The 278,474-nt window shown below is 46.5% G+C and overlaps 6 protein-coding genes across 16 annotated transcripts; 4 read left to right on the top strand and 2 right to left on the bottom strand.

Annotated features, from left to right (window-relative positions):
• Positions 1–593: 593 nt before the first annotated feature.
• Positions 594–20,346, bottom strand: SLC66A1 (solute carrier family 66 member 1). Of its 3 annotated transcripts, XR_008376855.1 has the most exons (9): positions 20,196–20,346; positions 15,464–15,691; positions 10,290–10,419; positions 9,530–9,617; positions 8,210–8,352; positions 7,945–8,037; positions 7,355–7,540; positions 5,971–6,103; positions 594–5,743 (listed from the first exon to the last, which is right to left on the bottom strand). XR_008376855.1 is itself a non-coding variant. In XM_053575701.1 (8 exons), exons 2-8 carry the CDS (start codon positions 15,625–15,627, stop codon positions 6,032–6,034), a joined length of 876 nt encoding a protein of 291 aa, XP_053431676.1. In that variant the 5' UTR covers positions 15,628–15,691; positions 20,196–20,346; the 3' UTR covers positions 594–6,031. The 3 variants fall into 3 exon arrangements, 2 of the variants coding, with proteins under 2 accessions (XP_053431676.1, XP_053431677.1); XM_053575701.1 differs by having other exon boundaries at positions 594–6,103; XM_053575702.1 differs by having other exon boundaries at positions 594–6,103; positions 8,210–8,307.
• A 34-nt stretch (positions 20,347–20,380) lies between these two features.
• LOC128574798 (aflatoxin B1 aldehyde reductase member 4) lies at positions 20,381–26,576 on the top strand. Its single transcript, XM_053575699.1, has 7 exons — positions 20,381–20,703; positions 23,020–23,207; positions 23,603–23,707; positions 24,399–24,495; positions 24,748–24,847; positions 25,373–25,502; positions 26,181–26,576. The coding sequence occupies exons 1-7, from the start codon at positions 20,412–20,414 to the stop codon at positions 26,340–26,342; spliced, it is 1,074 nt and encodes a 357-aa protein (XP_053431674.1). The 5' UTR covers positions 20,381–20,411; the 3' UTR covers positions 26,343–26,576.
• A 4,581-nt stretch (positions 26,577–31,157) lies between these two features.
• Positions 31,158–37,831, top strand: LOC128574799 (aflatoxin B1 aldehyde reductase member 3). Its single transcript, XM_053575700.1, has 7 exons — positions 31,158–31,419; positions 34,307–34,494; positions 34,677–34,781; positions 35,396–35,492; positions 35,745–35,844; positions 36,638–36,767; positions 37,463–37,831. Exons 1-7 carry the CDS (start codon positions 31,218–31,220, stop codon positions 37,622–37,624), a joined length of 984 nt encoding a protein of 327 aa, XP_053431675.1. The 5' UTR covers positions 31,158–31,217; the 3' UTR covers positions 37,625–37,831.
• A 2,839-nt stretch (positions 37,832–40,670) lies between these two features.
• MRTO4 (MRT4 homolog, ribosome maturation factor) lies at positions 40,671–47,025 on the bottom strand. 2 transcript variants are annotated; one of them, XM_053575706.1, is made up of 8 exons: positions 46,887–47,025; positions 44,354–44,412; positions 43,167–43,270; positions 42,426–42,507; positions 42,056–42,123; positions 41,517–41,668; positions 41,118–41,194; positions 40,671–41,009 (listed from the first exon to the last, which is right to left on the bottom strand). In XM_053575706.1, exons 1-8 carry the CDS (start codon positions 46,912–46,914, stop codon positions 40,860–40,862), a joined length of 720 nt encoding a protein of 239 aa, XP_053431681.1. In that variant the 5' UTR covers positions 46,915–47,025; the 3' UTR covers positions 40,671–40,859. The 2 variants fall into 2 exon arrangements, with proteins under 2 accessions (XP_053431681.1, XP_053431682.1); XM_053575707.1 differs by having other exon boundaries at positions 40,671–41,006.
• Positions 47,026–47,198: 173 nt separating this feature from the next.
• On the top strand, positions 47,199–83,422 carry EMC1 (ER membrane protein complex subunit 1). Of its 4 annotated transcripts, XR_008376854.1 has the most exons (24): positions 47,199–47,333; positions 51,740–51,864; positions 52,749–52,814; positions 53,041–53,134; positions 54,089–54,217; positions 55,177–55,303; positions 55,881–56,030; positions 56,319–56,486; positions 56,990–57,061; positions 57,402–57,464; positions 58,071–58,193; positions 58,950–59,046; positions 59,373–59,495; positions 61,061–61,260; positions 61,421–61,570; positions 63,657–63,818; positions 64,649–64,768; positions 68,218–68,355; positions 70,927–71,100; positions 73,884–74,094; positions 74,686–74,810; positions 75,345–75,429; positions 76,630–76,759; positions 76,907–76,925. XR_008376854.1 is itself a non-coding variant. In XM_053575697.1 (23 exons), the coding sequence occupies exons 1-23, from the start codon at positions 47,239–47,241 to the stop codon at positions 77,084–77,086; spliced, it is 2,979 nt and encodes a 992-aa protein (XP_053431672.1). In that variant the 5' UTR covers positions 47,199–47,238; the 3' UTR covers positions 77,087–83,422. The 4 variants fall into 4 exon arrangements, 3 of the variants coding, with proteins under 3 accessions (XP_053431672.1, XP_053431671.1, XP_053431673.1); XM_053575697.1 differs by lacking the exon at positions 74,686–74,810 and having other exon boundaries at positions 57,405–57,464; positions 76,907–83,422; XM_053575696.1 differs by lacking the exon at positions 74,686–74,810 and having other exon boundaries at positions 76,907–83,422.
• A 2,722-nt stretch (positions 83,423–86,144) lies between these two features.
• On the top strand, positions 86,145–226,426 carry UBR4 (ubiquitin protein ligase E3 component n-recognin 4). 5 transcript variants are annotated; one of them, XM_053576398.1, is made up of 107 exons: positions 86,145–86,368; positions 94,186–94,283; positions 96,015–96,118; positions 96,968–97,097; positions 97,212–97,351; positions 98,129–98,231; positions 99,250–99,391; positions 99,531–99,655; positions 104,294–104,418; positions 105,411–105,470; positions 105,566–105,756; positions 110,567–110,666; positions 110,807–110,944; positions 111,362–111,479; positions 113,301–113,488; positions 114,646–114,805; positions 114,931–115,016; positions 123,570–123,739; positions 125,010–125,292; positions 125,998–126,133; positions 127,742–127,821; positions 128,288–128,416; positions 129,112–129,294; positions 129,442–129,564; positions 129,654–129,883; positions 131,337–131,458; positions 132,426–132,523; positions 133,624–133,781; positions 134,875–135,084; positions 136,873–136,974; positions 137,305–137,405; positions 137,654–137,852; positions 138,221–138,409; positions 139,012–139,075; positions 140,183–140,374; positions 140,935–141,005; positions 141,099–141,246; positions 141,691–141,918; positions 142,479–142,649; positions 144,582–144,764; positions 145,958–146,116; positions 146,438–146,590; positions 147,042–147,269; positions 147,565–147,722; positions 148,691–148,862; positions 149,119–149,320; positions 150,159–150,322; positions 150,779–150,995; positions 151,759–151,975; positions 152,711–152,743; positions 153,877–153,940; positions 154,360–154,494; positions 155,598–155,772; positions 156,657–156,797; positions 158,142–158,263; positions 159,212–159,323; positions 160,997–161,127; positions 161,250–161,427; positions 161,888–161,992; positions 163,481–163,618; positions 164,241–164,415; positions 170,997–171,093; positions 171,897–172,004; positions 172,444–172,560; positions 173,515–173,724; positions 175,479–175,628; positions 176,772–176,999; positions 177,741–177,819; positions 178,419–178,661; positions 179,467–179,635; positions 180,425–180,569; positions 181,646–181,731; positions 182,711–182,798; positions 183,058–183,251; positions 184,881–185,120; positions 185,522–185,660; positions 186,493–186,618; positions 186,733–186,861; positions 187,972–188,315; positions 189,985–190,075; positions 190,409–190,493; positions 190,643–190,770; positions 193,836–193,965; positions 194,077–194,234; positions 194,866–194,975; positions 195,772–195,913; positions 196,274–196,355; positions 196,685–196,858; positions 199,039–199,160; positions 200,310–200,507; positions 201,216–201,296; positions 203,871–203,958; positions 204,411–204,538; positions 205,685–205,792; positions 206,982–207,101; positions 207,856–208,046; positions 208,787–208,960; positions 209,345–209,444; positions 212,736–212,954; positions 213,830–213,943; positions 214,448–214,590; positions 215,050–215,175; positions 216,243–216,437; positions 219,178–219,402; positions 222,519–222,609; positions 223,232–223,394; positions 226,043–226,426. In XM_053576398.1, exons 1-107 carry the CDS (start codon positions 86,193–86,195, stop codon positions 226,105–226,107), a joined length of 15,576 nt encoding a protein of 5,191 aa, XP_053432373.1. In that variant the 5' UTR covers positions 86,145–86,192; the 3' UTR covers positions 226,108–226,426. The 5 variants fall into 5 exon arrangements, with proteins under 5 accessions (XP_053432373.1, XP_053432374.1, XP_053432375.1 ...); XM_053576399.1 differs by having other exon boundaries at positions 86,166–86,368; positions 156,660–156,797; XM_053576400.1 differs by having other exon boundaries at positions 86,166–86,368; positions 163,487–163,618.
• The last annotated feature ends 52,048 nt before the right edge of the window (positions 226,427–278,474 follow it).

The raw sequence follows: 278,474 nt of genomic DNA, 5'->3' as shown, positions 1-278,474 counted from the left end.
TGGAATCTTCCACGAGAGCACCCACCACTAGTTTTGTTTTTGATTTGTTTTAACATTTTTATTAGGTTAATTTGAGGGTACAAAGAATCCTCACCATTAGTTTTTTGTTTTGTTTAGAGACAGAGTCTCACTTTTTTGCCCTCGGTAGAGTGCTGTAGTGTCACAGCTCACAGCAACCTCCAGCTCTTGGGCTTAGGTGATTCTCTTGCCTCAGCCTCCCAGAACAGCTGGAACTACAGGCGCCCGCCACAATGCCTGGCTATTTTTTTTGTTGCAGTTTGGCCGGGGCCACGTTTGAACCCACCACCCTTGGTATATGGGGCCATCGCCCTACTCACTAAGCCACAGGTGCCACCCTCACCTCTAGTTTTTTTTTTTTTTTTTTTTGTAGAGACAAGAGTCTCACTCAGTAGAGTGCTGTGGCATCACAGCTCACAGCAACCTCCAACTCCTGGGCTCAAACAATTCTCCTGCCTCCGGCCTCCCAAGTAGCTGGGACTATAGACACCCGCCACAAGGCCCGGCTATTTTTTGGTTGCAGCCGTCACTGCTGTTTGGTGGGCCCGGGCTGGATTCGAACCTGCCAGCTCAGGTATATGTGGCTGGTGCCTTAACTGCTTGAGCCACAGGCGCCGAGCCTGAATTTTGTCTTTTAAAATGATTCTTCAGGCCCAGAGTCTGTAGCTCAGCAGCTAGGACGCCAGCCACATACACAGGAACTGGCGGGTTTGAATCCAGCCCGGGCCAACTACAATAAAAAAATAGCTGGCCATTGTGGCCGGTGCCTGTAGTCCCAGTTACTTGGGAGGCTGAGGCAAGAGAATTGCTTAAGCCCAAGAGTTTGAGGTTGCTGTGAGTTGTGATGGCACAGCTCTCTACTGAGGGCAACATAGTGAGACTCTGTCTCAAAAAATAAAAATAAAAAATAGTTCTTCATAGACTATTGAGACATGTGACCATATGCCTGTCTCTTGTTGCGAAACCTCTCCAATTTGGAATAAGTGCTCTGCAGAATGAATAGACTATATTCAATATATTCCTATTTATCTCTTTGACACAACTAGTGAATGAAATCCTTTGCTTCTTTCTAGAACCTAATACCATATACAGTTCCTTCTACTTATGTAGCCGAGGTTCAGATTACTTTGGGTGACCTCTTCGCCTATCGCCCCAGGAATAAAAGCCAGTTCACTGTCCATGGCTTCATGGCGAATGTATCCTTTGTAACCTTTTTTTTTTGTGACAGTCTCACTTTGTCACCCTGGGTAGGCATGGCATCATCATGGCTCACAGCAACCTCAAACTCTTGGGCTCAAGTGATCCTCCTGCCTCAGCCTCCTGAATAGCTGGGACTACAGGTGCCCGGCACAATGCCTAGTTAATTTTGTTTTTGAGAGAGTCTCACTCTGTTGCCCTGGATACCTGGGTAGAGTGCCATGTCATCATAGCTCACAGCAATCCCAAACTCTTGGGCTCAAGTGTTCCTCCTGCCTTAGTCTCCCAAGTAGCTGGGACTATAGGTGGCAGTCATGACAGCCAGCTGGCTTCTTTATTTTTGGTAGAGACAGGGTCTTGCTCTTGCTCAGGCTGGTCTCAAACGCCTCAGCTCAAGCGATTTGCCCGCCTTGGCCTCCCAGAGTGCTAGGATTACAGGTGTGAGCCACCATGCCCAGCCTTATATAACCTTTCTTACTCTGTAAGCCTATCTTTCTCTTCCTCAATAAACTTTGTTTCATGCTTGCCTTAAAAAAAAAAAAGATGACTTTGGACTTCATTGTATGATTAAAAATTCTACAGAATGGAATTATATTCTTCAATTTCCCATCCAAATTTTAATACATAATAGCTAATTTGGTATTTTTTCAAGTGGCTTTATTGAGGTACAATTCACATACTATACAATCCACCCATTTAAAGTGTACAATTCAGTAGCTCTGTGACTACTGGTTACAAGCCACGGGATTTAGTGCTCCTTGAGTCTCAGGCAGTCCTTTGCTTGTTCATTTGCCAAACATTGAGCACCTACTGAGTACAGGGGACACAGTGGTGAGCAGGGCTGTCTGGTGGGGGTTGGAGGGAGCACTTGTCAGTAATAATCATTGTTATTGACCACTTCCACACGTGGGCACAGGGCTACTGCTTGGTGACTGTGTCCCCAGGGCTGTCAGAGGGCTGGGGGACGTGGATAGTAGTTGTCCATGGAACTGAGTTAATCCAGTGAAAGGTGACCCCACTCCCCACCAGAATTAGGGTCAGTTCAGTGCTTTTTCTTTTTCTTTTTTGAGGCAGAGTCTCACTTTGTCTCCCTGAGTAGAGTTCCATGTCATAGCTCACAGCAACCTCAAACTCTTGGGCTCAAATGATCCCCTTGCTTCAGCCTCCTGAGTAGCTGGGACTACAGGCACCTGCCAGAAGGCCCTGCTATTTTTAGAGGCAGGGGTCTTGCTGTTGCTCAGGTCGGTCTCGAACTCGTGAGCTCAGGCAATTCACTGGCCTCAGCCTCCCGGAGTGGTAGGATTACAGGTGTGAGCCACCCCGCCCAGCCTGCTTTTTCATTTTCTCTCTTGTTCTAGCTCAATGCTTTCTCATCGGGTGGTTAGGGCTCTGCACCTGGCCATCATCTGGGACCTCCAAGCTCCCACTATTCAGTTCCAATGAAGGCCAAGTTAGACAGAAGGCAGGGTGAGTGGTGGACCCCCCACCTCGGCTTCAGAAACTGAAGGCCGTGTTGTCTTGGCAGTGTCTTTACACGGGGCCTGGTGCTTTCATATATGGCAACTTTCATATATGGCAACTCACTTGGTTAAAACACAATCTGCCAAGGTCTTTGGGGGTGACTGGCACAGCCTGCTGTTCCATGAGTGTCCTAAGGGACAGACCTTCCTGCACAGGGCAAGTGGTAAGTGTGGCTCCACTCCTCTGGCTGACCCTGGGCTTGAAACCAAAATTCCCACGCTTCAGGCCAGATGGAGGGCAGACCTAAGGTGGGGGCTCTCGTCACTTCAGGCCACTCCCAGGCTGCTGCAAGGCACAGGAGGTGTGAGCCAGGAGAGAGGAAAGCACCTGGGAGGCTTTGAACTTGGGGACCCCAGCCACCAGCACACCTTCACCACACTGGTGGCATCTGATGACCCCATTGTCCCTCCTAACTTTCAGAAATAATGGTGTGTATGGGGGTCCAGGTATTAGGCAAACCCCTTCCAATGGGCCAGCTGATGTAGCCTCTATTCATTTACCAGGCGTGAACACACGCCAGGTGCCCGGACCGGCCCACGAGCTCCTCTCCTTCAATCCTCACACTCATGTTCGGGGGCACATAGATGGTACTACTGGTCCCATGGGATGAAGAAACTGAGGTCAGAGTGCGTGCCCAAGTCCCTGCCTCACCAGGGGCTGGGGCATGCTTCAAACTCGGTGTGTAGGAGCCCAAAGCCTGAATGCTCCACACGCCCCCACCCCCAGCCTCTGGGTGTGTCAACAGTTCCTCCAACATGGCCTTGGGGACCCATCTTGTTCTTCCAGCCCAACCAGCTCAAATCCTACTTGGGGCAGGGGAATGAAAGCTCCAAGGAAGAGAAGGAATCAAGATTTGGATTAGCTGCAGACTGGACACATAGCCCTCCCCACACCCCCCCCAGGGTAGAGACTGTATCTTCTCCTTCCCTGAGAGAGCAGGACACTCCCTGAGACACTCCCCATCAGACTGGGGCCTCCTGGGAGGGAAGGAACCATAGCTCATGCCTGAAAGTGACTGCTGGCACCTCACCACACAGGGTGTTTCCCAGGAGGGACTGTCACCCTGTCTGGAGAGGTTTCCTGAGCAGGGGCCGTGTTATCTTAATTCCTTCCCCTGGCTCTGGCTCAAGCCTGCTCACGGGGCTCATGTTGCCACATGAGCCCCAGGTTTTCAGGCTGGAAGGGTGCTGATAGGCCCCAGGTAATGAACAGGTGTCCAGCCAAGTCCTGGCCCCAGGGGGTGGGAGGAGCAAACAGTGAGCCTGGGGGCCCCTCCTTCCGTAAGCCGAGCAGGGCCAGAGGCTCGCAGAAGCTGCCACTCAGGACGGTGAGATGGGAGCCTGAAACCAGCAGGGTTTGGGCTGCTCTCAAAAGGGGATGCTGCATTGCGCCCAGCCACAGTCCTGGACCCCCAGCCAGGGAGGAAAGGGAGGAGGGGACTCTAGGGCCCCAACTTTGGCTAGAAGTGAGAGGGCCCCTGCAACTGCAGAGGGGGCAAATGTATCAAATGCTGCCTCTCTTACATAGCAACCTTGGGCAAGTCACTAAGTTTCTTGTAGGCTATTTTCTCATGTATAATATGGCCATGAGTCCTCCCCCTCCATCTTAGAGGGGTTATGAGGACAGGATGAGTAAGTGACCAAAAGCAGGTGACCAGCCCAGCCTGCACACAGCAGGTGTGCAGCAAACATCAGCCACGTGTGGGATGGAACCCTGAGATCCACAAGCATCGCCTGGGACAGTGGCCCCCAAATCTTGGGCTGCAGACTAGACCAGTCTGAGGTCTGTTAGGAACCTGAGCTCTGCCTCCTGTCCCATCCCTCACCCCACCCCCTTGGTCCGTGGAAGAATTGTCTTCCATGAAATTGGTCCCTGGGTGCTGAAAAGGTTGGGGACTGCTCCTCCTAGGGCTGGGGGGAGACTGGCCCTCCTGGCTCTACCTGAATCTCAGCGGTGTTCCCTCTCTGGTCTCCCCAGGCCCAATTCCCTCCTCTTCCTCCAGCCGCCCCAGTCACCTGCTAATGAGCTGCTGCCTGACCTGCCCCAGGACCTTGTCCTTGTCTTCAGCACCAGCCTGGCTCTCAAGGCTCTTGGTACATGGCCCTACTTTGGGAGCAGCCCAGGCCCCCACCTCCAGGCCTCTGCACCTGCCCTTTGCTCTTCCTGAACCACTTTCACCTCCTCTGGTAAGCTATCCCTGAGACCTGGCTATCCTTCAACTACAAACCACCAAACCTAATCTTTGGTGCCAGACTTTGGGGCCATGCTCCATTGTGACACCACCTCCTTACAGTAAGGTATGAAGTGTAGTGCTGTCATCCTGTTTCACAGTTGAGACGACCCAGGTGCCAAGGATCTAAGATCCAGAACCCAGATCTGACTGTTCTTTGTTTTTGAGATAGACTCACTTTGTCCCCTTTGGTACAGTGGTGTGGTGTCATAGTTCACAGCAACCTCTAACTCTTGGGCTCAAGTGATTCTCTTGCCTCAGCCTCCCTAGTAGCTGGGATTACAGGTGCCGCCACAACACCAGGCTATTTTTAGAGATGGGGTCTCGCTCTGGCTCAGGCTGCTTTTGAACCTGTGAGCTCAGCAATCCACCTGCCTCGGCTTCCCAGAGTGCTAGGATTATAGGCGTGAGCCACTGCGCCCGGCCCCAGATCTGACTCTTAACATTCTGCTTCTTCCTGAGCACTGAGGGGCAGAGCGCTTGGTCCTGTGTCATTCTTGCTACGCCCCCACCAAGATAGAGCCTGTCACAGAGACCAGGCTTAAGAGATGGGAAGGCCCAGGAGGCTCGGCCAGGGTTGCAGGCTGATGCGGTTCTCTCCACTCAGCTCACCACAGAACCCCATGCACTAATGTCCCCAAAGGAGCCCATGCCACCCAATGACCTAGGGAAGGAGCAGTGGAAACAAGCCTCGACAGGCGGTACCGTTTACTGGGTTGTCTGGAGTCAACAAGACAGTCCTGGTCCACTGGGCAGCAGCTGTGGCTCCCCCCAGGCCTGCGGAGGCAGTGAGGTAGATGCGCAGCAGGGCCAGCCACCCTGTCTCTGAGAGGCCCAGAGGCCTCAGCTGCAGCCCCTCCCTTGAGGCTCCCTCGACAGCTGTCCCAGACCCTGTGAGGCATGCTGCCAGGGCAGGCCAGCCCGCGAAGGCTCCAGGGACGGGGCCGTCAGTTCTGGCCTTCCCTAGGCTAACCCAGGGGCAGCAGCGTTACCACAGCCCACACCTGCTCCGTCCTGGGGGTGGAGCTGCAGGTCCCTGTCATCCTGGGCTCAGCCCAGCACCGGTCAGCTGGGGAGGAGAGGCTCGAGCTCTGAGGCAGTGGTGTTGTTCCTGTACAGAAGGAACTGGATGGAGATCTGGAGGGGCCGATGTTAAGGCCAAGCAGAGCAGAGACAGGACCTCTCCCCAAGGGACATGTGGCTCCACCCGGAGCTGCCTTCCTCTTCTATCTCGCCCCCGCTGCAGGTGGGGAAAAGGTCAGATATGGCCTCCCAGACTTAGGCCGTAAGCCGAGCAGGGCCAGAGAGCTGTCTCCTCCGCTCTGAGCGCCTTCCCTGCCCCTCAGGCCCCACCTTCCCAGTCCAGCCCTGAGTTCTTCCCGCCTCGCTGGCGCCCCCGGTGGGGGAGCTAGCATCTGAACCCAGGTTGCGCCGATTCCTACTCACATGTGTCTCCTCGTTCCAGCTTCCTTCTCACAGCTGGAAGGGACGGGCTGATGTTTTTGTATTCCTCGAGGCTTTTGCACAAGCTGTGCCTGAACACACCTCCCCTGCCTTTACCTAATTTGCTGATTCTTCAGGCCACAGCTTAAATGGCACTTGTGAGCCCTTCACTGACCCTCTAAAACAGGACAGACCCTGGCTATGCACTTGTGCCGTGTTCCTGCAGGGAACCGCTATGATGAAGTCATTACTTGATAATTACGTGGGTCCTGTCTGCCTCCCACTGGGCTATAAGCTTCTGAGGCGAGGGCCATTCTGTTCTCGCTCCCTAATGGCTCCAGCACCTGGCTGGGTGCCCAGCACACAGGAGGTGTGCATGCTGGAACGGAAGCATGGATGGATGGAAGGAGGGATGGGTGGAGGCAGAGAGAAATGGAGGGAAGGAGGGGGAAAGGAGGAAGGATGACAGGATGGAAGGAAGGATGAAGGGAAGGTTAAATGGAGGGAGGGAGGTGGCGGCGCCCATAGGTCAGTGGGTAGGGCGCCGGCCACATACACCCAGGCTGGCGGGTTCGAACCCGGCCTGGGCCAGCTAAAACAACGACAACTGCAACAACAACCACCACCAAAAATAGCCGGGCCTTGTGGCAGGCACCTGTCGTCCCAGCTACTTGGGAGGCTGAGGCAAGAGACTTTCCTAAGCCCCAAAGTTGGAGGTTGCTGTGAGCTGTGACGCCAAGGCGATAACTTGAGACTCTGTCTCAAAAAAAAAAAAAAAAAATGGAGGGTGGGAGGGAGGAAGCTAGAAAGGGAAGGAAGATGAAAGGAAGGAGGAGAGAGAGGAATGAGGAGGAGGAGGGAGGATGGACAGGGGTAACAGATGCCGAAGCTGCATGCAGAGGCCTCCCTGCCCCGCCCCACCCACCCTGCGCCCCTGAAGGATACCACGGTGTCGAGCAGCAGGACACCCAAGCTGCCCACGAGCCAGGGCAGGTGGTGCAGCAGGTAGCTCCCCTCGCTTTGGCCCACCTCAGGGTTTTTGAGCAGCACACTCAGCCCGTACAGTGTGTTCCCCAGCATCACCAGTGCAAACAGGGAGTAGGAGACACCCTCGGTCGACTTCCGCAGGAACTGGGGGTGGAGGGGGCAGAATCAGAGCTTCCCATGGGGCTGTCTTTACTCCAGACTGAAACTGCCAATGCGTCCGTGTGTACTGCCACAGCATGGCAGACCAGCCCCTTTCAGGATCCCCCCCACTCTGACAGAGACGCCCTCCCAAGCCCTGCCCAGCAAGCTTCCACCCCTCTCCTCTTAGGCCTCTAAGCTCAGCCCCCAGCTGTCCTGACCTCCTACATCCCTGAGACACAGGGTCTCATGTACCCCTGGCTGGCAGGCAGCACCATCATGCCCATTTTCCAGAGGTAGAAACTGAGGCTCAGAGAATTGGATGAACTTGTCCCAGACTATCTGAACCCAGACTCCTGCACCACCCCACTCCCCAACCCAAGGGTCCCATCGGCCAGACTCAAGCTCACATTGGTGCGGATCTGAGGCACGCGGGACAGCAGGTACAGCACGCTGGAGACCGAGCCGATGACAAAGCCAATGATTTCCTGCTTAGTGAAGGGCTGGGTGACAAAGGGGGGTGCTCAGGGCCTTGTGGGGCTGGGCGATACACAGGCCCCTTCTAGACAGTGATCCCCCACCCCACTTAACACCATATGGCCATGCAGGGGAGGGCCCTGGGGACTAACCATATGGCCCTGGCTCCCATTCCACCACCACGTGCCCACTCCTCACCGTGAAGCCCGGCTCCACAGACAGGAGTGTCCGTCCCCGGAAGACTTGCCTGGGGGCAGCTACAGGGCCAGCCCTGCTCAGCAGGGGCGTGGCGCACACTGACCCAGCGAAGAATAAGAGCACAGAATTGATGGGGGCAGACACTGGACATGAGGCAGGAGGGAAGCCATAGTTAGAAATCCGAGCAGCAGCTGGTTCGGCGCCTGTAGCTCAAGCGGCTAAGGCGCCAGCCACATACACCTGAGCTGGTGGGTTCGAATCCAGCCTGGGCCTGCCAAACAACAATGATGGCTGCAACCAAAAAAAATAGCTGGGCGTTGTGGCGGGCGCCTGTAGTCCCTATCTACTTGGGAGGCAGAGGCAGGAGAATCACTTGAGCCCAGGAGTTTGAGGTTGCTGTGAGCTGTGATGCCACAGTACTCTACCCAGGGCAACAGCTTGAGGCTCTGTCTCAAAAAAAAGAAAAGAAATCCGAGCAGCAGCAGAAGGGCTGGGATCTGGGTGTGGGCCTTGCCCCTCAGTGGCTGTGTGACCCTGGACAAGTAACCTAACCTCTCTGAGCTTTAATTCCTCATCTGCAGAACAGGTTCTCCCAGACTTGGTGTGGTGAGGAGGGGGTTATCCAAAACAGAAATGCTAATGAGACACAATTCCCTTCTTCTTCTTCTTCTTTTTTTTTTTTGTAGAGACAGAGTCTCATTTTATCACCCTCGGTAGAATGCCGTGGCATCACACAGCTCACAGCAACCCCAACTCCTGGGCTTAGGCAATTCTCTTGCCTCAGCCTCCTGAGCAGCTGGGACTACAAGCGCCCGCCACAACACCCAGCTATTTTTTTGTTGCAGTTTGGCCGGGGCCGGGTTTGAACCTGCCACCCTCGGTATATGGGAACCTGCCTACCCACTGAGCCACAGGCGCCGCCCAGAGAGACAATTCCCTTCCCAGGTGCGCCTACTGTGTCTAATACAGCCCTAGACCTGACCTTGGCTACTGCCCTTTCTAAATCCTGGAGGGCAGAGGTGACCTGTGTGATTTTTACTTGTTTCCCTAGCTGCAAGCCTAGGGTCACCCACAGGGAGCAGCTGAAGCCTTGTTTGCCAAATGAGTGACCTCCCTGTGGTCTGCCCCAAAGTCCTCACAGTCCTCAAGTCCCTCTATCTTGGCTGATTAAAGCCTATCTAAAGCTTATCTAAAAGCCCGAGGAAGCCTTTCTGAGGTTTATCACCCAACAGTGGGCAGCCTGCTTCCTCCCAAGCTCCAGGCCACCCTGCCCGGCCCCCAGTAGAGTGCCGGACACAGAGCAGCCACCACCTTACTCACACAGAGAGGGGCGTTTCTTGAACTTGTAGTGAAAGTACAGTGACAGCATGAGCAGGTCCGCCAGGACGTAATACACCGCTGTGTAGGTCTGCAAGAGACGGGGCCTGGCTGTCAGTTGCAGCCCGAGACCCGGGACCACAACCTGGCAGCATCTGCAACATCTCTGCTAGTGAGCCCTGGCCAAGTCCCATCACCTCTCTGAGCCTCTTTTCCTCCTCTGGAAAGGACGGGATCTCAGTTCCTACCTGGTGAATTATATGTCAGGCGGGCAACAGGCCTAACAAAGTGCCCAGCACAGCAGGTGCTGGTGCTACTAGTCAGGACAGGACTCTGCAGTTAGATGATGGCTCTGGTTTGGCTTGCTACAGGAGCTGGGGACTTTCTGGTCCCACTTCGAAAGATAATGCTTTCCTGACTGTGATTCCGAGTTCTGCCTGGCCACAGAATGACGACACCTGGGCCTCCCGCGGAAAACTCCTTTCTTTTCCTGATTGATTAGTCAGCATCCTGGCATTTCAGAGGTGAAGACCCCAGTGACTTTCTGGTTTGATGTGTTCACACTGCACATGGAGAGATGGAGGCCCAGAGAAGGGCAGTGGTCGCCCAGTAGGGCAGGCAGATACCTCTCAGTCACCTGAGGCCCTCACAGGGTGGAATGACAGGTCAGGACTCTGGAGAGTCCCCTCCTCCAGCTAGCTGATCCCAACACCTCTGCTGTAGCTGTCCCTGGCAGCCCCACCCTGCCTGGGGACGGGCCCACCTGCAGGGGCAGCTGGTTGGCAAGGAAGGACCCGATGAGGTTACAGGAGTCTCCACCGATCCAGCCCAGGAGGAACCACAGGGACAGGGCTTGGTCCATGTTGCCCGTCTTGCAGGCCTTGATGAACTGGCTGTGGAAGAGGAGGGAGACACAGACTCAGAGGCCGAGAACTAAGAAGGCCATCTTGGAGGGCCATGAGCAGCACCCCAGGTGAGATGACCACAGAAGAGTGAGGCGGGGGCAGCGGCTGGACAGGAGATGGCCTCGAAGCCCACCCTTCCCGCAGCCAGATCCTCAGGAGGATTTTCCCCCAAGAGGGATCCCTTCTAGCCTGGGGGCTCAATGGCTGGCATGGTTCCAGAGAGGTCCACAGCACTGCTCAGATTCTCCTCTACAGTACCCTGGGTTTCCAGTGGGGACTTGGGGCTTACGAGGTCCTGAAGTTGTGTCAGGCCTTGAGAGCCACTCCACAGAACTCCAGAGCCTTTGTTCTATGGATGGGGTTGGAGAGGCCCCACCCTCCACGCTCATCAGTCTCCTAACCAAGCCTTGTTCCTCTCAAGTCCATCCTCCCTCTCACAGATCTTTCTACAACCCCAATCTTGCTCCAAACTGCCATTCAGAGGTTGGGCACAGGAGGCTGAGATGGGTGGAGCACCTGAGCTCACAGGTTTGAGACTAGCTGAGCCAGAGCAAGACCTCGTCTCTAAAAATAGCCGGGTGTGAGGCGGGTGCCTCAGCTGCTTGGGAGGCTGAGGCAAGAGAATCGCTTGAGCCCAAGAGTTTGAGGTTACTGTGAGCTGTGATGCCATGGCACTCTACCAAGGGTGACAAAGCGAGACTGTATCAAAAAAAACAAAAACAAAAATAAAAACAAAAATTGCCCTTCAGTAAGAACCCATATTCTCCAGAGCCGACCCTTGCAAGGGTCCCCGGTTCTGCCCCCATCCCCAGGGCTCTTCCCTCCAGATGGCCCATTCATTCCCAGGTGTCCCCCCTACCCCCCCATCCTTCTCATCTTAGGAAATATCAGTTCCTCTTCTGGGCCTTCCCTGACACAGGCTCAACTGACGTCTTCTCCTTCCTCCTTTGTGACCCTCAGCCAGGCACCAAGAAGCTCTTTAGTGAAGATCTAGCCCACAGCCCTTAGTAAAGCTTCTCTAAGATGCTACAACTCGTCCCCAGAAGTTGCAAGAAAGTGATTCTATCCTCCCAGGAGAGGCTGATTCCTAGGGAGGAGCAGATAGGTGGTCACTCTTCCCGTTACTTGGGGGTCCCTTGCAGGCCTCTGACCTTTCACTGGCTAATCAGCCAAGCCCAGGCGGGAAGGAGAAGCCCCGGCCAGCTCCTCAGATAGTTCTGGGGAAGCTCTCACTCTGGACAGGGAGTCTCACCCTTGGCCACCATCAGTCACCCAGACCTATCCAGTCTCCAAGGGGGACATCGTCAGTCCCCACTCCACTGTCACTTGCTGAACGGCTTCCATGGCCTCTAACGTGGCCTCCCTGCCTCCAGTCTCTCTCTGGGTCCCCTAGTCCTTTTCAAGGGTGCCAGAAAAGAAGCTCTGCAAAGCAAGAATGGCATCTGTTTGGTTTATGCATGCCACACCAGTGTGCCACCTGGAACACAGTAAGTCAGTAAAAATGTCATCCACTAACAGAGTGCCTGGACAGTGCATCAGGAAAGGGACAGCCTGTCCAACACATGGTACTGGGACAAATGGATTTTTATGTGCAAAAGAATGAGGATGGGCCTCACACCATGCACAGACTATAATTCAAAATGGACCAAACACCTAAATGGAAGTTACATTTATACAACTTTTGAAATTAAGACATAAAGTAAATCTTTGTTAATTGAATTAGGTTATGGTTTCTTAGATATGACACAAAAAGCACACCCAACCGAAGAAAAAATATATAAATTGGACTTTAATTAAAAATTTTAGTGTTCAAAGGATATCATCAAGAAAGTGTAAAGAGAAAAAAAAAAAGAAAGTGTAAAGAGGGTAGGGCACTGGTCACATACACCAGCGCTGGTGGGTTTGAACCTGGGCCTGGGCCTGTTAAACAACAATGACAACTGCAACAACAATAACAAAAACGGGCGTTGTGGCAGGCTTCTGTAGTCCCAGCTACTTGGGAGGCTGAGGCAAGAGGATCGCTTGAGCTCAGGAGTTCGAGACCAGCCTGAGCAAAGTGAGACCTCGTTTCCACTAAAAATAGGAACACTAGCTAGGTGTTATTGCGGTGGGCGCCTGTAGTTCACAGCTACCTGGGAGGCCACACTCCTGTGCCCAAGAGTTTGAGGTTGCTGTGAAGTATGATGCTACGGCACTCAACCCCAGAGCCACTGAGTGAGACTCTGTCTAAAAAAAAAGAAAGAAAGAAAAGAAAAGAAAGAAAGAACGAATGAACAAACTAGGATAAATTTTTTTTTTTTAAAAAGAAAGTGAAGGCTCAGCGTCTGTAGCTCAAGCAGCTAGGGTGTCAGCCACATACACCAGAGCTGGCAGGTTTGAATCCAGCTCAGACCCGCCAAACAACAATGACAACTACAGCCAAAAAATAGCCGGGCCTTGTGGCGAGCACCTGTAGTCCCAGCTACTTGGGAGGCTGAGGCAAGCCCAAGCCTCGCTTAAGCCCAAGAGTTGGAGGTTGCTGTGAGCTGTGATGCCAAGGCACTCTACCCAGGGTGACAGCTTGAGACTGCCTCAAAAAACAAAAACAAACAAACAAACAAATAAATAAATAAAAAGAAAGTGAAAAGACAAACAGAATCAGAGAAAATACTGGTAAATCATATATTAGATGAGAAAGTTGTATTTAGAATGTGTGAAGAACTCTTACAACTCAACAATAGAAAGACAAACAAACAAACTGAAAAGTGGACACAGGATCTGAACAGACCTATCTCCAAAGAAGATATACAGATGGCCAACAAGCGCATGCAAAGCTGCTCAACCTCCTTACTCATCAGGGAAAAGCAAATCAAAACCACAGTGAGGGGCAGCACCATATACCGAAGGTGGCAGGTTCGAACCCGGCCCTGGCCAGACTGCAACAAAAAATAGCCAGGCGTTGTGGTGGGTGCCTGTAGTCCCAGCTACTCGGGAGGCTGAGGCAAGAGGATTGCCTGAGCCCAAGAGTTGGAGGTTGCTGTGAGCTGTGACGCCATGGCATTCTACCAAGGGCGAAAAAGTGAGACTCTGTCTCAAAAAACAAAAAACAAAAAACACAGCGAGATACCACTTCACACCCTCAGGCTGGCTACAGTAAAAACAGAACATGACAAGTACCAAGGAGGATTTGGAGAAATTGAAACCTTCAGATTCTCCGGAAGGGACAGACAACCAGTTTAGCAGTTCCTCAAAAGACTGAACCAGAGTTACAATATGACCCAGCAATTCGATTCCTTAGGTCCATACTCAGGAGAAGTAAAAACATATTTCCCCATACAAAATTACACATGAATATGCACAGCAACATTAAACCTAATTAGCAACAACCCAAGTGTCCATGGATAGATGAATGGATAAATAACCTGTGGTTGATGCAGAGAGGAATATTATTCAGCCATGAAAAGGACTGAAGTATGAGCCACGTTAGCATAAATGAATCTTAAAGACATTATGTTAAGTAAAAGGGACCAGTTACAAAAGGCCACATACTGCACGATTTCATTGATATGAATCCTGAAGGGTCCAGAATAGGCAAATCTATAGGAACAGAGGCTTAGGGGGAAATGAGGAACGACTTGTACGCTGAAATAGGTTTCTGGTACAGGATAGGAATTCTCTCTCAAGCTGTTAAAACAGTGGCAAGCCCCCAGTGAAGCCCCTGTCTTGGGCGCGGTGGGAGGCCAAGGCAGGAGGATTCTTGATGTCAGGAGTTTAAGACCAGCCTGACCCTGCCTCCACAAAAAAATGTTTAAAAATTAGCTGGGTACGGCGGCACAAGCCTATAGTCCCAGCTATTCTGGAAGCTGAGGTTGGAGGACTGCTTGAACCCAGGAGTTCAAGGCTGCAGTGAGCTATGGTCATACTACTATACTCCAGCGTGGGTGACAGAGAAAAATACAAACAACAACAACAAAACCACTTATCTTTATCCCTCAGGATAAAGAGCAAATTCCTTAAGAGTGGAGAATAGCCCTTAGGTTATAGGGCCCTGCAGCACCCCTCTGATCTCCCCTCCAACCTCACATGCCCTATCCGGCCTTATAAACCCAGCTTTCTCCTCCTCCCTACACCTGCCGCTGCCTCTGCTGGGACCTTTCTCTTCCACACTCAGCCCCTGCTTTCACCTCTCCAATTCTGGCCTAGCCTGAGCTCTTACTTTAGAGGCTGTCACCCTAGCTCCTTTGTGACTGCAGCCCTCTCCTGCCACTGCCGGGGGGCAAGGGTCCCTCTTCTGGGTGTTAAGTAATGACGATCCCACCACTGATGGCTCTGGGGCTTGTATATATCCTATAAAGGCCCTGAACCAGGAGCTGTCCAGACACTCCCTCATGCCGTCCTTGCAGCCATCCTCTGAGCTAGGGAACAACATTCCTATTTTACAGATGAGGAACTTGAGGCCCAGAAAAGTGAAGTCACTTGCCCCGGTCACAGCTGGGAAGTGGCAGAGCTGCGTGTGGATGCCCCTGACCCCGGCGTGCTGTGCTCTTCTTGCCCAACACAGCCATGACCATACCATGTTCTACTCACCATTGTGGTCTCCACGCCTGGAATGTCAAAGCCGTGAGGCCACGTTAGATGCATCCCAGCCCTCCTGCTCCCTTGCCCCATCGCTTACCAGCTGTGCAACCTAGAGCAAGTTGCTTGACCTCTCTGGGTTTCAGTAACTGGACCTATTTCACAGAGTTGTTGTGAGGATTATATAATGTAGAAATATACCAAGTACTTAGAACTGAGCCAGGTACCCAGTAAACACTCGATAAACTATAGCAAATTTCGTTATCTCTGTATGGTATTGCCCGCCCGAGGTCTGGCCTATGCGGGTCCCTCCAGAAGGCTGGAAGTCAGTAGTATGGAGAGAGATGGAGCCCTCCTGGTCTTGAGTCTATGGAGGCCCCTGGCCAGCAGGTAGCCCCCTCCTCTGTACCGTACCCAGAGCTACTGCCCCCCACTTCCCTCAGCCTTGCCCTGGTCCTGCCACCCAGATGCTACTCACGGGAAGGTAGACGCAGCGAAGCAGAGAATGGAGATCAAGCCCAGCCCCACACTGGCCTCATCCCAGCTGTCCTGGGCACATTCACCAAACACGTCCCATATCCACTCTAAGGAGCCATTGGGGCAGTTGGAGAAGTTTCCAAAGCTCAGTTTCTTCCAGACCATGGTTGTGGAGGGAAGGCCCCCAGTCCAGCAGGGAGGGTGTGGTACACTGAGGCAGGCGAGGGCTCTGTAGGGAGAAAGAGAAGAGGCATTCAGTCCTGGTGGGTCCAGGTCCCATTCGTGGTTACCCGGACCTGAGCTCACGCTGGCCTTATCACCCAGCACTGTCCAAACCCCCAAACCAGAGAAGGGTAAAAGCGCAGTCCTCACCCACTAGGACACAAACAGCCTCCAGGTACACCGATCAAAACAAACACATGCCAACCACACATGTGTGGGTAGAGCACTGGACCTGTGGCCAGGAACCTGCGGCTGCATTCAACTCCCAGCTTTACCACTTGCTAATGCTATGACTTTGGGCGAGGGCCTCAGCCCTCTTAGCTATAAAATGGGGGTGATAACAGCCCTGCCACCCCCTCACAGTTGCTGTGTGGGTTCAGAGTTCATAAACAGAGTGCACAGAGCTGAGCCCTCAATGTCATCTTCTTGTTATGATTCTTGAACATTTAGGTTGTTTCCAGTTCTTTGGTAATAACTGTAAATGACTCAGGAGGGTCTGCTGGCTGCAGTATATTATCATCTTGTTTAAAGTGGGGCAGCCCCACATACCTGTCAGGTGAGGCCAGTGGAGAAGAGCAGCAGAGGACCTGGCTGCACACACAGCTCGGGGTGCTCAAGCTCAGAGTGTGGGGGATGCCTACTGGCAAGGAGGCCATAGCCACTTCCCCACTGTCACCACCCACAAAGCCAGAATGTGGCTGACTGCGGGGGCAGGCAGGGAAGGCCCCTCCCAGGGCCTGGGCACCACGTTTGTATGACAGAGGAGGAAGAGTGGGGCCTGAGCAGAGCCATCTCTGTCACTGTTTGTCAGCTCTGGGCCATTCACCTTGCGTATCCTCATGCGTTTATCTTCACATCAACTCTGATGAAGGGACTACCGATCTATCCATAAGGAACCTGAGCCAGAACAGGGAAGTGATTTGCCAGGGAACAATGGAGTCAAACCCCAGCCTGAGTTGGTGTGGTGGCCACCGTGCTACACCTGGTTCTGTCCCCGGGTGCCACAGAAACCTCCTGTGGTCTGGCATGGCCGCCCAGCTACTTGTGGAGCCAGGAAGCAGCTTCTGTTTCCCTCACTGTGCTCAAGGGGGTTTCCTCATCTGCTGAGACTCTCTCCAGCCACTTCAGTTCCCACTTGGGTCAGGAAGCCTGGGATCCTCAGAAAGCAGCTCCCTGGCTGGACCACAGATCTGCTGAGGTCACAGAGAGCAGGGAGGGTGGGGAGGGAAAGGAAGCGAGTCAGTGCCTCGCCTCAGGAAGCTGCAGCCTCTCAGCCCTAATGTGACCAGTCATGGGTAGAGGGCCTGGAGCTGGGAGCAAGGGCCCAGCTCGCTACACTATCCCCAAGACCTGGCACAGGGTGGCTGAAAGCCTCTTCCTGTCTCTTGGTGACCCACCATGATGACCATGAGCACACAGATGATGGAAGCTTTTACCTGATGCCATCACTGCCCCTGGAAGGCCACCCCAAACTAACATACAGTCCAGGTAACTGTACCTTTGCGATGCTAGAGGCAATTCACATCAAGTCCTTATGCTCCCAGCCACCCCTCCATTGGACTGCAACCCCACCCCCGCTTGCAGTTCTTCACACATTCGTACACCATCATCCTCATAACTCCCTGGCAAGGCAGGGACTACTGTCCCCTTTTTACAGATGAGGTTGCGTGACTTGGACAAGTGAGTTAACCTGTCTGAGCCTGTCTATAAAATGGGGCTAACAACACTCACTCCTTGGGGCAGCTGTCCTAACTGCACACAAAGCTCTTGGTCCAGTGCCTGACTCAATATATGGCAGTGATTGTCTTGCTAGCATCTCAGCCACCTGGGGCCTCTCCCTCACTCCCTTTTCCCCAGGTTAGGAAGGAAATGAGGTGGACAAATCCCAGTGTGTGTGTGAGGGTGGGGTGGAGGGTGCCTGGTATACTTCAGTTTATGGGTCCAGGTCACTGGGTGGGTGGCCCTCACCTTGCACAGGAACCATATGCAGCTTGAGGCTCAGGACACTCTGAGACACACCTGAGCCCTGAACAGAAGGGCCTTCCTCTGAGAGCCACCATGCACACATCCTGTCACCTAGAAGCCAAACATGGGCCCACTTCCTAGTCAAACACCACTGAGGAAATAAAGTCCAGGGCTGCAATAAAGCTTGACCTTACCCTTATCAATGGCAAGAACCCCAGTGCAAGGGTGCCCTGGAGTCACCCCTGGAGGCAACATTTCCTAAATTTGGGGTCAGTGCATCTGGGCTGGGGTGCCGAGATCCTGGGTGTGAGAAGCTGGGCTGAGGATAGCATCTCCTGCCACATCCACATCCTGCCTCCTCTCCCAGATCCCAAGCTGAGTCAGGTTCTTCCCACCAAAGCAGATCTTGCAACCACCTTTGTCTCTGCAGGATCAAGTCCAAATCCCCTGAGGCAAGGCCTCAAGTTACTCTGAGAATTGCCCACGCATCTCCTGCCACCTCACCCAGTCATTTCAGGTCTCCAGGCTTCTGTACTGCACCCTCTGGAACTGTCCTTCTTCCCCTCTGGGGTCCGATAGAGAGATAAAGACTCACTTTGGGCTCGGTTCGCAGAGCTCAGCAGCTAGGGCACTGGCCACACCAGGTTTGAACTGGTCCAGGCCTACCAAACAACAATGACAACTACAACAAAAAATAGCCGGGCATTGTGGTGGGCGCCTGTAGTCCCAGCTATCTGGGAGGCTGAGACAAGAGAATCGCTTAAGCCCAAGAGTTGGAGGTTGCTGTGACCTGTGCTGCCACTACAACACTCAGCTGAGGGTGACAAAGTGAGACTGTCTCAAAAAAAAGAAAAACTCACTTTAAAGTGGCCCTCTCAAAGAGGCCTTGCAAGAGCCTGCTGGACAAGACCTGACACTTCCAGCCCCTCCTCCACACACCTAATGAATGCCACCACCATCCTCACCAACCAGTGCCCTTAAAACACATTCTCCTCCCCTAGTTGAGCCACACACTTCTTTTTTTTTCTTTTTTTTAATTTTTATTATTATTTTTTTATTGTTGGGAATTCACTGAGGGTACAATAAGCTAGGTTACACTGATTGCATTTGTTAGGTAAAGTCCCTCTTGCAATCATGTTTTGCGAGCCACGCACTTCTTATTCTAAGAGTCTAGACACATCAGCTGCACACAAAGTTTCCTAAAATGGGGAGGGGGGCACGGTAGCAGGAAGGAGAGAGTGATGTAGAGAGAGGAAATGGGAGGGAGAGAGAGATGGAGGGAGGAGAAAAAGAAGAGAGAGGAAAAGGGGAAGGAAGGAGGGAAAATTAGTGAGTGCCAATAGACAATGGCTGAGGGGAGAAGCACTCTAAAAGTGACCTGCCAGATGTCAACAGTCTGGAACTCCCAAGCAAGTGACTGCACCTCTGAGTTCCAATCTATAAAATGGAGGAATAATGCAAGTACTCCCTCCTAAGCTGAGTGCAGAGTTAAATGAGACAATCCAGGCCAACTGCTGAGAATGGTGCCTGGCATAGGGTAAACATTCACCAGCAAGAGCCAAGGATGGTTATTTTCTTTTGACAGGGTCTTGCTCTGTCACCCAGGGTAGATTGGAGCTGCACTGTCACAGCTCACTACAACCCCAAACCCTTAGGCTCAAGCAATCCTCCCGCCTCAGCCTCCTGAGTAGTGTGACTACAGGTGCACACCACCATGCCTGGCTAATTTTTCTATTTCTAGTAGAGATGGTTGCTCAGGCTGCTCTCCAACTTCTGAGCTCAAGAGAGCCTACTGCCTGAGCCTCCCAAAGTGTTAGGATTACAGGCGTGAGCCATGGCACCGGGCAAAGATGGATGACTTTTTTCTCTCTATAGCCCCGCTGGGTCTGGGCACACAGGAGCCGAACTTCAATAAGTGCTAAGTGGACAAGACCAGCCACCCTGGCCAGCCCTCACACTTCCGAATCCTGACTCCCATGCACACATCTGGATCCCTGCCGTAAGCACTACGTGGTAGGGGGCAATCTGGGCTCCCCTCCCTTCAGACCCGGGCAGAATGCAGAGAAAGGAGGGTCTTAGCTTGAGGATACCATCCGCACCACATCAATCCTCAGTCACAACTCCCTCTTGGTGAGTCAGCCCAGCACCCGCCGCCTGTTTAGAGGGATAATGACAGGGAAGCCGCTGGGGCCAGCACCGCGCGGGCCCCCTCGCCCCGCCCGCCCTGGGGAAAACAAAGCCGTCGGAAGCCGGTCAGCCGGGACCAGAAACTGAAAAGAGACCCAGGCTCCAACCCCCTGGACAGGCCATCCCGAGAGGCTGTGCTGGTCGCCCTTGAGGTGGGGGAGCAATCAGGACATGGTCCCCCAAGGGCCACCTAAGCCCGGCCCGGAGCCTCACCCAGGGATCTCGCGCCATAAGGGGGACACGGGAGCCCAGGGCGATCCAGGGGCTGCAGGAGGGTACTGGAAAGCGGTGCCAGGGAAGCTCCGGAGTCCCGACCACCAGCCTTGGGACTTGCCACCAACACCCCCAATCCGGCTCACCTAGTCAAGGTCTGCCGCGGGAACCCGGCTTCTGGGTCCAGTCCCCGCCTGGGTCAGCTGACCGCGCGCCGCAGCCCCGCCCCGGGAGCCGCGGGCTCCGCCTCCCACGCCGCGCACTCAGCGGACCAGACCCGGGCGTTCCGGTCCCTGCTCCTCGGCGCTCCTCCCCGCGGCGGGGGCGGGGCCCGGGCGACCCAGCGCGCACGCGCCGCCGTCATGCTGAGTGCAGCGTTTCGCGCCGTGCCCCGCGCCGCGATCCCCTGTGCGCGTCGCTCGCTCGCCATGGCCCCGCCGCGGGCCGCCTCGGGGGCCCCGGCGCGGCCTGTCACTGTGCTGGGCACCATGGAGATGGGGCGCCGCATGGACGCGCCCTCCAGCGCGGTGACCGTGCGCGCTTTCCTGGAACGCGGCCACACCCAGTTGGACACGGCCTTCATGTACAGCGACGGCCAGTCTGAGAGCATCCTGGGCGGCCTTGGGCTCGGGCTGGGCGGCAGCGGCTGCAGAGGTAACGGTCGTCCCTGACCGCCCCCTGCACGGTGCGGAGCTGATCTCTCTCCAGCCGTGTACCGGCCCGCTCTGGCCCGGCAGCGGGCAGTACCGACCTCCGCAGCTCTGTGACCTCCAGGTTCAGCAGGCACAGCTAGCTCCGGACAGCAGGTGCTTTGCCCTGACTGACTCCGTTAATACCCCTCTCCTTCCCCTGGGAATTGCAGCTCAGGATTCTGTTCTGGAGCTTTGACTGGCCCTTAGCTTCTTAACCTCCATTGCAGTCCCCGCCTCCAGGTCCCCACCTGGGCTCTTGGCCTGTTCCCTGCCCGCTCCTGCCATTGCCGTCACCATCCGTGTGCTCTCTAAGCACCCTTTGCTTTGTCCCTAGACTTTGCCCTGTTGACAGCACCTTTGGCTCGCTCAGGGAGAACTGTAGCGACACCATAGGCCGAGCTGCGGTGAGGGAATGGGGGTGGGGAGGTGTGAGAGAGCCCACAAGGCCTTTGTGTCCACCAGTGCCAGGCTTGGACATGGTACTGTAGGAGGAAATGTGACTAACTCTGAGCTTCCCCACAGAGCTCAGTCTAGTGGTGAACATTGAAGCAATGATTGCTGGAGAGCTCAGAAGAGAGTGCATTTTAGGGGGTAGAGGGCCAGGGAGAGGCCCTAGAGAAGGCTTAGGAAACGCAGGACCTGAGCCTTAAAGGCTGGGGAGAGAACCAGAAAAAGGAGTTTAGGGTCTGAGAGCTCAGCTGTGCAAAGACTCAGCTTGGAAATGCAGAGTGTGTGGTGTGTGCAAGGAAGGCAGGTGATCGGGGGTGGCTGAGTGGCACTGTCCTTCATTAGCCTGGTGCCATTGGTAGTCAGGGCTCAGTACACATTGGCTGGTAACGTTACTGTACCTTGCCTCCTTTGCCATCCTGAGGTTCTTGCTGCCTATCCTGTGGAGGGGACCCTCTCTGTGTCCTACTTAGATTCATAGCTTGGTGGATCTGGAGGAACAGAAGGGGAGTATGTATCTCAGGTCCAAACTCTTTCTAGGTTACCTGGCTGGCTGCCTCTTGTTGATAAGGAAAATTTTGTTTCTGAATTGGTTTTTCTTCACCAGCCCTTCCCTGCTTTTTTCTTTGAGGCCAGGGGCTCTTTCACATTAAGAAGGGTGGTGGTGGTGGTGGTGGTGGAAAAAAATCTGGATGAGAAACTTCGGAACTTGTTCATTCCCATATCCCAGGTGATCTCATCACACCTCTCTGACCTGCTGCATTGACTTGTGAAATAGGAAAAGTGCAGAATCCAGACAGCCACCAATCCAGACAGCTGCGGTTCTTTATAGGGCAAGGAATGGTGCTAAATTAACTCACTTCCAAGTTGCTATGATGGGGATATGGTCTCTACACTATGTGTATAACTGTGCATGCTTCTGTGATTCTGGGAGAGAAGAGGGAACTCTAATTACCTTCTGCCCAGGTTGCCTTGCTCAAACGGATTGATCATGGCCAGTAGCCCAAGTGCAGGTGGCTGCATCTCTTTTCTAAAAACCCTGACAACTTCCAGGCCTCCCCCTTGCGTTCTTTCTCTGTATTGCAGCCAGAGTGAACACAGATGACCCATTCCCATCCTAACAAAACCTATAAATTGGTTATTCAGTGATCAGTCCAGATTCAGTGGGGTGGTATTTGAGAACCATAGGGATCAACTCTGTGTGCCCCCTTTTCTTTTCTTTGTGCTTTTCTTTTCTTTTCTTTTCTTTTTGAGATAGTGTCTCACTTGTCTCCCTTGCTAGAGTTGCTCTGTAGTCACAGCTCACAGCAACCTCAAACTCTTGGGCTGGGCTCAAGCGATTCTCTTGCCTCAGCTTCCCTAGTAGCTGGAACTACAGGCCACACTACAATGTTTTATTTATTTATTTTTTGACACAGAGTCTCACTTTGTTGCCCTTGGTAGAGGGCTGTGGCATCATAGCTCACAGCAACCTCAGACTCCTGGGCTCAAGTGATTCTCTTGCCTCAGCCTCCCAAGTAGCTGGGACTACAGGTGCCCACCACAACATCTGGCTATTTTTAGAGGCGAGATCTCACTCTAGCTCAGGCTGGTCTTGAACTCATGAGCTCAGACGAGTTCATGGGTTCTTGGATTACAGGTGTAAGCCACTGTACCCAGCCTACAACATTATTTTTAGAGACAGGGTCTCCCTCTTGCTCAGGCTGGTCTCAGACTCCTGAGCTCAAGTAATCTGCCCACCTCAGCCTCCCAGAGTGATAGGATTACAAGCATGAGCCACTGCACCCGGCCAGCTCTTACAAGTCTTTAACCATTATATTCTTCCTTCAAGTGAAAATTGCTACCAAGGCCAACCCTTGGGATGGAAATTCATTGAAGCCTGACAGTCTCCGGTCCCAGCTGGAGACGTCACTGAAGAGGCTGCAGTGCCCTCGAGTGGACCTCTTCTACCTGCATGCCCCTGACCATGGCACCCCAATAGAAGAGACACTGCGTGCCTGCCACCAGCTCCATCAAGAGGTAAAGGCATGGGCGGCACCTGTGGCTCAGTGGGTAGGGCGCCGGCCCCATAGACCAAGGGTGGCCGGTTTGAACACAGCCCCGGCCAAACTGCAACAACAACAACAAAAAATAGCCAGGCATTGTGGTGGGCACTGTAGTCCCAGCTGCTCGGGAGGCTGAGGCAAGAGAATCGCCTAAGCCCAGGAGTTGGAGGTTGCTGTGAGCTGTGATGCTACAGCACTCTACTGAGGGCAATAAAGTGAAGGCAGGCCTGCAAGCTCCTGGAGGTGGCCTGCTGCTCCTCTCCTTATCCCTGTACAGGATATAGCCTCATTCCCAGGATCTCCACCCTGGCATCCCCTTCATGGTCTCCTGGGGTACAGAGGGTACTGACCACAGCCTCACCCCTGCAGGGCAAGTTTGTGGAGCTTGGCCTCTCCAATTATGCTGCCTGGCAGGTGGCTGAGATCTATACCCTCTGCAAGAACAACGGCTGGATCCTGCCAACTGTGTATCAGGTGAGGGCCACAGCTGCAGGGGCCTGGGTCTCCAGGGCTCTTGCTGATCTCAGGTTCTCTTTGTCCCTCTGACTGTCTCCTGTACCCTCTACATATTAGCCACTCCCTGCTCCAAGCCTGGAGATGTCTCCCAGGTGCCTGCAGGATGACATCTGAGCTGCTCAGCCTGGCCCACCTCAGTTCCTTCTTTCCCTGGCTCCTGTGCACATCAGCCTGGAACACACCGTCATCCTGGGAGACATACCCAGGCTTTACTTTGGTGACTCTTCCTCTGGAAGCTTTTCTGGAAAGCCTCAAAGGTGTCTCCAAACCTCATCTTCATATATTTAGCGAGTACTCTTGAGTTCCCTGCTATGACCATAGAACCTAACTTTATTGTGTTTATCTGTCTTCTTGTCTAGTTCCTTGACTATGACATCTCTTGAAGGCAGAGACCCCGTGAGACTTGCTTATGGTTATAAATCCAGTGCCCAGCCTGGAGTTCATGCACAGAGATACTTACTGAATAATAAATCCAGTTCAGTTTTCCTGTCTTGGGCCTAACACCCACTCCCCATCCACTACCAACACTAGTGATTTTAGGGCTATTGCTGAAGTCCTCAGCATGTGTTGATTTAGAGATTTTAAAGAGGAAGGCTGAGGCCTCTTCCCCTGACCGTCCACCCCCTCCAGCTGGCCCCTCTCCCTGCAGGGCATGTACAACGCCACCACCCGGCAGGTGGAAACGGAGCTCTTCCCCTGTCTCAGGCACTTTGGACTGAGGTTCTACGCCTACAACCCTTTGGCTGGTAGGTGCTGCCATGGGGTGAGAGGGCATTCTTGGTCTAGTTTCTGCCTATTCCTGACCCGGTACCTGCTGACCGGCAAGTATAAATATGAGGACAAAGGTGCCAAGCCCAGGAGCTGGCAGGGGTTTGACAAGAGGCTGGGCTGTGTCCTTCATCCCTCTTAGTCCTGCCCCAGCTCCTAGTCTAGCACCTCCTGGGTGTGGCACCTCTGGAGCATTTGGACCCAGGGATCTGAATGCAGCCTCCCTGCAGGGGGCCTGCTGACTGGCAAGTACAAGTATGAGGACAAGGATGGGAAGCAACCAGCCGGCCGCTTCTTTGGGAATAACTGGGCTGAGACCTACAGGAATCGGTAAGCTACGAATGTCTGTATCAGGATGCGCTGGATGGGGGATTCCCTTTATTCGAAACAAAGTTTTAGGCTGCTTTCCTAGGGCATAAGGCCTTCCCTTGCTGTCTACCTAAATCTCCAGATTCCTACTGGAATTATGAAACTCTCCGTGGGGTTTCTTCTTGTTTCCTTGGGACCTCCTGAGGAAATGAGGATCCCTGGACCTTATAGTCTCCAAGTCACAGCCCTTCCCTGAGAAAGCACTTGCTGACAAAGAGGGAAAGAACCCAGGGTGGAGGCTCAGGAGGCCTGGGCAGAGTCCCACCCTATCATAGCTGCCTTCGTGTCACTAAGCTCAGGAGTTGTCAAGAGTAGACACATCAGAGAGGGCCCTGGCAAGGGAGCCTCCTGTGTGTGTGTGTGGGAGGTCTGATAAAGTAGGAGACCTCCCAGCTGGCCCCTAGGGCCTCAAAGGCTAGGGTGCAGGTGGCTGCCCTAGGGTGACCCCAAGCAACTGAGCTCTGTGCCACTGTCCCACCTGCCCAGCTTCTGGAAAGAGCACCATTTCCAGGCCATTGCCCTGGTGGAGAAGGCCCTGCAGACCACTTACAGTGCCAGTGCCCCCAGCATGACCTCAGCCGCCCTGCGCTGGATGTACCACCACTCCCAGCTGCAGGTAAGCAGCTGCCCCTGGGCGCTAAGCTGCTGCTCTTCCCCAGGAGGTACAGTGACCTTTAGGGACCTCTGAAGGGTTTGTTCTGTCCCTCTGAGGTCTCTGCCCCAGTTCTCAGGGGCATTCTGCCCATGGTCTGATGGGGTTGTCTAGTGGATTTCCTCCTTCCTTAGGCTTTCTGCAGTACGAGTATCCCAGTTTTATTGAGGAGGGAAGTGGGGTTCACACAGCTATTAAGGGACAGAAATTTAGGTGTCAGACCACCTAGATTCCCATGGTCTCGATGTCTCCTGTCTTCCTGAGTCAGCCTTTTGTCCAGTGTCAGCATGGGAGGGTGGATGGTGTCTTGACATATATAGAGTAGGTGCTCAGTAACTGGGAGCTAAGTGCATCACATGATTTTGCACACCCATTGAGACAGTGGAGTCTCAGAGAGGTTGAATAACTTACCCCTGGTTTCACAGCTTTTGGGGACAGAACTGGGCTATGAAGGTAGGTCCAGCTGGGTGAGCCAGGAGGTGGCAGGGGAAAGGATAAAGGTTTTGAGTTACATCGTTACAAGGCACCTGCCATTTTCTGGATGTAAACACAGAGCCCAGACTCGGTGGGGCTCTGGCTGGGAGGGACGTGTGAGTGAGGGCTTGTACAAAAGTGTGGACCTCTGGCTGTGTCCCCTTGCAGGGAGCCCATGGGGACGGTGTCATCCTGGGCATGTCCAGCCTGGAGCAGCTGGAGCAGAACTTGGCAGCGACTGAGGAAGGGCCCCTGGAGCCGGCTGTCGTGGATGCCTTTGACCAAGCCTGGCACCTGGTTGCCCACCAGTGTCCCAACTACTTCCGCTAGGTCTGGTCCTGGCTCAAGCTGCCAAAGGCCTTTCTGCCACCTCTTCTTCTCTGTCTCTGGCCAGTCTGTGCCTTAAGCTGACTTCACAGTCTTTCCTGACTGTCGGGATCCATGCATTGTTTTCCTAGTTCCTTCACACCATGGAAGGGCTGAGGCTGAGTCCTGCTGGGTCCTTTGCTGTCTGAATAAAGTAGGCACTTGACCTGGCTGTAGTCGAGGCCTGTGGTGAACCCCTCAGACTTATCCCCTCTCGTGGTTGCAACTTGTTTTCCATCCTACCTGTGGACTGGAAAAAAGGGGCTGCTGACCCATGGGCTGGAGTCTTCAAATGGTGAAAGTAGTGGGGGGCAGGGGGATGTCTGAGGAGCATACTGCCCTCTCCAGGGTCTCCTGGGTCCTAGTTCTGAATACCCTCCTGGCCGCTGCACCATGGGGCTGCAGATAGCTCTCCCTCTTGTACACATAGTAGAACAAAAGAAAGCTGCACACCTGGAGATTTTCTTGACTTCAGAATTGCTTATTCAACACTTAAAAATGGAAGAATTTGAGCAAGCAGTACCAGTAGAGTCCCTGAGAAGAAGATTAACACTTCCTAGGATCTTGGACCATTTTTAAAACTGAATCTCAGCAGTGGCTCTCCTTTTGTCTTAGCTAAAGCCTTCTGATATTTTATCTAAGATTCTTGGCCTTGGCTCTGGGCCTCTTTTTGCTGGGGGTAGGGGCCCTGGCTGCCAGGGTCCCCATTTCCCTGTGTAAACTCCTATTCCAAACTGGAGGTGCTCAAGACTGTAGGAGAGGGCTGGGCACGGTGGCTTACACCTATAATCCTAGCATTCTGGGAGTCCAAAGCAGGTGGATTGCCTGAGCTCACAGGTTTGAGACCAACCTGAGCAAGAGTGAGACATCTCTAAAAATAGCCTGGTGTTGTGCCTGGCCCCTAGTCCCAGCTACTCAGGAGGCTAAGACAAGAGAATCTCTTGAGCCCAAAAGTTTGAGGTTGCTGTGAGCTGTGATGTAGAGCATTCTACCAAGGGTGACTAATGAGACTCATTCTCAAAAAAAAAAAAAAAAAGTGTAGGAAAAAAACAATTCCAGGTCCAATCATTGCTGTTTGATCTTTTCCAATGCAGCAAAATCCCCTCGGTCTTGGGTAGCACATTGGGGAGTTGGTGGGGGCCATGTAGGGCACAAGGCAGCTGCAGCAGCATGGGAAGCCATCTGTTGTGATGAAAGGGCCCATCCTGGGAATTTGGACAACTCCACTGATCTAAGTGACTGTTCTAGGAAAAGTTCCATTTGCCCTCTAAAGGGAGATACCCCACAAATAAATGTATATTCTTTATAGAAAGAAGTCACGTTCCTTTATCCATCACAAAGTAGTTGCTTCCCCTTAAAGAGTGGTCTGTCATTTATCTTTGTGCAACAAACCACACTAAAATTGAATTGCTTAAAATAATTAACTTCCAGCTGGGCAGGGTGGCTCACGCTTATAATTTTAGCACTCTGGGAGGCTGAGGTGGGCAGATTACTTGAGCTCAGGAGTTCTAGACCAGGCTGAGCCCAAGAGTGAGACCCTGTCTCTACTAAAAATAGAAAAACTGGCTCAGCGCCTGTAGCTCTGGCCAGGGCACCAGCCACATAAACTGGGGCTGGTGGGTTTGAACCCGGCCTGGGGGCCTGCCAAACAACAATGACAACAACAAAAAAATAGCCGGGCGTTGTAGCAGGTGTCTGTAGTTCCAGCTACTTGAGAGGATGAGCCAAGAGACTCACTTGAGCCCAAGAGTTTGAGGTTGCTGTGAGCTGTGATGCCACAGCACTCTACAAAGGGCAACATAGCAAGACTCTCAAAAAAAAAAAGGAAAAACTGGCTAGACATGGTGGTGTGTGCCTTATAGCTACTCGGGATGCTGAGGCAAGAGGATGGCTTAAGCCCAACAGTTTTAAGTTGCTCTGAGCTATGATGCCCCAGCATACTACCCAAGGGGGATAAGAGTGAGACTCTTATCTCAAAAAAAAATTTTTTTTAAATAATTAAAATTACTAGTCCAGGCACAGTGGCTCACGCCTGTAATCTAACACTCTGGGAGGCTGAGACAGGCAGATTCCTTGAGCTCATAAGTTCGAGACCAGCCTGAGCAAAAAGCAAGACACTGTCTCTACTAAAAATAGAACAACTGAGGCAAGAGGATTGCTTGAGCCCAAGAGTTGGAGGTTGCTATGAGGTATGACACCATGGCACTTGACCCAGGGGGACAGCTTGAGACTGTCTCAAAAAAAAAAAAAAAATATATATATATATATATATTCCCTGAACTAATCAAAAGGTTCCATACAGTCCTTATGAAAATGCCAGCTGGCTTTTTTCTGGGGGGGAGGGGGGGGCTGTGAGCTTAATACAGAAATTGATAAACAGATCCTAAAATGTATGTGGAAATTCAAGAAGAGCCAAAGACTAGCCAAAACTTCAAAAAGAACAAAGCTGGAGGACTCACACTTCTGCCTTCAAAACTTGCTACAAATCTATAGTAATGAAGACCATGCTTGTGGCATAGGGAATGGAACTGAGCGTCCAGAAACAAACCCTTACTCAGCCTGTCATCAATTTTAGAGAAGAGCACTAAGACAATTCAATGGAGAAAAGAACAGCCTTCAACAACATCTGACTATTCTGACGCCAAGGAATGAGGCTGGACCTCTTCCTCACACCATACATAAAAATTTATCTCAACATGTATCAAATATCTAACTGTATGAGCTAAACCTGTAAAACCTTTAGAAGAAAATATTGTAATAAATCTTCATGACCTTGGGTTAGGCAATGGTTTCTTAGCTATGCCACCAAAAGCACGTGGAAGAACCTTAAAACCATATACCGTTTTCACTCACCCATTTCCTTTGTACTACTGTTTTCATGTATTGTACTGATAACTTAGTTATAAACTTCTAACTGTAAAATCAATAACCCATTGCTATTTTTGCTTTAAGTGGTCTCTTTTGTCTTTCAGTTTGTTATTAGCATATAATTTGTATACTACAAAGTGCATACCTTTTAATGTACGATTCTCAAAGTTATGACGAATGCACAGTCACGTAACATTCCCAGGATCAAGACGCAGAGCAGGTCCATCACCCAACAAAACTTCCCATGATCCTTCCCTTCTCCTACCAGAGGCCCCTGGGAACTGCTGATTTGATTTCTGTCTCTCTACTGTGATCTTTGAAGGAATGTCATAGAAAAGGAATCACACAGTAGGTAGCTTATTGAGTTTGACACCTTTCAGCAGTTGGGATTAATCCATGTTATTGACCGTGTGAATTATGTCCGTGATTGTGTTCATTCCCTCATATGAACAGACCATGGCTTATCTATTTACTCATGTTCTGCAGGTCAGGAACATTCCAGCTGTTTCTAGGTTCTGGCACTTAGGAGTGCGGTGGCATTTGGCAACCTCAAACTCTTGGGCTTAAGCGATTCTCTTGCCTCAGCCTCCTAAGTAGCTGGGACTATAGGTGCCTGGCACAATGCACAGCTATTTTTTGGTTGTAGTTGTCATTGTTGTTTGGCCGGCAGGGCTGGATTCAAGCCCGCCAGCTCTGGTGTCTGTGGCTGGTGCCTTAGCCCCTGAGCTACAGGCGCTGAGCAGTACACATACATTTCATTTCACTTGTGTAAATACCTAGGAATGAGATTGCTAGGTCATGTGGTAAGTGTATGATTAACTTTATAAGAACTCAATTATGGGGCGGCGTCTGTGGCTCACTGAGTAGGGCACCGGCCCCCTATACCGGGTTTGAACTCGCCACCAGCCAAACTGCAGCAAAAAAATAGCCGGGCCTTGTGGTGGGCACCTGTAGTCCCAGCTACTCTGGAAGCTGAGGCAAGAGAATCGCCCAAGCCCAGGAGTTGGAGGTTGCTGTGAGCTGTGACGCCACAGCACCCTACCGAGGGCGACAAAGTGAGACTGTCTCTAAAAAAAAAAAAAAAAACTCAATTACGTTTCGAAAGCTTAAAAATTGAGAAAAAGTGTCCATTTCCAGCACTCTTCCTTCCCTTTCCTCCCTCCCTCCTTTTCTTTCTTTCTTTCCCCTTTCTCGTCTTTTCCTTTCTTTCTCCTTCCTTCCCTCCTTTTCTTTCTTTCTTTTTCTTTTCTTTCTTTTTTTTTTTTTTGTGTGTGTGGTTTTGGCCGGGGCTGGGTTTGAACCCGTCACCTCCGGCATATGGGACCGGCGCCCTACTCCTTGAGCCACAGGCGCCGCCCACCTATTTTTCTTTCTTTCTTTTGAGGCAGGGTGTCACTCTGTCCCGGGTTATAGTGCAGTGGCCTCATCCTAAGTCACTGCGCCCTCAAACTCCAGGGCTCAAGAGATCCTCAGGCCTCCTGCCTCAGCTTCCCGGGTAGCTGGGAGAATCTTTTCAAATATTTCCTGTAGTAGAAGTTTGCTGTCTAGAATTCTCTCCATCTGGGCTGGTCTGAACAAAGTCTTCATTGGGCCTTCTGTTTTCACCCACCCGCTCGGCTCCCAGCTGAAGCCGAGGACAAGCACGCCAGGACGGCCGCGGGGCGACGCCGACGGAGGGGGAACGACGTGGCAGGGAAGCCTGTGGAATTCGCACGCAGCCCTGGGACCAGGCTCAGCCGTGGGCACCTGCGCCCGAGCCACAGCCAACCCACCGCCCACTCGGTCGAAGGGCAGCCGGTCCCCAAGCTCTGCTGAGTCACGGTGGGGAGGGCCGAGCTCAGCTGGGTGCAGGCGTGCGGGTGGGTTCCGCTGCCCCTTCGGTTGGCCCCGCCCCCCGGTCTCCTTCCTTAAATTGGCGCGGCGGTGCCTGGGTGCTGCACGACTCCTGGGCAGTCCCCCGCCACCGCCATCATGTCGCAGGTGCGGCCCGTCACGGTGCTGGGCGCCATGGAGATGGGGCGCCGCATGGACGCGCCCTCCAGCGCCGCATCCGTGCGCGCCTTCCTGGAGCGCGGCCACGCGGAGATCGATACGGCTTTCGCGTACAGCGAAGGCCAGTCCGAGAGCATCCTGGGCGGCCTGGGGCTCGGGCTGGGCGGCAGCCACTGCAGAGGTAACAGTCGCCCCTCACCTGCCCCTGGACCGTGAGCTGATACCGTCCCTAGCCCTGCACCGCGCCTCTCGGTCCTCCCACACGATCCCTGACACCTCGCAGCTCTGTGAACCCCGAGCTCCTCAGACACGTCTGGACCCGGACACCCGTGCGGTGCTTTGCCCCGACTCCTTTCCTGCCCCTCTTCCCTTCCCGGAAGGTAGCCCAGGACCCTCACCCCAAATCTATCCTGGTACGACTTGGCAAACCCCTCTCTGGGCTCTGTAAACGGTGGAATCTGGCACCGTGCAGCCCCTGCCCCTCCCCGCCCCAATACCCCTCAGGTGGGGGCCTGATCTGTAAGAATCCTGTCCTGATCGCCATGGCGCTCCCTGAGCGAGCCCAGATCAGACTTTGGAACCAGCTCGTTATCTGCTTTCTCCCTGGCTCATGCCAGCCTTGCTCCGACCCAGAGCAGAGTCTAGGTCCCTCCTCAGCATTCTGGCAGTGCAGGACGGGGGTGGTGGTGGTGATACAATGTCTACCTGCCCTCTCAGTGCCAGGCACCTGCCCTGGCTATGGAGAGAGACTCTAGAGAGGAGAGATTCTGGAGATGGATGGGCACTCAGAGGGTGCCCTTCCCGTGCAGAACCCAGGGAAGAAGGGACAGTGGGGAGATTTCCAGGGCGCGGGTGTGCAAAGGCAGCGAGATTTGGCAACCCTGAGGGTGCTGGAGTAGCAGATGTGGTTCAAGGAGAGGATATGTGTATGGGGGCGAGGGGAGAAGCCTTCAGTCTGATGCCATCTGCATTGCCGGGGACGGTGCCTGGCAGGCACAGAGTAAGGACCTGGAAATGCCACCTGTTACTTTGTTCTCCACACCACCATGTTGCCTCCACCTGCTCTCCCCTCTGGTGCAGAGTCTTGCTGTGTTTCTCCTCTGATTCAAGATCCAAAACAAAAGAGGACACATGCATCTCAGTGCCCAGACCCCTTGGCTGCCTCTTAGTGAGAAGTCTGATCTTAATTCTGACTTTTTTTTTTTTTTTTTTGGAGATAGTCTAGCTCTGTCACCGGGGCTAAAGTGCTGTGGCATCAGCCTAGCTCACAACAAGCGCAAATTCCTGGGTTCCTGCGTCAGCCTCCCCTAGTAGCTGAGATTACAGGTGCCCACCAACACGCCAGGCAAATTTTTCTATTTTTAGTAGACACGGGGATCTCACTCTTGCTCAGGCTGGTCTCAAACTCCTGAGCTTTGAGGGATCCTCCCCCTCAGCCTCCCAGAGTGCTAGGTGTGAGCCACTGTGCCCGGCCCTAATTCTAATTTTGTTTCTTCCTTTTCCAATTTCTCCTCTTCCATCTGTGAAGTAAGGGCTAGCTGGGCCAGCTCCTCAGCTCCTCAGCTCTCAGCTCTGAAGTTAAGTTCACATCATGAAGGGGAGGGATAGTGGCGAAATGGAAAAATTTCAAATTAGTTGCCCCTCAAACCTACCGTCTCCCGGGTCTCAAGGGCTCCAGTGACTGCCCTCCTGCCTTCCCAAGTGACTTCCTAAGAATGAAAAATGGACTCGCCCATCAATCCAGCCAATTGGAACTCTTAATAGGGGGCAGGGAGGCAGTGCTGAGCTCACTTCCAACTCACTCCTGGGATGAGTCTCTAATTGATCCCTGCCTTTCCTACCAAGGGGTCCAAGGTGAAGCTGCTTGCATTTCTTTTTTGAATTCCTGTTGCAGATTCATTAGGGGTCTTCCCATTTTCGGATCTGCTCTCCGTCCACTCTACATTCAGAGCATCTTTCAAAACTAAAAGGCTGACCACTTAGCTCCGCATCCTAAAAACCTTCAAAGCCTCCCCATGACCACCTACAGTTCACACTCCACGGGCATGAGCCAAGGAGGAAACAGATTGCATGCCCATTCTGAAGTCTGATCTGGGGCTGTGCCAGAGAATGCCATCTGCTCTGTGGCCCCTTCTTTTGCCTGTGGGCTTCCATGGACCTGGGGCTCTGGAAGGATGGAGACCCAGGCATGGCTGCACGCACCCCTCCTGCTCTCCTCTGAGCTTTTGCCCATGTGCCCGCATTGTGGAATGACCTCACCCTTCCCCAGCTGGTGGCCTCTGACTTCCCTTTGGAGATTTCAATTGGGCCCCCAAAGAAAGCCTCCCTGAGCTCCCAGATGACCTCACATCTCTATACCTGGGAGTCCACCAGCACCTGCATATCTCCCTGCCTCCCTGAGGCTGAAGTGGCCTCTGAGAATATGAGTCCTTGAGGGTGCAGGCCCCTCCTTCTAGGAGTCCCTAGCTGCAGCCTGGTACATCCAGTGGCCCATAATAATCACCGTGGTGATGACAACAGCAGCTCAAAATGAGCACTTCTTATTTTTGATCTTTTAGAGAAAGAGTCTCACTTTCTCACCCCAGGCTGACGTGTAGTGGCATCATCATAGCTGACTGTAACCAGAAACATCTGGGTTTACAGGATGCTCCTGCCTCAGCCTCAGGAGCAGCCAGATCTACAGGCACATGCCACCACACCTCACTGACATTTTTGGTAGGGATAGGGTTTTGCTATGTTTCCCTGTGCTGGTCTCGAACTCCAGAGCTCAAGCAGTCCTCCTGTCTTGGCCTCCCAAAGTGCTGGGATTATAGGTGTGAACCACCATGCCTGGCCCAAATGAGCACTATTATCCAAGTTCTGGTCAATCCTCAGGACCTCTCTACAAGGCAGCACTATTTTTTCTGTTATTACGGTTGAACCTCCGAGAGATTAAAATAGCTCAGTCAAGGTCGCAGAGCTAGCAATGGCAGAGCTGAGATTTTAACTCAGCTCTCTTAACCATTACACTAACCCCCTTCTAATGTTTGATCTACTGACCTGAATGGCTCATTCCTCTCCCCACAAAGTGAAAATTGCTACCAAGGCCAATCCATTGTACGGGAACTCACTGAAGCCTGACAGCCTCCGGTCCCAGCTGGAGACGTCACTGAAGAGGCTGCAGTGCCCCCGGGTGGACCTCTTCTACCTGCACATGCCAGACCACAGCACCCCAGTGGAAACGACCTTGCGCGCCTGCCACCAGCTGCATCAGGAGGTGAGGGCAGCCTGAGAGCTCCGGAGGGGGTCTGCTGCTCTTCTTACCGTGATGGTACTCGAGGGTGCACCAGGCAGGCCCCATGCTCTTGGAACAGCCTCACTCCCAGGATCTCCACCCTGGTATCCCCGTCCTGGTCTCCCAGGGTACAGAGGGTACTGACCACAGCCTCACCCCTGCAGGGCAAGTTTGTGGAGCTTGGCCTCTCCAATTATGCTGCCTGGCAGGTGGCCGAGATCTACACCCTCTGCAAGAACAACGGCTGGGTCCTGCCAACTGTATACCAGGTGAGGGCCACAGCTGCAGGGGCCTGTGTCTCCAGGGCTCTTGCTGATCTTGGGTTCTCTTTGCCCCCCTGACTGTCCCCTGTGCCCCCTGCATATTAGCCACTCCTTCATCAAAGCTGGTAGATGGTTCCTAGGTGCTCACAGGATGATGTTTGAGCTGCTCAGTCTGGCCACCAGGCACCTGCCCACTTCTTGCCTGAGTGAGCACCTTGGTCCCTTCCTTCCCTGACTCCCTGCACGTGTCAGCCTGGAGTGGTCCTCTCCTCTTCTCTCTGGGGAAGCCCTCAGGCCCCACAGGCATGTTGCTTCCTTGTATGCCTTTCTAGACAGCCCCAGAGGAGCCTGAGACCTCAGACTCTCCTTTCCCTCTTTATCATCCATTGTACAAATGATTGTACACATACCTGATACCTGGCACTGGTCACGGAACTGGGTAGTGTATCGTGATTGCCTCTTTGTTCAATTATACTTGTTTACCTTACTATATCTTTAAGAGGCGTGTTAAGGTGGAATTGCTAAGGTCTGAACTGAGGGTTCTGCAAGGGTAAATGTGAGGAATGTGAGGTCCTTTGCCCTGACCGTCCACCCCCTCCAGCTGGCCCCTCTCCCTGCAGGGCATGTACAACGCCACCACCCGGCAGGTGGAAACGGAGCTCTTCCCCTGTCTCAGGCACTTTGGACTGAGGTTCTATGCCTACAACCCTTTGGCTGGTAGGTGCTGCCATGGGGTGAGAGGGCATTCTTGGTCTAGTTTCTGCCTATTCCTGACCCGGTACCTGCTGACCGGCAAGTATAAATATGAGGACAAAGGTGCCAAGCCCAGGAGCTGGCAGGGGTTTGACAAGAGGCTGGGCTGTGTCCTTCATCCCTCTTGGTCCTGCCCCAGCTCCTAGTCTAGCACCTCCTGGGTGTGGCACCTCTGGAGCATTTGGACCCAGGGATCTGAATGCAGCCTCCCTGCAGGGGGCCTGCTGACTGGCAAGTACAAGTATGAGGACAAGAATGGGAAGCAAGCAGCCGGCCGCTTCTTTGGGAATAACTGGGCTGAGACCTACAGGAATCGGTAAGCTACGAATGTCTGTATCAGGATGCGCTGGATGGGGGATCCCCTTTATTCGAAACAAAGTTTTAGGCTGCTTTCCTAGGGCATAAGGCCTTCCCTTGCTGTCTACCTAAATCTCCAGATTCCTATAGGTGTTATGAAACTCTCCGTGGGGTTTCTTCTTGTTTTTTTGGGATCTCCTGAGGAAAGGAGGAGCTATGGTCTCCCTGGACTTATGGTCTCCAAGTCACAGCCCTTCCCTGAGAAATCACTTGCTGACAAAGAGGGAAAGAACCCAGAGTGGAGGCTCAGAAGGCCTGGGCAGAGTCCTGCCCCATCATAGCTGCCTTCGTGTCACTAGGTTCAGGAGTCAAGGATAGACACATCTGGCTTGGCGCCTGTAGCACAGTGGTTACTGCGCCAGCCACATACACCGAGGTTCAAACCCAGCTCGGGCCAGCTGAACAACAATGACAACTGCAACAAAAAATAGCCGGGCACTGTGGCAGGTGCCTGTAGTCTCAGCTACTTGGGAGACCGTGGCAAGAGAATCGCTTAAGCCCAAGAGTTTGAGGTTGTTGTGAGCTGTGACGTCACAGCACTTCACTGAGAGCGACATAGTGAGATTCTGTCTCCAAAAAAAAGTGGACACATCAGAGAGGGCCCTGGCAAGGGAGCTTCCTATGTGTGTGGGGGTCTGATAAAGTAGGAGACCTCCCAGCTGGCCCCTAGGGCCTCAAGGGCTAGGGTGCAGGTGGCTGCCCTAGGGTGACCCCAAAGTACTGAGCTCTGTGCCACTGTCCCACCTGCCCAGCTTCTGGAAAGAGCACCATTTCCAGGCCATTGCCCTGGTGGAGAAGGCCCTGCAGACCACTTACAGCGCCAGTGCCCCCAGCATGACCTCAGCAGCCCTGCGCTGGATGTACCACCACTCCCAGCTGCAGGTAAGCAGCCGCCCCTGGGCGCTAAGCTGCTGCCCTTCCCTGGGAGCAGCTGTCCCTCTGAGGTCTCTGCCCCAGTTCTCGGGGGTATTCTGCTCATTGTCTGCTGGGGTTGTCTACGTGGATTTCCTCCTTCCTTAGGCCTTCTGCAGTACGAGTATCCCAGTTTTATTGAGGAGGGAGGTGAGGTTCACGCAGCTATTAAGGGGATAGAAATTTAGGTTTCAGACCACCTAGTCTCCCTGGTCCACTGGGAGTTGGGTTTCCTCTTTCTTGATATCTCCTGTCTTTCTTGAGTCAGACTTTCGTCCAGTGTCAGCTTGAGGGGGTAGATGGTGTCTGACATATATAGAGTAGGTGCTCAGTAAATGGGAGCTAAGTGCATCACATGATTTTGCACACCCATGACCATGCTAATAATTGAGACAGTGGAGTCTCAGGTTGAATAAACTTACCCCTGGTTTCACAGCTTTTGGGGGGCAGAACTGGGCTGTGAAGGTAGGTCCAGCTGGGTGAGCCAGGAGGCAGCAGGTGAAAGGATAAAGGTTTTTGAGTCACATGGTTACAACTGTCAGAGGCACCTACAGTTCTTTCTGGATGTAAACACAGAGCCCAGACTCGGTGGGGCTGTGGCTGGGAGGGATGTGTGAGTGAGGGCTTGTACAAAAGTGTGGACCTCTGGCTGTGTCCCCTTGCAGGGAGCCCATGGGGACGGTGTCATCCTGGGCATGTCCAGCCTGGAGCAGCTGGAGCAGAACTTGGCAGCGACTGAGGAAGGGCCCCTGGAGCCGGCTGTCGTGGATGCCTTTGACCAAGCCTGGCACCTGGTTGCCCACCAGTGTCCCAACTACTTCCGCTAGGTCTGGTCCTGGCTCAAGCTGCCAAAGGCCTTTCTGCCACCTCTTCTCTGTCTCTCTGGCCAGTCTGTGCCTTAAGCTGACTTCACAGTCTTTCCTGACTGTCGGGATCCATGCATTGTTTTCCTAGTTCCTTCACACCATGGAAGGGCTGAGGCTGAGTCCTGCTGGGTCCTTTGCTGTCTGAATAAAGTAGGCACTTGACCTGGCTGTAGCTGAGGGCTGTGGTGACCCTCCCTGGCTCCCCACCCCACACTCATCCCCTCTCGTGGTTGCAACTTGTTTCCGGTACTCCCTTGGACTGGGAGAAAGGGGCTGGGTCTTCACAGGGCAAAGGTATTAGCTGGGCGTGGTGGCTCACACCTGTAATCCAGCACTCTGGGAAGTAAGGTGGATGGATTGGAGACCAGCCTGAGCCAGAAGGACCTCATCTCTAAAAATAGCCAGACGTTATGGCAGGCGCCTGTAGTTTCAGCTACTCAGGAGGCTAAGGCAAGAGAATCACTTGAGCCCAATCACTTTGAGGTTGCTGTGAGCTGTGATGCCATGGCACTCTACCGGGGGTGACAAAATAAGACTCTGTCTCCAAAAAGGAAAAAAAGAAGAGAAAAGAAAAAAAGGGCAAAGGTATTAAGAGGGTCTCAGGAGCACAATGCCCCCCTTCCCAGGGTCTCCTTAGTCCCTGTTCTGTTCCTTGGGGTTTGTTTTTGTTTTTTCTTTCATTTTGTTACCCTCGTTTGAGTGCCATGGTGTCGTAGCTCACAGCAACCTCAAAGTCTTGGGCTTAATTGATTCTCTTGCCTCAGCCTCCTGAGTAGCTGGGCCTACCGGCTCTCACCACAATGCCCAGATATTTTTTAGAGACGGGGGTCTCACTCTTGCTTGGACTGGTCTCAAACTTGTGAGCTCAGGCAATCTATCCACCTTGGCCTCCCAGAATATTAGGATTACAGGCCTTTTTTTGTTTGACGAGTCTTACTCTGTTTCCCTGGGTTGAGTGCCAGTGGTGTCATAACTCCCAGCAACCTCAAACCCATGGGCTTGAGCAGTCCTATTGCCTCAGTCTCCTGAGTAGATGGACTACAGGAGTCTGCCACAATGCCTGGCTAGTTTCTGTATTTTTAGGAGAGATGGCATCTTACTCTTGCCCAGGCTGGTGTCAAACCCCTGAGCACAAGGGATCCTCCCAGCTTGGTCTCCTAGAGAGCTTGACGCAGCCCAGATCTTGACGGGGGCGTGGTGGCAGGCATAAGTGGTGTCCTGCGTTTGAGCCGGGCTTTCCTTTTTTGCGGATGTCTTTCACTAAGCCTGGCACCTGGTTGCCCACAAATGTCCCAACTACCCCTCTATGCATAGGCCTGATCTGAGGTGCAGAAAGCACTGTCACCATTTTCATCCTCGCCCCCTTGCCAGTTTTGGCCTTAAGCTGATTCAGCCTATTCTTTCTGTCCTCATCCCAGTTTGCAGATTCTTTACACTTCCTGTTGAATCTGGCTGGCATTTGACCTGGCTGCAGGCAAGGTCTGGATGAACCTAGCACCTGTGGCCTGCTTCCTGTGGCCTTGGGGTAAGGGAGGCAAGAGTATGGACTAATGTCTTCAAAGGCCAGTTGCAGTAGAGGGTGTCTGGGACACACTGCCTTTTTTTTTCTTTTTTGTAGAGACAGAGTCTCACTTTATGGCCCTCGGTAGAGTGCCACGGCATCATACAGCTCACAGCAACCTCAACTCCTGGGCCTAAGCGATTCTCTTGCTTCAGCCTCCCGAGTAGCTGGGACTACAGGCGCCTTCCACAACACCCGGCTATTTTTTTTTTTTTTGGTTGCAGTTCAGCCAGGGCTGGGTTTGAACCCGCCACCCTCGGTATATGGGGCTGGCGCCCTACCGACTGAGCCACAGGCGCTGCCCGACACACTGCCTTTACGAGGCCCCCTCTCACCAGAGTCCTGCCTGACCTCTCAGCAGTGGGGCTGGAGGTGACCCTCACTCTTCTAGGCACCACAGAAAACAAAGATGACCGTATTCCCTGAAGTAGGCTTTCTCTTGTTCAGAACTGCCTTCACTAAGTATTTACAAATAGGCTGGGGCAGTGGCTCACGCCTATAATTGTAGCACTCTGCGAGGCGTGTGCTCTCTGAACTCCTTGAGCTCAGGAGTTCAAGACCAGCCTGAGCAAGAGTCAAACCCTGTCTCTACTAGAAATACAAAATTAGCTGGGTGTGGTGGTGCATGCTTGTAGTTCCCACTACTCAGGAGGCTGAGGCAAGAGGATTATTCAAGCTGAAGAGTTTGTGGTTGCTATGAGTTATAACACCATGATACTCTATCCAGGACAAAAGTGTGAGACTCTGTCTCAAAACAAAAACAAAACAACAAAAAAAATCCCTTGCAAATAGAACAATTTGGGCAAAAACCTACCATTAGAGTCACCAAACCTGTGGAAGGTTTTGAATACTGGTCCTCAACTCCAGCAGTATTTCAGTCTTTTTTTTTTTTTTTTTTTGATAGTCTCACTCCGTCACCCTGGGGTTGAGTGCCGTGGCATCATCATAGCTCACAGCAACCTCAAACTCTTAGGTTTAAGGAGTCTTCTTGCTTCAGCCTCCCAAGTAGCTGGGATTACAGGCATGTGCCACCATGCCCAGCTAATTTTTCTATTTTTAGTAGAGATGGGATCTCACTCTTGCTCAGGTTGGTCTCGAACTCCTAAGCTCAGGCAATCCACCTGCCTTGGCTTCCCAGAGTGCTAGGATTACAAGTGTGAGCCACTATGTCTGAACTGAGATTTCAGTCTTGTCTTAGCTAAAGTCTCCCATCTTCCCAGCATCCCTCAGATCCTCAGCCCTGGTTGGGGAGGGTGTGTGTGTAGAGGGTAGGAAGGACAGCCAGGGCTGGAGAAGGAGAGCCCCCAGCTCTGGGACTGCAATGTCGCAGTGTTCCCACAGAAGGCATGGAGAATCTGGCTGACAAGGCAAACAAAGGGATTCCTGGGACTCCTAAGAAAAACAAATCCAGAGGCTCTTTTTTAAAGAAAAGTCCCTTTTCTTGTCTCCAGGCTGACACCCTGTGTAGTTTTATTCTGTATAGGAAGAGTCAGCGCCCACTACCCTCCCTTCTTCATCCACAGCCAAACAAAGAGCTGCCCCCTCCGGAGGGGCGGTGGAAGTCCTGTGTGGCCCAGCGCAATCCACACAGTGCAATCCAGGCAGTGCAAGAAGGCCATTAGTCCTGACAGCCCATCAGTCCTCGTTGTCTGACTCTGATTCTTCTGCTGACTCAGATGCACTCTCTGGCAAGTCATCTCCCATCTGTTGGAACCTTCCTGACTCTGCATCCCACATGTATTTGATGGTCACCTTGAATTCAGCCATCTCATACCCAAAAAGCTTCTTTAAGGGAGGAATGAGGCGATCAGAAGTGCCAGGGGAGATTTTCAGTAGGCAAGAGAAAGGCAGTCAGCCTCCCCCATCCCCCGAGCCTCAAGGGGACAAACTTACCAGGACACGGGCCTGCTCTGGGGTCAGCACGTCGCCCTCCTTGCATACCTCATAGTCAGACAGCAGGGTCACCACACCTGCAGTGGGGATGGCCCCAAGTTACTTCTGGCCCAGAAACCTGCAGAGCCCTCTCCACAGCTGCTGAGCTGGAAGAATCCAGGCTGCCAGCTGTTCCCACAGCTCCAGCACACACAGGCAGTGGTGTGTGCTCCCTGATGACCCTATGTGCTGTATGCTGGCTGTACGCTACCATCCACTTTCACCGCAGCTATGAAGCTCCATTTTCACACAAGAAAATGGAAGCTTGTAGAAACGACGTGCTCAGTCAGAAAGGGAGTGCCTGGAAGCCTTTGCACTTGGCTCTAGGCTGGTACTTTTCAGCTCAGGGACCATTCATACCTCTCTTGAGGGCAGTAGGCAGGCCCAGCTGCCTCAGCTGTGGCTCCATGGAGTGGGGGAACTGCTCCAGTGGCCCCGGATCCAGGCTCACAGTGAAAGTGGCTTTGTTACCGGCTCGGGCATAGTCCATTTCTGTGTATTTTGTGAACCACCTTAGGGAAAAGAGAAGTGGTAGGAGGGGAGGTTCTTGACTACCAGCCCACTTGAAGCCAGTGTCCCATGGCCCTCCTCTGCTCCCTGTTTGCTGGTTGGCAGCCAACTAGAGTAGGGTGTCAGAGAGGACGGAGATGGCTCTGGTCACAGGCCAGCAGCCTCGTAACAGGATTCTAGGAACTGGTTTCAGCATGATGCCTCCATACTGGACAAAGCCCCTGCTTTTTTTTTTTTTGCAGTTTCTGGCCGGGGCTGGGTTTGAACTTGCCACCTCCAGCATATGGGGCCGGCGCCCTACTCCTTTGAGCCATAGGCGCCGCCACCCCTGCTTTATTCCTTCCCTAGAATCCTCTTTCTCATCTCCTTCATTCCTCAGAAACACTTACTCATTCACTTCTTCCTTCGAGTGGTTGGTGAAAAGGAGACCAACTTCACCCCTTAACTTCTTGCTGACCTACAAATCCAAAGTAAGGTCAGTACGGTCACGCTGGAGAAGTGATTCTCTAGTGGGGACTATTTTGTCAACTGGGGAATATTTGGCATTTAACATTTCTCACTGTCACAGAGGGAGGGGATGGGGGCGAGAAGAGTGCCATTCCCTGGGTCTGGAGATCAAAGAGAGAACCCAAGAAGTTTAAGCCAGGCCTTGGTCTCTCTGACCACAGGTTGGCAGGTGGCTGCAAGGGGCTATCACGCAGGAGTGGCAGGAGAGAAGGCAGCTTTGCCCGGCCCCTTCCAGGAGGGCCAGTGGCGCACCTGATGCAGGTTGTCTTTGTACTCATCAGATGGGCTCCGACCCAAGGCCACCATCATCACTTTGTTTTTGCCAAAGAACATCCTATCAAGAAAGAAGGGTCTGTGAAGGAAGTGCCCTGCCCACCCCCCTTCTCCCAGCTAAATGTAAACCACCTCCAGTCCCCAGCAGCCCACACGGCCAGAGAATTCTACTTCTCTACCCTGCACATCCACATTCTGTCCCCAGCCCAAGGGGCTTTCATCATTTCCCCACCCACAGATCCCAGATATTGTGAACATTTTGTCTAGCAGCACTGTGAACATATAACAATCCTCCCCAGCTGGTTGTATGAAGGAGGCACAATTAATGGTCTGAATCTGAACTGGTGTAGCAAGAGACCAACAACCAAAGCCAGGTGGCTTCTGCAGCCCGCTTTCAGGTCATGGTCTTTGCCCCGGTGCACACACTGATGTTCTCAACTGTATGATGCTCCTAATGAAAGGCCCAGATTCTGAGAGTGAGGGGCCAGTTTCCCTGAACAGACCACTCCTTGAACATCCCCCTGAGTAACTAGCAAGTCCTGCCCCCGGGAACTGACACCACTTGGACAGTTAAACAGAAGTGCTCTTCAAGGGGGATGGCACTTTGTCCTTTGTGCATTATGTGGGTACCCAAATGGTTAGACATTGCTTCTGCACCTTGAACATGAACAGCCTAGCCCCTTCCCCACTCAAAAGGCCCTCTCCCCAGTGCCTGCTCACCGGCTGTGCTTCCAGGCATTCCGGATGTCTTTCAGCTTGCTGTTCCTCATGTTGGCCACAGAGAAGATAAAAAGGTACTTGTAGGTGTCCACACATTTCCGAAGCTGTGAGATAATTCATGAGGCTCAAGGGCAGCACGGGTGGGGCACTAATCTGGTGTCAGATGAGAAGATATCTGCTCTAGGCCCCAAATGACTGTGGCAACTGTCAGAGCTGGAGGCCTCTAATCTGCGTGTCTCCCTACCTCCATTACTGAAACCAGGACCACTAACTACAGGAAGTGGAGCCATGGATCTAGACCCTGTGCTACAGACAGGCCAGGTTTCTGACCTATCTGCTATCCGTGGCCAACGAACAGTTGAATTGACCATCAATCGTTTTTTTTTTTGTTTTTGGCCGGGGCTAGGTTTGAACCCGCCACCTCCAGCATATGGGACCAGCGCCCTACTCCTTGAGCCACAGGCGCCGCCCTTGACCATCAATTGTTAACCTAGAAACACTTACCCATGCTCCTGCTAAATGGAAACATATGGAGCCTCATTATTTACAAATGGGGGAGGGGGAGCATACCAGCACTGCTCTGCCTGGTTGCTAGCCAAAGCCATCATGAGGTAATCTCAAGGAATGGAATCTTTGCACAGCAAAAGACTCTGTGCTCACCCAGCCTACAGTCCAGGCTGGCAGGTCAGAGGCAGTACAGACAACAGGTTGGTGCACATCTGGTAAATTCTCTAGCCCTTTTTACATCAGGCAGGCTAACAAATCTCTGGAAGCTTTGGTGACTCCAACTGCAAATCAGTGGTAACGGGCGGCGCTTGTGGCTCAAGGAGTAGGGCGGGTTCAAACCCAGCTCTGGCCAAAAAACCCCCCAAAACCAGAAAAAAAACAGTGGTAACATCACCTAGTACTGAACTCACAGGGGTGTTATGAGGGCGAGGGGAACGACGGTCATGAAACACTAAGCACAGTGCAAGGCACAGGGTAAGAGTTCAGTCACGGCTGGAAACCACCACCCTGGGAGCTCTTACTGTGCTGCTGCTGGGAAGAAAAGGGCTGGACAGCAGCATGGTGGGTTTTGTTTTTTGTCTTTTTTAAAACAGTATGCCTCCCACAAACAGTCCTAAGCCCACCTTTATAAACCAACAAACATAAGTGCTAGGAAAATACAAATTTTCCTAAGCGCTTACCTCTTCTATCAGGTTCTGTTTCAGTTCCAAGCCTTTCTTGGCAGTTTTGGTTAAGGAAACTAATACAAAGAAGAAAAAGAAGAGAGATGACCAGAGATACATCTGGATGCGCTGCAGACTTACTTTCTTTCCTCCATTGATAGCTCAGCAGGACCGAATTAGTCTGAGGAAAGATAGGCACCAAAGACTTTGCCGCCACCACACTGGCATGCGAAGCTATTCCCAGAGTTCACAGAGTAGCTTCTCTCTAGCATTCCTGCGGCTAAAGATCTCTTGATATATATCTCCTGCTACTTAGATGAACCAGGTGTTCCTTAACCCTTCCAGGGGTCCTCAAACTTTTTTTTTTTTTTTTGTAGAGACAGAGTCTCACTGTACCGCACTGGGGTAGAGTGCCGTGGCGTCACGCGGCTCACAGCAACCTCTAACTCTTGGGCTTACGTGATTCTCTTGCCTCAGCCTCCCGAGCAGCTGGGACTACAGGCGCCCGCCACAACGCCCAGCTATTTTTTTTGTTGTTGCAGTTTGGCCGGGGCTGGGTTTGAACCTGCCACCCTTGGCATATGGGGCCGGCGCCCCACTCACCAAGCCACAGGCGCCGCCCAAGGGGTCCTCAAACTTTTAAACAGGGGGCCAGTTCACTGTCCCTCAGATTGTTGGAGGACCGGACTATAGTTTAAAAAAAAAAAAAATGAACAAATTCCTATGCACACTGCACATATCTTATTTTGAAGTAAAAAAACAAAACGGGAACAAATACAATCACACCACCTCATGTGGCCCGAGTAGTTTGAGGACCCCCGCTAACCCAGAAATCTCTACTGCAGGGTGGAGGTGGAACACTCTCAGTGTGCATGGGAAGACTTCGCCTATGCTGTGGAATGGTGATCTGGGGACTGAATCTCTTCTGTTATATATCAGCACTTTTGTTTTGCAATTGTACTGCAATGCAGCAGTGCCTCTTTGGGGCCCGATCTGCTCCCTGCCCAGCAGAGTTTAACATTTGCCAGATTTGACTTGGGACCCCTCCACAGAATCAGATCATAAACATTTAACAGAGCACAAACTAGGCTGTGTGCAGTGACTGCTGCCTATAATCTAATTGGGAGGCCAAGAATGGAGGACTATTTGCGGAAAGGAGTTTGGGACCAGCCTGGGCAACTTCGTGAGACCATTTTTAAGACAAACAAAACCCAAGAAACCCCACAGCATCAACTGCAAAGCCCTGGGTGCTCTCAGGAAGTGGCCTTGGCCTCCTCTTCTTCACTCTGCCTGGCATTCATAGTCCCTCTTCACAAGGCATGCACAAAGGCAATCACAAAAGTCAGTGGCAAGTGCAGCAAAGGATGCCAAATGAGATACAGCTGGCCACTCCCCATCATCTCCACTGCTACATCTTTGGTCCAAGCCAGCACCACCCTCTTTTGGATTACTGCTGGCCATGCTGCTTCCATCCTTCCCCTCTCCCCTATCTTCTCCCCTTCTCCTCTGCTATTCTCAACAGAGCAACTGCAGTGACCCTGCAGGTAAATGACACCAACCTTCTGCTTGAGCTCTAGGATGGCTACCCACCTCACCTGGGTATGAAAGCCAATTCCATAGGAAGGTCTCAATTTCCATCCCCCAACTCTACTTGGCTTACTCTGGTCCACCACACTGTGCTCTTGTCTGAGAACATGTCAAATATGCTCCCACTTCAGAGTCTTTGCACTTTGTGTTCCCACTTCTTGGAACATCTTTTGCCCGAGAACTCCACAGGAGGCTCACTTCCTTTCTTCAGGTTTCTGTTTGTCACATCAGCAAGACCTTTCCTGACACCATTGTACAAAGCATCTCTTTCCCCTTCTCTTTACTTCACCTGACACACCTATATTTATGTGACTTTTGGTATTGGGGGGGATATACTTCTCCTGACTGAAATGTTAAACTTATTTGAGAGCTACGCCTGCTGTATCCCCCAACGCCTAGGAAATGCTAGCCCTTTAAATATGTATCAAATGTGCTAGGCAGCCAGTGTGAGGGAGATATCACCTTAGTAAAGGCACCATATGAACTGACAACTGAGAAGGAAACCGCCACAGGAAAAGCGGAGCGTAAAGGTGCCAGAGAAAACAACTGCAGATACGGAGGGCCAGACGCGGAACAAGCCTTTGATCGCAGGAGGGAAAACAATTACGGCCAGGGTGCGGTAGCGAAGGAAGAGCACGGGCAGAGACAGGGAAAGGGCCGAGGCGACATGAGGCACAACCTAGGTAGGTTGGTGTCCAGGAGCTGTCTCCCAGCCCGGTCGGCCGGGTAAAAACACTGGAGGCTGGGCTAAGGAGTCTCCGCTCTTGCGTCCCAACCCGGCTCCATGACCCTCTGGCGATTCCACCGCCCCGAAGCGCCCACCCCAGTTCGCAGCAAGGCCGCGGACACCTCGCACAGGTCCTGGCCTGTCATTCTGTGACTTAGCTTCTCCGAAGCCCCCATCGCAGGTTTGGTAGTCGGCCCGCGGAGTTCCCCGCCGGCTCCCGACGCCCCTTTCCCTCACCTTTCTTGTCACGCTTAGATTTGGGCATCGCGCTGAAGACACGTGCTGCGGAAGGCGGGGCGCCCCGTTAGGCCCCTGCCGCGCGGGGGCCTGTGGGACGGCCCTCGGGGGCTGCCCTCGCGTGTGCCTGACCCAATCTGTAGGGCAGCCCGTCTTTCTCTGCTGGGCCGCCGATTACACTTTCTTCCGTGTCTGCAAGGCGACTTCCCACGCGTCCAAGCGGCCTCTGAAACTCCAGCGCCCCCCCCACCGAGAGTTCCCTGCACAGCTCTTTAAAGTTACGGTTCCGCGAGGCGGAGTCTGAGGCCCGGTGCATGCCGGGCCGGCGGCGGGCGGTGCCTGTACTTCTATCATGGCGGCGGCCTTGGTCCCCTGTTTCTGGCTGTGGGCTGTGCTGCTTTTCCCTGCGGCCGCGGTCTACGAAGACCAAGTGGGCAAGTTTGACTGGTGAGTACATGTGGGGCCTATTCAGAAAATCTGTGGCTGTTTTCCTACTACCTGTCTTCTACTTGCTAAAGGAAGGAGGTTTACCGTGCAGTAGAACTGGCCACATGATTTGCGGGACCTAGTGCAAAATGAAAAGGTGGGGTTATCTGCTCAACAATTTTATTATTTTTTTAATTATCAAAGGTTTAAGACGTCGGCAGCAGAGCTTGAAACCAAGCACTGAGGGTCATTCAAGCCTGTCCTTGTATGACTACAGGTTGTACGCCCGTGAAGCCAGCCTTGCCATCCTGACATGCTTGGGCTTCGAGTCAGGGATCACTGATTGCGACCTTCCCTGTCAGCCCCCATTTCTTTAACTGTCAAATTTTCGGTTTACCGGAACAACTAAGAGGTCTCCAGCCCTCAGTGAACTTTCATTCCTACTCGAATTGGTGTCTTTTTTTTTTTAGAGACAAAATCTCACTTTATCGCCCTTGGTAGAGTGCTGTGGCATCACAACTCACAGCAACCTCCAACTCCTGGGCTCAGGCGATTATCTTGCCTCAGCTTCCTGAGTAGCTAGGACTACAGGTGCCCGCCACAACGCCCGGCTATTTCTTTGTTGCAGTTTGGCCGAGGCGGGTTCGAACCTGCCACCCTCGGTATGTGGGGCCGGCGCCCTATCCACTGAGCCACAGGCGTCGCCTTTGTTTTTTGAGACAGGATCTCAAGCTATTGCCCTGGGTAGAGTGCTGCGGTATCGCAGGTCACAGCAACCTCAAACTCTGGGGCTTAAGCGATTCTCTTCCCTCAGCGTCCCAGATAGCTGGGACTACAGGCGCCCGCCATAGCGCCAGTTATTTTTTGGTTGTGATTGTTGTTTGGCAGGCCCAGGCTGGATTCCAACCCGCCAGCTCTGGTATATGTGGCTGGCGCCCGAGTCGCTTGAGCTACAGGCTCTGAGCCGGGGTTTTTGTCTTATAAGTACTAAACTGAGTCCTCTTACCTTCTGCTTAGCCCGCCTTAGGCTCAGAGCAGGGTTGCCCCAAATTCCAATAACCCAGGAGCTGCCACCGTACATTCATTCATTCACTCACCCACCTCTTCCTTAATGCCAGAAGTCAGCTTGCTTTTGTTTGAATCCCCATTTTGCCATTTATAGGTTGTGTGATCTTAGGAGAGTGCCTTGGTTTCCTTGTCTTTAGAATGGGTTTTCTAATAGTTGTCTCCCATAGCAGTTGTAGAATGAATGAAATAGCCCTGTTAAATTACTTAGCACAATGCCTGGTTCATTAAGTGCAATCACTGAATGTTGCCTGTTGTTATTGCTGTTTACAATTGCAATAACATCTGGGGCCAGCTCAAATATCTCTTATCCTGTGAAGTATTTTCTGTCCAGGAAAAATTGATTCACGTATGTGTTGACTGTATGCCAGACAGTGTGACAAATACATGTCACGTTTTTAATTATATGCACAGATGTTCACAATGTCACATGTATATTACACATATATAGTAGGGAATATGTGTAATTAATTTAGAAGAATACACAGGCATATGCAATTTTCACATTGAAAAATAAACAGAAGGTGTCAGGCACGATGTCTCATGCCTGTAATCTTAGCACTCTGGAAGGCCAAGGAGGGAGGATTGCTTGAATTGAGGAGTTCAAGACCCGCGTGAGCAAGAGTGAGACCCTATCTCTACTAAAAATAGAAAAAATTAGCTAGTCTTTGTGGTGTAGTTCCAGCTACACGGTAGGCCAAAGCAGGAGGATCACTTGAACCCAGGAGTCTGAGGTTGCTGTGAACTAGGCTGATTTCAAAACATTCTAGCCTGGGTAGCAGAGTTAGACTATATCTCAAAAAAAAAAAAAAAAGAAAAGAAAAATAAACAGAAGGAGATACAGACGTGTTGCCTGCGAACATCATAGAGTATACTAATATAAACATAACGTGGTATATACAGCCTGCTACACACATATGCTATATGGTACAGGACTAGGCTTTTGTTCTAGGCTATAGATCCATACAGCACATTACTGTACAGTAATGCTAAGTGTTTATGTATTTAAGCATAGAAAAGGTACAGCACGAATACTGTATAAAAGATAAAAAATGAACACATGTATATGTGAAAATTAAAAAAAAAAAAGATAAAAAATGGTACACTTGTGCAGGACACTTGCCACAAATGGAACTTGCAGGCGTGGAAGTTGTTCTAGGTCAGTATTTCTCAACCTTCCTAATGCTGCAACGTATTTTCATTGTTAAAAGGGGGTTGCGACCCACCAGTTGAGAACTGCTGTTCTAGGTGAATTGGTGAGGACATCACTGTGTGCTATTTCAGACTCTGTAAACATTGTACATTTAGGCTACGTTAAATTTGTAAAAATATCTTTTCAATAATAAATCAGTCTTGCCTTACTGTATTTTTACTTTATAACCCTTTTCACTTTTTAAAATTTTTGAGTCTTGTGATAACAGTTTAAAACACACATACATCATACATTTATACAGAAATGTTTTCTTTCTTTATATCCTTATTACCCTTATAAGCTTTTTTCTATAGCATTTAAAAAAAATTTTTTTTTTTACTTTTTATACTTTTTTGTTAAAAGCTAAGATACACACACATTACCCTACGCGTACACAGGATCAGTTTTTTTCACTTCCATATCTTGTCCCACTGGAAAGTCTTCAGGGGCAATGTTGTGCCTGGAGCTGTCATCTCTTATGGTAACAATGTCTTCTGGAACACCTCCTGAAGCACCTGCTTCAGGCTGATTTACAGTTAACTTTTTTTTTTGTTGTTTGTTTGTTTGTTTTTGCAGTTTTTGGCCGGGGCTGGGTTTGAACCAGCCATCTCCGGCATATGGGGCCAGTGCCCTACTCCATTGAGCCACAGACGCTTAACTTTTTTTTGTATAGGGTGTCTCAAAAGTTGCCATACATTGGCAAATTATAACAGCAGATCTCTTGGAACGTGTTCTCCATGAGTGGGAGGAAGACTTCATGTATGTGTTTAGAAAGAGGTGACCAGAGTAGAGAATATTTTGTAATTTTGTAAAATTTCGTGATGAATATTTTGTAAATGAAAGTACAATTTTCCATTTTCCCTTTGTATGATGGCTTTCGGGACACCCTGTAGAAGGCGTATACTCTGAAATTATATTTTAAAAATGTAGCATAGTACCCATACAGTTACGATTTAATAAAAATGGAGTTAAAAAATATAGCATACTAAATGCATAAACCAGTAACATGGTCATTTATTATCATTATTTAGCATTTATTATATAGTACATAATTATATGTGCTATACTTTTATACAATTAGCAGTGCAGTAGGTTTGTTTACACCAGCATCACTACAAACATGTGAGTAATGCTTTGTGCTACAACATCATGAGGCTACTTCACTAGACAATAGAAATTTTTCAGCTCCGTCATGATCTTATGGGCTCACATTACACATGCAGTCTGTCATTGACTGAAACTTTCTTAGGCACTGCATGCCTGTTCACCAAAATGTTAAGTGTGTCTGTGGTCATTATCAGTTTGCTTAGGCTGCTATAATGAAATACTGCAGACGGGGTGGCTTAAACAACAGAAATTTATTTTCTCACAGTTCTGAAATGTAGAAGTCCAAGATCAAGGTATTGGCAGGTTTTGTTTCTCCTGAGGCCTCTTCCCCTTGGCTGCCTTCTCACTGTGTCCCCATGTGGCCTTTTCTTTGTGTTTGAACATCCCTGCTCTGATATCTCTTTTTTTCTGAGACAGAGTCTCAAGCTATCCCCCTGGGTAGAGTGCTGTGGCGTCATAGCTCATAGCAACCTCCAACTCTTGGGCTCAGATGATCCTCTTGCCTCAGTTTTTTCTATTTTTAGTAGAGATGGAGTCTCGCTTTTACTCAGGCTGGTCTCGAACTCCTGAGCTCATGCAATCCACCTGCCTTGGCCTCCTAGAGCGATAGGATTACAGGCATGAGCCACCACGCTTGGCTTTTTTTTTTCTGAGATACAGTCTTCCTCTGTTGCCCAGGCTAGAGTGCTGTGTCTCAAGCCTAGCTTACAGCAATCTGATACTCCTGGGTTCAAGTGATCCTCCTGCTTCAGCCTCCCAAGTAGCTGAGACCACAGCCATGTGCCACCAAAACCTGGCTGTTTTTTTTCTATTTTTAGCAGAGGCAAGGGTCTCACTCTTACTCAGACTGCTCTCAAACTCCTGACCTCAAATGATCCTCCTACCTTGGCCTCCCAGAGTGCTAGGCTTATAGCTGTGAGCCACTATGCAGGGCTCCAACAAGTATTTCTTACACGTCCTAAGATGAGTGTGCTGTTGATAACCCTGTGGTTCTAATTTTTCCAGAGCATTTTGTGCAGTGATGATTTTGGCCTCTTATGTTCCCCTGCCCTCTTTTTCTTAGGAGACAGCAATATGTTGGGAAGCTCAAGTTTGCCTCCTTGGAATTTTCCCCTGGATTCAAGAAATTGGTTGTGGCCACAGAGAAGAATGTGATTGCAGCATTAAATTCTCGCACTGGGGAGATCTGTGAGTGAGCTGTGTAGACTGTAGGTTTGGGGGTATGAAGGCTGACCAAAGTGATGCCAAATGGCCCGTGGCTTGCCAAGTCTGCTGGCTAGTTTCTAAGTTAGAGAAAAAGATGCTTCTCTTTATGGCTTCTGATACTTTTTTCCCCCGAGTCTTATCATTTTTGAATATTTGATAGATTCTTATACTTGGCCTTTGCAGTTTATTCCTTCAGCCTGAGTCATGAATGTCCTTAAAAAGGATATTGGTGCTGGGTGGCACCTGTGGCTCAATGAGTAGGGCGCCGGCCCCATATACCAAGGGTGGCAGGTTCAAACCCGGCTCTGGCCTAACTGCAACAAAAAAATAGCCGGGTGTTGTGGCAGGCACCTGTAGTCCCAGCTACTCGGGAGGCTGAGGCAAGAGAATCGCCTAAGCCCAAGAGCTAGAGGTTGCTGTGAGCTGGTACGCCATGGCACTCTACTGAGGGTGACAAAATGAAACTCTGTCTCAAAAAAAAAAAGATACTGGTGCAAAAACCACGTTGTTCTATTTCGCAGTAGAGGCTCAGATGCCCTTGTTTAATTACCTATACTGGCTGGATATTTTTAGGCACTAAAATTAAGGAAATAGAATTTAATCACAATTTTTCTTGTGAATAGGATGCATCTTGTTAATCTTGTCAGAGTTCTTTTGTAAATTTGATGGGATAGTAGCAGGGCCTGGGTAGTAGTGATTCCTCTCAACCCCTTCCCCACAGATTACCTGGATGTGGATCATTGCGAGTTAGCTGTACTCCTTTCCCTTGAAATAAAATCAGACACTGCGAGCTCTTTAGTTATCCCTTAGTCTTCTTGGATGCCTCTCTTTGGTTCTTAGTAACATCTGACTTCCATGTCTCTCAGTATGGCGCCATGTTGACAAGGGCACGGCAGAAGGGGCTGTGGACGCCATGCTGCTGCACGGACAGGGTAAGCCTAGTCCTGCTGTGACTCCATCATGACTCTCGTCTCATTCCTTGGTTCCTTCTTTTGTACAGAGTTTGGTAGGTAAAGAAGAAGGGGTCCTCTTAGCAGTGAAGGTACCTGTTTAACATTTATTTCCTCCATAAATCAGAGGGAGGCCACCTCTCACAGACCCTAGGTGATGATGGAGCAGGTTTGGGAAATGACTTCACCATGGTCTTGTTTTTTCCAGATGCAATCACTGTGTCCAATGGAGGCCGGATCATGCGTTCCTGGGAGACTAACATTGGGGGCCTTAACTGGGAGATAACCTTGGACAGTGGCAGGTAGGGGAAGAAATTGGATTTTATCTTTACTGAGTTTGCTGGAACACAGAAAGCAATTCTAGGCCTTGTATTTTTTTCCCAGGGACCACTGAAAAGCCAACAAATACTGAATGTGAATATGAAATGCCCAGTTCTCAATGTGCTTGAGGTTATGGAACATATGTTTACTTAGCCAACATTTTCTGAGCACCTATTAGATGCAGCTCTGTGCCAGATACAGTGTTTGTTCTTATACTTGAATGCTTTTCTTAATCTTAGCAGGATTTGTGAGTGTTAAAATGTAAGAATATAATATAAAACTTTGAATATTTCAGTTGTATGTTTTTTTTTGTTTGTTTTTTTGCAGTTTTTGGCCAGGTCTGGGTTTGAACCCACTACCTCCGGCATATGGGGCTGGTGCCCTACTCCTTTGAGCCACAGGCGCCGTCCCATTTCAGTTGTATGTTAAGAGAACAATTTGAGCTGTTACATCTTTGCTAAGGTTGTTTAAACCATAGGGCCATTTGCATTAGCATATGCATCTTCTGATAGTAATTGACTCAGTAAATACTTGGTGAGCCCCTAGGTAAGGGCAACGCATGTGAGTGTGAGACAGTTTCTGTCATCAAGGAGGTCACGGTCTGCTGGGGAGGCAGGCCTGCAGCCCAGTAATGAAGCACTGTCTGATGGGTGTGTGGGAGAGGGTTGGTCCAGTTGCCGTGAAATCCCAGGGGAGGGAGGGAACAACCCTTAGGAGATTATGGGAATTTTAAGGAAGCAGTATGGCTGCATGGGTTACAAGTACAGACTCTTAAATTGGCTAATGAGAGACAGAGCCAGGATTAGGATCTAGATATGTTTGACCCCAAAGCCTATTTCCTTACCCCCCCAATGACAGTGGTAGCATTCCAGACTGTCTCCTGTAGCCCAGGGCTCTGCAGGGGTGAGCATCACTCAGCCTGTGCCTGTGCTCAGTTTCCAGGCACTTGGGCTAGTTGGTCTGCAGGAGTCAGTGAGGTACGTCGCAGTCCTGAAGAAGACAACTCTTGCCCTTCATCACCTCTCTAGCGGGCATCTCAAGTGGGTGGAACATCTCCCAGAAAGGTAAGGCTGCCTTCTCATAGGCGACAGCTGCCTTGCCCTGCTCTCTACAGGACCCTCTTTTTCTGTTTCTTTTCTTTTCTTTCTTTCTTCTCCCTTTGTTGCCCTTGGTAGAATGTCATGGCGTCCTAGTTCTTAGCAACCTCAAACTCTTGGGCTCAAGCAATTCTCTTGCCTCAGCCTCCCAAGTAGCTGGAACTACAGGCACCTGCCACAACACCCAGCTATTTTTAGAGATGAGGTCTCACTTGTCTCAGGCTGGTATCAAACCTGTGAGCTCAGGCAATCCACCCACCTCCACCCCCCAGAGTGATGGGATTACAGGCTTGAGCCCCACACACGCCCCAGGCCCCTCTTTTTCCTTGTTTCCTTGTTGGTCCTGAGATTGGTACCCTTTAGACCTCCTGCCTCCTGGTGTTGCTACTTTACGAATACATAGAAACCTGACTTTTTCTTTTATTTTGAGATGGAGTCTCACTCTGTCGCCCTGGGTAGAGTGCCATGGCGTCATCATAGCCCATAGGAACCTCGGACTCTTGGGCTCAAGCAATCCTCCTGCTTCAGCCCCTGTGTATCTGGGACTATAGGCATGTGCCACAACACTCTGCTAGTATTTCTGTTTTTAATAGAGATGGGGTCTCTTGCTTAGGCTAGTCTCAAACTCCTAAGCTCAAATGATCCTCCTGCCTCAGCCTCCCACAGTGCTAGGATGACAGGTGTGAGCCACCACATCTGGCCTAGAAATCTGATTTTTAAATATAATCTCAGTTCTAAATGTTGACAATTCAAATTTAAAACAAACAAACAAAATCCAAATTGTATGAGGGAAACCAGACCTACCTGGAGATTGCTGGTTTGTGACATCTGGCTGAGGAATGGTAGCCTGGTTTTGGGAGGCCCCTGAGGATTCTCCTCTGCTGGGGCTACAGCTACTTCCCTCTCTTTTTTCCTCCCTCTCTTAGTGACAGCATCCACTACCAGATGGTGTATTCCTATGGCTCTGGGGTGGTGTGGGCCCTTGGAGTTGTTCCCTTCAGCCACGTGAACATTGTCAAGTTTAACGTGGAGGATGGAGAGATTGTTCAGCAGGTAAGGCAGGGCATCAGGGTCAAGGACCCTTGTGAACAGGGAGGGGAGTGAGAGAGGGCTTTGTACTGGGGACCAGGGACCTTTCGTGGGCAAATTCAAAAGCCATTTCTGATCCTGAATCTGATCATTTGCCAGCTGCCTTCTTATCAGGCATTTATTTAAGGTACTTGTATTCACTTATGATACTTTTCTGGGGGTGGCTATACTAAGCATTATATAGACCTAGTCACTGCCTATAAGTATCTTCCAAGATAATGATGTAAAATAATGGTAGGAAACCAGTTATAACAAATACAGTGGAGAAATGTTTCTTTCAAGTGTCAGGTATTTAGAATTATCTGGTATATTTTTCCAGTGACCAGAAAGAAAATCCTGATTTTTTTTTTTCCTTCAGTTTTGGGGGCTCTCGGAAGGCTGGAGGTATGGGATTTGGGGGACAGGAAGAACTCCTATGGAACCAATGAGGAAGAACACCTAACAGACACCTGGCGGTATTCTGGCAGCGATACTGCTGAAGGGCTAAGAGGGAAATGTCAAAATCCTTCACGAGCCTCTTGTTACAATGTCTTTCTCATAGGTCAGGGTTTCCACTCCATGGTTGCAACGTCTTGCTGGTGCCTGTGGCGTGGTGGATGAGGCTGTCCTGGTGTGCCCTGACCCAAGTTCTCGTTCCCTCCAAACTCTGGCCCTAGAGACAGAGTGGGAGTTGAGGCAGATCCCACTGCAGGTGAGTGGCTACAGCTCCTTCTCCTGGCCTGAGGAATGAACTTCAAGGCTTAGAAAGGTCAGCATGGTTCCTCTGAAGGGTCTTTCTCCCAGTGTCACTGCTTCCTCCTGAGCTGTGGCAACTGGCGGGTGAAGTTCAGGCCTCTGGCTGAACTGGTGTAAGGGGAAGTGGGTCATCTGCCATGGCCGAGTTACTTCCCCTGGCAAAGTGGGGCAGAGGCTGTGAGCCTGGGGTGGGTCCATGACTTGTCAGCTTCTGTCTTTAACTCTCCTTCTACTTGCCTCCTAGTCTCTTGACTTAGAATTTGGAAGTAGATTCCAACCCCGGATCCTCCCCACACAGCCCAACCCAGTGGATCCTTCTCGGGCCCAGTTCTTCTTACAGTTGTCCCCAAACCACTACGTTCTGCTGCATTACCATCATGGGGCCCTGAGTCTGCTTAAAAACTTCCCACAGGTAACTGCAGGCAGCATGGTTTCCCAGGGTTCTGGAGGATCTAGCTGTGACACAGATGCTAGAAGGCAGTGCCTTTGAATCGGAGGCATTTGCCCTTAAGCCTGGGATTGATGGCACCTTCTCATAAGTGGTTCGAGAGGGGTATCTTATAGTGGAAATGGTGTATTTTTTCTCCTGAGTGTTACAAAGAATCTTTAGAGTAAAACTAGTGCCTTCCTTTGAGTTCACAGGAAAGTGGGGACATAAATTAGATAGATACCAAGAGCAGCATGGGATTAGGACTGGCCTGTGCCTGTGTGGGAGATAGAGGAGAGGTCTGTGTCACCTGTCACTGCACCTGGGGCCTCATTTGCTCTCAACTGCTCTGCCTAGTATGTTCCACAGTGGGGAGCACTTTCAACTTCAAGGCCGAGGAGCCTTCCCAGAGAAGCAACCATAGAAGCAGCAAGGCTTCTGGCTAGTACAGGTCCCACATAGGAGCTGACACCTTGCTTTCTCCCCAGACTGCCCTAGTGAGCTTTGCCACCACTGGAGAGAAGACGGTAGCTGCAGTCATGACCTGTCGAAATGAAGTCGTGAGTATTGAGATCAGTTAGCACTTGGGGCTTTCCTTTCTTGTCTATTCCTGAGCACTGAGAATCAGAAGTCTGGGCACATTTCCATGGTCAGTTTGAACTGAGAAATGAGATCTCACCTCATCTGTAGAGCTTTCTGCATGTCCCTTTTCTCCCCAGGAATGAGACCCTAATATGATTGTGCCATTTTCACTTGGGACGCTTAAGGGTTTCAAAGGCTTTGTGGGCAGGGGGAGAAATGAGATTTGCCTTCTCCCAAGGAAACAGAAATAAAAGCCTTACTTTAATGATTGGGAAGCGACTCTGGCTGAATTTTCTCTTGTCCTTCTCTTTCTCATAGCAGAAACCTAGCAATTCTGAAGATGGGTCACTGGGGAGCTTTTCGGAGAAGTCTAGTCCAAAGGTAGTGTATGGCATTGGGCAGTGTGCCAGGCCTAGAGACACAGGCCACCCAGGAGAGTTGGGGAAATAGTGTCCACTCGGAGCAGGTCTCAGAGTTCCAAGCTTCCAACAGGGCTTCCCAAGTCCTGCAGATTGAATGTTCCTCTCAATCCTTTTTCATTGGTAGATTAGAAGGTAGAATCCCTAGAATCTGTCCCTAACTACTTCCTTGTCTGGGCCTCAGTTTCCCCATTGCTTTTGGGATCTTGCTGGTAGAGTTGAATGGTAATCAGTGAGTTGCCCTGAGGCAGAAGCGTGCGACCCTGGCTGGTGGCTTCCTGCTTCCTATCCAGGCTCATAGTCTTTCCTCTCTTGGGGAGTCACAGCTACACCATACTGACTTCTTTGCAAAATAAATATAGAAGCTTTAGTTTCATTTATTAACCCAGTTATCTCATTTCTGCCTTAGAATTTAGCTTTCTTTTCTCCTTTATTTTCCTTGGAAATGTTTCTTCTTTTCGGCTGGCTCCTTCTCTAGGGTATTTGTCTCCAATCCTTGGACTTCCTTTGGGGCGGGGGGGCCTTTGGAGAAATACCTGTAGTTGACCTACATTGTCTGTACTCCCAGGACTCACTGGCTTGCTTCAATCAAACCTACACCATTAACCTCTACTTAGTAGAGACAGGTCGGCGGCTCCTGGACACCACAATCACATTTAGCCTGGAACAGAGTGGCACTCGGCCTGAGCGGGTGAGTCAGAGCCTTTGTCTTCAGACTGTCTTTTGGGTTTCCTAGCATGGGGCTTCATTTCCCCAGGGCCACGCCATAGCCATGGGTCCTGGATTAGGGCTCTCTTGTTCTTACTGAGCCACTGACTTCTCCTAAATCATGGTCAAAGCATTTAACATTTATGTCGAATCGTCACTTTGTTCCTGGCCCTGTCCTAAGCTTTTTACTTACATGTTAATTGATTTAACCCTCTCAAGAGCCTGGTAAGTAGTTATTATTGCTGTGGTTTTACAAATGATACTGTGGTCTAGTAGGATTTATTATCCTTTCCAGAGTCACAGAGGTGTTGGGGTTCAGACACAGGCCTGTCTAACGCCATAGCCTGCACACTTTGTTGCTACCCAGTATCGCCTCTGTGTATGTTCAATCATGCTCCCCAACCCTTGGCTGCTGGCTTCTTCAGCTCTAAAATGGAAAGTCTAATCCTGGCTTCCTGCTCACTTTGTGAGGTGTGATTAGAGCACTGATGAATAGCATAGGAACTTGAATACTCAAGTTCCTCCATAGGAAGGCCCCAGAGAACCAGCATCATTGTCGTGGTGGCTTCTTGGGAATGTGTATCATCCCTGGCATCCCGATAATAGCTGTGTTATTTAGACATCAAGTGATACCATAACCTGGACCTCTGCCAACTCCTCGAGCTTTGTATCGTGGGATCTGGTACCCTCAGAGGCATTTGGATTCTCACCTCAGTGATCTTGACTGTTTGGTTTATAGCTGTACATTCAGGTGTTCTTGAAAAAGGATGACTCAGTGGGCTACCGAGCCTTGGTGCAGACGGAAGACCATCTGCTGCTTTTCCTGCAGCAGCTGGGTAAGTAGATCTTTCACCCCAGTTTGTTCCCAAGCCTGCCTGTGAGCTCCTGCCAGGCAGTTTTTCAGGGGCTGTGGACAGGCTTCTGGGAAAGGTTCAAGTGGAGTGTGCCCTCAGTATTTTTTCCAAGCCACATTTCACCTGTTTTTGAATACTTCCTTAGCATTCCAGGGTGGGAGACAGAACTTTTCTTCTGTAACCTATTGATTTCAGCACTTTACTCTGCCGCTTCTGTTTTTGATGAGCTGCAGTGATCCCTGAGTCACCTAGAAGTCCCTTCAGAAGGTCCGGTAGGCAGGCTTAGATTTTGTAAATTGTTTCTGTAGCAGGAAAGATGGTGCTGTGGAGCCGTGAGGAGTCCCTGGCGGAGGTGGTGTGCCTGGAGATGGTAGACCTCCCCTTGACTGGGGCACAGGCTGAGCTGGAAGGAGAATTTGGCAAAAAGGCAGGTATGAACCTAAGAGGCTGGGAAGCAGAGTTGCTGAGGGGCTGCTCTGGGGTAGGTTTGTTGGTGGGAACACTAGGGACCCCGTGTCATGGCGTCTGGCTTCCTGGGCTCCGCAGGTTGCCAGTGTGTTCTGAATGAGCTCTGTGACCAGTTTCTAGTGTGTCTGTGGCCATGTGGTGTATATATCCATTCCCTGTAGGAAAAGATCCTGAGGGAGAAACAACTTAGTATAGTAACAGCTACCACTGCCTGAGTACTGAAAATCTGTCAGGCACCAGGTCAGGCACCGTTCATTCATTGTCATCCCCAAAGCACCAGGCACATCTGCTGAGACGTGGTTGGGTTGATCTGGTCGTTGTGAAGTAGTCCAGTACCCTCTGAGGCCAGCCGCAGTCATCCCAGTCCCCAAGATGTGCTTAATTTATTCTACTCTGATCAGTTCTGCCCCGCCCTCCTGCCATGCATTCATCCAGCTCACCAGCAGAGAGCTTTGGGGGTGATCACTCTGGGCCAGGCACCCTAGGAGGCATTCTGGATTTTCGTAAGCTGAGGATTAATTTGACTCTACTATTTATTTTTGCGGCCTGGATCCAGCGATTCAAGGTAAAACCTGCTTCTTGCTGCCTTGTTGATCATCGCCTGCCCACATGGCGAACTTTTGGTTAATTTTTGTTCTTCCTGACTTGCATCATTGCGGTACATTCCACATGCGTGGACTGCCATGCTTGTGACATGTCCTGTTTGCCTTTCACGTCTCTTCCTTGAGCTGAGGTTGGTGGAAAATAAGATAAGCAGAGGTATTGTTCCTTCTTAGTGAGCACTTACCATGTACCAGGCAGCACACACGCTAAATCCTGTGTGCGTATCATGTGATGTAATCATTGCAGCAGCCTTATGGGTTACATGCTATTTTATAGATGAGGAACCAGAGTCCAGGTTAAGCACAATTTCCAAGTTTGCATAGTAGTAGGTAGTGGAGCTGGGGTTTTAATCCAGAGACTTTGCTCTTTATCTCGCTACCTTGGATCTGTCACCAAATCTGTGTTCTCTGGAGGAGATTTGAAGGGTAGTGGCCTTATTGATAGACTCAGGATAGAGTGAATGTGGGCCCTGGAAATTGGGGATAAGTAGGTCTGTTGGATGCAAGTTAAACAGTTGGCAAGGTAGGAGTGAAGCAGTGGGGAATGGAAGTACCGTAATGATACACATACACTCACACCCCTAAACCCCCACACCTGTACCTCTTCTGGCTTTGTCGTGGCACCTCTGACCATCCTGGATGTGGGGCTGTGGTGGAGACATTCACAGCATGGCTGCATCCTGCATGGCTGATCCCTGACAGCTTAGTCTCCTATTTCATGGTTCTAGGCAGGTGAAGTCAATAAGGGCCAGGTAAGTAATTTTTGGAAGCTCTTGCATGGATATATCTGAGTGTGGGACTGTGGCATCAGACACATGACTGACTGGCCCTTGGGCTTGTGGCCTGGAGTGTAGACTCTTAACACTCTTTAGGAAGCTGGAGCCCTAAAGTCTGATGCAGAGTGCCTTCCCTTTTCCTGACACCAGACGGCCTCCTGGGGATGTTCCTGAAGCGCCTTTCATCTCAGCTTATCCTGCTGCAAGCCTGGACTTCGCACCTCTGGAAAATGTTTTATGATGCTCGCAAGCCCCGAAGTCAGATCAAGAATGAGATCAACATCGATACTCTGGCCAGAGATGAATTCAACCTTCAGAAGATGATGGTGATGGTAACAGCCTCAGGCAAGGTGAGAAGTGTTTACACCTCCAGTCCAGAAGCTTTTGAACTTGGGGGTGGGAAACAAAAAGCCTTTGATAGGGGGTAGTACTGGTTCTAACTTTCAAGGATAGAATCAGTTCTTTGGTTTCTCTTTCTGGTTGTGCACCAAGTATTTGTTTATCTTGCAGCTTTTTGGCATTGAGAGCAGCTCTGGCACCATCCTGTGGAAACAGTATCTACCCAATGTCAAGCCAGGCTCCTCCTTCAAACTGATGGTCCAGAGAACTACTGCTCACTTCCCTCACCCCCCACAGTGCACCCTGTTGGTGAAGGACAAGGTGAGGCTACCCACCTCTGACTTGAGCCAGCATGTCTAGTTCTTGGTCAGGTTTAGAGCCAGAGACAGTTGTTTTTTTTTGAGACAGAGCCTCAAGCTGTCACCCTGGATAGAGTGCTGTAGCGTCACAGCTCACAGCAACCTCCAACTCCTGGGCTCAAGTGATTCTCCTGCCTCCGCCTCCCAAGTAGCTGGGACTACTGGCGCCTGCCACAACGCCTGGCTGTTTTTTTTTTTTGGTTGCAGCTGTCATTGTTGCTTGATGGGCCCGGGCTGGATTTGAACCCACCAGCTCAGGTGTATGTGGCTGGCGCCTTAGCTGCTTGAGCCACAGGTGCTGAGCCCTGAGACAGTTTTTCTTTTTCTTTTTTTGAGACAGAGTCTAATTTTGTTGCCCTCAATAGAGCCGTGGCATCATAGCTCACAGTAGCCTCAACCTCTTGGGCTCAAGAGATTCTCCTGGGTGGCGCCTGTGGCTCAAGGGGTAGGGCGCCGGTCCCATATGCCGGAGGTGGTGGGTTCGAACCCAGCCCTGGCCAAAAACCAAAAAAAAAAAAAAAAGAGATTCTCTTGCCTCAGCCTCCCAAGTAGCTGGGACTACAGGCGCCCGCCACAAAACCTAGCTATTTTTAGAGATGGGGTCTTGCTGTTGCTCAGGCTGGTCTTGAACCTATGAGCTCAGGCAATCCACCTGCCTCAGCTTCCCAGAGTGATAGGATTACAGGCATGAGCCACCGTGCCTGGCTTAGTTTGTCTTTTCTTTGAACTTTTTTGCTCTTTTGCAACTGAAATTTCTTCTATGCCTTTGGAATTCTGTGAGAGTTAAAGAGGAATATTCAGGGGTTAGAACTCTTCCTTTCTTTTTTTTTTTTGAGACAGAGCCTCAAGATATTGCCCTGGGTAGAGTACCATGGTGTCACAGCTCACAGCAACCTCAAACTTCTGGGCTTAAGTGATTCTCTTGCCTCAGCCTCCTGAGTAGCTGGGACTACAGGCGCCCACCACAACGCCTGGCTATATTTTGGTTGTAGTTGTCATTGTTTGGCAGGCCCTGGCCAGATTTGAACCCACCAGCGCTAGTGTATGTGGCTGGTGCCTTAGCCACTTGAGCTACAGGCGCCACCAGAACTCTTTCTTCCAGTTTCATACTGGGTGGAGGAAATATCTGGTGCTGGTGAGGAATTGACTGTAAAGTGAGTGCGACTTCACTACCTCTGTAGGAAGCCAGCTCTCTTCCTTTCTAAATGTAGGATGTTGTTGGCAGCTGAGTGGCTGGTTTTTCTTCTTTCCATGAGGAAGAGCAGGACACTGTTATTTGTGTCCCTGCCTCCCAGCATCAGAATGGTTTTTTTGCAGTTTTTGGCTGGGGCTGGGTTTGAACCCACCACCTCCAGCATATGGGGCTGGCGCCTTACTCCATTGAGCCACAGGCACCGCCCCAGAATGGTTTTTTTGTGGATTCATTACAGAGGCGGGAAGGGGCCTTGGTAGGCATGCTGCTGGAATGGCCACACTCTGAGGTTGCTGAATTGGTACTTGACTTTTTGATTTGTTCTTCAGCAGGTCTAGTTTTTGGTTAGGTTTGGAGCCAGAGGCAAGTTGATCTTTTTCCTTTTGACACAAGAGTATTATTTGCCTAGGTGACCATTTACCTTCAGTCAGGAATTTATTTTCCACAAAGAGGGCCAACACTAGGGAACCCCTTGCAGTTGAAATCAGATTTGCTGTTAGGTTTGTTCATTCATTCATTCATTCTTTCTTTCTTTTCTTTCTTTTTTTTTGAGACACAGTCTCACTATGTTGAGCCCTCGATAGAGTGCCAAGGCGTCACAGCTCACAGCAACCTCAAACTCTTCGGCTTAAGTGATTCTCTTGCCTCAGCCCCCAAAGTAGCTGGGACTACAGGCACCTGCCACAATGCCTGGCTATTTTTTGTTGTTGTCATTGTTGTTTGGCAGGCCTGGGCTGGGTTCGAATCCGCCAGTTCCTGTGCATATGGCCGGTGTCCTAGGCCCTGAGCTATGGGTGCCGAGCCAGTTTGTTCATTCTTTTCATGTTGATGGAGCCTGACAGTCTGTCCATTTTAGGAAACGGGAATGAGTTCTGTGTATGTCTTCAATCCCATATTTGGGAAGTGGAGTCAGGTGGCTCCCCCAGTGCTGAAGCGCCCCATCTTGCAGTCTTTGCTTCTTCCAATCATGGATCAAGACTACGCCAAGGTGTTGCTGTTGATAGATGACGAGTACAAGGTAGTGCATCTGCAGCGGGATGGAGAACTTCTGCGTGGAGCTGGGTGCAGGCTGGGGTGGTGAATCAGTCTGCAGATCAGAGGTCCAGTGCTGTCTGCAGCCAGCACGTGATTGGGCTCTCAGGCCATCCCTAAGAGACATCGCTGTTTGTGGACTTACAACAATGCAGGTTTTTTTTTTTAATTTAATTTTTTATTAAATCAAAACTATATACATTTACGGGGTCCAATGTGATGATTTGATATGCAATGTGGAATACTTAAACTGATTAACATAACCATTACCCCACTTATTTTTTGTGGTAAGACATTTATAATTTAGTCTTACTTATTTTGAAATGTACCTTTGCATTATGCACATTAGGCGAGATCCCACCAATTGCCCTCCTCCCTCCCCTCCCCTTTCCTCCTCTCCCTTCTCTCTTGCTAGACTGTATTTGTGTTTTATCATTTGTGTGAATATGTAAGTGTTTATATATTGGTTTCATAATAGCATTGAGTACATTGGATACTTTTTTTCTATTCTTGAGATACTTTACTAAGAAGAATATGTTCCAACTCCATCCAGGTAAACATAAAAGATGTAAATAGTATGCCATGGTATACATATACCACAGTTTGTTAATCTGTTCATGGATTGATGGGCAGAAAATGCAGGTTTTTAATAGAACTAAATGTAAGCTCTAAGCTGAGTTCAGTAGACTTTAATTCTTTTGAGATTTAGTATTTCTTAAGATTATTTTGATGGGGAAACAGTAATGAGTCTTGGGAAAGTGGGCTTAGAGCTTTCTTTCCATTAACCATTTCCTGGGGCTGTCGGGACTTTTCAAGGTTACAGCTTTCCCAGCCACTCGGAATGTCTTGCGACAGCTCCATGAGCTTGCCCCTTCCATCTTCTTCTATCTGGTGGATGCAGAGCAGGGACGACTGAGTGGATATCGGCTTCAAAAGGTGAGAAAGGGGCAGCCTGGCAGGACCCTTTGTGGGGGGAGGTGGTTGTTTCCTGGTCATTTGGCTGAGAAGTGAACTATGCTACTCATTAAACATAATGCTGATGTCTGATTGAAGGTTAGTCATTTTTTCATATTTATTAGGTAGCTACTACATTGCAGGCATAGTTCTAGGTGCTGTGGATGGATCAGTGCAGAATGGACCAAGTCTCTGCCCTCATAGAGTCTTCATTCACAATTTTTTTTTTTTAAAGACAGGGTTTCTATGGCCCTAGGTAGAGTGCCGTGGTGTTGTAGCTCAGGGCAACCTCAAACTCTTAGGCTCAAGTGATCCTCTTGTCTCAGCCTCCCAAGTAGGTGGGACTATAGGCACCCACCACAAAATCTGGCTAGTTTTTTTCTATTTTTAGTAGAGATAGGGTCTTGAACTTGAGTTCAAGCAATCTACCTGCTTTGGCCTCCCAGAGTGCTAGGATTGCCTGGCCCATATTCCTTTTCTACTGTAGAAAGGAGGGACTTTTTTTTATTCTTGGGGGTGGGGTGGGGTGGGGTTGGAAGGTAGGAATGGGGTTTGAGTAATGAGTTGTACTTAACGACTGATTCTTGATAGAATGCATGCTTTGAATTTTTTTCTAGAATTGGGATCAGTTTGCTTTGACCCTGACATCCTTTAGGCCAACTCTTGTAAATAGTGATACACATTGCCTTTGAAGTCTAGCTCTGATTGTAAGGGGCTGGCTTTGGCCTTGTTAACAGGACTGCATGGAGTGGAAAAGACCTTTGTGGTATACACTCAGCAGAGAGGCTTCCCATCCTGTCTCATGAACCTCTTGAGAGATTAAAAGCTTGGGCCTGCCTACCTGGGTTTGAAGCTGAGTTTTATCACTTACTAACTTGGTAACGTTAGGCTTATTATGTCTCTGGCCCTTTATTTTGTTGTCTATAAAATAAGATGATAATAGCAACTACCTCGTAAGGTTGTTGTGAGGAATCAGTGAGTTAGTACATGTGAATCACATAAAATAATGCCTGGCACATGGGCAATGACATCTAAGTTTGAGTTTTTGCTGTTTTGAAAATGCTGTGCCCTTTCCTGGCATTTGGTAATAGCTGACGTTTAGCGTAAACAGTATTGGCAGTCGTCTGCCCAGAAGACACATCCTTTACTCTTGTGGGTGAAAATAAACTTGTCTTTCCAAGTTGATAAAAAGGAACCTTGAAAAAGATGGTTCTTTGTAGATAGAAAGGTGTGAACTAGAGCACCAGTGTCGTGGATCAATGAGTCCTGACAATATTATCCAAGTAAACGGTGACAAAGGAGAGACAAAGGAGGCAAAGCTTTCCAGGGGAAGTGAGTCAAGCGTGGGTAAAATCTTTGACTTCCAAGTGAGTTTCTTGCCTTTGCTCTTGCTTGGTGACCTTCCTCTCTGGAGATTTTTCAGTGAGTTCTCATGTTTTCAGAGAAGGCTGGGGCAATGAAGACTTACTTGTCATTGATGAAAATTTTACTATTTAAAACAATTTTGAATCATGAATGTATTCTGATTGTAAGAGATTCCATTGATGCAGAGTTACACAAGCAAAATGTGAACAGACCCTTGCAGCCCATTCCCAGCTGTTGTCCCCAGCTAGAAAGCCTGTCAGGTGCTTGTAGCACCTCTTTCTACTGCCCTTCCTGGGTGTTCATGACACCACATCAGCAGCCATGTGGATACACGTAAGTGTCTCACACATTTTTTTAAACATGGAATTGACTTATATTTGTTATTATGAAATTTTTTTTTTTTAATGACTGGGTTTTCTATTTATTATTTAGTCAACAAACCTATTTTTATTTTTTATTTTATTTTATTATTTTTTAAAAACAGTCTAGCTTTTCAGTTAGACTAACAGTCTAACAGTCTAACTCAGTAGAGTGCCGTGGCATCATAGCTCATAGCAACCCCATACTCTGAGCTCAAGTGATTCTCTTGCCTCAGCCTCTGGAATAGCTGGGATTATAGGCATCTATCACAACATCTGGCTTTTTTTAGAGATGGGTCTTACTGGTTGTTCAGGCTGGTCTTGAACTTCTGAGCTGAGGCAGTCTATCCACCTTGGCCTCTCAGGGTGTTAGGATTACAGGTGTGAGCCACTGCACCTGGCCTAACAAATTTTTAAAATATTGACAAAAAGTCCAGAATAATGAAGTTATGGTTCATGAAACTTCACAAAAGGAATACACTTGTGCATGTGGTAATCACATTAGGAGGCAGGAAGTGCCAGCTGCCCAGGAGGCCTTCATGCTCCTTCCCAGTCACCAGCCCCCGTCCCGAAGGGCTCCATGTAATTCTTTCAGACAGACATACAGGTTAGTGCCTGTGGCTCAGTGGTAGGGCCCACTGAGGGAGCGCCGGCCCCACATACTGAGGGTGGTGGGTTTGAACCCAGCCCCTGCCAAACTGCAAAAACAAAAAAAATAGCTGGACATTGTGGCAGGCACCTTTAGTCCCAGCTATTTGGGAGGCTGAGGCAAGAGAACCGCCCAAGCCCAGGAGTTGGAGGTTACTGTGAGCTGTGATACCACGCACTCTACTGAAGGTGATAAAGTGAGACTTTGTCATGTAAAAAAAAAAAAAAAAAAGACAGACATGTTATTTAACCACAAATGTTTATCTGCTGCTTTCCTATGACCATAAAGAACTATACAGGAAATGTTTGGAGCTTCCTTTCTAGCTTAGTAATTCAGTGTTGGCCCCAGCATACAGAGATCTTAAATTTTAGTATTGAATGGTACATTTTCTTGAGTATTTCCTCTTCAAACAATGGGCTCCTACTCAGTATTCTCCTTTCTTACTGGTTATTAGTATCTTAATCAAAATCTATACTACTTCGTAAACTAGATCTTTTTTTTTTCCTGAGACAAGATCTTATTCTGTTGCCTGGGTTAGAGTGCAGTGTTATCATAGCTCACTGTAACCTCAAATTCCTGAGCTCAAGCTATTCTTCTGGCTCAGCCTCCCAAGTAACTGGTTAGTATAGGTGTGTGCCACCATGCCTGGCTAATTTTACTGTTGTTTGTAGAGAGGGTTCTACTGTGTTGCTTTGGCTGGTCTTAAAACCCCGGCCTCAAGCAATCCTCCCACCTCGGCCTCCCAAAGTGCTGGGATTACAGGTGTGAGCTGCCACACCTGACCCATAAATAGATCTTTATTGCCATTTTTCTAGTTCTAATCTCTGTTTCTTCCAGCATAAAGCCCTCAGGTAGGGTGGCGCCTGTGGCTCAAGGAGTAGGGCGCCAGTCCCATATGCCGGAGGTGGTGGGTTCAAACCCAGCCCCGGCCAAAAACCACACACACACAAAAAGAATCAATAAAGCCCTCAGGTAATGAGCTGCAAACATGCCCATTTTTTACAGTTGCAGTTCTAAGTGTGCTCTCCTGGTTATAGGCTCTTTTGCTCCTGTCCTAGGATCTTACCACTGAGCTGAGTTGGGAGCTAACCATTCCCCCAGAAGTACAGCGCATCGTCACGGTGAAGGGGAAACGCAGCAGCGAGCACGTTCATTCCCAGGGCCGTGTGATGGGGGATCGCAGTGTACTCTACAAGGTACAGCCAGCAGTCTGGCATAGCGCAAGGGCTTTAGAATCAGGCACACAGGACCTTGATGTTTGGCTGCAGAACTTGGTGTGTATATGACCTTTGGCAAGTTATTTAATCCCTTTGAGCCTTAATTTATTGTCTGTGAAATGGGCATAATATACCCTCCTCCTAGGGTTGTTGTGGTGATCACTCATGCTTAGCCCAGTGCCTAGTATATGGTCATACCCAGTAGATGTTAGCTCTTATTGTTATTAGTGGTAGTACTGATTTAGCATGATTAATTCTGAAATTAAACCTTAGGTGAGCCATCAGAAACTCCATCTTTTCTAGTTAGTGGTAAAGGGAGGGAGACAGAAGTGACGGTGGGCTGCAAAACTGTTGTGGAGAGAGTCTATCCATGGTAGTAATGAGCATTCATTACACCCTCTGGCACAGCAGGGACTGAGTTGGAGGAGGTGTGAGAGAATAGAACAGAGAGACCACGAACTCAACGGGGAAGTCTCCCACTAAGCACGAGGTAGTGCAGCAGAGCGGAAGCCAAAAGTTGGATTGTCGATTTCATACTTGGCTCTATCTCTTATTCTACCTAAACCTTGATTTTCACCAATATAATGGGGATGATACTGTAGTGTTATTAGAGGATTTACTATAAATAGTAGATTATATAGTATATTAGAAAGTGACCAGTTCTGTAGAGAAAAATAAGTCTGAGAGGAGGGAAAGGGAGCCCTGGATGAGAAGAGGATACAATTTAGAATAAGGTGGCTAAGGAAGGTCTCCTTGAGAAAGTGGCAGTGAGAGAACACTTGAGTTGGGAAGTGAGTTGTGTGGATATCTGGGGGAAGACCCTTCCAGGTGGAAAAGCTGGGGTATGCCTGCTGTTTGAGAAAAGGCAAGGAGGACTGGGTGGTTAGAAGAGGGTGAGAAGGCAGCCTTGGGGCTGCTGAGTCAGAGGGCAATGGGGCCAGATTACAGGCCATCACTCTGGCCATCATTTGGGGCCAAGTGAGGAGCCACTGGGAAGTTTTGAGCAGAGAAGTGACATGAATGACTACGATTCCACAGACTCATTTGATCTAGACAAGGAGGAAAGCAGGAGACCATGTGGCTGTTGTGGTAACCCAGAGTGGTTGATGGCAGCTGAAACTTGGCTGGCAGCAGTGGGGGCTGGGAAGGAGGGCTCAGAGTCTGGACATTTTTGGAGGTATGTCAATGGGGGTGTGTGTGTGTGTGTGTTAGAGAGAAAGGAGTCAAGGGCGACTTGAGGCTCTAGGTTTTTCAACACTAAAGCATGGAATTGCCTGACTGGGGAGGACTGAGGGAAGAGCAGGTTTCAGGCTACAGCAGTTCAGTTTGGGACATGTTAAGATAAGATACCTAAGAAGAGATAATGAGATGGCAGTTCGTTGGTAAAGCCTGGAGTTCAGAGGAAAGCCTGGCTTTGATATATAAACTTGAGCATTGCCAGCACCCATAAATAGTGTCAAAACCATGATTTTGGCTGAGATCACTGTGAAGGTGAATGTAGATAGAAATGGCCAAGGCTGGGCACAGTGGCACGCCCCTGTACTCCCAGCTAGGTGGATTGATCATTTGAGCCCAGGAGGTCAAGTTCAGCTTGGGCAATATAGCAAGACCCGGCATCAGTCAGTCAATCAATCAATCATTTAAAAAATTAAAAACAGAAGAAATGCCCAATGCCTGAGGGCTGCCTAATGTGTTTCATCCTAAGAGACTGAGGAGATGTAGAGAGACTGGAAGAAGAGGCCAGTAAGGCAGAAGGAAAGTCTGGGAGTGGCTGTCCTAGAATCCAGATGAGAAAGTATTTCAAGAAGGGAGTGATCGGGCGGTGCCTGTGGCTCAGTCGGTAAGGCGCCGGCCCCATATACCGAGGGTGACGGGTTCAAACCCGGCCCCGGCCAAACTGCAACCAAAAAATGGCCGGGCATTGTGGCGGGCGCCTGTAGTCCCAGCTGCTTGGGAGGCTGAGGCAAGAGAATCGCTTAAGCCCAGGAGTTGGAGGTTGCTGTGAGCTGTGTGAGGCCACGGCACTCTACCGAGGGCCATAAAGTGAGACTCTGTCTCTACAAAAAAAAAAAGAAGGGAGTGATCACCTGTGTTATGTGTTATTAGTAGGCTAAGGTGAAGGCCAAGACTCATCCACTGGACATAGCAATGAGGAAGGTGCTGGTGACCTTGAGAACAGTTTTGGTGGAGAGAAAGGACAATGCTGGGTTCGTGTTCTTTGGTCAGTGAGGGGCAGACCTAGATTTTATTGTGGGTTACCATTTGCTGTCTATGACTTGAAAAGTTGCTCAACTACTTTAGGACTTTTCCTCATCTGCAAAATGTGGATAATAATAGCTACCTTGCAAGTTTGTTTAAAGAGATTAAATGAAATCCAAGGCACCTGGCCTGGCACCCAGTTCCCAGCAGACAGAAACAAGTGCAGAGATGAGAAACTCAATCCGCAGTTCCTCTGCCAGGCTGGCCTAATGCCACGGGGCTTGCAGTGGGGTGGAGCACATGATGTCCCATCATGGTTCTGAAGGAGCTTGTTTCTCTCTCTGTCCCCAGAGCCTGAATCCTAACCTGCTGGCTGTGGTGACCGAGAGTGCAGATGTGCACCATGAGCGCACCTTTATTGGCATCTTCCTCATCGATGGCGTCACGGGGCGCATCGTCCACTCCTCTGTGCAGAAGAAGGCCAAGGGCCCTGTCCATATCGTGCACGCAGAGAACTGGGTGGTGGTGAGCAGTTGCCCCCAGGGGCGCAGGGGAGCTCAAGAGGTCTTCCTGCATCGCAAATCCTTTCCAAAAATCTAGTTGCTGCTTTGTGTTTTCTTTCTTTTCTTTTTCTTTTTTTAGAGACAGAGTCCTACTTTGTCGCCCTCGGTAGAGTGCCATGGCGTCATAGCTCACAGCAACTTCTGGCTCTTGGGTTTAGGTGATTCTCTTTCCTCAGCCTCCCGAGTAGCTGGGACTATAGGCGCTTGCCACAACGCCCGGCTATTTTTTTTTTTTTGCAGTTTGGCCAGGGGCCGGTTTTGAACTTGCCACCCTCTATATATGGGGCTGGTGCCCTGCTCATTGAGCCACAGGCGCCGCCTGCTGCTTTGTGTTTTCATGGGATTCCCAACTCCCCTGGATGGCAGCAAGGTGTGCTGGTTTGGGGGATGGGCTTAGGAATGAGAGTGCCGAGATTTTATCCTCTTCTGTTTTTAACTATAGAACCCTGAACTAGCAATGTAACCTTGCTGTGTTGTATCATTAGTGAAACAGGGATAATAAGAGTTACCTTCAGTCTAGCTAAGAACAGTGCTTGCTACCTAAGAAGGACTGAGAAGTTAGCTTTTAGTATTAGGTAATTAAATAGGGAATATCTAATTTCAAATCAAAGTTTATGCTCAAGAGATGCTCTTACCTCACCCTCCCAAGTAGCTGGGACTACAGGTGCCACCACCACACAGGGCTATTTTTTTTCTATTTAGTAGAGACGCGATCTCGGTCTTGCTCCGTCTTGTTTAAGATTATACAATTCATCAGAGTGAGTGTCTAACCTGTCCACATAGTTTTGCACCTTAATGGTGGCTTGTTTATGCCAGCAGCCGAGAAGCCTAGAGAGTGAATAGTAATGTTGAACCTTGCTGCAAACTCAGGTGTAGGTTGAGATGGATTTACTTCCACTACAGCTTTTAGCTCATCCTTACCCACCTTGCTCTCAGTTGCCCACATGGCTTGTTTTCAAGGTTAAAATCACCAGAACGAAATGTCTGAAACCATCAACATACTGTGCGTTCCTTAGCTACATCCTTCCCAAACACTCATTGATATTTCAGCGGATAGTTTAGCTATCTGTGCTGCATTGGTTCCATGCCAGAACCAATATTTGAAATAACACAAATGTTTTACTTATCCGCGGTTTCACAAAAATTGCTTTAAAAAACATTTGAAGCCAGGGCGGCGCCTGTGGCTCAGTGAGTAGGGCCCTGGCCCCATATGCCAAGGGTGGCGGGTTCAAACCCAGCCCCAGCCAAACTGCAACAAAAAAATAGCCGGGCATTGTGGCGGGCGCCTGTAGTCCCAGCTGCTCGGGAGGCTGAGGCAAGAGAATCGCGTAAGCCCAAGAGTTAGAGGTTGCTGTGAGCCGTGTGACGCCACGGCACTCTACCCAAGGGTGGTACAGTGAGACTCTGTCTCTACAAAAAAAAACAAAAAAACATTTGAAGCCAGGTGTGGTGGCTCATGCCTGGAATCCCAGCACTTGGGAGGCTGAAGTGGGTGGATTGCCTGAGCTCAGGAGTTCGAGACCAACCTGAGCAAGAGCGAGAGCCCCGGTCTCTAAAAAATAGCTGGGTGCTGTGGCAGGTCCCTGTCATCCCAGGTACTTGGGAGGCTGAGGCAAAAGAATCACGTAAGCCCAAGAGTTTGAGGTTGCTGTGAGCTATGACACCAGGGCACTCTACCAAGGGCGACAAAGTGAGATTCTGTCTCAAAAATGAAACAAAAACAAAAAAAAATTTGAAAGACAGGTGAGCTACAGTGACTCATGCCTATAAATCCTAGCACTCTGGAAGACCCAGGTGGGTAGATTGCCTGAGCTTAGGAGTTCAAGACCAACCTGAGCAAGAGCAAGACACTGTGTCTAAAAATAGGGGGGTATTATGGTGGGTGCCTGTAGTCTCAGCTACTTGGGAGGCTGAGGCAAGAGAATCACTTGAGCCCAAGAGTTTGAGGTTGCTGTGAGCTGTAACGCTATGGCACTCTACCAACCAAGGGCAACAAAGTGAGACTCTTTCTCAAAAAAAAAAAAGAAAAGAAAGGAAAAGAAAAATTTTAAAGAGGCCAGGTGTGGTGGCTCACACCTATAATCCTATCACTCTGGGAGGCTCAGATGGGTGGATTGCTTGAGGTTGAGACCATCTTGAGCAAGACCGAGACCCCATCTCTACTAAATAGAAAAAGAATAGCCTGGTGTGGTTGTGGCACCTATAGTCCCAACTACTTGGGAGGCTGAGGTAAGAGGATCTTTTGAGCATAGGAGTTGAGGTTGCTGTGAGCTATGATGCCATAGCACTCTACCCAGAGCAACAGTATGAGACGTTTTTAAAAAAAAAAAAAAACAAACAAAAACTGAAAAATAATTATAAGCCAAAACATGCATTTGAAAGAATGAGGATGTACTGTCAAAATAATAATAATAAAAAAAAAATAAAAACCAAACAAGTGTCAAAAGTGAAATGTCAGAGATACCAAGTGTCTAACTTGGCGCTTAAGACAAATGGAAATTTCATATTTAATAACCTAATATTATGATGCCCAAGAATCTTGAGAATATCTTTGTCTTTGGTGAACTTTGGATAGCCTGATAAAACTGCCTTGAAAGTTAGTAAACTTGGTAGCAAGAAAACTGAGGTGCTAGTGGTTCTTTCCCTTCCTGGATCTGTGCTGGATTGGGAAGTGCCTGGCAGTTAATTTCCCTTGCCTGCTGATCCAGCAGACAAGCCCTGACCTGCCTCCTCCTGTCTCTGCAGTACCAGTACTGGAATACCAAGGCTCGCCGCAATGAGTTTACTGCACTAGAGCTCTACGAGGGAACCGAGCAATACAACGCCACAGCCTTCAGCTCCCTGGACCGTCCCCAGCTGCCTCAGGTCCTCCAGCAGTCCTACATCTTCCCCTCCTCCATCAGTGCCATGGAGGCCACCATCACTGAGCGGGGCATCACCAGCCGACACCTGCTGAGTGAGTGCCTGGAGGTCTCTGGGCTGACAGGGTTCCCCGAGGCAGCCACACTGAAGGACAGAGCAGGGGACGTGTTGCTGGCACCGCCCTGTTTGACAACCCCTAAGGGAGGGTGCTGAGGTGGGCTGTATTTCAGTGGGAAAAGTTCCTTGGTTTAGCTTTGCCACCTATAATAACATGAGCACTTCTCTCTGAGTCCTCATTTCTGTTTAACCACCTCCCTTCTCTGATTGGCATTTTTACCTACCTCCGAAAGTCAGTCCCTAGTACCAGCCTTAACATAGCTAGACAAAAGCAAGCAAAAATATATATGTAAAAAAAAAAGGAAACAAAAAACTAAAAAACCCCCAAAGAATAACCCCCCCCCAAATATTAATAAAAGATTAAGAAAATTAAAAAAAAGCAAATAACGTAGCTAGACAGGCTGTAGATAGAAACTGGCAGGGTTTAGGACCTTACCCTTGTGTAGCCTAAGTTCAGGATTTGGTGATTGTTTAATAGGCTTTTGTGCTTACTTGATGTTACCAAAGAGGTTTGGGACTCTCAGCTCTGATAGGCCCTTGGTATTACTGTTTGATCTCACATATGAAGAAGACAGCCCTCTTGGCAGTTTGCCAGCTTTAATCATCACCATTGATCTGATGATGCCTGGTCATCCAGCCCTCCCCAGCATAGTACCGCAGCCGTGCATGGAAAGAGCCTCCTTGGTCTGGGAGGTATTGTTGGAGGGAAGAGAAAAAGATAAAGAGATCCGAGTGGCCTTTCATACTCTTGTTTTTCATCATTACCTATATTACCTATACTTCATTTTTTGATGTCTTAGGATGATATATGAAGAAAACCGTATCTTCTAAAGTATGAGCCTCCTTCAGACCAATATATATTATTGAATTATTGTTTTTGACTATTTAAGGGAGTCTTATTGACTTTTTTTTGTCATTGTTTTAAACCAGGGGTCCTCAGACTTTTTAAACAGGGGACCAGTTCACTGTCCCTCAGACTGTTGGAGGGCCGGACTATAGTTTAAAAAAAAAAACTGAACAAATTCCTATGCACACTGCACATATCTTATTTTGAAGTAAAAAAACAAAACAGGAACAAATACAATCACACCGCCTTCATGTGGCCCGTGGGCTGCAGTTTGAGGACCCCTGTTTTAAACTCTATTTTAAATTTCTGTGGTAATAGCATTTTTAACTGACCCTCATTTGAGATTGGATTGGTGTGAACATTTATTTCTTCCTGTGCAGTTGGGCTACCTTCTGGAGCAATTCTATCCCTTCCCAAGGCCTTGCTGGATCCCCGCCGTCCTGAGATTCCAACAGAACAAAGCAGGTGAGATCGTTGCGGACAGTACTGAAGGCTGTGGCCTGATGGTGGTCCTCAGTCTGCCACATGCTGTCGTGCTGGGCTGGGAACAAGTCAGTCTTCATGAGGTTACATTCTGGTGGGAGACAGACAAATAAATAAGTAAAATATATATAGTAACACCTCTGTAAGTTGACTACCTAAGGGAGTGTAACAAACTGGTCAACATATGGAGGTGGTCAGCATGAGGAACTAGGCCTACTGTACCCAATATGTCCATGTGATGCATGTCTGGTCTATGAAAATTTGATAAACTTGAGGTGGTCAATATAGGCAAGTGGTCAGCTAGGGAGGTTCTACTGTACTATATGTGTATACTTAGGTACTTGAAAGTACTAATGAGAAAAAAAAATCAAGGACAGGCTATGAAAAGCATGTGCATGGGTGAAATTTGAGGTAGGGTGGCCTGGGAGAGCTCCTCTGAAAAGGTGACTTTTGAGTGAAGGCATGAAGGAGGTGAAGGAGCTAGCCGGGAGCTATCTGAGGGGGAGCTTTCCAGGCAGTGCACATGCCCTGGAATCAGGCCTGGCGAGTTTGGGGAGGGCTGGAGGCCCATGCGGACGGAGAGTGAGTGGTGAGAGACACTAGGAATGAGGTCATGGGCTAATGGGGGCCGGATCATGTGGGCAGGCCAACACCTTGTTCACTGTTGGTATTAAGTTTTGTATTTCCAACCACCATCTCTGCACATTTTCTCACCTACATCCTGAATTCACTTCAGGGTGTAAGGAACTGTCTTTGGCATGTGAAGAATGGAGAGGAGTGTAGTTGTTTGGAGAACTGAGAGGAGGTTGTGGCTGGGAAAAAACATGGGACGATAATGAGGTTTCAGAGGAGAAATGGGAACTGAGAGGCGTTCTGGAGTGAAGAACAGGAATTGGTCTATGTTGGACTTAAAGTGGCCCTGACTTTCCTCGTCCAGTGTGAACTGCCTGATTTAGAACCAGGTGCAGGAATCAAGACCTCAGTCTTGCTTTACAGACAGCTAGCTTTCTTGCAGTCCTTTCTAACATTCTGCTGCTAAAATTTTAAGTACCTAATGCAAGCAGATCTCGAAGGAGATTCAAAGCTAGATATGTAGCCTGGAAACCTCCCAGGACTCGGGAAGGGCAGCCAAGAGATCCCTTTGCAGCAGTTTTCACAGTGTCTGTCCCTGCTGTTTTGCAGAGAGGAGAACCTAATCCCGTATTCTCCAGATGTACAGATACACGCAGAGAGATTCATCAACTATAACCAGACAGTTTCTCGAATGCGAGGTATCTACACAGCTCCCTCAGGCCTGGAGTCCACTTGTTTGGTGAGTAGAGCCCACAGCCACCCTGTGTGATAGCCGGTTTTTGTTTCACCCTTGGGAAAACAGCTGAGGATTCCATTTCCTTATCTGAGTTTAAGGTTATGGTGGATCACTGGCTGCTGCTTCTGTAATTCTTGTTCTGCCTTCCAGGTTGTAGCCTATGGTTTGGACATTTACCAAACTCGAGTCTACCCGTCCAAACAGTTTGATGTCCTGAAGGATGACTATGACTATGTGTTAATCAGCAGTGTCCTCTTTGGCCTCGTTTTTGCCACCATGATCACTAAGAGACTGGCACAGGTGAAACTCCTGAATCGTGCCTGGCGGTAAAGACCAAAGACTCTGCCAGAGAGTGGAGAGCTGAGGTGGAACGTGGATCAGATGAGAACCTGCAGCTGCAGTTTGGCAGGTTGCTGGAGTATGTGTCGGGTGCTCATGTCAGAGAGATGTGGGGAAGAACTTTTAGAACTTTTGGGATATACATGGACAGAGACAGAACTCACTCTCAGCCAGGTATCTCAGAGCATCCTAATGGACTTTCCCCTGAAATCTGGAGGCTGCTGGGCTGTTTCCTTCCTCTGCTCATCCATGAATGTTCCGTTTTTTTGTTTTTGCAGTTTTTGGCCAGGGCCGGGTTTGAACCCACCACCTCCAGTGTATGGGGCCGGGGCCCTACTCCTTTGAGCCACAGGGGCCGCCCTGTTCTGTTTTTGTTTTAAGACCTCGAACAGATTTTTCTCTTTTGTGAGGCCTGCTTCAGTTGGTCTAGTTTGCCTTCTGTGTTTACCCGTTTTATCTAGAAATCTTTCTGACTTTTCCCCTGTGTCTTGCTTCAAAGTCAGGGAACTTTCCTTGCCAACTCCACCTTATAGGTGCATTTGCTGTTTGACATCAGGGAGAAATAGGATCCGTCCCTAGCTAAGGTTTTTTTCTCCAGTCTAACTTAGGGGTGAGGAATCTGTACGTGGTGTCAAAACAAATTTTAACTAAACCTGTGGTTTGCTGTCATTGTTAGGCTGCATTCCCCCTAATCTGTGTTTCAATTTTTTAGAAGCCAAGTCCATAATAACATCTTGGTTTGTTGGTGATTGATTATACTTTTTACCTGACATATGTCAGGTCCAAGGCCTTTTAAAAACTACCTGAATTATCTGAACTTTGAAGAGATTTCTAGGGAGGAGACATAATCTCATTTCACCCACAGGCTGGTCTAGTCATAACCTAGTTGAGAAAGATGTCCTTGTTTAAGAACCCCATTATTTATTTTTAGTTTTAGATATAAATTAACATTTTGGGTCATTATGTTTATCTTTAAATGAGGAGATTTTATATCTAATCTTTGAAGCTTTAAGAGAACAGGGGCAGGAGTAGCAGGAGGAATATGGGGATGTGGTATTGCTGACTGCTGCGTCTCTGCCACCAGTTAAAGAAATCCTTGGCCAGGTGACCTATAATCCTACCACTCTGGGAGGCTGAGGCGGGTGGATTGCTTGATCTCACAGGTTTGAGACCAGCCTGAGCAAGAGTGAGACCCTATCTCTACTAAAAATAGAAAAACTGAGGCAAGAGGATCGCTTGAGCCCAAGAGTTGGAGGTTGCTGTGAGCTATGATGACACAGCACTCTACCCAGGGCAACAGCTTGAGACTCTGTCTCAAAACAAAGAAATCCTAAAAATTTTCACTTGCTCCTGGATTTGGGGAATGATGGTGTTTTTCTTTACTGTGAAACATGAAATGTTCAGAGTAGATCTTCTCTAGCCCTGTGGTGTGAAAGGTACCTTCAAGTTTCTGAATAAAGAAAATGTTCAATGACACTGACTTGAGTCTTTTTAGTGTGTCTGAGGAAGATCACTTTGAGGCTTCTTTCATATTAGGGGGGAAAAGCAGTGCCAAAATGGAATTAGTAAGGAGGCATGCCAATTTAATCATATACAAGTGGGTCTAGGTTATTTTATTTTATTATTTTGTTTTTGAGACAGTTTCATTTTGTTGCCCTTGGTAGAGTGCCGTGGCGTAATAGCTCACAGCAACCTCTAACTCTCAGGCTCAAGGGATTCTCCTGCCTCAGCCTCCTGAGTAGCTGGGAATGCAGGCGCCCGCCACAACATCCAACTATTTTTAGAGATGGGGGTCTCGCTCTGGCTCAGGCAATCCACCCGATTCAGCCTCCCATAGTGCTGGGATTACAGGCGTGAGTCACTGTGCCCGGCCCCTGCTCTAGGTTATATTAAATCAATTTTTTCCATCTTTCTGTGGTCATATGCTGATGGAAGAGAGGGAAGAAAAGTGATAATCATTTTACTTTAGTAATATAATTATCAATTTGATATTAATGAGTGAATATCTCAGCATCTCTAGAAACAACTGACATCTATTCCACCCTAACCCGAGTGTATTTTATTTAACGAGACCTGAGAGAATGGAATAAGTACAAGTTACACAAATTCTGTCTTAGTTTTGAGAAAGCCAGGCTGGAATTTTGACTGTTTGATACAAATATCTGCAGACTACATTGTAAACTATTGTCAAGCTGCCAGTTCTGCTTGACCAGCCCAATTAATCTGCAAGATTATTTTCATTTACTTTTGTGCCAAAATCTGAAAGAACAAACTGATGGGGGGGTGGTAATTATCTCCCTTGTTGTAAAATTCCCTGTATTTGGGCTGTTACCATTTTACTGAAAGTTATCTCAAAACAGGTGCTTAAAACAGCTAATGCTAATGCCATAGTTAAGTCTGAGTCTTGTCTTAGTTATCAATTGTCCTTAATTTTGCTCAGAACCACGTAGTATTTGGTTCTGAGCAACTGTGCTCAGCCTCCACCTAGGGCCCCTGAGACTATGTTTCCCTTTTAATTCTCGATCTATTTGTTTTCCTTTCTTTCGCTTTTTCTTTTCTTTCTTTTTCTTTCTTTCTTTCGCTTTTTCTGTGCATATCCCTGGAGCCATCTCTTCCCTTGTCTTCATCAATTAGGTTAATTTGGGGCCCCTACAATGTTTCACTTACAAGGGGAGAGTCCTTGGAATTTTCCAGGCCTTTATAAGTTTGTCTTCACTAGATTGTAGCTTGTGAATTATCAGTAAGATGAAAAATGTAAGGATTTGCTCAAACCTCATTCTAGTCAAAGTTTTAGGAAGCTTTGGTCTTTCAAGCAAAGGGTCAGGTGACCAGTAATCTAATGAGACTTTTTTTTTTGTTTGTCCCATCAATAACAATAAACTGAGAAAGGTTTTTTTTTTTGCAGTTTTTGGCTGGGACAGGGTTTGAACCTGCCACCTCCAGCATATGAGGCTGGCGCCCTACTCCTTTGAGCCACAGGCACTGCCCTAAACTGAGAAACTTTTAAATCCTAGTGGTAACTTCTGTCCATGGTAAAGTTTTAGCACAGTTTTTATTGTTCCATTTGGTGGTGGTATAAATTGGTTTGAGAAGCAATTAAATAAAAAATCATTATCAAAAAGTAAATCTGTCACTTCACTGATACTCTGTGAGTCACTAAGTTCAACAATTGCACCCACAATATTTGTATAATCCTCCAAAGTTGGTGTAACATTGTTTTAAATCCATTCTTCTTCAAAATCTTTCATTGTCAGATTCCATTACATTTCTTTTTTGCCATTTTCATGGTCTAATATCATAACTACCTTCCAATAAACTATCATTTTCCAGATCACTACAAAGTTTTTTTCTTTTTTTTAAGATGGAGTCTCACTTTGTCACCCTTGGTAGAGTGCTATGGTGTCATAGCTCACTGCAACCTCGCGCTCCTATGCTCAAGCGATCCTCTTGTCTCAGCCTTCTAAGTAGCTGGGACTACAGGTGTGTGTCACCACAATGCTCAGCTGGTTTTTCTATTTTTGGTAGAGATGGGGTCTCGCTCTTGCTCAGGTTGGTCTTTTAACTCCTGAGCTCACACAATCCACCTGTCTCAGCCTCCCAGAGTTCTAGGATTACAGATATGAGCCACTGTGCCCGGCCATATTCATTTTGAATATATATAAATCATCTGTATATAATTCGTTGAAAAATTTTTCACTGTCATGATCTGTCATGGTTGAAATTTTTGCAACACTAGGATGATGAAACCTGAGTATCTAGAAAAAAAAATTTTTTTTTTTTTGAGAAAGTGTTTTACTGTGTCGCCCTTGGTAGAGTACTGTGGCATCACAGCTCACAGAAAACTCAAACTCTTGGGCTTAAGTGATTCTCTTGCCTCAGTGTCCCAAGTAGCTAGGACTATAGGCAGCCGCCACAATGCCCAGCTATTTTTTTTTTTTTGAGACAGAGTCTCACTGTATCACCCTTGGTATAGAGTTCCATTGTGTCACAGTTCACAGCAACCTTGAACTCCTGGGCTCAAGCAATTCTCTTGCTTCAGCCTCCCAAGTAGCTAGGACTACAGGTACCTGCCACAATGCCCAGCTATTTTTTTGTTGCAGTTGTCACTGTTGTTTGGCTGGCCTAGGCTGGGTTCAAACATGCCACTCTTGGTGCATGTGGCTGGTGCTGCAACCACTGTGCTATGGGCGCTGAGCCCCAGCTATTTTTTTGTTATTGTTGCAGTTGTCGTTGTTTAGCAGGCCTGGGCTGGGTTCCAGCCCACCTGCCTCGGTGTATGTGGCTGGCGCTCTAACCACTGAGCTTGGGCGCCAAACCGAAACATAATTTTTTTATATAATAAAGAGAACATGACTGAATATGATCAAGAAAGCTTTTACAATATCCTACATTATCCTGTGTTTTAAAAATTTCAATAGCTAATGCTAACACAAACACATTGACCTGTCTCTACTGGTCAACAATGTGTTTAACATACAAGATCTTTTGGCATAAAAGTTTGGAGCCTAAATAGGACTTAAGGATACTCAGTCCCTGTTAAATACAATGTAAAATTATTTTTGGCTTTTATTGATTTTTTTCTTAGCCTTTGACTTGGGATAAGACTCAATTCTTGTGGAACATGCATGAATTAAACATAGAATTCCGGCCAGGTGCCTTGGCTCACACCTATAATCTTAGCAATCTGGAAGGCCAAGGTAGGTGGATTGCTTTAGCTCAGGCATTTGAAACCAGTCTGACCAAGAATGAGACCCCATCTCTATTAAAAATAGAAAAATTAGCTGGGCATCATGGCGGGCACCTGTAGTCCCAGCTACTAGGGAGGCTGATGAAGGAGAATCACTTGAATCTCAGAGTTTGAGGCTGTTGTCAGCTATGATGCCACAGCACTCTCTACACAAAGTGACAGAGTGAGAGCGTCTCAAAAAAATAAGACAAAAATAAAAAACTTTTTTTTTTTTGCAGTTTTTAGCTGGGGCTGAGTTTGAAGCCACCACCTCTAGCTTATGGGGCCTGCGCCCTACTCCATTGAGCCACAGGCACTGCCCAACTTTTTTTTTGAGACAGAGTCTCATTGTGTTACCCTCGGTAGAGTGCCATGGTGTCACAGATCACAGCAACCTCAAACTCTTGGGCTTAAGGGATTCTCTTGCCTTAGTCTCCTGAGTGGCTGGGACTATAGGTGCCCACCACAATGCCTGGCTTAAAATAAAAAAATAAATAAATGAATAAATAAAATAAAAATTATTTTATTTTTATTTTAGAGACAGAGTTGATGGTGCTACTCTTGACTCCTGTACTCAAGTGATCTTTCCTCTTCTTCTTACTAGTTGGGACTACTGGCATGTACTGTCATGCCCAGCTAATTTTTAAACATTTTTTAAGAGATGGGAGTCTCCTTATACTGCCCAGGATGGTTTCGAATTCCTGACCTCCAGTGATCATCCTGCTTCACCTTCTTGAGTAGTTGGGATTACAGGTGCAAGCCACTGCACCTAGGCTTGTCCTATTTTTCTACTTGAAACAAATGTTCACATGATCAATACAGGGACATAAGTTGCGTGGCACCATAATTTCTGTTATAAAAGGGAAAAGTATTGGCCGGGCACAGTGGCTCACGCCTGAAACTCTTCTGATACAACTTTGATCTTGTGTAAGTTATTTGATTAAGCTGGATTAGTATATCTAAGTTTCGTTTTGTAGAAATTGTGATTCAGGCACTTATTAATTCACATTGTCTATTACTGAACACCCTTGCAAATTTGGATGTTCACTTTACTATATTGATTTTTAAAAATTTCAATCTTGCTTTTCCCTTACTTGGTTTCCTATAAATCTTGCTTCCTGTTATTCTGTAAAATTGACATTCGATTTTAGTCCTTGCCAATTACCAAAATTATGTTTTCTCTTAAAGCAAGAAGACTGGGAGGCACATTTTCTTTTAAATTCATACCATATGAAATACAATATTATGGGAAAAAATCAATACTTGTTTCATATTACTACATTAAATTAGGCTTCTAATCTGATTCTTTATAATCTTGGTAGTCTGGGAAAAAAATTTTTTTATGAATTACCAAAAAGGAGCTACTCTCCATTTCCAGTTTTCATTATTGTACTAGGAGTTTCCACAAAATAAGCACTGAGTACTTGTTCTTGTAACTTTGTTAAAGCTTGAGAACAGACTGACTTTTGTTGGCCCCTGGGAACTAACACCTAAGGTTTATTTATTTAATTGTATCCAAAACCACTGTAACTATATTGCTTATTTCAAGCAACTCTGTGTCAGATGGACTTTTTTGGAAATAAAGATGCCAGTATCTCTTACTTTTGGGTCTCTTGCAGTGAAGCACATAGTCAACTATTAAGATTGTTTGATATAATTTACAAAGTATACAAATTGTGGCCGCGTGAGGTGGTTGACGCCACCTAGAACTCTGGGAGGCTGAGGTTGGTGGATTGCTTGAGCTCTGGAGTTCAAGACCAGCCTGAGCAAGAGTGGGACCCTGTCTCTACCAAAAATAGAAAAAACAAGTTGAGCATTGTGGTGGTGCATGCCTGTAGTCCTAGCTACTCAGGAGGCCGAGGCAGGAGGATCACTTGGGACCCAAGAGTGTGAGGTTGCTGTGAACTATTATGCCACAACACTCTACCCAGGGCAACAGAATGAGACTCGGTATAAATGAATGAATAATAAATTGTGGGGAGGGAATTCTCATAACCTTGACAAGAGTGCAGCCATTTTAGAAAAAATAAGCAACCCCCTCCCCAGACTCCTAAAATGTTTCAAGGCCAGAGTTCCCAGGAATACCCTACTCATATCTTCCCTGCACCAGGGATATGCCTATAATCCTGATGGGCACTAGAGGTGAGCCCTGGGCAGCAGCCCTGACACAAACATCAATCAGAAAAGAATGACTCAGGTCACTAACCCATTTCAACTACACTGATAAGGCTAATAAAAGCCTTCTGCAACTCTGTGGGAGCAAGCTGACTCCTGGTTAGACTCTATTCTCATCTTCCCTCTAATAAAGCTTTTCCTTATCCCCGAACTGGCTTTTTTATTGTGGACACTTACCCCGTCTCTATGCCTAAACCTCTCTTAAATAAAGGATTTAGGTTTCTTTCTCCCAATCTATGAGCCAGAAATATAAAAAAATATATAATCCATGCGAATCTGGGTACAGGTACAGAGCTCCTTGTGATAATTTGCATTTTGCTTTTATTTCCCTTCTTCTAGCTGTAGCAGATGCAGGGGAAAGCTAGGGGAGCAGGAGTATTTGACTTTTTATTTCTTATAATCTCTCCAAGACAACATTTGCATATTATTTTTGCCCTTTGGTTAAAATAAAATTAATGTGCCAAAGCCACTATAAAATTCTTGGTCCCCAGCCCTTCCTTAGGGCTCTGGTTCAGTATCTTGAAACAATGCAGTGTTTACCATGTTAAGGAAAGCTTTTTTCCTTCCATTGTTTATATTTTTTGTTTTTGAGACAGTCTGAAGCTGTCCCCCTGGGTAGAGTGCTGTGGCATCATAGCTCACAGCAACCTCCAACTCTTGGGCTCAAGTGATCCTTTTGCCTCAGTTTTTCTATTTTTAGTAAAGACGGGTCTCACTTTTTGCTCAGCCTGGTCTGGAATTCGTGAGCTCACCCACCTCTGCCACCCAGAGTGCGAGGATGGTTTATGTTTTTACGTTTAAGAAGCTTGCTGTTGGGTGGCGCCTGTGGCTCAGTCGGTAAGGCGCCGGCCCCATATACCCAGGGTGGCGGGTTCAAACCTGGCCCCGGCTGAACTGCAACCAAAAAATAGCTGGGCGTTGTGGCGGGCGCCTGTAGTCCCAGCTACTCGGGAGGCTGAGGCAAGAGAATCGCTTAAGCCCAGGAGTTGGAGGTTCCTGTGAGCTGTGTGACGCCACGGCACTCTACCGAGGGCCAGAAAGTGAGACTCTGTCTCTACAAAAAAAAAAAAAAAAGAAGAAGCTTGCTGTTATTATCACCGGGTAAACAAGCACTAAAGGAAAATCCCTACTGTTATCACTGAAGCCACACTTACCTCCAAGACTGGCCTTGACTGAATTTTATTTCAAATGTAAAATACCCCCCCCCCCCCAAACTAAAAGGGCAGATTACTCGGCAGGTACGGATTTATCAGCCTTACAGTTGAGATCAAGACGATTTCCAAACGTGTGAGAATTCAGGGCTTTAGGAATTTCAAACCATCTCCACAGTTCTTGGGAAGATGTGCTTGGCTGACTGTAGGCCATAAACCTAGAACTTGAAGCTGTCCACCAAGATATCTCTCTCTCTCTTACGCACACACACAAACTGTCCTCACCGCATGCATACCTTTCCTTGACCCAAACAGCTTTTCGCACTCAGTTTTTGTAGTCAGATCACTCTACTGGCAAAAATCCCAGAAGTATCATAAAAAGCTTACATTCTTTCATTGCTAGTTGAAGAACGGGGAAAACGCAACCTTATGGGGTAAGCTGCAAAGCTGAATGCATATGAGAGATGGTAAGATTATTAATGTGAGTAATCCAAACATATCGAGATTTGAGCGCGCAGAAAATCAGGATCAAAACACGAGAGAGAGGCGGTGTGAGGAGAAAGCTTTCTAAACTGATGAGCCACAGTATTACTATCCGGAGCATCAGTAAGGGAAAGAAGCGAGTGACAGTGATTGGTCTCCTGTTTGCATCCTTAGCTGTCTCTGGCTGGGGCCATTGTATTCAACGATGCGTAGTCTATTCTGCTGTCCTGGACTTGCCCACCAAACCAAAACTCACCTTTTCCGGACGCCGGGAAACTACATTGCAGGTGCCTGCAAGAGAGACTCCCAGCGCGCAGGCGCGGAGGTTAACGCCCCCGCCCCGCCTCCTGCGAAGAGCTAAGTAGGAGTAGGCCTCTGACTGCCCCCTTGCCTGCTAATCCCTGGCTGCTAGAGCAAAGAAGCTGCTCCGTGGTCGCGTTTTTTGACCGACGACCGCGTCGCGTTGTCTGACGCAACGATTACGTCACTTCCGCCCCCTCCTGGGAGGCGGCGCTGGGCCGGTGGCAAGCCCCCGGAGGGAGCCGCAGTAGTACGACGGAAGATGGCGACGAGCGGCGGTGAAGAGGCGGCGGCAGCTGCGCCGGCGCCTGGGGCCCCGGCAATGGGAGCAGACACGACCCCGGGCTGGGAGGTGGCTGTGCGGCCCCTGCTGTCCGCGTCCTACTCCGCCTTCGAGATGAAGGAGTTGCCGCAGCTGGTGGCCTCAGTCATCGAGAGGTACCGGGCGGCGGCTCCGGCGGGGCGGCGCAGTGGGGGGAAGGGGGAGAGGAGGTCTAGCCGGATCATCTGGACCCGCTTCCTCAGTCTCCTCCTGCCTCTCGAGGACCCCTGCCCCAGCCACGGCGTCGGGGCTCCCGGGCCCTGGGAGACGAGGGCTTATCCAGGGTTCCTTCCGCCAATCCGTAGAGATAATCCGTGCCTCAGTTTCCCCTCTTGAGCAAAACTTTTGAGGCCGCCCTCTAGGGAGGGCGTGGCCAGACGCGTTTGAGAGTGACTTTGACATGCATCGCGCTCTTCAGGGAACGTTTACAGGGCTGCCCCTTGGGTTAAGGTCAAGGCACAGATGAGTTTGCATTTCTCGCCCGCGCTCATCCCGGTAGCCCGGGCCTGAGCGGAGCCTGGGGTTTAAGTCGGAGATCTACCACATAATTTAATAACGGTCTTTCTGTGGTGCTGTAATCACTGGGGGCACGTGCTGTTTCTGTGGCTGAAGCCACTAGTTACCAATGATGACTTTCTTTTTATGTTGCATTCTTTGTACATTTTCCTCCTAAGGGGTCTTTGATTAAAAACATTCATTTTAGTGCATGAGTCTACGAGGTCGTTTTCCCAAAGGAGTGCGACCGCTCTCCTTCCCTCCTTCCTATAAAATAATCTTCATTCTTATACAGACAAAATCATTGGTTTGCTGTTATATGGTTTTGTATCTTTGTACTTTAGGCTCATGAGAGTTGTGTGCATATGAAGGTGGTTATTTCAGAGCCCCTTTTCCTGACAGACTGTGTAGAGCAGTCTTTTATTTGTTTAACAGTAGTCTGGGGTTTTAAAGCCAGTCTCACTTTCATTTTTCGAGTGAAACCTTCAGCAGCTGCCTGCAGTTGCTACCTAGGTCGTTTCAGCTTCATGTTAACCAAAGTATATCTAAATGTTAACCAGAAGGTTAGAAATTATTACAGTATGTATTATTCAAGACAGGCCCATGATTGGATACATTGTTTATTAGAGAGCTTTTTTATTATTGTTAGGCTTGTGATACTTTGGATACAGAATATTTAACAAATTACAATAAAATCATGATTGGGTTTGGTGACTTCACAGTTAATGTTATAGATGGATTTTCCTATCCAGTCATTAAGCCTAGAAGTTTATCAAGATGGAAACAAGTACCAAAATTATTACGTTCAAATTACATAACCTCTCTTTACTGTTTTAAAACATTTGTATCAGTGGTCTTTTTCTTGAACCATAGTCGTGATTTATAATCAACCATGTTCCACTCTTTTAAGAACATGCTTCTATGTTCCTATGGAAGTGAGCTGAGTAGGTTATAAAGTCATTTTTTGACACTCTTTCCATACATCCTGTATTCTGGGACCATGCCTTTTAAACTATAATGGTCAAGTAACACCCAGCTTCTGGAAGGAGCCAAAACCAACTATATCAAACAATGTTTAATTTTGCCATGTAAGTGTTAGTGGCCCCTGCCATACCCTGTCTTTGAAAGTCTGTTATGTGTCCTCCATGAGTTCTCTGAGAGAAGTATGAGCTTAAGAATTTCCAGGAGAAATGTCTGGCTTACAAGTTCTTTACAGTGAGAACAAACAGCTAAATGTAACACGTTCAGTTTGGTGTAGAGCTGGGATAAGAAACTTCCTATAAAGGGCTAGATAAATAATTGTAGGGCATGTGGTCTCTGTGTGGACTGCTCCCCTGCCATTGTGTGTGAAAGTAGCCATACACAGTAGCTAAATGAATAAATGTGGCTGTGTTCGAAATCTTACCTATGTTCAATGAATTTGAATTTTATGTGATATTTATTTATTTTATTTTATTTTTTTTAGAGACAGAGTCTCACTTTGTCACCCTCAGTAGAGTGCTGTGGTGTCACAGCTCACAGCAACCTCCAGCTCTTGGGCTTAGGCGATTCTCTTGCCTCAGCTTCCCAAGTAGCTGGGACTACAGGCGCCCACCACAATGCCCGGCTATTATTTTGTTGTTGCAGTTTGGCCGGGGCCAGGTTTGAACCTGCCACCCTCAGTATATGGGGCCAGCTCACTACTCACTGAGCCACAGGTGCCACCCTTTATGTGATATTTAGATGCCACAAAATATTCTTTTGATTTTTTTTTTTTTTTTTTTGTAGAGACAGGGTCTCACTTTATGGCCCTCGGTAGAGTGCCATGGCCTCACACAGCTCACAGCAACCTCCAACTCCTGGGCTTAAGCGATTCTCTTCCCTCAGCCTCCCGAGTAGCTGGGACTACAGGCGCCCGCCACAACGCCCGGCTATTTTTTTGGTTGCAGTTTGGCCGGGGCTGGGTTTGAACCCATCACCCTCGGTATATGGGGCTGGTGCCTTACTGACTGAGCCACAGGCGCCGCCCGATTTTTTTTTTTTTGCAGTTTTGGCTGGGACTGGGCTTGAACCCACCACCCCTGGTATATGGGGCCGGCGACCTACTCCTTGAGTCACAGGCACCACTTGATTTTTTTTTTAACCATAAATAAATTAAAAACCATTCTTAGCTTTGAGCCATATAGAAAATGGTTTATCCTGTAGGTCATAGTTTGCCAACCCCTAGCTTAGCATACACAGATCATACCCTCCTATCAGTATTCTACTTCTCAAAAGTTTTATTTATTTGGTGTTCCAAAAAATGAAATAAAAATCTCAGAATTGTAGAAGTCTTTCTTGCATATTGAGGTCTGGCCACAGAATACAGTGCCAGATCAAAGTCAGCACTATTTAGATGATGAGGTGGGCTTTGTTTTATAGTTAATCAAAGATTTAAATATTTGTGCTGCTACTTTACTTCTGTGGTTGTCACTCCCATTCTCTGCAGTTCCCTTGATTCTTTTTTTTTTTTTTTGAGACAGAGTCTCACTGTGTTGCTCTCGGTGAAGTGCTGTGGCGTCACAGCTCACAGCAACCTCAAACTCCTGCACTTAAGCGATTCTCTTGACTCAGCCTCCCAAGTAACTGGGACTACAGGTGCCCTCCACAAGGCCTGGCTATTTTTTTTTTTATTATTATTATTGTTGTTTAGCAGGCTGGGGCCGGGTTTGAGCCCACCAGCCCTGGTGCATGTGACCAGCGCCCTAACCAGTGAGCTATGGTTCTTTTTTTTTATTATGCCTGCTATGTTTTCCTTCCTTGTCTCCAAGGACTGTCTATTTTTCTTTTCTTTTTTTTTTTGCAGTTTTTGGCTGGGGTCAGATTTGAACCCACCACCTCCAGCATATGGGGTTGGCACCCTATTCGTCGAGCCACAGGTGCCACCCTAAATCTCATACCTCCCCCCTCACCCGGTTTTTGGCTGGGGCTGGGTTTGAACCCGCCACCTCCAGAATATGGGGTTGGTGCCCTACTACTTGAGCCATAGCTGCTGCCCCACTATTTTTCTATTGCAGTCTTACTTTCTGATTCCCTTTTTGATGTCCTGGCTCCATCATGCCAGCTCTTATTTTCTGTCTGGCAGTCTATTCATCCACTGAATTCCTCTCTTTTGACTGTTGGGAATGATAACATATACTCTAGGGGACTCCCCAGTACACCATTCTACATTCTATCTCTATACTTTCCTACTTTTATAGTTTGAACTGACTTTTTAAAGAAAAGGCAGATAAATTCCTATGTCTAGGGCTTATTAAGTTTGACTAGTAACCAAACTGTGAAACAAAGGAGGAATAGATCAGCATGGATAAATTAGGAAGTGGACTCTCAAAAGTTATTAGAATTTTTTTTTTTTTTTTAGACAGAATCTCACTCTGATGCCCAGGCTAGAGTGCAGTGGCATCAGCCTAGCTCACAGCAACCTCAGACTCCTGGGTTCAGGTGGTCCCCCTGTTTTAGCCTCCTGAGTAGCTGGAACTGCAGGCACTTAACCACAATACCTAGCTAGTTTTTCTATTTTTAGTAGAGATGGAGTCTCATTCTTGCTCAGGCTGGTCTCAAACTCCTGAGCTCAAGTATTTTTCTTTTTTTTTTTTTTTTTTTTTTTTTTTTTAATTTGGCCAGGGCTGGGTTTGAACCCGCCACTTCCGGCATGTGGGACCGGCGCCCTACCCGCTGAGCCACAGGCGCCGCCCCCTGAGCGCAAGTAATAGATTCCTCCCTCAGCCTCCCAAAAGGATTACAGCTAAGAGCCACTATGCCTGGCCTGTCATGTGATTTTTTTTTTTTTTTAAAGAAAAAAATTTGAGTTTATTTAAAAGGGAGTTCATTTTCATTTCTATTGCTTCTAGTGCTAGCATATCTTTTAATAGTAGACACCACTAAAATCTCTTTAATGCTATTATTTAATACTTAAAGAAAATCTTTTTAACATGATTATTTTCCTAGGCCAGAAATGGAACTAGAACTAGTTCAATGGGGCACATGCCGTATTTGGGATTAATTAGTATAATTGTGGAATGTAGCTTTCAGTGTTAAGGTAGTGAGAGTTCCTTTCTTAACTCTGTGAAAGATGTACTGGTGAGCGTGGTCATTGAACAAGTTGGTTGACTCTTTGTACATAAAAAAATACACATTCCCCTTCCCCAATCTAGTCCTTCCTGGGTGGACCTGGCCTCTTTAAGAGTCTCTACTCCCAGATATTTGATAGAATTTAGGGCAAAGAGACCTACTTGGGAAGTGGGGGGAGGGTATAAAACATTTCCATTAGATAATGCACAGTCACACCCTAAAAATCTTGAAAAGGAGAAGAGGATACATGAATACTATGATTTTTTTCAATTTATTTGCTGCCAGACAAACTGATAATTGATCTATGGGAGTGGGGGGGTTGGGAAGGTGGAAGCCCATCACCAAAAGATAGACTATAATTGTGAGATTAGTTCATTCATGTTTCCATACGTTCGTGTCACATTCACCACAGGTTTGCCAGGAGTATGAGGGAAGTATCTGAAAGAAAGTTTTCAGTTCTTCTGTTAACACAGATGACTTTGTACGTGTATGAATAAGGGTAATGGATTTTATGTATACCTGGGAGAGTTCATGAATCTGATGAGGGGAGAGGGACTGGTGGAGTTTCTACCGTTTAATCTATGTTCTCTAAGAGGGGGAAGGAAAGTGAATCCTTAGTCTTTTATTATATCCCTCCCCATCAGATTTCCATTTCTTCCTGAAAAAACCTAGATATTTCCAGACCCTGCCAGTTCTTTTTTCACTTACACATCAAATTGGATTCTCTGACCTGGCTGCTTAGCTGCTGTTTGCCTTTGTACTCTGCATCACATTTATTTAGTATGGAATATAAAAGCTTCAGATTCTATGTCCATCAGCAGTGTTTCAAGCTCAGTGGTGCTGCTGTTGTTGAAAAGTTTATTAGAAGCAGCAGCTATTTCAGGAAGATAGCTTGACCAGTTAGAGCAAAGACATACTTTCACCTTTTAGTCTCCTTATTTTTATTCCTCTGTGTTATATTTGCCTTTAATTTCTTCATTCTTCCCTTTCCTGCCTAACTTTTTGCTCTTTGTTCCATTTTTTTTCATTTTTTAGCATCCTCTGGTGTCTTGGTGTCTTACTAGTTTCTTGGGGAATGAGAGTGGGGTAGGGAATTATGGCCCCACATCCCTTTTAGCTGACTCATGCATACTGTTCTCTAAAATCAAGACATGTGACAAGGTCCATTGCTTCTCTTTTGCCTCCTTCAGGTCTTTATAAAACTATTTTTCCCAGTTTATGCATAGTTGACCTAATCAGATTGTAAGTGGAGCCAATGACTGCTCCATTTTTCCTCTGCCAATGTCTGCTTCCCCTCCCCCAATGTCTGCTTCACCTCCCCAAGTTCATTCTTGTTTCTTTGTTGGAAAAAGGCTGTTGTGTATTTTTAGAGGAGGAAATCAAGTTCATTAAATCACAATCAAGTTACATTGAACCAGGCAGTTAGATGAATCCATTTCTATATTTTGGATATATTTCATTATCAGAATGAGAATGAAAGTAACACAGTAAGTTCATTTGGATGAGCACATTTTGTTAGATTTGGTAAACCTGTTTAGCTGAAAGGGGGGGTGGCACGTAGCTCTGAACTTTTGAAATAAATTGGATAAGGTAAATAAATTCAGTAAAATCTATCAAATTACAGAGGCAGACTGTGTCAAAAAAAATTTTTTTTTTTACAGAATGGAAAAGTTTTAGAACAATGCGTAAGAAAGTATAAGGATGGAAATGAAGGAAAAACTAAGTATATGAGGTAGAAGCAAGGGGATTTAGGTAATTTTCTGCTGAATATTCTGAGCCTTACCAACTATGTTGGTTACCAGGAACTTTTGAGTGCTGCTTAGTGTTTAAAGATTTTGTTTCCTTCTTTTATCATCTTGTCAAGTAGGGAAAAGTGATCCTTGGTGAACGGGAAGATCTTTACACATGATAGGTGCTCTGCAAATATTTTTTCTTAGTGAAGGAGTTTTCTAAGATAAGGGACTAATCTTCCATACTACCCATTTATCCTTGATAAATCTCCAAATAGCAAAGTGCTTGCAGTACCAGAGTCTTACATGTTGTTTGAGGTGACTCATCACTGACATTGACACCTTCCAAACATTAACTTGTCTTTGGCTCTCATGTTCTTTGGCAAAGGAATTGTTTTGCTGGGAATGAATGGAGTCCTCACTCTGTTTACATTTCTCTTCCTAGACTGATGTAAGGAAAGTATTTAGCCACATCTCTGCTCTTTTCATTTAATAAGATACGTTGTAGTCTTTTCTTTGCCTTTATGTTTCATCACTTATGGATTAGTATCTGATCTGATACAATGACTTAAATGTATCCAGCCTTTAGACCTTGTTGGGTTCCAGATTTTTTTTTTTTTTTTTGAGACAGAGTCTCACTCTGTCATCCTGGGTAGGGTGCCATGTATCATAACTCACCGCAACCTCAAACTTGGGCTTAATTGATTCTCTTGCCTTAGCCTCCCAAGTAGCTGGGACTACATGTGTCCACCACAACACCCAGCTGTTTTATTTTTAGAGATGAGGTTTTGCTCTGGCTTAAGTTGGTCTCAAACCTGTGAGCTCAGATAATCCACCTGTTTTGGCCTCCCAGAGTGCTAGGATTACAGGCATTAGCCACCATGCCCAGTAAGCGGTTTCAGATTTTTTTTTTTTTTGCAGTTTTTGGCCGAGGCTGGGTTTGAACCCGCCACCTCCGGCATATGGGGCTGGCGCCCTACTCCTTTGAGCCACAGGCGCCGCCCGGTTTCAGATTTTTTTGAAAGAAGGCATTTCCTCAGCTAAAGATAAGGGATGTAGTTTTAAAAAATCACTGTTGTGATCTAGCTTTAGGTAGAGTGGGGGGACGACTGGAACCTGGTGAATTTTGGGTTTAGCAAAGATTATATAATTTCTTACCTTGAGCTGTTTACCTTGAGTTGCTGATTCTTTATAAGTTACTTACTGGCTAGCCTTGTTTAGTCTTCAGAATGGGTTATGTTAATCTGTATTCCCATTAATAGTATTTTTTGAGTGCTCGGGTGTACTCCCTTTTGGCCATCAATAATGAAGGCATTGTTAGCTTTTGTTTTTGCCAATCAGTAAAATAGAACAAATTGGTATCCCATTATGTTTTTACTTACAGTTCTAAGTGAGTTGAAATTATTTTCTATTTATTAGCTTCTGGTTCTTATTAAGTCTGATAACCTTGAACAAGATATTTAATTTTAATTCTCTAAGCTTTACTTTACCAATCTTGAATATAGGGATGCCAGGTAAGGTTGCTAAAAGTATTAAATAAGGTAATGTTCATAACGGGCTGTCTGGCACATAGTAAGCACTAAGTACATCTGATTTTTTTTCTTTCTTTTTTTGGGCAGTGAGTCAGAAATCCTGCACCATGAGAAGCAGTACGAGCCATTCTACTCATCTTTTGTTGCACTTTCCACACACTATATTACAACAGTTTGCAGCCTCAGTAAGTATTCCACTCTTGTCACTCCCTTTTGAAGGCTTGTGAATAGTGGGATTGTTTATCCTCTTGTTAGAGTGTCTGAACAAGTTGTTAAGGAAGTCTATGTTTTAGCACTCCTAAGTTGCTCACCCAGGAATGGAGACAGCTGTCAGCTAGGATGAGGCTCCCAAGGATCCCTTACCTAGACCAACCAAGTAGCACCTGTGGCTCAGAAGGGTAGGGCACTGGCCCCATATGCTGGAGGTGGTGGGTTCAAACCCGGCCCCAGCCAAAAACTGCAAAAAAAAAAAAAAAAACTACGGGGCTTAGACACTTGCTTCATAACCATTGTCACCCTCCCTTCCCATCTTGATCAGAAGTATTTTATTGAATTCATACAAATAATTACTAGTGTGTTAATTTCTTGGGGGTGGAAGTAGGTAGATACCCTGTTTCCCCGAAAATAAGTCTTATTTTAAGGTGTGCTCCCAAAGATGTGCTAGGTCTTATTTTCAGGGGACATCTTATCTTTCCTGTAAGTAGGTCTTATTTTCAGAGGATGTCTTATTTTCGGGGAAACAGGGTAGTAACCTCGAGTTAGTGGCCACAAACTAAAGCTCTGTCGCTTACTTGGTTTGAGGGGGAATGTGAATTCTTCTTTTGTGTTCTCTGATATATAAGTTGATTTTTACTTCAGTTTGCCATTTTCTTCATTTTTTTTTTTTTTTGGCCTAAAAAGTGATTAAGCCCATTTTACATTATTTCTGAATTTTTGCGTTTTCAGTTGTTTTAAATACTAACTCATAGTTCTGAAGAATTCTTATTACTTATTTACTTGAATTGTTTGCTACACAACTGAATTGAAAAGAAACTATAGAGTTGCTGAATAGTCTTTCACGATTTAGTACTATTTATTAGAGGCACTGACTACTGGTGGAAGAATTACTTTTAACTTGAAGAAACTTTGTGTAGGAAGCCCCTTTGTAAAATGTCATTTTAGAATCTGGGAAAGGAGAAGTAGTGTAGTCTAGTGGCTAGAAGCATGAACTCTAAAGGCAGACTGCCTGGATTTGAATCTTTTTTTTTTTTTTTTGAGACAGAGTCTTAAGCTGTCATCCTTGGTAGAGTGCTATGGCATCACAGCTCACAGCAACCTCAAACTCTTGGGCTTAAGTGATTCTCTTGCCTCAGCCTCCCAAGAAGCTGGGACTACAGGCACCCACCACAACGCCTGGCTATTTTTTTGTTGCAGTTGTCATTGTTGGTTAGCTGGCCTAGGCTGGGTTCGAACCCACCAGCTTGGGTGTATGTGGCTGGCGCCATAACCACTGTGCTATGGACGCCGAGCCCTGGATTTGAATCTTAACTCTGACTTTAGGCAAGTAATTTAATTTCTCTGTGCTTTCATTTGCTCATTTATTAAAAATAGGAAGAGGGTTTAATAATAATATCTGCCTCATTGAATTAGTTGAAGGATTAAATGAGTTAATACATTTGCAGTGCTTGGCACTTAATGTAATAAACTACATAATTTTATTATAGTTATCTTAATTTCCAGTAAATTCCAGATAAATTGATCTATACACAGTTTATTATTATCAGTGCCAAAATACCTTTGTTTGTCCCTTGGGTTTTTGATTCTGAATAATTATCATAGCATGATAGAATGTTGGACATAAAGTGCAATGTTCCTTTTGCTTGCTTGATTGCCTGTGGGGCTGAGCAGTTGGAGATTGAAATTTATTACTTCCTCAGTTCCCAGGAACCAACTTCAGTCGGTGGCAGCAGCCTGTAAAGTTCTAATTGAGTTTTCTCTCTTGCGTCTGGAGAACCCAGATGAGGCTTGTGCCGTGTCTCAGGTGAGTGTGATGGACCCTTTTCTGGCTCTTACTTTGAAATAAGATTGTGACTAACTAGTGGAATTGATGGAGAGTGGGTGGCATAGAGCAAAGGTCAGTAAACTTTTTCTTTAATGGATCAGATAGGAAATCATTTCCAGGCCACATGTTACCTATTGCATTAGTCAATTCTGTCTTTGTAGTCTGAAAGCAGCCTGGACACTACGTAAACTAATGAACATGGTTGTGTTCCAGTAAACTTTATTTACAAAAACAGATGGCTGAATTGGAGCTGTAGTTTGCGACCCTCAGGTATATAGGCTATAGAGCAGCTGTTCTCAACCTGTGGGTCGCAACCCATAGGAACTGTATTAAAGGGTCGCGGCATTAGGAAGGTTGATAACCACTGCTGTGGAGTCGTTTTCAAGCATTGCAAATTGACACACATATAGGAGCCAGGCAGGTAGCAGAAAATGAGTAAAGTATGCTAGTTGAGAAGGTTGTGGGCCCCAGCTAAAGGGGCCAGTCACTATTTGGCTCTAGTTGCTTATTGCTATGGGGAAATGGAGGTGCATATTTGCTGGATTTTGTGAATTATTGAGAAATGTGAGCAACATGGATTTGTAGAATCCTTCCATTTTTAAAAAGTTAGCTGTAACTTTGAATATTAAAAAAAAAATACTGTGGGAACAGTAAGCCAAATCTGCAAGGTAGATATGGTCTGAGGCTCATCAACTTTTGATCTTTGCTTTAGTGTTTTTCCCTCAAACTGTAGATCCTTATATGAACCTAAATTTGGCCCTGCGTAGGATTCCCAAAAGAGTAGAGTCTTCTGAAAGATATATTTGATTGAATTTGTTTTCTTTTCAGAAACACTTGATTCTCCTAATCAAGGGTCTGTGCACAGGCTGTAGCCGACTAGATAGAACTGAGATTATCACATTTACTGCAATGATGAAATCTGCCAAGTTGCCACAAACAGTGAAGACACTTTCAGACGGTGGGTGTTCTTTTGACAGACCTGATTATGTGGCTACCCTCATGGTTGATGTTTTCCCTTTTTTCCTTCCAGTGGCACTCTGCTCAGCACTTTTTTTGGTTTTGCATTTTACAGTGGAAGATCAGAAAGAGCTGGCCTCACCAGTAAGCCCTGAGCTGAGGCAGAAGGAGGTGCAGATGAATTTTTTGAACCAGCTGACCTCAGTGTTCAACCCTAGAACTGTTGCGTCACAACCTATCAGTCCACAGACTCTGGTGAGTTCCTTTAGCTAAATGTCCTTCTCTCCCTGGGGTTTGTTTAGAAGATAACACAAAAGGAGAAGAGCAGTGTATTTTGTTTGTGATGTAAAATGATACATGTGCAGGGCGGCACCTGTGGCTCAGTGAATGGGATGCTGGCTCCATATACCGAGGATGGCAGGTTCAAACCTGGCCCTGGCCAAACTGCAAAAAGGAATAATAGCCAGGTGTTGTGGCAGGCGCCTGTAGTCCCAGCTACTCAGGAGGCTGAGGCAAGGGAATCGCCTAAGCCCAAGAGCTGGAGGTTGCTGTGAGCTGTAAAGCCACGGCACTCTACCAAGTGATAAAGTGAGACTCTGTCTCTCTAAAAAAAAAAAAACAAAACAAAAAACGATATATGTGCCTATAGAAGAAAAAATATTGAAGAATGTAAAATGAGTAAGTAAAATTCATCCAACCCTTTTAGTGCACAGTTAGTGCTGTTTTAATGACCATTCTTCAGAGCATTTCTCAGTGTAAATGAACAAAGAATGTGTACAGTTTTCCATTAAAGGGATCACTCTATACTAGTTATAGAGTACATTTTAAAGCTATATGTTTTTTTCTCTTCTTGGAAGTTTAACCTGTATTTTTTCAACATTTAGTGAGGAATTTTCCCTTTGTTAACTGGGGAGCCTGAAGAATATCCATGGAGCACCTGCTTGCTTTTGACAGATGGTCTGATTCTGAACTCCAGGGCAGCAGGCAGTGGTCAGATGATAGTGTCTTGATAGACCCCGTGTTTCTTTTCAGGTGGAAGGAGAAAATGACGAGCAATCATCTACAGATCAAGCTTCTGCTATCAAAACCAAAAATGTGTTCATAGCTCAGAATGTAGCTAGTCTTCAAGAGCTTGGTAAGATTCCCAGCTGTTGTCAGAAAGCTGGTTTTTCTGCTTATAAAAATTCTTTAATTGTGTTTCTTTCTTTTTCTTATTTATTTATTATTATTATTTATTATTTTTTGTTTTTGGTAGAGACAGATTTTCACTTCATCACTCACGGTAGAGTGCCGTGGCATCACACAGCTCACAACAACCTCCAACTCCTGGGCTTAGGCGATTCTCTTGCCTCACCCTCCCAAGTAGCTGGGACTACAGGCGCCTGCTACAACAACTGGCTATTTTTTTGTTGCAGTTTGGCAGGGGCCGGGGTTTGAACCTGCCACCCTTGGTATATGGGGCCGGCACCCTGCCCTCCGAGCCACAGGCGCCGCCCTATTTATTTATTTTTTGACACACAATCTCACTCTGTTGCCCTGGGTATAGTGAGATGGTGTCGTCATAGCTCATAGCAACCTCAAACTCCTGGGTTTTAGTGATACTCTTGCCTCAGCCTCCTGAGTAGCTGGGACTGCAGGGAATCGCCACAAAACTGGGCTAATTTTTTTTTTCTTTTTTTTGAGACAGAGCCTCAAGCCGTCACCCTGGATAGAGTGCTATGGCATCACAACTCACAGCAACCTCCAACTCCTGGGCTCAAACTCCAATTGTCCTGCCTCCTCCTCCCAAGTAGCTGGGATTACAGGCGCCTGCCACACTGCCTGGCTATTTTTTTGGTTGCAGCTGTCATTGTTTGGCGGGCCTGGGCCAGATTCGAACCCGCCAGCTTAGGTGTATGCGGCTGGCGCCTTAGCTGCTTGAGCCACTGGCGCTGGGCCAATTTTTTCTATTTTTTTTAGTATAGACAGGGTCTCACTCTTGCTTAGGCTGGTCTCATACTCCTGAATTCAGACAATCCACCTGCCTCGGCCTCCCAAAGTGCTAGGATTACAGGCGTGAGCCACTAGGCCCAACAAGTGTGCTTCCTTCATTTGTAGGAGAATAAAACAGCAGAGAGACCTGTTTGTAAATTTATACCTTTTCATTAATGTAGGTGGCTCAGAAAAGCTACTACGTGTGTGTTTGAACCTGCCGTATTTTCTACGCTACATCAATCGGTTCCAAGATGCAGTGTTAGCTAATTCCTTCTTCATCATGCCTGCAACAGTAGCAGATGCCACAGCTGTTCGTAATGGGTAAGGTGCTCCACAGCACATGTACTTTATATTCCAATCAGAAAAGAAATAACTGGTTAATTATCTGGTACACTGATTTTATAGAAACAAGTCATTCTAAGATATACTTGTTGTTACAGTTTTCTCTGTTATGTTCTAGTTTTCATTCACTGGTGATTGACGTAACTATGGCATTGGATACCCTTTCTCTACCTGTGCTAGAACCTCTAAATCCTTCTCGTCTACAAGATGTGACAGTCCTCAGCCTAAGTTGTCTTTATGCAGGTGAGAAGTTATTATCTTTGGTCTCATTTTTCTCAGTCGAGCATGAGTATACTTTCAGGAAATCATGAGAATTCTTCTGAGTATCCTACTCTCTCCCTCTTTACTTGTTTCCTTCCCCCAGGGATCATCTAATATTGTATCTAGGTGAAATAAGGTTTCAGTAGGAATCGTAAATGGTCTATCCCTATCGTTATAACTGTTGGCATTGTGTTACATGCATATTTATTTCGCAATATGTGCAGATATTAAGTATCTACTATATGAAAAACAAGATGCCAAGGACTAATAGGATGTTGAGATGAATGACATGTAGTCCCTACCCTCAAGGAGCCTACACCTGAGCAGTGGTGAACAGGGCTGAATAGTTTAACATAAAACGGGACATTGAAGGCAATAAGAGAAATACAGAATATTTTTGGTACTCAAAGAAGAGAGAGGTTGAATCTTGCCGTGGGGACAGATTTGAAGAAGACTTCATGGAACAGGTGGTATCTGTTTATATTGATAAATATGAAGAATGTTCTTTTTCTTTCTTCTTTTTTTTTTTTAATTTTAAAAATGTTATTTTACAAGGTCCCATAAAATCCCCTTTCTTCCTGTTGTCTTAGAAGTGGGGCCTGGCAGCTGGTGTTTACTCTTCTTTAAGTTATTATTAAAATGACTTTTTAACCCAAGACTGATCCTTGGTTCAAATTCCAAGACATACTGTATTCGTGGTATGTCTTGGAAGGGAAGTATATAGCAGTTTCACAAGTTCACTTGGTGTTTACTTGGTTTACAAGTGAGGATTTAAACAGGCAGTCTTGGAAACCTGACCTTGGGAGCACCAAGAAATTGCTGAGGTTGGTTTGTCTCCCTATGTTGTTTGAATACATATGTGTAAAGAGGAATATACAGATAAAAGCATCTGTGCTTTCAAGGACCTTATTGTCTTTTAGAGGATGTTAGTGAATAACATTTATATGTAAAGAAACTGAATGAGAGGTAAGGAGAAAATGCTATGGAAGTTTAGAGAGCTCACTATCAGTTAGGAAAGGCAGTAGTCACAAAAGACTTGTTTGTTCTTTTTTGTTTGTTTTCTTTTTCACCACCTTCCCCACTCCCTTGTATCTTACAAGACAAGTAGGAGCGTATGGTGGCTGGTGTCTATACTCCCAGCTACTTGGGAGGCTGAGGCAGGAGGATTGCTTCAAGTCCAGCCTGAGCAATATAGTGAGACTCCATCTCTTAAGTTAATAAATGACTAAATAGTAGAAAATATTTATATGGGGCGTGGTGGCTCATTCCTGCAGTCCCAGCTGAGACAGAGAGATTGCTTGAGCCCAGGAATTTAGGTTATAATGAGCTTATAATTTAGGTTATAATTCCGCCACTGCATTCCAGCCTGGGCAACACAGTGAGACTCCATCTGTTAAGAAAAAGACAAGTAGTTGTGTTTTATCTTTCATATGAAAGTGTGGGTGATTATAAATTGGTTTCATAAGAGCACTGAGTACATTGGATACTTTTCTTTCATTCTTGAGATACTTTACTAAGGATGAAGGAAGGGGATGGAGGGGAGGAGGAGGTTGGATGGAGGGAGGGTAACCGGTGGGACCACACCTATGGTGCATATTGCAAGGGTACATGTCAAATCTATTAAGTGTAGAGCATGAATGTCTTAAGTAAGTGAGGTGAAGGCCATGTTAACCAGTTCGATGTAAGCATTCCAAATTGTATATAAAATCAGCACATTGTACCCCATAAATGCATTAATGATTTATGTATTTATGACTTAATAAAATAAATAAATTTAAACATGGTAAAAAAAAGATATGCACAACAGAAAGTCTCTTACAGTTATATAGTTTTGGGGGTTACTGATTTTTAAAAATCATTTTGTTGACTTTAGTTATTTCTAGGACATTTTCATTTCTTTTTTAAATGATTACATTATTTAATTAGTATATTTATGTGCACTTGAGACCCCTTTTGTTCTAAAATTCCCAGAAATCTCCAAAAGTAAAATTTTCCAAACTTGATCTAGATCCATCGTCTTTCTTATTTGCATTTTAAGTCTATTAATTGCTTCAAATACTTTTGAGAAAAAACAAAAATGCATAAATTTCAAGAAATTAAAAGCATTATGGTTTAATTTCCTTTTGTAAAAAAAGACAAGTAGGATTTCAGCTTGGTTATTTCTAGGCAGAGAAAAAAGCAGTACCAAAAGTATCCTAGAGTTTGGTGGAACTGTGTGAATGTGTTTGTGTGTGTGTAAGTCTGTAGGCTTTACGGGTATTCATGGGTATCCTATCATTGGACAGAAAATAGGACTCAGAAGTGCAAGCTGAGTCATTTAGATCATATCCTGTACAATAGAGACCGTTAAATCTTCTGAAGTATGACAGGATCTGAGTTATATTTGGGAAGAACATTCAGGCAATAGTGAGCAGGATAGTTTGGTGTGGGGGGAAATATTAGAGGCAGGAGACTAGTGAGGAGGAATTTGTAGTAGTTCAGGCAAGACACATCTAGGGCCTGAGCTAGAGCCGCAGCCTTAGAAAGTCGAGGACACATGAGGATGAACTCTCTGCAAGCTGGTTTCCAGGGCTTACTTTCCTACTGCTGTACCTTTGATCTTGCATTTTTAAATTTGAGGTTTATTAATTTTGATTTTCAGGGAATTTTGTGACCCTCATATGGATCTCAGTGTACTCAGGCAGTAAGTGATTAAAATGAATAAGAATTAAAGATTCCTTAAAAATTCATAGTTTGACAGTCCCAAGTCTGCTTTATTTTTGAAATTTGATAACTTGGGATTTGATTTAAAGAAACTGATTTGACTTTGATGTCTTTGAGAAATATCAAGTATGGGATTTTTTTTTCATAATTTTAAAATTAAATTTTTTTTTTTTGCTGTTGTTGTAGAGACAGAGTCTCACTTTCGTGCCCTCGCTAGAGTGCCATGGCATCACACAGCTCACAGCAACCTCCAACTCCTGGGCTTAGGCAATTCTCTTGCCTAAGTCTCCCGAGTAGCTGGGACTACAGGCGCCCGCCACAGTGCCCACCTATTTTTCTGTTGCAGTTTGGCCAGGGCCGGGTTTGAACCTATTACCCTCAGTATATGGGGCAGTGCTGTACCCATTGAGCCACAGCCACTGCCCAAAATTAAAAATTTTTTAAAGGGTGGCGTCTGTGGCTCAAAGGAGTAGGGTACTGGCCCCATATGCCGGAGGTGGCGGGTTCAAACCCAGCCCTGGCCAAAACTGCAAAAAAAAAAAAAAAAAATTTTTTTTTTTTTAATTACTAGATTTTATTTTTAAGGCAATTTTATGGACGGCGCCTGTAGCTCAGTGGCCACATACACTGAGGCTGGCGGGTTAGAATCCAGCCTGGGCCAGCTAAAAGAACAATGACAACTGCAATAATAAAAAAAACAGCCAGGTGTTGTGGTGGGCGCCTGTAGTCCCAGCTACTTGGGAGGCTGAAGCAAGAGAATCGCTTAAGCCCAAGAGTTTGAGGTTGCTGTGAGTTGTGATGCCATGGCACTCTACCCAGGGTGACAGCTTGAGACTCTGTCTCAAAAAAAAAGTAAAAGCAGTTTTATGTTTACAGAAAAATAAAGATTGTATAGGTCTCCTCTCTTATAAGAAATTGTATATACTTCCTCTCCATGCAGTTACCCCTTTAGTAATATCTTGAATTCGTGTGGTGTATCTTTTATCATTAATGAACCAATGTTGGTACATTATTATTAACTAAAGTCTATAGTTTATTTGGTATTCCCTTTTTGTGTTTTTGTAATTTTGCTGGTTTTGACAAATGTATCACGTCATGTATCCGCCATATCAACACAGAATAGTTTCACTGCCCTACAGATCTGCTGTGCTCCACCTGCTCCTCCCTTAACCCTTGGTAGCCACTTATCTTTTTATTGTTTCTGTAGTATAGTTTTACATTTTCTGAAGTACTGGAGTCAGATAGTAAGCTGGCTTTTCAGATTGACTCTTTTCACTTTGCATTTAAGGTTCCTCCATGTCTTTTCTGGTTTGATTGCTCATCTCTTTTTTTTTTTTTTTTTGAGACAGAGTCTTACTATGTTGCCCTTGGTAGAGTGCTGTGGCATCACAGCTCACAGTAACCTCAAACTCTTGGGCTTAAGTGACTCTCTTGACTCAGCCTCCCAAGTAGCTGGGACTACAGGCACCCACCACAACGCCCAGCTGTTTTTTTGTTGCAGCTGTCATCGTTGTTTAGCTGGCCCAGGCTGGGTTCGAACCCGCCAGCCTCGGTGTATGTGGCTGGCACCGTAACCACCGAGCTACGGGCACCACTTGCTCATCTCTTTTTATTGTTGAGCAATATTCTGTTGTGTCGATATACCGCAGATTATCTATTGACCTATCAAAGGATATCTTGTTTGCTTCTAATTTCTGGCAATTACAAATAAAGCTGCAGTACATATATATGGGCAGTTTTTTGTGTGGACTTAAGTTTTCAGCTCATTTGTGTGGTAAGACTGTATTTAGTCTTGTTTTTGTTTATTTTCTGTAATCAAACCATGGAATCTCATATAAGTGGGGTGTGGTTTTGTTTCAGCTTTGCTGGGTTCTTGGGAGTACATCATGTTTGGGACTGGTTGATCTTATTTTTCAGGTGTGAGTGTAGCAACCTGCATGGCCATCCTTCACGTGGGTAGTGCCCAACAAGTGCGGACAGGGTCCACGAGCTCCAAAGAAGAAGACTATGAAAGTGATGCAGCTACAATTGTCCAGAAATGTGTAAGCCGAATGTCTGGGAATAAGGGAGCCTTGATTCCCAGGGAATGAGGGAATATGACCAGTTGCACTTTCTTCCTTGGTAGAGGAGAGGTCTTTTTTATTTTTATTTTTTTTATTTTTTGAGGAGAGGTCTTAGACCAAGTATTCTCCACACTTCTTTCCCTGGGTAGGAGGTCTGAGGAGTGGGTATTTAGCTTGTGTATTTGACATATTGGTTTGCATAGGTGCTTACCTTTATCTTTTGGCTCAGTGAAAACATTACAACTTGGCAGTGGCAGTAGACTTTGTGACAGGTTAGTCATTCATTTAAAAATACATTTGAAAGCTTACTTTACATCAGTATACTTTTAAAGGAGACATAATGGACAAGATAATTTCAGATAGTGATAAATGCATAAAAACTATAATTTATGATTGAATATGACCTGATGTAGGGCTGAACCTGCTGCTTTTGATTGGGTGGCAGGATCACTCTGAGAAGGTGATATTTGAACTGACTAAAAAGAAGGAGGGTGGGGGGGTGGGATGGCTCATGCTTATAGTCCTAGCACTCTGAGAGGCCAAGGTGTGTGGGTTGCTTAAGCTTAGGAGTTTGAGACCAGCCTGCCTGAGTAAAAGCCTCATCTCTATGAAAAATTAGCTGGGCATGGTGGTGTGCACCTGTACTCCCTGCTACTTGGGAGGTTGAGGCAGGAGGATTGCTTGAAACCAGGATTGCATTAAACAGCTCACATATAGTGAGCTGTTAAGATGCCACCTACTTAAGCCAGGGTTATGATGATGGAGTAAGACTCTTTCTCTAAAAGGAAAAGAAAGGAAAAGTGGTTAGCTTCTTATGAAGATCAAGGAAAGTATATGGAATGTGATTGATCATTGAAAAGTGACCTGAAGATACTTAATTCTTCATGTTACATTAATTTAGGTTGGATTTAGCACTTATAATGTAATATTTCAACTTGTTCAAATTTTTGTGTCTGTTTGACATTGGACAGCTGGAAATCTATGACATGATTGGACAAGCAATCAGCAATTCCCGCCGGGCTGGTGGTGAGGTGAGAAGCATGTCTCTGCTGTTTTCATCCTGTCTTGTCATCTCTAAGATGTGAAGGTCTGTGTTGATATCTTTCATTTATGCCTTTTACCACAGCACTATCAGAATTTCCAACTGCTGGGTGCCTGGTGCTTGTTAAACAGCCTTTTCCTCATATTGAACCTCAGTCCTACTGCCTTGGCTGATAAGGGGAAAGAGAAAGATCCACTGGCTGCCCTCCGCGTCAGAGACATACTGTCTCGCACAAAAGAGGGAGTGGGCTCTCCCAAACTGGGGCCTGGAAAAGGGTATGTGTCTACTTGATTGCCACTCATGTTGTAGTTCGTTTCCCTGCCATTCTTTATTGATGAGGAGGTAGTGTAACGCCGTTCTTTTCTATATTAATAGAAAAATTTGCCTTCCTGCATGATTTGAATTTAACAACTAAGATAATGGTCATGATCTATTATCTCCACAAGGTAGTTTTGTGATTTTCTATAGTCACTCATTGTCTCTTATCTATTTCCTCATCTATCCAAGGGAGAAAATATCTGTGTAATATGTATTTTAGGATTTTTATGAAGTTCAAATCAGAAAAAAATGCTTCTAGCTGGACCTGATGGCTCATGCCGATAATCCTAGCACTCTTGGAGGCTGAGGCAAGTGGATTGTTTGAGCTCAGGAGTTCGAGACCAGCCCGAGCAAGAGCAAGACCTTGTCTCTACAAAAATTGAAAAATTAGACAGGTGTTGTGGTGGGTGCCTGGAGTCCAGCTATTCAGGAGGCTGAGGCAAGAGGATTGCTTGGGCCCAAGAGACTGAAGTTGCTGTGAGTTATGATGACACCATGGTACTCTACCCAGGGTGACAGAGTTTGAGACTCTGTTTCAAAGAAAAAAAAAAAAAAGAATAAATTCTTCTGTCTCCCAAAATGGGCTTATGTGATTTGGACTTGAATATTCACTTGTATGTATAACCTTCAAGGTGAGGATATTGTCACATCCTCTCTGTTTGCTTCCTAAAATATTTGTTACTGTTTTGATGAAGTCTAGGCAATAAGACCTGCTTACTAGGAAAAAAGAGATATCATTGCTGTGCTGTGCAGGTTTTGTTTTCTAAGTGCAAGCATTTCTCCAATTACATTTATTCATTTAGTCCCTACCATGTACTAGGCTCTATTCTAGGCATTGAGGGTATAACATTAAACAAAGCAACATCCTTCCCTTTGTGGAGTTTATTTTATACCTGGAGAAACAGTGAACAAATATACTAACAAGTACATTATAGATTATCATAATCTATAAGGGTAAGGAAGAAAAAGAAGCCAGAGGCAGAGGTGATGGAGCTAGTGGGGCTGTTATTTTCTTTTTTTTTTTTTGTAGAGACAGAGTCTCACTGCACCGCCCTTGGGTAGAGTGCCGTGGTGTCACACGGCTCACAGCAACCTCTAACTCTTGGGCTTACGTGATTCTCTTGCCTCAGCCTCCCGAGCAGCTGGGACTACAGGCGCCTGCCACAACGCCCGGCTATTTTTTTGTTGCAGTTTGGCCGGGGCTAGGTTTGAACCCGCCACCCTCGGCATATGGGGCCGGCGCCCTACTCACTGAGCCACAGGCGCCGCCCGGGGCTGTTATTTTCATAGGGATGGTCCTGAAAGGGCTTTGAAGACAGGAGGTGATGACCATATGTGAGGTGACAGAGCAAGCCATGTGAGTGTTTGGGGTAAAATTGATCAGGTTTGAGGTGAAAGAGTGATTGGGATTTTTGAGGATCAGGTCAGTGTCGCTAAAGAAATCAAGGCAGGAGAGTGGTAGTAAATTAGGCCAGAGAGATACCCAGTGGCCAGATCATCTCAGGCCAAGTACAGTGACTGGTAAGAGGCTTTTCAACAGGGGAAAGATGTGACCTTTTTTACTTTTTTTTAATTTTGGTGACCTGAGAGTAGACTGCAGGGGCATAAGACAGGAAGGAGGGAGGACAGTTAGGAGCTAACTCCAAAAGAGAGATGCACGTGACTTGGGATAAGATAGTCGTGACAAAGCAGAGAAAAGAGGACAGATTGGGGTATGTTGGGAACATACAACTGACAGGATTTGCCAATGGCTTGGATGTTGAGTGTAAAAAGGACAACATCAGACTTTTTTGGCTTTGAGCAACTGGACTGTGTAATTTACTGTTAGAGGGGATGAGTGGGACAAAGGGGAAGAAACAAAAAAACTTTACCTTGGCCATGAGGAGTTTGGAATGAATGTCAGACTTCCATATGAAATATTTATTTTTTTATTTTTATTTATTTATTTATTTTCTTTTATTTATTTATTTTTTGAGACACAGTCCTACTTTGTCGCCCTTGGTAGAGTGCCATGGTGTCATAGCTCACAACAACCTCAAACTCTTGGCTGAAGCGATCCTCTTGCTTTAGTTTTTCATTTTTAGTAGAGATGGGTTCTTACTCTTGGTCAGGTTGGTCTCAAACTCCTGAGCTTAAGTGATCTACCTGCCTGGGCCTCCCAGAATGCTAGGATTATGGGTGTGAGCCACGGCACCTGGCCCATATGAGATGTTGAGTAGGCAGCTGGACATGAGAGTGGAGTTTTTTTTTTTGTTTGTTTGTTTTTGAGACAGAGTCTCACTATGTTGTCCTCAGATTGCTGTGGCATCATAGCTAACAACAACTTGAAACTCTTGGGCTAAAGCGATTCTCTTGCCTCAGCCTCCCAAGTAGCTGGAACTAAAGGTGCCCGCTACAACCCCACGCTATTTTTAGAGATGGGGTCTTACTCTGGCTCAGGCAATCTACCCGCCTCAGCCTCCCAGAATGCTAGGATTACAGGCATGAACCACAGCATCCGGCCCTTGAGTCTGGAGTTTTTAAAAAGAAGATGTCAAATTCTGGGTTGCATCTACCCAGAAGATATCCACTGAGTGTTTTCTGTGTCCCAAGCTCGTTGTTTGTTCTGGAATGCTGTGATGAACAACGAAAGTGGACATATTCCCAAGACACACACAGTAGATATTCATCAAATGTATTTCAGATCACATCTAAAGAGTATCATACTAGAGGCATTTGACCTAGCCAGGGAAATCAAGGCAGGCTTCCCTGAGGAGATGGTAATTAAGGTGAAATTTGAAGTAGGCGTAGAGATGATAGACAATAGCTAGTAGGCAAAGTAAGGAGGTGAGAGTTTTCCAGGGTAAATGTGGTTTGTGACTTTATGGGTGGCGTTCTTCATTCTGGGCATTGGTGAATGCCAAAAATTGTATCCTTAGAAGTAGCAGTTACACTTTTAAAATGGCTGTTGTTTCTTCAGATTTTAAAAGAACGTGTACTTTGTGTAAGTTATAAGCCATACAGATGAACATAAATAGGAATGGAAACCATCATCCCAAATTCTTCCACTTAAATTGGAAAACATTCTTTCAGAGATTTTTCTGTGTACATATGTAAAATATATGTTTACAAAAATGGGATCATTGTATATGAAATACTGTAGACTTCCTGTCAGTGACACTGTCGTAAAGTCTACATAGTGTTTTAATGGCTGGCAGTATTCTACTTTGTAAATATACCAGAGTTGACTAATTGCCCTTTTGATGAGCACTTATATAGGTTTTTCCTAATTTCTTGTGTTGAAAATTTCCTAATTTTCAAATTTTCCTTTGAAAAACCTCCTAAAACATAAACTTCAGGGAACTTTTTTTTTTTTTAAAGACAGGGTCTCTGTAACCCTGGGTAGAGTGCTGTGGTGTCATAACTCACAGCAACCTCAAACTCTTAGGCTCAAGGGATCCTCTTGACTCAGCTTCCCGAGTAGCTGGGACTCCAGACACCTGCCAGAATACCCAGCTGTTAATTTTTAGTAGAGATGGGGTCTTGCTCTTGCTTAGGCTGATCTCGAACTCCTAAGCTCGATCCATCCACCTGCCTCAGCCTCCCAGAGTGCTGGGATTACAGGCGTGCACCACTGCGCCTGGCCTTTGGAACTTGTGTAAGTGTCCTCTTGGGGACAAATTCCTAAAAGTACAATTGTTATGACAAAAGGCACACATATTTGAAAATATGTTTTGTCAAAACTGCTTTTCAAAAAGTTACACTGACTTGTGTTCCCACCAGCTGTGCGTGTGCGTGCCCCATTCCCTGTGTTCTCTTTGTCACTGGGTACCGTTAGTCTCACATTTGCTACTCTTTGAGGAGAAAATGCAGGTATATTGCACTTACTTGGGTGTCTTTCGTTACTAGTATGGTTGCATTTCATTTCATGTATCATTGGTCATTTGTGTTTATTCTTTTGTAAATTGCCTTATGTCCTCTCAGTTTTCCCTCTGGTGTTTGTCCTTTTTTCTTATTGATTTATATGAACTTGTTTATTAGTTATATTAACCCTTTGTTATGTGGACATTTTGGACAGAAAGAAAACATTTTACTTAAAATGTAAAACTTTGTTTTTATTTTCTTAGCTTTATTCCCAGATACCTTATAGAAGTTGGTAATTTTAATCTTTGCTTCTCAAAAGATTGATTCTTTAAAAGTTCAACCAACATTTATATATCTGTACCTTCACATGACCCACTAGCTTTGACTTGATAGTTTAAATTCCAAGAAACCATGGATTTGGATGAATTTCTTCTAGTCCAGGAGTTCTTTTTTTTTTTCTTATTGCCCTCGGCAGAGTGCTGTAGTATCACACAGCTCACAGCAACCTCCAACTCCTGGGCTTAGGCGATTCTCTTGCCTCAGCTTCCCAAGTAGCTGGGACTACGCCCGCCACAATGCCTGGCTATTTTTTTGTTGCAGTTTGGCCGGGGCTGGGTTTGAACCCGCCACCCTCGGTATATGGGGCCGGCACCCTTCCCACTGAGCTACAGGTGCCGCCCAGTCCAAGAGTTCTTAACCTGAAGCTTGCAGATTAGCAGGCAGTCCATGGATGTGCTCTAGGGAGATTGTGAATTTCAGAAATTACGTGTAGATTTTGTGTGTATATGCAGTAATTTTTGGGGGGAAAGGTCCACAGATTCTCAAAAGGATCTAAGGCCCTCAAATGGCAAGATCCACTATTTCAGAGGCTGTGAATGATTGTTAATTATTTTAAGGTTTGTGTTTTCCTTTTTCTTTGTGTAGGCATCAGGGATTTGGGGTACTCTCAGTAATATTGGCAAACCATGCCATCAAGCTGTTAACATCTCTCTTTCAAGACCTGCAAGTGGAGGCCCTTCACAAGGTGAGGAGATTATACTCATGGAAATCAGCATGTTGACTGCTGGACCCACTTTCGGGTGAGCTAGCTTAATCCATCAACTGAATGGATCAGCTGATGGATGAGTTATATCATTAATTTCCCTTTGATATTATTGTCTTCAGGGCTGGGAAACAGATGGTCCACCTGCGGCTCTGAGCATTATGGCCCAGAGCACCTCCATACAGAGGATTCAACGGCTGATTGACTCTGTCCCACTGACAAATCTGCTCTTGACTTTACTTTCAACTTCCTACAGAAAAGTGAGTGGGAATCAAGCCGTTAATGATTTGGAAGAACTTTATGTATATAACCTTCTTGAAATAAGCAAGTCCGGCCACATATTATGTCTTTTATAACCCCCAATTTTAACTGTCTGAATGTGTCCAAACATTTGTATCACTTACTGATTGTCAGCATTGCGATATGTGTGGCTATTTGGTGAGCTGTGATGGTTGGCATACTGAAGCAGAAACAGAGGACACTAAGGAAATGTTCCTTTTTTCAATTCTTGTTCATATCTGTAGTTGGTAGTGTTTTTGCAGGCTAAAGTGCTGGAGGGAGTACTTTTAGAAGAAATACTTTGGGTTTGGAAAAAAAATGAGATATCAGTAAAACTTTTCATGTAATGGATGAGATTAAATAGGATGGCTCTGTTTTTGTAACTGTTGTTTTCCTAGGCATGTGTCCTGCAGCGGCAGAGAAAGGGTTCCATGAGTAGCGATGCCAGTGCCTCCACTGACTCAAACACCTACTACGAGGACGATTTCAGTAGCACAGAGGAGGACAGCAGTCAAGGTAGAGGCTGTTCTTTTCTCTTTCTCAAAGATATTGCAGAGTGCAACAAAAGGGTTCCCAGTAGGATCCTTTAGTTTCCTTTTTATTATTTTGTTTTCACCTGCCTAGCCTAGACCTTGATGGTTTGCACTCAAAGATGACATGTTATGTAAGAGCAAATTGAGCTGTTGATGACTAAATGAAGGATACAACTTCTAGCCATGCCCAGATTACTTTTCCTCTTTTCTCTCCAAAAATCAAAATATACCTCATTTGTTCATATTTCTTTCTTTTTTCTTGAGACAGAGTTTCACTCTGTTGCCCTGGATAGAGAGCTGTGTGGGTCATAGCTGACAGCAACCTCAAACTCTTGGGGTCATGTGATCCTCTTTCCTCAGCCTCCCAACTAGCTGAGACTACACGCTCTTGCCACAATCCCTGGCTGATTTTTCTGTTTTTAGTAGAGAACAGGGTCTTGGCTCTTGCTGGTCTCCAGGTCCTGAACTCAAGTGATCGTCCGGCCTTGGTCTCCCAGAGTGCTAGGATTACAGGCATGAGCCACTGCCCCCTGGCCTTAGTTGTTCATATTTCTTCATGTGTTGGCTCCTTTTGTGAACTCTGCTCAGTGCTTTCTCTGTGAAACTCAAAAGGTTACATGTGAGGCATTTGGTTTGGATGTTCTCATAGAGTTATGTTTTAGGGAAGCACAAAGGAGAGAAACTCAAGATTGTTATAGTGAACAACCCAGGCCAAATTAACATTTCCTCATACCTCAGTTTGGAAAGAGTAAATTTCTCAGATCCTTCTTTGTAATCAGATTTGTAGGAACAATGTGAAATATCGAGATATGCTTGTTATCCTCCTCGGATTTATAGTTGGTAAGACAAGATAAATTTGCTATTGGTAATGTTTGGAGCCAGGTACGGTGGCTCACACCTAATCCATGCACTTTGGATGGCTGAGGTGAGAGGATCACTTGAGGCTAGGAGTTTGAGACCAGCCTCAGCAAATATAGTAAGACCCTATCTCTTTTTTTTGTTTATAGAGACAGAGTCTCACTTTATCACCCTTGGTAGAGTGCCTTGGCGTCACACAGCTCATAGCAACCTCCAACTCCTGGGCTTAGGTGATTCTCTTGCCCAGCCTCCCGAGTAGCTGGGACTACAGGTGACTGCCAACGCCTGGCTATTTTTTTGTTGGAATTTGGCCGGGGCTGGGTTTGAACCCACCACCCTTCTTATATGGGGCCGGTACCCTACCCACTGAGCCACGGGTGCCACCTGAGACCCCATGTCTTAAAAAGCAAACCATCAGGCATGGTGACCTGTGCCTGTACCCAGCTATTGAGCAGTATGAGGCAGAAGGACCGCCTGAATGGAGGAGTTCAAAGGTCTCAGTGAGCTATGACGGCATTGCTGCATTCTAGCCAAGTGATGGAATAATACCGTGTTTCTAAAAATAATAATAATACAAAAATAAATAAAGCACTGTTGTTTCTCTTCCTTTGTTAAGCTCCTTTAAAAATAATCAGTTTTGGGTGGTGCCTCTGGCTCAAAGGGGTAGGGCGCCGGCCCCATATGCCAGAGGTGGTAGGTTCAGATCCAGCCCTGGCCAAAAAAAACTGCAAAAAAAAAAAAAAAATCAGTTTTGTTGAGGTATAATTTATATGTAATGTTCTTATATATGCATTTAGGCGAATTTTTGACAAATGTGTGCAACCTTGTAACCACCATCACCACCATGATCAAGATTTGTCTTCCTTTTGACTTAGGCACTTTTAGAAAGCAGATACTCCAAAATGCTTTTTTTTCTGAATTTATTTTTGTTTCTTTCTCTATTCAGATGATGACAGTGAGCCTATTCTGGGGCAATGGTTTGAGGAGACCATCTCTCCCAGTAAAGAGAAAGTGGTACCTCCGCCACCTCCTCCACCCCCTCCACTGGAGAGCTCTCCTCGGGTTAAAAGCCCCAATAAGCAGGCCACTGGTGAGAAGGGCAACATTTTGGCTAGTCGCAAGGATCCTGAGTTGGTAAGAGTGGGTTTCTAAGTTTTAGGGCAAGTGGAAATGGAGGATTAGGGGGAATAAGGAACATATCATTTGAACTAAAACATTTTATAGGTTGAGTAAATGTGATGCTTAAAGATGTTTTTGCTTAGAACTTCTGTGTATTGATTATATTTCAATAAATCATTTGTGTTGCTGACTTGCTTCTCTGATGGCCTTCAGAATTAGACAGTAGTGGGCTTGAATCCTCCTTCTAATCACTTCCTAGCTTTGTGACGTTGGGCAAGAATCTATACTTCACAAAGCCTCAGTTTTGTCTCCTATTATATGGGACCGATTGGACATGCCTCTGAAGGTGTTGTGAAGACTTTGTTTAAAGCACTTAGCATAGGTCTGGTATATCCTAAGTGACTGCAGTGAATGAACCCGATACAGTTGTTGTTTTCTTTTCTTTTTTTTTGAGACAGTCTCACTATGTTGACCTCAGTAGAGTGCTATGATGTCACAGCTTAAGCAACCTCAAACTCTTGGGTTTAAGCAATTCTCTTGCCTCAGCCTCCCAGGTAGCTGGGACTACAGGTACCCCCTACAACACCTGGCTATTTTTTGGTTGTGATTGTCATTGTTTGGCAGGCCCGGGCTGGATTCAAACCTTCTAGGTCCAGTGTATGTGGCTGGCCCCCTAGCCACTGAGCTACAGGTGCCGAGCCACAGTTGTTATTTTGATATAGCTTATAGTCTAGTCAAGGATGTAGATATATAACATTCACACAGTACTGCAATTTAATTTTAATAGAGAAGAGCTGAGAACTCTGTATATGTGTAATCATAAATATAGGCTTCAGAATTGAATATACAAATAATATCCTATAGCTGGACCAAGACAGGATGTTATGGGAAGGAAAGAAATGGCTCAGTTCATTTAAAGTTCTATGTCTTTATATACCATCTGATGATGTCTGTTATATTAAATGGGTATACCATTTTATGTAACTGGTAGAATTACATGGGAAGGACTCATGTAATTAAGCTTAGTTTCACTGAAAATGACTTAAAATTTGATTCTTTTTTTATTGTGTTTGTATGAGACCTTTGGGTATATTTAATTTCAGTTTGTATTCAGGGTTTTTAGGAGCTCTGGGCTTATGATCCTGATATGAGCTATTTTGTGTTCCTTTTAGTTCTTAGGTCTGGCTTCCAACATTTTGAACTTCATCACCTCTTCCATGCTGAACTCTCGGAACAATTTTATCCGAAACTACCTGAGTGTATCTCTTTCAGAACACCATATGGCCACCCTGGCCAGTATAATCAAAGAAGTGGACAAGGATGGACTCAAGGGTCAGTAGACAGGATATGTGCCTGGTGGACTGTTTTGTAGTGAATTGTGGCTATTGGTAGGGTCGGGTGGAGCACCAAATACTCTGTAGCTACTTCAATGAGTGATGTTTCCATTTGTCTTCAAGGGTCATCAGATGAAGAGTTTGCTGCTGCTCTCTATCATTTCAACCACTCTCTGGTAACCTCTGACCTTCAGTCACCTAACCTGCAGGTTTGTGTATGCTGCGACTGTCTAGGGCCAAGAGCTCTTGGCACTAGCTCCCATCAGCCCCCATTCTTCTATTATTAAGGACCAATTTATATATATATATATATAATTTTTTTTTTTTTTTTTTTTTGTAGAGACAGAGTCTCACTTTATCACCATTGGTAGAGTGCCGTGGCCTCACACAGCTCATAGCAACCTCCAACACTTAGGCTTAGGCGATTCTCTTGCCTCTGGAGCAGCTGGGACTACAGGCACCCGCCACTATGCCCGGTATTTTTTTGTTGCAGTTTGGCCGGGGCCGGGTTTGAACCTGCCACCCTCAGTATATGGGGTCAGCCCCCTACCCACTGAGCCACAGGCACCACCCAAGGTCCAGTTTTTATTGAGTCACCTCATAGGAAAGAGAGTTGAGCGATTATTCTGGCTTGTCCTTTGTGCCTAAATTAAGATGATTTTAAGAAAAAGACAATGTATTCTTTATCTCCAAGTCAATAAATACGAAGAAAAGGAAAAACTACAAAAACAGACAATCTCCCAATGATCAGAGTAGTAGAAAAGTGGGCAAAATATTAAAGAGGGAAATTATAAAAAGGAATATAGGCTCCGCGCCTGTAGCACAGTGGTTATAGTGCCAGCCACATGCACCGAGGGTGGCAGGTTCAAACCCGGCCCGGGCCAGCTAAACAACAATGACAACTGCTGCAAAAAAATAGCTGGGCGTTGTGGCAGGCGTCTGTAGTCCCAGCTACTTGGGAGGCTGAGGCTAGAGAATTGCTTAAACCCAAGAGTTTGAGGTTGCTGTGAGCTGTGATGCGATGGCAGTCTACCGAGGGTGACGTAGTAAGACTCTGTCTCAAAAAAAAAAAAAAAAAAGAAAAAGAAAAATGGAATATAAATGGCAAAAAAAAATAGGAAAACTATATCATTAGTAATTGAAGAAATTCAAATTAAAATGTGTTTGAAAAGAATCACATTATAGGAAATAGATGCTCTCATATATTGTTTCTCACCACGGAAACAAAGTCTAAGACCTTGACTGTGAACTTCTAATCTTTGGGTTTTCTCTCCTCACTAAAGTAGCTTACATCTTGAATCCTAAATCTCAAGGTTTCATATATATATGAAAGTTCACAGTGAAGGTCTTAGACTTTGTTTTGTGGGTTTGCAAGGAGTTAAAGAGTATCTGCTCTAATGTGGTATCTATATATCTATATCTGACTCTTAAACAGTGCAGGGGTTGGGGCACTGACCCTGTTGGTAGCTAGAAATCCACATAGGACTTTTAACTCCACCAAAACTTAACTATTAATAGCCTACTGTCGACCAGAAGTCTTACTGATGATATAAATGGTCAATTAACACGTATCTTGTATATTATAGGTATTATATACTATATCTTTATAATAAAGCAAGCTAGAGAAAAGAAAATGTTATTAAGATAATCATAAGGGGGTGGCATCTGTGGCTCAGTGAGCAGGGCGCTGGCCCCATATACCGAGGGTGGCGGGTTCAAACCCAGCCCCGGCCAAATTGCAACAACAAAAAAAAATAGCCAGGCGTTGTGGCGGGCGTCTGTAGTCCCAGCTACTCGGGAGGCTGAGGCAGGAGAATCGCCTAAGCCCAGGAGTTGGAGGTTTCTGTGAGCTGTGTGATGCCACGGCACTCTACCGAGGGCAATGGAGTGAAACTCTGTCTCTACAAAAAAAAAAAAAAAAAGATAATCATAAGGAAGAGAAAATGTATTGACTATTGAGTGGAAGTAGATCATCATAAAGATCTTTATGCTCTTTGTCTTCACATTGAGTAGGGAAAGAAGAGGAAGAGGAGAGTTTGGACTTGCTGTGTCGGGGGGCAGAGGTGGAAGAAAATCTGTGTATGATTGGATCCCTGCAGTTCAAACTCATGTTGTTCAAGGGCCAACCGTATATATTATCTGTATTTTTAAAATTAAAAATGTTTATTTGTTTATAGCTTTAATGCAAACGATATGCTCCACGTAATCTTATCTGATACTCTTTTTTTTCACTTAATATTATATAGTACTCTATTGCCAAGATTTATCATCTATATATATCTGTAGTTCTGTCTGGATTGTTAACAGTTTTTTTTTTTTTGTTTGTTTTTTTGAGACAAAATCTTTCTCTGTGCCCCTGGTAGAGTGCCTTGGTGTTATAGCTCACCACAACTTCAATCTGTTGGGCTTAAGCAATTCTCTTGCCTTAGCCTCCTAAGTATATGGAACTACAGGTACCTGCCACAACACCTGGCTGTTTTTAGAAATGGGGTCTCGCACTTGCTCAGGCTGATCTCAAACTCCAGAGCTCAGGTGATCCATCCTTGGCCTTCCTGAGTGCTGGGATTATAGGCGTGAGCCACTGTGCCTGGCCGTTGGATTGTTGGTATATTCCATTGCGTTTATGACTGTACACATTTATTCATCTCCTTTCCTTTCCTACTTATGGACGTTTAAATTGTATCCAGGGTTTTATTGCTATTCCAGAGGTCGCTATGATCTTCCTTGGCCATGTCTCCTGTTATACGAGGATACATGATTCTCTATAATATAACTAGGACTTAAATTGCCAGGTTATAGAGTATATGATCTTAAACAGTGTCAAAGTGCTCTCTAAAGTAGATGCACCAGTTTTTACTCCCACTAGCCGTATGCCAGAGAGCATGTGGATTTTATATCCTCTCCCAATATTTGTTGATTTATATTTTGATAATCACTTTCTGAACATGGTCAAAGTTAGTGGTTTTCAGTGTTTAATGTGCACAAGGATTCCTGGGGAATTTGTCAAAAATGTAGTTTTCTAATTTCTCTCAATAATCTCTTTGCTAAAGAATTTGTCCTGAGAATATTTCAAAAAATGTTTTGTTACACTTTAGATTATTTCAGTGGGTTCTCAGAAGCAAGCTGTAATTTAAGGACTCGTCAGTTGCCTCCAAAGGAATAAAATCCAAAAAGCTATTTCAAGAGATTAAAACGGATTTATTTTAATTTTTGAGACAGGCATTGCTTTATGGCCAGGGCTAGAGTGCAGTGGTATCGTCATAGTTCACTGTCACCTCAAACTCCTGGCCTCAAGCAAGTCTCCATCTCTCAGCCTCTCCAAATGCTAGGCATGCAGGTGTGAGCTACCATGCCTGGCCTGCAATTATTGATTCTCATAATCTAATCCCAAACTGAGGATTTTCTTAACAATTTCTTCTATTTTTTAAAAAGGTGATTATAAAATCCATTTATCCCTACTTACTGTTAGATGAAAACTTTTATTTCGACAGAAAAGAATATAAATTGAATAGAAAAGTTGTCGACCTAAGATAAAGAAAAGGAAATACTTCAGTTAGTATGTAGCCCAAAATACCCTTTTAGACTGTGTGTGGTCAAAGTGTCCTGCTGAAGTTGTTAGTTTCTTCCTTAGATCTAAACTTATTTAGAGAGTTTTATGGTTCATGGACTTGGCCTTTTTTTTGCCTAAACTTGTGCAAAGAATAGGAAAGAAATATTTTTCTCTAGAGAATAGGAGTCCTTAAGACTTCTGTAATGATGTTATCATCTTAGTATTTAAAAAATAATTACAGACTTTGTGTGGGCATGTAGCTTAGTTGCCTTTACTAATGGCAAAGGAAAATCCTCAAATCTCCCTCTTCATTCCCTCTCCACAATGGGACTTGAATTCTTCCCCCAAATTTCTCTGCAGTGATGAAAGAAAGTGAAGGATAGTCCATGTAATCTATTTGCCCTTGAATTCCCCTACCTTGGATATTGTTTCTTTGGAATAATGTATAAAGCTTCTGTACCTATGTACTTGACTTATGTGGCAACACACACGCAGTATCCTCTAAGGGAACTGGATACATTCTATCTTAGTCTGGTAAGTCTACAGCTAGAGAAGTTATGTCTCAAACTTTGTCTTCATTTACCAGGGCAATAAAATAGTGCCTGAGGTTCTAAGTAAAACCAGGTCTATTTACTACTTAGAGAAGAAACTGAAATGTACTTACTGATATATTGCCAAGTGGACTTTCTACTAAAAGTCTGTAGAAAAAGATGTTCTGTTAAATTTGTCTAATAAAGCAGTCTATTAGAGTGGTCAGGCAGCTGAGGTGTTCTTTTTGGGATCAGTAGATTCTAGAATGTTTCTTGTCGGAAGTCTGTTTTCTTAGACCGATCCTTCCTCCTTCCCTCCCTCCCTCCCTCCCTCCCTCCCTCCTTTCTTTCCTTCCTTCCTTCCTTCCTTCCTTCCTTCCTTCCTTCCTTCCTTCCTTCCTTTCCTTCCCTTCCTTTCCTTCCTTCCTTCCTTCCTTTCCTTCCTTCCTTTCCTTCTTCCTTCCTTCCTTCCTTCCTTCCTTCCTTCCTTCCTTCCTTCCTTCCTTCCTTTCCTTCCTTCCTTCCCTTCCTTCCTTCCCTTCCTTCCTTCCTTTCCTTCCTTCCCTTCCTTCCTTCCTTTCCTTCTTCCTTCCTTCCTTCCTTCCTTCCTTCCTTCCTTCCTTCCTTCCTTCCTTTCCTTCCTTCCTTTCCTTCCTTCCTTTCCTTCCTTCCTTCCTTTCCTTCCTTCCTTTCCTTCTTTCTTTCTTTCTTTCTTCCTTTCTTTCTTCCTTCCTTCCTTCCTTCCTTTCCTTCCTTCCTTTCCTTCCTTCCTTTCCTTCCTTCTTTCTTTCTTTCTTTCTTCCTTTCTTTCTTTCTTCCTTCCTTCCTTCCTTCCTTTCCTTCCTTCCTTTCCTTCCTTCCTTTCCTTCCTTCCTTTCCTTCTTTCTTTCTTTCTTTCTTTCTTTCTTTCTTTCTTTCTTTCTTTCTTTCTTTCTTTCTTTCTTTCTTCCTTCCTTCCTTCCTTCCTTCCTTCCTTCCTTCCTTCCTTCCTTCCTTCCTTCTTTCTTTCTTTCTTCCTTTCTTTCTTTCTTCCCTTTCTTTCTTCCCTTTCTTTCTTCCCTTTCTTTCTTCCCTTTCTTTCTTTCCTTTCTTTCTTTCCTTCCTTTCTTTCCTTCCTTCCTTTCCTTCCTTCCTTTCCTTTCTTTCCTTTCTTTCTTTCTTTCTTTCTTTCTTTCTTTCTTTCTTTCTTTCTTTCTTTCTTTCTTTCTTTCTTTCTTTTCTTTTCTTTTCTTTTCTTTTCTTTTCTTTCTTTCTTTCTTTTCTGGGTCTTGCTCTGCTGATGGAGTACATTGATGACATCCTAGCTGACTACAACCTCAAATGCCTGGGCTCAAGCTATCTTCCTCCCTTAGCCTCCTGAGTAGCTGGAACTATAGTGTTAGCTACCCTGCCTGGCTAAGATTTTAATGTTTTTGTAGAGATAGCATCTCACTATTGACCAGGTTAAATCTAGACTCTTTATTTCATAAGTAATAGCATATAGTAGGAGCAAAGAATATCACTGAGGTAATCAAAGGTGAAACATAGTTCCTATTGTCTGAGAATAGAGTTTGGTAGGTACATTTTGGTACCTGCCAAAGAGTTTGGTAGCTAATTTAACAGAATCTGTTCAGTGTCGAGTAGAGTGGAGGTTGGAAGAAGAAAGAGAATGCTTTTTGTGTGATTGGCAGGGCTGAGGGGAATGGGAAGGTGGGGACTTCAGAGAGGCTGTGGCATGTGTGTAAGGTTAGGATGCCACTAGGGAGCGAAAGGCAACAGCAAAGAAGGTACGGTGCTTAAGATGCTGCATGTGGAGGGCGCAAAGAATGGTTCACTTTGGTTGAGAGAGATAGCCACATTGTTTGGGACAAAATACTACAGAATCTTAAAAATCCATATGAAAGAGTTGAAAAAACAGAAAGCCACTTGGCTGTGTTTTTATGGTGGTAAAATGGGCCTTGGAGAAAATGGAGGTCCAGAGCATCAGTAGCTATTAAGTGAACTAGGACATGACAAGTGTGTAAAGTAGTGCCTAGCTCCAAATCACAGTGAGATAGTACTTCACACTTATTAGGATGGCAGTTATCAAAAAAATGGAAATGTTGATGAGGACAAGGAGAAAGTAGAAGCCTTATGCATTGCTTGTGGGATTGTGAAATGGATGTAGTAGCTGTGGAAAATGGTATGGCAATTTCACTAAAGTTACGCATAGAATGACCATGTGGTGGTATATATCCACAGTCCCAGCTCAGAAGACTGAGGTGAGAAGAGCCCAGGAATTTGGGGCTGTGGTGCACTGTGATTGTGCCTGTGAAGGGCCATTGCACTCCAGCTCAGGCAACATAGGGAGACCCTATCTCAAACGAAAAAGAAAAAGAAAAAGAATTAATTACCATATAATCCAGTAATTATATACTCCCCCCCAAAATGAAAACTGGCACTTGAACAAATACGTATCTGTATGCCCATGTTCGTAAGGGTGAAGTTTAATGGCTACAATATTTCAATTCGGAAAGATAAACGCTTTGGAGATGGACGGTGGTAAATGTTGCATAATAATATGTATATACTTAATGGCACAGAACTATATATGTAAAATGGAAAATTTTGTGTTAATGATATTGAACTCCCCACCAAATAGTGCTTGGCATATGGTACTAGTACCTACTACATGTTAGCTGCTATCCTTTTACTTTTATTATTATTTAATATTATTTTTATTGCATTATCTAGGTTCATTCATTCATGAAATGTTCACTAAGCACCTACTATGTGCCATGTACTTTTGTAAGTGCTGAAAAAATAAAAATAACATGAATTAGCATGGGATCATGAAAAAAGAGGGAGTTATGGTGTAAATAAAGGCCATATTGCAGAGATCTTGGGAGGTTATTTGAATGGGTTGAAAGGCATGGAAAGGAAGGAATCTTAGATACTGCCTGGGTTTCAAGACATGAGACTAGAAGGATGCTGTTTTCATTAATAGAAACAGGGATGTCATGAAGGGGAGTTAGTTTAGAGGTAGGATAGCTCCTGAGTTTCATTTTAAAAATGAAGTTTCTATCAGTTTCTAGAAAAGGCTTAGAAATGTTGAGTCTGAAATTTAGGAGCTTAAAGATTGATTGATAATATTGCTTTGGGAATTAGTCAGCAAGGGGCAGTTATTGAAGTAATGAGAAACGATGAGCTGGATGGATAGGAAGGGAGCTGAAGGCTGAGGCTAACCCCTGGAGTCTACCAGCAGTGAGGAGAGGTGGAGGGGGGCGTGGCTGCACAGGGCTTTGCTGCTATTGCCATGTACCGTGCCATTGTACCTACTGTGGTGCAGTCTCACTTCTTAGAAAGGTAGTCACCTTACTTAGAGCTGGTAAGGGTTGGTGTGGGAGTGGAAAACCAAGTTCCTGTTGGATTAGCTCATTTCTTATGGGTCTGAGGCTCATGAAGGTGACCTAGGATGAAGACAAACAAAAGACCCCACTTAAAAATGTATTGTAGAAATAACATTATAAGGAATATATGTACCCATTAGAATTGTGCTATAGTTAATACAGTTCAGGTTAGGTTTATCTCTTTTGCATGATTTCACTGGAGCCAGGAATTTTGAGGTGTTGTGTATGGATGTGTTGACCATATAGTTGAGAACATGGACTTTAAAGATAATCCTGGCTTCACCACTTAGTGACCTTGTGGCTTTGGCTGTATTCTTCACCTTGCTTCATCAGTGACATGGAGCACCAAGCTCTCACCTCCCGTCACTGCCCTGCACATTCATTGTGATGACCACTCTGTGTGTGTGTGTGTGTGTGTGTGTGGGTGGGTCTGTGTCTCTGTGTGTGTGTCTCTGTGTGTGTGTCTGTGTGTCTGTGTGTGTGTGTGTAGCGCTTAGCTACTATGGTACTGTCCAGTGCATGTGCACTGCTCTTGAGGTTGGCAGCATTTTGAGTAACATTCATTTCCAAGGAATGGGGTCCTTGAGGATGTATTATAGGAATATAATTTAATTTGGCAGATTTAGAAATTTGTCCTACATCCTGCAGTAACCACAGTTTGTGTCTTCTGGAGCCAAATGAGAAAGCAGGCATTTGTCTGGTTTTCTACTGGCATCCTGCTCAGTTCGTGTGTGTGTGTTTGAGAAGATAAGTTGCAGCTTAGATAACTGAGCTGAAAATGAATCTCATTTGAAAGGCATGTTACAACTGCAGGCAAGAACCTTGATTGTTTCTAGGGACCTTGACATCTTACAGGCACGATTTCTCTACCAATACTGTTAATACAAGTTGTTGGATCTATAAGTTGTTTGATCTTTCCTTTTGGGTGTTATTTTAATTACATAACTGGTTATGAAAGAGAAAATGTTAGCTATTTCAGTTGTAATAGCTTGGCTCCTTTTCTTCAAAAGGACCAACTTTTCTTGTCCATTTAAAAAATTATCCCAATTCTGCTATCAGTGCTTTTCTCCTTTGTTAAGGATGCCATCTCTGACTTTAGTTTTAATGGGGTTGCATCAGTAAGTTTACATTTACATTTTTCTGTTTGTCGAAGTAAATGATCTTTTTCAAAACTACTTCTAAATTTGAATCTCATATTCTTCTATCTTTAAAGTACTCTGTCTAGTATTAAAAACACAAACAGCGAGCGTGAGTAACCTATTGGCCTTATCCTTGTTTTTATCCTAATGGTTTCTTGTATGTCTGTCTCGTCAGAACACACTGTTGCAGCAGCTGGGAGTCGCTCCTTTTTCTGAGGGCCCTTGGCCCCTGTACATTCACCCTCAAAGCCTCTCTGTGCTTTCACGCCTTCTGCTTATCTGGCAGCACAAAGCTGGCGCTCAAGGTGATCCTGATGTCCCTGAATGTCTTAAAGTTTGGGACAGGTAAGATACCTCCAAGAGAAGACCTGTAGAGAGGTTATTCCCCTTTTAAATTTGACTTCTTTGTAGTTACGATGTGCTTTGAGAAGTTACTATGATGACAGTGTTTAAAGTGGGGAGGGTAGAAGAGTGGTAGGGAGTTGGAGGAAGTATGCTGCTGAAAAAACAAATATGCAAACTATGGCCTGCAAACAGTCTTCCTGTTGCACATGGGAGATTTGGTTATAATTATTTGCTAGAATCTGAATCCTGAACATAACCAATTTTATCTTGACCTGGTTTTTTGAAAGATGGGAAAAGATGGGACAGAGAAGCCAATTCTGTCCTTCGTTGTTTTGCTTTCAACATGAAAGCACTTAGAGTGACTTGTGGTCTTTTTTGGACAAATTTTAGAGAATTTTTTTCCTTGGGGGAAGCTCAGATTAATCACCTAAATCCTCTTCAGATGGACCTGTATTTGCCATTTTTGTTTACATGGTTAGAAGTCTTCAAAGCAGTTTGTTTTCCTAAAAGGCTTTGCTTTCTATTCCCCATTCTAGGATCAAATAACTAATGCTGGATTTGAGAAATCATAAACCTCCTTGAATGGCAAAGACCCACTATGTATTTCCTGGTGGAATCTTGCAAAAAGGCTGGGAGGGTATGTGGGGGAGGGGGATGCACTGAGGGAAACCCTTATTAAAACACAAATCTCTTTCCTAATAGCCAAAGGCAGTGGAAACAGTTGGCTACATTCATTCCTCGTTCGCATAAAAGCTCTACTGACAAGTTCTCTGAATAGTATTTCTTTTTTTATTGCCTCATAGTCAATCTTTTGAGTTATTTTTGACTGTATCATGTAACGATTTTAACCTGTAGTATAAACTCTCAAAACTAGGATTAAATTATAGAATTCAAGTTTAGAGAAACGTAATTGAATTGGCTTTTACCTGCCCAGGTTTATTAATTAAATAGCAACAATAACAGCACTTCCCAAGGGAGCTCGTAGTTCATTCCGTTGTCACGAATGGCAAGGTGGGCACTAATCCTACTGGGGACACAGTTGAGAGAACCGAAGGGTTCTTAGAAATTTCTTTTGTGGCTGAGTCTGACCTTTTTTGTAGCCAAAATTTAGTTTTTATCTTTTCTTTACTATGTAGCTTTTTTCCTTCCTTAATTTATTATCTTAATGCCTGGGTTTAAAAAGTTGTAACTCTTCCAGTGCTTGACTTTGTAACTCTTGAGGGATGTCTGACTTTTCCCACAGAGTGTATTCTTTTTGTCTCTATGCTAGGTTTTTGTCTACAATGAAGCAGAATGCCTTGCAAGGGGTGGTGCCCAATGAGACAGAAGATTTGAACATCGAACACCTGCAACTGCTTCTTCTCATCTTTCACAACTTCACTGAGAAAGGCCGGCGGGCCATATTGACCCTTTTTGTCCAGATCATGCAGGAGTTGAGTGTCAGCATGGACGCTCAGATGCGCTTTGTGCCCCTCATCCTGGCTCGCCTACTTCTCATCTTTGATTATCTGCTTCATCAGTACTCCAAAGCCCCTATGTATCTGTTTGAACAGGTACAGAGCAGCATATTCTTTTTTCTTTATGGTTATTGAGAACTTTATTCTTCTTAGGAGTTACAATCCAAAGCCAAAATGACCTGCTCTCTTTAGATTTCAGTTGTTTGTTGTGGTAGATTCATGGGTAGAATTAAGAGAACCACTGGGACTTGCGTGCGTGCACTTGTACTTTATGTTTAGCCAGAAATGAAAAGTGTAGATAACTTGATTTGGTGCATTTGTTAAAATTGGCTCGTAGGCTCTGTTCACAGGAGTTATTCCTTGCATTACCCTGCTCTACCTGGGTCTGAGAGACAATGAGGTATGTGGAGGATAGCAAGGACACTGAAGGCTGGGGCTAAACCCTCAGGAGTGCTGACATTTAAAGAGGGCTGGAGCCTTGGCTGTCAGTTTGTGTTTGTTAGTGGTTCAATGGTGGTCAAGCTGTAAATTGTATAGATTGGTAAATGCCTTTATGGAAGGATCCAGACTGAGGATAAGAGGGTCAGTTAAGTGTTACTATGTTCAGTGTTGCATAAAGTGTTTCACTGAGCACTATTCCCTTTGTGCTCCATCAAAAAATGTTTTCCAAAAACAAGTTACAGAATTTGGTTTGAGTTGCCCAGCCTTGGGTATACCAGGCCATTGTTATAGATGTATCTGAGTGAAAAGCTGAATAGTGACTGTATATCTTTCTTAATTTGAGTTTTTTTGTTTTAAAAGGTGCAGCATAATCTATTAAGTCCTCCTTTTGGATGGGCAAGTGGATCCCAGGACAGCAGTGGCCGCCGGGGGACCACCCCTCTCTATCATGGGTTCAAAGAAGTAGAAGAAAACTGGTCTAAGCATTTCTCATCAGGTCAGAAGGAAGATTATCCCTAAGAAACTGACATACTGATTCTCTTTCTCCCTTTTTTTTTTTGAGACAAGAGTCTTACTCTGTTGCCCAGGCTAGCATGCTGTAGCCTAGCTTATAGTAACCTCAAACTCCCAGCTTCAAGTTATCCTCCTGCTTCAGACTCCCATATAGTTGGGACTATAGGTGCTCATCATAATGCTTGGCTAAATTTTTCTGGTTTTATTTTTATTTTATTATTATTTGTTTAAATCAGAGATGAGGTCTCACTCTTGCTCAGGCTGGTCTTGAACTCCTGAGTTCAGGGGATCCACCTGCCTCGGCCTCCCAGTATGCTAGATTACAGGTGTGAGCCACTGTGCCCAGCAGACATACTGATTCTCATTGGGAAGGTTGAATTGGATGCTGGGAGATTCTGAGAGGATCTTCGGTCATTTCATTTAGTCTGCTCCCTATGGGTGGCAAATTATCTATGATTCAAAACATTTTTAGAAATATACTCCCACATATCCGGCACTTATTTGTTTTTTTAAATTGAGACACAAGAATTAGAAATCCTTATTATCTAGTCTAGGGTGCAGTATGCAGATTCTTGCCACTCTGAGTGATTAAATTTAATTTTTCTCATTTTTTCTTAGGGATATGGTTCTATCCCACAAGTTAAATTTCCTTGTGGGTCTTGGTAGTATACTGTTCAGAGATAATTCTCTCATACGTTAATTGTCAGTTTTGCTGTTGTTGCAGTTGTCATTATTGTTTTAACTGGCCCAGGCCGAGTTCCAACTCACCAGCCTCAGTGTATGTGGCTGGTGCTCTCTCTACCCACTGAGCTATGGGCGCCGCCCAATTGTCAGCTCTTTTGATGAGGTATTTCTTGTGTGTGTGTGTTTTTTTTTTTTTTTTCCTGAGACAGAGTCTCACTGTGCTGCCCTCGGTAGAGTGCCATGGTGTCATAGCTCACAGCAACCTCAAACTTGACCTTAAGCGATTCTCTTGCCTCAGCCTCCCAAGTAGCTGGGATTACAGGCACCCACCACATCACCCGGCTATCTTGTGTTCATTTTTAATGTGTGCTTGCACATTACTATTTAAGAATTAGATAGTTATGTAACATCTAATTATTAGATGTTAAGCGTATTTTGTGGAAACTTTCATGAAGCCTTAGTATGAGTTTGCTATCATCTTGTTATTAGTCCCTTTGATATTGGGGAAATAGCATTTGCGTTTAATGTATGGTAAGTCTAATGATAAAATTGGTTGATTAATTTGATTGTAAAATGCCTTATTTAACTTCTAGAGCAATGCCTCTCAACTAAGGTGATTTTGCACCCTCCCCCTCTGGGACATTTAGCAATTTCTAGAAACATTTGTGGTTGTCATACAACTCTGGAATGCTACTGGTATTTAGTGGGTAGCAGCCAGGATAGCTATTAAATTTCTTATAGTGTACAGGATAACATCTCACAGAAAAGAATTATCTGGGCCCAAATGTCAGTTATTACTAAGGTTGAGAAACCTCGTTCTAATGTATTTTCTTAGCTTTTACATTTTATATCTGTTAGACTGAGTTGAGAATGAGACCATTCTTGTAATAAGTACATTACTTTTCAGATGCTGTACCACAACCCAGATTCTACTGTGTCCTGTCCCCAGAAGCCTCAGAGGATGATTTGAACCGACTTGATTCGGTGGTATGAGGAATTTTAAAACCCCATTTACTTGCAGGTCAAGATGGTCTCCATCAAAGTCAGCCTGTCGGGGGAAAAGGGAATGACTTACTTTTTGTAATAAGGGAACGTGGTCTCTGTTAGGATTTGAACTTATTCTAAAAGGAAAATGTTATTTTGAGATTTCTTTGCTGGGCTGCACTTCTGCTACAGAAGTTGCCCTTTCTGGTGGTTGGCACCTCTGACCTGTTATTTCTGAAGTCTCTCTTTGTTGGCATTTGTCACATGCAAATATTTTAATGGACAAAAAAGTTGCCTCATAGTAACTTATAAATCAAGTGAGGTCTCCGAATGGGAATTTGTTGTGAGGAGAGTTAACAAGTATAATTAGATGGCATATTTTGTCAATCATGAGGTTAAGCGATAATGCATGGGCAATAGGAAAAAATATTTCAAAAAGTCAACGATTGTCTGTTTTTCTTGATGTTAGGCGTGTGATGTTCTTTTCTCCAAGCTTGTCAAGTATGATGAGCTTTATACGGCATTGACAGCCCTGCTTGCTGCTGGATCCCAGCTTGACACAGTTAGGAGGAAGGAAAACAAGAACATAACGGCCCTGGTAAGCACAGGGAAGCCTAAGACTTTGGGCTATATTTGATAATTTCTCCCAGATATTCCCTTCTGAGATCTAATCATTGTATTATTATCCTGTTTGCAAACTGATTGATCCTTTGGTATTTCTGGGTGGTTTGAGTGGTTATGTTTACCTTTGAGGTAATGTTGTCATTTTTGCATAGTTTTGGTTCTCATTGAGAGAAATGTGACTTTGAGAGTTACTGGCTCTCTTGAGTGCTGTACATACCTCCTCTGAATGCTGGTTCATGCATGATATTGAACGCCTCACACTTAAGATTTTTCTGTGGTCTTATGAATGTGTCTCTGTACTTCTAGAAGCCATAATAGCTATTCCATGCCATAGAAAGGGCTGGCTGATTGTGGGCCCACTAAACAGAATGTCTCTCATCGCTTTTGGCTAATTAGTAAATTATTGAGGAGCCAAAGTTGTTTTAGGACAGCCATTTTGACCTGTGAAATGTGCAGAATATTGAACGACTTATCTGTATATATGTTTTATGATGTTCTGCCTTATTATTGGCTTTGTTCTTTAGAAAGGTCTGGAGAGCAGACTCAAGGGCCAAAACTCAGTTGAAAATTGAGACTTTACTTTAAAAAGTTGTATTTGGGGCAGTTCTTATTGGTGGGGAGATCTCGAGGTAAAACCAAGTTCTATTTCCGTGTTTTTTCTTCTTCTAGGAGGCCTGTGCTCTTCAATATTACTTCTTGATTCTGTGGAGGATCCTGGGGATTTTACCACCATCAAAAACTTACATGAACCAGCTGGCCATGAACTCACCTGAGATGAGTGAATGTGACATCTTACACACTCTACGATGGTCTTCTCGCCTCCGGATCAGCTCCTATGTCAACTGGATAAAGGTACCACAGTGGAACACAGAGTTTGCCGCTAAGAATATTCAAAGCCAATGTAATGAGTTCTGTCCTTACAGGAAATTTAAAGATAGCAAAAGTTTTGAACTCTGTCTGTATTAGTCTCCTAAAAAACTTCTTTTGCTGTCCATATAGGATCACCTTATCAAACAGGGAATGAAGGCTGAACATGCTGGCTCTCTCATAGAACTGGCATCCACCAAGTGTAGCTCAGTGAAATATGATGTTGAGATTGTAGAGGAATACTTTGCTCGACAGGTATGTTAGTGTTGGAACCATGACCACAGAGCTTACTTCCCACTGTAGCCTTTTGTCACAACTAATTAATGTCTTGGATGTTTTTAAAGATCTCATCCTTCTGTAGTATTGACTGCACCACCATCTTGCAACTCCACGAAATCCCTAGTCTGCAGTCCATCTACACCCTTGATGCTGCTATCTCGAAGGTCCAGGTCTCTTTGGATGAGCATTTTTCTAAGATGGCTGCCGAGACTGATCCTCATAAGTCATCAGAGATCACCAAGAACCTGCTCCCAGCCACGCTACAACTCATTGACACTTATGCATCATGCACTAGGTATGATGCTCCACCTGCCCAGAGATGTCCAAGCGCTATTCACTTTGTGCAGATCCCCCATGACACAGAATTTTACATTTTTCGTTTGCATCAGCTTAAGTTTTTCTCCTCTCGGTACAATGTTTTCTTCTTTAGTATGAAGGGGTGCTTGAGGAAGGAATTTTCAAGAGGTGCAGGAGGAGTCAGGAAGTTTTATTTCTGTAATTCTTTAAGTATTTTTAGCATTTTACTTGAAGGGTACAAAGAAAGACAATGCAATCTATCTAAATACTGTCATTTCTTTATTAACTGAGTTGAAATTCTTTAAATGTTTTTTGCATTTCATGATAAGTAGCTAGAGAAAAAAATTCTGAATGAGTTAGAAATTATTTTCAAATTCAGCTCTTTCTGAAATAGGCATTGCAGGTTGCATGCCCTGTAGACTTTGGTCTATATGACGTTTAAGTATTTTATAACTTAGTAACTGAGAGATAATTCACAAGTGGAGATTTCTCATTTTTCTTAAATTGGAAAAACTGGCAAAACTGGGCCCGACTTCCCATGACAGTGATGGACAGGGCTAAGAGGTAGCTTCCCCTTGTGGCAGCTTTCACATGCCCTCTTAAACTTACTTATCTGGTCCCTGTAGGAACTCCTGTTTAGCTCCTGTTTTATGAGGCTTTTATGCTGCAAGGGGCCTGGAACTTTGTAAAACTTAACTAATACCTTACACTAGAGAAAGGGCTATTTCTTGAGGCAAATCTTGGAACAAATATGAGTGATAAATAACTAATATGAATGTCTGCTATATGCCAGGTACTTTTCCTTGGTGCTAAGGTTATGGAAGCAGCCAAAGCAGACCAAGTCATTGCCCCCAGGGAGTTTGTAGGTTCTAATCTGGCCTATTAAGCCAGGGCTTTCCAAACTGAACTGTTAATAGACGTTCTCAGGCAATTAAGGTGAGAAATGTTGGGTAAATTAAATCTTTTTTTTTTTTTTGAGACAGAGTCTCACTTTTTTACTTTTTCCGCCCTCAGTAGAGTGCTGTGGCGTTGTAGCTCATAGCAACTTCAAACTCTTTGGCTCAAGTGATCCTCTTGCCTTAGTTTTTCATTTTTAGTAGAGACGGAGTCTCATTCTTGCTCAGGCTGGTCTCGAACTCCTTAGCTAAATATATAGTACTTCGCAGAGCCTTTGCTGTATACATGCTAATCTTCTGAGGTGGGGGAAGGGAGATAGATGAAATATTTACTGTTTCCCAAACTTGTCATGGAATTGTGTTTTAGGAACAGTTTCAGAGGATGGGCTATTCTTTGGGAAATAGTTACCCATTGAAATTCTTATGAGACCAGGAAGGGGCAAGCACTGTCAATTATATTTAATAGATTAGGAAACTGGTGTAGGGTTAGTTTCTCTTTAGTGATGGGATTAGATTCCCATGGCTTTACCTATCCCCCCGCTTTTCTTTTCTCAGAGCCTATTTGCTACAGAACTTTAATGAAGAGGGAACAACTGATAAACCTTCCAAGGAGAAACTGCAAGGCTTTGCTGCTGTTTTGGCTATTGGCTCTAGTAGGTGCAAGGCAAACACTCTGGGTGAGTGAATGGACACGCTCTTGAATAATACTAATTACTACTAGTACTTGTACCTCCCTCCCTCTCTACCTGTCTATTGGCGTTTACCATTTATTAAAGCCTTTCTGTATGTCAAGCGTATACATAGGTTTGTTTGTTTTGAACTTCATAATAACCCTATGAAGTGTTACTGTGATTCCCTTTTTACTCATTAGGGAACTGAGGTGTAGGGAAGTTATTTGTTCAAAATCCTACGGATTACAAGAGATGGAGTTGGGATCTAAACCAGGATTACTTGGTTCTAAATAAAGCGTTAGGCTGTTTTGTCTTTAGCACTGATCTGTGTTCTTTAGAAAGACTAGCAAGCTGCTACTTTGTGCTTGGAAAAATACCTTTCTGAGGTTAGGAATGATCCGAGGTGAGGAAATTTAGTACAGAAAACCAAAAGCCTTGAGTAGGATTGGAGTTAAGTGCAATAGTTACTTTTAAAATTTATAGCCATTTGTATTTTCCTTAATTTTGCACTTTAAATACTCATTTACTGTTCAGATAGTCTCACTTAGTACTACCTCATTGAATGCTGTTCTTAATGTGCATTGTGATCCTTGCCCTCAAGATCTGTCTTATGGAGAAAAAAGATCAAAGTAATACCTATTCATAGAAGGGGAGCGGATGTTTAATGGTGATTTAGCCTGACTTGCAATGACACAACCTCACTTTGCATCTTATTTTCAGTTGTCTTCTTTACTCGCAAGATTAGAAAGTGAATATGATGGGAAATGAAAACCTTACAATTGAGATTGTTAGCTATTAAGCAATTAGCTGGTTCTTGGACATAGTACTGCTATTGAAATATCCATCTAAGCTATTTTAATAATTATTTTGACAGCTTCGGCTGTAGTGTTTCTTTATGCATTTGGGCCTGGCTTTTAAAATTCTCTCTTGTTCCTTTCTTGGGCTGATTCCTTGTCCTTTCTGTTGCCTCCAGGTCCAACACTGGTTCAGAATTTGCCATCATCGGTGCAGGCTGTTTGTGAGTCCTGGAACAACATCAATACCAATGAGTTTCCCAACATTGGATCCTGGGTGAGTCTCTGGAGTAGAAATGCTGAGCACTAGCCCTTCTGTATTCTGTTCTTAAGCCAAAAGAATTAGGCTTAAACATGCTACCAAGAGGTCTTCGTATACCCCAGTAGCATTGCTATGGCTGAATTGGTAATCAGTGCATTTAATTACCTACGTGGTTCTCATGTGGTCTTTTTTTTTTTTTTTTTTAAAGTTTGTATTATTAGAGGACAGACCACTTTATTTCTGTGAGTTTTAGTTTCTTCACCTATTAAATATTGGGATGTGATGATTAAAAGTGTTAAATGCAAAGGCCAGCGTGGTGGCTCATGCCTATAATCCTAACACTCTGTGAGACCATGGCAGAAAGATCTCTTGAGCAAGCCTGAGACTTCTGTCTCTAAAAATGACCAGGTGTTCTGGCGGGCACCTGTAGTCCCAGTTAGTGGGAAAGCCGAGGCAAAAAGGATCACTTGAGCCCAAGAGTTTGAGGTTATTGTGAGCTATGATGCCATGGCACTCTACCAAGGGGGACAAAATGAGACTCTGTCTCAAAAAAATAAATAAATAAAAAGTATTAAATGTAAAGTGCCTAGCACATTCTCTGGCACATGAATTCTCAGTGCGTGTTTACTCTGTGTATGCTTTACTCAAACTACCTCTATTAACAGATTCATCTGTTACTAAAAATTCCTTTGGAAAAGCTAACTACTATAATCTTGTTATAATCTTGTTATCCCTGCTTTATAGTCATGACCTCAGTACACCACCCTGAACTAGAGTACAAGGGTAATTGTGATCTTTGTAATGGAGACTAGGTGCATTGTAAAATCCAGAGCCTTCTCAGCCATTACAGATAAACAGTGGTTTTACTGTTAAATATATTATATTCTAATCATTTGTATTGGATATTTTTAATGTGTAACTATTAACTTTGTGCTAACCAAAGTTTCTTGATTGCTTCCTTGCCCCCACTCCACTTTCCCTCACATGATAAATAACAATGTATACTGATTAGAGGCCATTGGGATCTCAGTTCATGTCATTTTTTTTTTTTCCATGTGAGAATTTTGTTCAGGGAAGATGATCTATCCATTCACATCTGATTTGTTTCCTTTCAGCGCAATGCCTTTGCCAATGACACCATCCCTTCAGAGAGCTATATCAGTGCTGTGCAGGCTGCCCACTTGGGGACTCTTTGTGGCCAAAGTCTGCCTCTGGCTGCTTCCCTGAAGCACACCCTCCTCTCGTTGGTCAGGCTGACTGGAGATCTTATTGTGTGAGTACCCATCCTGAACCCAAGGGCTGTGTTCTATTGGAGCTACTGAGGGACAATGAGAATTTTTGTAACTATGCTTTTTTTGTATGCTTCATTAGCAAATAGAACCTGTTGCTTTAGAGTAAAGTACAAGCACTTCCCTAGAATAATTTATTTGTCTTTTTTTTTTTTTTGCAGTTTTTGGCCAGGGCTGGGTTTGAACCCACCACCTCCACCATATGGGGCTGGCGCCCTACTCCTTTGCGCCATAGGTGCCACCCAGAATAATTCTTTTTTCAAAGACAGTGTCTTATTCTGTCACATGGGTAGCGGCATAATCTTAGTTCATTGTAACTTCAAAATTATGGGCTCAAGTGACTCTCCCACATCAGCTTCTGAGTAGTTGGGACTGTAGGTGCTTGTCACCACACTTGGGTAATTTTTAAATTTTTTTTTGGAGATGCTGTCTGGCTCTGTTGCCCAGGTTTATCTCTAATTCCTGGCCTTGAATGATCTTCCTGCCTTGGCCTTCCAGCTAGCTGAGACTACAGGTGTGAGCCACTGCCCCCAGCTTAGAATGATTTTTAACTCTGATACAAAGGGCATGAGAGTACCTACTTCAAAAAAACATGCTGGCTTTAAATCATACTGTGACTTGAAGGTACTTTGAGTTTAAATATTAAAGTGGTAATGACAGATTATTTGGTAATGCTTCTTCAGAATCATGTGGGAATTAGACTCTGCCATTGTAGGGAGTAGGGCAGAGCAGGGGAGAGACTATTTTGTCTTCCTGTACATAGGTCATAAGATAAAGTCATACATTGCCTTAAAAGTGATCCAGATTCTGGGTAATTATTCTAGAAAGCTTATCTGGGATACATTGCTTGCTTAGGTTTCAGTTAATTTTCTTTTTTGGAAATGGTTTTTGTTTCTGATATAATAATGAAGAAAAAAATATGAAATGGTGTGACTAGATCTATGTATAAAACAGCTATCAAGGGGAAAAAAAACTGGAGAAAAAGCCCTTGCCCTACTAAATAAATTACCCTGTCCGTGGCTTATAACAGCTTTTTGGAATATGTGTATTAACTTGGTTTCATCTTCTTTGCTGCAGTTGGTCAGATGAGATGAACCCGCCACAGGTAATCCGGACCCTGCTACCTCTTCTCCTGGAGTCGAGCACTGAGAGTGTTGCTGAAATCAGTAGCAACTCCCTGGAACGGATCTTGGGCCCTGCGGAGTCTGATGAGTTCTTGGCTCGTGTTTACGAGAAGCTGATAACCGGTTGTTACAACATTTTAGCCAACCATGCAGATCCCAACAGGTGAGCCTGATGGAATAGAGGCAGAAAGGATCACTTGTGTCCTATTGCTGCGGTCAGTACGGTGTAGCAGCGCCGCCACCTTTATGGCATTAATTAATAACTTATTATTACTGTGCTTTTCAACAGAAGATTCTGTATTTGTGTGCATTTTTCATTCATGTGGAAATATGCAGAAAGTTATTTGGAATCCTCTTTTTGTGATTAATTCTTAGCAATAAGCATTAAGAAAATAGAAGGCTTAAATGTTCAGATTTGGAATCTTAAAATTAAATAGTTCAACATGTGCTTATCATGTGCTGTACTAGAGGTGATGAGATATGCAGAGGAGCTTGATAAAATTAGTTTGGTTTTTTTGAGATAAGTACTGTCTAGGTCTTGCTCTGTTACACAGGCTGTAGTGCTGTGGCACAATCAGTCACTGTAACCTGGGACTCCTGAACACAGGAGGCTCTCACCTCAGCTCCCGACTGGCTAAGACTGTTGCTGTGTGCCACTGTGCTCAGCTGATTTTTTTATTTTTTATTTTTATTTATTTATTTCACTTTATCACCCTCGGTAGAGTGCCATGGCATCACAGCTCACAGCAATCTTCAACTCTTGGGCTTAGGTAATTCTCTTGCCTCAGCCTCCCACGTTGCTGGGACTACAGGTGCCCGCCACAACACCCGGCTGTTATTTTGTTGCAATTTGGTCGGGGCCGGGTTTGAACTCTTCACCCTTGATAAATGGGGCTGGTGCCCCACCCACTGAGCCACAGGCGCTGCCCTATTTATTTATTTTTGAGACAGAGTTTCATTATGTCGTCCTGGGTAGAGTGCAGTGGCATCACAGTTCACAGCCACCTCATACTCTTGGGCTTAAGAGATTCTCTTGCCTCAGCCTCCCAAGTAGCTGGGACTACAGGTGCCTTCCATAACACCCGCTATTTTTTTGTTGTAGTCGTCATTGTTTGGCAGGCCTGGGCTAGGTTTGAACCTGCCAGCCCTGGTGTATGTGACTGTTGCCCTAACTGCTAAGCTACAGGCGCCGAGCCTTTTAAAAAGTTTTTTGAGGAGATAGGTTTTTGCTGTGTTCTCCAGGCTTGTCTTGAATTCTTGGCCTTAAGTGATCATCCTGCCTCTACTCCCAAAGTGCTAGATTGTAGGTGTGAGCCACTGTGTCCATCCAAAATTAGTTTCTAATATTTTTGTGACCATACTTCTGAAATGAATCATCAGTGGAATTAGGAGATGCCATAGCATTGTTAGATCTTAGGTCACGTTGATGTAGGTGAGCCATAAAGAACGGTCACACTGCACTTTTCCTAACTTAGAACTATACAAATAAAGGGTCCAGGGGTTGTGATTTCCTATCTCTTTGTTGTTGAGAGTCTCCACATTTTCCTCAAGAACTCCTCCTTTGTCCCACTTCCTCTTCTTTTCTTCTTTTTTAATAGATAAGAAATTGCAGAGAATTTAGCTATGCAGAAATGATTCATATAAGCATCTTCCCAAACAAAATCATAGGCAGAATCTGTGTTAGGACTGTGAAATTTAGGTGCCTTTATTTAATTTCCTAGGAAAAGGGGGAATAAAATAAAATTGAACTGTTAAGTTCATTCAGTGTTTATTGAATACCTGCTGTGTGCCAGGCTTCGTGCTAAGCTTTGACAAAACAAAATTTAACATTGCCCTCAAGGTCTTGTTGTAAGCAAACAAACTTTGGGTTTTTAAAAATCAATGTGAGGAAAGTATTAAAACATCTTAATACTGGTAGTTCAGTTTTCTTTTTTTTTTTTTGGATCTTCAGTGGACTGGATGAATCCATCTTGGAGGAATGTCTTCAATATTTGGAAAAGCAACTAGAAAGCAGCCAGGCTCGCAAAGCTATGGAGGAGTTTTTCTCTGACAGGTGAGCTGTGTTTTGCTTTATTCAGTGAACCTATTTTTTTTTAACGCCTCCTGGAAGCAAGGTACTAAACTATATATTGATTTAGGTATTTTTTCTCAGGGAATGCTCATGGCCTGTTTAGGTGTCAGTACCTTGGGGAGGACTTAGGTATTCAATTGCTGGCTCCTTTGGATTTTGATGAGGGGGTTGACTTCATGAACACCTTGTGTTACGGGCTCACGAGTGACTATTTTTCCTAGAGGAGATGAGATTGTGAAGAAATAGAAATGGATGCCTTTTATGTGAGGCTTAATGTGATTCTTCTATTTTTCTCCCCCTCCTTCCTCCCAGTGGAGAACTTGTACAGATCATGATGGCAACCGCCAATGAGAACCTCTCTGCTAAATTCTGTAACCGAGTTTTGAAATTCTTCACCAAACTCTTCCAGCTGAGTGAGTGACAGCTTTTAGTAATCTTCTTATGGAAACTTTGATGTCCGGCTAATACTGTGCATATCGTCTGCCTGAGTTTAACTACAGCATGAAAATGCTAACAAGTGGAGAGAATCCCTCAGAGAAAGTTTGGAAGGAAGTTGAAAACTTGCTTAAAGACTTTTTCCCTTTCTTGGCTCATAATTTGCCCCTTCCTCACCTCCCCCTTGCCATTCCTCACTGACCTTAGCCTCTTGGTCTGTTCCTAGCTGAGAAGAGTCCTAACCCAAGTCTTCTGCACCTCTGCGGCTCTCTGGCCCAGCTGGCGTGTGTGGAACCTGTGCGTCTGCAGGCCTGGCTCACCCGCATGACTACATCACCCCCAAAAGATTCTGATCAGCTGGATATCATTCAGGAGAACCAGCAATTGTTGCAGTTACTGACCACATACATTGTTCGGGAAAACAGGTAGAACAATTGCATTTGTGTAGTGTTTCCCTGTCACCCCCAGAAATGTGCTGATATTTGCAGCTGTCTTTCCTTCAGGCATCAGTCTTAGCATCTCTAATGTTTTCATGTCTTCCTCTCTCTAGACACAAGGATTATAGTGTAGTTCCTTGATTTTTTTTCTATGGAGAAACTGGGAATGACTTGGCCTTTAGTTGCAACCTGAGTGAATGTTTTGTACTCTAGTAGCCCAAGTCCAGTGCTGGGCTTGGTATATGGTAGTCATGTATTTGATATTTAATTTAAAACCTCTTTTAATTCTTATAAATTTGAAGTTCAGAAAGTGAGACTTCTATTGACTCACCAATTTGCTCTTTCTTTTCTAATAGCCAAGTTGGGGAAGGTGTGTGTGCTGTGCTTCTGGGCACTCTGACCCCCATGGCAACAGAAATGCTGGCTAATGGTGATGGGACTGGCTTCCCTGAACTCATGGTTGTGATGGCCACCCTGGCCAGTGCAGGTCAAGGTGCTGGTCACCTTCAACTTCATAATGCTGCTGTGGACTGGCTGAGCAGATGGTAAGATGATAAAATTGAAGGATTCTATCTCTTGGTTATAGTATTACTTTTGGAGAAGAAGAAGGTATTTGCAGGTTACTTTCTTAGTATAACTCAGGGTGAGTATAAAAGAAGTTTGAATCTCTACCTTTTTATTAGGATTTGAGGGATTAGTCAGTAACTCTGATCACTTTAGGCTTTATCATTTTCTTTCTTCCTTTTTTTAAACATACATCTTTATTTTTATTTTTTATTTTTGCAGTTTTTGGCCGGGGCGGGGTTTGAACCCGCCACCTATGGTGTATGGGGCCAGCACCCTACTTCTTGAGCCACAGGTGCCTCCCGACTTTATCATTTTCTTAGTAGAGTTTCCAGCTCATTATTTATATGTGAAGTCTTGGGAAAAGTATGCCAGTAATCAGTAATAGTTTTATGACCAGACCACTACATGCTGTGTGACTGTGTAATACTTACATGGTTTTCTAAGAAAGCAAAAGCATGTAGGACAGTGTTTTTGGGGTATCCTAAAAGTGACTTGAGGTTCATAAAGATGCTTCCTTTCGTTGGTTCCTTAGATGATTTTGTGTCTCTCCCTTCCCTCTCTCTTTTTTTTTTTGGGACAGCAAGAAATACTTGTCACAGAAGAATGTGGTTGAAAAACTGAACGCCAATGTGATGCATGGAAAGGTAAGAGCAGTGAGAATGGCCATAGGGAATGGGGGCAGATGGGAATGTCTCTTCCCTACTGACTTCTGTTCCCTGCCGGCCCACATTGTTAGGGCCGATGTTCTAAAAAAAACTAGAAGTTTGTAATTGCCAACTGTGTGCCCCGGGGGCCTCTTAGGTGGCAAGAAGTGAGACGAATAAGATATAAACAATATATAAAAGAATCCTTCTTAAAATACAGTGAATTCCTATGATTGTAAGATAATTAGTGTGCTATAGAAATCTGTCCCATACTCAGGCGTTGGCACTGTGCATTCTAAGTCAGCATTAGATGGGGTTACATACTTACCTCTTCGGCTCCTAGAATTGCTTAATTTCCTGAGAAAAGGTCACTGTCTTGAGAAAAGGAGTTTGAAAGGGACAGAAATCTTATATTCAGGCATTTCCCCTCCTACCCAATCCGTGAACCTGACATAGGTAGCTAAGAGCAAATAGCAAAACTCTGAGACCCACCATGGTACCATTCATTTCTCCTTCCTTTCTTGCTAATTTTTATCCTTTCAGTACTGAAATGTCAGAATGCACAGAGTAAAAGGACTTATAATTATGAATCTTTGAGGCCTGGCTATTGGGTGTTTTAGGCGAGCATGAACTACCTGTAGTGGTCTGCTGGAAATTTTTTCTCTTGATTTCTGAAGCCATTCCTTTTTTTCTGCATTAGAAAACCTGATTAAAACCTGATAATGAAAATGACTTTCACTAATGGCTAAAACAAATGCTAATTGCAAGGGAAAAATTCTAATGAGATCTTCTTCATACTTATTGTCTGGTCTTTTCTTGAGTGTTTTTAGTCCCTATTTTTACTCCATTCTCTTAATTTCAATTCTATTTCATCTTATAAGACTTTGTGCTTAAGAATGAATGAATATGCATCAATTCAGTGCAATTTACTGATCAGCTGCATGTAGACATAGTGGTAAGAGCTGGGAAAACATACTGTTTTTCTTCTCTATTTTCATATCATTCCTGTGATCTTAAGGTTTACTGGAAAAAGCTTGAGAAAACATGGTTTACATAACAAAACGTGGAGAACTGAAGTGTCCGTGGGGCTGTGATCTTCTCTTGCAGCACGTGATGATCTTGGAGTGCACATGCCACATTATGTCTTACTTGGCTGATGTTACAAATGCCCTGAGCCAGAGTAACGGTCAAGGCCCAAGTCACCTCTCAGTGGATGGGGAAGAGCGGGCCATTGAGGTGGACTCAGACTGGGTTGAGGAGTTGGCAGTGGAAGAGGAAGACTCCCAGGCTGAGGATTCAGTAAGTACTAAGTAACCTCTCAGTTAACCTCTCAAGGGAATGACTGACCAGTCCTCTACCTAGCTTTGGCTCTCTTTTCTGGTCCTTTGTGAGCTTTAAAACTTCTCAGACCTTGTTCCTTTTTTCTATTTTACAAAACTAATACCAGACACCAGTAGTGTAGGTGTGTAGAGCAAACCAAAGCAAACAATCTACTCTCTTATAGGAAGGTCTTTTTAATAAGTTTATACTTTCTCCAGTCCAGAGTCACTTGTCCTGCTCTCAGTCTTTATATCCAAAATAGAATTTTAGGGATTAGTTCTTCATGAGGATGAAGGGAGTGCCCTTGTACAGAAAGCATACAATTTTTTTTTTCCTTAAACATAAAACTCTAAGGTCATACTCACCTAAAATTACAGCAGATTTTCAGCTAGCTAGCCATTTGCAGTTGTGACAAGTTCCTATTGGTTGTTTATGAACCAATCATTCACTCTCCATAGGGGACTGAGGTGCAGGTATGTTTTGTGGATATTTGTGTAGAGGAATATATTTCTGATTAAAAAGGCTTATTATTTTTGAAGGATGAAGATTCTCTTTGCAATAAGCTCTGCACTTTTACGATCACACAGAAAGAATTCATGAACCAGCATTGGTAAGAGTAGTAGTTCTTCCTATCAGGTGAGGGTTTGCTGGGCCTTGAGTATTGTGACTTCTGAGCTAATTTATTTGTTCTTATTCTTCATAGGTACCACTGTCACACCTGCAAAATGGTAGATGGGGTGGGTGTATGCACAGTGTGTGCTAAAGTTTGCCACAAGGATCATGAGATTTCCTATGCCAAATATGGATCCTTTTTCTGTGATTGTGGGGCCAAGGAAGATGGCAGCTGCTTGGTGAGAGATTTGGAACCTTTACTGAGCTATAAAGGATGACATGTCAGGGTTACAGAAATACTTAAGCTGAACCGGAAAATTCCCATGTCCCCTCCATGGTATCTTGATGTAGGGGTATGTTCTGGTTCTGTCACTAGTGATCTGTATAATCACAGTCTAAGCACTTCACTTAGAGTATCAGAACTAGCAAAGCCCTTAGAAATCTTCTAGTTAGTTTTTCGTAAGACCCCACAGTTTTAATTGTTGAGATCAAGATTTAATGCTGTTAGTGAGTAAAGAAGTTAGAGACTAGGTGAATACCATGAAGATCAAACTTAGGCTTTGATAACATTTAAATACTTAGCTATTTTCTCCTTTGGGCAAGATTTTCCTTCAAGATCTTAGACTGTATTTCTTCTGGGTTTGTGGCAAGAACTAAGGGACTTCTACATTATCTGTCTCTAGGCACTGGTGAAGAGAACTCCTAGCAGTGGCATGAGCTCCACCATGAAGGAGTCAGCATTTCAGAGTGAACCCAGGGTTTCAGAGAGTCTGGTGCGCCATGCCAGCACTTCTCCAGCTGACAAGGCCAAGGTCACCATCAGCGATGGAAAGGTTGCTGATGAAGAGAAGCCCAAGAAGAGCAGCCTGTGCCGCACAGTAGAGGGCTGCCGGGAGGAGCTGCAGAACCAGGTGGGGCTTCCTGGTGGTCCCCAGCGCATAGACAGTGCAGAGCCTGACAACAAGGCCCCCTGGTGACATATTTTCTCTAAGTTTACCCATTTTCACAGTCGTTAGGAAAGGATTTGTGACTGGGGAGTATTAGGAGTATTATGGGAGGGAGGATCGGTGGGAGAGTCAATTTTAGTTGTGTGAAAACTAAAACCCTTTCTTGGCCTGGGTTCCTCATCTGAAGCACAGAATGCAGAAAATGATTGGAGTGATTATTTTCTCATTTTTCCAATGATAGTACACAACTAGAACCATTCTAGCTATGTAGTTGAGAAGTTAGCTAATTATATGTGGCGGATGCCTTTAGCATTTAGAGTACTACTGGGACCGCTGGTTTAGAAAAGTTGCTCTACAGTCAGTAACACAACAGCATATTGACTGGACTCAAACCTAGGATTATGGCTAAAATGAGATGATGCCTAGAGAAAACTAGATTCTGGAGGTGGCTACTGGCAGGATTATTGAGTATAAACCATTGTTTTTCTGTCTTTTTTTCATTTGTGTATTTCAATTTTTCTCAGGCCAATTTCTCCTTCGCTCCTCTTGTGTTAGACATGCTCAATTTCCTCATGGACGCCATTCAGACCAACTTTCAGCAGGCTTCAGCAGTGGGGAGCAGCAGCCGGGCCCAGCAAGCCCTCAGTGAGCTGCATACAGTTGAAAAGGCAGTTGAGATGACGGATCAGCTGATGGTGAGTGTGTTGGGATCATTACGTGTCGTGGCTATGGAATGCAAGTTTACTGAGGTCCCTAGTTTCTCCGAGGAATATACTTAGAGCAGTTGATACCTGTCCATCTAGCACTTAGAACCTGGGCCAGAATGAGGTCCCAGACCATAATTATGAACAATGTAAACAATCAGCATATTACATGCGTCTTCAGAAGAAGGGAATCCAGGTTCCTGTGGACCAACACAGGGAATAAATCCCCATTTTAGTTTATGTGAATCCCCCAGATGTGAGGATCTCCATTTTAAGACATTATAATAGTTAGCAATTTCTTCTTTATATGAAAGAGACAACTTCCTTACTGTGTCTTCTTCCCTAAGGTTCATCTAGCTTGCAAAATAATGTTAGTCCTCTTTTGCTTATAGCCCGTTAGCTTAATTTCTTTTTTTTTTTTTTTTTTTTTTTATTTTATTTTATTTTTATTGTTGGGGATTCATTGAGGGTACAATAAGTCAGTTACACTGATTGCAATTGTTAGGTAAAGTCCCTCTTGCAATCATGTCTTGCCCCCATAAAGTGTGACACACACTAAGGCCCCACCCTCCTCCCTCCATCCCTCTTTCTGCTTCCCCCCCCATAAACTTAATTGTCATTAATTGTCCTCATATCAAGATTGAGTACATAGGATTCATGCTTCTCCTTTCTTGTGATGCTTTACTAAGAATAATGTCTTCCACTTCCATCCAGGTTAATACGAAGGATGTAAAGTCTCCATTTTTTTAAATAGCTGAATAGTATTCCATGGTATACATATACCACAGCTTGTTAATCCATTCCTGGGTTGGTGGGCATTTAGGCTGTTTCCACATTTTGGCAATGGTAAATTGAGCTGCCATAAACAGTCTAGTACAAGTGTCCTTATGATAAAAGGATTTTTTTCCTTCTGGGTAGATGCCCAGTAATGGGATTGCAGGATCGAATGGGAGGTCTAGGTTGAGTGCTTTGAGGTTTCTCCATACTTCCTTCCAGAAAGGTTGTACTAGTTTGCAGTCCCACCAGCAGTGTAAAAGTGTTCCCTTCTCTCCACATCCACGCCAGCATCTGCAGTTTTGAGATTTTGTGATGTGGGCCATTCTCACTGGGGTTAGATGATAGTTTTTGAGGGTTGTTTTCATTTGCATTTCTCTAATATATAGAGATGATGAACATTTTTTCATATGTTTGTTAGCCATTCGTCTGTCATCTTTAGAGAAAGTTCTATTCATGTCTCTTGCCCATTGATATAAGGGATTGTTGGCTTTTTTCATGTGGATTAGCTTAATTTCTTTTACTTCTTTATATCACTTGGGTTATAAGTCATTCTTCACTTTGAAACCTACTGTTCAGACTTTTGGTGTGGCCTTCCTGGCCTTTTTAGTGGCAGAGTTAAGAAGTGGAAAGTAAAGTGGTGGCAATTCCAAAAGGGACATGAACAAAAATGGTGAATGAGGTACAAAAATAGATTCATAGGTGGCTGTTTTTAAGGGAATAATATTCATTTGGAAATATATATATATATATATATATACATATGTTCTGATATTTTATTAAAAATCAGTCCATTTTAGAGGATTGGTTTTTAGATTTTTAGATACAAAGATAAAGCTAAAAATTGCTGAGGTAGGTGGTGATCTATAAATTTTGCCAGGTTAGAACAATAAAAAGAAAAAATTTCATCTGTCCTACCATTTATAAGAGAAAAGACATTTTGACATTTTTTAAAGGCCAGTATTTTGTATTAAGTAAGTTTAGCTTTATGAAAAATTTGCTGTTCTTGTTGGACTGATAATAAGTTTAACAAATTGGGCTAGGTCTCCGTGGATTGGAGGTTGAAATCAGTTTCCTTTGAATGACTAAATTGTGCTTGAATAACACTTGCTGTTACTTCCCTGCTTTCTCTGCTTCCCTGTTTGTCAGGTTCCCACTCTAGGCTCCCAGGAAGGTGCCTTTGAGAATGTTCGAATGAATTACAGCGGAGACCAGGGCCAGACTATTCGGCAGCTGATCAGCGCCCATGTCCTCAGGCGGGTGGCTATGTGTGTGCTTTCCTCCCCCCATGGGCGCCGTCAGCATTTGGCTGTGAGCCATGAGAAGGGCAAGGTGGGTCCTCCAATTCCTGCCCATTCATTTGAGGTCATGTTTGTCACAAAACAGATAGTTGACCACACTCAGATTGGCCCTCTGTGGGTAAAAGTCTATTAGATTCCAAGAAGGCTTTATGAACAGATCTCATGGAGCTTTTTAGATACCTAAACCCTGAGAAATTTGATCAGACCTAGAGCTGGCATAACCAGGACAAAGACTGTTTCTGACTAGTAAATTTCTACTCAAAAGTTACTCCTCAAGTCCCCAAAAGAGGTAATGATCAGCAATTGCCCAGGACAGCAAGTCTACCAATCTTGCCCAGTCTGGTCACTCTGGAGGACGAGAGCTAAGAGATAAAAATCTTTATAGGTAGCCTGAGCATTCCTTATTTAGTCGTTCCCTGCCCTCCCAGGCTTCTAAGGACACAGAGGAGTTTGTGTTGTTTTGTGGAACTAGTAGAAGTTTGGAGAGTGCTAGGTAACATGTTTTTCTGTTTTCTGGCCCCTCTATCACCCCTGACTTTTTTTTTTTTTTTGAGACAGAGTCTCACTGTGTTGCCCTCAGTAGAGTATTGTGGCATGACAGCTCACAGCAACCTTAACTCTTGGGCTTTAGTGATTCTATTGTCTCAGCCTCCCAAGTAGCTGGGACTACAGGCGCCTGCCATAAACACCTGGCTATTTTTTTTTTTTTTTGCAGTTGTCATTGTTGTTTAGCAGGCTTGGGCGGGCTGGGTTCGCACCTGCCAGCTCCAGTGTATGTGAGCAGAGCTCTACTCACTGAGCTATAGGCGCCAAGCCACCACTGACACTTTTTTTATCTTAAGTGAAAATATGGGCAGTCTGAACTTCCAGTATGTGGGGAACTCCATTTTAGGGCAAACAGCTCTAAAATTATTTCAGAAACAGTTTTACGGAAAACTAGAAGAATGGTGCATAGGAACTGTCTGTTTTGTGGTTTAATTCTACAAAGAGAAGCTGGTTTCATTGCTCATCTTTTCAGTCCTTCCCAGAAGGAGACAATGAAAGACATTCCATGTCTTTTATCCAGGAGAAATAGAGGCCAATTAGTATTTTCCTATGAGACTTACTTGCAAAAAAAAAAAAAGCCGGGAAACTAAATATCCCTATTGAAAGAATTTTTGTTACTTCTTTGGGTTCTCTGAGAGACTAGGGTGAGGTAATAAATTAGTAATTATTCCTTTGCAGATCACTGTTCTACAACTCTCTGCACTCCTAAAGCAAGCAGATTCCAGCAAAAGGAAGTTGACTCTGACGCGCTTGGCGTCTGCCCCAGTTCCCTTCACTGTGCTAAGCCTCACTGGAAATCCCTGCAAGGAGGACTACCTGGCAGTTTGTGGGCTGAAGGTAAAAATCTGGACCCAGGTTTGATTACCTTGAGTCCCCTTCCCGCTCCTGTTCTCAGCACCACTTCTACTTGCTCACTGTTGAGATTAAAACTTAAAAACTATTGAAATGCAAAAGGAATCTTTTTTTGAATTTCTTCCAGATTTCTCCTGTACTGGAAATAATTTGTGTGTTCTTAAAACCTGAATGTGTAGTGGACAGCCTATTATACTATCTGAAGGCTGGGAATCTTAGGGAAGAATAGGAAACATTAGAACTCTGTAATGAAGTAGCTTATTTTCCAAATCATCTTTTAACCGTTTTGTCCCTTAAATTATCCAGGACTGCCACGTGCTCACCTTTAGTAGCTCAGGCTCCGTTTCGGATCACTTGGTATTGCACCCTCAGCTGGCAACGGGTAACTTCATCATCAAAGCCGTGTGGTTACCTGGTTCACAGACTGAGTTAGCAATTGTCACTGCAGACTTTGTTAAGGTACAGTTGTAGCTCTTTGATGATACAGTCTTAGAATTGTAGTTTTAAATCCAGAATGTCTAATCTCCGTTATGTGTGAGCTTCTCCCAAAAATTAAAAATAAAAAAACGCACGTGTTGTTGCCTTTTGCTGTTTTGCTAAACAGATGCTTTCTGTCTGTAGGCAATAGCAAATGGACTCTGTCTCTGCCCTCACTGCACAAAGCGTATACCTATTATGTGCTTGTTGTAGCATTTGTTTATGTGTATCTCTCCTCTGTACCTTCCTTGAGAGAGAGAAATGGATATTTTATTCATCTTTGTGTGCTCAGTGCCTAACACTTGGTAGGTGCTTGTTGAATGAAGAATGGATATCCATTCTGGGCCAATTCCAGCTGTTTGGATTTGCTAGGAAAGTTCGGGGATGGGACTGGAATAGATTTCCCTTATTTAGTCTTTATTTCATCCTGCAGATATATGACCTGTCTGTGGATGCCCTGAGTCCAACCTTCTACTTTCTCCTGCCGAGCTCAAAAATAAGAGATGTTACCTTCCTTTTCAATGAGGAAGGAAAGAATATCATTGTTATAATGTCTTCAGCTGGGTACATCTATACTCAGCTCATGGAAGAGGCCAGCAGTGCCCAGCAGGGACCCTTCTATGTCACGAATGTCCTGGAGATCAATCATGAGGACCTTAAGGTTAGAGTACTTCTTGCCATTTCCTTTCATTCCTTCTATTGCTAATTAGTTAGCAACTCCTCTATTCTCTTTCCTTTTTTTTTTTTTTTTTTTTTTTTACCTAATAGCAAAGCTCTTATTCTTTGGGACTAAACTGATGCAACTTGAAGTTCCTTTATTCTCAGGGTATCTGTAAGATTTATACACAGGGATTTCATGCTTACAGATGAGAGCACCTAATCCTGATTTAAAATTAATAACCCACTGGTATGCAGAGCCTCAGGAGTTGATGTGGATGTGTGCCTTCTCCCCACAGGACAGTAACAGCCAGGTGGCAGGTGGTGGTGTGTCTGTGTACTACTCCCACGTATTACAGATGCTGTTCTTCAGCTATTGTCAAGGCAAGTCATTTGCAGCCACCATCAGCAGGACGACTTTGGAGGTGTTGCAGCTCTTCTCCATCAACATCAAAAGGTGGGAATGAGCATTTCATGTTCAGCTTCCACAATGCCCACATTCAATAGGGGATCTCTACTTCCATTTCCATGTACTGGTGTTTGTTTTGAGTCTGGTAAAATTTACTTCTTACCAGCAGAGGACCAGAGGTCCTCTCTCTTCCCTGCTTGGTATCTTAAAATCAGGTAGCATCTAGGGTTGGCAGGGAGGACTGCCTGTATGGTTTGTCCTCTGTGAAGACCCTAGGCTGTAAGAGGTAGATTGGGGTGGGTGGGGGACACTGCTACTTAGGAGGAAAACCTATAGTCCAGGAAGCCAACATGCTTTAATGTGCGAAGCGAGCCTGAGTTTCCCCTAGTCACTCAGCCTGTCATAATACCCTTTAATTTTCCCTCTTGTGGGAAATTTAACTCTATTAGCAAATAGAACATAGTATCTATCAGTAGTGGAGGCATGGTTGGAGTTGGGGGAGTTCATGAGAATTTTATTTAGGGAGGAAGAAAAAGAAGCTTAAGGTCTCTTCTTGTCTTATCTGCCTTTGATAAACCATTATAGCATTTTCTTTCATTCCTCTCTCCTTTAGAGAGGAGGAGGAATTACCTGTTGTGGGATAAAAGTAAGAGGACACTAATTCACAATTAACTTGATGTGCTTAGAGGTCCCAATAGGACAGTGGGTCATCAGCCTTAAATGGCTCTGTGGCCCTCTGCTGTTGGTAGCTTCTAGGAACATAGGGCCGCTTCTTTCTCACACCTGAAACCTAGTAGTAAAGATTCCTAAATGAGGACTTCTCCTAGGGGCACATGTTGGGGTGTATGAAAGAGTGCATGTACTTGGAGTGAAACTGAGCTATGGATAATCTGAGTCCCTGGCCAAGAATATTGCTCTGGAGTCACACAGCTAGTTAGAGGATGGCCTTTAGGTCAAGATGGGAACAATTGAATGGTGATTGACATCCTCACCTTGGCCACTTTTGTTGTCTGCAGTTCCAATGGTGGTACTAAGACTTCTCCTGCCCTTTGCCAGTGGTCTGAGGTGATGAACCACCCTGGTTTGGTGTGTTGTGTTCAGCAAACTACAGGTGTGCCATTGGTAGTCATGGTGAAACCAGACACCTTTCTTATCCAGGAGATTAAGACTCTTCCCGCTAAAGCAAAGGTCAGTGCCATATTTTCTCATCACTTTGTTGTGAACCGAGTCTTTTTTTTATACTTTTACCTTTATGTTACTTTCCTAGTTTTCAGTGGAGGCCTATAAAAGATTTTATATCCTTTTTCTCCTGGATGCCTTTTCTTTGCTATCTTTTAACATTCCTAACTGGCTGTGAAACTAATTGCATCTCTGGCTATTTTTGTCTGTGGGTTCTGATCTATATATATGGGAACCGATACCCTTCTTTGTTCTCTCCTTCTAGATCCAAGACATGGTTGCCATTAGGCACACAGCCTGCAATGAGCAGCAGCGGACAACGATGATCTTGCTGTGTGAGGATGGCAGCCTGCGCATTTACATGGCCAATGTGGAGAACACCTCCTACTGGCTGCAGCCATCCCTGCAGCCAAATAGTGTCATCAGCATAATGAAACCTGTTCGAAAGCGCAAAACAGCTACAATCAGTAAGGCTCTTTCTTGAAAGACTTGTGGGGGAATGACAATGGCAGTTTTCTAGACAATGACTCAGTAAATACTGTTCCAAATATCTGTGAAGAAACAGTGACTGTCCTTCTTACACATTTTGTAAGGTTGCTAGCTTGTTTCCTAAAAGCAGAGCCACAGTTTGAAATGACAAGTACTCATTGGTTATCTGCTTCAGGTCAGCAGTTCTTTCTTTGCCTAGTAAATATATATGTCTTGGACCTTGCTTGAGAGATTTTTCTCTTTAGGTTTAGGGAAAATGGCTTGCTGGCAGAATGGAACTGGTTGAAGTATAAATTAACCTTAACGCTAACCCTTCAGTTGGTTAATTTCCCAAAGAGTGGTGAAGAGCCCATCACAGGTCTCTGAGCTGGTGGTCTCGCACCTGAGAGTCTTCAGGGCAGTTAAAGTCTAAATTTAGCAGTGAGTGATTCCAGCTAAGCAAAGACCATTGCAGAGATCATTGCAGTACCTTAAACATGTAGGTTGGTGGTAATGGTGTCACTTGTAGCTCATCCTCCTGTAAAGAAATAGTTTCTCTTGTTAATTTTGAATAGCTACAGGAGAGCCTGCTTTTATTAACCACAGACCTAACACCAATGCCAATTTTTTTTGTATTGCTAGGACATGTTGTGCTTAGGGATGATAACCACTGGAGAGTTAACCACATGTAGGCATCATGCTGATGCAAACATTATCAACCAGAATTTGGGAGTGTGGACGCGGTCTGGAAGGAGTCTTTCCTTGTGGCCTGGGAGCAGAAGGGGTAGAAACCGCACATACCGATGCTCTCTGGTAATCTGGTGCTATTCTTTGCAGCAACCCGCACATCTACCCAGGTGACTTTCCCCATTGACTTCTTTGAACACAACCAGCAGCTGACAGATGTAGAGTTTGGTGGTAATGACCTCCTGCAGGTCTACAACGCGCAGCAGATAAAGCACCGGCTGAATTCCACTGGCATGTATGTGGCCAACACCAAGGTGAGGACTGTGCTGGGCTGGGTTCAATACTTGGGTGAAGAACGAGTAAACAATCTGGTTTGAGAACACCTCTCCTTTTAGAATATGAGTATGTTGTACACACTTAAAGCCCACTGCCCCTCAAGTCCTTTAAGTGGTCCTTTAAGTAAGTGAGTATGCTGGTTCACTTGCCAGACTCCCATGCTGCAGGCTGAGTTTCCACCATTGCCAGCAGGATTACTATGCAGACAGCAACAGGAAGTTGTTAATGCTGGGAGAAAAGGAGCCTGACACTGAAGAGGGTCTGCTCCCTGCCCTTGTTTTCCCATCTTTGGAAGCAAGGAAGTCGTTATGGGGAAGTTAAAAGGACGAAGGTCTCAGCTAGGTTCACATGTTGAGATAGTATGAGAGGAAGTATTCAGACTTTGAACTTAGAACTTCTGTTAGTTTTCTGATGTGTGCCTTACTACCCTACAGCCTGGTGGCTTCACCATCGAGATTAGTAACAACAACAGCACTATGGTGATGACAGGCATGCGGATCCAGATTGGCACTCAGGCAATTGAACGAGCCCCATCATATATCGAGATCTTTGGCAGAACTATGCAGCTTAACCTGAGCCGCTCGCGCTGGTTTGACTTCCCCTTCACCAGAGAAGAAGCCCTGCAAGCCGATAAAAAGCTGAACCTCTTCAGTGAGTCACTACCCCTGGTGCAGATTCATTAAATTGGACGCTGGTCTCTGGCTCTCCATTACTTTGGGAGGCCTCTGCTGGTTTCTCTGCAGTCCCTGTCATTAGGAAACTTTGAGCTTCCTTTGAGATAATGAGGAAAGGAGTATGCCTGAGAATGGAAGGGGTAAAATAGAGTAAAAGTCTTCTGTCATGTTGGGTCAACCTCGCTGATGGGCTTCTGTGGTGAGGCCAAGAGAAGTCAGGCCTGTGAAATCACAAAGCTTTCTTGAAGTACAGAGGAAGGTCTCAGGTCACACATGGCTGAGAGGTGGTTGGCAGTACCTTACTGTGCCACTGAAAATTTTAAACCCTCAGAATGCAAATCTTTCCGTCTTTCTTAAGACTAACATTATTTTTGTTATTTACTGGCCACTGTCTGATACTATTGCTATTAGTGTGAATGGTGATAATCTGTACTTTGAACAAAGGAAATGCTTAGAGACCCCTGGGGGTGAGGGGTGGGGGATGCAATACCCTGAGAGCAGAGGAAGGAAGATCCTTACTTTGAGTGAAGGTTAGGAACTCTTCTGAGTCTTTTGGTCTGTGGAACTGTTTCCACACACATTCAGCGTCTATACATGATCAAAGTGCTGTTGGTGTTTCGGGAGGTAAATTCCTCTGTGTCTGTAAAACTTTGTCCCAACTGATCTGGCCTTTGCTTTCGAGAGGTGGTGGCAGCGCTTTAGAGAACGTGCTTCCTAAAGACTTCTCTTGTTACTTGCAGTTGGGGCCTCAGTGGATCCAGCAGGTGTCACCATGATAGATGCAGTAAAAATTTATGGCAAGACTAAGGAGCAGTTTGGCTGGCCTGATGAGCCCCCAGAAGAATTCCCTTCTGCCTCTGTCAGTAACATCTGTCCTTCAAACCTGGCTCAGAGCAACGGCACCGGAGAGAGCGACTCAGCTGCCCCTACTGCGACTAGTGGGACTGTTCTGGAGAGGTACCGGTGCTGGCAGGGTTTGGCTTCATTTGTTACACTTTTCATTCTCCCTGCAGAACCTTCCTGTTTCTTGAGAGAACCAGCTTCTAATAACTATTCCAAGTCTAGCCTGTGATTTATAAGTTTTCACATGACTCCCGCACCACATTCAGTGTCTCCTTAGCATGTGGACGGAGCCTGAAAAATATGCTCAGAGTCATCTGACTCTGCCTTCTCTTAATGCTCAGGTAATAGAGGCCACAGACTAGAAGATACTTAAAGCCAGTATTCTAGGTTAAGATTCTGCCTTGGGCAGATTATTGGGAAACATCCTGTCTCCCTTTCAGATCTCATCATCTTCTCATCTTTGTCTGTAGTAGCTACTTCTGTGGTAATAACATTGCCAGCAGGAGAGGCTGTCTGCTGCATCTTGGAGCAGAATCCACAGTCTCAGTCCTTAAATCTCCCAGCAGTGGCATTCTTAAGCATCGTGCTTGGCTTTTTTGTGCTAGGTAGCTGCTGGTTTGCCATGGTAGATGAGAAGTAATTCATGATGTAAGATTTTGAGTTTCTTACATTGTAAGTTATAAGAATAGCCTTGCTTGGAATCACTGCCTCCCACCAGCAGCCTCCCCCTTCCTCCTCTCTCTCTCTTTTTTCCCCCACCCTATTCATACATGGTTTGCTTAGGATGTGTTTCTAGGTATCTCTGAGCTTCACATTTTTTTCCTTTTTTTTCTTTGCTTCTCCCCCAAGTTCTGAAACTGAGTCCCTAACCAAGCTGGACCGGTTAGTATGCCCTCTTCTTTTCCTCTGCACGAGTGAGTGTGTGTCAGAGAGCAGTGTAACCAATGGCGTGGCTTTGCGTTGATTCCGCTGCTGTTTAAGAGTCCTCCTGCTTCTTTCCGTTGTGGTCATTGCATGGCTACAGAGCTGCCCCTGTGTAAAAGTGGATATATGGAGGGCTATAAGTGCACACTTGGTGTTGGCCGCTCTCAGCTCTCTCTTCCTTACCCCAGTCCTCTCTGCTCCCACTCTTTAGGGGGTCAGAAGGGGTTGAGGGTGGAGGATTAATAACAAAGTCCTACCATCTGATAAGCCACTGGAGAGCTTGTCTGCTCAGGTTTGTTTTACGCCTCAGTTCCCTCTCCCCCTGTTCTTTATTGCCTTCCTCTACCCCTTAACCCTTTTCTCTCCAGCACCTTCTCAATATTTTTCTTTCTCTGTTCAGAGCTCCAGCTATCAGGATGTTGTTCTTTTAACCATACTACATTAAATTCAAAGGAGTAAGCCCTGGGGAGCATGTTACTTGGTACCTTTTTAATAGCTTGGTTTCCTATTTCTTCCTTAATGGAGAATCGCTCAAGTTTTCTACCCCTTGAATGTTGACAATTGGCATGCACCTAAAAATACAGGTTTTTCTCTCCCTAATACTTAGGGATCATAGGAAATGCCTTTGTGCATTTTCTTGGGGTGTAAATAAAATGCAACCTTAACCTTACTAGTATAAATAAGAAGATGGCTTTAATCTTTCCCTTTGTGTTTCCCTTTGCCCACTGATCTCTGGGCACCTGAGCTTCGGGTCCCACAGCATCAAGACTGTTAAGCCTGTCTCAGTGATCCCTGCCACAGGCAGCAGAAGGAAGCACATTTATCCTCTTTGAGGAAGAAAAGTCCTATCTTTGAGTTACGGATTATGAACATGGCCTCAGGTTGATCTCCAAGCAGGAGCCAGGTTTCTCCTGGCCTGCGACACAGGAAATGATATGCATGGTGCCTGTGGCAGGTCTTATTGTGCTTTGATTTTGTATTTGGCATTCATTAGCTGTCCCCAAGGTCCTCATGACTATAGTTTGCTTAGGCTAAAGCACAAGGCGGAAAGAACGGTGGTTGTACTCAAGCCAGGTTTTCTGTCTCCCCAGGCTGGTTGTGAGTTCTTTAGAAGCCTTGGAAAGCTGCTTCGCTGTTGGCCCAATCATCGAGAAGGCAAGTTACTTTTTCAAAGCACATGGAAGCTTTCTGAAGAGGCGGGAAGTCATTGGAGTTGTGAGACCCTGAGGACTCACTGCTAAAGAACATTTATAGTGTAATCTTGATTTGTAAGGAAACTCCCGAGAAGTCTTCAGCTTAAGGTCTCTATCCTACTTTGGGGGCCTATAGTGAGAGCATGTTGTAGGATGGGATGTGTGGCACTGCTCTGGGGAGTCATGAGCTTGGATTCCATTTCTTCACCTGTATGGTAGGAGGATTATAATGTCTGAAACTTGTGTTTTGCTCTTTGTCCTCCATAGAGTATAACCTAGCCCTGGTGACCTAAAAGGAAAGAAGGGAGAGATGGAGTATAGATAGTTCACTGTGCACTATCTTGGTGGGATTAGCGATAACTCTGCTGTCTTTTGCATCAGGAGAGAAATAAGAATGCAGCTCAGGAGCTGGCCACTTTGCTGCTGTCCCTGCCAGCCCCGGCCAGTGTCCAGCAGCAGTCCAAGAGCCTTCTGGCCAGCCTGCACACCAGCCGCTCGGCCTACCACAGCCACAAGGTAACCGTTTCTTTCAGGAATGTCCCTGTAGAAATGGAAGTTGTAGTCCTGACAGGGAATCAAGTAAGTTGGTTGTTCATGTGCAAAGCGAGGGCATACCAAAGTAAAGTGGAGGATGGCATTGAGATTAAACCCACATCATTTTAAGTTTCTCCTGAGAAATTCATGAATGCCACTCAAAACTCAGGAGAAGCTGGCTAATGGGCCACTGGTTTATACTTATTTTTCTGCCACTCTAACAGGATCAGCAAGATGCGAGCAAGAGAGGGAGGGATATTGAGTGTGGGTGGCTTCTCAGTGGAGAAGAGAGAGGTAAGGGATCCCTTAAGAGGTGAGGGCTGCTGGTATCTTCACTCCCCCACCTATGGTGCGATGCAGAAGGTGCCCTGTACTTGTTGGTGACACAGTTGTTGAACGGTAGAGAGGCTCTGAAGGGAAAATCTGGGCAAAGAAAGGAGTTGCTGAAGGTGATAGGTTGTGCCGATTTCCACGGATGGAAAAGATGACAATTCAGATCCATGGGGAAGCAGGGCTCTGGGAGAAGCTACCATCCCAGAAGCCTTGGTTAAGCTTTTGTGCTTCCAACCCAGAGAACTGAGGAAAGTGAATTTAACCTGCTGAGCCTCTCAAGGAAAGGCAATTTTGCAAACATAAATTTGGGGATAATATATATTTGCCAGGAAATGACTCTTATACTATTGGAAAGAAATCCAGGATATTGCTGTTCTGGAGAATTGGATGGATTCTAATTTTCCTATTATGCTTTGATTCTTATTGCATGTTTTTTAATTGTTTAGTAACTCTAAGATATATTAAGAAACTTAGGTATATTGGGCTGCTTTGAAGTTGGTGGTCATTAACGTTCTCTTGAGAGGAGGCAACAATCCTGACCACCTGTAAGGTTTTCTCTCCTCTTTGTTTTTTGTTTATTGGTTTTTTTCCTGCAGTTTTGGGCCGGGGCTGGGTTTGAACCCGCCACCTCTGGCATATGGGGCTGGTACCCTACTCCTTACTCCTTTGAGCCACAGGCGCCGCCCATCCTCTTTGCTTTTTTATCATCCTTTGTTCATGGTCGATCTTCTGTGATCTTGTTGTTTTATTAGGATCAGGCCTTGCTGAGCAAAGCTGTGCAGTGTCTCAACACATCCAGCAAAGAAGGCAAGGATTTAGACCCTGAGGTGTTCCAGAGGCTCGTGATCACAGCTCGCTCCATTGCCATCATGCGCCCTAACAATCTTGTGCATTTTACGGAGTCAAAGCTGCCCCAGACGGAAACAGGTGAACTTGGCCTGTGTGGCCGGTCCTGAAATCTGTTTAATGCCCTCTCATCTCACCGTTCTCATTGGCCTTGGGCTGACTTCATGCCTGGAGACAGGGATTTTACTCCCTGGTCTTCATACCTTTTAGGGCTATTAACATTAAGATTGTACCATTTAAGTAAATTCCTTTTCCAGTGCTTATGCCTTTCATTATCTTTGAGTTTATTCAGTGTTTTAGACATCAGGTATAATCTGTCTCTGAAGTTACTACCTTGTATGACCTTCAGGGTAACCCTAAGCTTGCTTGAGCTCTGGTTGCTTTAAAGCAACAGGATGTGTCTCTTGCTTTCATGCTGTCCTCTGCCAATATTTTATTGTTATGTGCAGTGGCCCTTCGCAGTGCTTGGTGCTGTTTTCTCATCTTGCCTCATGTTGGCTGGGGACCAAACCTGTTTTGCCATTGTCAAATAGAATTTATTGCTGCCTTTCTGATTCTCTGTTGCGTGTGTGTTTACGTGCTTCCACATACCATCGTCATCCTGTTCCTCCTCCCAATACTATAATCCCAGAACCATTCTAGGGAAATCTCTAGAATGTTCAGATGTTCCTCTAGGTTTTTAGAAGTTGAACATTTGGAAGTGAGATCTTTGAATCTGCAGTAAACATCCTGAATGCTTCCCCTTCTATTTAATTCTAACATACAGTGTTTTCTGTGATATTCCTTTCCCAGACTGTTTTTTTCCTAGATGTGTCTGCTGGAGTCTAGGGATAGTTGGCATATTGATTGGGGCCCCACTTGAAACTCCCTCCCCAGGCAAGCTTCCTTGACCTGAGTTAACCTTAAAACAAATTAAATTCCATCTCAGATTTACCATTGTTAATAATTTTCTTTCTCTTGCTTAGAAGGAGTGGATGAGGGGAAAGAACCACAGAAACAGTTGGAAGGAGATTGCTGTAGTTTCATCACCCAGCTCATGAATCACTTCTGGAAACTCCATGCATCCAAACCCAAGAATGCCTTCTTGGCACCTGCCTGCCTGCCAGGTACCACGTTAAAAGGGATTCTTGGGTCTTGATACGTAGTAAAATCTGATATAAGTTCTGTATTTGAACAGCTATAACCTTCATCATTTAGCCTTCATCCTTTATCATCTACTTCTAGAATTTATAATTGGGAAATAGAAGTCTGCGAGATCAGTGCATTGTTCCTAATGTTACAGGAATTTAGCAGAGTAGCAGAGAGTGGGAATTTCTTGCACTATTTATTATCTCTTCATGTGGGGTTGAATATTTTACATAAATGTGTGTCCTTAGTGATATTTACAATTGTTTTTATAAAATCTTCCAAAGCTAGGTCAAAGGTTAGCCAGGTGCAATGTCTCTCACTCGTAACCCCAGCATTTTGGGAGGCCAAGGCAGGAGGATTACCTGAGGCCAGGAGTTTGAAACTCGCCTAAACAATAGAGCAAGACTCTGCCTCTACAAAAAGTGGAAAAAAACACGAGCTGGGTGTGGTGACAGCACCTATAATCTCAGCTACTTGGGAGGCTGAGGCTGGAGGATTGCCTGAGCCTAGGAGTTTGAGACTGCAGTGAGCTATGATTGGGCCACTGCACTCCAGCCTGGGTAACAGAGCAGGACCCCATCTCCAAGAAAAAAAGAAAGAAAAAAGGTAAGAGTTAAGCGTAAGCCTTGAGGATTATTTGATTTTCAAACAACTACTGCCTCTGGTATCTAACTTTTCACACTACTGAAAGTTCAGGTGGAAGAGTAAGGATCTGAAAAGCAATGTAGAAAAGCAGAGTGATCCCAGCCTTCATTCATATTTGGAGGTTACTTGGGCACTAAAAGCCTAAAAGGCAAGTCAAGGTCATATTTTGCTATTGCTTAAGGTTTGGGGACTATAGAGGGCAGCTTGTAGCTGCCTGCCTTTTCCTATTTCTCTGTCTTATCTTTATATCCATAAAGAATGGACAGTTTCTATGCTGCAGGAGATCTGGAAAAGCTTTTGAGGACAGTTGAGAAGATTAGGAGATCGTTAATAAAAGAAATCACAAATTGCTGACAGGCTACATTCTGTGTGTGTTTTAAGAAAAGCTACTGTGCTTGGGAGACTGAGGCAGGAGAAGCGCTTAAGCCCAGAAGTTGGAGCGGTTGCTGTGAGCTGTGACGCCATGGCCCTCTACTGAGGGCAACATCGTGAGACTCTATCTCACACACACACAAAAAAAGCTACTGTGTATGTCATGTGTGTGCGTACACGTGCGCTACTGACTTTTGTTAGCTTGACCTTTATGTGGGGATAAGAATTTCTAGTTTTATCTGAGGCAATCAAGTAGCTAGAGATTTTTCGACCATATTTTCAAATAATATTTTTCTCCCCTTTAGGCCTAACTCATATTGAAGCCACTGTTAATGCTCTGGTAGATATTATTCATGGCTACTGTACCTGCGAGCTGGATTGTATTAACACGGCGTCCAAGATCTACATGCAGATGCTGTTGTGTCCTGTATGTATCATTGTAACCTCAGATGTTTCTCATCAGCCTAGGAATGTCAGCCTTGGAAATATTTTTAAATAAGTTTGCTAAACTAATGAAACTTATAGAAATTGAGAGTTTCGAAGATCAATAAAAACTTTGAGGCTCAGCGCCCATAGCACAGTTGTTACAGCATCAGCTACATGCACCAAAGGTGGCAGGTTCGAACCCCGCTTGGAACAGCTAAACAAAAATGGCAACTGCAACCAAAAACAGCCGGGCGTTGTGGCCGGCGCCTGTAGTCCCAGCTGCTTGGGAGGCTGAAGCAAGAGAATCGTTTAAGCTCAGGAGTTTGAGGTTGCTGTGAGCTGTGACGCCACAGCACTCTACCAAGGGCAACAGCTTGAGACTGTCTCAAAAAATAAAATAAATAAATAAATAAAAACTTTGAGATCTTACTCCATGGAAGAGTAAGATCTGAATTCAGTAAGTGCTGACCCCACAGGAACTAGCCTGGTGCTTGCTGCTACATAGTCAGTGCTGAGTAACTCAAAAGTGTTATACTGATAAGTATGTGAATGAGTACAGGACAGCAAGGTTTCTACTTCTGGTGACTTGTCACAGAAGCTATATATTAGAAAGGCTAGTTTTAACACAGAGCTAAGATGTATACCTAGGGCCAGATCATCTGCTGAAAAGCTAACACCATTTATAGAGAGGCAAGGTAGTTGGGGAGCAAATGGGCTGAGAGTCTGTCACCAGAAACTGGAGACAAGAAAGAAGTAAATGGGCCTGTTTTGTGCCAGGTCAGGAGGTGGACATTAACTTAGCTTGTTGAACTTGATTGGCTGGGGTGCAGGTGAGAGTAGGTAGATTTCCACATGCTTGTGAGTGATCTGATAAAGGAAAACTTTTCCATATACATAGTTTAATGAACAATATAAAACCTAAGCATGACAGTTTCCTTTTAAATCACAGGATCCTGCCGTGAGCTTCTCTTGTAAACAAGCCCTAATTCGCGTCTTAAGGCCCAGGAACAAACGGAGACATGTGACTTTGCCCTCTTCCCCTCGAAGCAACACTCCAATGGGTAATGTGAGGTCTGGGTTTAGGCTTGAGTCTCTGTGGAAACGGAGACGGGTGGTAGAAAAGGGAGGCATGTCATTAGGATATGCTGCTTACATCGACCAAGGTGCTGGAGACTATGTCTATGTTGTCACCCCACCTTATTCCATAAAGAATTTAAAGTGGCACATTAAAATGCATTTAATAAGTAGAATAAAAATAAAGAAAATCGAGGCATTGGGAAAATAAAATTGCCATACTAAAATCAAGCTAAGGATATAGAAAACCCACTACATCACAAGCTCTTGCAAGGTTCTTAAATGAAGATCTTTTTTGGCTGAAAGCTTCCTAGGAACCGTAGCAAAAATAAAATAAGAACAGTTACAAAAATCACAATGACCAAAGACTGTTTTTCAGGCACAGAAAGCTCTTGATTAAGGGTACATTTTGTTACTCAAGGGTTAGAATCTACAGTGGACTTACCTGCAGTAAGTTTGATAGCAGATTTCACAGAAATTTCCCTCATGACAATTTCTTTGGACATAATTAAGGATATAACATTCACATTTCAATAAAAGCAATTCTACATGGTTGTCTAAATAATAGCATTAGGTAACTATGCTGATTTGATTGATTTGATTCAGAAGTAAATTTTAAATGAAAGTTACATATGCAATTTTAAATTTTCTAATAGCCCACATTACAAAGAGTAAAAAGAAATAAGCGCAATTAATGTGCTAATAATTTATTTAATCCATTATATGAAAAATGTTATTTCAATATGGAGTGAATAAAAAATTATTAGTGAATTATTTTGCGGTTTTGGTACCGTTACAGTGTGTATTTTACACTCATAGCGCCTGTCCTTTTGGACTAGCCACTTTTAAGTGTTCAGTAGCCTTGTGTGGCTGGTGCTGCCGTGTGGCACAGTGCAGATACACAGGAATATGTACACCTTTGTAACTTTTAGACAGGTTCTTCAAGGCAGTAGTTGGTGGCTCTTTTCTCTGGCATGAACCTATGTTGGAAATAGTTTGTTTCTAATGAAGGACATTATTTACATGCTTTAAAAATCCATAGAGTGGAAGGTGAGGTCTCTATCCTCTTCTGACAATTAGGAGGCTCACCTAAACTCTGCCTTCTTAGACGGCTTCCTACCTTCACACAGAAGTGGGCCCAGACAGGGCCTGTTATAGTAGCCTCAATTTCCATTTGATGGTTTTATACTTAAATTCTGTCTCTTCTTATAATTCAGTGAAAATCCCACTGAATTAGTTGGGGAAAAAGTTGGGTAATAAACTCTGAGCTGCCATGACAGATAAAAGCTAAATATCTCAGTTGTACTGTTTTTCCTATCTCCTGAGAAATGGTCGGGACTTAGGGCGGCTACTGGTGTTAGATTTCTCTGCTTTATGGGAATCCCTTTGGGAATCCAAGGGTTTTTTTTTCTTCCTTAATCATCTGAAAAAGTCTGTTCCTCTAGGGGGCCAATTGTCACTGTCAATACTATCTTCCCAGATCCTGCTAGGTCCAAGAATCGAGAGAATAAGTCCAGGTGTAGCACCCTGGAGTTATACCTTTGGAGCCCAGGTGCTAGCTGGTAGCTTATCTGGGGTTTTGTTGCTATGTGACTTATCACACCCTATGCCAAGGGAGGAAAGCAAGCACTCTCAGGTGACTGGGGTTTCTTTGACTCAGGAGACAAGGATGATGATGACGATGATGATGCAGATGAGAAAATGCAGTCATCAGGGATCCCTAATGGTGGTCACATCCGTCAGGAAAGCCAGGAACAGAGTGAGGTGGACCATGGAGATTTTGAGATGGTGGTGAGTCTCTGGCAGCAGGAGAAGGGGAGGAGGAGCTTCAGAACTCTTCTCTGGCTCTTATTCAGTGGACTTCCAAACATTACCATTTGCCATGGGACACTGACAGAGCTTTCTCTCTACAGTCTGAGTCGATGGTCCTGGAGACAGCTGAAAATGTCAACAATGGCAACCCCTCTCCCCTGGAGGCCCTGCTAGCAGGCGCAGAGGGCTTCCCCCCAATGCTGGACATCCCGCCTGATGCAGATGATGAGACCATGGTTGAGCTAGCCATTGCCCTGAGCCTGCAGCAGGACCAACAAGGTAGAAGGCAATGCCAGGAATAAACTGGCCCATTGGCCTTGTGCAGGAAAGAGGGTTTGGCAGTTACTGATATCCAGCTGACTAGCTTGTCCCCAGATTTGGGGAGAGGTTGATCTGGGTGAGAGCTGTCAGAGTCACAGGTGGAGAGTGAGAGGGGTTCTGGTGGGAATTCCAGTCTGGGAGCCAGTCACATAGTTTGTGCTAGTTTAGTCTTTGGGATTATTTCTTCCCAAATCTGTCTAATTCCTCCAGCCTGTGTCCTGCCTGAGTTGAAGGAAGCATCCCACCATCTCTGTAACTCAAGTTGGTGGGTGGATGGCAGTGGCTGTTCGTTACCTTCCTCTAGGCCAGAGGGGGTCACATGCTGGTGTTTAGAGACTCTGAGGGCAGCAGTGGCCAAAGTGGCCCTGTGGATGGGGTCTGGAGGGGATGTTGTGCTCACTCTCCACTTGTTTCCCAGGCAGCAGCAGCAGTGCCCTGGGCCTGCAGAGCCTGGGACTGTCCGGCCAAGCACCCAGCTCTTCCTCTCTGGACGCAGGAACCCTCTCTGACACCACAGCATCAGGTAACTGTCCACAGCAAGGAACATGGCTCAGGGTCCTAGGACCCACAGGCCTTGTTTCCACTGCTGTGAGAGTGTAATGGGCAGCTGCTTTGACAGGCCATTCTGGACTTCCTGCTTCTGCCTGGCTTTAGAAATATGGGTGTGGAAAGCATAGTGGATACAGCTTGGCACTGGCGCTCATGCCTCCACTTCCTCACACCTTGCATGCTGCCTGGCTTTAGCTAATTTTCCAAGGAGAGGCCGAGAGAGTGGCGTGCAGGCTGTTTCAGCTATAGGGCTTAATTTCAGTGTTCTTTGTCAGAGTTCTAACATTTTAAACAATATTATAAGATGGACAAGAAATCGGACTCATACTTTTTAAACTTTTTTCTCTTTACTAACAAATAAAAGTGAAGCTACAAGCTGGATTGTGCCTCAGAATTCTTGGTCAGTATGGACAACCATCAGAAATCTATGAGCTTGAGAGACAGGGTATTTTTTTGACAATTAAAATTCATAGGAAATCTTCAGGACTTAATTTATCTTTTGATCTTTTCCCTACTCTGATTTAAAACAATTATTTCCTGAGTATAGAGTTGGACCAAATAGTAACCCAAGTAGTTTAAAGGGTGATTTATAGTATTTCAGACTATGCTTCCCTCTTTTTTTCTTTTCTTTTTTTGGGGAATTTTACTGTGGATAGATAAGAAAGGGAGAAATTGGCTGTCTCCACCTGCTGCCATGGGTTGTTGATTTTCTTGTGTGTTTAGTTGCTGTCATTTCAGGCTTTGAGGTCACTGTCGTGTTGTGCCAGTTGTGTTCCTGTGCTCTGTGGCTGTCTTGGCTTTCCTCCCCCATGTATCTCATCCAACATTTTCCTCCTGTCTCAGCTCAGCCCTGATCCTGGATGCTGTGGCTGTCCCTGGGGAATTTCCTTGCTTCATTATTAGCATCTGATGAGGACGATTAGATGGCGTGAAATTTCTCAGTGAGCACCCCTTTGGACCACTTGCTAAAAAAAACCTAAAAACAAAAACAGGGCTGATTCAAGAGCTCATGCTAAGTGATTTCCTAATATAAGCACAAATTGATTACAAAACAAATTCAATTAAAATTCGGAGTTCTGTGCTTTGAATGGTAATGGCTAGTTTTAGATCTCTCAGCAGGTGTCAGTAACACCTAAACAATGGTGACCATGAAGCATTTTAGCTAGAAAACTCAGCGTCCATGTCACAGATTCTTACCGAATCTCTGCACTGTTCTACTTGCACTGTAACAGCGAAGGAAATGCCCAGTGAACTGGGTTTTCTTCACTTCTGTCTAAGTACTGTTTGCAATGCACCGTGTTAGTGTTTGTTCCTGTTAGTGATTAACCAGCAGAGCAAATCTTTCCCCTTTTCCTTTGATGACAGGATATATGAACTACATTGTGTCCTCTGCACTATGTGCTTTGATGCTTTCACCCCAAGGAGGGGTTTTTACCTGTAACAGCTCTCGTTACTCTCTCAGCTCCAGCCTCAGACGATGAGGGCAGCACAGCAGCCACAGATGGTTCTACTCTTCGGACCTCTCCTGCTGACCATGGTGGTAGTGTGGGCTCAGAGAGCGGGGGAAGTGCAGTGGACTCAGTGGCTGGCGAGCACAGTGGTAATATACCTGGGGGTCCTGTCTCCTTGGGCAGAGGGTCGGGGCAAAATAGGTCTTGGGATCAGTAATTATGGCTTATTCCCAGTGAGATTAGTGACATGCATAATTCCAAATTGTGCTTAATCTGTGTGGCCTTGGAACACATTATCCTATGGTTTTTGACGCTTATTTATTTAAGCAGACTGTTAATGATCTGCTTTGTTAACATAGCACGTCATCTCCCCAGTTTACTAGCTGGATGTGGTAGGGCTCTAGAATGAAGGAGAATGACATTTTGGTTTCACCTTGTAAATCAGTCTATGGTTACAATTGGATATGGGCAATTTTTATTAAGGAGATAAGAGTGGCTGATAATTTCTAGATTCCCGTGTCAGTGTATGTTTCCCCGGAAGTATGAGATAGAAATTTATCGGCATCCCAGATTAAGATTGTTCTCATGTTATAGGGAAAGGTGACTGAATGGCTGTCACAAGAGTGATTCAGGGGGCCTTGTTTAGCTTCATATAGAAGATTTCTTTCTGTATGCTGCCAGTTACTTTCTGACCATTGCTAACTTCAGAATGCGTTGGGTTCCATCATGCTTTGGGAGTTGACTTGTGCTTTTATAACCATTTCCCTCTAGTATCTGGCCGGAGCAGTGCTTATGGTGATGCCACAGCTGAAGGGCATCCAGCTGGACCAGGAAGTGTCAGCTCAAGCACCGGTGCTATCAGCACCACCACTGGACACCAGGAGGGAGATGGCTCGGAGGGAGAAGGAGAAGGGGAAGCTGAAGGAGATGTCCACACTAGCAACAGGTCAGGACCTAGTCTTCACTGTTAAGAGGCTTGCCTATTTGAGAGTAGTTCAGGAATGGGAGGGGGATTGATTAGTTTCAGGAGGGTGAGTGGTAATCACAGTATATTTTCTTTGAAATACAAAGGTAATTTATGTCTGTCATTCACTTTGTGCTTCTTTTTTTGTTCTGTTTTTGTTTTTCTTTCCTTTGTGGCCTTCTTTTGGGTTGATTTGCTATTTTTTAAATTCCTTTTTGTTTCCTTAACTCAGTTTCTAACCTTTTAGTGGTTACACTGTTCATCTTAACATTCGTACTTAGCTACTTAGCTTATCCAAAACTAGATTTACCTACTAGTTGTGTCTTCTTCCAGAATAATGTGAGGACCTTAGAAGATTTTATCCCTTCTTCTCGCTATAAACTGTTATTTTAGTGTGTTTTAATTTTTTTTTAATGTCTTTTTAAAGGCCTCAGGATGTTATCGCTGTTTTATGTAGTTTATGTGGTCAGTGTTTATTTAGCTTTACTCACATGTCCAACATTTTCTAATTTTAATTTTAATTAATTAATTAATTTTTTTTTTTTGAGACAGAGTCTCACTTTGTCACCCCCCGTTAGAGTGCCATGGCACACAGCTCACAGCTACCTCAGATTCCTGGGCTCAAGTGATTCTCTTGCCTCAGCCTCCTGAGTAGCTGTGATTACAGGTGCCCGCCACAACGCCCGGCTAATCTTAGAGGCAAGGTCTCACTCTAGCTCAGATTGGTCTTAAACTTGTGAGCTCAGGTGATCTACTGCCTTGGCCTCCCAGAGTGCTAGGATTACAGGCGTGAGCCACTGTGCCCAGCCATGTCCACTGATTTCTGTGCCCACAATTTCTGTGTGCCTCTCTAGACCTTCCGTCCAGGAACATTTTTCTTTCTGAAGTATGTCATTTAGATTTTCCTTTAGGGAGATCTGCTGGTTACAACATCTCAGATTTGTTGTTCTGGAAATGTCTTTATTTAACTTGTATTTGTAGATGTATTATAAAATTTTATGTAAGCAGTCCCTCCTTCCTACCACCAAAATTGAAAATTATATTCCATTGTTTTCTGGCTTTTGTTATTTCCAGTAAGATTCTCCTGCTGCTTTGTATCTGTTGCTCCTTTCATTTGTCATTGTTTTTGTAGTTTTACTAGGAAAGGTTTTGCATGGATTTCTTTTGGGGGGTGGGGAAATGCTTAAAACAACAGACATTTTTTGTTTCATAGTTCTGGAAGCTTAAAGTTCAAAATTAAGACTTTGGCAGGGCCATGTTCATTCCCTCTGAAACCTTCCTTGCTGCTTCTTAGCTTTTGATGATCTGCCAGCAGTCCTTGAATTTCCTTGGCCTGTAACTGTATGTAGCACTTCAATCTCTGCCTACCTTGTCACTTGGTCTTTTCCCCTCTAATCTTTGTCTCTTCTCTCTTCTATTTTATTTTTCTAGATTTTAATAGATTTAGGGGGTACAAGTGGAGTTTTGTTACATGGATATACTATTAGTGATGAAGTCTAGGCTTTTAGTGTATCCATCACCTGAATAATGCCCACTGTACCCAGTAGGCAATTTTTCATCTCTCAACCTCCTCCTACCCTCCCTCTTTCAAAGTCTCCGCTGTCTGTAATATACTTTATATGACCACGTGTAGCCTTAGTTTAGCGCCCACGCATAAATGAGAACATGTGGCATTTGGTTTTCTCTTCCTGAGTTACTTTTCTTAAGATAATGGTCTTTAGTTCCATCCAAATTGCTACAAAAGAAATTACTTTTTTCCTTTTTATGGCTGAGTAGTAGTCCATAGTATATGAGTAGTAGTAATCTATAGTATATAAGTGTACATAGCACATAAGTTGATGGGCACTTAGATAAATTTCATAATTTTGTGATTGTGACTTACACTATGATAAACATACAGGTGTGGGTATTTTTTTTATGTAATGATTTCTTTTCTTTTGGGTAGATACCCAGTAGTGGGATTGAAAGATTGAGTGGTAGATCTACTTTTAGTTTTTTGAAACGTTTCCATACTGATTTCTGTAGAGGTTATACTAATTTACATTCTCACCAACAGTGTATGAAGTGTTCCCTTTTCACCATATGCATTATTTTTTGACTTTTTAATAATGGCCATTTTAATAATAGTGGTTTTAATTTGCATTTCTCCCATGATTAATGATGTCGAGTATCTCTTTATATGTTTTTTTGCCATTTATATACATTTTGAAAAATGCCTGGTTGTATCATTTTCCCACATTTTTTTTGTTGTTGTTGCAGTTTTTGGCCAGGGCTAGGTTTGAACCCGCCACCTCCAGCATATGGGGCCCATGCCCTGCTCCGTTGAGCCATAGGCGCCACCCCATTTTCCCACTTCTTAATGAGCTTTTTGTTTTTTTCTTACGGAGCTGTTTTGAGTCCTTTGTAGATTCTGGATTTTAGTACTTCATCAGATGTATAGTTTGCAAATACATTCTCCCATTTACTCTGTTGATGATTTCTTTTGCTTTGCAGAAATTTTTTAGTTTAAGTATCATTTGTTTATTTTTGTTGCATTTGCTTTTTGGGGGGTCTTGGTCATAAGACTGTGGGTCTTTGCTGGAGAGTTTTTCCAGAGTTTTTGTACTTCGTTGATCTAATATCTTTATTGCTAGTGAGCTCATTATTGTTTTTGTTTTGACATTGTATCTAGTGATCTTTCAAAATTCATTTTTAAATTCTAATTATAGATTCTGGTGGTAGATTTTTCTGTGTACACAGTCTTGTCACCTGCAAATAATGACAGTTTAATTCTTTTTTTGTTTTGGTCTTTATACCTTTTAATTTCCTTTTCTTTCCTTATACATTGGCTAGTACTTCTAGTATAATGTTGAAAGAAGTGGTGTTTGTGAGCATTCCTATCTCATTCCCAAACTCAGGAGGAAGAGATTCAGTATTTTGTCATTTGATATAATGTTACTTCAAGCATTTTTTTTTTTTTTTTGCCCAGGGCTGGGTTTGAACCCACCACCTCCAGCATATGGGGCTGGTGCCCTACTCCTTTGAGCCACAGGCACCGCCCAGCTCAAGGTTTTTTAATGGATATTCCTTTTCAAGTTAATGAAACTTTATTCCTAGTTTGCTGGAAGAATTTTCTCTTGAATGGATTTTTGGAGCTTTTGTTTCATATATTGCTTATATGGGTTTTTCTTCTTTATTATTTTTAAAGATATAACTTACATTAATTGATTTTTTAAAAATTACTTCATGGGGACACTTCCTTTGAGATGTCTTTGTCAGAGATTGGTATTCACATTATTCTGGCCTCATAAAATAAGTCAAGGCACATTCCTCTTTTGTCTGGAAGAGTTGGCATAAGATTTGTATTATTTCTTCCATAAAATCTTGGAGAAATTCACCATCAAAGTCATGAGGATCTAGATGGGTTTTTTAAAGGAAGATTTTAAATTATAGATTCATTCTTTAACTTAGAATTATTTCTATTCCATTGTGTTTCAGTTTTATCTTGTGTTTATAAGGAATTGATATAAGCTTGTTCATAATATTTTGTATCATCTTTCTGATATTGGTAACAAATCTTTACCATCCATAGTGATGTACCTGTTTTCATTTCTGATATTGATAACTTAAGTTACAGTCATTCTTGCTGGGGATTATTCAATTTTATTTGTAAAGAACTGGCTTTTGGCTTTAATTTTTCTCTATTGTATGTCTGCTTTCTATTATTGCCTTTGCTTGCCTTTTAAAAAATATTTAATTTTCTGTTCTGCTTCTTGCTTTATGAGAAGAAAGATTAAATCATTGACTTTAAAAAAATTTTTTTTGGAGACTGGGTCTCCCTCTGTTGCCCGGTCTAGAGTGCAGTGGCATCATCATAGCTCACTGCAACCTCAAACTCCTAGGCTCAAAGGATCCTTTTGCCTCAGCTTCCCTAATAGCTAGGACTATAGGCATGTGTCACCACACCCAGATGGTTTTCCTGTTTTTTGTAGAGACAAGATCTTGTTCTTGCTCAGGCTGATCTCAAACTATTTGGCTCGACTAATCCTCTTCCTTGGCCTCTCTGAATGCTGGTATTATAGGTATGAGCTAGCATGCCCAGCCAAATCATTGATTTTAACTCTACTGTAAAAATACATATTTGGGTTGGGCCTGGTGGTTCACACCTGTAATCTTAGCACTGTGGGAGGATTGCTTTAGGTCAGGAGTTTGAGACCAGCCTATATAAGAGTGAGACCTATCTTTCTTTTTTTTTTTTTTTTTTGGCCAGGGCTGGGTTTGAACCGGCCACTTCTGGCATATGGGGCCGGTGCCCTACTCCTTTGAGCCACAGGCACCGCCCGAGACCTATCTTTTTTTAATAAAAAATAAAATTAAAATACATATTTGAAGCTGTATAGTTTTCTCTGAAATTCCCTCTTAATCGTGCTTTGGCTACAGCCTATGTATTTTGATAATGTTGTATTTTCATTGCTTTTTTTTTTTTTGTAAAGACAGAGTCTCACTGTACTGCCCTCGGGTAGAGTTCCGTGGCATCACACGGCTCACAGCAACCTCTAACTCTTGGGCTTACGCGATCTCTTGCCTCAGCCTCCCGAGCAGCTGGGACTACAGGCGCCTGCCACATCGCCCGGCTATTTTTTTGTTGCAGTCTGGCTGGGGCTGAGTTTGAACCCGCCACCCTCAGCATATGGGGCCGGAGCCCTACTCACTGAGCCACAGGCGCCGCCCTTCATTGCTTTTCAATTGAAATTATTTTCTAAATTCTGTTGTAATTTAGTCTTTGGCTCATGGGGTATTTAGAATTATGTTACTAAATTTCTAAATGTTTGAGGATTTTCTAGTTATCTAGAAAAACGATGTGATTTCAGTCTTTTGAAGTTTCTTGGGATATATCATTGATCCTAAAATGATGTTTTATCTTTCTGCAATTCTCACTTGTCTTGGGGAGTAGGGTCAATTTAGGTACCTAGCCATATTGGCAATAGACATGTCTATGGTGACTTTAAGTTAACTTTTATTCATAAATAAGTTAAATAATTGGTCAGTGAATTGTTTTCAATAATAAAACTGAATTTTATGTTAAATCACCAAAGAAAAGGAAACTTTGTTTTTTTTTGGTGTGATTTTTTTTTTTTTTAAGTTGTAAGAATACTGCCTAAGGGTTTGAAAATAATCTGGTATGGGGCCAGGCGTGGTACTCACATCTGTAATCCCATTACTCTGGGAGGCTGAGGCAGGTAGATTGCTTGAGCTCAGGAGTTAGAGACCAGCCTAAACAAGAGCAAGACCCAGTCTTTACCAAAAATAGAAAAACTAGGCAGATGTTGTGGCAGGCACCTATAGTCCCAACTACTGAGGACAGAAGGATCACTTGAACCCAAGAGGTTTGAGGTTGCTGTGAGCTGTGACACCATAACACTCTACCTAGGACAGTTTAACTCTGTCTTAAAAAAGAAAATATTTCTGGTATGATTTTGGTCTGGGTTCAGAATCTGCTCATTTTGTTGACTTTTTTCCTTTGTGTTGTGTGTATAGTCACATGTATATTCTCTAAATCTGAAGATACTAATCCATCTCAAAGCAAATCCTTCTTGTTAGGTTTTATCTACAGAACTATTGAATCACAGACAAAACAAGCTCCAATGTGTCAGAGGGACCATACTTGGGGTACCTAGAGCTCAATACACACAGGAGGCCATGAACATATTTTGGATACCTGCTAGAATATGTAATACATCAAAATCACATATTTAAAAATTTATATATGGGTATATGCCTTCTTACAAATAGTCCTTAAGGTAAAATGAGGCAACAGCAGCTTACTAATCGTAAAAGTGAATTCATTAATACATTCAGCAGGTATATCCTTTATCTGTGTTAAGAATACCTGTTAGGTGCTATTTTCACCCAACTTACTCAAAGGACCTTAACTAAGTAATTTTCCTATTGGTCCACTTGTATTAGCTAGAGGTCCAGAGCCATGCATTTAGAACAGAAGGTCTGTATATCTGCAGATAAAGAAGGCTGGGCAGGGTCTTACTGAATATGCCAGAACCATGGGTCCAGTAGGAAAGGATGATGCTGCGATTGAATTTTATACTAGGAAAATTATGGGAAAAGATGAAAGAGGAAAGAAGTGAATGGACTTGAGAAACTTGAAAAAGAAAGGGTCAGGTCATTGTGCAACTGTGTATATAGAAAAGACACTAAAAAGTAATGCCCAGTGGCAGAGAAGGGCCACGTGCTAGAAAAAGCTGTAAATCTTGCGATTGGAGATTTGGTCTCAATACTGAGAATGACTAGGGCCTGATTACTTGGGAAATACTTTGAAATTTCTTGTAGTAGGTTTTCTCTCAGCATCGTCACTTGTATTTTAGAGTCGTTTTGGTTTCTTTTAACAGAGTGAGGTCTCTTCTTCCATGTTCCTGGTATTCCAAACAGGCATTTCTTAACAATTTTTAAAAAGTGCTAGGGTTGTTGGTAAGCATTAAGCCTCTTGTTTACCTTGATGGCAGGGGAGAGAACTATTCGCCTGGTTCCTGTCTGTGTACTAGCTCATGGCTCATGTGTTTTCCTTTTAGGCTGCACATGGTCCGTCTGATGCTGTTGGAGAGGTTGCTGCAGACCTTGCCTCAGTTACGAACTGTTGGAGGTGTCCGGGCCATCCCATACATGCAGGTACCTCTAGTCAGCTGGGTCTGTCACACACTATAGGATCCATCCCAAAGGACCTGGAAGGCTTTGTTAATGTCGCCGAATTGTGGAGTACAATTTTCAGCTACATGTCGCAGCCCTTCATTTTATAGATGAGAAGTCTAAGGGTCAGAAATTTTTTTTTAAGTGAGTATGTTCATCTAGCTAGTTACTGATGGAAGCAGGAGCAAAAGCTTGCCCCCGCGAGTCTTAGTCTCTAGTGTCTTTCTGTAAATACAGGTGAGTGTTAGAGGCTCACCCAGTAGCTGTTCTTCCACTCACTAGCACACTTCCTCAGAGGCAGAATTGTTAACCCTTTGCTCAGTAAACTGCCCATCTCAAGCTACTTTGCTTGGGTATAATATTCGTTAATCAAATAATTTTACTAGCTTTCTTTTTTTTTTTTTTTTTTTTTGTAGAGACAGAGTCTCACTTTATGGCCCTCAGTAGAGTGCCATGGCCTCACACAGCTCACAGCAACCTCCAACTCCTGGGCTTAAGCGATTCTCTTGCCTCAGCCTCCCGAGTAGCTGGGACTACAGGCGCCCGCCACAACGCCCGGCTATTTACTAGCTTTTTATAACATTTTTTTGTAATGTCAAGCATGGCATATATCAAAATTTGCCTCTTCTGACTCTGGATCTTAGACTTTAGATGCCTGGAATTTAGAACACTTCAGTGGATTGCAGGAGAGTCAGGAAGATAGGGTTTTATTCTAAAACACCGTATTTAGTGTTGTCATTCTTTAGGAAATTGACTTTTGAGTTTTCTCTCTCTTTGACTTCCAGGTCATTCTGATGCTCACTACAGATCTGGATGGAGAAGATGAGAAAGACAAGGGGGCCCTGGACAACCTGCTCTCCCAGCTTATTGCTGAGCTGGGCATGGATAAAAAGGTAACATTCGAGAGTCAACTGTGTTATAAGCAGGATCGCCTTAGATCCTTTCTCAGGTTCCCATTCCTCTCTTAGAGGAACTTCATCCAATTTTAAAGGTGTCGTCATTCACTGAGGGCCCCAGTTTTACTGAGTCAACAAAAATGAATTCAGGGCCTTCTTTGGCCCAGGCATACTTTTGGATCCTAGGCATAAATGAGGGACAAGATGAAGTCCCTGCCCTCGTGGACCTTTTGTAGCTTGACAAGATGAAAACATTAAATTAGTTTGTGTCTTAATATGGCCTCCTGTGTGTATTGGGTTCTAGGTACCCCAGGTACAGTCCCACTGATATATTGGAGCTTGTTTTGTCTGTGATTCAATTCAATCAGTGCTGATGGGATTGAATGCCTCAAGTTTACAGTAAGTATAGACTTCTGGGCTTCTGCTTTTGCCATAGGATGTCTCCAAGAAGAACGAGCGCAGTGCTCTGAACGAAGTCCACCTGGTGGTAATGAGACTCCTAAGTGTCTTCATGTCCCGCACCAAATCTGGATCCAAGTCTTCCATATGTGAGGTATTTGTGCTTTGAGCTTATGGGTTTGGGGAAAGGTAAGAGGATTGTCTGGATGTTGCTAGGGTTAAGGCAGAGGTTATAGTCATCTGTTAGAATAAGGGCATTGTTCCCCGAGGGGAGTGAGATTCTAAGCTGTCACCTCGTCAAGAGCAGAACTTCCATGTTTTTCAGAATCCCCTCCAATCTCTGGCCTTGCTAACAATCCCTCCAATGGAGGGGTTAAAGGGTTTGGAAGTTCCGTTATTGAAAAGCAGGAGCCTGTTCTGCAAGTCACAGAGTAGCTAAGAAGATTCCCCTAGTGTGTGTTGCTGTAAGGTAGGGTAATAAAGCAGAAAGAAAGCGATGTGTGTGTGGTGAAAGGAGATTAGCACAAAGCAGAGAAGGTAGAAATTGAGGCTGAACTGCATCCAATCTTAATGAGCTTAGGAGCGATGGGGTTTGCTGGGATTTGCAGGGCTCTCCTAATGGTCTTATTTACAGTAGCTTTTCTCCTACTTTTTTATGCGTGTGATCACTCACCCCCATCCCCTCCGGAAGCTGGCTCTATGGAGGAGCCTTACGGGGGTGGGTTGTTAGGTAGTGCCTGTAGTGGAGAGTGTTCTCTGTCTTTCTTAAAACAGCTTTCTTTTCTAGTCGCCCATGGAGAAAGAAAACCCATCCCCTTCTAGGGAAGGGCTATCTAGTCCTTGCCTCTCTGGCTTCTGGCACATGTACGTAGTGAGGTTAGAGTTGAGAACAAGTGTTTGTTTCTTTTACCATGTGCTTGTTCAAAAAGTCTTGAATAACTTTTTTTTCTTTTTAACAACTTTACGAATGTTTGAACTAGTTGGGAAACTTTCAGTGCAAGAGACTGATTCACTCACTTCCATAATGGCTAAGGCCATTGTGAATGTGGACTTCACATCGTCTTTATAAGTCATCCTTACCATCTGTGTGTTTTTTTCTCCCTCTTAGTCATCTTCCCTCATCTCCAGTGCCACAGCAGCCGCCCTGCTGAGCTCCGGGGCTGTGGACTACTGCCTGCATGTGCTCAAGTCACTTCTGGAGTATTGGAAGAGCCAGCAGAATGATGAGGAGCCTGTGGTGACCAGCCAGTTGCTGAAACCACACACGACTTCATCCCCACCCGACATGAGCCCATTCTTTCTCCGCCAGTATGTGAAGGTGAGGTCTTTCCCTGGTCAAAGAAACACCCTGTCTCTCATCCAAAGGACTCTTCTCTCGACTGTCGGGGAATGAAGCTAAAAGAGCTGAGGGTGAGGAACCTCAGGGAGGAGCTGGCACCCCGGGGGTTTAATTTCAGCATGTAGTAGTAGGTGACCACATCTCCTAACCTGCTATGGGATTTTGGCTCCTGCCACTTTGTCAGCCCAAGAAATTGAATGAAATCAATTCATTAGTAAGCCTTGTAGAAGAAGCTTTGTAGAAAAAGATGAGAAAGTACAAGGTAATGACGCTGGTAGGGAGTCTTGCCTTGTGTGTGTCAGATACTCCTCACAAAGAGGCCCTTGAACACGCTTGTTAAGAAGGTACACTTTCTGGTCAAATGAGTCTGGGAACAAGTCTCATTTAGTGTTCTTTCTCAGCTTCTTAGCATCTTGAAGTCTCGGAGAATGCTGTCTAATTCCAGTAAGCCAGCATTTCTACATCTGGAAAATGAGGATACAAATAGTATCTGCTGTGTAGGGCTGTTGCATGTTGTTTGTAAAGGACTTGGCCCAGTGCCTAGCGTGTACCAATGCTCAGTAAATGTTAACTGTTGCACGCTCTCTGTTTCTTTTGACACCATGTAGTGCTTGATGGGCTGAACCAGCTGTGCTTCTTACTGCCCACTCAGAATGGCTTTGGAGGGGAGGGATAGGATAGGCATACACCGTGTATCTGACTGTGTTCTGCTCTTTTTAAAAAGTAACTCTTTGGTGGTTTTCCATAACTTTTGGGGCAACAAAAGTTCTTTGAGGACCCAGCCACCTACTTGACTCTCTAGCTTTGTCACTGGCAGCACCCTACTCAGCTTTTAACAGAGATAGTCTTGAGGCTTCCATGCCAAATCAAAACTAGTCTATTCATTTTCCCAGACGTGGCACATTGCCTTTATATATGCCGGCCCTTCTGGAATCCTTTCCCCTCCCTCTGCATTCCTTTCATCTCCTCTCTAGTTAATTCCTAGACCTTCTTCAAGACCCAGTACAAGCACTGGATCCTGAGGGGAACCTTCCCTACACATAATTCCCTTTTACCAAGTCTGATCAAGAGAGCCTTTCATTTGTTTGTCCTTCCCTCCAAACTATTAGCAAATTCCATATTTTAGAACTGACGAGTAACTGGGGATTGACAGTGTGATACGTTGTGCCCTCAGACTCTTGCAGGTTCTTCTTGTGGGACTACATAGCTTTCAGAATAGCTGCTGTTTTGAATCTCTCTCAGTATCTCTGCCTCTTTGTGTAATGTGAACCTGGGAATCTGGACTAAGTTTTGTAATCTTGGCCCCCTTGGTTTATTTAAGTAATTCCAGTTATCATGGGAAGTGTTTATTATAGAGAATGAAATACATCTTGTGGAAGTTAGAAATCCTTACCCACTACCATTTTTAAATTTTTTGCCATTCTAGCACTGATTTTTCTGTAGGCAGAGTACAATCAACCTCATGTCAAAACCACAGATTGAAATGTTAGAACTTTGAGGAGCAGAAAGATCCATCTTCACTGTAATCTTTTATGTAATTAAGTGGCCACCAGGTGCCTGGGGCCTTTAGGTTTATAAACCAAACTATCAAGGAGCTATGGCTCCAGCTTTGAAAGGCACCCATTCCCAGCTCCATCACGCAGGGTGTCTCCTGAGCATTGAGCGGCCTTTTCCTTAACTGTGGTGATGGGAAGGGGAAATCACAGATTCTCAAGCAGATTTTCTTCTCTCAGGGTCATGCTGCTGATGTGTTTGAAGCCTATACTCAACTTCTAACAGAGATGGTCCTAAGGCTTCCATATCAAATCAAAAAGATTGCTGACACCAATTCTCGAATCCCACCTCCCGTCTTTGATCATTCATGGTTTTACTTCCTCTCAGAGGTAAGTGAAGGTCCCGCATGGTATGCCATCCCAGGTGAGGGCTCATCTACAGTCACCTTTGGGCCTGTCCTCCTCCTCATTCAGTATCGCCCCCTGCTGAGTTCCTCTCACCCTTCCAGGTCATGGCCTTGCCCTTCTGGAATGTACTCTGTGCTGGAACTGTGGGAGATGTGAATCAAAGCAAGCCATCTACGTTAGTTTCTGATTTATATTTAACTTTCCCCACATGTGGTGATAAGGGACAAGCTTAATAATTGGGTTCTGTTAGGAAAACAGAAAGTATACTAGTTACCTTAATAGTTCTCCTTCAGTATGGGGAATTTTTTAAATGACTTTTGGAACCAAAAAGGTAAAAAGGAAACATTAGGTGACACAGGACTAGTAGCTGCAGGAAGCAGCTATCAGCAGCCCTGTGTGTGAAGAGGACGGGTGGGCAGACTGGGGCAGCTCTGAGGAGAGGGTGCTCTGAGTGCTATTGAGGGTTGACTCTGGAAGTACGGAAAGAAGCTGAAGACTGGAACTGACTGTAGCCGGCTGTTGCTAGGGCTATGGAAAGGCAGAAAGGATCAGGCCCTTTTTCTTCCCCCTGCCTTCATTGACCCTCCCTATTGGCAGGACCTGAGAGGGAACTGGCTGGCAAGGAAGCCCTGCAGTTTATATAATTCTGGACTGTGGGCAGAGTATGGCGTGGCAGGGTTGAAGTTGAGAGACAATAGCTTAATAACCAGCACAACAAGCAGGAGGTAGATTAACTTAGGAGGAATGATCAAATGACTATTTCAAGTTATGTAGTTGAACCAACCCAATCTCTTTGCTAGGTCTTTTACTAGAAAAGAGATTTGGAATGGCTTTTTCTTTTTAGGTTTCCTTTGGGTGGGCTGAGTGGAGGCCAGTTTCCCTCAAGGAAGAGGAGCATGAATATTGCTATTTTCCTCATTAATTTCTTTTTTCTTCTGCTTTTCTCCTGCACTCTTTAAAGAATACTTAAGTTAGCAGGGGTTGGCCTGGCCAAGAGGAAATAGCTTGGTTTGTGTTTCTCATCATTTTTCAATGACGATTCTTTAAAAGCCAGGGTGCAAAAGCCACAGTTGCTATAGATACAGCCCCAGGGTCACTTACTCTTTGTTTTGTTTGTCTCTCAAGTACCTGATGATCCAGCAGACTCCGTTTGTGCGCCGTCAAGTCCGCAAACTTCTGCTCTTCATCTGTGGGTCAAAGGAGAAATACCGCCAGCTCCGCGATTTGCACACCCTGGACTCCCACGTGCGTGGGATCAAGAAGCTACTAGAAGAGCAGGGGATATTCCTTCGGGCCAGTGTGGTTACCGCCAGCTCAGGCTCCGCCTTGCAGTACGACACACTCATCAGCCTGGTATGAGGGCTGGGAGCTGGCAGGGCAGGGCAAGGGTATGTGGTGAGGCTCATAGGCTAGAGCAGCACGGGGCTCATAACTATTTAGAGAACGTCATGGTTGGGGTTGAGATCAGGCTAAATCCATAACCCCTGAGGGCTTCAGAGTGTGGGATTTCCCTCTCAAGAACTCCTACCCTGTCTGGCTATCGTAGTTCTTCCACAGTGAGGTGGGGTGACTTGAGCATCTTAGCAGTGACGTTTCCTCACATCACAGATAGGACAAATCTATTTGTACATCTTTGGATTTTTGTCCCTGAATACTAAATGGTGAAAGTTGGAGTATAAAAATGTTATTTCTGCCCAAAGAGAAACTGTTTAGACTTAGGAAAAGAATGTTTTGCGTGCAAGTAACCCAGAAAGAACATCTTTAATATGAATGACACCTGCTAGCTTGTGTATGTCCTTGCTTTTGGGTTCGTAGCAAGATAAGTCAACTGGGTTATAGTTTCTCAGGTCACGGTCTATGTTTGCTGCCACCAGAATGCGCTCAAGTTTCCCTGAAAACAAAGGGCCTTGCATTGGGGGAATAGGACAAAAGCAGCCTCAGGAAGAGCTGCAGAAACATGTGTGCCTTGGTTGCAGGCCACTAGACGACCCAGATGATAGCTCAGGGCCAAGAGGATGACCACTCCTGGCGGAAGGTGTGCCTCTTGTTTGGGCTGCTTGGTGCAATCTTTTCCCCCATCGGTTCTCATTTCAGATGGAACATCTCAAAGCCTGTGCAGAGATTGCTGCCCAGAGAACCATCAACTGGCAGAAGTTCTGCATCAAAGATGACTGTGAGCAATGCTGTGCATTTATCCATTCATCCCTCAGGAACTTTCCATTGAGGCACACTGTGTGCCTGGTACTGAACTGGATACTGTGGGGGAGGGGGGACCTGTGGCCTCAAGATCCTCAAGTGCAACCCCTTGACCAAATCTAAACCTCACAGAACAAATCCCTTTGTTAAAAGGATTTATTCTGTAAAATTTGGATTCAGTCAAAAGACTGCATTCAAGCAAGCATCCAGAAGGCCACATCTGCCCCAAGGCCATAGCTTCCCACCTCAGCATGTGAGGGCTGATAGTTAAAGCCTGGGGTACCCTGGGAGCACAAAGTAGAGGAATATGCGACCTCCAGGTTGTGGCAGTAAAGCTCAAGAGGAGGAGGTGGCGGCTAGAGAATCCCTTATTTGAAGGAGTAGGGGCTGGATCCAATCTGTTTATAGTAGTTACAACACTTTGCAGAGATTTCCAGAGAGTATAACTTGTTCACAACATCCAGAAAGCTTGGACAAGAAAGCTGGTGATAATGGGGCGGTCTCAGCTGTATGGAGAAGTTTCTTCTCTTCCTGTGTGTAAGTCACAGTGCTGAGCTGTCTCTCCTTCGCTTGCAGCCGTCCTGTACTTCCTCCTCCAAGTCAGTTTCTTGGTGGATGAGGGTGTGTCTCCAGTACTGCTGCAGCTGCTGTCCTGCGCTCTGTGTGGCAGCAAGGTGCTGGCTGCGCTGGCGGCTTCTGCAGGATCTGCCAGCACTGCTTCCTCGGCCCCTGCAGCTGCCAGTTCTGGACAAGCTGCAACGCAGTCCAAGTCTTCCACTAAAAAGAGCAAGAAAGAGGAAAAGGAAAAGGAGAAGGATGGTGAGGGTTACCATGGTGACGTGTTTAAATTTGTCTTGGAGGGCATGGTTTGTTCTGTTCTTCTGAAAGGTCTTTTGTCTTGATTTACAGCAGACCTAAATCCCAAATAAAGGTTCTCTAGTGTCTACATTTGTCTTCATTTTCACTTATATTGAAGTGGCAAGTTTGATTTCTGAGGCCAAGACAGTAGTAGGTAGGAAAGGTCAAAGTGCACTGAACATTTTTAGTAGCAAGTTTCTTATTCTGTGAATTAACACTTGCTCTGTGGTGTGCTTCTCAGAGTTTAGTAAACAGCTAAGTGCTGTTAGCTGACCCCTTACCATCAGTTTCACTGCTCTCTTGGCCCTTGGAGACTTGAGACAGGTGACCAGGGGCCCAATGGTGGAGGTTCACAACCCCCAGTGAATGCTCTGATGACTCTGTGTAGGCCTGCAGCAGTGTTGATGGATACAGCAAACTTTGCAAAGGAAATTTCTCTTTCAGTGTAAATACTAATATATTTATTCAGTACTGGGCTTATGTAAGCACACATTATCCTGTGAGTTTTTTGGTGACATTGTATGTCTCGCTTGGAAGACAGCTATGTTCACCACTAAACTACCAACACTAGAAGTATCTCATGTTATGGCTTACCTATTTGTCCTCCAGTAAATAACTGAAAATTGGCAAAATATAACCATTTAGTGGAAATGTTTAGAAATGGATAAAATTTCCTCCCTGTCCATCTGGTACACCAGGCTTTCGGGCATTGGAAGGCTTGTCCTTGATCTTCAACCCTCAGTCTTGTCCTGCCCTGATCTTGTAGGTGAGAGCTCAGGCAGCCAGGAGGACCAGCTGTGCACAGCTCTGGTGAATCAGCTGAACAAATTTGCTGATAAAGAAACCCTGATCCAGTTTCTGCGGTGCTTCCTGTTGGAGTCCAATTCTTCCTCAGTGCGCTGGCAGGCTCATTGCCTGACACTGCACATCTACAGGTAGTCTGGGGCTTAGGTTCCAGATCTGCATGGGTCTGGGACCAGGTGCATGAGCAGCTCTGTTTTGGTTTTTTTTATGTTACATATTCATGGTCACAGTGTCAGTGTTTATACCCCCCTGGATCCTCTTGAGTATTTCCTCATTGCCCTAGCTGCTTTTTAACCATTAAACTGATGTCATAGACCAGAGATAATCTGTTTTACCATTCAGAAGGCTATGTCAAGGCCGGGCACTCTGGGAGGCCAAGGTGGTGGGTCGCCTGAGCTCAGGACTTTGAGACCAACCTGAGCAAGAGTGAGACCCCTTCTCTACTAAAAAAAATAGAAGCACTAGCCAGGCATTGTGGTGGGTGCCTGTAGTTCCAGCTACTTGGAAGGCTGAGGCAGTAGAATCACATGAGCCCAAGAGTTTAAGTTGCTGTGAGGTATGACATCACAGCACTCTACTCTGGGCAACAGAATGAGACTCTGTATCAAAAAAAAAAAAAAGGGAAAAAAAGAAGGCTGTGTTTAGGAATTTGAAAATGACCAGGCTTAACTCCTTAGGCTAAAAAAGCTCAGTTTCTGCTCTGGGGTAACATGTGGTGGGCATAAAGTGCCTCCTAAAGACAGCAAATGACTGTGCTCTGTCTGTTTGGATTGACTGTCATAAGAGCAATGAAACCATCCACACTTAACTCATAGTTGTAGGGAAAAGTACGTCTACACAAACAATCTGGGCCTGATGGTAAATAAAGGAGCCTCAGGGTTCTCTGCGGCTTGGTAATGTGGGCTGTCGTTTATTTATAGGAATTCCAGCAAATCTCAACAGGAGCTCCTGCTAGATCTGATGTGGTCCATATGGCCAGAACTCCCAGCCTATGGTCGTAAGGCTGCCCAGTTTGTGGACCTACTAGGATATTTCTCCTTGAAAACTCCACAGACGGAGAAAAAGGTAGTAATTGATTTATGGGCAGAGAAGCTGGCTTGCCATATTTAACCTTTTTTGTCATGAGTTAAGAGCATTATGACTAACCTAGGTAGTGGGTCTGTATATGAAATCTCTTTTAAATATATTCAATATATATTTTGCATTTCTTATTAAGTACTCCATACATGTATCATGTAGATAATAAATACTAACAAATAAATACAATTCTGTTTTGTACTTATTTGTCAGTATTTATTATCTACATGATATATACAGATAATAAAAGTAGGTCAGCCCCTGTGACTCAAAGGGGTGGGGCGCTGGCCTCATATGCCAGAGGTGGCGGGTTCAAGCCCAGCCCCGGCCAAAAACTGCAAAAAAAATAAAAATAAAAATAAAAGTAGGTCAAGCAGGAAAAGAAGATACAATTCATTTAAGTCTATTGGAAAAGAAAGTGCTGGTTTTACTGGTAGCCCTGGGATTATATACCAGAAAATGTTTCTGCAGTTATTGGTGATTTGCCCCTGTAAATCCCAGCCACTTGGAAAGCTGAGGCAGGAGAATCAGTTGTGGCGAAGAGTTGGAGACCAGCCTGGGCAGCATAGCAAGACCCATCCTGAAAAATGGGAAAATAAATTTAGCCAGGCTTGGTGGCACACAGCTATAGTCTTAGCTACTCAGAAGGCTGAGGTGGGAGGATTCTTGAAGCCCAGAAGTTCAAGGCAGCAATGAGCTGTGATGTGCCACTACACTCCACCTTGGGCAACAGTCAGTCGCTGTCTCTAACAAAAAAATAAAAGAAAATGTTTCTAAATTCTTTAATTGCATAACCATTTCATGGCTTCTCCATAAGAATAAAAATGGTTTTCCTCCATAAGGTCTGGAAAGACTACCTATCACTAAGATTGTAAAAATTCTAAAGGAGATTGAATCTGTTGAATAGTAAGGAATTAGGCCCAGCTCTGTGTAATTCTGAATGTGGATGGAGGAGTCTGGTACTTCTAGGGCAGTCTTCAGCTAGAAAGCAGAAGGCAGAGGTCTTTTCCAATAAGATTTTCCCTTGGGCTTTAACTATGTTTCTTTACTGAATTCTGTTTCAGTTGAAGGAATATTCACAGAAGGCTGTGGAGATTCTGCGGACTCAAAACCATATTCTTACCAACCACCCCAACTCTAACATTTATAAGTGAGCTTTATTTTGTTTTCTTCCTTCTGTATGCTCATTCAACATTCTGAGTAGCTGTTCACACCATCAGTAGATAGGCTACTATGCATGACTTATAAGTCCCTGGGAGAATGGTGAACTTGTCTAGTTTATCTTTTAATCCCTCCCATGTAGCCCAGGGTCATACATAAAGAAGGTGCTCAAAATGTCATTGTTAGGCCAGGCCTATAATCCTAGCACTCTGGGAGGCTGAGGCAGGTGGATTGCCTGAGTTTCAAGAGCGAGACCTCACCTCTAAAAATAGCCAGGCATTGTAGTGGGCAACTGTAGTCACAGCTACTCGGGAGGCTGAGGCCAGAGGATCGCTTGAACTCAGGAGTTTGAAGTTGCTATGAGCTGTGATGCCATGACACTGTACTGAGGGTGATAAAGTGAGACTGTGTCTCAAAAAAGAAAACAAAATGCCATTGCTGAATGCAAAGTTTAGTAAGCAGTAATAAGAAAAGGTCTTTAGTTTCAGGGTTTACATTTAAATAAGATAAAATGTTTACAAAAAATATCTTCCTTTAAAAAAGACTTTTTAAAGAGGGCATTGGTTAAATTGACAGTTTACTATTTCTTTGGTTTAGTAGTGACTGTTCCTTTAAAAAAAACAAGAACTTTATTGAGGTATAGTTTATATACTATAAAATTTACCTATTCTAAATGTCCAGTTCAACGATTTTTAGTAAATTGAATTGTTGCCCTTGATTCAAATTGTAATGCATTTTTGGATTTTCGTAAAGTATGGCTTTAAGATAGGTAACATCTAAGATCAGGTAGTTGAAATTTCCTTCCTGTGACTTTTAAACCCTATTGGAATTTTTCTGTTTCCTGTGTCCTCACTACAGTGGGGCTACTTTGGGGAATACTGAGCCATTCCTTTGTCATGGTTCCTTTGTGAGGCTTGGTGCCTCCTAAAATGAAAATTTCCTTATGCTGAGAATGATTTCTTCCTTAGCACCTTGTCTGGCTTGGTGGAGTTTGACGGCTATTACCTGGAGAGTGATCCCTGCCTAGTGTGCAATAATCCTGAAGTACCGTTTTGTGTAAGTAACATCTTTGACACAGGCAGTCCTGAGACTTACAGGTCCAGTGGGTTTCTTTATTCCAGAGATGGGTTGATACCACATACCTTCCTCTCCTAATGGTTGTCACCAACAGGAGGAATCCTTATCTGCCACATTTATTTCCTTAAAAAATAGAAATTTCATCTATGGATGAAGAGTGGACTGACTGTATTCATGAATTTTCTAAGAAGGCAGGGTGAGCTTTGTACTAATACTGTGTTTTATACTTTGAATTTAGTATATCAAGCTGTCATCTATTAAAGTGGACACGCGGTACACCACCACCCAGCAGGTTGTGAAGCTCATTGGCAGTCACACCATCAGCAAAGTGACAGTGAAAATTGGTGATCTGAAACGGACCAAGATGGTGCGGACCATCAACCTGTATTATAATAACCGAACTGTGCAGGCCATCGTGGAGTTGAAAAACAAGTACGGGCTTTTGAGGCTTGAGGGGCGAGAGCATCAGGTTTTGTCAGGCTCAACACCAGTTGCTGGGTTTGGTTCCTGGAATGGGGTAGAGCAGCATGTCCCTGGTAGGCCTACTTCTGTCCTGTTAGCTACTTCATTTGTGGGACAAGGGACAAAAGTGAAACCCCAGTTCCTAAGGATGTTGACTAAGATTATTTTTAAATTAGTTCAGTAGAGCCCTAGGGGTCTATGGAAGCTCCATAACAGCCTACCTAGGGAGAAGCAGCTGAGCGAGGAGGCACCAGGCTTCTCATACCCATTATTTTTTTGTTTGTTTGTTTTCTTTCTCATACCTATTTTAACTAGGGTAGTTCTATTCTTACATAAAACCTTTTGTGTTGGGAAGTAGTTGTCATTTCCTAGATTAATACAGCTGTGCTCTTGCTAGTAGAGCAGTATTACTCAAGAAGCTTCTCTAGGAATGGAATTCCTTCCATTTTTACATGGTGCTTTCCCTCTTTGTTTGCTGCCATTGGATTTCCTAGCCTGTATGTCCCAGTCTGATTCAGGGCATGTCAGAAGGGCCAAAAGGGGCACTAGCATGGGTTGTAGTGTTGACTTCCACAGAGACAGATCTCTTTTTATTGAAGTCTCAGACATTGCTATTAGAGATACAGTAGATACGACTTAGATATTAAAACTTGCAGTGCCTTTCTGCACATGGAGCAGAACTGTATTGCTGTTATTCCAGGAGACAGAATAAAGCTAATGTACCACAGCATTTAATGGCCGGGAGCTCTGCCTAAAGGAGGTTTCCTCTTCTTTCTTTGAAGAGCAGAGTTTAGCACAGGTGACCTAAAAGTGGAAGCTGACTGTTAGGGTGACCCATTACCCTCTAGAAGGGGTGATTTGATTTTCTGTTGTGTTGAGTCAGCACAGTTGCTGGTAGACCATATGGGTGCAAATCCTAGCTCTGCTCTGCGACCTTGGAAAGGTTACTTAACTTCAGTTTCTGTAACTGTAAAATAACACTCCAGGGTGTTATTTTTAGGGATTAAATGAGTTAGTATGTGTGAAATGCTAAGAACAGAGCCTAGCATATCGTAAATACTAGCTCTAATTACTAATAGATTAATAGTTTCTATAACTGCCTCTAAATTATTATAGGCCTTTCTCTTTATGACTTGACCTAGCACTGTTGTTCATACCTTAGTTATGTTCCTCTGCCTCTCTAAAGCAGCCTAGCTTTATCCTTCCCAGGTTGTGGTCTTAATGGGAACTTGGTGGCAGTCATCATCCTTGTACCTCTTTGGATTATCAGCTGCGGTGTGACATGCGTTTCGAGTAGTGTCTTCCCTTGATAAGCACTTCTGTTGTTTTCCTGGAATCTCAAAATGTATCATCTGTAACAACCTAAAGCACTTACATATTTTATCCTTTTTTTATAGAGACAAGGTAGGAGGGAGAAGTTTTTTTTAATTAGCTTGCTATATTTCTTAGACTTTTTCCCCTTAGAGTAACCACTTAATTGCCTTAGAAAAATACACAAGACAGTCTTTCTCTTTATCTCATCTGACTGTCACCACTGAGGATTAAATGAGAGGATTTCAGGCCCTCCCCCGTCTCTCTCTCTGACATTCTCTCACCTAGGCCAGCTCGTTGGCACAAAGCCAAGAAGGTTCAGCTGACCCCTGGGCAGACAGAGGTGAAGATCGACCTACCATTGCCCATCGTGGCCTCCAACCTGATGATTGAGTTCGCAGACTTCTACGAAAACTACCAGGCCTCCACAGAGACCCTGCAGTGCCCACGCTGTAGTGCCTCAGTCCCTGCCAACCCAGGGGTCTGTGGCAACTGTGGGGAGAATGTGTATCAGTGTCACAAATGCAGGTGAGCCCGTGGTCATCCCCCAGGCCAGGGCTATACACATTGCTTGTATTTTTCTGTAGCAGCCTCAGTGTGGGCAATTTCAGTGTTTGGTTTCCTTACAAAATGTGGTATTTAGAGAATTATGTGTGTAGAGTGGGGTTCAAGGGTGAATGATGGGGAAGAGATTGTGTGTGTGTTTGCCCGTCGAGTGGCAGGTGCATAGAGCCAAGAGGGAGATCCTTACATTTAGTTCTGGGTTTTTCTTTTTATCTGGTTACTTTAAGTCATTGATTTGTTACTGTCCCTTCGATAATTCCTGCCGTAGTTTCCAGAATATAGATGTGGCACAGTCAGTCTTCTCAGAGTCACCTGCCCCACCCAACCTCTGCCACCATACTGACCCCATCACTTTGGTTCTTCAGATCCATCAACTATGATGAAAAGGATCCCTTCCTCTGCAATGCCTGTGGCTTCTGTAAATATGCTCGCTTCGACTTCATGCTCTATGCCAAACCTTGCTGTGCAGTGGATCCCATTGAGAATGAGGAAGACCGGAAGAAGGTGAGGCCCTGGCCTGGACTCAGAGCAGCAGCCTTGATCTGAACTTTGGGCAGAGTTGGTATAGTGCAATGCACATAAATTTCTAGCCCGAGCCTTTCTCAACTCAGCACCAGTTTCAGGGCCCAGCTTTTGGGTGGGAGCAAAAAATGACGTATCTTAGAACACATGGTTCCAAGGATTTCGGAGGAGTGTTTGTCTTCATGAGACTAGGGCAGTGGTTCTCAACCTTCCTAATGCCGCAACCCTTTAATACAGTTCCTCATGTTGTGGTGATCCCCAACCATAAAATTATTTTCACTTTATAGCTGGGGGTCACCACAACATGAGGAACTGTATTAAAGGGTCATGGCATTAGGAAGGTTGAGAACCTTGGACCAGAGAATCTGAGGGGCACCAGGGTATCTGTGGATTTGGAAAGTCAGAAGAGAGGTTGGGCGACTTGCCTTGTTTTTGTTCCACAGACTGCTTCACTCTGAGGCTGTTGGCCTTCCCTCAGTATCAGCTTGTCCAGGGGCTAGTTCCAGCCAGCGTAACGTGGAGGCTGGATATTAAAGACATTGAGAAAGCAGAGCCTGCTGGGATAATGGAAGAACAAAAGTTCTCATTCCGGCTGTGCTTTTTAAATACTTGTATGCCCTGGCACACATTATTCTCTCAGCATTGTGTATTATGTATCCTCTGTAACGTCTCCTGGGATTATTGTGAAGAGCAGAGATAATGTCTGAAGCACAGTACCTGATGTGTAGGAAATCTTTCAGTAAATGGTTATTCGGGGAACGTCATTGTGCTGAAAAGCCTTCACTCGGGTCCCTGTCCCTTCCTTCCTGTCTAGGCTGTATCCAACATCAACACACTCCTGGACAAAGCTGATCGAGTGTATCACCAGCTGATGGGACACCGGCCACAGCTGGAGAATCTGCTCTGCAAAGTTAATGAGGCAGCTCCAGAAAAGCCACAGGTAATCCCAAGCTAGGAGGGCATTTAGATGCAGAGGCTGTGGGTCATGGTTGGAAGCCTGCCCGTGAGATCAGGTCTGTGTGGAAGTCTGACAATTTACCTCTTGGGGTTGCAGGACGACTCTGGGACAGCAGGGGGCATCAGCTCCACCTCAGCCAGCGTGAACCGCTATATCCTGCAGCTGGCTCAGGAGTACTGTGGAGACTGCAAAAACTCTTTTGATGAACTCTCCAAAATCATCCAGGTAGAGACTTGGGATCAGCTTTTGAGTGTTCTGTCCCAAGTTGTCAACGCTGTTTGCAGAGCAGTCCTGTTTCATCAGCCAGAGCTTCAGCTCTTGGTGTGGCCCTTACCCAGGCCCCCGAAAAGGCAGGCAGGTGGCTACACCAAACAGCATCTCTCCTACTATGGGTTTTGGTACTGGTCAAAGACCCTAATTCATGCTAGAAAACTGAGAGTAGTGAAGATGGGAAGTTAGCATAGATCTGTTTTTCTTAACCATGAACAACCCATCTTTTAACCGAAGGGTCACTGGTTTCAAAAACTTGGGTGCCAAAGCCGGGTGCAGTGGCTAATACCTGTAATCCTAGCACTCTGGGAGGCCAAGGCAAGAGAATCACTTGAGGTCTGGAGTTTGAGACCAACCTGTGCAAGAAGAGCAAGACCCTATCTGTACTAAAAATAGAACAATAAGCCTGGCATGGTAGTACACTCCTGTACTCCCACTTAATTAAGATGCTGAGGCAGGAGGATTACTTGAGCTCAGGAGTTTGTGGTTGCTATGAGCTATGACAAAGCCACTATATTCTAGTCCAGGTGACAGACCAAGACTCTGTCTTAAAAAGAAAAACAAAATTGGGTTCCAAGATTCTGTTCCCTCTTTTTCTGATATACCCTGTTTGCAGGCTTTGTAAGGATAAGGGCACACCTACTGCGTTCAACCAGGGTGGGCCAGGTGTCAGTTGCAGTGTCACATGGGATGGCATGCTGGCCACAGACAGGGGAGCCTTATGCAAGTGGAGCTACCAGTTTACCTTGCCAGCTCCCTGAAATGGTGCCATTTTTGCTACCCGTGCATAAGTCTTTGTCCTTTGTCTCTGTTACATGGGAGTTAAGAGCACCAGCCTACCATCTAAGGCTGAGTTCTGAATCTGCCACTTCCCTTGATCAAGCCAATACCTCTAAGCTTTAGTTTCCTTTGCTTTAAAATGGGGATAAAGTTATTGAGAAGGTTAAATTATATAATGCCTGAACAGTTTCTTCAAAACAAAGCTGCTAATTTTTCAGTTAATATCCTTTTTCTTTTCATCTTAAGTTCCTAATTTCTTCTGTTTTTGTCTTTTTTTTTCCTTAGAAAGTTTTTGCTTCACGCAAAGAGTTGTTGGAATATGATCTACAGCAAAGGGAGGCAGCCACCAAATCATCCCGGACCTCTGTGCAGCCCACACTCACTGCCAGCCAGTACCGTGCCCTATCTGTCCTGGGCTGTGGCCATACCTCCTCCACCAAATGCTATGGCTGTGCCTCAGCTGTCACAGAACATTGTATCACGCTACTCCGGGCCCTGGCCACCAACCCAGCCCTGCGGCATATCCTTGTCTCCCAGGGCCTCATCCGGGAGCTCTTTGATTACAATCTTCGCAGAGGGGCTGCGGCCATGCGGGAGGAGGTCCGCCAGCTCATGTGCCTTCTAACTCGGTCAGAGTCTGTGCTGTGCTTATGGGCCTAGTAATTCCTACTAACTCTGGGTTGGTGGCAGCAGTGATGCTGGGAGCACTAGAAGGGGCATAGAATTGTGCTTCTGGCTGCCAAACAGGTTAGGTAGCATATAAGGGGAAGCAGAAGATATTCAGGGTTTGGTAAATGAACCTGGGAGAGCAGTGAAACCCAGGTTTCTTTGTGAATGGTATATTTGGATAATACTTTGTTGGTTTCAGTGTGGTGTCCTGAAGAAACTATCTCTGAGTCCTCGTGAGAGAGGAGAAAGAAGGAAGGGTGGGGGCACTTGGACTTAAGAAAGACTCACATAAAAGAAGGCAGTGGAGCAGTGGGGCCTAGGGAGGGAGAGCTTGGACTCTGTGTCAGAAAGACCCAGGCTTACTTAGTCTCTGATACCCATGTCCTACATGCCTTAGACAAATTACTTAATTTCTCTGAGCTTGTATTTTCCTTATCTGAAAACCACAGATAATAGTAAATACCTTAAAGGCTTATGGTGAGGATGGATGAAGTAATTCAGTAAATAGCAACTCATTTGTTGAGTACTTAGTCTGTACTAGATCCTGCACCCCGAGCTTTATGTGGGTTATTTACTGAGTGTATGGCATACATTCTGGGACATTTTAGGTGGTTAATAAATGTTACTTGCTATATTATTTATATACTCATCTTACACTATTTATCATAATATCTACTGAATGCCAGGCACTGTTCTAGAGTTTGCAGATACAGTGGCAAATGAAATAAAGTTCCTGTCCTCATATGGCTTGCATTCTAGATGGACAGAACTACAACAGACATACCATTATGCAATATAACATCAGGAAATCAGATTGGGAAGAAAAATAAAGTGGGGATGGCAACCAATTGCAGGAGGACTTGTTGTTTTAGATAAGGTTGTCAGGGAGGACTTCCCTGAGGGCATGACAGTGGAGCTGAGACCTGTGTGAATGAAGGAAACAAGCCATCTCCGGCAGTGGGCTCTGTGCCTGGGACGGGGCAAGTGGAGTGCTGGGAGGCAGGCTCATGCCAGGAATGCCCGGGGGCCAGGAGGCCAGGTGGCTGGGGACAGGACGCCATGTGAGAGGAGGAAAGTTAGGTCAGAAGTCTCCAGGGGCCAGGCCCTGTAGGGTCTACGTTGTAAGGACTTTGGGTCCTATTCAGAGTGTGTTGGGAAGCAGAGAGTGACGCGGTGCAGTTTGGGGTTTTGTCATTTATAATAATATTAGGGACATTATCACAAAGGGACATGGACTGAAATGTGAGGACTTGTGGGAAATGATGTGAAAGCAGAAGTAGAAGACGAGGAACGAGTTGTGACCAAGACTGAAAGTGACCTCCCAGGTTTGGGAGACTGTGACACAGCAGCGAGCAACTGGTGGCTCTGCAGCTAGGACAGGGACCCCGTAAGTTGATGCTGCTCTTCCCTCAGCATCGGTTCCCAGGCAAGGTGGCTGGGATGTGCCCTCTTTTTTATTGCAGACCAGGATTTTGTGAGACTAAATGTATAGTCTTATTCCAAGGAAGGAAGTAGAATATTTGGGTTAGGTAGCCCTAGGCATTGATTCATTTTCTCTGGACTCCTTCAGGTGGAAGGAGGGTCACACTAACTATGAATAACAGGACTCCCATTTCTTTTCCTCCCCAGAGACAATCCAGAAGCCACCCAGCAGATGAATGACCTGATTATTGGCAAAGTCTCCACAGCCCTGAAGGGCCACTGGGCCAATCCCGATCTGGTAAGCAGGCCTAGCTGTCCTCTCTGACTCCTCCCTCACGTTCCTTGTGTGTCTCTTAGGCTCCCTGCATCTGCTTTCCCCCGGCCTCATGTGGTGCTGACCGGGGGGGGGGGAAGACCCAGCACATCGCAGAGCTCACGGCCCTGGATGACTTTCCCACGAGAGAGCCTGAGGCACAAGGGCCTCCGTCTCTCCCTTGCCTCTCTGATGGGGCCACCTGTGACTAGACATTTTAGTTACAAGTCCTTGGATCAGAGCTTGGAAATGACCCCACTCCTTGGACTGACCCTTTCTGTTTCTTCTCTATCATGGCTCTTCCTGTTGGCCTTCTAGGCAAGTGGTCTTCAGTACGAAATGCTGCTGCTGACAGATTCTATCTCAAAAGAGGACAGCTGCTGGGAACTCCGGTTACGCTGTGGTGAGTTTGGGGCTTTTAGAGACAGGAAAGGGGTCCTAAGGTGCAGTCCTAACACCAGAACGGGAGAAGCAGAGGGAAACCCACTGGGGGTGCCAGAGCTGGTGTGGTGCATTTGTGTTTGTGACTCTGCCTTTCCTGACTATCCCTAGCTCTCAGCCTTTTCCTCATGGCTGTGAACATTAAGACTCCTGTGGTTGTTGAGAACATTACTCTCATGTGCCTGCGGATCCTGCAGAAGCTGATTAAACCACCTGCTCCAACCAGCAAGAAGAACAAGGTACTGGGCTAAGAGGGAAGGGCAGGGCCCTCCTCCTTCCCTGGCTAGCACTGTGCCCTGCCTTCTCATGACCTCTCCCTTATCTTGAACTTAACCTGACATGGGTGGCCGTCAATGTTGTCTTTGCCTTAGTTCGGCAAAAAAGGGTTGGGATTTTTTTTTTTTTTTTTTGTAGAGACAGTCTCACTTTACTGCCCCCGTAGAGTGCTGTGGCGTCACACGGCTCACAGCAACGTCCAGCTCCTGGGCTTACGCGATTCTCTTGCCTCAGCCTCCCGAGCAGCTGGGACTACAGGCGCCCGCCACAACGCCCGGCTATTTTTTGGTTGCAGTTTGGCCGGGGCTGGGTTTGAACCCACAACCCTCGGTATATGGGGCCGGCGCCCTACTCACTGAGCCACAGGTGCCGCCCAAGGGTTGGGATTTTTGAGAAGTTTAGAATAAAGTAAACATGACAATAGAAAGCATAGAGCAAAGCGGTTAACTGAAGAACCACCTCCTCCTCCAGTCTCATCAGATGACTTGAAACTTCCAGGAAGTGTTGTGTTCTTTTGTACCACTCTGCCTTTGCACAGGCACTATGGTACGGTGGCGGAAATTCAAGGCTCTAAAGCACACTGAGTTCCAATCCCAGTTCTTCCATTTACTAGCACTGTGGCCTTGGGCAAGTGACCCATCTATACAGTGTGAATACAATCTCCACCTTGTAGTATTGTGAAAAATAAATGACTCAATGCAGATCAAGTGCTCAGGACAGTGTCTGCATAAGTTAGTCCTCAGTACATATTAGCTGCGGCTATGGGCTGTTTCTCTGTCTGGAACATTCTCCTTAATTTTGTCAGCTGTTCCTTAGAATATTCACTCCTCTGCTAGACTAGCTGTGAGCTCCTTGAATCCAGAGATTCTTACTCTCTTATACATATGTGTGTGTATATATATTTCTTTTTTTTTTGTTTTCCTTATAGGCCTCCTGTATTTTAAATCCAATATATAGCATGATATCTAACATGTAGTAACTACATTAAATTATTAAGTGAATAAATAAACCCAAGTTTTTATCCTAAAATAACTATAGCTGAACTGTAGATTGGCTTATTCATGCCAGCTTGTAGAATGTGCAGGCGTAATTCTTTCTCGTGGCCGTCCCCGAGGCTCTCTGCCTCCATCTGGATTTGGTTGGGCCTGGGCTATCTTGATTCCTGCTCCATCTGATAGGCTCTTCCTTAGTCCTCATGGTAGGAAGATTGCTTTGCGAGTGCTAGCACGAGGGGTGTGGTTAGAGAGGAAGCTGAGTGCTGAACCTGGGGCTGGTCTGCCCAGCAGTCCTGAGAAAAGACAGGACTGGGGCAGCCTCTCCTTCCTTTTGATGAAGGATCATTTCCTCTTGAAGCTGATTCTTAGCAAATACAATTGGACTTTGATTGAAAGGGGGAAACTCATCCCCATGTAACTATCCTTTTTTCCACAGTGTGAGGCAAAAGGAGATTTTTCACAGAATTCCTTGCCCTCTAAGCAGAGAAGCCCAGTGGTGATGTTTGCTTTTTGCTCAGGTTTAACCTAGAGAGAGCAGCAGTTCTAGAAGTTTGGCTCCTAGACCCCTAGGTGTTTCCAAGACTTTCAGAAAATCTGTGAGGACAGAGTTATTTTTATAAAATTACCCTAAGACACCGTCTGCACTGCCACTGTGTTGATGTTTGTGCTGATGGTGCAGAGCCTTGAGTGCTGGTGAGGCTGCTGGTGCCTTAGCATGACCAGGCCACTCTTCACTGTTATGTTTCATTCAAGCACTTCTTTGATGAAGCAGTACGAATTAATTTTATTGTATCTCCACTCTTGGATACTAATCTTTTTAATGCTCAGTGGGACAATATGAGAAGTACACAAAAAGCGCCTCTGCTGTCCCCAGGTACCACTGTCGTTCTGAGGAAAGGCACTCTGTGAGCTGCGTGAGGCGTGGGCTGCGCCAGTGGCTTCCCCTGGGCCTCACTCATGTTGGAAGGAAAGGCTGTGGTTATTCAGGCTTGGGGATTTGGCAGACATTTTCCTCAAAAAATGAATGAAGTGAGCATGTCACTTCAAAAAGAATTGACCTAACTCCAGGACCAGTATTTTCTATGTGATCAGTACATGTCACAGCATCATGATGGACAAAATATGACATCTAGGGTAATTGTCTATGAAAAGTTGATTGATGTGATTTCAGAGTCCACATTACAGCTAATTTTTAACAACCTACAATTTATTGAATATGTATCATATCAAAGAAAAAAATCCACAATTAATTAGTTAAAAAGCTACTAAAATGTTCTCCGTCTTCCAACTATGTATCTGTATGAGGCCAGATGTTTTTCAGCTACTTCAACCACAGCAAGTTGAACGTAGAAGCAGATGTGAGGATCGAGCTGTCTTATGAAGGCAGCCAGTGAATGACTGTCCAAACCAGAAAACAATCCCACTCTTTTCTCTAGATTATTTTTGTTTTAGAAAATATAAGAAGTGTTATTTAGGTTGACAAGCAATGGGTTTATTCTTATTTTTAAGTGAATTAACAAATAATTTCTCACTTTTAATTTTTAACATGGTAGATACTGATAGATATACTTGTAACCACACAAATGAAAGTTCTCTGGAGTCCTCAGTAATTTTTTGAAGAGTATGACAGGGTTTTAAGGCCAAAAAGTTTGAGAATTGCTGGCTTAGTGTGCTGTCTGGGGCTGTTTGCTATTCAGGCTTATTCTGGTTGTGGCTCTTTACATTCTAAGACTGCCCGGTGAGCTCTTAAAGATTTATGTTGGGAAACTGCAGCTCAGTCGTAGGAATTAGCATATGCAGCTCTAGCATTATCTGTAGGAAGCTAGCGACAGCATCTCCTGCACAATAAAAGTTGGTCACCTTAAGCTCAGTGTGGAGTTGCTACTGCTAAACTGGATCAGAATGGTTTGGCAGGAAACCGTGTTAGCTCATAAGAGATGTTCATCTTCCTGACCTTGGGGTGTTAGCGCCATTCTGTTGGAGCTGTGTCTCAGGTGTGCCCTGTGCTCTCACCTTGCTCTGCTTACCTCCAGGATGTCCCTGTGGAAGCCCTGACCACAGTGAAGCCTTACTGCAATGAAATCCATGCCCAGGCTCAGTTGTGGCTCAAGAGAGATCCCAAGGCATCCTATGAAGCCTGGAAGAAGTGTCTTCCTATCAGAGGTGTGTTTGACTCTTTAAACATGGAGAACCACTCATTCCTGCCTCTGTCCCAACAGCCCCCCATTCTGTAATTCTTTTACTTACCTATTCCTGCAATCCTTGGCCTGGCAGGGCTAGAGGGCAATGGGAAATCTCCCAGCAAATCAGAGCTCCGCCATCTCTATTTGACGGAGAAGTACGTGTGGAGGTGGAAACAGTTTCTGAGTCGTCGAGGGAAGAGGGCCTCCCCCTTGGATCTCAAACTGGGACATAACAATTGGCTGCGGCAAGTGAGTGGCACATGTTTGCTCTGCCTTCTTTCTCTTCACTGCTCTTGTTCCCTTTCAAGTAGGAAGTAGGTAGAAATTCGTGGTTCCAGCCGCTGGCCTGATAGGCCAGCCAAGACAGAGCTTCCTTCACCTGACTTGTCAAGCTCGTGTGCTTTCTGCTCTCCTCCTGCTCATGTCACACCCCTTCTCTAACACGTAATTACTTCAGTCTCCTAAAACACTCTATCGTATTTTTAAAAATGTTTTAAGAGATTGAAGTAATTATGTGTTAGAGAATCCATTTGTCTATTGATAAATAAAATATGAAATAGGTAGTTTACATTAAATGAAAGTATTCACTATGTAAGTGTCCCCAAGAAAGAATTATCAGTCTTTGCCAAGAAAAATCCTTGCTTGTTTTTTTCCTACTTCAATTACCTTAGGTATGTTTTCCAAATTATCTGATGAAAAAGAAAGTCTCTTTCCCAATCCAATCCATAATAGTTGGGTCTTGTGTTAAGTGGTGATTTTTACCAGCTAGAGAGGTTCCCAGAGGACTTATCCTGGAGGGGTGGCAGCTGACTTCCCTGGGGTGCCAGACGAGACAGGGTCTTGTCCGAGCCCGGGGCCTCTCCTCTCCCATGCCCTGCAGGTACTGTTCACTCCAGCAACGCAGGCTGCACGGCAGGCAGCCTGTACCATCGTGGAAGCTCTTGCCAGCATTCCTAGCCGCAAGCAGCAGGTCCTCGACCTCCTCACCAGGTACTTCTTGGGGCTGGGCTGGGGAGGTAGGTTAGACTTCGCCTAGAGCCTTTTCCTCTTTTCCGGAGAAATTCATATCGGGGTGAGGGGAGGCACACTTACTTGTGTGGTCTATACCTCATTCCATGTAGAAGACCACAGAAATAACAAAGTGTTATAAAGCTGAATTTTAGTATGAGCAGCAGCAGTAGCAGTTACTATTTATTGAACTCTTAGGGGCACATAAATACTGGACATGCATTATTTTTTTTAATCCACAATAAGCACCAAAATGTGAATGCTTAGAGTCTGTGGCATTCATTTCCTGTGGGGCGCTCTGACTTCTTCCCAGGTGTGGGAAGTTCCCAAGTGGGAATTTGGGGGTTTTCTAGGATGCTCTCCATCTATCCAAAGGAACAGGGAGAGGCAGCATAGATGGGAAAGATGAGCTTGGCACCTGTAGCTCAGCGGCTAGGGCACCAGAGCACCGGAGCACCACCACATACACCGGAGCTGGTGGGTTCGAATCCAGCCCAGGCTTGCTGAACAACAATGACAACTACAACAAAAAATAGCCAGGTGTTGTGGTGGGCGCCTGTAGTTCCAGCTACTTAGGAGCCTAAGGTAGGAGAATCGCTTGAGCCCAAGAGTTTGAGGTTCCTATGAGCTGTGATGCCACAGCACTCTACCCAGGGTGACATAGTGAGACTGTGTCTCAAAATAAAAAAGAGAGATGGAAGGAGAAAGGGGAGCTCTTGGAGCCATCAGAACTATTAGCTTTCTCGAAAACTGAGTGCCCTGTCCCTCTTGATGCTAGTTACCTGGATGAGCTAAGCATAGCTGGAGAGTGTGCAGCCGAGTACTTGGCTCTCTACCAGAAGCTCATCACTTCCGCACACTGGAAAGTCTACCTGGCGGCCCGGGGAGTCCTGCCTTACGTGGGCAACCTCATCACCAAGGTATCCCACCCCACTGCCCAGGAGAGCCCTCTTCCTGATTCTCCTTTCATTTTACACTTTGCCATGTTCTTTTTTTGCTGAGAAGCGGTATTTGTTGAGAATATTATTTTTATGACTGTATTAAATCTATCATATGGCTGTAGCAATCCATGGGGGCTATGTAGGCCGTTTGCAGTTTTTAAGTAATCCCTTAGTAGCACTCAACCATCCTTGGATTCTTGGAAAGGAGTTCTGTAGGGGTTAGAATAAGATGTGACTACTGAATGTCTGGTTGGTGCTGCAAACTCCTGGGACAGTGGTGGAGGTAACTGGTACCTGTGGCAGTGCTGTCACACTGACCGTACTTGTTATCCTGTTTAGGAAATAGCCCGTTTGCTGGCCCTGGAGGAGGCCACCCTGAGCACTGATCTGCAGCAGGGCTATGCCCTTAAAAGTCTCACAGGTAGAGAGAGCCGCCTGGCCCTTCCTTTAGGGCATCCTGGGTATGTTTTAAGGACTGACCCTTAGTTCCTCGGGTGCTGTGGTTGATTGTCTTCCCTCTCACTGACCATAGCACTGATTTGAGTTCTGCATTTCTCTCCTCATTGATGGTTTTACATTTCTGAGCTCTTGCTCAGCTACTGACTAGCTCAGCTCACTGAGCACCTGCTCTGTGCCCTACACATAGATTTTCCTGCTTTTTGAGTTGCTCCTAGTTGTTTGAAGACACAGACCTTCCTTGCTTATATTCTCATCCAGAGCTCTTGCAGCAACTTTTTCCTGTCCCCACAGGCCTTCTCTCCTCCTTTGTTGAGGTGGAATCTATCAAAAGACATTTTAAAAGTCGCCTGGTCGGTACCGTGCTGAATGGATATCTGTGCTTGCGGAAACTGGTGGTGCAGAGGACCAAGCTGATCGATGAGACGCAGGACATGCTGCTGGAGATGCTGGAGGATATGACCACAGGTAGCACTACCCAGGGGGCTGGGGCCTGGCACTCATGTCCCTTCTGGCACTGGCCAGGAACGTAGTCTGATTTCCTCCAGTTCCTCAGACAGAGGAGAGGTGGCACACATCTTCCCACATTCCAGAAGAAAGACCCATCTTTTCAGTGTTGCTTTTGGAGTTTAAGTTCTAGAGCTGGCTCAGTCAGTTTTTGTAGTCTCTTGTTTTTTATTCACATTCCCCCCTTTTAAGTTCATATTAAACATTTGTGTCTGATAATTCAAAAGTTTGAAATATTGGTAGGCCTGGTTTTGCTGTTTATTGTTCAGGCTCTTGCTCGGAGTGCCTTAGGTCTTACTGTATTTTGTGGTTTCCGACTGCGACCTCATATTTTTGAGCTTCAGCTCTGGGAATTCTTTAGGACTGGGTCACAGGTGGATTTCTCCAGCGCTTCTGATGCTTCTGTGAGGCATTGCAGGACAGTTCTGAGCTTGAGGATTTCAGACCTCCTAGGTAGTGAGGAGTTTCTGCCACAAACCTTATGAGGAGACAGCTTGTGAGGAGTTCTCAGAGGAGATTCCGTCCACCCCTCAGTGGTGAAGCTAAGGAAAAACAATTTCCTTTAATTTATTTGGTTGGGAAAAGGGAGAGTTATTTCTGGTTGTTCCCAATTCCCAGGTTATAATTCTTTGAGGGGACCAAATTTGTGTTTCTGGGGGATAAGATGGTTCCTGCTGGACTCCCCACCTTGGTAGATTTGGGGCTTTAGTTTGCAAATCAGGGTAGGTCTTGGAAACCAATGCTCAAGGTGAAAAGTGGCCAGTGATTTTGCTTATCTTGTTGGGTTCCTGATTTTTTGGCTTTAGATTCTTTGCTGGTGTGGCAGTTCGCTGATACATTTTTATTCAGTATTTTAAATTGTTATTTTTATTTGTAGTGAGAATTAGAGGTGATGGGAATAAGAGGATTAGACCAGCACTTCATAAGCATGTTACAAGAAACATAAATCCTCTTGCAGGAGAACAGAGTCGGGTGGGAAAGGAAGGGAAATGAAAAAAATGTTGTTCTTAGTTTTTAGAGACAGGATCTTGCTCTATTGTCCAGGCTGGAGTCCAGTGGAGGAGTCATAGCTCACTGCAGCCTTGAACTCCTGGCTCAGAAAATCCTCCTGCTTCAGCCTCCTGAGTAACTAAGTGGGACTGTAGGTGTGTGCCACCACACCTGGCTAGTATTCTTACTTTCTGTAGAGATGAAGTCTTGCTGCGTTGCCTAGGCTGGTCAAGATTGAATTGTTTCTAAGTGGTAGGGAGTACAGAGTCAGTCAGGGAACCTCATTTATCTTATTGCCCCAGATGGAAGTCCTGGTGCCATTCCCACCATGCCATACTGAGCTGGTTTGTGACCTTGTCATTGGGACCCTTAATTAAAGATGATATTTTCTTCCCTTTATGTTACTTGAAGTTGAGATTTTTTTGGCTTATAGAGGACAATCAAATCCTTTAGAATGAAGCTTAAGGGCGGCGCCTGTGGCTCAGTGAGTGGGGCGCCAGCCCCATATACCGAGGGTGGTGGGTTCAAACCCAGCTCCGCCAAACTGCAACAACAACAAAAAAAAAATAGCTGGGCGTTGTGGCAGACGCCTGTAGTCCCAGCTGCTCGTGAGGCTGAGGCAAGAGAATTGCGTAAGCCCAGGAGTTGGAGGTTGCTGTGAGCTGTGTGACGTCATGGCACTCTACCGGGGGCGGGAAAGTGAGACTCTACAAAAAATAAAATAATTAAAAAAAAAAAGAATGAAGCTTAGAACTCTAAATTCCCTTTGATTTCAATGGAATATTGTCAGGATTATTTAACATTTCTTGAATATCTATTTTGGGCAAAGGGATGCTAAGTTGAATAAGGCACAGTCCCTCTCCTTAAGGAGATTATAATACCCTACGAGAGAGAGCAAGACTTTTGTACACAGCTAACCAGGATGCAGTATGCTGACTTGAGTGTTAAGAATTTTGAATTAAATGTGGTCTGAATATGAAGCCATTCAATGTCAAATTTCCAGTTGAACTATTAATATTGCCACGTAGGGAATCTAAAGACTTACTAGGCAGAAAGAAGCTGTGAGTGATGGCACTGCATTTAGAATCTCATCTCAGTTCCCGTGGGTGAAGTTCTTTCCTAACTAACTTGGCCACTTTGATTTCTGGCAGGTACAGAATCAGAAACCAAGGCCTTTATGGCTGTGTGCATTGAGACAGCCAAGCGCTACAATCTGGACGACTACCGGACTCCTGTCTTCATCTTTGAGCGGCTCTGCAGCATCATTTATCCTGTAAGTAGTGTGGCATTTCCTGTGTTCTCAAGTGTCAACATGAGCCACTTTGCCATGGAGCTTCTTGGCGATTCATTATAGTGATGGGGACATCACTATACTGGCTGTGGGCTACTTAGGACAAGCCACTGAAATAAAACAGAAGCAACTTCATGATTTTCCTATTCCTGATGATGGGAAATCTAATTGGCTTTATTTCCTAGGTTAAAGGTCAAGATTAGTTAGGTTATTTTAAGCCTCCAATTTTAAAATCCTGTTGCTTACCAACCCAGCATGCTGTGGGAGAAGCAGTACTGAGCTAGAGGATACAGATATTTTCTTTTTCCATCCTATTTTGTGCGTGCCTGCAGTATGTGTGTTTTTTTCTTTAGGCTGAACTGTGTGGAAGCACAGTCTGATCCAAAGATCCCTCCTGCCCTTGAGGAAAGATGACAAATGCCAGTGTTGTCAGTTAACGATGAGAGATGACTGGGGGTGGGCATGCCTGCATGTTATATAGCGAAGTCCTCTTCTTGGCTTCAGGGTCATCTGGCCCCAGATTGGTTAGCATCGCACGAGACCGGAGGGAGGAAGGAAAGTCCCCTCCACTCCATTCCCCATTTCATTAATAGAGCTTTCATGTGTTGGTCCTCATCTGCTTGTTTAGTTAGGTGCTGTCTCCTGATCCACCTTTTGTTTCAGAGGAAATGCTGGATATTTAAGGCTATTTGAATATTAACACTTGGCTTTTTTTGTTGTTGTTTTGAGGCAGAGTCTCACCATGTCGCCTTTGGTAGAGTGCTATGGCGTCACAGCTCACAGCAACCTCCAACTCTTGGGCTTAAGTGATTCTCTTGTGTCAGCCTCCCAAGTAGCTGGGACTACAGGCACCTGCCACAACACCTAGCTATTTTTTTTTTTGCAGTTGTCATTGTTGTTTGAACCCGCCCCTCTCCATGCATGTGGCTGGCACCATAACCACTGTGCTATAGGTGCCAAGCCTAACACTTGGATTATTTTTGAATTCCCTCTGAGCCTCCTATCCTTTATAGCTTTAAATATATAAGGAGCTTGATGAGTCGGGTGTGTTTCCTTCAGTGTCTGTAGAACAAGGTTGTGTGATATAAACCTCTGCCATCCTTTCTGATGCCTCCTTCTCTGTGTCCTCAGGAGGAGAATGAAGTTACTGAGTTCTTTGTGACGTTGGAAAAGGATCCCCAACAAGAAGACTTCTTACAGGGCAGGATGCCTGGGAACCCATATAGCAGCAATGAGCCAGGCATAGGGCCACTTATGCGGGATATAAAGAACAAGATTTGCCAGGACTGTGACTTGGTGGCTCTCCTGGAAGATGACAGTGGAATGGAGGTAACGAACGCAGGACAGTGCTACCTGTGACTTGGAGCATTGGCTGGGGTCAGATCCGTGTGCTTCCCTTTAGTGGCTGATTAACCTTGGGCTGGGAGCTTGCTTCAGCTGTCTCATCTAGAAAATGGAATTAATGATTCCCACCTCTGTACATTTGTCAACTGGTGCTAAGGTTAATTATCTGTAAAGGGCTCTGCCCAGTGCCTGGCATGGGGTAAGCAAATGCTCAGTGGCTGTTGGCCATCGAGGTGGGAGGTTTTTATTATCATTGATTCTGGCAGAGGTTTCTGAGTGGTTTTGAGTTAATTGAGCTCCTCAATATTGGCATTTTAGCCGCTGTGCAAGTTTATGGTACTTTATGGCAGACAGCCTCTAGGGTCTGGCATTATCATATATGTGTGTTGGGTGAAATAGAGAACTGCTTTTTCTGGTGCTGAGCCTGAAATGTACTTGACATAGGAGAAGATCATTGACAGACATTTCTAAGCTAGAGTCTATGGTTGGGTTAAGGGTGTTGGTAACCTCTGAGATTGCATACAAAATTCTGTGTGTTGTGCACACATGTATTTTTTAAGAGTGGGGGAGTTAATAGGTCCCTGACACGCAGATTATGAATTGTGAACCACTGCCATAAAGTGCCCTTTGGTCTTGAAATTTACTTGCCTTACAATTATTTGGAATAACAGCCTCATCTACTTTTCTGTTCAGCTTCTAGTGAACAATAAAATCATCAGTTTGGACCTTCCTGTGGCTGAGGTTTACAAGAAGGTCTGGTGTACCACGAATGAGGTATGTGCTTGTTTGCTTGCTTGAAGGTGTGGTTTTACTTTTCTGATTGGTGTAGACTTGTACCAGCAGGAGCCATTGTTAATCACCACGTACCCAGCTGGTGGCAGCACTAAGGGGCTTTACCTCCCCTATTTGTAGTTGTAGGGAGAAAGCCAATCATTGTGTCCTCCTTTGGAGGCAAATGACTAATGAAGGTTGAAAATCTTCAGGAAAAGATGAGCATTTTCCGTCTGTACGCATCTGAGCCATGCAAATTCTCAGACCCCAAAGATTCAGGCCCAGGCAGTGTCAGAGGACGCACTGTGGTGGGCAATGCTCCTGTCTTGTACTCTTTATATGGGTACCTCTTGATGGAGGTTAATCCTCACCTTTGGTGGGCCTCCGTGCTTATCACAGAACATTTCCCAGTAGGGGTGTCAAGGCACATTGGGTTTTACTAGTTGGGGAATTAAGACTTATTCTTGAGGAGAGGAAAGGGGAAGGGAGGAAGGATGTCCTCACTTAGGGGAAGGACTGACAACCCCCTTGATGATGATGACAACCCCCTTGTTCGTCCTTCCTCTAAGGAGGACATCCTTCCTCCCTTCCCCTTTCTCACTTCTCCTCTCTTGAGGAGAGGTCCTTTTGGCCATCTCAACACTGCTTGTTCATTTTGCAAATTGTTACGTTTCACTTAACCTTTCTTTTTCTTCATCTCTTTCTGTTCCTTCCTTTCGTCTCTTCCTGTTTCCTTTTCTTCTCTCAGTTTCTCTTTCCCTGCCATTCCTTCCCTACTCTTGTCTCTGTTGGGGTGAAGGGGTCTCTAGTAAATCAAATAAGTAACTTAAGTACAGCAAACGAGTGTACAGTGAAATATGGCAAACTTTTTTGTACTTAGTCCCAAATATTTCTATAGAGCTTAAGAAACTAAATTATACTATTGGTACATTTGGCCTTTAATTTGTTACACATTTCTGCCTGTCTCCTTTCTGTTGTCCCACTGTGCTGGGAATCCTGGTCACCACTGTGGTTGGTCCACTGCCAGCTGGGTAGATGTAGCACTTCTGGCAGAGGGACAGGCAGATACATCTTGTCACTGACATTTAACCTCAAACAGGCTATATGGATTTAATCCCTGATGCACATAAAAAACTAAGACCAAGTTTCTTTGAGCATGCTTATAAATGAGGTGTTGAAGCCAAAGAATACACAAGGGCAGCTCCCTTGGACCATGAGGCAAGAAAGACGTTTAGCATCATTAGCCCTCACATTGGTGTGCTTAACCCATGAGGAGTTCTTCTGGAAAAGTCCAGAGTTTGTGGTAGCTGTCTGTCAGGATCTTCAGCTTCCCTTCTCTCCTTTGCCCCTGATTTCCATAATAAGCAGCCCATCTCCTTAGCTGCTGACTAGAACCTGTTCTGTTTTAGAGGTAGGGTCTATTGTCTGGGGTTGTTCTCTCTTTGGGGAGTTCGCACTGGGCTTCCACAGCTGGAAACACTTTTGGAACTGGCCCTTCTGGCAGGTTCTCTCCCTCTAGGGTTTCCTCTCCTGAAGCTGAGCATGAACTTGGAGGCAGACAGCTTGACTTAGCATGTTCCACCACCTCCCAGAATTCACCCAGTGTGACTCTGAGCTCCTGTTTCTCATCTGGAGAATGAGCAGAAGATATAAGCTCGAGTGCCTGGCATACAGTGAACTAGTTTGATCTTCCAATTTAGTAAAGTTGTCATGGTCTTCGGATTTACAAAAGACTTTTTCTTTTTTTTTTTTATCATTCTAGTCAGGTTATGGGTTTTAGCCTAACAAAATTTGGATGAACCCTCGCCTTGTATGGTTATATAAAGACCTCAGAATTTGATTGATAAGAGTATCATTTCTTGCTTTTGATGCCTGAGACTTGAGCCAAACCTCTTTGATCTAAATGGCCTTGTTAGTCCTGAGGAGTGATCCCTATTGGATAGAGGGAGTTTCTACCCTTCAGGGATGCAGAGGCTTAAAATTAGAGCTGGTTTTATAGCGGGGCAAGTGAACAAGCTGTTTAACCTTGTATAAAAGGGTAATATAAAGTGCTGAATTAGCATAGAATCAAGCACAGAGTAAAACAATAAATAGTTGTTATTGCCCACCTGAGAGAAAAACACAAACTCAAGTGGGGAAGAGGAGAGGGAAGGGGGATTGGTGTGCTCTCACCTAACAGGCACACGGTAAGGGTACAAGGCACACCTCCTGGGGAAGGGGCACAATTATATCTTGGACTCTTCTAACAACACAAACAATGTAACCTAATCATGTGTACCCTCATTAATCTGAAATTTAAAAAAGTAAATTGTTGTATTAGTATTTTAATGAAATCAAATGAGGTCATGTCTATAAAGTGCTTCACCACAACACCTAGACACTGAATGAGATTAGCTTCCTTCCCGTAAGTGAATTGCCTTGCATTTGGATGGTAGGGGACACTACCATGGTGAAGTAAGACCTTGTAGAGCATAGAGGTTCTCCACATTGCTGAGGCATTAAGCAACACCAAGCGCCTAGTTCTTTGCACTTTTCTGGGCCTATTTGTTAGTACCTTTCTCAACTTTCTCCACTCAGGGGGAGCCCATGAGGATCGTTTACCGTATGCGGGGGCTGCTAGGTGATGCCACTGAGGAGTTCATCGAGTCCCTGGACTCTACCACAGGTAGATCACAGCACTGCACGCTGGTTCGAGGGTGGGGACTAATGAGCAGGTCGTGTCCCAGGACTTAGGGTATTCTCAGCAAATTCTCTCTGTACCTCTGCCTCAGAATTGAGGGGAGAGGACTTTTTCAATTGAGGAATTAACAATAACCTGAGTTCATATTTATTTTTAACTTAGTCTTTCCACTCCCATTGATAGTAACAGTGCTTATGTTTTCACATTTGGGTAAATAATTCCAATTGACTTGTCTTTAAAAAAAAAAGCACCTACCGGGAGTGAGAGAGTACAGCTTAGTATCCAGTATTGACTCCTTTCCTTGCTTGTGTCTTTATGTACCAGAGATCAGAAAAGGGCTGTCAGCCTCTTGAAGGGGGTTGTCAGTCTTATTGTGGGCTGTTTTGTTCCTGTTTTCACCTTCCTCTTCATTTCTGTTTGGCTCCCCTTCTTCCTAGATGAAGAAGAAGATGAAGAAGAAGTGTATAAGATGGCTGGTGTGATGGCCCAGTGTGGGGGCCTGGAATGCATGCTCAACAGACTGGCAGGGATCAGAGATTTCAAGCAGGGACGCCATCTTCTGACAGTGAGTTGGGGGCAGGAAGGTGTGGGGATTATTAGCCTTTTGCCCTGGAAGAGGCCCCTATGGAAAGAAGGCTATAGCCACTGCACCTTTTAACCCTAGTCCATGGCACCTTGCTGTGCCATGGACTAGTGCAAACCGGCAAAGGACCTGGCAGCACCCCTAAGCCCTCCACATCTTAGGCACCTCTACTCTCCTCTTCTGCTCGTCCCCCCCACCCACCCCCAGACCAGGGTATGGGTAGCCTTTCCTGATAACTCCTTAGTCATCTGTGGAGCCAATGTCTGATTATCTTTCTCCAAATAACTACACTTGTGTTAATCATTATTACTTTATTATTGCTTTTTAAATGGATTGTATAATATAACTCATTTCTCTATTGTAGGGTTTTGTTTGGGTATTTATCCAACTAATCTCATTAGTAAGGCTTAGAGGATTCCAGAGACAGCATAAATATTATACTATTATTTTCACTCCCAGAGTCTGTGAGAACAAATATTATCGTGTCTTTATTTCCAGTGCCCTACCTGGTTTTCAGTTTCCACAGGCCCATGAGCTTTGGGAGCATTGGGTTTATTATTAGTTCAGAGTCTGAGTTAATGCTGGGATTTCCCGAAAACAATAGAGCATCACCTGTTCCATTAGGAATTGATATACCCAGCCCACAGAAGCTTCCTCTGAAGACCATTGCTATATAAAATGCCAACCTAGCACTTTAAAAGCAGAGGCAGGAGGCTAACACTTAAGGCCAAGAGTTTGAGACCAGCCCGGCAAGATAGTAAGACCTATCTCTACAAAAAATTTAAAAAAGGATAGCTGGTGTGTGGTGGTGGGCGCCTTATAGTCCCAGCTACCAGGGAGGCTGAGATAGGAGGATCACTTGAGCTCAGGGGTTCAAGGTTGCAGTGAGCTATGATTATGCCACTTAACCCCAGCCTGGGTGACTGAACAAGGCCCTGTCTCAAAGTCCTATATGAGAGCCCAGCAATCTTACCATGTCCCCTTAAGGATCCATTTCTCTGTCCTCTGCATTTCAGGAAGAGTGCCTGCTGATTGTATACTATCTCCCTTAGACATTTCTATCCTGCTGGTCCCCACATCTTACACACTCAGGTGGATTCATGGGTTTCAACCGGCTTTTCTTGCCAGGTACTGCTGAAATTGTTCAGTTATTGCGTGAAGGTGAAAGTCAACCGGCAGCAGTTGGTCAAGCTGGAAATGAACACTTTGAATGTCATGCTGGGTACTCTGAACTTGGTAAAGTGTGGGTTGCAGATGATGAAGTGTGAGCCTTGGAAGTCCTGGGTGAGGGGAAGACATCTCAGTTCTGGGCTAAGACGAAATAGACTAATGGCCTCATCAAGGTATAGAAGCTTGGGTCATTCAGCTGACCCTTCTCTGCCTCTGGGTCATCCACTGTGCCATTGCCATGGGACCCCAAAGCAGCCTTGTCCCTTTCCTGAGTTCAGATCAGAAAAAAGAGGAAAGCAGTTCCTTAACCTTTGACTGCAGAGTGCTCAGAAATAAAACATGCCAGCTGAGGCAGGCAGCGGTCTCGACAACTGTGAGGGCATGTGGCAATACTGGACGGTCTGTGGTTTCTTACTAATCAAAATAATTCACCCAAGTTGGTTTCAGTTCTAATATTTTATATTTATATTAAAAAGTAATATTTTTTAAAAAGTAATATATAAACAAAAAAATTAATATGAAATGATAAAGCTTTCCTGTAAAAATTTAATAATCCTTTTTTGAGTTGTGTGGTACAACCCAAAACATCAAAATCATATATTTTTAGATTCAAATTGTCTTCTCTCCATTGAAGTTGCTGAGGATTGACTACTTTTAAATTTAAAATAGTTTCTACGCTTTGGTTTTCCAAATCAGATTCTGAGGTGCTTGACAGTTTGTTTTTTGTGAGAAGTATTTTTAAAGCTACATCTGTATCCAAATTCTCAAACAATGATCGAGTCTTCTGAACTTGATGACTCCTCAAATTTATTGTACTCCATGTTTGTATATGCTCCAACAAGAATCCACTATTTGTACAAATTTTTTAGGCACGACTGTGATAACTATTGAGAATGAAGCATATGATGCTTATAGACTCAAGTCAGGTAACATAACAGTAACAGGCATTGTCAAGTTTCTGTATGCAAAATGAACAATGTTTAGGCATCATTCACAACAAACAAACATCCCATATTGAACTCGTATAGGTGTTCTTCGCAGTCAAAAGGTTAAACAGTCCAGACTACACAAGTGGGAAAGTAGTGCCCTTCTCCTCAGGGTAGCCAAGAAAGACACCTGGAATGTCACTTTTTAGCTGTCCTCAAAAGCCCACACACAGACATACACACAGGCAGTCTGGGAATTAAGGCCATGAAGGGCACCAGCAATAAGTGGCTGTGGTTTTATTCTGAGACTCGGTCTTCTTCTCCTACAGGCCCTGGTAGCTGAGCAAGAAAGCAAGGACAGTGGAGGTGCAGCTGTGGCTGAGCAGGTGCTTAGCATCATGGAGATCATTCTAGATGAGTCCAATGCCGAACCCTTGAGTGAAGACAAGGTGAGTGAGGCCCAAGCCCTCTATCCATAGATCATCGCCAGCCACGGGCTTGTGTCTAGCTGAGCTTATCTGATAGCAGCTGAACCTGCTCAAGTCAGCTGAGCTTATCTGATAGCAGCTGAACCTGCTCAAGTCATTGTAATGTCAGGATTCGACTGATGGTGACATCATTGTCTTTAGATTCTGAGGAGGCAAAGCTGCTAAGGATATTCTTTTCATTCAAAAGATGCTCCTCAGTGGAACCTTGGCATGTCCCAGCTGTTCTTTCATCTCTCAATTGAGGAATCGCCAAGTCCAGAGAAATGAAGGGAGTTGTTAATTGTTACATGGTTGGTTACCAGTGGAATCAGGCCTAGAGCTCAGGCCTCCAGCTCCCAGTTCAGTTTTTCTCCACTGAACATACCTGTAACTTCTCCCATTCTTATTGGTGCTAATCTAATGATCTGGCTAGAGGGATGACCAAATGAATGTCCAGCAGCCTACATTCTCATGGGGAAGGGGGAGATTGTATTGGTATATTTTGACCATCCTGAAACTATTAACAGAACCATCACAGAAACTTAGAAATTGATTTCTCAGGTGGAACTCATCCAGGTTACTATTCCCCAGAAGTAGGAGACACATTCTTCTAGGGCTACTCCTGAGAGTACCTCTGATGGCACTGATGGAAGTGGCTGGCCTTTGGGGATCAGTTGTTGGCCCCAGCCACAGTCCTGACCACATTACTTGGCTTTTCACTTTCTTTTCTTTGCAGGGCAACCTCCTCCTGACAGGTGACAAGGATCAACTCGTGATGCTCTTGGACCAGATCAACAGCACCTTTGTTCGCTCCAACCCCAGTGTGCTCCAGGGCCTGCTCCGCATCATCCCGTACCTTTCCTTTGGGGAGCTGGAGAAAATGCAGATCTTGGTGGAGCGATTCAAACCGTACTGCAGCTTTGACAAGTATGTTGCTTGTGTTTCACACAGCTAAGTAAACTATCACTAGTACTGTGGGATAGGAAAGAGTCACCTGAATTTCTATGAGATTTTTGTTTACTCGATCTGACTTTTAAGAGGCCCAGTCTAGTTTGGGAGTCAATATTCTATTTTGGTTTTGGCAGGGAGAGGCAGAGACTTACTCTGTTACCCAGTCTTGAGTGCTATGGCATCATCCTAGCTCCCAACAACCTCAAACTCCTGGGTTCAAGTCATCTTTCTGCCTTGGCCTCCTGAATAGCTATAGACATCTACCATAGTGCCTGACTAGGTTTTCTATTTTTAGCAGAGATGGGGTCTTGCTCTTGCGCAGACTGGTCTTGAACTCCTGAGCTCAAACAATCTTCCTGCCCTGGCCTCCCAGAGTGCTAGATTATAGGTGTCAGTAACTGTACTCAGCTGGGAGTCAATATTTTAAATAGATTGTATTAAAAGTAACAGTTAGCTGGGCAGACAAAGTGAAGTGGTTGGTGAGGTGGGAAGAGGGTATGATGAGATGGAGGGAGTCATGTGTGCAAAAGAGTGAGAATGCAAGAGGAGGCTGTGAGGTAAGAGGAGAGTGGCGGGAGCCAAGACAAAAGGGTCTTTCTGTGACTTCAGGGAGCTTAGACCTCATGGCCCTATAGGATGATTGGTGACCAAGAGGACAGCATGATTGGTTTCTGTTGTACCTTTCACATCCCCAGACTCATTCTCTGTCCTCCTAGGTATGATGAAGATCACAGTGGTGATGACAAAGTCTTCCTGGACTGCTTCTGTAAAATAGCGGCCGGCATCAAGAACAACAGCAATGGGCATCAGCTGAAGGATCTGATTCTCCAGAAGGGAATCACCCAGAGTGCACTCGACTACATGAAGAAGCACATCCCCAGTGCCAAGAAGTAAGACGTGCTACCTTAGAGAGGCTGCTTTACTTCCCCCCTCCCCTTTCTTTTCCTGCTCCTTCATATTAGATAAAGCTTCATGTGTGCCCTCTGCTCTCCCTGGGGCCTCCCAACGCTTCTGGGAACTATCAGTGACCACTCACCACTGCAGTGTCCTTTGGGGCTATGGGAAAAAGATGGCAGCATTTTGGCTTTTATTTTGAGTACTCCCTTCTATCTGGCTTCTCAGCTTACCTGGGGGGTAGTTTTTAATCCTTTTTGACACTCTTTGCCGGATACCTTAAACAAACACTGGGAGTTGAAACAAGACAGAATCAACAGCTGGTTTCTAGGTAGCCCTTGCTTCCCTGGCCTGCTAATAAGCCTTCCTTTGCTTTGCAGTTTGGACGCTGACATCTGGAAAAAGTTTTTATCTCGCCCAGCCTTGCCGTTTATCCTGAGGCTTCTTCGGGGACTGGCCATCCAGCACCCTGCCACCCAGGTGGGTAAGCAGCATGCACGTGGACCTTATTTTGCATATAGGACACACAGTGAGGGAACCATATACTCTGCTTACTGAATGAATGGAACCATCTAATTCGCCTTGAGACATGACTTACCCTAATCCATGAGACTTCTACAGTAGATACGAGTCTCAGAGGTCATCTGGTTCATCTTTGTGTGCAGAGAGGAATAAGTTATGTTTGTGATTTCCTCATTCAACTCATTCTCAAGTAGGGCTTCAGTGTCTCATGGGTGCAGCAGTCGAACTGTGAGGGTTTGGCTGACCAAGTGTAAACCAGACTGGGACATTTCAGGTAACTAAAAGCGTTGTTCTAAGTGACCTCCCTCCCTTCCACGCTGCAGATCATTCCTAGACTCTCCCCTATAGGCCGAGGTGTCTGAACTCTTTATGAGCCCTAACTGGCCCTAAACAGATCCAGGGCTGGATTTTTTTTTCTTATCAAACTTTTTATTTTGAGATAATTATAGTTTCACATGCAGTTGTTAAAAAATAATACAGAAGAATCATATGTATCCTTCACCCAGCCTCTCCCAGTGGGAGCCTCTCGCAGAACTATAGCACGTGGCACAAGCAGACTATTGACTTCGATGTGGTCAGAGCGCAGGACAGATTCATCACTACCATCCCTCCTCTGCCCTTTTTAGGCAACCACTGGTGTGTTCAGCGTTTCTATGATTTTGTCATTTCCAGAATGTTTTACGATGAAGTTATACAGCATGTAACCTTTTGGGGTTGGCTTTTTTTTTTTTCTCAGCATGATTTTCTGGAGATCCATGCAGATTTATTTAACCATTTACCCATTAAAGGACACTGGATTATTTCCAGTTTTGGGCTGTTATGAAGCTGCTATGAGCATTTATGGGCAGGTTTTTGTATGGATGTAAGTTTTCATTTCTTTGCAATAAATTTCCAAGTGTGCAATTAAATTGGGTTGTATAGTAAATTGCATGTTTAGTTTTAGAAGAAACTGCCAAACTAGAAAAACATTTAGCGTTTCTTTCTTTTTTTTTTTTTTAAATACTTTTTTTATTGTTGGGGATTCATTGAGGGTATAAGAAACCAGGTTACACTGATCGCATTTGTTAGGTAAAGTACCATTTTGCATTTCTATCAGCACTGTATGTGTGATCCAGTTTTTCTGCATCTTTGCCAGCATTTGGTGGCTGTTTTTAATTTTTAGCTATTCCGATCTCTCATTGTGGTTTTAATTTATATTTTCCTAGTGATAGCAGTGTTCAACATCTTTCCATGTGCTTTATCTGCGTGTCTTCAGTGTAGTATCTGTTGATGTCTTTTGCCCATTTTCTAATTGGATTGTTTGTTTTTTTAATGTTGGTTTCAGAGTCCTTTGGGTTTGATATTTTTCTGTTTAAAGTATTCTACACTGATTATAGCTCCACATTCTCATTTAATTTGTCCCGATACCAAGAATATGGTAACTTGATTATAGCGAATATTTTTCTTATGTCTCACTGAAATCTTTATTGTTCTAAACTTTTGTTTGACTCACAGGGCATAGTTATGATTGGTATATCTTTGTAGAGATAATTTTTTCTACATAACAGTTTTCACATATTATTTTCCATAACGTATCTAGTTTATGTATGGATAAACCAAGGAACAGAGTTGAGATTTGGCCAAAGGCAACATGATGGGCTTATTAGAACTTAGTTGATTTTCAGGCTTATTCTTAGTTGCTAGATTGAATTACTTGCTTTAGAATAAGGCTTTATATAGTTAGATACTTGGCATTTACACTTTTCCTTGAACACATTTATTGAGCACCTATTGTGTACCTGGTCCTGCGCTAGGCTGAGGAGGCAGTCACTGTCTGTGTCTCTTGGGATCTTACTGTCTAATAACAGTGGGATAGATGCAGCGCGGACAGGATCGAAGGAAAGAGGACTTTCAAGAAGAGAGCATGGCACCTGCAAAGGCTCAAAGGCAAAAGACAGGTTAAGGTATCAGTTAATTGGAGGTAGGAAGAATAGTTGATAGGCTTCTATCGTAATCTAGTTGAGAGGAGTGGCAGCCTAAACTAGGTACTGGATAGGTTCAGCAGAGGCTTGGGAGGTAGAATAAATGAGATTTGGACGTTAGCAGCTTATGAGGAGCGAAGGATCTGGGCAATCCAAGAACTTTGCTCAGTGTCTGGTGCAGAGGTGCCTGGCCATGCCATTGAAGGAGATGGAGAAGTTGGGAGGCTTGAGGGTTGCATGGAGGGGGGATTAGATTGCAGTGTGTGTAGTCTGTTGTCCTAACCAGAGGGTAAGTTCAGCAGGGCCAGGGGCTTTGCTTCCCCAGCACCTAACGCACCCATGTTTTAGAATATTGAATTTGAGTACCGCTGGAAAAGTACAATGAGGTTGAAGTATGGACTCAGCATTAGAAGCATGAGACATGGGGTAACATGTAATTTTGCTGAAGTACACATTTGAAGCGTACTTGCTATGAGAATAGATTTATGAGCTAGTGAGTGATCTGAGTGCTGAGCTTTCATATTGCAGGTTAGCTTTGTTGTTTTCAGCTCATTTTTAAATACATGGTAATTGCGATCATTTCACCTGAGGGGGTGGTGAGGATTTTAGTGATGCAGTGACATTTCTTAATGAGCTCACATGGAGAGCTTTTCCCACTACACCTGCCTTCAGCAGTCTGCTCTTCTCCCACACCATTCATAGTATTGTGGGATAGCACGGCAACTTCCATCCTTTTTAAACACAGGGGTTTCTTTTTAGTATCTTTTTCTTATCTCCACATCCACTTGCAGTAGTTGTACCCAGATTGCTCCCTAGATTGAGAAAACTGTGCTGCCAAGTTTGGTGGACCCAGAGCGCTCCCAGATGGAGAGCTCAGGACAGTCCCTTGTGAACGTTCAGGGCCTGCTGTGGCTGGTGAGCTTACCACTCAGGCCTCGTCAGGTGCTGCTGCTTATCTTACCACAATAAAGGAATCTTTGGCCTCCTTTTCACTGTGCTGGATGCTTTACATTTGTTACCTAATTTTTAATCATCACTGCAACCCTGGAGTTATTTCCATTTTATAGATGGGAATACTGGAGAGTATAGTAATTGGTCAAAGATCAGTGGCAAAGCCAAACCCTCTTCCATCTGTGTCTCTCTCAAAATAGAGAGTCAAAGAATGTGATTGCAGCTAAGCAGGTAGCAGGAGCTGGTGCTTCTGTTATTGAGTTCCTAAACAAGCTCCTGGGAAGAAGGCTTGTCTGCATAATCGGAAGCATGCATCTCTCTGGGCTCTTATTGGCAGGTTCTGATTGGAACTGACTCCATCACAAACCTGCATAAGCTGGAGCAGGTGTCCAGTGATGAGGGCATTGGGACCCTGGCAGAGAACCTGCTGGAGGCACTGCGGGAACACCCTGACGTAAACAAGAAGATCGATGCAGCCCGCAGGGAGACACGGGCTGAGAAGAAGCGCATGGCCATGGCCATGAGACAGAAGGCTCTGGGCACCCTGGGCATGACGGTAAAGACACCAGCCGAGTCCCCATGTTCTTGTCCACAGTGTTGTGGGGATGGCCATGGGATAGCCCTGTCCTTCAGGACAGACCTGGGTTGAGAATGGTGAAGGTGGACAGAGCAGGAGGGAGGAATTAGGTGTGCTAGGCAACCCCAGAGGTGGGATTATTACTGTCCTGCTATACAGATGAGACTGTGGGGACAAATGACTTAGCAAGTTCACAAAAGCAGTAAAAATGGTGATTAATAGCTGTTTATAAGGGATTTACTATATGCCGGGCACTAAGCATCTTAAAGATTTTATTTAAGCCTTCAAGTAGTTCTATGAGGTTGATGTAATTTTACTCACTTTCCAGATGAAGTAGCTAAAAGTGAGGTAAATTAGTCCAAGGCACTTAACAAATAAGCGGGGGGCAGGGTTTTGAACCCAGGTCTGTTTGACACAAAGGTCTCTGTGCTCTTTTCACTGTCCCACCGTGGAGGAAGCAGTAGGTCTACACGATCCTTCTCCAGACCAACAGACTTGAGTGTCAGTAGTTTTAAAACTCACATGGGAACAGTAAATGAATCATAATGCAACAGCTTTGTCAGCTGAGACTTGGTATTGCTGGGCACAAAGAAAGGGGGCTTTTCTGGTGGCAAGTGGCAACTGGCCAGGGTTCCAGCTGGATGATTCCCTCTGCTTCAGTGGCTCCTATAGGAAGAGGAGGATGGCAGAAGAGTCTGGGTCTTTACCCCTCATTAGAAGACAACTGAAGGACTCTCCTCTTTGCAGAGTCCTTTCGGTGTACGTGGAAGGGGGGCCCTGTTCCTGAGCATCCCGAGTTAGGGTGGGAGGATGTGGGAATCCCTTCCTGATGTGCCTCCTGGGTTCCCCTACAGACTAACGAAAAGGGCCAGGTCGTGACCAAGACGGCGCTGCTGAAGCAGATGGAGGAGCTGATCGAGGAGCCGGGCCTTACGTGCTGTATCTGCAGGGAGGGGTACAAGTTCCAGGTAGCGTTTGGGGCCTGCAGTTGCTCCCGAGGGTATGGACTTCCGTGGCATAGCCTGGCCCCTTGTTCTAGGTGGTGTCCCTTACCAGCAGGCCCTTTTGTTCTAGAGGGGCCAGGATCGAGTCAAGCCTTGCATTAAGAGACTGACAAAAGGACCAACTGTCCTTTCTAAAGACAGGAAGGCAAACTAATCAGACATTAGTTTTCATTATCTTCATCATTGTCATCAACAAATGCCACTCGTAGGGTTCTCTGTTAGGCTTCATGCTCAGTGCTTTATGTACACCGGGTGATTTCACAAAGGCTGCGTCCAGCCAGTTTCTTGTCCAGTAGACCCAGGTACTGACCATCACCCAATCTCCTGAGTATGTCATGGTTTGGAGCAGCCCGAGTCTCAAGGCTTTGCCCAGGAAGGGACACGGCTCCTTTTGTCTGTTTCACCTCCTTCCAAAGCCTGACTTGGGGTTTCACCTCACCTCTCCTTTCTGTGTTGTCATCTTTGCAGCCCACAAAGGTCCTGGGCATTTATACCTTCACTAAGCGAGTGGCCTTGGAAGAGATGGAGAATAAACCACGGAAACAGCAGGGCTACAGTACCGTGTCCCACTTCAACATTGTGCACTACGACTGTCACCTGGCTGCTGTCAGGTAGGCCCTGGCTCTCGCGGAGTGGGTCCTCCTCTCCCCACGTCAGGTAGGCCTTGGCTCTTGGGGAGTGCGGCGCGGGGCCTTGAGGAGGACTGCCATGGGCCTTCCTCTCCCTGCATGTGCTTCAGCTCTAGGCCTGCATTCCTTCAGAGGCTCTGGCTCCTCAGTCTCTGGGCAGTAGGGCGTTCTACCTTAAACTATACAGGTTCATGAGCTATTCTTGCCATATTTGGAAAATATGCTTTGGCTTTGGCCCAAGGCTTATGAAAGCAATCTTATTTACCTGACTCAGTGAAGCTAGCTGTGTCGGGTTCACGTATGGCTAATTCTCTCCACAGGGTCAGGAGTGTGGGCTAACCTACTTCTTATTGGCAAATGCTTCCCCAGCCCACTCACCCAGGTGTGTGGTTTCCAAATTAATTCCAGCAGCCATTTGTCCCTGCCGTCCACCCCATCTAGGTTGGCTAGAGGCCGAGAAGAATGGGAAAGTGCTGCTCTTCAGAACGCCAACACCAAGTGCAATGGGCTCCTTCCAGTCTGGGGACCCCACGTCCCTGAATCAGCTTTTGCCACTTGCTTGGCAAGGTGAGTGTTGAACTTTTAGCATGGTAGAAAAAGGGGAGATCCCTAGGAACTGGTGGAGGATCAGCTATCAGCCCACACTTGGGTGACACCGTTTCCTGTCACTGTCACTGGGAATCCAAGTCTCTCTGCTGGCTGACTGGGGAGCTGTCCAGGCACATAAGGGTGAGTACATGTGATGGCCTGACACGTGCACCCAGAGTGAGGGAAACTAGCACCCTCTGCTTCTGGGCACTGTAAGAAACTTCTGGTTATTTGCTGCCATCCCTCCTTTGTTCATCTTACGACAGATGCAGGACCCCTGACTTCATCCTTGAGGCCAGAATTCCCAGAGTTCACTTCCATGGTGTGTCACTGTGAGATTTAAATAAGGAAAGTGGGTTGGTGGCAGAGGGGATATCAGGCTCCTTTTAAGACCTTCATGGTGCTAAACATCCAGACTGAAGCTTCTTTGAGGTCTTGTGCAGTGTACTTGTAGAATAGTACCCCAGCCCAAGTCCTCCTTTACAGGTCAGGCATAGCGTATACCTGCCATGAACCAGGCACCTGACAGTAATAATGCGCAGCATGCCGAGGTGCTGACTGCGTGCTGTTACACACACTGCAGATGGAGAAATTAAGAGGCTGGGAGGTTAGGCAGCTTACTCAGAATCACCCAGTTAGTAAGAGGCAGAGCCCAGATAGATGGGACTGTATATTGACATTGGAAAAGACCTTTTATTTGGAGGTTGAGGAGTCAGTCAGAATGGATAAAAATTACTCCAAATGTGGCCATGCTATGGCCTATGACATTTGTCCATCAAGAAATGGGGTCCCAAGAGTGGAGGGTTCTCATGAGAACTTGGAGAGCTTCACATTGTTAACAGCAAAAATGAAAGTGTCTCAAGTCTTGTCTTCCCGCTGGTCCTGCTTTTGTCCTCCCTTTCCCTTTCATCCTCTTCCTCGGTTAACCTTTGCAGCTACCGGTATAGTGGAGGGTGGGACGTGCCTCTTTGGAAGCCTCTGTCTTCCAAACTGGGTTTTCAGCAGGAGACGCACTCCGCTTCCATGTTTGTTCTACTCCCCCCTAGGCACAACACTTACCTCCAGGAGTGCACGGGCCAGCGGGAGCCCACGTACCAGCTCAACATCCACGACATCAAGCTGCTGTTCCTGCGCTTTGCCATGGAGCAGTCGTTCAGCGCGGACACCGGTGGGGGCGGCCGGGAGAGCAACATCCACCTGATCCCGTACATCATTCACACTGTGCTTTACGTCCTGAACACGTCAGTATCCTGTGTGCAGGTGACATCTGGGCTGACCCATCCTGCATCCTTCTGCCCAGCATGATCCCCCCGCTGGTCCATATCCTCCTGTTAGTTCCAGAGCAAACATCTGACCCAAAGCAGCCTTTTTAATGAGGCAGGGGTGTTCATCGCGGCTTTCTGGGATCATGTAGAATAAAGCTATCAGGGCAACTTCCTTTCTAGAATTGTCCTGTCTCTCCCCATGGCAGTCAAGGATGTGTCCTTGGGCTGACCTTCAGCTCATGGGGAATCAGGAAATGGAAGAAGCCAGACCATGGAAGCCTCTACGTCTATGTAGCCACCTCTTCTACCTTCTAGGTTATTTTCTTTCATGGGAAGAGGCCATGGGTCAGAGTCACACCACAGTCATTAGTGAAGAGCATGCAGGTTGTTAGATGGAGGGGACACAGCAGAGCTGAGGAGCCAGCTCATAAATGGGAAACTGGGTTTGTTATCCCTGTTTTCTCTCCAGCAAGTAATGCTTCTGGCAAGTGTGAGGGGAAAAGGAGGCAGGGAGGACTGAGGATTATGTGGGGAAGTCAACAGAGAGGAAGGGAGCTGGGAAGAAAGATGTGTGTTTTTGTCCACATGCATGTTATGGAACAGTTAGGTTAATACTTAAAAGTGTAATTCTAAAGAAGCACTTAGAGATGGCAGAGAATATTCCTCTTTCATTCCACTCCAGGTTTTACAAGCAGATTGAGAGACTGATTCTCCCTTTGACTCCCTCCTCTTCAGTGTAGTTCAGCGCCTCCACTCTGGTAGACCTCACCTCCTAGCAGGGCTCTCACAGTTCTGCTGGGCCGGGCCCTGACAGCCTGTGGAAAGGTGTGCACAGTCCACCCGAGACAGCTGCAGCACACTTGGCACCGGCACAGTCTGTCTTTTGTTTTCTCTGGTCCTCTGTCTTTAGCAGTGTTCTTCCTGCCTCCCATTTCCTTGTGAGATAAAAGGCTGACCTTGAGATGCAGGGGTAGGTCTGTCCGCATGTCACATCATCTGCTAAGCCACTTAGACTGGCAGAAGCAGCACCTGGCACTGGTGGGGGCACAGACCTTCGCCCTGTCCAGGCTCCACCTCAGACTCAAGTAGTGCTAATTGCCAGTGTTCTTGGGGCCCTTGACAGAGCCTTGGTTTTTGCAGAGACATGTCTTTTGGCAACTGTGAGGTGGCCTGGACTGCTCCAGTCTCCAGGGAGAAAAACAGATCCAGTGGGCTGGGGTCGGGGTGAGGCTCCATGCTTTACCCAGCTGGAATGGAGCTGGTGACTTCAGGGGCCACTGTGTTTTTCAAATGCCAGATATTTGTAGCTTATGCTCAAGCCCCTTAGCTGTAGGAGGATTTCACTTTACCACAGTATCTTTGGTCAGTCACGGGCTGACCCAGCAGCTCTGTGGAGAGGAGCTGTTTCTTAGCTACAGACTGCTTATCCCCCTGGCCGTTTGGCATCGGTGGTCACAGGGGGCTGGGTGCCTTTGCTGAAGCATTCACGTGTAAAGGCAAGTATGTCACACCATGGCCACCATGAGCCAGAGTGGAGCCTGAGCTGAGGCTGGGAGATCAAGCTGCGTGTCTCCACTGGTTCGATCCATGCTCCTTTCACAGGGAGTGGAAGGAGGCAAGGTGTCCTTGCACACTCCCTGCTACTTTCCCAGAGTCACAGACCTAGGAATGCAGGTTCTAGCAATGGCTCGTGGTGGGTGTGTCTGTTGTCCCCCACAGAGTTAGGGTAGAGCCTTAAGCATTTGTGGCACAAGAGCACTGTCCAGGTTATAGGGAGAGTGTGTTCCCAGAAGTTTAGCATCAGGGGACTTGAGTGATCCTCAGTGCTGCTCCAGTGATCCCTTGTCGAGGAAGATGGAGTCGATGGACTCTGGAACCAGACCTCCTGGGTTCAAAGCCCAGTTCTTGCCCCAGTGTGACTTTGGGCAGAATCCTTACCTTCTCTCTACTGCAGTTTTCCTTTTCTGTAAAATTGGGATAGTGGTAGCATCTGTCCTGTAAAGTTCCTGTAAGGATTAAGATAGTCCAGAAAAAGGACTCAACTGTGCTGTGACCATAATGACCATTGCAGTTTAGTAAAGAACAAGAGTGAGGAGCTGCACTTGCCTGCGATACCCTGTGTCTCAGGTCCTAAGAGAGTAAACCAGACAGACTGCACCACGGGCCTGGGAAAGGGACTGGCTGCAAATTTAATGCCAACCACTTAAATATAGTAAGACTGGTGGATCCAAGTCACAGACTCTAGATCAGTGGTTCTCAACCTTCCTAATGCTGCGGCCCTTTAATACAGTTCCTATGGGTCGCGACCCACAGGTTGAGAACTGCTGCTCTAGATTCGTATTTTGACTTGGTGACTTAGCTTGGTGAGTCTGAATAAATCACTTCTTTTGGCTTCCTGAATTGTGGGGCAGTTCCATGTGGGGAGTTTGAATGTGCCTGGCACCAGGTCCTTGGGGCCAGTAGTTGTTTGGATTGGTGTCAGAGCTGGGAGGGGGGCAGGCATAGGGGGTTAAGGAAGATGCCACAAGAAGGACCAGGGAGGGGAGACCACCTGGATTGCCGAAGAGGGGGTGAGTGGAGCAGTTTGAGGGGAATGTGTTCAGTAGTCCAGAGTTCAACCTGCCTGATGAGGAGACAGGAAGCCGAGCAAGCCCTCTCCCCCTTTTGGCTGTGCCCTGCTATCCCTCTGCTTCTATCGTGCTCCTTTTTTTTCCAGAACCCGAGCAACTTCCCGAGAAGAGAAGAACCTCCAAGGCTTCCTGGAACAGCCCAAGGAGAAGTGGGTAGAGAGTGCCTTTGAAGTGGACGGGCCCCACTATTTCACAGTCCTGGCCCTCCACATCCTGCCCCCTGAGCAGTGGAGAGCCACGCGTGTGGAAATCTTGCGGAGGCTGCTGGTGACCTCGCAGGCCCGGGCAGTGGCTCCTGGAGGAGCCACCAGGTCAGTGCCTGCTTCAGGAAGCGTCACCTGGAATGTGTATTCCCAGTGTCCTAGGTGGACTTGGCAGTTGACACCAGTGCTTCTCAGTCTGCAGGGCCCAGAGTCTGGGCCAAAGACAGGCATCTGCCTGGTTACCTTTGGGTTTTGTGTTCAGACACTAAAAAGGTGGAGCTGGGCTTACTTGCTGTAGAAAATTCAAGAGGATGGCAGCCAGGCACAGGGCAATCCCCTCAGTGAGAAGATGCAGGTCGGCAGGGGTGAGACCCATAACCAGGTTTTTAAAATCTTACTGCTTTCAGCTTAAACTGGGAGAGCTTCAGCATGGCTGTTGCTGGGTATTTTCTAGTAATTGAAGGCCCATCATTCTTGCTTTTTGGTTATACATGTATTCCTGTCCCGTCTGCCCATACTCCAGGAGCCTCTGTCCTTGCAGCCCTGCTCTTCTGTTCATGTGGACACCTCCCAAAGAAAGAGCAGTGTGTCAGGAAGGAGTGGCCTTTGTTTTGTGACCCTGCAGTTTAGGGCAGAAGGGAGGTGTTGTAGAGAAACAACCACAAACCACCAGCAGCTGGGGTCCCCCATCAACTGCTGGGCACAGAGGGGACTCCGGGGCCACCACTTTGGCTGAGAGTGGCCCTGAACAGTCTGCTCACCCTAGGGAGCTACAGAATAGGCTCTGGGTTTGACAGCTTGCTTTTGTTCCTCAAAGATCTGTCCCTGTGATTCTGCTTTAGTTCAGGATCCAAGGGATCATTTCCACATTTGTGAGCCAGCAAGGGAGCAGAGGGGAAACCTTTGGGGCCATGGTAATGACAAGCCAGGTGGAAGCAGCATGTGCCTGAATTGGCACACCCGGTGGTGGCTGTACTCCATCTGCTATGATGGATCCAGCGGTGCTGGTTGATAGGTGCCTTACGCCCCCAGAGAGACCAGGGTGGAGCTGTAAGGTTGGATCTGGCCAGTAGCAGCTTGTTTGTGTGGGGGGAGTCCTATTAGATTCCTGTGTAACCCCTACCCCATTCCAATCATAGCACGTTGCAGTGTTTCCCAAGAGCCTGCAGCAGTAATAGTTAAGTAGGTGCTAGAAATCAAGAGTTAGATCTCGAGGCTGCTAAGCTGTTGATAAGTCAGACTCAGCTTATGTCCATAACAAACAGAGCGACCATTTATTGGGTGTACAGGCTTTTCATGGCCGGTGTGAAATCTGAGCTCGCAGGAGCTGTTTTGCTTTCAATGAGGAGACTAGAATTCATTATTGTCCCAGGCAGTTAAGGAAAAGCTGATTTGGTCACAGCTCAATTAGGAAATCCAGCGTGAGTTACATTCGTGAGCTCCCATTTTCTCTGTAACAGTTTAGTCACCTTTACTAATTAACCTTAAACAATTAACTTGGGCAGGGTCACTCAAGATTTCTGCTTATTAAAGCAGAACAGCTACAGAGAAGGACTAAGCTTGGTCCTAGTCTGGGGCTACTAGGCAGGTGCTCTCAAAACAGACTAAAAGAGGCACTGAGGGTTCGCGGGGCATCAGGCCACCCATGCAGGAGAGCCCATGGCTGGGAGGGCAGTTACAGTCATCATCTTAGTATTGGGACAGTGTCATTGGCTGCAGCCTTTGTTCTAAGTCCTTTACACCATGGAGTGGGGACAGTAACAGGTGCACAAGAGAGGCTGGCCTCTTCTGCGTGGTTTACACTCAAGAAAAGCTTTCTCTGCCAGGAACTTGGCAGTATAGAAGCCTGGGATGTCCTTGGGCATCCATCGGGATTTGTCTGTTATCTGCCGGCATATGGAGTGGCAGAGGGTGGGTTGTTGTCCTTGTCTGTGGGCTCACCTTATAGTGTTTTAGGCTATAGCATCCTTGTGTGTGGGTATGAAGGAGAGGAAGTGGGGGTTTGCGCAGGTAATTGGTGTGGAGGGAGGTTACAGGAAGCAGGTTTTAGTAAATAGGGTATTGTCTCGTTTTATTATTTTGCTTTGCTTTTTGTGAATTAAACATTTACTGAATGCGGATGGTCTGTCTCATAGTAACTTGAGGCCCATATAGTTTTAGCTTCTATAGAAAATGACATCTGTGCTTGTCTTACTTATATGCATGCATTTTAATACTCAACTAAATGTTTAGTACCTATCCCGTTGGTAATGGGATCTGTTCTCTTGTGTTCCAAGGTATAGAATACTCCATGACAAGAGCTCATCTGGACTTTACTTGCTTATTACAGACGTATTGGCTTTGGGCAGACACAGTTTCTGTAGAGCTTGGGTGGTAGAAACTGAACCTTGACGCTGATATTTTACTGCCTATGCTGAGGGAAGTCTGGTCTTCCTGTATTTCACAGTAGCTCTCCCTGGTAAAATCATTCCTTAGACCAAGAGTGTCTGCTGAGAAGGCACTGAACATTGAAGAGATAGATGGCCCCCAGTATTGCAAGGGACTGCCTAGTCTTTAATCCTGAGCTGAATCACTGGATTAGGGAGAGAAGATACTGGTCAGAAACAAGGGGTGTGGTGATTAACTCAGATTATCTGAGGATTTAGGAGGTGTCAGGGTGGTTGCATGCTCTGTCCTAGACATTGCTGTTACTCAACACCGATTTCCTACCAGCTTGCCGTCGTTCAGCACAACACACGTCTGACAAGTCAATGTGTTTGGCTGCTGACAGGTGATAAATTTCTCCTGGTCGGAGCATGGACTGAAATGGACCCCTGTTTTGTGCTTCATTTGTTGGGTACAGCTAAGTCCAAGAGCATATGTGGTAGCTGAACACGGGGGACACACAGAACTTCTTTGACGTCTTTAAGTCAGTACCTTTTAATTGCCATGTTGCAACTTGGGTCCTCACCCCACTCCCCTCAGTTCCATTTTACCTCGATCCAGAAAATGAGTTCCAAAAGAGCCAGGTGAACTGCATGGAACATTTTGTAGTCAATATACTGGGCCTCAGGGCTCCAGATTTCCTGGCCCACGGCTGCTTTTTCCCCAGGTAGGCAAGTGGCAGAGACCTTGTGCTGCACAGATTGCTAAGACTCATCATCCCTTGTGCCCAGAATGCATCACTGTGTCCTCATGAGTGTCTTAGGAGCTTCTTGGGATGGAATTTGACCTTTCTTTTCCAGGCTGACAGATAAGGTGGTAAAGGACTACTCTGCTTACCGTTCTTCCCTTCTCTTCTGGGCCCTCGTCGATCTCATTTACAACATGTTTAAGGTAAGGGAGCTGGCGGAGGCCCAGGGTATGTGGGCAGGGCTGGAAAATGTCTATGTTCAGGCTCTGACCCTGCCTCCACACTCAGGCCTGGGGGTGCTTTGCTCCTAGAAAAGGGACTGATGAGTCCTTGAGGTGTGTTTGTAGCCGAGGTTGCTCTTGTCTCTGGCTCTCAAGCCTGCTGCAAGCCCACTTCCTTAGGAAGACCTTCCCTCCTTGTTGCTCTGGCCCCTGTATTTGGATAAACTCTGCTGCCCCATGTGAGCTGGGCCCCCTACAGCCTCTCCTGCTTTAGGACCCTCTCTGCCTTGAGAGAATTGAGAGTATTTGGGGTGGTTCCTCTTATCACCTGAATGAAATAGCTCAGTCACAATATGTTGACAGTTTGCTTTGCTTTGCATGGGAAATGTGTGGGGAGAAAGAATTCAGTTGATTGTTGGAGCCAGTGGCACAACACCTAATAAGGGGCTGTATAAGGGAGGAAGTTTTGTTGTTGCAGGAGACAAACCCTCCAGGGAAAGCTGAGGTGTACCTGGGAGGGCCCTCTCTCTGCAGGGTTGAAATGGGCTGACTTGAGGTGTTAAACAGCCCACTTCCTCACCCTGTCTCCTGCTGTTTCTTTTAGAAGGTGCCTACCAGTAACACGGAGGGAGGCTGGTCCTGCTCTCTAGCTGAATATATTCGCCACAATGACATGCCCATCTATGAAGCTGCCGACAAAGCCCTAAAAACCTTCCAGGAGGAGTTCATGCCGGTGGAGACCTTCTCGGAGTTCCTTGATGCGGCTGGTCAGTGTCAGGGTTTTATCCTTTAAAGACTCTGCAGCAAAGCCCCATGTCTGCCTTAGTGCTTTATCTTCACCCATCAGAAGAAACACAGGTTTGAACCAGCCCTTCAGTTACTACCTGGGAAAGACCAAGTCTCAATAGCAGGAAAAGCAGCTCTGACCTGTGTGGAGCACTCCCTACCTCCTAGGCCCCATGCTGCCTTTTGTATGTGGTCTTATTCCTCCCTGTGTGAGGCAGGAGCTATGGTGTCTGCATTTTATTTTAATTTTATATTTCATTTAAGGCCTTATTGTCTTGCGCAGGCTGGAGTGCAGTAGTGTGATCATAACTCATTGCAGCCTAAAACTCCTGAGCTCAAGTGATCTTCCTGCCTCGACTTCTTGTAGCTGGGACTACAGGTGTGCACCACCACACCTGGCTAATTATTATTATTATTTTTTTTTTTTGGTAGAGATAGGGGTGTCTCATTACGTTGCCCAGGCTGGTCTTGAATTTCTGGGCTCAAACAATCCCCCTGCTATGGCCTCCCAAAGTGCTGGGATTTTAGGCAGGAGTTACTGTGCCCAGCCTATTAGTTTATAGAAGGGGTAACTGAGCCGTTGAATATTAAATAAGTGACCAAGAGAACATAACCAGAAAGTGGTAGAGACTCTTTTTTGATTCTGGATTTTTATGACAGTTTAGAAAATTAATATGCAAATGGGAGTACACGTGTCTTTCTCCCACTTTTGGGGAACTGAGACCTCTTTTGTCGCAGCTGACTCCAGGGAGACTTGGGAGATTTCTACTCTGATTCTTAAATAGATGGTAAATATCAGGACAGAGCAAAGAGCATTTCTGAGTTTATAAAGAGGGCCGCATTTGGAATTGTAGTCGTGTGATCATCCACAGCTAGTAAAACTGACATTCTCCATGTAACAAATCTGCCATCCTAATTGCAAATAAACACATTAGAATTTGTTTGGGTTTCATAACCAAGCTTCAGATGACAGCGGGGGAGGTGACTTGGGTCTGCATCTGGGAAAATCCGCCCGCCCGGAGTTAAGATGCAGCGCCCTCTCAGGGCGGTGTGGCATCTTGGCCCTCCGCCAATGCCATCCTCACAAAGGTGCTGGCTGCCCAGAGCCAGAGAGGGAGCCAGACCTGCCAAGCTCTTTTTCATTAGTTTGTTTCGCTGTTTCACTTTGTTCTGATGTTCATTGTGGGAATTTTATAAGTGTAAAGAAGCAGGGAAGACTCCCCCTACGTCCCACTCTCAAGAGAATGCCTCTGTGAACATGTCCTCTATCTTTTTTATCATGTGGGAATGAGACCCAGTAAAGATCTGGAGTAGCACTCAGTGTTAACAATTTTTTCAAAAAGCCCTGGGGTTTCCATGTCAGCTGTTCTTTGCAGAGGCCTCGGTGGAAGCTCTGTGCTGAGGCAGCCTTTGTCAGCCTGGTTCTCTGGTTCTTACTTCTCTCATCTGGACAGTCAAGTGCTAACACTATTCACCTCTCCACCGACTCTTTACCGCTCCCACCAGCATTTTCTTAGCCTGGACATTTTTTTCTTTCTTTCTTTCTTTTTTTTTTTTTTTTTTTCTGAGACAGAGTCTCACTATGTCGCCCTCTGACTGTGAAAGTCAGAGCCAGTGAGTGGCGGAGGCAGTGGGCTGGGGAAGGAGGGGATTCCTCTGGATTCAGGCTTTGCTTCAGCCCTGAGCTGATGGCAGGACCCTGGCCTACAGCAGGGCAGAGCCAGAGCCCCTGTCAGGCGGGCGCCTCTGTGGCTTCTGCTTCTAGGTCAAGTTTTTATAGCACGACTTTATTACTTTGTTTAAGCTGTTAGGAAATTTCAGCGCATCAGACACACCCTATTCAAATGTGAGAACAAAAACACCTTCCAAAGCCAACAAGAGATGGTCTGTGCCACTCTCCCTTCCATTAGTGCTTGGGAGATGACTTCAGGTTGGATGTTGCCAGGCCCTCAGGGTTAGCAGCTGCACGCCTGTTGAACATGAGGCCTCGGTGTCTCCTGTGCGTTGCCAGGTGAGGGAAGGGCGGTCACGGGGCCCTCGGTGCTGGTCTGCCCGCGGGGTGCTTTCGCTGCAGGGCCTCACTTAATCCCCAGGAGGCAGCATAGCCAGGGCTTCTCTGTCTTCCTCTGACAGTTAAGGAAACAATGGAGCTTCTGAACCCGCTGCAACCTTTTCAGGAACCCAGGACTGGCAGATCAAAGCTCTGAAGAACCCAGGGTCTCACTACCCTGCTCTGCCCCCCCCAGCCCTTGAGGGCAGTGGCATTAACCCTTCTTTGGCCCCAGATCCCCCTGTAGCACTCTCCTTCAGAACACCGCCTTCCATGCTGCACTTGGGTCGGTGGATCGCACACCCTGCAGGCCTCCCTGTGCCAGGTTACATCCTCTGCTCCAGGACACTCACGGGGTCGGGCTCGAGCACTTCACCTCAGCAGCACCTGCTCCCAGAATAGAACTCTACTTACAGAACCAGGGTGTTTGCTTGGTGACTGTCCCCCCAGTCAAGCTGATGTCCTGTGACCTGGGTCGGAGCTGGTCAGGGCACAGTGTGGGCTGTGCTGGATGTGGCAGCCAGGGCTCAGGGCTGTGCACGCCCACTCCTAACCAGCCTCTGTCTGCTATGTTTCTAGGTCTTTTATCAGAAATCACCGATCCAGAGAGCTTCCTGAGGGACTTGTTGAACTCAATCCCCTGACCGCCCACACAAGCTGCGGCTGACGAAGACTGAAGCTAGCTTGCCTTCATCCCCCTGTTCTTCCCTCCTCGTGCGTCGATCCCCCACAGGATGCTGCGTTATCACCCCTCTCCTCCCCCGCCTTTTCTTGGAGTGGCTTGGGGTTTTTAGGCTTCCTGTTTTATCTTGTGTGTGTGGTGCACTAGCTATGAAGTTGTCTGTGACCCAAGCCACCGAAGGACCTGTACATACCCAGGAGACATGAATTGTCCTGGCCAACTTAATACTTGAGCGTGCACATCTTGAGAAATAAACGAATGACTTAATACACATTGAAAAAGGAGGTGTCAACTGCTGCCTAAAGCCCATCCTTAGGGACACTGGCTACATGGTTTCCCTTGAATGCACGGCCCTTTCGGTGTCAGCGTGGAAGACTAACATGTCTGAGTCACTGTCTCTGGGACCTCTTGTCAGCGCCAAGTGGAGCCTGTCTGTTCTCGGTCAGCAAATTGGGGCACTGCAAATGATGGCCATGATTTCCCCATAACAGAGCCTGTGGCCTCACTCTAAATGTTTTGGCCTTACGAGCTGGACCCCAAAGACCCAGGGAGCTGATGATTTTCTAGTCCTCAGCTAAAGGGAGGCCCCGGGCAGTGGGGCGCTAGTGTCCACAGCAGAGGCCTTAGCAGCATTTGACATTCTCATGCCTCTGGTGGCTTCTCTTCAGAGTTGTGGTGTTAAGAGAGGCCTGGGGCGGGTTTAGGATCAAAACAGTGAGAGTAGCTGCCCTGTACACTGCCAACATGCTATTTCTAATTTCTCTAACCAGCCTGTGAGCAAGGGCCCAGGAACTGACACTACGTACCCAGGGTCACCCAGCCAGGACTTTTTGTGCCTTGAAAGCTTGAACTGCTGCTGCTACTCTCAGGGGCTTTTGGGACCTGCTCCCTGCGTGTACTGAGAAGGGCAGTCCTGGGGAGAGGGAGAGTCTCCCCAGAACTTCATGTCCCTTCCCCAGGTCCCCTGAGCAGGCAGCCAGGAGCAGGCGTGAGTGTTATGCTTGGACTTAGCCAGAGAGACAAAGGCATCTGTGGCAAGGGCCCAGCTGGAGGCCCTGGCAGACCGAGTGTGCGTGTGCTTGTGTGCATGAGTGCACTGGCTGCTTGCATTGAAGGACTCGGGGTTTTTGAGGGACTGGCTTGGCTCCAGGGAGGGGACAGCATCGTGGAAATACAGTCCTGTACACAGTCCCTTGCTTCACTCCCAGCTACATCTGTCGTGCTCTGCAGTGTCCTCACCTGTCAAAGAGGAATATTGGCACCTGCCAGGTAGGAGGGCGGCAGAGTTTCTGCGAGATAATCTGCCTGTTATGTAGTAGGGAACGCATAGCTTCTCGTTATTATGAATTTGTTTTGCCTTTTCTTTAGCAAAGGTCCATGTCTCAGGTGAGCTCTAAGTTAGTGAGAAAGCTCATTCCCCTGTGTGTCTGTGGTCTGAGAGGCCACTGCAGGTGCATCATGTTATATGGAACTATTACATAACAGCATGGGGAGGATAAATTATAGCAGCTTCACCTGGGACAGCAAAGCAAGGGAGGAGAGTGTGGGGCGGTGCCGGTAAACAGCTGGCGCTGGGCCTGCTGACCAGCGACCAGGCTTACTATTTCATATGGCTCCGCAGTAGGCACAGCCATGTTCATTGTCACACCTCAGGGCATTCTGTGTTGATTTGGCACCTTCAGAAGCTTAACCATGGCCTGCTTCTCTTTGGCCTGCAGAACTGGAGTCATCAAAGCTCATTGCAAGGTATTCACTTGTTTTTCTCTGCCCTTTGTTTTTTATTTCTTGCAAAGGCCATGGAGAATTTTGGCCCCACCCCAAATGCACCTTGTTTTTCACTGTTAGAGCCTCTCCAGGTACACAGGGTGCTTCCCAGAGGCTCTGGTACAGTCCCAGACAAGCTGCTGACTCGGTAGTCCTGCAGGTTCACAGCAGGTGCCAGGCAGTGCCCTGGCCGGAGTAGAGGCTGGTCCAGGGAGAGAGCAGCACCTCTCAAGGCCCAGTTCACGACAGCACTGAAGGGCACTGAGCAGAAGCTCTCAGCCCTCTGTCCCCAGCCACTGTCTGGGCCTTTGCTTCTTGGGTCCTTGTCTTGAGGTCTCAACAGGCAGATGCAGTTGGGGGATTAAGTAGATTCTGGACCGGCTATGCCTAGAGATGGCTGCAATTTTAAGCCCTTAAAGTCCACATTCAACAGTTAAGCTGAAACGGTGAGGTCAGCACCTTCTAGAGCTGCTAAAGCCACTGGTATTCCTTGTGCACATCCACCCTGGTGCCCAACTTTCCAAGTCCACATCTGTTGGAGGCCCCTGTGCCTGCTCCCTCCCCAGGCACATTTGAGACATGCATGTCCTTATAGTCCCCCTGAAGTCAGGTGGTGGTGGTCCTACCTCTCCTGCTGGGGCACCAGGGGCTGAGGAATCTGCAGGGCTCCAAAGACCACTGTGCCTCGTAGAACTTCATTTGTTCCCTCCAGGATTTAGCGTCTGCTCAGTACCAGCCGCTATGCCAAATGTGAGGGCACAGTTGGGCATCAAACAGCCTCTGTCCTCAGGGAGCTCCAGTGGGGCAGAGAACAAGGCACTCTGGCAAGGCCAGGACTGATCCTCAGCCTTCTATTGGCTGCCTTGACCCTCCCACGTGGAACAGAGGTCGAGGAGCAGGGAAAGACATGAGGACCCCTTTACTCAGCATCCACAGCCCCTCATTCACCCTTGCCACCATCCCAGGTAGGCAGGTAGCACCCCCTTTTCCACCTAAGTAGACTGAGGTGCAGAGAGGCCAATGACCTGCCTGCACATGGCTACAATGACACCAACAGTCATGGCTAAGGCCAGCTGTGGGCCTCTCCCCATGGCAGAGCAGGGTGGGGCCAGGGCCAGGGCCAGAGCCCAGGTTTGGCTCCAAAGCTCCTCCCAGGGAGAGCACTGCTGGCCTGGTCGGGACTGGTGCTCATGGAGGACCAGGAGGAGGAAGAAGGGGTGGTAAGCTGACTTTGGGAGTGCGGCCCCACTGCCAGGGGAGCAGCCATGTGGCCCTGTACCACGTAGGGTAGTGGCAAAAGTGTGGCTCTTGACGTGAGCAAGTGTCCACACACGTCTGCGCATGAGCATTCAAGGAACGGAAGTGGGAGGAAGTCCTGCAACCTGTCATGGCCTAGACACAGCTGGCCTTAGCCATGACTGTTGGTGTCATTGTAACCACGTGTAAAGAAATCACAGAAAGTCTGGGGGAGAGAGCCCTCAGGAATCACGCCGCCCATGTTCCCTTCTCATGGGTGTTGGGACAGATGTCCAATCTGACACGCAGACGCATGTGAGCACAGGCACGTGTCTTCCACAGTCCCACGTGAGTTCAGCTGTCTTGGCAATGTCTATTTGCTTTCTATGGTTTATTTCTGTCTCTGTGCTTCTGTTTCCCGCCCCAGGGGGTACTCCCTTTCCTACCTGCCCTTGTCTGTAGCCCAGTCTTGGGGCCTGGGTGGTGTCCCTCTGGCCTCCTTGGCAAGGCTGGAGAAGACGAGCAAGGCTCGTGCAGAAGCAGAGCTGTCACCCTCTGGAGCACGGGGCCCCAGATGGAGGGGAGGGCTGTCCGCTGCCGCTGCCCTCTGCCCTGGAGGGCTGCACCTGGCCCGTGGTGGCCAGAGCCCGCAGCTGTGACGTCTCACTCAGTGCCCCTTTGCTCCAGCTTCGGAGCTTGACGGTGAACTCTGACCCCTTCACTTCTAGGGCTGGGGACAGTGGGCACAGGAGGAGGAAGGGTCTTCCTGAGGCCCCTGACTCACAGTCTGTCACTCTTTTCCATATCCCAGGCCAATAGGGTCCTGGGCATGTTAGACCAGGGTCACACTCCAGGCTGGCACCCAGCAGTGTGACAACTTCTTAGAGGAAAGTGTGGGACAAGAGGTGCCTGGCTTAAAGTGAGGAGGGAGTGGGTGCTCTGAGGAGAGGAAGTGGCGTCCCACCTGCTTGTTCTCTCTGGCCTGGTGCCAATCCCTGGCCACCACCAAGGAGTATCCAGTGAACTTCAGCATCCAGAGCAGGCCCTTCCTCCTGGGGGGGGGGGGGGCGCTCTCTCTGGCCAGCTCCCGGGATATCGGGATGAGGAAGCTGCCAGGAAGTAACTAAGGCCACCACCACTGAAGGTGGCAGGAGCCAAGGCTGTGTGTGCATCCAGGGCTGTGGGGCTGCAGCATCTGCGCTCCACTGGGTCAGGCCCAGAATCAGCCCCGAGTGACGAGTCTGCAGGGGAAAAGCTGCAAGAGAGCCCAGAACTCTTGCCCGGTGGTGACGGTGCCATCTCAGGGTTGGGTATTCTGGGAATAGGCAGGAGTGAAGGAGGCAGGAACTTGGACTTGTTGCTCTTTGTCACTCAGTTCCCCACTGCCACTTTTGTCTGATGTTACCCCCTCCCCCATGCCATCCATAAGCCTGCTTGGTCTCTGCAAGGGGTACTTGCTGACCCATCCCAGGCTACTCACAGTTGTGGAAATTTGGGGATCCCACATTGCTCATATTTTCTGAGTACTGTGCCTGGCATGATCTCTAATCCTGGGCTCCCACTGCTCTTCCTGTTTGACAGATGAGGAAGCTAAGGCTCAGAGAGGGAAATTCACCTACCCCAGGCAGCACAGCCTGCTGTAAACAGGCTGCAGCCCTTGGCTGCCTGGCTGTCCTAGCCCTGCTTGTTCTCCTGATTCTGCTCCCTCTCCTGGTCCTGCTTCCCTGCAGTCTGGGCACAGATTTGGTCAGATCAACCCAGATCCCAGCAGGAGGGCACAGCTTTGGGAGCCAGGGCTCTGCCAGGTGCACGGCAGGCAGCCAGGATGGCTACGATCCAAGGGTAATGGCCACATGCCGGGAACAGTGCTCAGGATGGTGGGGCAGCTACGTGGGCCCCGTGGGCCCTAATGGCAGGGCAAATGGGGCAATTAACAGGGTGGCTTTTGTTCAGTGGGGCCCGAGTGCTGTGCTCAGGGCTGCATGATGCTTCAGCCCCAACTCCTTCCTGTGGCAGGAATCTGCTCATTCATGGGGACGGGGTCACACGTGGAGTGTGACAGCAGGCAGTGAGACAATGCTGCTCTGTTTCCTCTCCCATCTCCCACAGTGGCAGCCGGCGGGCTGATTCTTCCCAGGACACGGTGTGACTGGGGCCCACTCTACTTCCCTTCCATCTGATGAGCCACAGGGCTTAGGCCAGCCCAAAAGTAAATTCACGGGGTGTCCCAGGCCATGGGGAACAGCGCTGCCCACACAGGGCCAGTGCTTCCGTCCCTGTCAAAATGAGGGAATTGAGGTGCAAGGATGGGGATGCCTCACCCCAGGGAAGGGCTCAGATTAGGGTTGCCAGATGGAATTCAGGGTGCTGAGTTAAATCTGAATTTCAGATAAACAACAAATAAAGCCTTTTGATATAACTATCTCCCAAGTATTACATGTGACTTTTTTTTAGACTTATGATTTAAAAAGTACTCTTCATTTCTCTGAAATTCAAATTTAACTGGGCATCCTATTTTTTTTTTTTTCCTGCTAAATATAGTACCTTAGCTCAGGTACTCGTTGGACGCGTTGATTTAAGGCAGCTCAGGCCCTGACCTTGAGAAAGCCCCCTCCCCCTTCTGTGGGAGAGAACTCCTAGACATGGGTACCCTGTGGAGGCTGAGGGAGAGTCAGGGGGCCCAACTGGGAACCCTAGCATATGTGGGGAGTTGCTAGGTCGCCAGCCCTGGAGCGTCGGGGGCAGAAGCATCAAGGGCTGGTGGAGAGGCTCATGAGAGGGCCACAGGGTCCCGAGGTGCCAAGAGCAGGGGAAGGTGGGTTCTGGAAGCCTCCACCCTGGCCTTCCTGTGGTGGCGTCTTCTCCCAGGACTGTGCTGAGACCCCAGCTCCTTCCCTCCCTGGCACCTACCTCACAGCTTCTCAGCTCTGTGTGGGGCCCCGAGGCCAGGGATGGGTGACCAAGTGGTTGGGGTCAGAGTCTGGGGTCAGATTTGGGTTTAGGGGTGCCACCTTGGACCAAGCTCTTCACGTCCCTGGGCCTCAGTTTCTTCCTGTGTAAAATGAACGTACCTCATTGGGTTAACGAAGAGAGCCCCTGCACAATACCCAACATGGAGATGGCTCCGGAAACGGGAGCTATTAGGGTTATGAGTGACCTCTCCCTAGGGCTAGGCTTCCATCCAAAGCAAACTCAGCCAACAGCAGGACTCCACAGGTACAAGAGCTGTTTCAAGGTAGTGAGTCCCCTGTCATTGGAGGCATCCAAGCAAAGACTAGTCTATAAGCCATGTCTTGGACATGCCACCTGGGATGGGAGGTGGTGATGTCAAAGGTCATTTCCAACTCTAGGGAATGGGTAGCAGGTGGAAAGTTCAAGGGCTTTGGTGTCAGACAGTACTGGGTTCTCATTCTGGGCGTGTGAACCTAGACACGCTGCTTCCTCACTGGTCCCCTCAGTTACACCCCTTGTGGAAGGCTGTAGGCGGCTTTGCCTCATGGGATAAATGTGTGTGTGCTCAGAGTACCAGGCTCTGAGTAGATGCCAACACGTTGTGGGTTCTAAAAACATCTCCCTGATGTGGGAACAGCGGCTTCTGGGGAGCCTCTCACAGGGCCAACTATGAGCCGTCCCGTCCCCTTCCCAGTTTCTCTGGCTGGTGCCCCAGCTGTGGTGAGAGTGGCCAGTGGGTTTCTCAGAGTCTGAGGGGAGCCGGGGGGTGGGGTGTGTGTGTGGCAGCAGCCTAGAAGAGGGAGCCCCAGCCTCTCCCATCACTCTGGTAGGGGCTGTGGGGTCCAGGGCCTGGGCTCTGTGCAGGCCTCCCTGCCAGGGAAGGCAAGGCAATCTTGGTCAGAGGGGCACATAGGGCACAGTGCGGGCTGGGCTCCCCTCAATGCCACCTTGAGCCGCTCTGAGCACCCAGCCAGTAGCACAGGAGGCTTGCAAGGGTAGGGATGTGTTCATTTTGTTGGCTCCTAGAGGGTGGACAAGCCCCTTGGTGATCTGGTCCAATCAATGGCTTTTAGACACAAGGAAACTGAGCCCCCAGAGAGACATGGATGTGCCCAAGCTTACGGGCACCAGGCACTGCCAGGCACACAGCCTCATCAGAAAACTGGTGCAGGTTCAGAGGAAGGGCCCTGGACGCTGCCCACAGCCCAGTAACCAGCCAGCGTGTACGCTGCTCCAGGGGATGTGCTTAAAGGCAGTTTAATCCCAAGAAGCTGATGCTATTAGCACCCCCATTTTACAGATGAGGAAACTGAGGCCTTCTGTCAGAAGTGATAGAGCAGGGATCTAAGTCCAAATCCTGTCCTTAGCCACTCCATCTTGGTCCTCATCCCAGCTGGACACTATCTTGGAAATACATAAGTCCTTACTGGCCAGGACTGTGGGGGAAATGGGAATAGTTCCTCACTGTCCTAGAGGCTGCCCTGGCTGAAAGTGGTGAATCACTTCCAGGAGGGCTTACCAGGGGCAGGCGGCACATCTGGTTGCTTTTGTACAGCCTGGAAGGGGGAGCAGTTTTTATATCGTTAAAGGACTGGAAGAAAAACAAAGATGAGCATATGCAGATACCCTATGTGGCCCTCAAAGCTTAAAATATTTCTTATCCTTTACAAGAAAAGTCTGCTGAGCTCTGGGTCAGACTAAGCGTGCCCAGGGATCTGGGGTGGATACAGGAGAGGGACACAGGCCTGGGACCCAGCGCCACCAGCAGCCACTCTCCAGGGTCCTGTTCCTCCTCTCAGCAAACACTAGTGAGAGCAGCAGCTCAGGGCGAGGGAGCCTGGCCCTGTGCATCAGACAGACCTGGTTCAAACTGAACTGCTCTTGCTGACCGTGGCCTTGGGCAAATGAATTCACATCTCTGAAACTGTTTCCTCATCTGTAAAAGGGAAATGATAATACCCACCTCAAAGAGTTGTAAAAAATAGACACAACTACTAATTATAGCCACATTGGGACAGGCCACAGCCGTGCTCAGAGCTTTGCATTTGACCTCGGTCCTCACAGACACCTCCGGAGCCCTGCTCTCCAGGTGAGGAAATAGCCTTGAAAAGCTTTAAGGACTTGTCTGAGGTCCCAGGCCAGTGACAGGCTGATTCTCAAGCTTCCCCACTGTGCCACTCACTAAGACTGTGTCCAGGTCCTGGGGAGCCACACTGCCAGACGGTGGAGCAGCTGGCAGCATCAGAGGACCTGCACAGAGTGACCTGGGTAGTTACAGGAACTTACTATCATGCCCACAGTTGGTCCAGAAGCAGAGTGGCACAAGGAGTCTGACCCCGTGGCCTGCCAGGCCGGCAGAGACCTGTGTCTTTGAGGAGTCTGTCCCTAGGCTAGCTTCCCTCAAAGTCCTACATGGCTGTTGCCCCTGCCTGAGCATGTCCAGTGGGAGACAGGGCTTGCTGATTCTTGCACCTGCTTCTCAGGAAACTTCTCCCTGAGAACCCCCATTGAATTCCCCCTTACCTGCATCTCCAAGGCCAGGCAGGGGCAGGTCCCGAAAGCTCCTGGGGCTTGCTGAGCAGGGAGGGGTGGGAATGCAGGTGATGGCCTGCAGTGCACAGCGGCTGTCCGTCCCTCTGGCCACCCAGCATCCCTCCTTCCCTTCCTTCTTGCTAACAGAACTGGTCAACACAGGCTGCCACACTCCATACACTGATGCGGTTGTGCCTCATGGCCACTGCCACCACACTGTCCCCCATCTAGGTCCCCTGTCCATCCCTTTTGTTTACATCACTAGCTCTGGGCTCAAATGAAGATGGATGCACCTGATTGGCTGAGCACAGGTCACCCGGGAGGCTGGGACCGTCTTCATAGGAGAGTGTAGGCGTGGTCTACACCAAGGCACAGGGAGCAGGTCCCAGACAGGTGGGCTTGGAGGCTGGGTAGTCAGGCCAAAAGTAAGGACAGATTTCACAGGTAAGCTTTGGTGGCTCTGCCACCGCCATGCTGTGCACCCTGGGCAAATTGGGAGCCACTCCTCCCAATTCAACACACGCTCACTGGGGGTATAATAACATGTTGGAAGAACTTGGCACAGTGCCTGGGCAAGCCAGCATGACCCATCATTAACCACCACATGACGGTTTCTATGGCTTCCCGTCCACTGAGCCTGTTCCTAGTCCTGCAACACAGGGGTCACAAGACTCAGGACTTGGTGTCCCGAGGAGGAGGCCAGAGGGAAACCTACAGAGTGAGGTTGTATCACTGATTCCAGCAGACCAAAGTGAGGACAGCCAGGATGTAAAAGGAAGGATAAACCACTCCCGGTGGGAGGGTGGTATTCGGGTGTCAGGGGAGGACTTCCACAGGAGGTGGTGTTCAAGACAGGGGCTCCCAGGAAGAGAGGGCAGACTCTCACAGCTGTGGTGGAGGGTTCTGGAGGGAGGACAGCACTGAAGGAAGGCCTGGGTTTGCCTTGCAGCCCAGGAATGCCTTGGGGAAGGCCTGGTGCCAGGTGTTGGGCGCTGGGAGGGCTTCAGGAGCGAGGTGTGGCTTGGGGTGGCTGGGAGGCAGGTGGAGGGGATGGGGAGAAGGAAGGGGGTGGCAGAATGAGGGGGCTGAGGAGGTGGCCTGGCCACAGTGGACACCTGTTCTGCCTCCCTGTGTGACCCGGAGCAAGCCGCTTGTCCATCTCTAATGTGAGACTGGAAGGGCCCCTCTCCTGGTGCCCCCAGATCCTCCTGGAGACCTGCCCCTCCTTCTCCTTCCGGGGGGTCACACAGTGATGCCAATTCCTGGCCTGCCCCAGCCCTGCTCCCTGCATCTTCCAGGGGTGGCCGTGGTCATCACAGCCCCTTCTGTTAATATTGTGGATTAAGTCAATTCAACACATCCTACTGAGCACCTACCAGCACCAAGTCGTGAGATTCCTGATGGACAAGGCATCACCCCTCCCATGACAGGCTGCACAGACTCAGGTCACCTGATCCCTGTTCTGATAAGGTGGCTTCTTTCCCCAGGGAGCTCTGGCCTGCTTTTCTCATAATGATGATGATGACTGTGATCTTAGCACTTTCTCTGTTCTGGGCCCACTTCCCTGCATCGTCTCATTTAACTCCTTCCTCCCTGTAGCTCCTGCAGCTCCTCGGAGTGGATGTTAGCATTATCCCCCCTTTGCGGAGGAGGAAGCTGAGTCTCAGAGAAGGTATTTTCCTTAAGGTCCTCTGAGGGGAAGAGGTGGGGCAGGAATATAAATAAACTCAGGTGTGTCTGATCTCAGAGCCAAAGGTCTTAGGCCCCTGTTTTAAATGGCTTGTTCTAGAACATGGACAGAGTCCAGGAGCCCCAGCTCTATGTCTACCAGGCGTCCTCAAACTTTTTAAACAGGGGGCCAATTCACCGTCCTTCAGACCGTTGGAGGGCCGGACTATAGTTTAAAAAAAAAAAAAACTATGAATGAATTCCTATGCACACTGCACATATCTTATTTTGAAGTAAAAAAAAAAAAACGGGAACAAATACCATCACACTGCCTCATGTGGCCCGCGGGCCGCAGTTTGAGGACCCCTGGCCTAGACCCTTGCCCTGTTCTGGACCAAGACCCCCAGCCTCTCTCCTGGCCTTGTGGACCCCCAAAGATGCTAGGCCCACCTAACCCACCAGCTCACCAGTGATGCTATGCAGGTGGGACTTTGGGCTGAGCACTGAAGGCCATCCATGGAGCCAAAGGCTTTGCCAAACATCAGTGACACAGAAACGTGATCACACTTTGGTCAGGTGTCATCATCCCCCAAATGAAGGTCATTTGGATCCTGTTAGGAAGAAGAGAGCAGGAGGCCCTGTCCTCAGTCCTCCCAGACAGATGGGGGGACCCCAGTGTGGGGGAGGAGATAGAACCCTGATGTTAAACCTTCCCCAACCCCCAACCTCAGTGATCAGCTCAGGTGCCCTGACAGCCCAGGCTAAGCGCCTCCTGGGGAGTTGCAAGTTGACGTGAAATGGGAGGTGCATGGGCTGCGCCTTTGAAGGGAAGCCCTGGTTTCTGTGGTTCTACAGAGGCCAGGCATGAAATCCTTGCTGTTCCCAGCTCCCGGCTGCATTTGGGGAACTGCTGGCGAGTGTCAGGGTCCTTCCTGGAGGCACCAGGGACTGCCACCCTGCAGGGTGCCCTCCATCTGCGTGTTACCTCAGTTACCTCACCAATCTCATCCCTGCCCCCACCTGGAGGGAATTCTGCTCCATCAAGGAAGTCTTGGCTCTGTCCCTGTCTCTCCACCTAGAAAGTCCCCCTTCTTCCTCCCAGTCCCTGCTGAACACTGAGCTCCAGCTCCCTTCTTCTGAAACCCTCCATCTCCCCACCCACTCTGCCTGCTCTTCCAGGCCCTCATACAGCCTTATGCTCCCATATTACAGACATGCAAACTGAGGGAGCTTGTAGGGCAAGGCTCAGTGAGTGGTTTCCAGAAAGGGTCCCTTTTGCCTTCACACCTAGCATTTAGTTGTCTTTTTATTCTCTTTTGCTCTAGAAAACCTCCACCCCACTCCCACCTTTTCCCCATAGAAAAGAACTGGTGACTTTTCTGTACACCAGAAGTCAGGTCCTAAGGCTCAATCAAGGTCATGTTGTGACGCTGGCAGACACAGTTGACACTGTGGGTTTGTTTGGCTTATGCCCTGTCAGGCCCACTCCAGATGGTGCTAAGTTTGATCCCTTGAGGAAGGGGCCACCAGACTGTCATTCCTTCACGTGTCCAATACCTTCTGGGCACGTCTTGTGTGGCAGGTGTAGGGATGCAGACACAAATTAGGCACGTCCCCAGTGGTGTCTGTGAGGAGTGGATAGGAGCTGCCTCCTGTGTGGGAGAATGGAGGGGACAGGACTGAGCCCCAGGGGAGAGACGGAGGGACCTGTGGGCTTCAGGGCTGTGTCCCAAGCAGCCAGCCAGAATTGGACAGGACTGAGGCGAGTGGAGGTGGGTGTTAGGGCTGGAAAGGGGGGATGTTCTGAGAAGGACAGCTCAGAGGCATGAAGCCAGAGCAGCATGGGGTTGTTGGGGGATTGCAAGTGTAGAGGGAGCATGGGGTTTGCCTCTGGAGAGGGAAGTGTGGCCCAATGGCAGGGACAGATACCCCAAAACCTTAGTGTCTGCCAAGGGGACCACCATACACACCCAGTTGCCTCTTCCCAAGACAGGCTCGAGGCCTGCTGAGCTGGGCTGCCAGCCGAGCCACCTCCAGGTAGGACTCTCTGCTGCCACCTTCCACTTACCCTCCCCCAACATCTCCATCTACAGCCCCTGCCCAGTGGCTGGAGGAGAAAATCCTGCTCAGAGAGGTCTCTTGCTCACCTCTCCTCCCCACCCGCTCTCTGTCCTGAGAAAGCCTCCCTGGTGCTGTGGCAGACACTGACTTCAGCCCTGAAATGTCCCCTCAGGTCCCCAGACAGGTCTGGAGAAGGCGGGTGAGCTGAGGTCCATGCCGTGAGCACCCAATATGTCTCTGTCATCCTCCTCCAGAGTCAGGGGCAGCCTGCTCTCCCTGCCCTGGCGCTTTGACACGTTCCTCCACCACCCTTGGCAGAATGGGTCCCCACACCAGGAAGCTGTGACATCATCTCATCTTAGGCAAGCTCTGTCTGCCAGGGTGGGGCCCCCCCTGGGGTAGAGCCTGGCACGTGTCTGGGTGCCTGAGCCCAGCCAGGCTGGGGCGGGCGGGGGGACAGGAAGGCAGCTGCACAGCCGGGGCTGAGCCCCTGTCTGTTGGGGATTGTCCCCACTCGCCGTGGGGCAGGCTGTGGTCCTCCTGAGGCATGAATTCTTCTCATCTCAAAGTTTAGGGTCAAGCTGAGTATTAGGAGATGGAAGAAGCAAAGAATTCACCGTGTGTGTTCCTAAGTGCCAGAGTGGGGCTGGGGGCCTCAGCAGGTGCCCCAAAAGGGTGATGTGGCCACTGGTTTAAAAGGAAACAGCTCCACCCACGCCGGTCAAGCCTATTCCCACATTTCCACCTCAGGGCCTTTGTTTGTGCTGTCCCCTCTCCCTAGGACATCTCCTCTTCTGACTGTCACAGGTTCCTAGGGTCACTCAGGTCTCAGCTCACATGTAACCTCAGCCAGGGGGCCTTTCCCAGCTGCCCACACATTATCGTTCCCCTCCACTGTGTCCCTGTGTCCAGTTGTATCCTCTTTGGAGCCCTTGTCACATCTGGAGGTGACCGCGTTTATCTGCTTGCTTACATGTTAACAGCTGGGCTCCCTGCAGGCATGGCTTGATCACAGCTCTCTCTGGCTAGGGTGTAATGATGGAGCTCTCTCTCCTTTCAACTGACAACCTTGAACTATTTCTCCTCCTGAAATTCCATATCCTTTGGCCAGTCTCTCCCCAAACCCTGGTAGCCACCACTCCACTCTCCGCTTCTAAGAGGGAAGAATCTTTTTTTAGATTCCATGTATTAGGGAGACCGTGCAGTTTGTCTTTCTGTGTCTGGCTTATTTTGCTTAACATGATATCCTCCAGCAAATGACAGGATTCCTTTCCCTTTTTTGCAGCCAAATGGTATTCCACGGTGCATAGAAACCACACTCTCTTGGCCCATTCACCCGACTGTGGACACTTAGGCTGGTTCTACATCATGGGTCTTGTGCACAGCGCCACGTGAACATGGGATGCCGATGTCTCTTTGACGTACCAAGTTTGTATCCTTTGGATATATACCTGGTAGAGGGATTGCTGGTTATATGGTAGTTCTAGTTTTCATCTTTTGAGGAGTAATTATCTCTTTACATATCAGATCCCTCCAGTACTCTGAGGTCCCCAATGGTAGGAATGCGATCCTGTTCTCCTTACACCCCTGGCATCGAAGTACAGAACCTTGAGGATGTTTGTATCAGCAACCTCGGTTAATTTTATCTTTGGCCTTTTAAAGACGAGCACCTGGGCCACGCTGGTGGCTCAGTGAGTAGGGCGCCAGCCCCATATACCAAGGGTGGTGGGTTCAAACCCGGCCCCGGCCAAACTGCACCAAAAAAATAGCTGGGCATTGTGGCGGGCGCCTGTGGTCCCAGCTACTTGGGAGGCTGAGTAGCTGGGACCACAGGCGCCAAGAGAATTGCCTAAGCCCAAGAGCTGGAGATTGCTGTGAGCTGTGATGCCACAGCACTCTACTGAGGGCAATAGAGTGAGACTCTGTCTCTAAAATAAATAAATAAATAAAGACAAGCACCTTAGGAAAACTGAGGCAGCTCTCAACTCTTCTGTCTCCAGCCCATCTACTGGACTTGAGCTTAACCCTGACCTGGAGGCAGGGACCACATGTTTGTCACATCTGTCCCCTGCACACAGTGGGTCTACGTGTCTGGGTCTGGGTGTTGGTTAGTGGACAGAGAGAGGGAAGGCAGGTGGGAAAGGCAGCACTGAGGGGCCCAGGCTCCTCTTAACTTTCACTGTGGGTTATTTTCCATCCAAACCTTGAACAGAAGTCCTTCTCACCCCTGCTCCTGATAAATGAAGAGATGCTGAAGTCCAGCTCTGAAGACACTGTCTCTCCCTGTCCCTGTGTGTGGGTCATAGAGATGCCTTTACAGAATCCCAGCATTCTCTGGAGAGCAGGCTAGAAACCACTGATCAGAAACAACAATCTCATTTTGCAGATGGGAAAGCTGAGGCCCCGATGCAGGGATTGACAAGGGCAGCTCTGTTAGCTGCGGGCCCAGCTGGCTAGTACCTTCCAAGGACACTTCCATAACCCCCTTTCACATCTGGGTGGCCTCACCAGCCCTTGGCTGATATGTGCCCCAACTCTCCAGTGGAAGGTATTTGGTGTATGGCCTGTCCTATACCATAGCTACAGCCCTCAGTTGACTGTGACCTTGTCCTCCACCTCAGGGGGAGGGGCTGGGCAGCCCCCCAAATGCATTGGGGAAGCTACATACCTCGTGGGGCCTCAGGTATGCCGGAGGACCCCGGCAGTTTTCTGGGGTCAGCTTTGAAAACACCCACTTCCTGGTGGGCATTTGTCTGCTTGCTTGGTCATGCACCTGGGCAGTGCCGAGACTCACTTCCCTTCTGTGGAATTTGGAGGAATAAACACAGTTCCCACTCCAGGGAGCGGTGTCCCCTGGCACAGCCAGGTAAGTTGCTCTGTGCTGACCTCAGCCGGTTGACTCACTGAAGGTGCCTCTCCCAGCACCTCGTGGAGTCGCCCCAGCTGCAGGAGCCCGGCTTCCCTGGGGCTCCCATGAGGCAGCACTGGCGGCTCAGGGCCCTGTACACGTGCGGAGCTGACTTGCGTGCCCTGCCTGGCCAGCCCCGCCTGCAATGCCGCCTGAGCTGGGCCATAAGCACCGGGCGAGGGGAGCCTCCCTCATAGCCGGCCTGGCGCTGGCTCCCGCTGACTTGAGGGTTGTGTCCTGTGCCAGGGCTGGGTTACTCAGTGAGACTCAGATGGGCCGGGCCCACTGGTGTGAGAGGGCATGACTGTCCTGGCTGGCGCTGATGCAATTTGCCAAGGAACAACGAGGCAAGAGACGGTTAACCCCGTACAGTGCACAACTCACCCCTTAGTCTGTTGGTCCCAGTGAAGGAGGGTATGGGGTCCACACTGGTGTCTGCCCCAGTCTATGAGCTGTGAAGGGCAGGGATGGTCCCACCAGATGTGATTGGGAGCCACATACCTCGTGGGGCCTCAGGAAGACCCTATGTGAGTCCCTCTGAGCCATGCCAGCCCCCAAGGGGGAAGCAGAGCAGTGGGTGTGTGTGTGCGCACAAGGGATGGGGCCTGGGTCTCCATTCCCCACTGTGATCTGCATCTGATGCCCGCTGGCTGGAGGATGAGCACTTGGGTGACATCCTTGAGTGACTAAAAGAGTTCACGAATCCTTACCTTGTTGGGCTATTGTAGAGACTCAGCAGGGTTACTAAGGGCTTTGCAAACTGTAAAGTGCTGTATGTATCATCTGGTACAGGCAGACAGGTCACTGCCAATTCCTGAGTTCACCTTGGGAAGGTGTGTGGGCTCTATTGAAGCCATGAACCGGAGGAGCACAGGGGCCGAGCTGCGCCCTGCAGAAGGGCTAGAGGTGGGGGGTGCTGCCTTCACCCCCAGGGGAACAAGTCCAGGCTGAGAACCCCTCAATTCCCTTGTGCTCCAGCTGGGAAAAATCACGTGGCAAACAAGATGTACTCATTTTTTTTTTGGAGACAGAGTTTCACTTTGTTGCCCTCGGTAGAGTGCCATGGTGTCATAGCTCCAGCAACCTCCAGCTCCTTGCCTCAGCCTCCCAAGTAGCTGGGACTACAGATGCCCACCACAATGCCTGGCTATTTTTTGTTGCAGTTTGGCTGGGGCGGCGCCCTATCCACTGACCCACAGGCGCCGCTCATTTTTTATTCTGCCAGGGAATGCAGTGATCAGGGGCTCAGGCTCTGGCTCAGACAGACCTGCATATGCATCTCGGCTGTGGCACTTGCTAGCTCTGGTAAGAAGGATATCCATGGGGTGCAGAGGGAGGAGGCCCAGAGGGGTCAGAGCCTGAGCCAGGGGAGCAGGTCACCCGTGGAGGGGTGAGAAGGGTGTCCACGTGGGTGGAGGAGTGGCCTAAAGGGGGTGTTAGAGTCTCAGCAACGAATGCAGGGGACCAGGTTGGAAGGAGGGTCTGGTGTGGGGCTCCTGGGCCCTGGGGGGGCAGGAGGATGTCCCTGTGTATGTTTGCATGGGAGGATACTGGACAAACTGGAAGCCCAGAATTTCTTTTTTGTTGTTGTTGTTGCAGTTTGGCCAGCACCAGGTTTAAACCTACCACCCTCAGTATATGGGACTGGCACCCTACCCACTGAGCCACAGGCTCCACCCCAAAGCCCAGAATTTCATACCAACAGGGAGAAAATGAAAATGAACCCTATGGTGTTAGATTGGATTTAAGGTATCAGTGTGAACCACGATGTAGATGTAAATGTGTATGTTATGTGTTTACTATGCCTCAATTTGTGTGCTTATACAACCCCCCCATATATATATATAAAGTTGACCCTTGAAACAATGCAGGGGTTAGAGGTTCTAACCCCTTGGGCAGCCAAAAATTTGCATATAACCTTTGACTCCCCCAAAACATAGCTATTGGTACCTACTAGTAGCCTTACTGATAACATACTCAACATATATTTTGTGTGTTATATGTATTATATACATATTCTTACAATAAAGAAAGCTAGAGAAGAGAGATATGATTAAGAAAATCATATGGAGGGCGGCGCCTGTGGCTCAGTGAGTAGGGCGCCGGCCCCATATGCCGAGGGTGGCGGGTTCAAACCCAGCCCCGGCCAAACTGCAAAAGAAAAATAGCCGGGCGTTGTGGCGGGCGCCTGTAGTCCCAGCTGCTCGGGAGGCTGAGGCAAGAGAATCGCGTAAGCCCAAGAGTTAGAGGTTGCTGGGAACCGTGTGACGCCACAGCACTCTACCCGAGGGCGGTACAGTGAGACTCTGTCTCTACAAAAAAAAAAAAAAGAAAATCATATGGAAGAGAAAATACATCTACAACTTACTCCATCTACACTTCATTGAGTGGAAACGGAGCATCACGGAGGCCTTCATCCTCGTCATCCACGTCGTCTACACACGGAGCAGGCGAGGCAGGAGGAGGAGGAAGAGGGGCTGGTCTTGCTGTCTCAGGGGTGGCAGAGGCAGAAAAAATCCATGGATAAGTGGACCCGTGCTGTTCATACCCATGTTGTTCAGGGTCAACTGCATGCACTTTGTGACCCCTCTGAAGGTCAAGTGCACACACTTCTTGCCCTGCGTCTCCCATTCCCCACCCCGCTGTGCACTGAAAGGGCCTGGGAGCAGTGACTCACTGGTAGTGGTGAGCACACCTGTCTTCCCATGTTGGTGTCTGTACACTGTTCCCCAGGAAAGGAACCAGGGCTCCTTGGTGCCATGGCTGCTTCCCGGGCCAGGGCAGAGAAAGAACAGAATGAGCCTGGAATATCTTCTCATGCCAAAAAGTCAGGAAATGCTAAAAAAAAAGAAAAAAAAATAGAGATATTGGGCTGGGTGCAGTGATGCCTGTAATCCTAGCACTCTGGGAGGCTGAGGCAGGAGGATCACCTAAGCTCAGGAGTTCAAGGCCAGCCTGAGCAAGAGCAAGACCCCATTTCTACTAAAAATAGAAAAAAAAAAAAATTTGCCCAGGGGCGGCGCCTGTAGCTCAGTGAGTAGGGCGCCGGCCCCATATGCCGAGGGTGGCGGGTTCAAACCCAGCCCTGGCCAAACTGCAACAAAAAAATAGCCGGGCGTTGTGGCGGGCGCCTGTGGTCCCAGCTGCTTGGGAGGCTGAGGCAGGAGAATCGCGTAAGCCCAAGAGTTAGAGGTTGCTGTGAGCCGTGTGACGCCACGGCACTCTACCCGAGGGTGGTACAGTGAGACTGTCTCTACAAAAAAAAAAAAAAATTTGCCCAGTGTGGTGGCAGGTGACTATGTCCCAGCTACTCAGAAGGATCACTTGAACCAAGGAGTTTGAGGTTGCTGAGAGCTAGGCTCAGGCCATGGTACTCTAGCCTTGGTAACAGAGCAAGACTCTATTAAAAAAAAAAAAAAAGAAAGAAATATGTTAAAATATCCTGGAGCTACTTGAAAAGGCAGCCACTAGCCAAATCTGGGACAATTTGCACATTACAATAAATAACAATAGAAATGGATTATAAGCCGTTGAATACCATAAGAAACCTCAAGTCTATACTGCTATAAATGAATGGGAATAAATTGGAAGTCTGACAAGCAATGGGATATTTACATAGTCTCGAAGTATCTCCTCACAAAATATTTATTACAAAGGGAGAAAGTAACTTTACAGCAGAGAAACTTGGCAGACCCCACCTTAATCAAATTTAACCTCATCACTAATGAAACAAATCCAGAGAACCCAGTAGGTGCCACCAGATCCAAATTCTACAAAATAAGTGAGCTATACTCTTCACGAGTGTCAAGGCTCTGAAAGGAAGTTCTGGGTAACAGGTGGAGACTGCAAGAGACCTGACAACGTCATGCAACTCAGGATACTGAACTGAGGCCTTTTTGTGACCAAGGGCAATGTTGGGATAGTTGGCAAAACTGGCCACAGGTGTGTGGACTGGAAGGTTGTAACATATCGATGCTAATTTCCAGATTGGATGGTTTTACTGCGGTGGGGAAATGTCCTTGCTGGTTGAAAGTAGGTCGGCAACTTATTCTTTAATGGTTCCAGAAAATAATTTGTTAGTATTTTTTTTTTTTTTTTTTTTTTTTTTAGTGACAGATTCTCACTTTGTTGCCCTCGGTAGAGTGCTGTGCCGTTACAGCTCACAGCAACCTCCAGCTCTTGGGCTTAAGCTATTCTCTTGCCTCAGCCTCCCAAGTAGCTGGGACTACAGGCACCTGCCACAACGCCCGGCTATTTTTTCATTGCAGTTTAGCCGAGGGCCATTTTGAACCCGCCACCCTCGGTATATGGGGCCAGCGCCCTACTCACTGAGCCATAGGTGCCGCTGAATAATTTGTTATTATTATACTTGCAAACTTTCTATACATTTGCAATTGTTTCCAAACTTAAAGTAATTATTAGTATAAAAAGAAATAGATAAAATAATGACAAATGCATTTCAAAAATGAGAGCGTTTGAGTGCAGTGCTTAGGCTGTGCATCCTAACATAGGATGTGCTCACCTAATGTCTATAATTATGCTGACGAGTGTCAAGCTTCCTGCGTCTGCTGGCCTTTTCTCTTTCCTAGCTCAAAAAACAACTGCCTCCAGGAAGTCCTCCAGGAAAATGTCGTGTGTAGTGGTGACTCTGGTCACCCAGCATCTTCCGGGTACTTATCTCCACCTTTGAATTCACAATGGCTTGTAGCACAGGAAGCGAACCAGGGGATTGGGTTGGACCAGATGACACCGCAGCCCTTCTTCAGCCCTAACCTTCCAGCATCCTCTCATCTGGGTGTTCACCTCTTCCTGGGAACAGGCGCCTTCTCAGAACTCATTCTCCAAGATCAAGTCCGTTCCTATCACTTCTGTCCTCAATTTGCAGCAAATCTGGTTCATTGAGTCCAGGGCTGTTCTGGCACTGGCTCAGCAGAAGGCCTTGTCTTCTTTCTGCATTTCCAGGGAACACGATTTCAAAAGTGCGTCCCTCTACTCACACACTTCCACCCGCTCACTTTCTTGCTAGTTCAGTTATTCTTTGAGGGGAACTGTGCCCCCCATATCTGGGCCAGGCCCCAGGCTGGGTGCTTTGCCCACATCAGCTCATTCACGCTCACACCGCTCAATGGGGTGGCTCTGGCAGCAGCTCCATTTTACAGATGGGCAGACAGTGGCGTGGAGAGACGTCAGGAAGAAAACTTCATGGCAAGTTCTCAGGCGCTGTGCTGGCAGCTTTATTTACATTTTCTCAGTTACCCTCTGGGTCACGGTGTGAGGTCCATGTTATTCTAATTTTTTAAATAGACCTGAGACTTATACAATTTGGTGGCGGTAGTAGGGTCTTTAAGAAAAAGAATACAGAACTATCTTATTATATAAAACCCCACTCCCCTGATCCCCAAGCAGATGAGCCCATTGCTAGGGTCCCTCCCAGGGCCTTGGAGAGGTCTTGAAGTTTAAGGTCCCTTGGCTTCCTGGTAAACCCACCCATGGTCAAGTTACTACACCTTGACCTAGGTCCCTCAGCTGGTAAGGAAGATATGACCCCATTTCCTGGGTGAAACTTCCCTCTCCTCTGTCCCTTTTCCCTGCGTCAGGTCCACTTTCTGAATCTTGCTACACTCCCAGGGAGTGCTGGAGGAGGGGCTCCGTCTGGCTTTGGCGTGGGGATGGGGGTTAGAAGCCCAAGACCTTGGCTGGGCTTCAGAATCATCTTGGGGGCTTCTCAAGAATGCATATGCCTTGGCACTCAGCCCCTCACATTCAGATTTAGTGGGTCTGGGTTGGGAATCTGGATTTTCAGTAGGTCTCCAGGTCAGGTGGATGAAGTCACCCTTTTGGGACCCACCCCTCCTGCCCTGTGAGCTTTGTCTGGCTCCCTCCCAGGCTGGGCTTGGCACTGGGGGCAGAGGCTTGTGTTTAACGTGCTGTGGGTTGAGCAGGCCTCACTCCTTAAGTATGCAATTAGCATCCTCGAGAACAATGCCCCACTTTTAACCATTACCCTCCAAGCCTGGCAGGTAATTTGTTGCTTCTTTCACTGCAGTAATAAGCTCTGGCTTGGGAACAGGGAGAGGAGCTCGTTTTTTCCTCCGGTATTCCCGACACCTGCTTGGGGTGGGGTTTGGGGCACTGTGGGAGAGTAGAAGACACTGAATGCCGTCTGGTGAGATCGAGAGCATTTCCTGGGACAGGCTGCTGCTGGCAGGATCCAGAAAGAGGCTGGACTTTGGCCAGGTGCTGGGGATATTATGGTAGACAGGGTAGACACCATTCATGCCCTCAGGAAGCTTGCAGTCTGTCGGTGACCAATAAGTACAGAAGCCACTGTACCCATAGAGACAAATGTGCTAGTGGACCAGAGAGGCCCCAAGTCAGCTGGGTGGGGGCAGGAATCAGAGCAGGCTGCCCAGGAGGAGACAATTTCTCCATTGAGCCCTGAAGGATGAGTAGAGGGGCCAGGTGAAGGGGGTGGAGGTGGGACGTATAGACCAGTTTCTTGTTGCAAGGGACAACTTGTGGGAAGACCAGTGAGGCTGGAGTGTGAACCAGGCCTCATCTTCTGTGCCAGTGAGGGCTTGGGCCCCATCTCAACAGTGAGCTGTGGCTGATTATATTTTCCAAAGATGTCTGCAACACTATCTCCCATTCCACTCGCTGTTCTTACAACATGACCTTGACACTCCTCCCATCCAGTACTCGGGTCTATGTCCCTTTCTCTTGAACCTGGGGGAATTTTTTTTTTTTTTAGAGACAGAGTTTCATTTTGTTGCCCACAGTAGAGTGCCGTGGCATCACAGCTTACAGCAACCTCTAGCTCTTGAGCTTAGGCGATTCTCTTGCCTCAGTCTCCCGAGTAGTTGGGACTACAGGTGCCCACCACAACACCGAGCTATTTTTTTGTTGCAGTTTGGCTGGGGCTGGGTTAGAACCCGCCACCCTCAGTATATGGGACCAGAGCCCTACTCACTGAACCACAGGCACGGCCCGAACCTGGGGGATCTTTGTGTATGACGGATGCTTTGTGTGTATAATGGAGCTTTGTGTGTGATGCTCTGTGATCTCAAAGCTTAGGTTATAAAAATGCCTTTATCTCTTGCTTTCTTGGAATTGTCTCTCTTTGAACCTGACCTCCACCCTGTGAGGAAGCCCAATCTAGTCCACACAGAGAGACCACATAGACCATGTCTAGGTCTTCCAGCCAAGAGCCCTGCGGACATTCCACTGACAGCCAGCATCAACAGCCAGACACATGAAGAGTAAGCTTCCAGATAAGTCCAGCACATCGAGTCTTTCCAGCTGAGGCTCTGAACATCATGGAGCAAAGTCAAGCCACCCCCTAGGTGCCCTGTCTGAATTCTTGGCCTCTAGGCTGAGCATAAAAGGGTTGAGGCCACTAAGTTTTGAGGGGTTTGTTAGCCAGCAATAGTAACTGGGACAGATGGTGAGCAGCCAAAGGACGTAAACAGGGAGCAGCATGGCTGGAGGGATGTTTGGGTGGAGAGTAGATGGGGGGCGCTGAGACTATAAATGGGGGGTGGTCATTAGATAAACCAAATTTGAAATCTCAGCACCTCGGAGCTGAGAGCTCCTAGGCCATTTGTCCAACCACCTGCATTGTGAGAATCCCCCCATATTGTGCCAAATGACTTTCAGCCCCCTGCCTGGGCACTTCCAGTGACAGAATGCTCATACCACACCACCAGGTGGCCCTGGCTTCTGTTCCACAACTCTGAGTGTCACGAAGTTCCTTATTGGGTCCATTTGAAATCTGCTTCCCAGATGCACACCCGTGTTAGAGGCTGTTCCATCCTCTGAATTCTCATGAGCTTCTCTTCTCCCATTCTACCCCTTAAGAATTTGATAATGGTGACCAAATAGTATACTCTTCTACAAAATTATTGGTTCCAAATTGGGCCTGGTGGCTCACACTATAATCCCAGCGCTTTGGGAGGCCGAGGTAGGAGGATCGCTTCAGGCCAGGAGTTGAGACCAATCTAAGCAACATAGTGAGTTGCTGCCTCCACAAAAAAATGGTAAAATTAAAATACCTATAAAAAATTAACTGAGTGTGGTGGCACATGTGTGTGGTCCCAGCTACTCAGGAGGCCGAGGTGGGAGGCTAACTTGAGCCTGGGAGTTTGAGGTTGCAGTGAGCTGTGATGATGCCACTGCACTCTAGCCTGGGTGACAGAGCAAGATCCTGTCTCAAAAAAACCAAAAAAACCGGGCGGCGCCTGTGGCTCAGTGAGTAAGGCACCGGCCCCATATGCCGAGGGTGGTGGGTTCAAGCCCAGCCCCGGCCAAACTGCAACAAAAAAATAGCCGGGCGTTGTGGCAGGCGCCTGTAGTCCCAGCTGCTCGGGAGGCTGAGGCAAGAGAATCGCCTAAGCCCAAGAGTTAGAGGTTGCTGTGAGCTGTGTGATGCCACGGCACTCTACCGAGGGTGATAAAGTGAGACTCTGTCTCTACAAAAAAAAAAAAAAAAAAAAAACCCAGCTCCATTTGTGTCAGCCGCTCCTCAAATGGGCTGACTTGGGTTCAAATCCATACTCTGCCACTTCTAGCTAAGTGCTTTTGCCTCCCTGAGCCTCAGTGTCCTCATGGGAAGACAGGGATAGCAGTAGCACCCACTTCATATTGCTGCTGTGAGGGTGAAATGAGTTAACACATGTACAACCTTTAACACAGATCCAAGTTCATAAACTGTTAGTTCATACAATAGAGCTGTGATCCTTGGGGGCTGCCTGTCAGGGTTGTTGTGATAATCAAATGAGATAAAGGCAATAATGTTTAACAAACTGTGCCAGAGCAGGCGTTGCTATCACTGTTCTGATTTTGTCTTAAAACAACTTGGCATTGGTTTAACCTGCTCCAGGGACTGGGCAGTAACTAAGGGGGCACTGGGAGGGCATTGTCCTCTGGAGTCAAAGGCAGCTGTATTTATAGCTGTCACCCTTTCTTCCTAAGCCTGGCTGCTGGCTGAGTCACCCACGGTGACAGTGATGGCACCTCCCCCTCCTGTCACTTCCCTGTCAGGTGGGATGCTGTGGTCAGCAAGGGCTTTCTGAAAGGGCTGCAGAGGGGCCAGGGTGATGGTGGGAGTAAGGTTCACAGATCCCTTCTCCCTTCTTGGTGACAAGACCCTCAGCTGCCACCTTGATGTCAGGTTTCCCTGGACATCACCTGATAAATTCAACTAACTGTGGTTAGGTGGTGGGAACTGCACTGGGTTCCATGTGGATTCAGGGACTCATCTTTGCCTGATGGAGATGGAGGGAACTGCTGAAGCTCCTGGACTCCCCTGCAGGGAGGGGAGGGGGTCCAGATTTACACCCCAGCTTCAACCGTGTTATCTACACTTGGATCTGATTTCTACATTGGCCTTCTACGTAAGGGTTCTTTAACTAACACAAGGTTTTAAAACATTTGCTCTAGTCCACTGAGACTTGAGAGGAGACAGGATTTCTCAGGCCACTTGGCCAGGCAGTGGCAGACATGGAACCAGAGCCCAGTGGAGCAGACACCTGCTCCCTGCCTGTCCAGAGCACCAGTCTCTCCTTCCCCACTCACTTGCCCATTCCAAGGTGGAGGGGAAAAATCCAGGTGGAGCATGGGATCCAAACTCAGCCAATCAGTGTATGCCACATGCCTTTGGTCACAGGGATTGGCTCAGAGTTGGACATGTGACCAAAGCAAGCCCTATCAGAGTGGGCCTCAGGAGTTGGGCTAGGAATGCTGGGAGGAAGATGTTTCTCTTTCCTGCTGGAGGGGCTGGGAGGCTCCTAGCCCTGGAGCCGCCCTGGGTGAGGACCTGCAGCCAGGAGTGGAGCCAGTGCTGCAGCAGGCTGGGGAAGATGGCAGTAAAGGGGACTCCTGGTGATGTTTAGAGCAGCTGGATCCAGTTTCACCTGAAGTCAGAACTACTTCTAGAATTTTCAGCTGTAAAGCCTTTTGGTTGTTGGGGCCAGTTTGAACCAGATTTTTAGTTCGTTGTGGCTGGATTCATCGTCCAGCTAACAGAGGCCTCCACACCCGGACCTGGGCTATTGCGTCACTACTAGATGCCTTGAGGCTAATGGTCCTTTGATCTCTGATCCCTCCGCCATGTTGCTTTTTTCCCCTGCCCTCCAAAGATGCTGGCTGGTGGTAGGAGCCCAATGAGGCAACCACACCTGGCTTCTGGCCTGGTACTTGGATCTGGTGGGGCCACCTTTCTCAGCCTACCCACCTTCCTCAGAGCCACAAGCCCCCAGCACCTGAGGGCACCTGAGGCTCTGAATCATCCGCCTCCAGAGGCCTCCACATGGAGCTATGAGGAAGACGCCTTCTCAGTTGAATTTCCCACTTGGCCTCTGGCTGGGGGCGGCATAAAGAGAACTCAGAAGGGGCTGCCTCCTAGCCGGTCATGACCTAGCTGTGCCCCAGGTGTTTGGAGGTCACCCAGGGGCTCTTCCCACGCCCTCTCTTGCCCTATTGATGGCAGCAGCAACAACTGTTTCTTACCTGTCCCAAAACTAAGTTCAAGGACTCTGGGGCTTGGCAGCTTGGGTTTGAATCCCAGCTCTGCCACACACTAACTGTGTGACTTTGGGCAAGTTACTTAACCTCTCTGTGCCTCAGTTATCCCTCTCATCAATCAAGACGCTGAATGATAAAATCCCGAATGAGTAGTTGGTACATGTAAAAGGCTCAGAACAATGACAATCAGCACACAGTAGGTGCTGTACGTGTGTGATATCAGCTGTTATTATTCCCAATTTCTAAAAAACTAAGGCTCACCAGCCCAAGCCAAACCGCAACAAAAAAATAGTTGGGGGTGTAGTGGGGGCCTGTAGTCCCACCTACTCGGGAGGCTGAGGCAAGAGAATTGCCTAAGCCCAGGAGTTGGGAGGTTGCTGAGCTGTGATGCCACAGCACTCTACCAAGGGCGACAAAGTGAGAGTCTGTCTCTAAAAAAATAAAAATATAAAAACAAAAAAAAAACTGAGGCTCAGAGAGAAGGCATAACTTGCCCAGAATGCACAGCTGAGTAAGCCAGGTCTGTGTGATTCTAAAATCAATTGACCTATGTCATTGTCACTTGAAAAAATGTGTTGCCTGAATGGTTTTCTGCACCTGGGACCAGCCAGGGCCTCGGGGTTCAAGAGGAAGCAAATACAATTTGCACTTGAACTTTATGACCACCCTGTATATAAGGAATCTAGCCTGGCCTTTGGGAACCAGTCACAGCATTTTAGAGGAGACCCTAGGGTCTGTCCATCTGCACTGTCCAATATGGTCACCACGATCCACATAACGGTTCTTGTGCCATGGATATGTCCAACTTCAGATATGTCATAAATGTAAAATACACACTGGCCTTGAAGGCTTAATGTAAAAAAATAATGTAAATTCTCATTGATATATCTTAGTGTTAACTACATATCGAATTGGTAACATTTTGAATATATTGGTTAAATAACATTAAAAATGTTTGTCTTTTGAGACAGAGTCTCACTTTGTCATTCTTGGGTAGAGTGTCTGGTGTCATAGCTCACAGCAACCTTAAACTCCAGAGTAGCTGGGACTACAGGCTACAATGCCCAGCTGGTTTTTCTGTTTTTTTTTGTTTTTTTTGAGACAGAGTCTCACTTTGTTGTCTTCGGTAGAGTGCTGTGGCATCATAGCTCGCAGCAACCTCAAACTCTTAGGTTTTTCTGTTTTCAGTAGAGACAGGGTCTTTTTGTTGCTCAGGCTGGTCTTGAACTGATCCACTCGCCAGGGCCTCATAGAGTGCTAGGATTACTGGTGTGAGCCACCGCACTGGGCCAATCACATTAAAATTAATGACATCTATTTACTTTTTTAAGTGGCTGCTAGAACGTTTATGGTTCACATTATATTTCTGTTGGACAGCCCTGATCTAGGCCAAAATGAGGCTCAGAGGTGCGATCTGCTTTGTTGACTGACCTGGGCCTCCAAAGTCCCCCTCAACATGCCTAACGCTGCGGCGGGAGCCTCCTTCCCTTAGGCTGGCTCCTGCGGGTCTATTTGAGAACCAGCTGGACATGGAGGTTATATAAAAACCACACGAAACCTGCTGGAAGGGATGAGCCCTTAGCAGAGGGAGCCTCTGCCTGCCTTGCTGGTAATGGGTGCCAGAGCTTTCTCCCTCCTTCTAAGCTTCCTGCAGGAGTTGTTAAATAGGGTGACCTTGCCCTGCGGCTTCCTGAGCCCTCCCTTCTGGGAGCCCAAAGCTCCTCGTCACTCTATCCCTTTGCCAGGAAGAAAAGAAGGTTCTTCCTCTTAGCATCATGTAGGCAGCAGTGCAGGGCATTGGTGTGTGAATCTTTTTATCCCATTTTACAGTTAGGGATCTATTCTACATCATGGCCCTCCACTGTTCACTCATATAGACAACTGAGACAAAAATTCTGTAAAAAAATAAAAAATGTTTTCTCTTACATACACTCCTTTCTCCCCTATTTTATTTCATTGAAAATTCCTTGGAAAGGGATGCGCCTGGCCCACCAAATTGATTTCTCTCCCTGCTAAGGGGTTAGAAACTGCAGCTTAAGAAACACTAGTCTAGGCTCGGCGCCTGTGGCTCAAGCGGCTAAGGCGCCAGCCACATACACCTGAGCTGGCGGGTTCGAATCCAGCCCGGGCCCGCCAAACAACAATGACAGCTGCAACCAAAAAATAGCCGGGCATTGTGGCGGGCACCTGTAGTCCCAGCTACTTGGGAGGTGGAGACAAGAGACTCGCTTGAGCCCAGGAGTTTGAGGTTGCTATGAGCTACGATGCCATAGCACTCTACCCAGGGCAACAGCTTGAGGCTCTATCTCAAAAAAAAAAAAAAAAAAGAAAAGAAACACTAGTCTAGTGCTTGGGAATTCTTGAGCCTCTTTTCCTCTTTTTTATTTTTTTGAGACAGAGTCTTACTTTGTTGCCCTTGGTAGAGTGCCATGGTGTCATAGCTTATAGCAACCTCAAACTCTTGGGTTCAGTGATTCTCCTGTCTCAGTCTCCTGAGTAGCTGAGACTACAGGGGCCTGTCACAACCCCAGCTATTTTTTTAGAGATGGGGAGGGCGGGGGAGGGTCTCACACTTGCTCAGGCTGGTCTTGAACCTGTGAGCTCAGGCAATCCACACACCTCGGCCTCCCAGAGTGCTAAGAGTACAGGCAGGAGCCACTGCGCCGGCCTTGAGCCTTGTTTCCGTCTACAGAAAGGACATATAACCCTGAGGTTGCAGGATTGTTTCGAGTGTTGGGAATAACAGAGGGAAGGCACCCAGCACCCAGCAGGCATGCGGGAGAGGGAGGGTGGAATGTTTCCTCCGGGCTGTGATTCGGGACCACTCAACAGGACCTCAGTGTCACCACCAGATAGTCCTTCAGACTAAGAGTTACCCTGCCTAGCTTTGTTTCTTTTTGAATGGATGACCTGGGTCCCCAATACTTGGGATAAATGGGTTTGTCCAACACTCCGCCCAGAGGGACAAGAGGGGAAAGAATGTGTTCAGACTGTATGTGGAGGTTAAGACGTAGGGGGAGAACTGGGAAGTTCTTTCTGGACACCTGGACTTGATCCCTAGACCTGGGATCCATGACTTATATCTTCCCTGTCCCGATCAGCCCCATATTCCCCTCAAAGTGACATTATGGGGTGTGGATCTAGCTCTGCCACATGTAAGTTGAGTGGTATTGAATGAGCTCCCTCACTTCTCTGAGCCTCAGTTTCCTCACCTGCAACACTGTAATCGTATCCCCTACCTCACTGGGTGGGGGAGTGCAAAGTTTCAAATAAACTGTGCCTATGAAGTTTCCCACACCATACCTGGCACACAGTAGCACCCGACACCTCTTAGTTTCCCCTTCCCAATTCATCTCCTCTCTCTACGTACCACTGAAAACTCACATCTTGGGAAAAGATCTGTCTCATGTGGCAGTAAGCTCCCCGTCCCTGTAAGTACCCAAGAAAACAAACGACTTCTGAGGAAGTCTTGGTTTCAGGCCCTGAGTAGGTGCTTTATACATGTCTGCGGAATGAATACCTGAGTGTGATTTCTGTATTGGGAAGGAAGTGGTTCTAGAACACTGCTGAAACTTATTTATGCTGAAATCACTTGGAGAATTTAAAAAGCACGGATGCATGGGTCCCCCTCCTATAGATTCTGGGTTGATTGGTCTGAAGAACAGTCTAGGCAGTGGTATTAAAGCTCTCCAGGTGATTCCTGTGATGCCAAATTTGAGAACCAGAGCACCAAGTTTTTTCTTATTTTAACTCCAAGTTTATAAGATCTTATAGTTCAACATGGTGACTATAGTAAATAACTATGTCTTGTGTCCTTGAAAGTTGTTAAGATAGTAGTTTTAAATGTTCCCCCGCACCCAAAAAAGACATATGGGGTAGTGCACGTGGAAATTAGCTTGATTTAGACATAGCACAAGGTACACATACATCAAAACATCAAGTTATATACTATCAATACCGGGGGTGCCAAAAAATGTATATATATTTTAAGAATGCTTGTAAGTAAAATCGATCATTCCCCCAAAAGTGTATAAATTGCAAGCAAAATGGATGCGTGTAGCATGTCTGGGTACACTTGACCAATAACAGTACCTTTAATTCAACTTCAAAAAGTAATACATTGGGGGCAGCACCTGTGGCTCAAAGGAGTAGGGCGCCAGCCCCATATACTGGAGGTGGTGGGTTCAAACCCGGCCCTGGCCAAAAACCGCAAAAAAAAAAAAAAAAAAAAAAGCAATACATTGGCTTGGCGCCCGCAGCACAATGGTTATAGTATTGGCCACATGCACTGAGGTTGGCAGGTTCAAACCCAGCCCAGGCCTGCTAAACAATGACAACTGCAACAATAACAACAACAAAAATAGCCAGGCATTGTGGTGGGCACCTGTAGTCCCAGCTACTTGGGAGGCTGCGGCAAGAGAATCACTTAAGCCCAAGAGTTTGAGGTTGCTGTGGGCTATAACACCACCACCCTACCGAAGGTGACATAGTGAGACTATCTCAAAAAAAGAGTAATACTTAGAGAACATTTTTAAAAATGTGTATACATTTTTGGCACCCTCTGTATATATAATTTTTGTCAATTTAAAAACTTTTTCAAGATCTTGCTGTAAAGTCATTTATGCTTTAGTATAAATTTAGGTCAAAGTTATCTCATATACTATATTATATATATATATACCCACACACATACATATATATATAATGAGTTTAATAAATGGTTTAAAAATGTGATCTTGAATGTCAGAGTACAGCTAGGATATTCTCTGTAAGGTCAGGAAGGGTTCAGTTGAGGCAATCCAGCCTTCATACTGAAGGTTGACAGGCCCACAGGCATCCATATAAGTGGGTCCTGAGGGTTCACTAAGCACATCCCGGATGTAAAACCTCCTGGGTCTACATAATTAACATTGGAGCCTCCAGCCCCCAGTCAGGGGCTCCCAGTCAGATGAGGGAGACACAGCCCTTGCTTCAGGAAGCTTCCAGCCTAGGATGACCATCTCTGCTCTCAAGCTCCCAGTTTCATCCATTGCTTTCCAGTTTACAAAGTGGTTTTGTATCCACCATCTTCATCAAGAGATTTATCTAATGATGAGGGGACATGGTCCCAATTCTCAGGGAACTAACTTGAGTGAGACAGGTGATGCTCCCACTCATAGGGAACTTTTTGCAGAATTCCCCTTCCCAGTATTTCATATGGAAGAGACACAAATTACCAAGTGTCCTTAGGGGCCCCTTTGTTGGATGATTTCCACAATCCCTTCCCTACAGTGTCTGGAAAGGGGACAGGGAGGCGGGGTCCTGTGGAAGTTGGCAGCTCCATGGTGCCTTCAGCATGTCCATTGTAATTGTCCCCTTCTCTAAAACAAGAATTCCTAACGGGCAGGACTCTGTCTTGCTCTCTCTGGATGCCCAGGAAGTTTGCTGACTGACTGATGGACAGACTAGACAAATAAACGAATGAGTGGGGAAGTGAGGGTCACGTGCAAACTCTGAGAGGGGCAACACTCCCTGCTCATTCCCCCGGACAACCTTGAATCCTTCTTGCCCTGCTCTTCAGAGTCCCTGAGAGCTGCACAAAGATGACACACGGCTTACAGGTGTGGACTCTTCCATCAGTCTCGTAAAAATATGCCAGAGGCCAGGTGGAGCCCTGAGAGCACACGGAAGGGTCACAGCTCTGCCAACTGGGATTCTGTGTGCTGCTCAGCTGGAACCGCGTGAGGCCCAAGAATGGGGCTGGGGGCAGCCCTCTTCTTTGCCGAGGGCCCCCGGCCTCTGCTCTCTCCTGTGCAGAAAACCACACCTAGAAAAAGCTGGAGGGGAAATGCGCGCACACAAAACAGCCATTGTCTTGGGGGTGGGGGGGGCAGGAGGCAATATATTACTACTTCCCTGTTGTTTCCAAAATTCCCAGGCTCAAACTTGATAACAAAGCAAACCTGAACACTTTCATTGTGCAAAATCTCCCCTGGTTGTGCCCACACCTCAGCCCATCCTCTTGGTTAATTTGTCAAGATTCACTGGAACTTACTCCGGGCACTCCCCACAAGCTGTCCACGGCTGCTTTGTTTTCTGGTTGGTCTGAGCTCTTCTGAAGGGCTGCAGGTGAGAGTAGGGAAGAGCTTGTTCTTTCCCTTGGTTGCTGATGGGGGATCCGTGCTAGGAACTGCTCAAAAGAACAGCAAGAGTTACTCAATGAATGTCATTATCTGACTTTACTCCCAAAATGGCTACATGCATTCCAGGGTACCGAGATCCTGCAGGGGAAGAGGGCAAAAGTGAGCTGACTTCTGCCCTGAAGTTCTCTCACCCAATGGGGTTTGGGCTTGTGTCATTCATTGAACTGGAAGGAATGCCAGTTCATTCATTCCTTGACTTGTCTGTATAGTTAACCTCTAACCACTGTCACTAGATCCACCTGGTTTTTCAGTTGCCTCCTTTACAGTTTTCCACTCCCAGAAAGATTCGGGGCACACCTCCTCCTCTGCGCCAGGTCCCGTGCAAAGGCATAGAGGTGACACATTAAATTGAAAAGGCTTCTGCTTGAAGGAAAGCACCATCTGGTTGGGAAGAAAGCTGGGTAAGCAGATAATCCCAGTAAAATGTTTAACATATCTTAAAGGAACAGATGAGGACAGCAGACAAGCTGGGGGTGGGTGATGGTGATGACAGAGGGGGCAATGTCTGATGAAGACTCCGAGGCTGCCAGAAGGATCCAGTGGGTGGAGGAGGGAAGAGAGAGACCAGGCTGGGGACATCCTAACTGTAGTTATCCAACGGAGGTACAGCCAGCTCCAGCGTACTGAGGGCTGCAGAATTGGTTTATGGTCTACCACCACCCCTAGGATCATCTTCTGCCCCTTTCCCCCCATCCAGCCCCTTCCCTCCTTCCTTAAGCATTATAATGGGTCACCAGGTGGGGGCAAGGTGACAAGGGAAGTCTCATCAGCCAATGTGAGTAAAAGGTCGCTGCACCGTGAAACTGGGAGCTAAAGTCGGATCTGGGATTATCTGTAGGCCTCAATTATCCCGGCTTTGTTTTATCTCTCTATTTCCCCTGGTTTTATTGCAGGGAGTGAACCTCATTATACACATCTTGCTTTTGGCAGCAGCTAGCAGCCCTGAGAAACAGGCCCCCTCTCCTTTCTCCAGCCCCTTCTCTCTGCCCAGGGCTTCCCAGGGCACCAGGTTGAGGGAGCTGGTCCAGCTCATCCCACACTGGAGTGAGACAAAACCCTCTCCAGGGGCTGCCGATAAAACTACTTTACAATAGGCTGACCTGACTCCCAGGAGGGTTCGTTTGTTTTCTGAAGAAGAAATTAATAGAAACTGATTCTCACACCCTACAGCAGGCTCCCAGAAGGCTGAGTATGCTGTACAGAATCTGATTCTGAGCCCTGGGGAGGAGTCTAGAAACCCCTGCTAGTATGACCTGAATTAGCACCAAGTAGAGGAAAGACTGGAGTGCTTTGGGGCCTGGGAGGCTGAGGTAGGGTGGCAGAGGGAGCCTTTTGGCTCCCAGTGACCACTTACTTTGCAAAATTGCACTTTTAGCCTGTTTTGGGCTTGCAGTTAGGAGGATTTGGGGTTGGTGAGGCCACCGAGAGTCCTGATGTAAGGGCCATTATAGGGATATCCTATCCTCAGCAGGTCTTTGGGGAGTCCAGATGACCAAGGCTAAGTGACAAGCCCTCCCTGGGATCCCACCTGTGTTTTATTCACAGCCCTGAGCTGAGCCTGGCTGCGGGAAGAGCTCTGGGCCGACAACCCAACTCAATAACATTATTAGTGCGAAATGAACATGTGTGCCCTTTGTTCAAAAGTTACTAAGAATTTCAGGAGGGCAAATGCAGAGCACTAAACCAAGTGTGGCTCTTCTGAGCCCTGTGTACCTGCCCGGCTCACATGCCCATGACTCCGGCTGTCATGGTTTGCGAGGGCTGCAGTAATAAAGTACCTGCAAATGGGTGGCTTCAAGGAACAGAAAATTATTGTCTCACTGTTCTGTAAGTCAGAAGTCAGTGACCAAGGTGTCAGCTGGGCAGGCTCCCTCGGAGGGCTGGCAGGGAGGCTGTTCCCGCTTCTGGCGGTTTGCGGGCTCTGCCTGGTGTTCCTTGGCTACGGACACATCACGCCACCCTCTGCCTTTGTCCTCACTTGGCCTTGTCCCTGGGTGTCTTCACCGCCTCTCTGCTCGGGGCTGGTTTGTCTCTGTGTCCATAGTTCTCCTTTTTAAAAGGACACTGTCACATCAGATTAGGGACCACTCTGATGACTTCAATTTAACTTGATCTCTATAAAGACTGTTTCCTAAAAAGATCACATCCTGAGGTTCTGGGGAGTAGGGGCTCATTTTTTTGAAGGTGGGGGTTACAGTTCCACCCATTAACACTGGGCTGGCCAAAAGGTCCCCTTTCCTTCTGTCATCTTGGTGGACGTTAACAGGCACCTGTTCTGTGCCCAGCTCCCTCCTGGGCCAAGTGAACCTGCCCTGGGGAAGCTCCTGCTCCGCTGGACCCTCCAGCAGAAGAAGGGTGGACTCTCAGGACTGCGTGGCTGGCAGTCTGGGTGCTCCGTGTGACTTTGGGAGGGTACAGACTCTGCCTACCTCTCCACTAGCTTGTAACCCAGCCATCATCTGTTGGCTGACAGCTCTGGCCTCCACATCCTGATGCAGAGGGCCCTGTCATGTAACCTGGGGAGCAGCCACTGCCTGCAGATCACCACTGATGGTGTCCCTTTCTCCAAAAGGACAGCACTGAGGGTGCCGTGTCATGAATCCTTTGTCTCCTGGTGCTTCCACTCACAAGTGGGGCAGCTTAAGCACCCCCTTTCTGTCCTCCCAGCCTCCATCCCTTCCTCTGTGGGTTACCGGGCCCACCTTGTGCTCCTGCCACATGTTTCTTGTGGCCTGAGACTCTTCAAGAGGTGGCAACGTGACCCAGACCAGCCTCAGAAGTGCGTGTTTGGGGCACGACTGGTGGGGGTGGGGCAGGGGGTGTGGGCTGGATCCTGGGCCCTCCATCTGGTGTACTTCTGGGGCTCTCGTGTTTAGGCTCAAACCAGGAATGGTGTCATCCATTCTTTCCGAATGAGCATGAATTACCTCCAAGAAAAAGTGCCAACTATGGGGTTTAGGCCTTTTCCTCCTAGAGCTTTGCTGTTGCTTTTTACGAGTTCGATGTGCTCAGCAGGGCAGGTGAGAGGGAGGCTGTTCCCCTTTTAAGGGCAAGGCGTCTCCCCTTCCCTGACTCACCCACCTTGCTTTTTGGCCCCCAAGCATGTACCTTACCTGTTAAAACTGTCCCAGGCACGGCCCCTCCTAGGAGGGCGGACCCCCACCCCTCGCCCTTCATGTTTGGGAGGCTGACTCAGTGGTGAAGTCACCCTTGGCTTGGTCCTCAGACAAGCACCTTCTTGCTCATCTTGCTGGGTTCTCACTAGCACCCCAGCTCCACCCGGGCAGGTGTGTGGGCTGGGACGCAGGACAGCTGGTCAGAGAGCAGAGCCGGCCCCAGCCTCATCTGGCTGCCCTTGGCTTTCATCTGGTCCTTGACCCCAATACCTGCGGATTGATGGCTGACTCTGGGCCCTCCTCCAGGGTGGGCACAAAGATGAAGGTCTCCCCAGCCCCTGCTGGGCAAGGGGAAATGCCCACACAGAGATTCCAGGCCTGGACTGTTGGTGCAAAGCCACATGGTGCCCCGAGGAGGGAGTACCTGACTGTCCAAGTTGGGGAAGGCTTCCTGGGAAGGTGATGCTTGGAATGAGGGCTGAGGTATATGCTGAAAGCCACCAGGAAAGGGGAGCGGATACCTCAACAGCAGGAACAGCACGTGCAAAGGCCCAGAGACACATTGAGGGAACAAGAACAGGAAGAGAATGAAGGGGTGCATGCCGCACAGTCGGGAGTTCTGTGCCCAGACACTGAAGGCTGCAGATGCATTTGAAGCCAGAGAGAGACATGGTGAAGTTCAGTTTTTAGGGCAGCGATGCTGGCGGCAGAGCCAGGAGGGTGGACAGAGGGTGGAGACAGGTGGCAGGAGGCCCAGTGGAAGCTGTCACAATAGTCCAGGGGAGGCAGGGAGAAGTTCCCGCCAGGGCAGGGCAGGGGCCTGGAGGAGGGTTTAGCAAGCTCAGGCCCCTGGCTGTAAGATGAAAGATGCTGCCTCAGCCCAAGGTGCCCTTGTCCTATTTCTGCCTCACGGTGGCCTTCCCTGTGATGTCCCCCTATAGGGCGGCTCACCCAGCAGTCACCCTATTTACACTGCACACTGAAATGTGTTCATCTCTATTCTGTACGTGCCTCCACCTGCCCTGTTAGGGGCTGAGCAAGGAGGTGTAATGTACCCATTGCCTGGATGAGGGCACAGCTTACAGGGACCGGCTGACTCCCCAAGCTCTCCTGCTTCTAGAGGGCAGGGTGAGCTCTAGGGCAGCCCTCCCCTTCCCAGCCCAGGGCTCTCCCACGTCACCATAGCAACCCCACCATGGGTGCCTCTCATTTGCACCATTGCACTGTGTGGAATGCCCCAGGGTCAGCCCCAGGGTTTCCTATGTCCTACAATGTGACCTTGGGCAAGGACTTGACTGCTCTGTACTTTAGGTTCCTCACCTGTAAGGACGGGATAGCCTCACTGAGCAGGTGTGAGACTTAAGTGAGGTTGACTTGAGCCTGCACATGGTCGGCAGATACATCAAATCATGTAGATAATTGTGCGTGAAGCCCCTGCCCTCCCCTGCCTGCCTGAAACTACCTGGTACCTTAGGATGTCCAGGAAAGACTCCCGTCTCCTGACCCCAAGGGTTTGTCTGCTGGGGCATTAACCCCACCTGGCAAGTGAAGAGCCCTGTGTCCCAGAATCTTTTTTTTTGAGACAGAGTCTCACTGTGTCATCCTGGGTAGAGTCCCATGGTGGTGTCATCATAGCTCATAGCAACACCAAACTCTTGGTCTTGAGCAATCCTCCTCCCTCATCCTCCCAAGTAGCTGGGACTACAGGTGCCGGCCATGACGCCCGGCTAGTTTTTCTATTTTTTAGTAGAGATAGAGTCTTACTCTTGCTCAGGTCTCAAATCCTGAGCTCAAGAAATCCTTCTACCTTAGTCTTCCAGAGTTCTAGGATCACAGGTGTGAGACACTGTGCCTGACCAGTCCCAGAGTCTTTGCATACCAGCTACCCTTGTGATGCAGGACAAATGTCTGTGTGACCAACCGAGTCAGTGTCACGTGGGATGAAAGGAAAGGGCTCCATGGCTAGGTGGCTGCCTTGTCACCTCCGCCAGGCCCGCATGAAGCAGGTGCCTGTTCAGTCTGACCATGTCACTCTTCTCTGCCAGGGCTCGGGGTCAAAGCAGGTGCAGGCCTGCCCTTGCTGGATAGGAGTGGCTGGCAATAAACACATAAATCATCAATGAGAAGCGTTTCTGTGTCCACCATAGGAGCACTGCCGTGTACCCAGGTCACTAAGCCCCACCGTTCATCCGTCTTTTTGGTCTCTGAATAGGCTGAGCAAGGACTTGGAAGCGGAAACTCTGCCATTCTGGAGAGAGATGCCTGAGAAATCGTTAGGCTTGTAAGATGCAGGGCTATCTGTCTATAGAGTGATGTCCTAAATACATAGTAGCAAGGAGCTAGTCTCATGTTACACTAGTGAACGAAAAAGGCCAGTTACTGGGCCGTATGAAAGTGTAACTCTAATTTAGTAAAATATGGGCTCCAAAGAGTAGGGCCCCATATGCCAGAGGAGGTGGGTTCAAACCCAGCCCTGGCCAAAAACTGCAAAAAAACAAAAAAACAAAACAAACAAAAAAAATACACACGATATACACACCCAGAGAGCATCTGGAGAGAAAGCTGCCCACGCGGTGATTGCAGTGGGAATTTCTGCATGGAAGATTGACCGGTGAGCTTCACTTTCTCTCCTTCCTTCTTTCTAGCAGGTTCTCGCTCTGTTGCCCACGCTGCTGTGCAGTGGTGTGATCACAGCTCACAGCAACCTCACACTCCTGGCTCCAGGAGCCTCCTGCCTCAGCCTCAACCCCTTAGTAGCTGGGACGACAGGCATATGGCACCATGGCTGGCTAATTTTTCTATTTTTTTTTCTTTTTTAGTAGAGATGGCATCTTGCTCTTGCTCAGGCTGATCTCGAACTCCTGATGTAAAACAATCCTCCCACCTCAGACCAGAGAGCTAGGATTACAGGTGTGAGCTACTGTGACCAGCCTAATTTTTAAAGTTTTTTTTTTTTTTTTGTAGAGACAGAGTCTCACTGTACCGCCCTGGGGTAGAGTGCCGTGGCGTCACACGGCTCACAGCAACCTCTAACTCTTGGGCTTACGTGATTCTCTTGCCTCAGCCTCCCCAGCAGCTGGGACTACAGGCACCCGCCACAACGCCCAGCTATTTTTTTGTTGCAGTTTGGCCGGGGCTGGGTTTGAACCCGCCACCCTCGGCATATGGGGCCGGCACCCTGCTCACTGAGCCACAGGCATAGAGACAAGGTCTTGCTATGTTGCCCAGGCTGGTGTCAAACTTCTTAAGTAATCCTACTTCCTCGGCCTCCGAAGTGCTAGGACTACAGGTGTGAACCACCTCGCCTGGCTCTTTACTTTCATATTTAATATCTTTCTGAATTGTCTAGAATAGGGGTTGGCAAATGATGGGGTCCCTATGCAGCCTGTGGCTTGTTTTGGTACAGCCCACAAGCCAAGAATGGCTTTTTCATTTTTAAAGGTTTATATAAGCAAACAAATAGAAACCAGAATATGCTATAGTGAGCATGGAACCCAGACATACCTAAATTGTTTAGGCCCTTTACAGAAAAAATTTTGCCGACCCTTGGCCTAGAAAAATATAATTAGCATTGGCAAGCATTATGGCTATAATAATTAAAAGTGGCAGAGTTTTTCCTTTTTGGAAGGTAATAAATTCAGCAAGCAAAGGTACCCAGAGCCATTTCTTTCTGTTCAATAATACCCCTACGGGTTGGGCACTACACTAGACTCACATCTTCCTTCCTTCTTCCCTCCCTTTCCCTCCTTCCTTTTTTTCTGTCTCTGAACTTTTCCTGAGCACCGTCTATGTGCCAGAGGGCTTAAATTTGATGGGGAGACAGACCGAGACCAAGCCACAATGACCCATTGTCCAAAGTGCCATGGTGCACATTTTCAAGGGAGCCCGGTCACTGGGTTGGGAGCACTAGCTTTGGGAGTTGGTGAAGGGTGCTCTGAGGGTGACTTAGCTTGGGATCTCCCCCCATCACCCAGGACCTAGGCAGGACGGGCCCTTGGAAAGGTGATTCAAGACACCAGGTCATTAAGCCTGAGCCCCAGTGAACAGCGCTTAGAGTCCCCCCAACTTAGGTGACTGGGAAGAAGTGGTTTGGTATCCAAGCAGGGGCTTGTTTGAGGATTTTGAGTCAAACCATAACATGTGAAAAACAGGAGCAGAACGTTGGTCTGGCAGGAGACCAGCATGGCCGAAGGCCAAATGAGACCAGGCTGGGAATGACATTTCAGGGATTTGTGGGAGAGCCAGCATCAAGTGCCAGACGGATGGGGGGCGGGGGGCCTCTGGGGGTCCGAGTAACAATGACAGGTGCACAGGCAGTCTCATGTGGGTTGGGGAGATGGGGCTAGGCTGGAGGCTGTTGCAATCACGCCTAGCTCCTGCCCAGCCAGCTTCCTGCAGCCGTGTCCTGTGGGCGCACACCTCCCTCCCATCAACTGGACTGGTTCCCTCTGTCAAACCAGTAGAGGGAATTGGGAAACTGATGGTGGGGCAGGGGTGGGAAGCCGAGGGACACCCCTTTCTTCCTCTTAGTCACTGGATCTAACTTTCGTACATCTTTTAAGCCTTAGTTGTGCCTGAGACTGTTGTGACGTTCCTCGCACCCAGGACAACTGAGGCAGAGAGCCAGGTGGGCAGGAGACACTGACCTCAGGCTGCCCGCCTGATACCTATGTCCTGAGTGCCGGGATTTAGGGGATCAGGGACACGAGCAGGCCAGTCCCCGCAGTGCTGGGACGAGCAGGCCAGTCCCACGATTTCCAAGCTGGGGTTTTGGCAAAGCAGACCATGGCTGGAACCCCAGGTCTACCTCTGTGTGACCTTGGGGCAAGTCCCGTCTCTCTGGGCCTCAGTTTCCTTATCCTAAAATAGGAATAATGGAATTAGTCTTCACAAATACACATAAGGACCGAAAGCATGTGTAATGTTCATAAAGTACACAGTAGGCTTGCAATTAACATCCATTCCCTCCTTCCCAGGCACATAAGGAAACGAGGCAAAGCTAGGCTCTGCCTGCCGCCGCTGGTTGCTGATGTAGCCAGGACAAAGCAACACCCTTGAGACAATTAGACACACTCATGAGCTGAGCAACACCACGAGATTTTGCCCTGCCCTTGAAAACAGCAGTTTATACCCGACCTTCTGGACAGCTCCTTAAACACACTGGGTCCCCCTGAAGGGCCTTTGCACAGGCATTTCTGTTCACCTGGAACACTGTTCTTTCTACCTACTGCCCCCCACCCCCTCCCGAGATCACATCGGCTTTTGGGAGTGTGGGCCCTGCAGCTGCTCTCCGGGTTTTGAACAGAGACACCCAATTGGGTTCTTGTGACATCCCAGACAGGTTCTGTTCTAAGAGTACCAGGAAACTCTCTAGGCAAGGTTCAATTTGATTCACTTTAATTACAAAAGAAATGACAGCCACCTGGCACTTTGATGGGCAGGAAAAGGAGGGAGAGGATGCCCAGGAGTGAAGCCAGCAGCACGGTGTCCCCACAACCAGGGCCCCCAGAAGCCTCAGCCATGCCGGCACCTCGTTTCCTGGGAGGCCTTCCCTCTCCCGGAAGGGGCTCCCTCCCTGGTGTGCCTATGGACTTGGGACTCTAGTGAAGCCTGGTCGGATTGCTTTGCAATGACTGGTCACATGCCCTTCTGGCCCACTGGACCAGGCTCTGTCTCCATGGCAGCCCATCTTCCCGGCCAATCTTGCTCAGAAGGCTGGCGGCTTGTAGCACACAAGATGTCAAACTAGATGCGAATGTAGGTCAGAGCATCCACCCTTGTTCCCACAGTCCTTTCTCCACAACAACTTTTTCATTCTTCTTTTCTTGCCCACTTCCCTATGGTACAATTCGTATTCCATACATGTCACCCATTTTAAGCACACAGTTGAATGAAGTTTAGTAAATGTATACAGCCGCACAGCCATGCTCACCATCAGGTTTTAGCACCCTTCCAGCACCTCGAAAGTTCTCTCCTGTCCCTTTGCCCCAGATAAGCACTCATCTGATTTCTGTACTGTAGTTTTGCTTTGCCTAGAATTTTGTACAAGTGAACTCAGACAGCATGTGGTTTAATGTCCAGTTTCTTTCATTTTATATAGTGTTTCTGAGGCTCATCCACACTGTAGCTTGCATCCATGCGGGGTTCCTTTTTGTTACCGAGTAGCTTTCCACTGCATGCATGTATCACTTATTATTATTATTATTATTATTATTATTTTTGGCCGGGGCTGGGTTTCAACCCGCCACCTCTGGCATATGGGGCCAGCGCCCTACCCCTTTGAGCCACAGGCGCCGCCCCATGTATCACTTATTTTTTTGAGATAGAGTCTCACTTTGTGGCCCTGGGTAGAGTCCTGTGATGTCATAGCTCACAGCAACCTCAAACTCTTGGGCTTAAGAGATCCTCTTGCCGCAGCTTCCTGAGTAGCTGGGACTACAGGCACCCGCCACAACACCCGGCTAGTTTTTCTATTTTTAGTAGAGTCAGGGTCTCGCTCTTGCTCAGGCTGGTCTCAAACTCCTAAGTTTAAGTGATCCACCCGCCTTGGCCTCCCAGAGTGCTAAGATCACAGGTGTGAGCCACTGTGCCCGGCCTCTAGTACATTTACGTTCAACATTCTTCTCCTGAAGGATGGTTGGGTTGTTTCAATTATCTTGGACATGAGGAACTGTGCTGTTATGATCATTTGTATACAAATCTTTGTGCAGAAAGTTTTCAATTAACTTACAGAGATATTTATGACTGGAATTGCTAAATTGTAAGATAAAGTATTATTTATTTATTTATTCATTTATTTTTGGAGACAGAGTCTCACTTTGTTGCCCTGTGGCGTGATAGCTCACAGCAACCTCAAACTCTTGGGCTCGAGCGATTCTCTTGCCTTAGCCTCCCTGAGTGCTGGAACTACGGGCACTTGCCACAGTGTCTGGCTATTTTTTTTTTTCTTAGAGATGGGGTCTTGCTCTGGCTTAGGCTGGTCTCAAACTCCTGAGCTCAGACAATTCGCCTGCCTTGGCTTCCCAAAGTGGTAGGATTACAGACATGAGCCATCGTGTCTGGCCTAAAGTACTTTTTAGAAAGCCTGCCAAGGTGTTTTTTTTTTTTTTTTCTTTTTTTTGCAGTTTTTGGCCAGGGCTGGGTTTGAACCCACCACCTCTGGTATATGGGGCCGCGTCCTACTCCTTTGAGCCATAGGCACTGCCCAACTAAGGTGTTTTTTAAAGTGTCTCCACCATGCTGCATTCCCTCCAGCAATGTAGAGGGTACTGGTGTCCCTACATCCTCACCAACACTTGGTAGAATCAGGAGTTGTTTCTTTTTTGCAGTTTTTGGCTGGGGCTGCGTTTGAACCTGCAACCTCCAGCATATGGGGCCGGCACCCTACTCCTTTGAGCTGCCCAAACTCTTGGAGTTTTGTTTTTTGATCTTAGCCATTCTCATGAGCGGGTAGTGAGTGGCGCTATGTGGGATAGAATGGCGAGAGCAGACATCCTGCCTTTGTCCCGATTTTAGAGAAGAAACATTTATTCTGTCACCATTAAATAAGATGTTAGCTGTAGGCTTTTCAGAGATGTTCTTTATCAGGTTAAACAAGTTCCCCTTTGGCCAGGTGTGGTGGCTCACACCTGTAATCCTAGCACTCTGGGAGGCCGAGGCAGGTGGATTGCTTGAGCTCAGGAGTCTGAGACCAGCCTGAGCGACAGCAAGATCCCGTTTCTACTAAAACCAGAAAATTAGCGAGGTGTTGTGATGGGCACCTGTAGTCCCAGCTACTTGGGAGGCTGAGGCAAGAGGATCAATTGAGCTCAAGAGTTTGAGGTTGCTGTGAGCTATGATGAGGCCATGGCATGCCAGCCTGGGCAACAGAGTGAGATACTATCTCAAAAAAAAGAAAAGAAAAAGAAGAAAGAGAAAAAGCAAAAAAAAAAAAGAAAAGTTTCCCTCTGTTATCAGTTTGCTGAGTTTTTAAATTGTGAATGGATGTTGAATTTTTTTGAAGGCCTTTTCTGCATCTATTGGGAGTGTGGTGCATGAGTTGATTTGGGGTGTCACACTAAGTTTGCATTACTGGGATGAACTAACCTATTTATCCTCTGTAGGTATTGGTGGGTTTGGTTTCCTATTTGCTGAAGGTTTTTATCTTCATGTTCATGAGGAATGCTGATCTGTAGTTTTCTTTCCTGGGATCTCTTTATTTGATTTTGGTATCTGGATAATACTAGCCTCGTGGAATCTATTGAGAAGGGCTTCCTCCTTCTATATTTCTGAGTTTCTGCAGAATTATTTCTTTAAATATTTGATAGGATTCACCAGCAAAGGTCTCTAGGCTTTTGTGGACAGTGTTTTAATTGCCAATCCCGTCTCTTTCTTTCTTTTTTTTTTTTTGGTAGAGACAGAGTCTCACTTTGTTGCCAGTGGTAGAGTGCTATGCTGTCACAGCTCACAGCAACCTCTAGTTCTTGGGCTTAGGCGATTCTCTTGTCTCAGCCTCCCAAGTAGCTGGGACTATAGGCGCCCACCACAATGCCCAGCTATTTTTTGTTGCAATTTGGCCGGGGCCGGGTTTGAACCTGCCACCCTCGGTGTATGGGGCACCCTACCCACTGAGCCACAGGCGCCGCCCAACCAATCCCATTTCTTTATTTGATATATTTTTAGGCCTTCTATGGCTTTTTGAGTCACTTTGGGTAATTTTTACTTTTTGCTCATTTCCTTTTTGTGTTTTCAAATGTGTTGGCATAAAGTTGCTCGTAATATTCTCTGGTCCTTTTTATTCTCTTATTTTTATTTATTTTGTAATAGCTTTATGGAGGTATAATTAACATATAATAAATTATACATATTCATAGGTATAATCTTGTAAGTTTTGACATACATATGTACACACACCTGTGAAACCATCACCATATCAAGATAATAAACAAATACATCACCCCAAAGGTTTCCTTGTGTCCCTTTTTATATTTTATTACAGTTTTGATTTCTTTTACTTTACTTTTCTTTTCTTTTTTTTTTTTTTGAGACAGAGTCTCACTATGTCGCCCTTGGTAGAGTGCTATGGCATCACAGCTCACAGAAACCTCAATCTCTTGGGTTTAAGTGATTCTCTTGCCTCAGCCTCCCAATTAGCTGGGACTACAGGCACCTGCCACAACGCCTGGCTGTCTTTTGGTTGTTGTTATTGTCGTTTGGCTGGCTCGGGCTGGGTTCGAACCTGCCAGCCTCAGTGTATGTGGCTGGCGCCCTAGCCACTGAGCTACGGCGCCAAGCCAGTTTTCATTTCTTAAGATTCTCTATTTAGGCTCGGCGCCTGTGGCTCAAGCGACTAAGGCGCCAGCCACCTACACCTGAGCCGGCGGGTTCAAATCCAGCCTGGGCCTGCCAAACAACAATGATGGCTGCAACCAAAAAATAGCCGGGCATTGTGGTGGGCGCCTGTAGTCCCAGCTACTTAGGAGGCGGGGACAGGAGACTCACTTGAGCCTAGGAGTTGGAGGTTGCTGTGAGCTGTGATGCCATAGCACTCTACCCAGGGCGACAGCTTGAGGCTCTGTCTCAAAAAAAAAAAAAAAAGATTCTCTATTTAACATGCTAAATCCTATCCTCTAGTTTTTATTTAATTTTTGAATTTTGCGTTCAATTGGCTTTCAATTGTCTTAGTTTGAAGTTTTTAAAATTTTTTTCATATTTATTTATAATAATTATTATTTTAGACAGAGTCTCACTATGTCGTCCTGGGTAGAGTGCAGTGATGTCACAGCTCACAGCAAGCTCCAACTCTTGGGCTTACATGATTCTCTTGTCTCAGCTTCCCAAGTAGCTGGGACTACAGGTACCCGCCACAATGGCCAGCTTTTTTTTTTTGTAGAGATGGGGGTCTCACTCTGGCTCAGGCTGGTCTTGAACCTCTGAGCTCAGGGCAATCCATCTGCTTCAGCCTCCCAGAGTGCTAGGATTACAGGCGTGAGCCACCACGCCTCTATCCTCTAGTTTTTAAACATCCAGTACACTGTTACATGGTTTTAAAAATTTCAATATATATAGGAGGACAAGTGGTTTTGGGTTACATGGATGAACTGTATAGTGGTAAACTCTGGGCTTTTAGCATACCCATCACCCCAATAGTGTACATCAGTGGTCCCTAACCTTTTTGGCACCAGGAACTGGTTCCATGGAAGACACTTTTTCTATAGACTGGGGTCGAGGTGGAGCGTGGGATAGAAGGCAGATCTGTGTGGTACAGGTCCATGGCCTGGAGGTTGGGGACTGCAAATGTGCCTTCTGCCCCGTCTCTCATCCTTTCCCCTCTGAGTCTCCAATATCCATTACACCCCTCTGTTTGTCCCTGTGTACCCCAAGGTTAGCTCCCACTTATTTATTTATTTATTTATTTTAGAGACAGAGTCTCACTGTACCGCCCTCGGGTAGAGTGCCGTGGCGTCACACGGCTCACAGCAACCTCTAACTCTTGGGCTTACACGATTCTCTTGCCTCAGCCTCCCGAGCAGCTGGGACTACAGGCGCCCGCCACAACGCCCGGCTATTTTTTGGTTGCAGTTTGGCCGGGGCGGGGTTTGAACCCGCCACCCTTGGCATATGGGGCCGGCGCCCTACTCACTGAGCCACAGGCGCCGCCCGATTAGCTCCCACTTATATGCGAGAACATGTGGTATTTGGATATCCCATTCCTGAGTTACTTCACTAAGGATAGTTATATGTTTTTTTCTTTTTCTTTGAGACAGAGTCTCACTGTGTTACCCTGGGTAGAGTTCTCTGGGCTTAAGTGATCCTCTTGCCCCAGACTCCCAGGTAGCTGAGACTACAGGTGCCAGCCACAATGCCCAGCTAGTTTTTTTTCTTTTCTTTTTTTTTTTAGTAGAGGTGGGGTCTCATTCTTGTTCAGGCTGGTCTCAAACTCCTGAGCTCAGACAATCCACCTGCCTCAGCCTCCCAGAGTATTAGGCTTATAGGCATGAGCCACCGTGCCCAGCTAATTATCTGCTAATTATAACATCTATGCCAATTTTGGGTCCGTTTCAATTGATTGATTTTTCTTCTCATCATGAGTGGTATTTTTCTGCACTTTGCGTGTCTAGCAATCTCTGATGTGAATGTTATTAATACCTTGATAGATGCTAAATATTTTGTATTCCTATAAGAATTCTTGCATGCCCCCCACCCCAAGACACTACTTGGGAAGTAGTTAAGCTACTTGGGAAACAGTTTGATCCTTTTGGGTCTGCCTTCAAGGTTTGTTCAATGGAACCAAAGTAGTGTTCCTACTAAGTCAAACCCTCTGGGGTGAAGGGCTCAACTACAACTTGGACTTCACCTAACAAATGCAAACAATGCAACCTAATCATTTATACTCTCCTGTTAATCTGAAATAAAAAAACCCAAAAGCTCAGTTCAGAACTTGGCTGTACTAAGTACTTATTAATGAAAGATACTGCTATTGTTTTTAAATGAACTACTCAGACTCTCCACTCCCCCCACCTAGTCTTTCTTCAAATTCGTTCCTGTGGTCCTTTGAGAGCTTCCAGTCTGGGGGGAATACAGGCAATTAATTAATTGCAGCCCAAAGCAGAACGAAATAAGCTCTTTGCACGAATCTTGTTAAGGGCACAAATTTGGAGTCATATTATAAATACGTAATTTTGTATATTTGCCTTCCTGAGTATTTTTTATCACCAACATTTCTCCATGTCATTGTTAGATGACCTTCCAAACCGGGAATATGAGGTGTGTCTATGCTGAGTTTGTTTATCCATTGTTGACGGACATTTCATTTCTTCCAATTGTTACAAATTATTATAAATAACTCTCCCTGGAAGATCTTTGTATCTGAACTATTTGTCAGGTACACGGATGACTTCTGAACTTCCCAGTCTCCTGATACCTGTCATCAAATTTCTCCCCATCTTGGAACAAAAAGGTTGCTGGTAAAAGCTTCCAGATGGTAACATCTGTGCTCCTGTCAGTAAATTTCACTGATTCTGAGCACCAGGCAGAAAGGGCAGGGATCTCAGCAAGAGGCTCAGTGTGTGTTGACTGTGCATTCCTCTTCCCTAGGTCTTGCTGCAAACAAATGAGCATGGTCCAGAATGCTCCCTGCACCTGCTATCCCCTTCTTCTTGGTCAGAGGGCAGTCTTGGGGCAGTGGTTGCAGTTCAGTGAAGTCTCCCTCTCACCTGTCCCTAATGGTGTGTGAATTGTTTTATGGGTTTCCAGCCAAGTGTGAGACAGTCATTTCCTCCTGACCTTTATTGAACCCAAACCTTGGCTGAAGTTTGAATAAACTGAGGCAGGCTGTAATAGAGCTTGATGTGGCTAAGTCTGTGGTCAGCTTTCATTTAAAAATAAATCACTTTGTCTGGGTGCGGTGGCTCATGACAGTAATCCTGACACTGGGAGGGTGAGGCAGGTGGATTGCTTGAGCTCAGGAGTTCAAGACCTTCTCTGAGCAAGAGTGAGATCCTGTCTCTACTAAAAGTAGGGATAAAACAAGACTAAACTAACCAGGCATTGCGGAGGGTGCCTGTAGTCCCGGCTACTCAGAAGACTGAGGCAGCAGGATCACCTGGAATATTATTCAGCCATTAAAAAAGATGGAGACTTTACATCTTTTACATGTACCTGGGTGGAGTTGAAATACATTCTTCTTAGTAAAGTATAGAAAGAATGGAAAAAAGAATATCCAAGTTACTCCATACTAATACAAAATCAATTTATAAATAATTACATGCTCCTAAGAACAATATAGTCCAGTTTGGGGGTAGAGGGAAGGGGAGGGGGAGGTCATTTGGCGGTGAGTGGAGGGAGGGCCTCATATGGCCCCATTTGGTGGCCCCATTTCACAGACAAGAAAACTGAGGCTCTGAGCAGAGAGTTTGAGCCAGGAGTTTGAGGTTGCTGTGAACTATGATGCCACCGCACTCTACCCAGGGTGACAGAGGGAGATTCTGTCCCCTCACCAAAAAACACCAAAATTACTTTTCAAAGGGAGTAGCCACTGGGCGGCGCCTGTGGCTCAGTCGGTAAGGCGCCGGCCCCATATACCGAGGGTGGGAGGTTCAAACCCAGCCCCGGCTGAACTGCAAACCAAAAAATAGCTGGGCGTTGTGGCGGGCACCTGTAGTCCCAGCTACTTGGGAGGCTGAGGCAAGAGAATCGCTTCAGCCCAGGAGTTGGAGGTTGCTGTGAGCTGTGTGAGGCCACGGCACTCTACCGAGGGTGATAAAGTGAGACTCTGTCTCTACAAAAAAAAAAAAAAAAAAGGGAGTAGCCACCTTCACCACCACCGCCAATGGTAAAGCAGCCATGTGTAGAGTGTGTGCTATGAGTATTGGGAGCCTCCTCTGCCCTGCACCTCCACCCATTCAGCCCTGACCTTCTTCGTGCAATCCCACTTGAGAACCCCCACTGATGCCCCCAGCCCAAATTAATGTCTCCATTGCTGAGGGCCACACTGAGGGCTGAGTTCTTCATATACCTCATCTCACACAATACCCACACGACCCCGCCAACATCTAGTGGCCCCATTTCACAGACAAGAAAACGGAGGCTCTGAGCAGAGAGGGAACTTGCCCAAATGAGAAAGCAACAGAGCCAAGATTAGAAGTCAGGTCACCTGTCTTCAGGCACTGGTGGGCTGTCCTGTGAGAGGCCCCCGGGGGTCATCTGTGGATCATGTCTTTGGCCTGCTCTCTTCCTGCTTGTTTTGTTTAAATATTATCTAGCACCTTTTACACACCTGTAAGTGATCTCTGGGTGACCCAGGCACAGAGATGGGCATAGAGCAGGTGCCGGAGATGCCTGAGAACCTCCCTTTTTCTTTTCTTTTCTTTCTTTTTTTTTTTTGTTGTTGTTGCAGTGTTTGCCTGGGGCTGGGCTTGAACCTGCCACCTCTGGTATATGGGGCTGACCCCCCACTCCTTGAGTCACAGGCGCCGCCCTCCCTTTTGCTTTCTTTTCCTGTCCTTTTCCTTCCTTCCTCCATCCCTCTGTTCTCAGAAGGAATCGTCTTGAATGAGTCCTCTTATTGCAGGAAGATATACCGAGGGGAGGGAGCATCTGCATGTCCACCTGAGTCACCCGTCCCCTAAACCCATGACAATCTTTTAAAAAAGCAATAAAAATTCTGCGAGCTTCAATATTTAATGTTCATAAAAATTGGTGCAGCCATTTAAATTACAACACAACACACTGGGATTTCCACGGAAGAAGCACCGTTTCCTTCCCTCCTTTTGCTTCTCTTTCCTTACATATTTTCCAAGTGGCCTCCCTGTGCCAGACACTGGGCTAAGGATAAAGCGTGTTCCATAGACAACCGAGGCTTTCTTAGTGTGCAGCTCTGGGTCAGGACGACACGTGACTCCTAGTTAAGGACTGACTGGCAGGAGATTATTATTTAGCATAATTGTCTTTTCTTTCTTTCTGTCTTTTTTTTTTTTTTTTTTTTGAGACAGTGTCTTATTATGTTGCCCTCGGTAGAGTGCCAGGGCGTCACAGCTCAGAGCAACCTCAAACTCTTGACTTAAGTGATTCTTCTGCTCAGCCTCCCAAGTAGCTGGGACTACAGGCACCCGCCACAACGCCTGGCTCTTTTTTGGTTATAGTTGTCATTGTTATTTGGCAGGCCAGGGCTGGATTCGAACCCGCCAGCTCCGGTGTATGTGGCTGGCACCCTAGCCATTGAGCTGGAGGCACTGAGCCATTGACGTAGTTTTCTAAGATCCTGAACCTACATTTTCTTCTGTTCCCAGGAAGACAGAGTGGGAACCACCGCCAGTGTGTGATTTAGTTTTTGTCAGCTGCCCAGGAATCCCATTGGTCCTCCCACCTGGTGGCCCCGTGGGTGCTGTGTCCTGGGAGGGCACGTGCTGAGTGTAGCTGGAATCAGACTGGCCCCCACAGACAGCTGCTGCTCTGTGCATGGGGCTGACGTTTTCTAGCACTAAAACCAAACCATAATAGTAGTTTTGAAATTATAGTAGATAAAACTATTAGAATATTTTCAGTTAACAACTTTCCACTGCTTTTTGTCCGTGCCGTCACTGAGTGTATGATATTGTCTGATTTGGGCCCAGATTAAGTTTAATCTACTGATATTTCATAATGTCCAGTGGAAAGCCAGGAGATCACCTGGGGCACTGCTGGCCTGGCCTGTTGGAGCAGCGACTGCCCTGGGGGCCGGTCCCTTGGTGCTCATTCCCACCCTCCTGCCTGGGCAGCTGTCGTGACCACCCTTTCCTGGGATCTTTACCCTGTGCCCCACAGGGCAGGCTGACCTTCTCCCTGGCCTAGGACAAGCCACGGTTCTGTGGGACCTTTGCTCACTGCTTCTCTCTGCCTGGGCGATGCCTGGCCATCTTCCCACCTCCCACTCAGAGCCTACTCCTTCAGGAAGTCTTCCTGTCCCACCCCTGCCCACCCAGCCTGGCCCAAAGCCTCACTGCAGGCTCCGATGGCACCAGACAGTCAACAATAATCACAGCTATATTTTAATATGCACTTACAACATCATTTTTTGAGTATTTTTTTATTTTTTCAAATTAATACGAAGGTACAATTTTTAGGTTACATTATTCTCACTTCCAGGGTAAAGTTCCATTTGTAGAAGAGCCCCTCACCCAGGGGATCTGTTATACACCCTCCAATGTGCACATAGGTGAGGTCCCGCCTCATGCCCTCCCTCCTTCTGCCAAATGTCTCCCCCCTCCCCCCTACTGCTTCCTGCTACCCCCAAACTGGACTATATTATGCTTATGGGCACGTAATTGTTTATATATTGATTTTGAATCAGTATGGAATACTTTGAATATTTATTTTTCCATTCTTTTGATACTTTACACTAAGAAGAATGTATTTCTTTCTCTCTTTTATTTTATTGTTTCGAGACAGAGCCTCAAGCTGTTGCCCTGGGTAGAGTGCTGTGGCATCACAGCTCACAGCAACCTCCAACTCCTGGGCTCAAGCGAGTCTCCTGCCTCCACCTCCCAAGTAGCTGGGACTACAGGCGCCTGTCACAACGCCCAGCTATTTTTTGGTAGCAGCCGTCATTGGTGGGCCCGGGCTGGATTCGAACCCGCCAGCTCAGGTGTATGCGGCTGGCACCTCAGCCGCTTGAGCCATAGGCGCCAAGCCAGAAGAATGTATTTCAATTCCACCCAGGTAAATGTAAAAGATGTAAAGTCTCCACCTTTTTTAATGGCTGAATAATATCCCACATATCCCACAGTTTGTTGATCCATTCATGGGTTGACAGGCACTTACGTTGCTTCCATGACTTGGCAATTATGAATTGAGCCGCAATAAACATTCTAAGCTTATAACATCACTTGATGCATGCCTGTCTTCAAAAGGAAAGAACTGAGAATCCTGTGTTTGCACACGCATGTGTGTAGGTGTGTTACGTGTCTGTGTGTATGCATGTGTGAGGGTGTACGTGTGTTTCCTTGCCATCCTTTCTGTTTTGCCAGCACGGGGTTCAACACGTACTAAACACTCAGTAACTGTTGAATAGTGTGTAGGGCTGTGTATTTAACTATTAATTTATATATTTAAAGTAAATTTATTTCAGCTTAATGTGAAGGTAGCAACAACCATGTCAAAATATTTGATTTTGTTAGGTAGAGTCCCTCTTGTGGTCATGCCCCACACACAAAAGGTGTGCCAACCCCCCACCCCATGCCCATTCAGTAAGAGCCTCCCTGTACCCTCCCCCTCTCCCTTCCTCATTACCCCGCCCCTCAACTTGAATTGAAATGAGTTTTTCCCCTATGTGGGCACACATCAGACAGTCTACTGGTTGCCTGTTAGTATTGAGTAGGGCTGTGTATTTATTTCTTTGAAATCCTTTTGGTAGTAGTGACTTCTTCTATCAAACAGAAACTGGGACACAGAGAAGTGGCTTGTATCCACCGAGGATACTGAGCCTGGAAATGGGCAGACCTGGGCTGCTAACTGAGGCCTCTTACTCAGCCCACTGACCTCTGCACTACTCCGGGCTGCCAGCTCCCCACGAGGTTTGGCAGGTTCAACAGAAGCTAAAAGTTCAAAGAAAATTTACCGCAAAGCCTGGTGTTTACCAGGCAATGACTTCACCTCCGCGACAGTGAAAGGCTTTGCAGAAAAGAGCTGAAAAGAAAATACCTTCGCAGTGAATGAGCTGGGCCGGCCTGGCTCCGGCTGACTCACCAAGAAGTTTTCACTTTATAAGGACTTCGCTGGGGCTTCCCTAGGTGTGCCTCATGCCCTGTGTCCGGGTCGGGGAGAGGGTGAGTGGGTGAGCACAGGCTGTCAGGTTCCCAGCCCAGCAGGAAGCTCTGCCATCCCTGTGTCCAGGAGCCCTCCCTCCACTCCCTGCCTTGAGTGTGTTTCCTCT

The sequence above is a fragment of the Nycticebus coucang genome, chromosome 22, assembly GCF_027406575.1.
Source record: "Nycticebus coucang isolate mNycCou1 chromosome 22, mNycCou1.pri, whole genome shotgun sequence".
NCBI classification, from domain to species: Eukaryota; Metazoa; Chordata; class Mammalia; order Primates; family Lorisidae; genus Nycticebus; species Nycticebus coucang.
The sequence above is the reverse complement of the archived record's forward strand: the minus strand, read 5'-3'. Positions and strand labels throughout refer to the sequence as shown.

Bases quoted from the DNA above. Each gene is read 5' to 3' on its own strand.
- LOC128574798 (XM_053575699.1), top strand. From the start codon at position 20,412: ATGCTGAGTGCAGCGTTTCGCGCCGTGCCCCGCGCCGCGATCCCCTGT. The intron at 23,208-23,602 runs GTAAAGGCATGG...TCACCCCTGCAG, and splicing joins GCCACCAGCTCCATCAAGAG to GGCAAGTTTGTGGAGCTTGG. The intron at 24,848-25,372 runs GTAAGCTACGAA...CCACCTGCCCAG, and splicing joins GCTGAGACCTACAGGAATCG to CTTCTGGAAAGAGCACCATT.
- UBR4 (XM_053576398.1), top strand. From the start codon at position 86,193: ATGGCGACGAGCGGCGGTGAAGAGGCGGCGGCAGCTGCGCCGGCGCCT. The intron at 132,524-133,623 runs GTGAGTCTCTGG...GTTTCCTTTCAG, and splicing joins TTCCCAACATTGGATCCTGG to CGCAATGCCTTTGCCAATGA. The intron at 173,725-175,478 runs GTGAGGTCTTTC...TTCTTCTCTCAG, and splicing joins TTCTCCGCCAGTATGTGAAG to GGTCATGCTGCTGATGTGTT.
- LOC128574799 (XM_053575700.1), top strand. From the start codon at position 31,218: ATGTCGCAGGTGCGGCCCGTCACGGTGCTGGGCGCCATGGAGATGGGG. The intron at 34,782-35,395 runs GTGAGGGCCACA...CTCTCCCTGCAG, and splicing joins TCCTGCCAACTGTATACCAG to GGCATGTACAACGCCACCAC. The intron at 35,845-36,637 runs GTAAGCTACGAA...CCACCTGCCCAG, and splicing joins GCTGAGACCTACAGGAATCG to CTTCTGGAAAGAGCACCATT.
- MRTO4 (XM_053575706.1), bottom strand. From the start codon at position 46,914: ATGCCCAAATCTAAGCGTGACAAGAAAG. The intron at 42,124-42,425 runs GTGCGCCACTGG...TTGGATTTGTAG, and splicing joins ACAAAGACAACCTGCATCAG to GTCAGCAAGAAGTTAAGGGG. The intron at 41,195-41,516 runs GTATGAATGGTC...TCCCCACTGCAG, and splicing joins GCCTACTGCCCTCAAGAGAG to GTGTGGTGACCCTGCTGTCT.
- SLC66A1 (XM_053575701.1), bottom strand. From the start codon at position 15,627: ATGGTCTGGAAGAAACTGAGCTTTGGAAACTTCTCCAACTGCCCCAAT. The intron at 8,038-8,209 runs GTGAGGAGTGGG...TTTGTCACCCAG, and splicing joins CTGTGGAGCCGGGCTTCACG to CCCTTCACTAAGCAGGAAAT. The intron at 6,104-7,354 runs GTATCCTTCAGG...CGGCCCCTCCAG, and splicing joins TCCTGCTGCTCGACACCGTG to ATCTCCATCCAGTTCCTTCT.
- EMC1 (XM_053575696.1), top strand. From the start codon at position 47,239: ATGGCGGCGGCCTTGGTCCCCTGTTTCTGGCTGTGGGCTGTGCTGCTT. The intron at 59,047-59,372 runs GTAAGTAGATCT...TTGTTTCTGTAG, and splicing joins GCTTTTCCTGCAGCAGCTGG to CAGGAAAGATGGTGCTGTGG. The intron at 61,261-61,420 runs GTGAGAAGTGTT...TTTATCTTGCAG, and splicing joins TGGTAACAGCCTCAGGCAAG to CTTTTTGGCATTGAGAGCAG.